Source organism: Miniopterus schreibersii, assembly GCF_964146895.1.
Source record: "Miniopterus schreibersii genome assembly, chromosome: 1".
Classification (NCBI taxonomy): Eukaryota; Metazoa; Chordata; class Mammalia; order Chiroptera; family Miniopteridae; genus Miniopterus; species Miniopterus schreibersii.
The window spans coordinates 91004069-91241163 of record NC_138101.1 but is presented as its reverse complement, the minus strand read 5'-3'; the positions used below and the strand labels follow the sequence as shown (position 1 = coordinate 91241163).

The 237095-nt window shown below is 40.5% G+C and overlaps 2 protein-coding genes across 5 annotated transcripts; both read left to right on the top strand.

The window, feature by feature from the left end:
- The first annotated feature begins 20888 nt into the window (after positions 1-20888).
- Positions 20889-153312, top strand: LOC308557948 (cyclin-Y-like protein 1). The gene is made up of 11 exons (XM_081138858.1): positions 20889-20906; positions 113418-113492; positions 114775-114809; positions 120887-120987; positions 123945-123980; positions 126538-126589; positions 127432-127551; positions 130960-131126; positions 148643-148781; positions 149553-149661; positions 152573-153312. The coding sequence occupies exons 2-11, from the start codon at positions 113486-113488 to the stop codon at positions 152596-152598; spliced, it is 792 nt and encodes a 263-aa protein (XP_080994984.1). The 5' UTR covers positions 20889-20906; positions 113418-113485; the 3' UTR covers positions 152599-153312.
- A 30393-nt stretch (positions 153313-183705) lies between these two features.
- LOC308557921 (cyclin-Y-like protein 1) lies at positions 183706-233823 on the top strand. Of its 4 annotated transcripts, XM_081138822.1 has the most exons (12): positions 183706-183813; positions 185635-185730; positions 188255-188447; positions 199613-199687; positions 200971-201005; positions 206885-206985; positions 210172-210207; positions 212544-212595; positions 213439-213558; positions 216909-217075; positions 232168-232330; positions 233471-233823. In XM_081138822.1, the coding sequence occupies exons 4-12, from the start codon at positions 199681-199683 to the stop codon at positions 233579-233581; spliced, it is 792 nt and encodes a 263-aa protein (XP_080994948.1). In that variant the 5' UTR covers positions 183706-183813; positions 185635-185730; positions 188255-188447; positions 199613-199680; the 3' UTR covers positions 233582-233823. The 4 variants fall into 4 exon arrangements, with proteins under 4 accessions (XP_080994948.1, XP_080994950.1, XP_080994947.1 ...); XM_081138824.1 differs by lacking the exon at positions 185635-185730 and having other exon boundaries at positions 188259-188447; XM_081138821.1 differs by lacking the exon at positions 185635-185730.
- Positions 233824-237095: the final 3272 nt, after the last annotated feature.

Genomic DNA, 237095 nt, shown 5'->3' with positions numbered 1-237095 from the left:
GCAGTGTTCCCTATTCCAGGTGCACTCTCTTGTACAAACTAGTATTTCCATTTATGTAGGTATTGATTGATTGATTGATTTCACCGAGGGGAAGGGAGAGGGAGAGAGAGAAACAATGGTTAGAGTCATTAATTGGCTGCGGACTGCACAGGGCCTACTGGGAATCAAACCTGCAGCAACCCCAGCATGTGCTCTGACTGGGAATCCATCTGTGATCTGGTTCATGGGTGGAGGCTCAGCCACTGAGCAACAGTGGCCGGGATCCGTTTAGGTGTTTTAATTGAGAAGCTCAAAGCTTGTCAATTTGAGTGTCCTCCTACCCTCTAGGAGGCAGGTAATATTTATCATGCTCATTTTACAGGTACATAAACTCAACGCCCTAGAGATGAAAGGAATTCAGCCCCAGGTTATTTGTCTCTTACGCGATTTTGTACCTGTAATGGATTTAATCCAGGACCCAGCAAGGTCCCTACCAGCAAGCAAGCTTCTGCATACCCATTTGATCACAAGTACCTGAGTCAGAGATGGAGATGGTTATTTCCGAATAAAGAAATATTGTCTGTTAGGTTGTTTTTCTTTTTTTTTTTCCTTCGAGGTTGCTAAGATAGACTGAATCACACCAAAAAGGTATTTTTTCACAGAGGCGAAACGAAACAGCGTCGCTATGTGAAAAATCTCTATTTTAAATTTTGGGAGGTGTTCCAAATTAGAGAACCTTATTTATGTTTGCATCAGTGGACTTCAGTGTCTTCTAATTTGTGGACGGAAAGAGGCCACATGCCCACCTGACAAGCTCAGGGAAGGGCCTGCATGGTGGTGGCTTTCAAAACTTAGAGACCTAAAGTACCCACAAAGGATGGCCTGAAATTAAAACTTCTTTTTAACTAAAAGCAGTTTAAGGTGGGTAGTCATGTCCTAGGCAGTATTTTTCCCTAAAAAAGGTTAATCCTTACCTTAACTATGTCTGTCTGTCTTTTTGCATCTAAGATGACATACCTGATTTACATGCCTTTGCAAAAACAAAGTAATTATCCTCTTTCCTGAACCCACTAAGCACTGGCACCACTCTGGGGAGACCACAAATCCCCTCATTATCATTGTTATGTTAATTGTTGACTGTTAGCTACCCTGCACCCACCTAAGTAAGAGTAGTGTGTGTCTATCGTTTTACTTTTTATCCAATCCCCTCCCCCCTTGGCTTTCTCCTGCCTCCCTAATCTATCACTAATAGATTTCATGTAACCCACTATGTCTCCTCTTTTAATTGTAATGTATAAAACAAGGTGCAAAAACTGCCATTCTTGGGAGCATTATCTCAATTTGTTGAGATTCTGCTTCCCGGCATTTGTTGACAGTTTGGCTCAAATAAACTCACAAAAATTCTTCACAGGTTTGAATGTTTCTTACGTTGACAAATTTGAATGGAGATAATATTCATAAGGCAAATAAAAATGAAGTCTAATGTATTTTGGTCACAACTTATGACTTTGTTTTGGAAAATTTTTACTATAAAATTGGGAGAAAGGTTGAAAATGTAAAAATCATTTCTTCCTTAATGAGAATAAGTCAAGGAAGGGAGTGTAGGTGTTAATGGAGAGCAGGGTTAGGTGGTTATTTGGGAGGAACCTTTTGAATGATGTCAAGGCTTGGGGAACTAAAGAGAATTATTACATTATGTTAAATTTATTAGTCTTCAAGAACGTGGAAATGTCTAAGGAATAACCGAATGAAATTGTTCTAATTGTGAAATAATCCTTTGTTTCATGGTAAATGCATCTGCTGCATGTAACGTGTATGCTTTGACATAACTTATGAGGCATCCCAGCCCTGTCATCCAGCTCTGATTCTGTTGATTTGTTTTTGCATTAATGCCTTTACTTAATTTTTCCTCTCCTGTCAAATTAAAATTTCTAGCACCCAAGAAAAAATTCCATATAGAAACCTTTAACCTCTGTTAATTTGTATGGAAAATGAGTCCTGTCTTCTGATAGTCACAGCTCTCTTGAAGTGTAGGAAATTGGAAGGAGATTTAGGCTGTTTATAAAATAGTTGCTGTGTTCAAAATGTAGGATCTCTGCCCGTTTTTGACTTCCACTAGATGGTGTACTGGGTGCTGCTTTTTGGAGATTTCAGTCACACTTTTTTCCTTATGCATTTCACTGACAAAGGTACAAAGGTACTACAATTGTTTCTGTTGTAATTGCGATTCAGAGAGAATTGCAATCAATGATTTAGTCAGCTTTATTAAATGAGATTATTTGGATGCAAGGAAACGACAGCTTACTTTAAAGTGAAGGAAATTGTCGGTAATTTTAGGAATAACTTCTACTAAAAAGCTCTCTGGTTCTTCTTGTGGCCAGGAACCCAGACCAGAATGTAGGTTTATGGGTTCTTATCATGCATGTAATTTTTTTTTCTTTTTCTTGAATGCTCATTTATATCTTTTTAATCTTTTAGGAGAGCATGATTATTACCCTGCTTCACTTATGAACCCTGCTGATGGTAGGAGCTGTTTCTCAAGCTTGTTTATTCCAATGTTAGGTTGGTGAGGTTGTTAGAAAAGGGAGATGAGCAAACATAGCTGTTGCTTTGATAAAAAGCATTACCCATTTTAGGTATAGAAATGTCAGTGTTAGTGGAGAGTAAGGACTAGGATGTTTGCATTTTGCTAGATGTTTTGCACAAACCACTGGACTTTTTTATTTATTTATTTATTTATTTATTTATTTATTTATTTATTATTTATTTATTTATATTGATTTCAGAGAGAGGAAGGGAGAAGGAGAGATAGAAACATCAATGATGCGAGAGTCATTGATCAGCTTCCTGCTACACTCCCCCTACTGGGGGTCGAGCCCCTAACCCGGGGAATGTGTCCTGACTGGGAATTGAACCGGAATCTCCAGGTTCATGGTTTGATGCTCATCCAGTGAGCCACACTGATGGCTATTTTATTTTTAATTTATCTTTATTGTTGAAAGTATTACAGATGTCCCCCTTTCCTCCCCCTTAACCCTCCACTCCTCTCCCGCCCCCTCCTCAGGCCTTCACCATACAATTGTCTGTGTCTATGGGTTATGCGTATATGCTTATAAGTTCTTTGGGTAATCTCTTCCAGACCGCCCCCAATTGCCTCTGAAATACGTCAGTCTGTTGCATGCTTCAGTGTCTCTGGGTCTGTTTTGTTCGTCAGTATATTTTGTTCATTAGATTCCACATATAAGAGTGATCATGTGATATTTGTCTTTCTCTTACTGGCTTATTTCACTCAGCATAATACTCTCCAGGTCCCTCCATGCTGTCTCAAAAGGTAAGAGATCCTTCTTCTTTACAGCTGCATAGTACTCCATTGTGGTTTTTTTGTTTTTTAAATATGTTTTTATTGATTTCAGAGAGAGGAAGCAAGAGGGAGAGAGAGATAGAAACATTAATGATGAGAGAGTCATTGATCGACTGCCTCCTGCATGCCCTTTACTGGGGATTGAGCCTGAAGCCTGGGCATGTGCCCTGACTGGGAATTGAACCAGGGATCTCTTGGTTCACGGGTTGATGCGTGGGTTTCTCTTTTTCTGAATTGGCATTTGCATGTTCTTTGCCTCTTGTTTTAGATTTTCTTATCCCCCTCTCTGCTTTTCTGCCCTGATTTACAGGAGTTGTGGGTTTTGCGGGGAATATTTTACATGTTAACCTCGTTGGGTTTTAAATGGTGCAAATATCTTCTCTTTGTTTTTTATCTGTCAAGTTTTTTCTTTGAAATACTTTAAGGAACAGAATCTTTAAAAAAAAATTATCTTTATTGTTGAAAGTATTTCAGATGTCCCTCTCCCCCCCCCCCATTGATCTCCTCCACCCCACATCCACCCCACCCCTGGACCTTCTCTGTACTAATGTCTATGTCCATAGGTTATACATATAAGCATGTAAGTCCTTTGATTAATCTCTCCCCTTCCACTCCTCCCCCCACCTTCCCTCTGAGATCCCTCAGTCTGTTCTGTGTTTCTATGTCTCTGGATCTATTTTGTTCATTAGTTTATTTTGTTCATCATATTCCACATATGAGTGAGATCATGTGGTATTTGTCTTTCTCTGACTGGCATAATACTTTCACTTAGCATAATACTCTACAGCTCCACCCATGCTGTCCCACGGGGTAAGTGTGGGGAGTGGGCTGTAAGCTGGCAAAGCCCTTATAGTCCCAGAGGCTCAGTCAAAGGCTAAGCCTCATTCCCCGAGAATAGGAAACACCGAGTAATGCATACCAAGATGTGAGCAAACAGGTTTGTCCTCATCTGGGAGCAACCTGGGGAACTGTAGCTGGGGCCAGGCAGAACAAGAACAGTGATATCCTGGGCTAAGAATGATTTAGAGATAATCAAGTGCTGTATAAAATAAAGCTGCAAAGCCTGCTTAGTGTGGCTTGTATGCCATCAGCATGTGGTGAACCTCCTGATCCCACTTTCTGTATCCATTGTCTTTTTTTCAATCCCCCACCATTCCCACACTCAGCCCGGCGGGAATGAGTCACATGGGGCATGACAGGGAAGAGATCCTTCTTGTTTACAGCTGCACAGTATTCCATGGTATAAATGTCCCACAGCTTTTTTATCCCCTCATTTTCTGATGGCACTTGGGCTGTTTCCAGATCTTAGCTGTTGTAAATTGTGCTACTGTGAGCATAGGGGTGCGTAAGTTTGGTGTTTTGAGTTTCTTAGGCTATATTCCTAGAAGTGGGATCACTGGGGCAAATGGCAGGCCAATTTTTAATTTTTTGAGGAACCTCCATACTGTTTTCCGTAGTGGCTGCCCCAGTCTGCATTCCCACCAGCAGTGCACTAGGGTCCCCTTTCTCCACACCCTCACCAGCACTTGTCTTGTTCCTGTTCTCAGAGGAAATGCTTTTAGTTTTTGCCCATTGAATATGATGTTGGCTGTAGGTCTGTCATATATGGCCTTTATTATGTTGAGGTATGATCCCTCTATTCTCACTTTGCTGAGTTTTTATTAAAAACAGATGTTGGATTTTGTCAAATGCTTTTTCTGCATCTGTTGATATGATTATGTGATTTTTGTCTTTCAATTTGTTTATATGATGTATCAAGCTTATTGATTTGTGAATATTGTACCAGCCTTGCATCCCTGGAATAAATCCCATGTGGTCATGGTTTATGATCTTTTTAATATATTGCTGTATCTGACTTGCTAATATTTTGTTGAGGATTTTAGCATTTATGTTAATCAGGGATACTGGCCTGTAATTTTCTTTGTAGTGTCTTTATCTGTTTTTGGAATTAGGCTAATGCGGGCCTTGTAAAAAGAGCTTTGAAGTATTCCTTCCTTTTGGATTTTTTGGAATAGTTCGAGGAGGGTAGGTGTTAGTTCTTATTTGAATGTTTGGTAAAACTCCCCTGTGAAGCTATCCGGACCAGAGCTTATGTGTGCTGGGAGTTTTTTGAGTACTGCTTCAACTTCATCAGCAGTTATCGGCCTATTTAGGTTTTCTGACTCTTCCTGATTGAGTTTTGCAAGGTTGTATGTTTCTAGGAATTTGTCCATTTTATCCAGGTTGTCCGGCTTGGTGGTGTATAGTCGTTCATAATATTTTAACAACCCTTTGTATTTCTGTTGGGGCAGTTGTTACTTCACCTCTTTTGTTTTTGTTTATTTAGGTCCTCTCTCTGTTTCTTGATGAGTCTGGCTAAAGGTTCATCAATCTTTTTTATTGGTTCAGAGAACCACCTCTTGGTGTCATTGATCTTTTGTATTGTTTTTTTAGTCTCTATGTCATTTATTTCTGCTCTGATCTCTATTATTTCCTTCCTTCTACTTACTCTGGGCTTTTCTTGTTCTCTTTCTAAGTCTTTAAGTTGTAGGCTTAGAGAGTCTATTAGAAGTTTTTCCTGTTTTTTGAGGTAGCCTGTAGGACTATGAACTTCCCTCTCAGGACTGTTTTCATTATATCTCATGATTTGGTGTCATTGTGTGTGTGTGTGTGTGTGTTTTTTTAAATATATCTTTATTGATTTCAGAGAGAGGAACGGAGAGGGAGAGAGAGAGAGAGAAACATCAATGATGAGAGAGTCATTGATTGGCTGCAGCCCACAACCCGGGCATGTGCCCTGACCAGGAATCAAACCCTGATCTTCTGGATCCTAGGTCGATGCTCAGCCGCTGAGCCACGCCCGGCCGGGCAGTGTCATTGTGTGTTTTGATTTTGTTACAGTTAGATCCACCTTTTTTTTTTCTTTAACTTCTAGGTTTTGTTTAGGAAGTATTTCTTTGTTCTTAGCTAACAAAGATATGTTTCTGTAATTTGTCTCTTTTTGTTTTAATTCTGCAATGGTTTTTGTTTTTATTTTCATTTTTATTACTACAACTTGTTTATAGCTCTTGGTCTCTAGAAGTGTGGTTTTGTAAAAACATATTTAAGCTGGTAGTTTCCAACGCTGGCTTTACACTAGAATTCAGCTAGGTAGCTTTTAAAAATAATTTGCCCCATGTACTGTAGGTTGACTGAATAGTAATTCTAGTGAGTAGAACCCAGCAATTGTATTTTTAAAAACCTCCTTTTGTGATACTGATACCCACATTGAAACCGTACATCAAAGATATTTATGTTTTACCAATAGAGTCTAAAATTTTTCTCCATTGTTGTGTGCCTTAGATTAATTCCTAAGTATCTCAGTTTTTGTTTCTACTGTGACATTTTTTGTTGTTGTTGTATTCTCCCCCCATCTAGTATAGGAGAATCCTATTGATATATATGTCCATGTATAGCTATAAATCAATCAGCTAATTAATCAGCTAATCTTTCTATATTTAATATTTTTTGGCCTTGCTGAATTCTTACTGTATTTTAATGGCTAGTTTTTGTTTTGGATGTTTTATGAAGATGATTATTTCATTTTAAATCATGACTATTTGTCTTTTTTCTTCCAATTCTTACCTGTCTTTTGTATTTCCTTGCCTTATTTCATTTGTCTAGACTTGTAGTGATAGCTGAAGAGTTGCATAGATAGTGGCCTCTTGATCACTTTAATACCTTAAAGGGAATTCATCTTGCCCTGGTCAGTGTGTCTCAGTGGTTAGAGCATCCTACAGAGCACCAAAGGGTTTCGGGTTAAAGTCCTGGCCAGAGCACATACCCAGGGTGCAGGTTCCATCCCCGCTCAGGACGGGTACGGGAGCAACCAATCAATGTTTTTCACATTTACGTTTCTCTCTCCCTCTCCCTTTCTCTCTCTCTACAAGAAATGAAAAAATATCCACAGGTGAGGATTAAAAATAAACAAAAAACAAAACTTCAACCGTTTTCCAGTGTATTTTATTTAAATTGTTTGATTCACTGTTACATACTTGTTTGGTTATTGTTTTAAAATGTTTTTATTAATTTTTAGAGAGAGAGGAAGGGAGAGGGATAGAGAGATAGAAACATCCATGAGAGCGACATCGATCAGCTGCCTCCTGCACGCCCCCTGTGGATCATGCAGGATGGAGCCTGAAACCTGGGCTTATGCCCTGATGGGAATCAAACGGTCCTCTTGGTTCATGGGTCAATGCTCAATCACTGAGCCTCACCGGCTGAGCTTTGTTTGGTTATTTTTTAGGGTAAATTCCTATAAGTTAATTGGTTGGTTCAAACGGTATAATCACATTTAGAATTTAAGGTGTATGGTCATGTGCTTTCTTTTTTAAATTAAAAAATTTTGTTTAATTTGATAATGGATATTTATTTTCATTTTGAAATTTCTTATCTATTAGAAATATGTATACCCAAACTCAGAAAAACAGATTAGATAAGTGGTTACCAGAGGCAGGGAAGTGGGGTAAGGGGAAGGTCAGAAGGTACAAGATTCCAGTTAAAGGATACATAAGTCCTGGGGATGTAATGTATAGCATGATGACTACAGCTCACTCCATAAATTTTTGTTTGTTTGTTTTTTAATTTATCTTTATTGTTGAAAGTATTACAGGTGTCCCATTCTCCCCCTCCCCCCCAGTTCACCCCTCCACTTTGCTCCCACCCCCTCCCCAGGTTCACCCTGTTATTAACTGTGTCCATGGGTTATGCACACATGCATATAACTCCTTTGGTTAATCTCTTCCCACCCTCCACCCCCCTTCCCTCTTTCCTCTGAAATATGATCGTCTATTGCATGCGTCAATGTCTCTGGATCTATTTAGTTAGTCAGATTCTCTTGTTTATTAGCTTCTTCTTAAAGAAGACTCTTCAACATTTCCTGTAGTGCTGGTTTGGTGGTGATGAACTCCTTTAGCTTTTTCTTATCTGTGAAGCACTTTATCTGACCTTCAGTTGTAAATGATAGCATTGCTGGGTAGAGCAATCTTGGTTGTAGTTCCTTGTTTTTCATCACTTTGAATATTTCTTGCCACGCCCTTCTGGCCTTCAAAGTTTCTGTTGAGAAATCAGCTGACAGTCATATGGGTGCTCCCTTGTAGGTGAATAACTGCTTTTCTCTAGCTGCTTTTAAGATTCTCTCTTTGTCTTTAAACTTTGGCCTTTTAATTATGATGTGTCTTGCTGTGGGCCTCTTTGAATTCCTCTTGTTTGGGACCGTCTGTGCTTCCTGGACTTGTAAGCCTATTTCTTTCCCCAAGTAGGGGTAGTTTTCTGTGATTATTTTTTGAAATAGGTTTTCAATTTCTTGCTCTTTCTTCTCCTTCTTGCACCCCAATAATACAATGTTGGGCCTCTTGAAGTTGTCCCAGAGGCTTCTTATACTATCTTCATATTTCTGGATTCTTTTTTCTTTTTCCTCTTCTTTTTGGGTGTTTTTTGTTTCCTCATATTCCAAATTGCTGATTTGATTCTCAGCGCCCTCTATTGTTGGTTCCTTGTAAATTATTCTTCATTTCAGTTTGTGTAGCCTTCATTTCAAACTGGTACTTTATTATGTCACCTATTTTCTCAGTTATTTACGTAATAAGATACTTCGGCATCCTTATAAACAAAATTCTGAACTCTGTATCTGTTAGTTTGTTTGGATCTATTTCATTAGTTCCTATTCTAGAGATTTCTTCTATTCTTTCCTTTGTGATGTTTCTATGCCTCCACATTTTGGCTGATTCCAGGTGTTCGCTTCTATGTATTAGGTAGAGCTTCTATGTCTCCTGGAATTAGTAGAGTGGCTTTGTGTAGTAGGTGTCCTATAGTGTCCAGTGGCTCAGGTTCCCCAGTCACCTGAGCTGGGCCTTCCAGGTGCTCCCCTGTGTGGGCTGTGTGCACTGTCCTGTTGTAGTTGAGCCTTGGTTGCTGTTGGCGTCACTGGGAGGAATTGAACCCAGGGCCAGTCATCTGTGAGGACCAGCTGCAACTATAGCCAAAGAGCTGCTGTGCTGGAGACACCCCTATGGAGCAGGATTTACTTCAGTGGAGTTTTGGTGTTCACCAAGTGTGCCCCTTGAGTGTGTTACTCGTGGATGTCGTAGGGTTGTAATCCAGTGTGGTCAAGTCTGACCACCAGGTGCACTGTCTCTGGGGCCTCCCAGGAGGTGCAAAGTCAGCTTGTGCCAATGCCTTGCCCAGGGCCACCCAGCATGAGCTACACAGCAAACCATAGTTGGCTGCTACTTGTGCTGGGCTTGGCGTTGTCCAGGAGAGGCCAAGCTATGAGCCAATGCAGGCTGCCGCTAGTGCCAGGCCGGGTCGGCTTATCAAGCCGTACGGGACCCGCTGCTGCTTGTTTGAGAGATTTTAGGAAAGTCCTAAGCATGAGGCTCTAGGCCACTTGCACAGAAAAGAGCCTGGAAATGGCCTGGATGAGCTTGCAGGTGGGGAGGGGCGGGGCCTCCAGGAATCATGGGCGGGGCCAAAGGTGAGAGTCAGGTGCTGGCGACTCAAATATGGCGCCTGCCTGCTGCTGTGTGGGGAGGACTCGGCAAAAGAGCAGTGGCCTCTGCAGCTCTTCTGCCTGGGAGGAAGCCGCCCCTCCGCCTCTCGCCCGGATCTCAGGCAGGGTAGTTCCTCCCCGAGTGTCCCAGGTCCTTTCAGGCTGCTGCCCGGCGCTGGGCTCAGAGGGAGCGTCCGAGTGAGTCCGTGCGCGGGCCCTTTGAGAGGAGCTGCTGGGGCTCCCGCAGCCTCCCCGACCCTCAGTGACAGTCCCCGCTGGTTTTCACAGCTGAAGGTGTGGGGACGTCTCCGCCTGGCCCTGGAGCCCTGGGCTGGGGGCCTGCTGTGGGGCTGGGACCCTTCCCTCCTCCCTCCTGCGGGAAACCTTCCCACCGAGACGTCCCTCCCGGTTTAAACCGGCCCCGGGTGTGGGCCCGCGGTCGCGTCTCCGTGTCGCTGTGTCTCCCCCATCTGCCCGCATCTCCGCCCTCTTACCGGTCTCAGTGCTTCTTCAGTTCCCTGGTTGGGGGCTTCTGTTCAGCTGGATTTGAGGAGGCTCTGAGTGAGGGCGGGTCTGTGTGTTAGTTGTAATGTTAATGTGGGGGGGGGGCAGCTGTTACCTACGCCACCATCTGGTTTTTTCTCCCACTAACATGGTTTTAATTTCAAAAGTTCTATCTATGTTTCCTAAATGTTCGTGCTTTATAGCATCCTGTTCTTGTGGTCGTATCTTTGCATTGTCTCACTCTATAAATTTAAAAAATTTGTTTTGCTTTGTCTTTTTGTATCTATATGAGATGCTAGCTAAGTTTATAGCAGTAATCATTTCACAATATATGTAAATCAAACCATTACACTGTACACTTTAAACTTATACAGTGATGGATATCAGTCAGTTATATCTTAAAATGGAAACAATTTTTTGGACACCAACATTTCCATCTGAAGTTGACAATTGCTTTTGTTAGCATGACTTTAATTTCCCTTTTTAAAATTGAAATTATGGTGCCCCCTGCTGATTTTCAAAGGAATTGCTGAATAGTTACACAGTGGTACCTCGGTTTTCGACTGTTTGTGTTGATGAACATTTCGGTTTACGAACCCGTAAACCCGGAAGTAAATGCTTTGGTTTTCGAACGTTTCAGAACTCAAACGGTCTTCCGGGACAGATTACATTCGGAAACCACGTATCCAGGTATGATTAAGGGACTGTATCAATGCATAATTGAGACTTTCTTTTCACTCATATGATGGTCCTGTTTGCTTACACTGCTCCTGTGACAGTGGGATGACAGACATGCAGTTAAACCCATATTTGAAGCAGGCAGAGGAACTAGAGTGAGCAAATACACAGGCGTGAAACAACGGTGTTCAGGGCTCTGCAGGTAGTTCTACAGAAAATTTGAGGGAGGGTGTCAGTGTGATTTTTGCAATGAAAGACACTGGAGAGGAGCCCTGGCTGGGTGGCTCAGTTGGTTGGGGCGTCATCCTGTACACCAGAAGGTGGTGGCCTCGATTCCTGGTGGGGGCACATACCCAGGTTGTGGGTTTGATCCCTGGTTGGGAAGCATTTGGAAGGCAACTGATTGATGTTTCTCATATCTCTTTCTCATCTCTCTCTCCCCTTTCCTCTTTCCAAAATTAAACAAACAAACAAACAAACAAAATGGACAGGATAGAGGGCATGTGTGATTTTTTAAGGAATTTTCACTTTAGCATGAGTGCTGAGTCATGGCTTTATTTAAAGTAGTAAAGTGGTCATTTAAGTAGCATAGAAAGAGGATGCTGGCAGCAGTGTGCAGGAGGGGTTGGAGGTAGGGACAGACCAATTTGAGGGTCACTGCATTTGCTAAGTGGCTGATACCAGAGAGACGCACAGCTCTGAGGTAGGAGAGGCTGGGAGACATGGAAGTTCTTTTCCAAAAACTAACAAAGTTGCAGGTATCATTGCTCTGCGTCCCTAATTACTTCAGCAAGCATCTCTTCAAAATAAGGACAGCAGGGGGAGATGTTCCTGGAGATAAAATCAGGAAAGTTAGGTTTTGGTATTAAGGGTAATGGGTTCTTTTATGTCCATGTTGATGTTTGTCATATCCAGTAAGAGAATCCACGTTGGCACAGAGTCTTGGTTTACTGTTAGTAATTTATGGTTATATGGTATTTTTCTCTTCTGAGAGTTTCAGAGATGGATATGTGGTAAATGCTAATACATTTCAAATAGAAACTTAAAAAAGTTTAGAAAACATTTGTAATCAGAAAAAATGTCAAATACGCACAGTGGTTAAAGAGAACAGTGTTCTTGGCTGAGGCAAAGGCCCGGGCCAGGCTTCTGCGTGGGAGGAGGACAGGTGATTTCAGAGGAGCTGACCCGCCTTTTCCCAAAAGGAGGAAGGGCCAGGCTCGTGGGTCATGTTGAAGGCCCATATTGGCGGAAATTTGTGTGAGAAAGCAGCTGTGCAGCGAGCACCGGTATGATCCAGCCCATGGCTGATGGAGAGAGGGAGCCGCAGCAGCCAACTGGGACTAGTTTGGGGGGGAGGGTGGTGGTGGGGAGAGCAGGAAGCAGGACATGCCAAGGGCACTGGGCATAGATGCTCCCCTTTTAGTGTCTTTAACTAGTAAGGAATTTGTCTACTATACCTTTGGTCTAATAAGTATTTTACATTATGATCAATGAGATTAGTAACTCTTCCTCGGGAGGATAATATTATCATAGCCAAAATTAGAGATCCTAGTTCATTCAGTTAACAGATACTTAGAGGGGAGAGGGACTGGGGTGGAGGGGGCCAATGGGGGGAAAATGGGACATCTGTAATACTTTCAACAATAAAGAAAAATTAAATAAGATAAAAATGGAAAAAAATAGTTATGGAGCCATTTACTATTTTGGCAAGCACTATTCTAAGACTAGGAATTCAGCAGTGAGCCACACAAACTCCCGGCCTTTGTGTGTCATATTCGAGTAGGAAAGGCAGTACACAAGATAAATGAAATACATGTAGCATATTAGATTGTGGTAAGCACTAAGAAGAAACATTAAGTGAGGGTGGGGTGTGTGTGTGTGTGTGTGTGTAAATTTTAGAAAAGGAGGCCAAGGGACTCCATTAAGATGCCAATGGCGGAAAGTCCTGTGAAACCAGAACCACTGTAGTCGTGTTGATGTGCACAGAGTTTTCGTGATTTGCCATTTCTTGTGTGGGTCTGTCTCCTCTTAAGAATGTATGAATGTGGCCTTGGCTGGCATAGGTCAGTTGATTGGAGCAGCCTCCTGTACACCGAAAACGGCGGCAGGTTCAATTCCCAGTCTGGGCACACACCCAGGTTGAGGGTTTGATCCCCAGGCAGGCTACATATGGGAGGCAACTGATCTATGTTTCTCTCTCCCTTTCTCTAAAATCAGTTTTTAAAAAAAGAATGTATGAATATGAAGTAACTTAGAACTGGATTCCATATGGCTTTTATTTTGTTGTTGTTCCTGCATACACTTGTTTTTTCCAGTCTGATGTCTCTTCTAACCCAAAATTTCCTGACATAAATTAATGGTAAAGAGTTTCTCCTTATCACGTTGTATCTTTCCGGAGTGTGCTAATATAAGACAGCGTGTCTGGATGTACACTGAAAGGCTTTAAGTAGTTCTGTGAAATGTTCTTTTGTGTAAATGTTTCTTATGGTTTGTTTTTGCTTTTTTAAAAATTTTAATTTAAATTTTCCTAAATCTTCACTTGAGGATATTTTTTCCATTGCTTTTCAGAGAGAGTGGAAGGGAGGGAGAGAAACATCCATGTGAAAGAGACACATCGACTGATTGCCTCCCACAGGTCTCCCACTGGGACCAGGGATCGAGCCTGCAACGGAGGTGTGTGCCCTTGGCTGGAATCAAACCCGGCACCCTTCCGTCCACAGGCCAGTTCTCTAACCACTGCGCCAAACACGCTGGGGCTCACTTGCTTTTTGAACAATGATTGACATGTTGCCTTCCTTAGCAACTTAATTTTTGTTCCATCTTCACATGCAACCTTGGAAATGTTAACTTTCCCCTTTCCATTTATTTGTTTCACTTTGGAAAGGAAGACAATCCTTCTCAGAGCTATGATATGCAAATTAAAAATTTCAAAATATACTCAATAGATTCCAGCAGTAAATATTAATGAAGATTAGTGTTGACATAGTTGAAGAAAGTAACATTTAAAGGTATATGAAGAATGAAGTACTCAAAGTTTCTTTTGGGCATAGCTGACTTCAAATATAAGATTCTTTACTATTTAATACATGAAGTTTCAATACAGGACTGACTTTGTTTTAGTTAATTTAGGATTCACTATTTTTATGTATAATATAACATTAGGGTTTTGAGTTGTACTTTTAAGGAGCGTATTCCCTTTTGTTTTCAGCTTTGGAAATCATTAAGGAAGATGAGTATGTTTGAATCTGGGCAACATGAACATACACTCTCATGCCAGAGGACAGCCTACCGTGCATGAAAACCTAACTTGGTGTACAATTGTTTATATTATAAATGAACAATGCTTTTAGATTATGTATTTTCTTTTATTGCTCTCTACAACAGCTTTAAAAAATACATATGTAAATATGCATCAGCAACCATTGTGTATTACATTTAGTTTGCCTCTTTAGTGTTGTCCTTAATGAAAAAATACAGTTAACTTTGGCGTTATGATATAATTAATGTACAACAAGAACTGATTTTTGGAAAGCTTATTTTTTGATAGCTGTGTTGTAGGGCCTAAGAAACTGACAAAACTGAACAATTTACATGACTTCTGTTACCTAGTCAGTAAACACATGAAATCATGTTTATAAATATCCAGATTCATTGCAGATGTTGTTAGTAAGGTACATTTTTAGGAACTATTGTGTTGAACCACACAATATCAATACCCAGAAAATAACAATGTAAATACTTAAATGACTTATATTATTTAAAAATTATACCATTGAGTTTTGCAAATGATCAGTGTGTCAGGATGGGCTGGATTGTGCTTCGGTAGCAAACAATTGCAACACCAGAAACTTTGTTGGGTAACATCATTTAACACAAATAGAAAAACTTCCAAAAAAATTTTTTTAATTAACTTCACTACATTATACTCTTTGGTATAGCAGTTGGGTTGTCATTCATAATTGGTAGTGATGGTTAAAACCATTTATTATACCCCAAATTTATAGCATAATTGGCTGGTGTTAATACCTCTCTGACAAAGTGTTTATTTGTGCTTCTAAACACAACAGTGATTTATGTGTTTCAAACTTGAGTTTCAAGACAGCTATACACACCTACTATAAAGGCTGGCTTGTATTTGCAACTATTGCTTAAATCGATTTGCTTTCCAATCTTTGATAATAATCTCTGGAATATTGGGCAACTATTCTGGCTAGTAGTGTATAGTAATTTCATTTCTTTCTTTATCTGTTTTCAAGTGTTGCACTCATTTTAGAAAATAATTGTGGTAAAAAGCGTATAACATAAAATATACCATATTAACCATTTTTAAGTGTACAGGTCAGTAGTCTTGAGTATATTCCCATGCAACAGCTCTCCAGAACTTTTTTTTAAAACCTTTTTTTTTTTTTAAAACCTTTTTATTATTGAGAGCATTACAGATGTCCCCTCTTCTTCCCCTGCCATTGCACCCCTCCACCCGGACCCCACCCCGCCCCAGGCCTTCATCACCGGATTTATTGTCTGTGTCCCTGTATGCATATAAGTTCTTTGGTTAATCTCTTTCTGTCCCACCTCCCCCTTTCCATCTGAAATTCGTCAGTCTGTTCCATGTTTCCATGCCTCTGGTTTTATTTTATTTATCATTTCATTTTGTTCATTAGATTCCTTGTTTGTTTATTTTGATTTTTATATTATTGATAGATATGTATTTATTGCCATTTTATTCATATCTTTTCTTTTTTTAATTTTCTTCTTAAAGAAGACCCTTTAACACTTCATGTAATACTGGTTTAGTGGTGATGAACTCCTTTAGCTTTTTCTTGTCTGTGAAGCTCTTCATCTGACCTTCCATTCTAAATGATAGCTTGGGTGGGTAGAGTAATCTTGGTTGTAGGTCCTTGCTTTTTATCACTTTGAATATTTCTTGCCAATCCCTTCTGGCCTGCAAGGTTTCTGTTGAGAAATCAGCTGACCATCATGTGGGTGCTCCCTTGTAGGTAACTAATTGCTTTTCTCTTGCTGCTTTTAAGATTTTCTCTTTGCCTGTAACCTTTGGCATTTTAATTATGATGTGTCTCGGTGTCACCTCTTTGGGTTCATCTTGTTTGGGACTCTGTACTTCTTTCATTTCTAACTGGCCTTTTTTATTTTTTTTAAAATACACGTTTTTATTGATTTCATTGAAAGGGAGAGGGAGACAGAGAGAAACATCAATGATGAGAGAGAATCATTGATCGGCTCCCTTCTGCACACCCTCTACTGGGGATCAAGCCCACAACCTGGGCATGTGCCCTGACTGGGAATCAAATTGTGACCTCCAGGGTCATGGCTTGACACTCAACCACTGAGCCACACTGGTTGGGCTCATTGATGTTCTCACTAAGTTCCTTGAAGTTCTCACTAAGTTTCTTAAAGGTCTCATTTAGTTCCTTCAGCATCCTTATAACCATTGCTTTGAACTCTGTACCCAGGAGTTAGCTTGCTTCTGTTTCATTTAGTTCTTTTTCTAGAGATTTCTTCTGTTCTTTCATTTGCGACATGTTTCTTTGTCTCCACATTTTAGCTGATTCACTGTGTTTGTTTCTATGTATTAGGCAGAGCTGAAATGTGTTCTGGAATTGGTAGCGTAGCCTTGTGCCCTGTAGGTGTCCCGTAGGGCCCAGTGCCTCAGCCTCCCCAGTCACCTGAGCTGGGCACTCTAGGTGTGCCCCTGTGTGTGCTTTGTACACTGTCCTGTTGTAGTTGAGTCTTGATTACTGTTGCCAGTGGGAGGAATTGACCCCCAGGCCAATTGGCTGTGAGGACCAGCTGTGACTACAGTGGAAGAGCTGCTGTGCAGGAGATACCTCTTTGGAGCAGGACTTACTTCAGTGGGCCTTTGGTGTTCACCAAGTCTGCCACTTGAGTGTGCTGCTCCTGGATGTGGTAGGGTTGTAATCTGGTCTGAAGCTGACTACTGGGTGCACTGTCTTTGGGGCCACCTGGGAGGTGCAAAGTCAGCTACCTCCTGTGCTCTGCCTGGGACCACCTGGCTCAAGCTACAGAATGATCTGCAGAGTGATCTGCAGGTGCTGGTACTTGTGTTGGGCTTGGAGGTCCCTAGGAGAGGCCAAGCTATGAACCAAGGCCTGCTGCCCCTAGTGCTGGGCCTAGGACCACTTAGCAAGAGGTATGGGGCAGGCTGAGGCCATCTGCTGTTTGTTTGAGATATTTTAGGAAAGTCTGAAGCCTGAGCTAGGACAGGCTATTCCTATGGAAAAACCACTGCAAACTGGGTTGGGTTGCAAATTGGATAGGGTGGGGTCTCAGGGAATCACCAGCCAGGGGTGGTGAACAGTGTGGGCCAGGTTGATGGAGTCTCAGATATGGCGACTCCCTGAATGCACTGTGGAGGGGAGGTTTCAGCAAAGGAACAATAACCTCTGCCAGCACTTTTGTCTGGGAGGAAGCTGTCCCCCAATTCTTACTGAGGTCAGACAATTTAGTTCCCCTCTGTATGTCCCTGGTGCCTTTCAAGCTACTGTCCCAGTGCTGGAGTACAGAGGGAGTGAATCTGAGTAAGTCTGTGTGGGCCCTGTAAGAGGAACTGCCTGGGACTCCAGCAGCCTTGGTCTCACTTAGCCCCAATCCCTGATGGTTTTTACAGTCAGAATTTGGGGACTTCTCTTGCTGGCACTGAAACCCTGGACTGAGGAGTCTGGAGTGGGACTGGGACCCCTTGATCCTCATGGGGGCACCTCCACAGCCAAGGTATCCCTCTTGATTAAAAAATATGCCACATGTGGGTGTCAGACCACCCCTCCTACCAGTCTCAATGTGGCTGCTTCTTTAATTCTCTCGTTGTAGGACTTCCATTCAGCCAGATTTCAGATGGTTCTAAATGATGGTTCTGTGGTTTAGCTGTAATTTTTATGTGGTTGTGGGAGGAGGCAAGTACAGTGTTTACCTACACCCCCGTCTTGGCCTTCCATCGTCCTGTGATCTCCAGAACTTGTTTATACTGTAACATTGAAACTCTATACCTAATAAACAACTCCCATTTTTCCCACCCCTTAGCCCTTGGCAACCCACCATTCTACTTTCTGTTTATATGAGTTTGATTACTTTAGATACCTCATATAAGTAGAATCACACAGTAGTTTTCCACTTGTGCCTGCCTAATTTCACGTAGCATAATGTCTAAGTTTATCCATTCTGTAGTATGTCACAGGATTTCCTTCTATTCTAAGATGAATAATAATCCATTGTATGTATATATCACATTTTGTTTATCTTTTCATCTGCGTGTGGGCATTTGATTTGCTTTCACCTCTTGGCTAGGTGAATAATGCCACAATGAACATGGATTTGCAAATATCTCTTAGAGATCCTGCTTTCAGTTCTTTTGGGTATATACCCAGTAGTGGAATTGCTGCTGCGTCATATGGTAATTCTATTTTTAAAATTGATTTTAGAGGGAGGATGGGGGAGGAGGGAGAGAGGGAGAAACATCCATGTGAGAGAAACATCACTGGTTTCCTCCTGAATGTACCCGACCAGGCATTGAACCCAAAACCCGGGCATGTGCCTTCCTGGGAAGTGCGCTGGCCCAGGGCTTTGCGGGCACCCTGCCTGGGCCACTTTGAGTTCACAGGCTGCACCTGGTAATGCTGATTGAGGCAGTCATGCCCCCCACCACTGTGTGCAGAGTGGCCTCAGGTGCTGGAAGGTGAAGAGCTCCCCCAAGGACACGCCCCAGGTGCGGACCAATTTGACCGTGTGGGTTTTCCTGGAGGATCTGCTTTAGCATCCCTGCCAGGTCTCTTTCCCCTGGTGTCCGCTCACCCCTGCCCTGCCCAGCCCAACCTGGCCTGGTTTCAACACGTTGCTAACTCTTATTCTACATTCACTCCAGTTAACGAATGTTCCTCTTCATCAGCAACAAAACAGAGGTACAAAGTTCTTGAGAAGTAAGACAGCTACCAGTGCCAGCTCCGCTGGTGGGGGCGCCAGCCTCTCACAGACAGAGTTCTAGTAACTCCTGTTCTGTATTTGCGGCTGCCAAGAGCCTTTTCTTTCTGGGACAGTATCAGCAAGAAATTCAATCCGCTAAGCACACTTTAGTTAGAAACAAAGCTTTGCCTGCGCAGGTTTGGATTAAAGTCAAAGAAGCCTATGCAAATAAGCAATAAATAAGAGGAATCTCCGAGTAAAAGAGTTGGATACAAGTGTGGAGGGAAAAGCCCTGGGGAGATTCATAACATGAGTGATGGCACCACCTCCTCCCAGAGCGCCTGGCAGTCCAGGAGTCCTCACAATCCCACCTTGGGGAGCAGGCCCAGAGCGGCTCAGGAGGAAGGTCTCAACTTAGGGAGAAGCATAAGCACATGGAGACAAGGTAACGCCTGTGACTGATTGATGGGGTCATCTGTAGACACCTACCTTAGGCACACAAGTTTGTTGAGTTATTAGTAATAACAGGCAACTTATTGTATAAAACAAGAGTTTAGCCATTTTTGTGTTCAAAGGGAGGAAAAATTGGCAAGAGTAAACATTGATTTGTTTTGTTGGATGGGTCGGGGTCCCCAAGACCCCTGGTTTGCTGATTCCTTAGCAGATTCTTGGCTTTGATTTATTGCAGGGAAAGGACAAGGCAAAATTTGCAAAGGCTCCAGGGGAGAAGTCCCGAGGAATCAGGCGTTGGCTCCCAAGGTCCCCTCTCAGGGGAGTCACAAGGGAGCACTTAACTCCCAGCACCCAGTTCTGGGACACCTGAAATGCTGCCAGCAGGACTCAGTGCTCGGAGATTTTGTTGGGGGCCCATCCTCTGGGCATCCCACACCAGCATACAGCCAAGTTCCAGACCCAGAAGGAAAGCCCGTGTTTCATACAAATCACATTGTTTGTACAAACCGTTTAGGCACAGGGGGTCCCTCTTAACTAAACCTGGTGGGAACCCTCTGGAAATCTAAGTTCCCAGGTGCCGGCTGGGCCAGCCTCTGGGACGGCCTTCCGAGGACAGGGCGGCTGGCTTACAAGTCTGGCCTGGTTCTTCCACGGGTGCTGGGGACAGAGGAGGTTAATCCTGTTACTTAAGTCAGTTTATCTGGAGATTTTCTTTCTGTTTTTCTTTGTAGAATCAAAGGTGGCTAATTTTTCTCTCTTATAGCTGGGTTTTCCCAAACATAAAATTAATTAACTTAGTCATTTATTGAACACTGTGTGCCAGTTTCTGTTGTACGCTCAGGAAATAACAGCTGGAGCAAGACACTTAACTTTAAAGCTCCAGTGTTGAGCTGAGGCAGATTATTTCTTTTTAAAGGGGTATATTGAAGCCAGCTAGCCAGCTACATAGCATTAAATATCTGATGCACATACACCTCACTGAGCTCACTAGAGAGACCAAGGGCATTTTTTCTACTGACATTTATTTAATAAACTTACTGAACACCTAAAAAGAATTGAAAAGGAAGGAAAGGAAAAGAAAAAACCCTCCTCTAACACTGCAGGCCTGTCTTAGAACTGGTCTGATAAAATGCACTGAGTTTTGGGACTATAATCACAATGGATCTTTGGGGCTGAAACTGACGTGTCCAATAAACATTAATGCCCTGATGGTCTGGCAAACTAACACCCTTATTATTTTTTTCAGAGCATTGTATCAAATGAATTAACATTCTCATCTCAGTTGACTCACTTGGCAGAAAGAAACCCACATGCTGTGAGAAAAGAGAAGATGGGAGAAGAGTTCAGAGGGCGTGGAAAGAGACAGGTGGAAGAGACACCGGACAGTTTACTAAAATGTGACTATCAACACCATCGAATGCCCCACTTCCTAACAAATCTGGATTATAATTTTCTGAAGTTGGGAATGAGAGTTGTTCCCCATCAAATCAGGTATAGTGATTCTTAGAATTTTTGTTTCCGTATGCCTTTGAGAATATGACGATGATGATCAGCTCAGCTCAGGAAAAATGTGCATGTTACTTAGACACAAAATCCTCTTCTGTAAGAACCACTAGTTATAATACTCAGGCTGGAACCCTATTAGTCACGATACACATGTTCTCTGTAATCCTGATTACTTGACTGCGGGAAAATTTTTCTTCTGTGTAACCTAGTTTCATTCTATAGCTTAAGCCTGTCTCCACTGTTTCTGTCCTGTTTGCTTCAGAAAAGACTATTACAGACCTGGTGGTATAAATTTTTCACATATGCTTACCAAGGGCTATGAAACTTTATCATGATTATTCCTGAAGTTGAAACTTTTCTAATCTTTCCTTACAGATTGTGTCATAGAGTGCTAGTTACTTTCCAATAACCAGTTCTCCCTTCTGTGTTACTTACTCAGTTATGTGATTACATTTTTCGAGCCTCTTTTGCAGCTAGGTAGGGCCATGTGACTAGTCTTTAAGGCAGTAATATATAAGCACTCTGCTATGTGGATATTATGAAAACAATCTCCCTTATGATTTTGCCCTGCTGTCTGGAATGAAGACAGAATAGCTGGAGATCAATAGCCATCCTGAGCCATCAGTTTGAGGTGTGATGGGTAACACTGTGTGTTGACCCTTCTACTAAATAAATTTTATGAGAATAGGCACCTTGTTTATCTTGGTGAAAGCAACATCCCCAGCACCTAAAAATGTGTGTGGTATGTGGTAAGGGCTCAGGTATTGAATGGGTATTGAATGAATGAATTGAATGAATGAATGAATGAATGAGTTTACACCAGACCACGTAAAACACTGATCATAAATTCCTCCCATGGGATATTCAACCATCAGTCACAAAAGCAAGGTCTCTGGTTCTGTCACAAAATCAAAATCTGCCATAATTCAAATCATATCACTCCTATTAGCTTCCCTTTGCTCTCTCAGATTTGCCACTATTATAGAAGTAGAGGGTTTTTTCGTACTGCTCACCAATGTGCTCATCAAACAAAATATTTTAAAATCTACTTTCCTAATAATTCTATTATTTTTTGGCTTAGCAAGTTTAAAATTCTTTAATATTCAAGGTCATGCATTTCTTTTTGTGTGTATCTGTTGTTAAATGCAGGCACTACTTTGTAACATAATGTTAGGTGTCATCTCAAGTCTACAAGAGTCATCCAGAATAGTATCTAATGACATTCCTAGGACGTTAGACAATATCACCATGGAATGCAGTCACTACATCCTAAGGATTTAACTAGATGCTTTTTACTATAACTGAACTTCATCGGTTCCTTTCCCACTCCACTGTGTCTCCACATTTTAATACATTGCTCCTTCTTGTCACCAAACCTTACTTATATCTTTGAAACTATTAAATATCAATAATCTCTGCTTCCCTGATTTTTGAGGTGACATTTCCCTCTTGTCATCCTTTTAATAAAGGGGAACACTCCCTCTGCTCCTTTTTTTTGGGCACCTATGTGATTAAAGGGTTTGTAAATGTTCACACTTTTTTCAATTACATGTCATTTTCTTTTAAATTTTTTTTCTTGACTCTTTTTTAAAAGTTGTAGCTATTCCTTTTGACTCCTTGGGAGAAATAATTAGCCTCCTTTTCTACTTTTGTGACATCTATTTATTGTAGAGCTTCTTGGTTTTTGCTCAAATTTCTTTTCAATCTACCTACATTTTTATTTTTAGATATATTTTTATTGATTTCAGAGATATATTTTTATTGATTTTAGATATATTTTTATTGATTTCTGAATCAAGAGAGAGGAAGGGAGAGGGAGAGAGAGAGAGAGAAACATCAATAATGAGAGTCATTTACCGGCTGCCTCCTTCACGCCCCCTACTGGGAACTGAACCAGAAACCTGGCATGTTCCCTGACCAGGAATCGAATTCTGACCTGCAGGTTCATGGGTTGCCACTCAGCCAGTGAGCAACGCTGGCAGGGCCCAATCTATCTTCTTTTTTTGTTTGTTCTCTTTTAATATATCCTAATTGTTGAAAATATTACAGTTACCCCTTTTTTCCCCTCCATTGATCCCCTCCACCCTGCATCCACACCCCCTCCCCAGGCCTTCACCACACTGTCGTCTGTGTCCATGGGTTATGCATATATGCATATAAGTTCTTTGATTAATCCCTCCCTACCCACTCCCCCACCCCTGCCTGCCCACTGAGATTCATCAGTCTGTTCCATGCTTCTATGTTTCTGGATCTATTTTGTTCCTCAGTCTATTTTGTTTATTAGATTCCAAATATAAGTGAGATAACGTAAAACTGAATCAGGAAGAATCAGAAAACCTGAATAGGCTAATACCAACTGATGAAATCAAAGCAGTAATTAAAAAAAACTCCCAGCAAACAAAAGCCCTGGTCCAGACAGCTTTACAGGGGAGCTTTCTAATTAAGTTGTAGGGTTAGATAGTTTATTAAAAATTTTTCTAGCTTTTTGAGGTAGGCCTGTAGTGCTATGAACTTTCCTCTTAGGACTGCTTTCACTGTGTCCCATAGATTTGGGGTTGTGTGTTCATTTTCAGTTCCAGGAAGTTTTTGATTTCTTTCTTAATCTTATTGGTAATTCATTCATTGTTTAATAACATGCTATTTAGCCTTCATGTGTTTGAATGTTTTTGAGTGTTTTTACTGTAGTTGATTCTAATTTCATGCCACTGTGATCTGAGATGCTTGATATGATTTCCATCTTCTTGAACTTGTAGAGACTTGTTTTGTGTCCTAGCATGTGATCTGTCTTTGAGAATGACCTATGTGCACTTGAGAGGAATGTATATTCTACAGCTTTGGGGTGAAATGTTCTGTGAATATCAGTTAAATCCGTCTGATCTAGTGTGCCATTTAGAGTCACTGTTTCTGTGTTGACTTTTTGTCTGGAAGATCTATCCAGTGAAGTCAGTGGGGTGTTAAAGTCCCCTACTGTGACTGTATTGCTGTTGATCTCTCCCTTAAAATCCTTTAGGTTATTATCAATAGGTCCTTATTTATTGCCATTTTAATTCTGCATGCCTATGTTTCTCTCTCTGTCTCTTCTTATTATTACAGCAGTCCCTTTAACATCTCTTGCAGTGCTGGTTTGGTCGTGAAAAACTCCTTTTGCCTTTTTTTGTCTGAGAAGCTCTTTATTTCACCATCTATTTTGAATGATAGCCTTGCTGGATAGCATAGTCTTGATTTCAGATCCTTGTTTTACAGTACCTTGAATACTTCATGCCATTCCCTTCTGGCCTGTAGAGTTCCTGATGAGAAATCAGCTGACAACCTTATAGGAGCTCCTTTGTAGGTAACAGATTGCTTTTCTCTTGCTGCTTTTAGGATTCTCTCTCTCTCTTGAATTTTTGGCATTTTAATTATGACGTGTCTGGGCATGGTCCCCTTTGGGTTGTTCTTGCTTGGGACTTTCTGTGCCTCCTGAACTTGTTTGGCTTTTTTCTTTACCAGGTTAGGGAAGCTTTCTACCATTATTTCTTCAAACAAATCCTCTATCCCTTGCTTACTCTCTTCCCCTTCTGGCATTCCTATAATGTGAATATTGTTACATTTCATGTTGTCCTACAGGTCCCTTAAATTGTCCTGTTTTTTAATTGTTTTTTCTTTTTGGATCTCTAATTGAGTGATATTTTTCTACCATGGCTTCTAATTTGCTGATCTAGCCCTCAGCTTCTTCTAATCTGCTGTTTATTCCTTCTAATGTATTATTTATTTCTTCTATCTGATTCTTCATTTCTACCTGGTCATTTTTCATAGTTTCTATATCTTTTTTCATGCTGTTGAGCATCCTTACAATCAGTATCCTTAGCTCTATATCTGATAGGTTGCTTATCTCCATTTCATTTAACTCTTTTTCTGGATACTTCTCTTGTTCTCTCATTTGTTGCTTATTTTTTTGTCTCCCCATTTTGGCTGCCTATTTGGGTTGTTTTTATATATTAGGTGGATCTGCTAGGACACTCAGTCTTTTTGGAGGTCTCTGGTGCAGGCCAGTATCAGACACTTTATGGCAGTGCTCTTAAGTACCCTGTTTGGAGCTATTTACAACCTTCGGCTTGAGATCCCCTCTGTTGGGGCTGGGTGCATTTGGACAGGACCAAGATGCACACCAATGTCTGCTTTTCCAAGGGCCAGGTCCAGCGCAGATCAAAGACTCAAATCTCCCAGAGGTCCACCTCTGCCCATTGGCTGATTGATCTTAGTCTCTTAATGAGCCTCAGGCTGTAGAGCACAGCAAGGGTGGGGCAAGAGGACTCCAGTGGGTGGGATAATTGCTTCCCCCCAAGGCAAAAGCTGCCTGGCTGGCGAATGTCTTTTTGAGAAAGATGTCCTCTGCAGTATGGGGGAATGACTTGGCACAGGAATCCAGATGGTTGCCCTCTGAGCTCTATCGCCTGGATCCATCACCCCTGGATTCTGCTAACACAGCTCTAGTCCGCTCTGCTCTCCCTCTGCTGGAGCCCAACGTGAGTGGCTGCACAGGAAACTTTGTGCATTGGCCCGTTAAGAGGGTGCCTGCATTTCCATCCATTCTCCCTGGCAGACAGAAACCCTGCTGCTTCATGGAACATTCTCAAATATAGACCACATATTAGGACACAAAACAAGTCTCTACAAGTTCAAGAAGAATGAAATGATATCAAGCATCTTCTTGTACATTTACACCATGGAGTGCTATACAGCTGTAAAAAAGAAGGATCCCTTACCCTTTGAGTCGGCATGGTGGAACCTTGAGAGTATTATGCTAAGCAAAATAATCCAGTCAGGGAAAGACAAGTGTCATATGATCTTACTCATATGTGGAATCTAATGAACAAAATACACTGATGAACAAAATAGATCCAGAGACACAGAGCATGCAACAGACTGAGGGATTTCAGAGGGATGGTGGAGATGTGTGGCTGGGTGGGTGAAGAGAGATTAATATAAGAATTTATTTGCATATATGCATAACCCATGGCCACAGACAGTAGTGTGGTGAAGGCTTGGGGGGAGGGGTACAGGGTGTAGGGGATCAATAGGTGAAAAAAAGGAACATTTTTTAATACTATCAACAATAAAGGTAAACTTAAAAAAAGAAAAAAGAAACCCTGGTGCTTTCACAGCCAGATGTTACGTGGACACCTTTCTCAGTTCTGGTGCTCTGGGCTGGGAAGTCCTGTTTGGGGTTTAGACCCCAGACTCCTCAGTGGGAACCCCCCATTGGTTCAGATATCCCTCCAGACCTTTAGCTGCTGCCTGTTGGAGCCCAGCCAGCCCTCTTATGCCTCTATACTTCCTACGAGTCTCTATGCGGTCTCTACTTTAGGTCCTTAGTTTTAAGGGTTCTCTCGTGCTAGTCTTCACTTGATTATTCAGAATGGGTTTTCTATATTTCAGTTGTAATTCCAGTTTTCTTCTGGGATAGTGTCAGTGTAGCTTCCACTCAGTCTGCCACCACCTTGGAATCCCCTCTACTTACTTTTGAGGAAAGATTTTATTTGGGTTTTGTTGGGTATTTTCAGCTTTTGTGAAGTGCACACTTATCGACACCTCACCCTCTGCTTCCCATAGGCTTTCCCTGTAGGAGCCTATTAAAATAAAGAAATATATAGGTCATCCAATGAGGTCTTCCTAAGTCTCTCTTCTACCAGAAATGTCTCTGTGGCCGCACAGGTCCATCTCCCTCCTGGCCTCTCTGTCCTTCCAGAGCTATTCCGTCCCTGCTCTGAGTGCAACCCTCCTGCTCACAGGGACCTTATTCCCTTCATTCTCCCTGCTCCTCTTCTATTTTTTTCCTCCATTGGCTTTTATCCTTTAGCATATAAATATACATCTCTTTTTCATCTAAAAATACACATTTCTTAGCAGTGTGTTTCCCTCTCACTACTGCCACATCTCTCTTCTCAGCCAAATGCTCGGGAAGAGAAACCCTCAGTTGCTGTCTTCACTTTCTCGCTTCCTGTTCACTTCCTCACCCCGATGCCGTAGCCAATACATTTGTAGCTTTCCTGCCCTCCTGACAACATTGGACTTGGATAGGAAATTATGTTTGGAACCTGAGACTGGGACAGGTCTGTGCCCTTGGTAAGGGGGTGGAGTGGCTGCGGGGCAGGGAGGGGGCATCCTGAACCACTGCCTTCCCTGTAAGGTGGGGGCCTGGAGGGAACTCTGGGCGGGATTGGTCCTTCATAACCAGGTGACCTCGGAATGTGTTCTGGTTGGCTGGTGCCAACCAGGTGAACTGCCTTCAGTTGAGAAGCAGCTGTGGAAGGAGGAGGAGCTTCGGCTGTGCTCTCTTCTTGCGGTGGCTGTGATTCTCAGCAGTTGTCTGATCTCCACACCTTTGGACTAAGTCAGGCTGCTCGCCGTCCTCACAGACTAGTCAGCTCAGTGGAGGCGGTCACAGCTGACAGCAGGGGGGCAGCAGCAGGGGCACAGCCGGGCCTTGAGCCCTGCCCAGGGCCTGGCAGCCCAGTGGCCCCTGTGCTGTACAGGGCTTTGGCACTGTTGGGAGTTGGGGGGTGGGACTGTTGAGTGAAGGCAGTGACAGCAGCAAGGAGTGAAGGGTCCTCATGGGGAACAAACTGTCCTGCCGCCTGAAGCCCAATGCCAGCCCCAAGCTGGGCCAGCACTCTGGGCGGGGGCATCGGGAAGATGAGTCTCATGTGTATGGGGGGGGCTCCAGGATCTCAGTGGCAGAACCACCAGCCATGGCTGCCCTTGAACTTTATGACTTGCATTTCCTGTTCTGTGATTGCCACCCTATCCTGTGCCTCAGTGATGTGGAAATGCCTGACGGTAAGGAGGTGGCAGGTGTTCGCTTCTCTAAGGAGTACCTCTGTCCTGTGCTGACCCCAGGATCCCCTAGCAGGGAGCTACCCCCTCAGGCTCCTTGCCTGGAGGCGGCTTTCCTGGAGCTGGCTCTTCCTGGCGTCTTCTCCCCTTATTCCCTTCCCGTCCTGTCTGGCCAGTTTCTTTCCCTGTTCACTACCCAAAAGCCCAGTTCTTACTCCCAACCCAGCTTGCGACACTCCAGTCCTTGGCCCGTCCTGTTTATGCCTCTGTTTAATGTCTCGTGGGCCTCTGTGAAGACTTTTGGGTATATCTTCTCCTTTTTGTCAGTGAAAACTTGAATCCCCCAACTTCAGAGTATCCATCCCATCTCCCTCTCCTTACTTATCCATAAGGTACTTAAATGAAGGAACCAGGTAGGGGCTGGGGATACCCTTGCTCCCACCTGTTAAGATAGTTGATACTCAGGACAGTTCAACTGCAAAGATGTTAGAGTTGATTATTTCAATTCAAAATAGACAACTGACATGGACTCTTCGTGGTGTTCTTAAGTAGGCTGTTTTCAGTTGACTGCCTAGAAGCTGCTTTATTCTTCCCAACTGTGATTTGAACACAGAAGGAAATGGTGGGAGAGGGACTTGAAATTACTGAGTGATGTGTAATATGCTGCCAGTGCTACTGAGAATAGTTGTTTGGTTGGTGTTTTACCCGAAGGAGAACACACAGAGTCTGGTTACTTTAATATATTCACTTTGGCACAAATATGTCTTTTTCAGTGACTTCATATTGCCTGTTCTAAGAAGGGCTGGGGTGGTTCACAAGAGTGTTGGTCAAAAGTTTCAAAGGAGAAGAACACATAGATTTAGACGAATTTGTAACAAAGTCTTGGGGGTTAAGACACCAGAGCGTGCACAAGAATGTTTGTCTCCATGGCTCCCTCTAGGTCCTCTCCCCTCCTGCAGGGAGATTCCTGTCTGACTGTGAGAATGTTCAGGTAAAAGTTCTAAAGACCAGATGCTTGAAGGGGGGGAGTAGGGAAGAGGGAGGGGAGAGGGAGGGAGAAGTAGTACTTGGTGTAAAGTAAGCCTGGGTATCAGTGTAGCTAATGGAGGCTGTGGTTTTGAAGTAGAAAACATTCTTTCACAAAGATGTTAAAACCCCATTGGTCCATTTGTTTCATGTAAATGCCAGAGATTATTTCATAGGGCAAATGTACTATAGCTCTTATTCTATTTAAACTTTAGCCGAGCTATTAATTTCTTTAAAAGTTAGAATAATTAACCGTGTGAATTTACCCAGATGGTGCACATGGCTTTGTAACTGAAAAGTACTCGCTTTTCAGAATATTCAAATATTGTGGAAAAAATGAACAAATTACATGAATTAATTAAGTGTACCTTTAGACACAAAGCAAGTAAGTACCTGTGAAAACTTCTGCTCGCTCTGCTTGGTGCTGCCAGGTAAGCCTCTGAGTGATTTTATAAACCAGTTAGTGTATGGGTAGTGTTGGATGAGAGGCTAAAGAGGACCTTGATTTAATTATTTTAAGGTGTACAACTCACTTCCATGTATACCTCCTTTGGCCCTTCTAACTGCAAATAAGGCCCGTGTATACTCTCCCTCCATTGCTGCCGAGGAAACCGAGACTTAGACTGTGAAATGACTGTGGCACAGCTGCTGAGCAGAAGAGGCTGACGTGCAGGTGGAAATGTTCCAAATTCAGTTTCTGTGGTGCTTGCAAACTCTTTAGGTTGCAGCTTATATTTCATAATTTCTCCATAAAGCGAGCCTATTTTAACTTCCTCCACTCGTGATTACTCCCGTTTGAAATCATTGTATACAACTCAGAAGCAACGGCTACTCCCTCTGTGTCTATAAACTCATCACAGTGGGTAAGAGTCAAAGTAGAAGCCACGGGGGAGCAGGAATTTCTGCGGGTGGCGAGTTGATGTGTTTTAAGGAGTGTGTTCCGACGGCCTCGGATGGAAGCCGACAGTGCTCTGGACACAGAGGGACCTTGTGAGAAGCTGGTGAGAGGGCAGGTCAAGGACCAGGGAGTGAGCACAAGCCTGCAGTGAGTAATGTAGTGAGAAGCTGGAAATACAGGGTTCATAAGCATAGAATTGCCTTTTATGTTTAATGTGATAGTCAGATTTTTTATTTCAACTTGTTTTTAATTTTGGGGAGACATTCAGTAAAGTGACACAGAAACCTCAATTTCAGCATTTGCCTGTTATTAAGTTTCCACAGAAACAATGTGCAGCATTTGTCATTAGCAAAAAGTGCAAGTTCTATATATATAAAATTGTTGGAGGCTATGAACAGAAAATATTTTGTGAAAGCCTCATGCAAATTAATAACCTTAGGGTTCTAGTGGGTGCAAAACAAACAGTACATACAAACAAAAAGCAACTCACCAAAGTGGAAATAACACTGTTAACTGTGGTCAAACTATATAATCAAAAGAAATGCAAATTAGAGATACTGTTAAGTTCCTCATTCACATAACTAGGATTTCTTTAAGTACTAAAGGTGGGGTAGAAGCTAAAACTGGTATGTTTCGTGGCATTATACACTAGTATGCCCTCACCAGTTTGAGAAAGCAACTTAGTTGTATGTATTGAGCCATAAAACAATCTAACCTTTTGATCTAGTTATTATATTTTATAGAGCTTTCTAAGGAGATGTAAGATTGTTTAAAGCCACTCACTTGTATTACCAGAGTTCACAGAGTTAAAACCAAGGTACTCCTTGATTTGAGAATTAAATGAGCTTCTCAGAACTTGTCTCAGTTCTGCTCCTGTGGATTTCTCCTGAAAAGGCTTCCTCCTCATGCTCACAAAGGGAGAGTCACAGCTCCAGAGGCCCTAAGGATCCTAGAGGTCAGCTCTGCCTTTCTCTGAGGTTCTTGGGAGGTGCCAGACCAGCTGGGATTGATCAGCCAGCCCTGGGGCATGTGCCTCTCGTAGAACTGGGTGTAGGGTAGGAGAAGCTTCAGCTTTTTGTTTGTTTGTTACTTGAACTAATTTTTTTTTTTTCTGCATGTTGTCATTTTTTTTATTCCAGCCTTCTTGATTTTTATATCTACAGCCATAGCAGCACATCTTGGTTTGGGGCATGTATGAGTGTGTGTGTGCCTGCTGCTTCCTTGATTGAAGTACATATTTTTCCTGGGTTTTCTACCAAAATCTTTAATTAAACTTTATCATATCATAGGCACCAATACATAACATGGCTACTTCAGCAAACGTGTTCTTTTTTAATCAAGTTCAGTGTATTTGCTTTATTTTTGGTAGGAAATAGTGTTGAATTCTCTCAGCAGCTGGAGGTTAGAGGCTACTCTGATAGTCTCTTGCCTTTCACTTTGTGCACAACTGAGTTAGTTTAGTTTTCCAAAAAGCTCACATTGTCTCGTTTTTCAAATATGTGGGGAAAAAAACCTTTAAAATAATTTTACGAGTTATTTACAATAAAATTTTGAATGGAATAGTGTCTCCAAAAGCAGTTTAATAGACTTGAAATTCAGGGAAGGAACTTTCTTGAGGAACAGGGTAATTGGTTCTTTCAGTTAAGTTAATTTCCCTGCTGGCGGGACTGTCAAAGTGGATGGCTCAGACGTCTGCTAAACCAGCCAGTCCTGAATGATGTTTGGGCAACATTCTAACTGTATTACTTGGAGGGGAAAGTATTCTTGGTAAATACATTTGTGACATGATGTGTTAGACTTTCTTCATTACTAGGCTGATTAGTTTTAACATATCAGTGGGCATTGTGATTCTCCAAGAACCAGGGTGTAGGGTAGGGGAAGCGTCAGCTTTTTGTTTGTTTGTTACTTGAACTAATTTTGTTTTTTTCTGCATGTTGTCATTTCTTTTATTCCAGCCTTGATTTTTATATCTACAGCCATAGCAGCACATCTTGGTTTGGAGTGTGTATGAGTGTGTGAGTGTAGACTATATCTATTTATATTTGACCTCAAATACCCTTTTAAAAAACAGGCCCATTATTATGTGATTTGGGGAATGTTGCCTTAACCATTATTCCATCAGGATCTTGGTCAGCTTTCTTACAAGTTTGGTTAAATGGTTTGAGATGGACATTACCAAAGCATATCATAGGGTTGTTTTTTAAATGACATCTTTATAATTGCATATAGTGGGGAACTTTAATAACTTGTTATTAAAATTCAAGTACGTGTTTGGTATTCTTGCCTAAGTAGAAGATTATCCCACTTTGGTGCAAGGTGCACTGCAGGAGACCTACTTTACATAGTCACAGCAGATTTCATGTTTACAAGCAGCCCTGTGATCAGGTCGAGAAAGAATTCTTATTGAAGCCCCAAATTAGTCATGGGGCATGGAAGGAAGAAGTGAGAGTTTTAGCTTTGGAAATTAAGGGCAGAACTAAAAAATCACTTTGTCGAAAGTATAAAAATTCACTGTCATGAAAGTATTCCTGTAGATTAGAGCACTGAGCTCTTTTGCTGTCCTTTAAAATGTGCCAGGATGAACAGCCCCAAGTAAGCCTCTGCTAACTAAGTTCACTATCTGAATGGAGTTAGAATCAGCCTACGTGTGTAAAGAACATTTTCCAAAAGCAACTCACTTGATTTGGGCGTATTTGATGTATTCGCTGGTATCTGTCGCTAATTGGCCACAGTGTAACTTGCTTCTTGAGACTGTTTCTGGAATGAGCTAGTAATATCAGCATAAAAGAGAGGGACGGTATTTCTAATTGATAAGGCAAAGGGGGAAAGCACATATATGATTTATAGATTATTTATGTGCCAGTTAAAAAAAAAGTCTAAGACATAGCCTGGGTTTATTCCTCATGTGTAGAGAGATCCTACAATTTTTAATTTCCCCAGTAGAGTTTTTATATTGTTGCCTTTACTGAAATTGTCCTGCTACCATTACTTAAAAACTCTTTCCAACACTGTTTAAATGATTAAAATTGATGTATAGCTATTTTTAAAATTTTGTATTTTTCTTCTCAACTAAATCAGTATGCTTATTTCTCTTGTTCCTATACAGAGTGGTATTTACAATTAATCCCTTCCGACCATCCAAGGGCAAGCACAATTTTCCTAAAGAAATATCAAATGGATGGTAAGTCAAGATAGGATTTAGGGCACAGTTAGGTTTTTATTTGAACAAATCAAAAAAATCAGTTGTTTATGTATGAGGATTGAATTTGTGATTTTGGCTTTATTTTACATAGCGCTCAACCAAATGCTCCATCCTCCCCACATCTAGAACTTTCCAGCTCCTCCCAGCTCCCTCACCTGCTGCAGGGCTGCCCGGGGGCATCAGAGCAGACAGGCCTGCGGGGCCCCAGAAGCTCAGCATCAGCAGGGAAACTAGTGTCAGCTTCCTGTGTCCTGTTTGTTTTAGGAAAAGAGTCAGAACTGTAGGATTTTATCACCCTGCTTGCCTGCTTATTTTCCTTAATGTTATGTTAAATCATGTTTTCTTGCTTAAAAAGGCTCACTGACCAAGCTTTCAGTTGATTAGACAGCAGAGGCACGAGAAGGGCAGGCTCCAGTGTATCTGAATTAACGCAGCACAGTAACAGTGGGGCTTTTTAACATGCCTTTTCATGGTACGTGTGCATTTTGACTTTCTGGAGCTGGTCGTTTTCGGTAGGATTGCTGTATTTCTGTTTCTTCTGGGACCATGGGCTGCTCTCATGTAGAGAGGGGGAGACAGTAAAGGAAAAGCTGCCTTCAGTCCTAGGAAGGTGCCTGTGATGCCCGCCCCACCTTCGAGGAGGCAGCGGGGGGCACAAAGTGCAGCCCAGGACCCTCTTTGGAGCTTTTAGTTTTCTTCTTTTCTTTGTGAGAGCAAAACAATTTTGTGTTGCAGGTGTTTAGTTAGGTTAGCCACACTCATTTTACAAGTTAAACTAGATGGGATCCTTTGTAAGATATTCCAGTTGGTTACCAGTCAGTGGTGCAGGATGCTTCCAGGGGCCTGGCCAGAAACTGGTTCTTGGAGCCGTCAACTGCTAGATGCTGGTGACTCAAGTAAAGTGGGTGTAAATGCAGAATTAGGAACCAGGGCTGAGCAGTGGCTCAGAGATGCAGCAGTTAAACTTGTTCATTAGCTGACTCTCACCCGGCCTAATTAGCTTTGCCTTTTCTTCAGTACATGGAGTGGCTTTAATTTGTACCTAATACAGAATCTCTCTTAGGTCAAAACAGTAAAACTTAGTTTAAAGATTTTACTTTATGGGACTCCTCTTGCCAGGTGATTTAAATTATAAATTTTTGGGAAGTGATAAAAGAAATGGAATGAAATTTGTCTTATTTTGCATGTTGGTATCTGTTAGGGCATCGTATCTTTTGTTTCCCTGCGGCCTTTGTATCTGCATTGATCACTTATTCTTTTTATTCTTAGTGCAAGGAAAGAGGAGGAACATCTGCTTACACCATGTAAGTAAACACTTGAAAAGTTAAGTAAGAAATTAATAATCTGAATTAAAAATTGTCTGCCATGATTTTTAAAGTATATAATGGACCCAGTATCATCAGCGTGGCCCTTTTTTGGTAGATTTTCGAAATCACTTGTTATCTTAATTATCAAACTTACATATTCAGGAAAGCTTTTGGCTTAGTAATCCCCACTTTTTTAAGGAGTTCTGACCTTTAAGTTAAATTTCAGTAACATGGTTGTGATATAAAGATCTGCCTTAAATTTTTTTCCTTAACTTTTAATCTTGTTTTTTACAAAATAAACAACAATATAATAGCTAAGTCAATTTTTAGCACTACCTATTGACTTATTGTCATAGCAGCTGAAAGCTTAGCTTTCTCAACTCCACCATGGCCTTCTTTCCCTCCCTCTGTCCTCTCAACATGTAACATGGTTTTTATTAAATCAGAATCAATGTTTACATAATTATATAAATATTTTTTACTGCTGAGCCATATAGTTCTGTGGCTGTTCCTCTGTCTTGTATACCCTTCATTCTTTTTCTCAAATACAGGGTGTCCAAAAAATGTTTAGTAACATACAGTTCATTTTCAGAATTTGAAAGAATCTACAGAAGTGAATAATTTTTTGGTCACTGCCTGTTTTCAAACTGATGACCGTTCTGGTTCAGGCACAGATGATAAGGCAAAGCAGTGGAATCGCAAACAGCAAGAATTATTTGGTTCAGTATTTTGGGCCCTCAATTTGTTGACTGTTACTGGTTTTGTATTGTAAACTTCATCTTTTATGAATTCCCATAAAAGAAAGTCTAGTGGGACTTTAAGATAAGTTTTCTCTGCTCAAAGCTTAGTCTGTCTTCCCCCATTATTTCAAATCAGTTGAACCTGGAAAGGAGTGGAAATTACATGCATTACCAGCTGTTATAGTGTGTGTACGTTTTTGGGTCCTCTATGTGACTGAAATTTGAGCACTTTTCCACTTCTCCAGGACAATCCAGACCCCTTCTTCCTAGTCACCATGACCTCACACTGCCAGATGCAGCAAGTAAGCTGGTCTCCCTGCTTTCAAAATAACTTTTTTGTTCCTAACAATCTAGTAATTTGGCAGAAAAAGATGGCTATCAGACAGAAATACTACATTTATGCTATATTAACATAATACCTAATAAGTTTTCACTTTTGTATGTGTGGAATTAATTTTTAGACTATATTCATTTCTTGTTTTCTAACAGCTATTTTTTCCAAAAATGCTGTAACATTTGTCACAGGACTGTCAAAAATATTTTCCATTTACTAAACAGATTTGTTCCATTTTTTATTGGAATCAATCTCCCCCCTTCTTGTTATCCTAGTCTAGTATAGACTTGCTGTCCCTCGGCCTGCTCTGTGTCTGTTTTGTGACATATTTCTTTAAAGTCATCTAGGAGCTCACATAACTGTTTTCTCCTGTTGGGTCCCCTATGTCTTAGATCCATGATTTTTCTACCTTTTCCATCTCACGGCACACATAAACTAATTACTAAAATTCTGTGGACCCAATTGCATGGGTCAGCGGTTGACCATCGACCTATGAGTCAGCAGATCAGGGTTCGATTCCCAGTCAGGGCACATGCCCAGTTTTGGGCTCAATCCCCGGTCGGGGACATGCAGCAGGCAGCTGATCAGTGACTCTGTCATCATTGGTGTTTCTATCTCTCTCTCTCCCTCTCCCTTCCTCTCTCTGAAATCAATTAAGATATATTTTTTAAAATATAAAATAAAAAAAATAAAATTCTGTGCCACACCAAAAAATACATTTTTTGCCAATCTAACAAAAATAATAGGTATAATTTTGATTAACTCACACTGGACATTTATTGTGTTGTGTTGGCTGTTGTCATTTTTTTATTTGACAATCTAAGGGAAAAGAGGTCAGTGCCTCTGCCTAAATAGTCAGGTTTTGCATGCTTTAGAAATTCTTGTGGCACCACAGTGTGCTGCACATACACTGGTTGAAAATCACTGTCCTAGGTGGTGTGTTTTTCTCTGTCCTGTTATACTCCCTTGTTTTACTGGAGCAATTTTTCCTGGGAAAGGATACATAAGCAAAAAGTTTTTAGAAACCTAGCCTCTCTGAAATGCCTCCTGTTTAATAAAGTATAGAATTCTGGGTTGAAATTAATTTTTGCAGTTCTAAAGACATTTCTACTGTTTACTCACCACAGTTGCTCTTAAATCTGTTGACATTGGATGATACGTTATATATTACCAATTTTAGTAATTCCCCCACCCCTTTCTTCCCTGGAAGCTTTCAGAACCTTCTCTATTCCTGAATAAGTTTTGGTATGTTCCTTTCCATTTTATTGTGGCCATCAAGGCTGCAGGTCTGATCTGCTTTCAGGGAATTGCTTTTGTTTCTTTCATACATCCTCTATTCCTTCTTTTTTCTAGTATTCCCGTTACTAAGAAGTTGGAACTCTCAGGCCAGGATTCCTGCATGAGTCTCTAACTTCTTCCTCTCTTATTTCCCATTTTGTCTTTTCCTACCTTCTGGAGATTTCCTTGCCTTTATGCTCCAGCCCTTTTATTAATTCTCTGTTTTGTCCATCTTGTTTTTAATGTACAGTGTCTCTTACATCCTGTCTTTCTTTTCTAAAGCATTTTGTTCTTTTACCAAGGCCATTTTTTGCCTTTCTGAGGTTAAGAATTATTTTTTTACATTTTCACTTGCTCCTGAATTTTATCACTCCCATTAATTTTCTTTTCTTTTTATTCAATAATTTTATTTTGCATAGGACAACTCATTTGCTGATACCATACATTCTAAGTTACTGTATTAAAGTAATCGCTAAAAAAAGTGATGTTCTTAGCATGTAGGTTTTAGGAAATGTTTTCAACTTTTGTTTATGGGTTCAGATGTTTTTTTAGTTAAATTCATTGGGGTCACATCGGTTAATAGGATCACGTAGGTTTCAAGTGCATGTCTGTGATACATGATCAGAATATTGCATTGTGTGCCCAGCCCCCAAAGCCAAGTCACCTTCCCTCAGCATATATCTGGGCCCCTTACCCTTTACCACCCCCACACCCCTTCCCTCTGGCAGCCACCGTGCTGTTGTCTGTGTCTGTGAGTTTTCGTTTTATATCCCACATATGAGTGAAATCGTATGGTTCTTAGCTTTTTGTGACTTATTTCCTTAGAATCATAACGTCCATGTTGTCGCAATGGCAGTGCTTCCCTTTGCTTGTGGCCGAGAGCTATTCCGTTGTATATGTGCCCCGCAGCTGCTTCATCCAGACATTTATTGGAGGACACTTTGTTTATTCCCATGTCTTGGCCACTGGGAATGATGCTGCAATGAACAAAGGGGTGCATATATCTTTGCAAATGAATGTTTTCAAATTTTTCGGGTAGCTCTATTTTTAATTTTTTGAGGACACTCCCTACTGTTTTCCATGGTGGCTGTACCAGTTTATGTTTCCACCAGCAGCGAACGAGGGTTCCTTTGTCTCCACAGCCTCTCCCACACTTGCTATTACCTGTCTTGTTCATAGTCACCATCTGTTTTGATCTGTCCTACTTGTTGGCGTCCCTCAGATGTGTGGTGGTCCCTGTCTGTTGCTATCTAATTGGAAGCACTAGGAGTGAGCAGATCTTTTGCTAACTGATAGGGCTGCACTGCAAGAATTTGGGGGCCGGATTCAGAGCCTGCCTTGGGTTCTGTAAGACACACTGGCTTCCTTACAGCTGTTCTAGCCACTCTCTATGGGCACGAAGGCTGTGCTTCCTCCCCTTTGTTCTTATACTGTGTATGGCTTTTTTTATGCCTTTAATTCTCAGGACATGTCTCTGAAAGGAAGGGGAGTGGAAATAGATTTGTGGTGAGTTTACAAATCTCAAATGTATAGGTTCTAACTCAAACTTAGAACCTATATTTAAAGTGTAAGTCAAAGTTTAAAGTTTTAATTCAATAAAATTAATAATATTAATCCAGAGAATATTTTTGGGTATCCCTATACTTAGCATACTACACTTTCCTACCAAAGTCTTGGTTAAGAATTCTATTCAAACCATGCACTTTGCCATATTGTCCCATTTATGTGCAACATAGATGGAACAGTTTTTATTAATGCATCAAGTGCTAGAAATTTTCAAGTTCACTAAAAGTCATTAATTCTTAATATCCAATATGTTTCTTGTGAAAAAGGAGAAAACAGTAAACTTCAGCTATATTTTTTAATGGGTTAAGATGAGACAGTGGGCACAATGGGTGGGACAGGATTTCAACAGGTACTTGACTTGATAGTAAGGTTTGGGTTGTCACTCCTTAGACTTCTAGGGAGGTTATTTGTCTAGTCTTTGTTATTGAACTTAAAGTCTGCTAAGTAACCCCTTCCCTGTCTTGCAAAGATTGTAAAAGTCCATCTGTCCTGCCATTTGTGCCGAGTGAAGGAAGATACAGCAGGATTTTTGTCTCTGTCCATTCTAGTGACCAACCAGGGGTTCAGATACCTGTGAACACTAAGTTTTCCATAGTATTTTGGTGCTTTTGTTTTTTTTAGTATTTGCATTTTTTATCTTTATGTTTGTCACTGTAATGTATTGAGGTTGTAAGCCATCAATAGTAAGGTTTTAACCACAAAGAACAATTGTTTTAAATTTTCAAGCAAGATGAGGGGAAAGTAACCTGGCAGCCGGGATACCCAGGCTTTGCTCGGAGGCTTAATTCTGCCCTTCTGGGGGATACTAGATACTCGATCCTGGGAAGTCTGAATAGTTGGGAGGAGGCCTGGACTGATGGCAGAGTGTTGAGTGTTCCTTTGGTTGGATGAGGCCAGTAGACCGTAAGTTGTTGATTTACTAAATGAACCACATAGAGCTGTGAGCCCATGCCTAATTAAAAATTTTCAATGTTTTAACACTAATATTTTCAAATACAAAGCAATATACATTTATAGTAGAAAAAATTTTAGCTAGAGGAAAGTGTGAGCAAATATCACCTAGTTTTACCAACTTGTCTACATTTTGGTACATTCCCCCCCACCCCATATAGGTTTTTGGTCATAATTGACATTTTTATGGTGTTTTATATGCCATATTACACTTGTATAGCAGTGCTCTTAAAAGATAACCTTCCATTTAGAATAAAAGTATTCAAATGAGTTTTCACATTTTATGCTGTATTTGTCTTTTTGAGATCCCAAAAGTAAATTACAGGTTAACTGCATAGATTAAGGAACATATCAGAGTGTTAGCTATAGTTAAAACATTTCTAGCTTGAAAGAATTCATTCCTCCAAAGAGTGATTCTTTTCAAATTATGCCCTTTGGAACTTTAGGCTCATGAATAATAAGTGGCTTTTAATAAAACATCTGAAACAGGCAAAATTGTGTTTTAGATAATATAAAGATATTTCTGATTATTGGCTACTGGCAATTTTTAAATGCTCTGCATTTTAAAAGATATCAGCTAGATGTTCTCCCTGTCCTGTCTTTGTGTATTTGTGGGAGATCCTGATGGGAAAGTGTGACCGCATGCTGAAAGCTGCTTTATAATAATATGAGAAAGGAAGGCTCATCTGAATTAGTTTATAAAAATACAGCAACACCGATACAGTAGGCAGTTAGGCAGAGATGAACAGAGTCGGAGCGACAGGCCAGGTTTGTCACCAGGGTAGAACGCTTTTGTTCCTGGAGATGGGGAACTCGCCCCAGGGTGACCTTTCCTGCCCTAGCATATCACAGGTCATGCAGTTTACACCCCCTGACCTTTTATGTTTGATATTTTAACCAAGAAAAAACACACTTTTCTAGGTTTAACTTACTGTGATGGTTTCTTCTATTCCCCTTTCCCTTCAGGTATTTCCAGATCACCATAGAGAAATATATAGCTCATGCTCAACAATATTTTTAGACAACAGCACAATTTGCCAGCCCGATATGAGAATCACTGTGCAATCGTGAGTATAAATAGGCTGCCCTGGATCAGTGACAGACACCTTATGCTACAAGCATCCTACCCATATGTGATCTCATTTGATTGTTTTTTTCCAAGGTCAGGTTAAGAAACTGGTATCAATTATTATTGATTTCAATTTCCATTTTAATCTGAGAACATGGAAGACGGGAAAGCCAGTTAGCAAATATAAATTTCCCCCCAAGAGTATTTACCTTTACCTGATGAAATACTGTGGCTGAGATGTTGTTGAACAAAATGCAAGGAGAGGTGCTTTTCACTCACTTTTTCTAGACAAAAGTGTTTCTTCCTCAGATAAAGGTCTAAAACCACATGTGCTACTTTGGATGCTGCTCTTGGAAGAAGAAACAGCTCAGCCCCCACTGGCCCAGGGCATCTGCCTTTACATTTAGTTGGATTTGGTCAGATTTCCCGTTCTGTTTTTCCTGCACTATTTCTGTATTAAAATTCACTTTTCCGTCCAGGAAAAATGCACCAAACCAGGGTTAAGGAACAACTTCTCAAGGCTGATTTCTTCGTGGATAAAATGTGTTCAACTGAGGTTTTAACTTTATAGATGTATTAGATTTAATTATATATGTATATATAGATACATAAATAAACCTCCAAGACACTATATTGATCCATATATAAGAAAATCAAAGCAGAAAAAAGATAAGTGAAGTTTTGGAAACGCAGCCACAGTCAGGTCTATACTTAAGCAAACATAACAGTGTCATGCTGCTGCTGAAAATTATTCAGTAAGTTCTGCGAGCACCACATAGTCCACAATTGCAGATGCACTTTAAAACATGCTAAGATAAAACTTTAAAGCTACTTAAGAGTGAAATAAAATTAAAATAGGATGTAGAGCTTCCTAAACTCCATTGGGGTTTCCCAAGGAGCATTATCAGCATCTCCCTGGGATATGAGAGCTGATTTTCCAGAACAGTTTGGGAAATGCTACCTGAAAATATTAGTAGCCTCATTCCTAATTTTTCAGTCCTAGAAACATAATTTGTTCATAAACTTAATTTTGTTTCTCTTGTACCAGCTTTTTTACTAATTAAGTTCTCAGTAACTTCTACTTTATTAAAAACTGGGAGTTCACAATCATAATACTGTAACTTTCTTCTCTCACTTATAACAGTAGTTGAGGTCAAATTGTGTCTCATCAAAAATTGAGCCCCATCCCTTTCTAAGTCCTGAGTTTTGGCACCTATGGCATAATCATTTAATCTTTTTATTCAGCCAGGACACTAAATCCATACAGGAGTAAAAAACGACTCTACTCTGGCTGCATTCCATAGGTTCTTTTGAATTCCAGGTTCTGATGTTACAGTATATAATTCAAAAGTAGTTGTAAAGACTAACCTTGTTCAGACAAGTAGGTGTTATGCTTTTTTTCACCAAATTAGTCTAATTTTTGGAAGTATAGTCAGCTTTAATTTGCTCTCATCAGGTTTTGAAAATGGTCAGTACATTTACTATTTGTAAAATAAAGGTTTTCTGAGAAAATTGTTAGGAATGGTTTTGAAAAGGTGTTTATTATGGGGCAGTAGCACATTATTCTCAATGGGGTCGGGGAGCCTTATTAGAATCACGGATGCAGCTTTTTTAAAAATGTGTGTCTCTAAACACATGCAATCCCTTTCCCCTCCCCAACACACTCCCTCTCACAAGCCTTTGATGAGCTGAGGAAGGATGGGGGGCATCATTATATGGAGAAAAGCATCCAGGGTGATCCTGATTTCAACCCTAATTCATGTGTTCACATTGCAATCACCTGAGAAGCTTTCAAAACAACCCAGAGTCATACCCAGTGCCCGTTAAGTCAGAGCATCTCAGGGTGGAGCCAGGTGGTTTTTAAAGCTCCTCTGAGGATCCCAATTACAGCCAAGCTTGGGCAGCACACTGCCTGGTGAGAGGGCAGGAGGGAGAGGCCTGCTGCTCACCATTGCTGGGACTTTGAGCAAGTCAGTTTTCACCTTGGTTACCTTACCTGTAAAGTGGGTTGTTGAAGTAAATGTCATCACAACTTCCTTGGTTCTTTTCATGCTTCAAATTCTCTGATTTTAAAATTAATTTGAAGATGAAACTGTTTGAAGCCCTATAGAAGTACCCATTAGATACTAACAATGTTACAGGCCTTTTTACAAGTGCTCATATTCTATAGACCTAGTTATAAAATTCAGTTTTGCTTTCCCTCAGTTATTTTGAGTTTCATTTTAGAAACTGAGAGCAAAGAGGAAAAGCATATAACTTAAGCTACAGTACTCCTTTGTTTCATATTACACGGAATCTGTGAATGCCTTAGGAATACAGTTCCTTACACAGTACCTGAGGACTTACATCTGCTCATTAAAATTGCACTTAAACTAATTAGGAAATAAATGTTATTAATATTATACTATAAAACTAATTTGGAAATAAATGTTAATATTACACTGCATACTGTTATGCTGCATTGTTGGCACTGCTTATTTTAGGAGACTTAGACCTATTGATTTTGTGGGTTCTTATATATGCCATTAAATTTTCTAACAATTGTGTAAAAGTGATCTTAAATGATTTGGTTTGGTATGGAGAAATTTATTTACCTTTAGGGAAATGATGCAAGATGGCTGGGTGGAAAAACTACTGTATGGCTTAAATTTAAGCATGTGTACAAACAGATCTGTCTTGTACAGGATCAAAGATTCTATGGGTAAAGGGAAATGACAGGAGACATGTGTAATAACTTACATATTAAAATAACCAACCAAAACATGTCTTCTAACAGCATATTCCCTAGCATTTTGGTTTTCCTAATTTTGCTCAAAGCCAGAGAACTGCAACAAGGCAAAAAGTGCCCATGAGAAAGAAACTGTTCTGAATGAGGATTTCATGGCCACTGGGCCCTGGGAAGGTCCTTCCCCACCACAATCCCTTTTAAGACATGTCTTCAGACCTAACATAGACTCAGTTGTTCCATTTTTTTCTCTCCACAGCCTGGTATTAGCAATATATTACCACATCAAGAAAAGGTGAGTTTTAAAATCTGTCTTGTTATTCTAGCTAATAAACTGATAAGATATAAACTTTAGTGTTAGGTAATATATATGGACATTATTGGAGTAAACTGTAGAGTGCTTTTATTACATTTTTAAAGTGAATCATTTTTGTCTTAGGACTCAACCCTTAGCTATTGAGAATTCCAATGAATATTTGCTTATGTGGGCTGTAGTGATATTTACTGTATTAGAAATTACAAATTAAAGTTGAGAATTTAGAAATAAGTCCCTTGTATGTTCAACCATAGTTTTTTTAGCACTGTTGAAATTCTGAGCTAGATAATACTTTTTTCTGGGGGCTTCCTTGTGCATTTAGGATGTTTAGCACCATCCCTGCCTCTCCTCAGTAGATGCCAACAGCACACTCTTCCCACACCTCACTGTGACAACAAGACATGTCTCCAGCCAGGGCGGGATGTTTCCTGGGGGACAAAATCAGCCCTGATTGGGAACAGTAGTATGAACATAATTTTTTTGTAAAAGAGAGTTACTTTGCAAAACAAAAGCATTGAGTGGAAATTGTGTCTTTTATTTACATTTTTGCAAGTCTCCTTATGTCTGGTAATAGAAGAGAGCTGATTCCCATGTATACCCTGTCTTCAGTCATTTGTGATTACTTCAGTTATCTTGATAATTTGTTTTGAAGAAACAATGTGAAGACCATGCCTCATGTAGCTGTATGGCTAGGAAAGGGAGTATTTTTAAATCCTTCAGATAATTGTGGATATTCTTTGATACTGTACTCAAAGCCCACAAGTGCTGGTTTCTTAAATTAATTACAATGGAATTTTACACCATATCCATGAACTTATAGTAAGGTCTCTATTAAATTAATATCCATTCAGATATCTTGTATGCTGAATGAATCTTTTTATTGTAAATAATTTTGATACTATTATGCATTGGTCATTTGGAAAGTACTGGTTCACATTTCTTCATACAGTATTAAAATTCACTTTTGTTAGCATCATATCACCACCAGTCTTCCCTGAAAATCCTTTAAGTATTGAAAATCTGTCAGGCTCACTCAAAAGGTACAAGTTTTCCTTAGTCTTGTTTTTTAGCTTCATAGCTTGAATTGTGTCACTGGCAGCAAATGTACAAGTTATTTTCCTTGAAGTGACATGCTTACTTTTCAGTTTTGAGAGACTGACAGTTATACTATCAAATAAAGATGTTATTCAATGAAAAAAGTCACTTGTTCAGCTCACAACTAAGTCACAACTGCTCTTCCTTAACAACCACTATTTGATATGCAGAAGTGCTTAATGCATACTTCCCCCTTACTCAGATATAAATAAGAATCAGCGTTTAATAACACCACCCTTACTGCTTTGTCAAGGATGTGCTCTAGTGACGCAGAATTTGTTTTTCAGCCAGTGGCCGTGAGGAACAGAGTGACTCCTGGCACAGGGCGGTGCCCCTGCCTTGACTCAGGCTCAGAAGCCAGTTTTACTGACTTTTCTTTTATACAGTCATTGCAATGTCAGTATAGACGCAGGCAATGCCTTAGGATTTCTATAAAAACAGTTTTGGCCTCACGTGTCTCCTGAAATTGGTCTAGGGGACCCCAGAGGCCTGCAAAACACATTTGGGGAACCACTGTGTGGAAAGTTAAACTTAAAAAAAATAGGACTGTTTTTTCTCGCCAGTGTGGCTCAGTTGGAACATCGCCCCAAGGGGGCAGGTTCCATTCCCAGTCAGGGCACATGCCCAGGTTGTGGGTTCGGTTCCATCAGGCCACGTTCCTGGGTTTCAGGGTCGATCCCCAGTTCGGCGTGCGCAGGAGGCAGCCATTCGGTGTGCTGTTTTTTTCCTCTCAGTCTCTCCCTTCTCTAAAACCAAAAACTGCTCATTTTTAAATAAAAAGGCAAGTTTTTAACTCAAACTATTTAAAAGAGACAAGAAGAAACACATAATAATAATATAGGAAACTAACAAGAGAAGCGAAACTGGGAAACATGAGTCTCGTATTCACATGAATGGCCCGCTCCTGCTCCGTGACGCGCTCCTGTGTGGCCCAGGGCGAGGCGGCAGATCGAGTCTGTCGGGGTGACCAGCGTCGCCTATCGGAGGGTCAGCGCCTAGAGAGGCAGCTCTGGCTGCTCACTGTAGAGAAGATTTCACAGAATTGGATGTGCTGGGTAAAAAGAGGCCAGAAACTTCTTACGGAATCTAAGAAGAATTAGTAGGACTCTGTTGAAGGTTAAACTTCTCCCTCCACTCCTCTCTCTACTCCCAGCAGATGTGTTACTAAGATATCAACAGTTCCTTGATTTGTTTTTAAAATCCCTTCCTTATTTTATAGAGATGGAAATAGAACCAAGGACATTTTTGATGAAAGGCTGCATCCACTGACAGTAAGTATCAGTTGTATTGAGGTGGTATTTTTTCTCATACAATTGTGTTTATTTCATGATGATTTACTTTGAAATTAATCACTAGAAGAAAATTACTCTCTCCAGCTTGACATCAAAATTATCTTCCTTTGGTTTTCTTCCTCACCCCATGTTGTATCTAATTATTTTACAAAAGGAATGTTGTATAGGAAATATGTCAGTAAGAACTGAGCTTCAGCTTTGTACAGGTGGTGAGCTAAGGTGAGTAAACATGCCTTCCCCAGAAAAGTATATTGTTTTAAAAGATAGTTTTCAGTAACATCAAACAATATGAATATTTGTAAATAAACCTAACAGATATGTGAAGATCTCTATGAAGAAAATTAAACAACTATTTAAATTTTGAATTAATTAGAATGACTAAAAAATTTCCAGTTCCCATCTTCTGATGCCCTAGAGCAGTATGTGACTGCTGCCTGCTGTTTAGCACGGCACAGCCTTAGGGCCCTGTGGGTACAGGAAACTGGAAACACATTTTCAGAGTTGGTTGCAGAGAAGTAGGACATGGCGATCAATAAGTCTTTTGAGCCTAAAGATATTTTACATTTACATAGACTTCTGTATGGGGAAGGTGGAAAGTAACTTTTCTGAGGTTGTGCCTGCATTTATCTTAAATGAGTGTTTGTATTGAATCACTGTTGTTTTTTTAAGGTCCCATTGTTTATATTTAAAAGACTAAAAGACATGTCACCCAATCAAAATTATTTTCAGAGGCACGTGGGCACAGGTAGGAGACGGCTCTCAGGAAAGCACTTCTTGTTTTTCTTCAGTGGATACTTACATTGCATTTTTCCTCCTTTCAGCAGGAAGCGGTTCCAGAGGAAAACTTTCATCATAATCCTGATCTCGAATCTATTTACAAGTTCATTTGGCCTTTTTTCAGTGCCCTAAAGCTAACAGCTGAATTTTTAATAACAACTTTGGTAAGGATTCTTTCAGAACTTTATTAAGGGAAACCTATCAAAGGAAGTGAAATACACACATTTATGCTTAATAATCATTATGATTTCAAATGTCCTTGCTTTTCTCATCCTGAAAAAATTGATGTCAGAGGCAGCAGGAGAGATTTCCCATTTCTCCCTCCACACCTCAGGAGACATGTGCACATGCAGTGCACACATGTGCACACCTACAAGGTGTGCTGATGGGGCAGGATGTTGGCAATAACAGAACGTTGTGGGCCCCAGGTAGTGACCGGTTCAGTGTAGGTCTAAGCTGAGTCCCAGGCTGTATTCCCCAGGCAGTTCTAATGTGTGTCCTGATTGGGAACTAAAGCCCTAAATTCTCTGTTCCTTGGATGATGGGTGTTCACCCATCCTTGCTGTCCTCTCGTGCCTGCCTGTGAAGTTGACCAGGATTGGCGTGCAGTGGTGCCTGACAAGGCTTTGCTAGTTGCCTGCTAAGCTACAGCTGTGTGAGGACCTTTGTGTCATTCATACAGAATTCCTATGGTCAGATTTTATCATCTGGAATAAGTGGTCCTATTCTAGTGAGAAGTAATGGAGATTGTACTAATTCCTGCTCCAGCAAACCTAAAGGGGAAAGTCTACTGCTTGGTCTGGAGGGAAAGATGCCTTAGGTCAGTGCCTCCTCCTTCAGTATTCAGTTCAAACCTTGGAGAGGCAGCCTGTGCTTCTGAATAGAGAACCCTCAATGGGCAACGGGTCAGACGCAGGCCTTTTCCTGGAGCCACCAGCCACTTGGAGTGCTTAGCCCATGCTGGAGAAAGGCAGGAGTGGGGCTCCCATGAGGGGAGCAAGTGATACAGGAGGGAGAGCATCTGGGTTGGAGGAGGTGACTTCTCTGTAGACGAGTTAAGCTCGATGCACCTGGGAGACAGCAGAGTGGAGGTCTCTAGAAATCACTCGAATACATGGAATTAGAGTATGGATCTGAGCTAGAGGTAGGGATTTAGTGTTAGCTGTTCAAATGCAGAGAAAGCATATGAATAAAAAGTGTACAGAAGATAGAACAGTGACATGAGTAGATATTCAGTGGATATTTATGGAATGAGCAACTTCTTGGCAGCATTTAGCATTTTGACCACACTCTCTCTCTTGAACCTCACTTATCTTGACTTCTTTTTATTATTTTCTCCCTTTGCCACTACTCCAAGCCAGTCCTGGGGCCTTCTCCATTTAGTGTGATAGTCCTTACAGATCTAAGTGCTGCGGATGAAGAGACCTCACTGAACTGGGAAGATGAGGAGCTCTGTCCTTACAGGCAGAGGGGACAAGTGCAAGATTCTGAGACGGGAATGTGTTTTTTGTGTTTTAGGAAAAGTGAGGTATGGCCATTGTGCTTAGTGAGTGGAATGAGGGAAAGAATGCAGGACATGAGGCCATAGAGGGGCAAGTCCTATAGGGCCTAGTAGCTTGCAGGCCATGGGAAGAAGTTACATTTTTATTTGTTTGAACGGAATCCTTTGGCAGATATTGAGCAGGGGAGAGAAGTGCTCTTAGTTAGAGGCCGTCCTGGCTACTTTGGGGAGAAGAGACTGTAGCTGGGAGTCCGAGTGGAGGCCAAGAAGTCAGGAGGCAATAACAATGACAGGTGAGAAGTGACAAATAGAAGAGATAGCAGTGTGATTTCCAATGACAGGTGGAGATGACAAGAATTGCTAACCGATTGCAGCAGGGTAACTCAATTGGAGGGTTTTGGCTAAACACCTAGACAGGTGGCACTGCCCTATATGATGTTAGGGAGTCCTTGGGGAGGGGGGATGAAGAGCTCTGGTTTGTATGCCAAAGGCAGCGATGGCCTTAGCAATAGTAGCTTCAGTAGAGTGTCAGTGCCAGGGGCAGACTAAAGTGGGTTGAGGAGAGAATGGGAGATGAGAAGCTGCATCAGGGCATTTGCTGTGAGCAATGGGAGGAAGCTGTCTCAGGGTTTCAGGGGGTGGGAGGGGAACAACTTAAACACATTCACTTTGGGGCAATCTCTGGCAGATGGAGGATTCTTCAGAGAGGTAATTGTGGGAGGTTTTCTTCAGAAGTGGGACGGGATCAACTTCACTGATAGAAGAGTTTCACTGAGAAGAGAAATCTCAATTCCACTGACACAGGGGGGCAAGTGGTATAAATAAATGAATAGTGCCTCATAGCACATCTGTCAGTGAAGGTGATGGGAAGTTGAGAGTTTGCCAACTTTGTGTAAATGCCTCTGATTACTCCCATAAAGTAGAAAGTTGAACCTTGTAAGGAGGTTCATTCTTAGAATACCTGACAGCGCTGAGTTTTGGGAGATTGGTGTAAACTTTCACTGACAACACATAATGTTCAATAGCCATTTGAGTTTGAAAATATAGTTGAGTTTAAGAGCTTTGGAAAATCTGAGCTGTCAATCTGATAACCTCAGACAGTAAACATACTCTTTAAAGTGGGACTTTCTTCTTTTTGTCCGATGGCACACATGGTCTTCTGAAAAGCATCCTTTGAGGTAACAAGTCACCACTTGCCTTTATAGCCTTTATTTAGCTGTTAACTCCACTCTGTTCTTTGTGGAATAGACATCAAATATGTGAAAGAAATCATGAAACCTCGCCAGCTACCTGGCAGGTTTAGAGGAGGACCAGGGAGAGAGACTGGCAGCTCTGTTACCACCTGAAACCAACAGAATTGACTAAGCTTCTGGTTGTGTGAGACAGCGATGAATTTCATGAAATGATAATGGAGATGTGAAGCTTGGGGGATATAACAGGACTGTTCTTTGTGTGCGTGTGTGTTTCTTTCAAGGACACTAAGACCAGGAATACTTGACAGCTGCTGGGACCTGCCTCAAGCGCTCCTGTCTGTCCTGCCCGTCCTGCTGCACCCACAGCAGCCACTGGGGGGCTCTCTTGATGACCAGGTTTTATCTTCTGCTTGTGCCACAAAAGGACTAGTCACTGTGTAAAGAAGATACAAATGTGCTCAGTGTTACCAGGGATTTACATACTCAAGTGCTCTGTAAAATCGCCCCATAACTACCAGCCAGGCATGAAGCAGTGCACATGGCAGGCACTCAAGCATCTGCGCCGGGCCTGGGTGTGCTGCCCTTTACAAGTGGGATGGTAATAACATTTCTTCAGGAAGCCCTTTGCCAAGGTGTCCATTCATTCCTGTGACCAAAAAGTGGGCTGGGAATTCACATGGGCAAAGTAGGCAAGAAAAGTATTTGATTTGCAGCTGTGACTTGGCCTCTGGCTTTGGCTGGCCAAGCAGCCTCTGGAGAACCTAAGAGTAAAAGGCGTGTCAAAAACAAAAGAAATCTGTCATTCCTAACAATTCTTATCGCAGCACCTAAACTGAACTAGAATCAAAGATGAGTGTTCTACTTCTGCAGATTTACTTAGAAAGACTTACAGTTTATGCTGAGATCGACATTTGCCCCATGAACTGGAGAAGAATTGTTCTGGGAGCCATTCTTCTTGCTGCCAAGTATTTGAGAGACCGGGCTGTATGGAATTTGCACTTCTGCCAAATCCACCAGGGCATCACACTCAAGGACATGTGAGTTTGCAAGGTTTTGGTGAACTTTCTAACCATTTTCCAATACTTCATTTGCCCCCACAAAGTTTACATATTAAGAGATATTTTTAAAGGTTCCATTGTGCAGAGAACTGAATGAGGCATAAAATTACATTCATTTTTCTATCCAGGTTTGCTATAATAATTCATATTCCTCACTAATCAGTTGTCCTTCTTGTGTTATTGTGGTAATAATCTCTGTGATAATTTGAAATGTATTTCTCTAGTGGTTATTGGCAAACATTTTACAAGCTCACATCCTAAAAAAACAGTGCTGTAAATATCTTCATGGCTTCATCAAAAAAAATATTACTAAGAGAAATGTTCCAGATTTTACTGCCAGTTTTCTTCTAGGAGTTTTATGGTTTTGAATCTTACATTTAAGTTAATAATTCATTTTGAGTTTATTCTTGTATATGGTGTAAGAACATGGTCTCGTTTCATTTTTTGGAAGTATCTGTCCAATTTATCCAACACCATTGATTGAGTAGACTATCTTTACTCCATTGACTGATCTCTCCTCCTTTGTCAAATATTAATTGACCATATAGGTGTGGGTTTCTTTCTGGGCTTTCCATTCTGTTCCATCGATCTATAGGTTTGTTTTTATGTTGTTATCATACTGTTTTGATTACTATAGGCTTGTAGGATAGTTTGAAATCAGGTTGCATGATACCTCCAACCTTGTTTGTTTTTCTCTCAATTGCTGTGACTATTCAGCATCTTTCGTGGTTCCATATAAAATTTTGGATTATTCTACTTCTGTAAAATACACCTTTGGTATCATGGTAGGAATTTCATTGAATCTATAGATTGCTTTGTGTAGTATGGACATTTTAAAGATGTTAATTCTTCCTATCCATGAGCATGGCGTATGCTTCCATTTATTTGTATGTCCTTCCGCTTCTTTCTTCAGTGTCTTGTAATTTTCCAAGTACAGGTCTTTTACATCCTTGGTTACATTTTTTCTTAGGTATGTTTTGATGCAATTATATGTGGGATTGTTTTTTAGTTTGCCTTTCTGATAGTTCATTATTGGTATATAAAAGTACAACTGATTTCTGGATATTTATCTCATGTTGATACTTTACTGAATTCATTTGTCAGTTCTAGTAGTTTTTTGGTGGAATCTTTAGGGTTCTCTATACACAGTAACATGTCATCAGCATATAATGACAGTTTTATTTCTTCCTTTCCAATTTGGTTGCCTTTTACTTTTTCTTACTGTCTGATGGCTGTGGCTAGGACTTCCAGTACTATGTTGAATAATAGTGGTGAAGGTGGACATCCCTGTCCTGTTCCTGATCTTAAGGAAATTCTTGCATTTTTTCTTCATTGAGTATGATGTTTGCTATGTGTTTGTCATATGTGGCCTTTATTATGTTGTGATATGTTCCATCTGTTCTTACTTTGCTGAGAGTTTTTCTCAGAAATGTGTTATGGATTTTTTTTCTACATCTCTTGATACGACCATATAGTTTTATCTTTCATTTTGTTCATGTTTATGTGTGTCATGTAAATTGATTTGCGGCTGTTGGACCAACCTTGTATCCCAGGAATAAAGTTTAGTTAATCATCGCGTATGACCTTTTTAATGTATTGCTGAATTCAGTTTGCTAATTTTTGTTGAAGATTTCTGTATCTATATTCATCAGGGAAAGTATAGCATAATTTTCTTTCTTTTTAGTGTATTTATCTGGTTTTGGAATTAGGATAATGTTGGCCTCATAAAATAAGCTTGGGAGTTTTCCATCCTCTTGAATTTTTTGGAATAGTTTGAGAAGGATTGGTGTCAGTTCTTCTTTGAATATCTGCTAAAATTTACCTGTGACATGTCCAGAACTTTTGTTTGTTGGAAGTTTTGTTTTTGTTTTTTAATTCTTACAGCTTCTATTTCATTAGCTGTAATCAGTCTATTCAGATTTTCTGTTTCTTTTTTGTACAGCTTTAGAAGGTTGTATATTTCTACGAATTTATCTATCTCTTCTAGATTATCTAATTTCTTGGAATATATTTGTTCATAATCTTTTCTTATAATCTTTTGTATGTCTTTGGTGTCAGTTGTTCCTACTCTTTCATTTCTGCTTTTATTTATTCGAGTCCTCTTTCTCTTAATGAATCTGGTTAAAGGTTTATCAATCTTGCTTATTTTTTCAAAGAACCAGATCTTGGTTTATTGATCTTTTGTATTATTTTTTTCAATTTTTATTTTGTTTATTTCCAGTATGGTCTTATTATTTTCTTCCTACTTCTCAATTGGGCATTGTTTGTTGTTCTTTTTCTCATTCCTTTAGGCATAATATTAGATAATTTATTAGAACGTTTTCTGATTTCTTGAGGAAAACTGGTTTATGAATTTCCATCTTAAGATAGGTTTTGGTGTATTTAATAGATGTTGGGTTGTTGTGTTTTCATTTTCATTTGTCTCAAGGTACCTTTCATTTTCTTTTTTGATCTAATTGTTAACCCATTGATTGTTTAGTTAAATGCTACTTAATTTTTAAAAATCTTCACCTAAGGATATGTTTTCATTGATTTTTAGAGAGAGAGAGGGAGAGAGAAACATTCGTCAGTTTTCTCCCATACGTTCCCACACTGGGGATCGAACCTACAACCAAGGTATGTGTCCTGATAGGGAATCAAACCCTCACCCTTTTGGTGTATGGGACCATACTCCAACCAAATGAGCAACCCAGCCAGTGGAGTTGGATGTTATTCAGCCTCCCTGTGTTTGTGTGTTTTTCAGTTTATTTTGTAATTAACTTATTAACTTTTAGTATTATACACTAAAAGTTAATCAGAGAAGATGCTTGATATGATTTCAGTTTCCATAAATTTTTGAAACTTGTTTTGTGTTCTAACATATGATTTATTGTAGAAAATATTTTCTGTGCACTTGAAGTATATATTCTGCTTCTTTGAGGATAAATGCTCTGAAAATATCAATTCAATACGTATGGTGTAGTGTGTCATTTAAGATGAGTGTCTCCTTGTTGATTTTCTTTCTGGAAGCTCTATGCGTTTATGTCAATTGGGGTGTTAAAATCTCTTCCTGTGACTGGGTTACTGTGGATTCTCCCTTTATGTCCGTCAAGATCTGCTTTATGTATTTAGGTGCTACTGTGTTCGTGCATAAATGTTTAAAAGGGTTATATCCTCTTGTTGGATTGATCCCTTTATCACAATGTAGTGTCCCTTTATCTCTTATTATAGCCTTTGTTTTGAAGTCTATTTTGTCAGATATAAGTATTGCTACCCCAGCTTCTTTCCCCATGTGCATGAACTATCTTTTACCATCCATTTACTGTCAGTCTCCATGTTTCTTTCATTCCTAGCTGGGTCTCTCATGTAGGCAGCATATATATAAGTCTTGTATTCTTGTTTAATCAGCTCCCCTTTGTCTTTTGATTTGAGCATTCAAGTCATTTATATTTAAAGTGATTATTGATATGTTTTTAATACCATTTCATTTCTTATAACTATGTGGTTGTTTTTTCTTTCATATTCGTAAAGAAGATCCTTTTCTTATAATTCTGTTTTGGTATTAATGAACTCCTTTAGCTTTTTCTTGTCTAGGAAGTTCTTTATTTCTTTTTCAATTTTCAATGATAGTCATGGTGGGCAAAGTAATCTTGATTATAGTCCTCCCTTTTCATCACTTTCAATATGTCCTGCCTGTGCCTCTGGCCTGAAATGTTTGTTGAGAAATCAGTTACCGTGATCACTTCCTAGAGATTAGTGTAGCTGCTGCACAAGGATGACCAGCAAATTTGTGCAGCGTTTCATATTTTTAGACAGTGAAGCATGCAACAGACGATGTATATCAGAGGTAAAGGGTGACTTGGGAAGAGATTAAGCAAAGAACTTAGAGGCATATATGCACAACCTATGGACACTGAAAATAGTGCAATAAAAGCCTGGGGACAGGGTGGGAGTAGGGTGGAAGGGGTCTTAGCGAGGGGAAGGAGACATCCGTATTACTTTCAACAATAAAGAAAATTAAAAGATAAAACCGAAGGCTTTAACAGTAAAAAAAACAACAACAACCAGTTACAGTCTTTTGGGAGCTCCCTTTTAGGTAACTAATTGCTTTTCTCTTGCTGCTTTGAAGATTCTCTGTCTTTAATCTTTGCCACTTTAATTATGATTTATCTTGGTGTGGGCCTCTTTGGGCTCATTTTATTTGGGACTTTTTTGCACTTCCTGAACTTCTGTGTCTGTTTCCTTCACCAGGTTATGGAAATTTTCCGTCATTATTTCTTCAAATCAGCTCTTAAGTACTTGCTCACATGCTCTCTCTTTTTTCCTTCTGGAATCCCTATGATTCTGATCTTGTTATACCTCATGTTGTTTCAGATGTCCCTTAAAGTATCCTCATTTTTTACAATTTTGTTTTCTTCTGCCTTTTTTCCAAATCACTGATTTAGTCCTCTGCCTCATCTAACCTATTGTTTATTCTTTGAAGTGTATTCCTCATTTCAGATATTGTATTCTTCTCTTTTGACTGGATTTTTTGTTGTTGTTATTGTCACCTGAGGATATTTTTCCATTACTTTTCAGAGAGAGTGGAAAGGAGGGAGGGAGGGAGAAAGGCAGAGAGAGAGAGGATCATCAATGTGAGAGAGACACATTGACTGGTTGCCTCCTGCATGCTCCCAGACTGGGGGCAGAGAGTGAACCAGTAACCCCGGTACATGCTTTTGACCGGGAATCAAGCCCATAACCCTTTGGTCCTCATGGTGATGCTCTAAACACTGGGCAACACTGGCCAGGGCCTGACTAGTTCTATTTTATGATTTCTAGGTCCTTTTTCATGTTGTTGAAGTTCTCATTAAGTTTCTTGAGCATCCTTATAACCATTGTTTTGAACTCTGTATCTGGTAGAGTGCTTGATTTCATTTTATGTAATTATATTTCTGGGGATTTCTTCTGTTCTTTCATTTGAGGCCAGTTTTGTTGTCTCCCCACTTTGACTACCTCTCTGTGTTTGTTTCTGTGTATCAAGTCATTCTGCTATGTCTCTTTGTCTTGGTAGTGTAACCTTTTGTAGTAGGTATCCTGTGGGACCCATGGCACACTCTGTGATCACATTACCTGGTGCTCCAAGAATGTTTCTTGTTTGAGATACATAAGCCCTTCTGTTGTAGTTTAGTCATGATTGCTGTTGGCCCATCTCTGTGTGGGGTTGACCCTCATGCTGATTGACTGTGAGGATTGACCTTGACCACAGTGTATGAGCTGATATGCAGAAGTTTACCATGTGAAGCAGAATTCACCTCAGCAGGGTTTTTTCTTCCTGAGATCTCCCTTTGGATGTGCTGTTTATGGAGCTAATTGAGTCCTGCTCTGATGTTGTCTGAAGCTTGCCACTGGGTGTGTTGGTTTTGAGGCCTTTTGGGATTGACTCAGTGCAGGTCAGTGTCAGACTCTACCTGTGACTGGCCCTGGGCAATCATCTTGGAGCTATAAAGTGAGTCACAGTTTGCTGCTGCCCTTGCTTTGACTGGGAGTGCATGGGAAGGGCCAAGCTGCTCATCAGGGCCACCTCCCACCAGCAGTGAGCTTTGGTGCAGGTCAGCAAAAGGCCCCAGGCACTTCACAATCCACCTTTACCTGCCTCCACTTGTAGGCTGCCTTTTTTTTTTTTAATATATCTTTATTGATTTCAGAGAGAGGAAAGGAGAGGGAGAAAGAGAGATAGAAACATCAATGATGAGAGAGTCATTGATTGAGGCTACAACCCAGGCATGTGCCCTAACCAGGAATCGAACCCCAGTCACCTGGATCCTAGGTCGACGCTCAACCACTGAGCCACGGCCGGCCGGGCTGTAGGCTGCCTTTTAAGCTGGGTCACTGAAAGAGCCTCTGGAAATACCAAGTTAGGTGAGTTAGGTACTCAGTGAGTCATTAGGTAGGGGAAAGTGATGTTTATCAAACTGGTACATATTGAAACTTTGTGCCAGTGCTGAGTCTCAGGCCACTCAAAAAAAAAATTCCCAGGGTACATCAAAGCCAGTTGTCAAATGCTGGGTGCCCACAGACTTTTTTGGTAAAGCTGTTTCTCAGGGAGTCACCTGCGGTCAACCAACAGAGTTTTTCAGGCCCAAACAGACCAAGATTTGGTGATGTGAAGGGATGGTTCTACACCACTTGAAAATGCAAGGGAAAATTGGCCCCTGACTTGAAGCTACACAATTCAGTCTTCCTTGATTTAGCTGAGAGCTCCTGGAGACCCCAAGTCCAGCAGGGCAGGGCTCTTAGGATTCCAGAAGGTGGAACTAGTGGATCTCTTATAGGGGTGAGGTGGCACTTGTGAAGCTCTAAGGAAGGAGGGTGGGGAGAAAAGGCCCCTGAACCAAAGCCACACAACTCCGTCTCTGACACACCCTGAGTCTGCCCAGACCTCTACACCCTCGGCCCAGGTAGCTGAATTTTCTGTCGGATATGAGCTCTGCAGGGTAAGAGGACAGGAATCCAGAGGGTGGGATTACGCTTTCCCTCAGTGTGATATCATAGGAGAAGAGTCCTTAACCCAAGAAAGATGATTTCTGTGGGCAGTGGGGGAGAGGGACTCATCACAGAGATTCTGGAAGCTGTCCCTTAGCTCTCTCCCAGAGCCACACATCCTAGTTTCTTTTCACTAGTCTACACTGAGCCACCCTCCTTTTGTTTGTGCTTAGGGTAAGTGACCATAAACAAGATTTTGTATGCTGGCTCTTTAAGAGGTTGCCTGGGTTTCTACCAGATGGCTATCTCTCCCTGGAAGACAGATCCCTGATTATCTTCATAGCCAGATGTTATGTGGGCTCCTTTGCCTGGCTCTGGTGCTCTGGGCTGGGGAGCTGGGTGTGGGGCTGAGCCCCTGTGCTTTTAAGAGGAGACCTTTGTAGCTGAGATAGCCCTCTGGATGCTTGGCCAGTGCACATGTGTGCCGGGGCCAGCCCTTTTCAAGTCTCTGCCCCTCCTACCAAAAGCCTCTTGATGTGGCTTCTTCACAAATCCTTGGTTATAAGACTCCTGTTCAGCTAGTCTTCTATTGGTTATTCGAATTGATGGCTCTATAGTTTAGTTGTAATTCCAGTTTGGTCCTGTGAGGAGTGAGGGTAACTTTTACCTACTCTACCACCCTTTTGGATCCCACTCAACATTTTTCTGTTGTCTCCAGTCCATTTTTAAGGGGCATACATCTCGCCTTTGAAATAAATTTTTGGCCACTGTTACGGCCTTAGGGCCTCTAGACTATTGAGGGGGTTATAGCTTAAACCTGAGTCACACATTGTATATTTGCATTTACTGGTCTTTTCCTCCTTTTATCTGAAAGTTCTGTTGTTAAAGAAACCATGATAGAAGATTAGCCACGTATACAGGTTGCAGATACCTGTGCTCTGTCCTGCTCTTTAATGAGCATTTCACGTGTTTAAAACTAGGTCTGATGATTTAGGAAGTTCCTACCTCTCAGGCAGTTAGAGAAACATCACTGGCCTCTCCCAGTGCCCACCCTGTTTGAGAATTTTCAGGGGCACTCAGCAACCACAGCAGTGCTTTGTTGGAGGCCATAGGTTACCCATGAGGGTGCTCCTCAGAGCTGGCATGCAGAGATGGGAGTGGAACACCAAACATCACAAGGAGTTTTGATCGGGCCACATTAACTGCTGTGAAGGCCCTGAGGGTGGTAGGCAGGATGAGCCCAAAAGGTGTTTCCAGCAGACAGAGTGCCTGCTTGACAGTGAAAATGTCTTTGTGTAAAGGGGGTCAAATATCTGGTGATGAAAAAAGATTTGACTTTGGGTGGTCTGCACACAATGCCATATACTGATGATATATCAGAGAACTGTATGCTTGAACCTATATAATTTGATTAACGAGTGTGACCCCAATAAACTTCATAACAATTTTGAAAATGTCTTTTTGCGTCTCTTTAAGAAAATGTGAAAGGACCCTTCTAGATTATATTTAACATCGTAGGAAATTGAGATGATGGTGGGAAGTAGCCAGAATATGTTTCTGTTACCTTTGCTCATTACTCTAGATAAAGACCCTTTCAGAATTACCAAAATGCATATTGAGAACTAAAGTGAGGATAGTTGTGATGAAGAGAAGGGGCCAGGGATTATCAGTAGCTTTCAACGTGGCTTTTGGTATAAAAGCAGACTTTGATAATTGTGTAAACTGAGTAGTCAGAGTGACCTTGCTGGTAGTGATCTTAGCAAAGGGTATGACAGTAAATAATAAATTTGAAACCAATGGAATTACTTTTGGGGGGGAAGTTGCAGAAGCTAAAGTGACTTTGACACCACTGTCATCAGTCTTCAAACTGGTCCCTGGAGTGAAGGATATTTTGTGCTCATGAACACTAGGTCCGCCATGGTGGGAGCTGAAGTTTTCTAAAAACCTGCAACTCAGCTCTTGGGGATCTGGCTCTAGGCCTTTGCGGTCATATTAAATTTGGACATGGGTGTGGTACTGGTTGGAATTAATTTCCATTGAAAGAGCAGTGATACATAACATGCAAGATTATGAAGGATAAAGAAGAAAAATTATGAACTAATACATGAATGGAGTTAAGATTCGTATGGTTCCTTGCTGTGGTGGCTGAGAGCAGACATACAACCAGAACGGTAAAAAAGCTTTGGTGGCTGAGAGTAAACAAACGACCGCAAAGGGCTAGTTACAACATCAGAGAATGTGCAGGGAAATGTGTGAGGTGTCATCGATTTGAGCTTCAGGGGAAATGGCAGCCGTGTGTAGGTACAGGCTAGTTGTAGAGAATGCTTTTTGTGTATAAACAGAGAAACACCAGGAGCTATGTTTATAATAGACTGCTTTTGTTTATGATCTTTGGAAATTAGAAGGTACTATAACCATGTTTCATATACGTTGGTATCATCCCCCTGCTGTTGTCTACTATTGGTAGCGATCTCCTTTGAGTCTAAACTGAAAAATTGATGTCTATCAGCTTTTTCTTAAAACTTTCCAACATCTATATGTCTTTTTAGAATGTGATTTTCCTTTGAAAGAATAAGTTAAACTGAGCAGCTGCTACTCAGAAAATTTGCTGTGCCCTAAATGGTCTGCCATCCAGCCATGTAGCCATTGAAAAAGTAAAACAACGAACAAAAAACCAGATGCTGCATGATCTGTAGGCATCATGCTTTGCTTCATGATTAATCCCTGTTAACAGACATGGTGACCGTAGGTAGGTGCTATACGTCACAATTAGCATGCAGTTGTGATGAAAATGTAAATGGGACAGTAAAGTGCATCTATTCCTGTCGTAAGTTCTGTTTATCTGATTATCAGGATATTACCTGGTTCACATTTCTATAGACTTATGGCCATATGAACAGGAAATTAATTTTGGAAGTAGGTTGAGTTAGGTTTAAAGTGTAAGAAGTGAGAAAAACCTCATCTCTGCTCATGTTCTGACTGCTCTCCATACAGAAGAACATCAAGCTTTAGTTGACCTATCCAATGGATAAAATATTAAAGCTTTAAAACTAGGAAAGCAAATTATGTTAAAAAAGGTTATCTTACATTTGTTCAGGTATTTATCATTTTACTAAGTAACTCTATCAAGGGATGACCATGAAGTAGTACAATTTACTCTATTTAACCTCTTGGCAAGTGACAGCACTATGGTCACATAACAAGGGACTGCTCCCAAATTTCGTTTCCTGCTTTATTGAACGCACCTCACCTGGGAATGTCCCCCTGCTGTTCTGGGAAGGGGCAGGGCAGGCTGAACATTTCAGGATCTCATCCCCAGCATGGGGAACACTGTTGGAGTTTGACTCTAGTGCTCTCTCAGAAGCCATATCATAAGGTGGGCTTAGTCCAGCCAAGACATCTATCTGTAATCATCTGCCTTCCAAAGTTTTAAAAGTGCATCCAGGTCTGTGAAAGTGACAGTTTCTCTCCCCAGTAAGGTTCAGGTGAACAGAAACTTGCATATGCCCTTTGACATTAGCCCCGTGCACTGGGGGCGGGGAGGGTTTCCCTGTCCCACTGAGTGTGGCATCTTTATTTATTTATTTACTAGAGGTGATTCCTTGTTGCCTCAAGAGTTGACCCTCTAAGATAATAGTGGCAGCTCTCAGTGGCTCCGTTTGCTGCCATGGCCATGTGCCCACTCCTGTGTTGGCACATCTCTCCTTTCATGAGCCCCTTCCTGGCGCAGGCCTGGTGAGAAAGCCCGCAGGGTCTCAGAGCTGAGAAACAGCCCCGCAGCTCCTGCGGCCTGCACCGCAGCGGGGCCTGTGCGCGGGGAGGAGCGGGAGCCTCCAGCTGCGCTGCCGGGACTCTGGGGAACGAGCCCGGGCCAGCAGCACAGGCCTCAGGGGGACGTCCCCTCCTCCCCCTTGTCCCGAACTCAAAGTGCTGGGGTGCGGAAGGGCCCCGAGTCCCTGTGCCCTGGGTGCTGTCTGAGCGTTAGCGCAGCGGGGCCTCTGCTGTCTCATAACTAAGTCAGAGCAGCCTCGGGCTGAGATGGGGCCTGCGGGCGGCCCGGGACTGACCCGCCCCGTGTGGGTTTTGTGTTTTCCTTCTTCCTCAGAAATGAGCTGGAGACGCAGTATTTATTTCTACTCCGGTTTCGTCTGCACGTCTCTGCCAGTGTCTATGCCAAATACTATTTTGACCTTCGGTCCTTAGCAAGTGACCACAAATTGCCTAATGCATTTGCTCCTCTGCAAAAAGAAAGAGCACAGACCTTGGAGGTAAGGCTGCGGAGTCACAGAGTGGGGTTTCCACCAGATACCAGAAGCAACATCTGTGGATAAATCAGATTATGTAGGAAAATGAAAAGCTTTTAAAATTAACAGGTTTAAGACTTAACTCTTTTGCATCATATTTCCGGTATCTCTTATGGTTGATAGGAGGAATCCCACATTATAAGAAAATTATCTTTTCTGTGACCATGATTCAGAATATTTTAAATCAAATTTAATCTTTGATGGTTTTTTTAAACTCTGTTCTTTTTTTCTAATCATACATGAATAATTTCTTACAATTGAATCACTAATCGTATCTACAAACATAACCTACTTACTACTCTTAACTCAGTTTGCAAGTTCATGCCTTTTCTGTATATGTCACAGTTCAGTCCCGTGAGTTTCTTAGACAAGCTCACCTGAGGGACCTGTATTAATTGTGGAATGTGTGTTTGAAATACTCGGAGTAGAAAGTATATGGGCTTTTAATGGAAATGGTAAAGTACATGGAACAAAGTCATATTTATGGCTTCTGACTTTTGGTGAGTATACAACAAAATTATTCACAATTGAAATGGACACTCTTAAAATAGACACTTCCTATGGGACTTTGATCGCACTTTAGGAAACAGCGTGTTTCTACCATAATTAACTTGCAAGTGAAACAGTACCTTGTGGTGCTTCAATCATTAGATCTTTCCTACTTTCAGGAAAGTACAGCAGAAGCCTGTCTCATTTAAATTTGCTTAGAGTAGATAATAACTAATGAAGATTGGATAGAATTTAAATAGCTGAGTAAACACTCATTTTTCCCCGTGTGTTTATTATATTTAAGGGACCAAGTGCGCAGGCAACAGGTGATAGTGTTGTTAGGAGCCTGTCACGCCTTAGACACCATTGAGAAAACCCAAATTTTAAAATAAATCCTCCGTCCCCCTTTCCTCTGGCCATCTAATCACAGTCCCTAAGAGACTCACCTAGTGAATTAGCTTAGAGGAGAAGCCCAAGGGCTTGGCCGCGGAGACCGCAGCCCCCCAAGGGCAGGAGCTGTCATCTGCCTGAGGAGGCGGCATGTGCGGCTCAGCGGTGGTGCTTTCTGTGCTCAGGCTGCAACTCTGTGATTTCTAACGTATCTGTGCTCTCTTTGATTTCTGCTCCTAGGCCATTTCCAGATATTGTGAAAACAAAAACCTGTGCAGGGCGGCTGTAAGAAAATCCCGCAGCTGCAATAACTTTAGTGCTGCGCAGCGGGCCAGTGCCATCTTATCTTAAATGAGGAGTGAGGGGCTGGGACATGGTGAGCCCCCCATGTGCCACGAATGGAGAAATGTCACCGCTCCTGCTCAAACCCAGCTAAGTGATTTCCTTTTAGGGGAGAAATGAGGGGAATTAACATGGTCAGCTTCTCATCTATAGTAACAAGGGCTGTGGAAATACAAGGCTCCTCTTCCAGCAAGTTTAGTATTTCCTCCTAAAAAAGAAATGAAGATTTTCAACATCATGAGGAACTCTTTTAGCCTAAGCTTAATTCATGACCCTTAGTATTTTTCATTTCCCCTTTGATTATTTTAATTACTAGAGGATATTACATTTCTTTATTTTTGCTTTCAATTTTTGGTGAAAAGGGAAATGTGTCTCTTAAACTTTTTTTAAAGTTCTAGTTTACCACCTACATAACATTGTCTTTTGAGCTTTGATGCTCTCATTTAGAAAGTTTAAAGTACCTATTTCTATATAGTATTGTTTTAAATGTTTTAATATTTACTTTGATATTGGGGGGAGGGCCTTTTTTGACATCAGAAATTTTTAAAATACTTTATGTTGCTTCCTAGATCAAAATGGGCACTTTTTTTTCATTATGTGTTATTTCCTTTCCTCCTTAACTTTTTAGACATTGTTACTGTATAAGAATTATTTTAAAGTAATTTTAATTATGAATTTTAATTTCAGTTTTTCAGACTTTGAAGACTTCACTTTTTTTTAAATTGATGTTAGAGAGAGAGGTAAGGAGAGGGAGAGAGAGAAACGTAGATGTGGGAGAGAAATATCCACCGGTTGCCTCCCTTACAGGCCCGGAGACCAGGGATCAAACCCAAATCCGGGTATGAGCCGTGATCAGGATCTGAACCTGCGACACTCTAACAACTGAGCCACCTGGCCAAGGGAAAGATTCCTCTTTAAAAGAAATTAAGTAACAATTCCTCTCATTATGAAAATCATATAATCTGTGTCCTTTATCCTTTGAATATTCTTATGTAATTGGTGTAAAAACTGCCAGAATGAACTCGTAAAATGGAGATTTCTGGTGGTACAGAAGCTAGAGGAAAAGAGTGGCTGTTCTTTTTTTTCTTTTTAGGAACTATCTTGCTAGCAGGTGGCCTTTGGTAATCGGTAGTTCCAAGGGCTTATATTGAATAAGTGACTTATTCTACCTATAATGCATTCCATCGACTATCATCTCTGGAAATTATTTTTAAAGAAATTAGCCAACTGATTTCTACAAAGTGAATTCTGACTGTGATATTCATCTCGCTTTCCCTGTAGGACTGTCCATGATGCACTGTTCCCCCCTTGAGCTAAAATGTGTCTGTGATGTCAGAATGTTCTCTCCTGCTCTGCAGTTACAATGGCAAATTGTAGGAGTAGCACATTCACAAGGAAGAATTTGTAAAATTAGAACAGTTCAATCACATCTCTTTTTCAGGCTTTTCAAGTATAAGCTTTCAGAAAAGTTACCATTTTTAGATTTGGTAATACAGTTGAAGGAAATGAGTGGAAAATATTCACAAGGATGATAGTAAAAAATGTCGTTAATATTGTTTTAAATATTTTCCAGGTTTTACTGGGTTGCATGTAAGTATGTTTAATAGTTCACTAAGGTTATCAAAATTTTGGCAGGAATAGTTGAACTAATTAAAACTTCTATTCAAGATTAGGTGCTTAAAGCCAGTCTGTATTAAAATGTAAGGAAATAGTTAGATTTTTCTGTAACATTTTTTATTTGTATCTTGGTATATACTGCGGACTTACTGTAGACTGTGCTGTACATTCCATCATGATAGGTTCCATGGCCTCGTAATACGTTAACTTTGGTTCTCCAGTAATTGGTGGGCATACTCTATTGAATTCCCCTCCGAAAAATATACCTTAGTAATTTTCCAATTTACTTTGCCTCATTTTAAAAGTGGATATGAATAGAACCGTATTTTAAATTTATTTTTTATAATTGTATAAATTTGAAAAGTTTTAATACCTGAAAATCTGAGAATTTACCTTACAAATGAAATGAACTTACATTGAAAATTTTATTCCAGGTAAGAATCTATTTGACCTTTTTTTCCTTCTTTCCCAGCTGTGTTCTTTTTCTCATGTTTTATATGTTCTAGCATCCTGCCTGCCAAGCTTTTTATTTAGGTTCCCTCCTTTCTCTAAATTACTATATTTATGTCAACTTTTGTAGTATATGCCAGTAAAATCATTTATTAATCAGGCACAGAAAAACTAATACAACTTGGAAAGGTTAGATAGAATTTTTATTTTGTCCTGAAATTTTCCCCATTGTCAATGTTACATTCTGCACAAACACTCATTTCATTGGCTTGTGTGGTGTGTATGGTTTTGGCTTCCAGTAACGCACTTGTTTGCAGTAATGAATCCTCAAGTTCAATTTCAGATTTTTTCCCACACACATCAAAAGATTATTTAATCCATTGGACTTTTCAAGATTTTCAAAAGTAATTTGAAGTGTTTGGAAATTAAAACTAGACTTTGAAAGACTAGAGTAATGTGACTTTTTAAATTGTAAATCAAAAATTTTTAATTTTTAATACTTAATGAATCAGTTTCTTTTTCCAGTGAGAGTTAATATTTGAAAGTAGTAAGATTTGCTTTACAAATGTATATAAACACGTATGAAATTGTTCGTGGTGATAAATTGGAGTAGGTATTTTGATTCATCGTTAAAGACTAACTTTGGGAGCCAGCACTCTCTGGGTTGAAATCTCAGCTCTATTTATTGCCGTGTGCGCTTGAGAGGATTCTTCTCTGTGCCTCAGTTTCCTCTTGAGCAAAATAAGGACTGACAGGGTGGTTATGAGGATTAAGTGAGGTAAGACCTGTAGAGCACTTGGAAAGGGGCCTGGCACTTAGAGAAGTGCTAACTCAGCATTACCTTTGACTTAAATGCTCTTTGATTTACTTGGATTTTTTCAAATTTATAATTGTACCTTATTAATAAACATAATCTAAATAAGTTACTGAAAACTTCTCAACAGTTATATGAATTAGTGAGGAAAGAAAGCTGTCATTGAACCCATGTAGTTTCAAGGCTCTATGCCTTTTTATACACATTTGTTAAATAATTAAGCATTAAACCTAAAGATTTTATATTACAAAGGGAAAGATTAGGTATAATGATTTTACTTAGATCTCTGGCTTGAAAGATTATTTAAAAGTGCAGGACACATTACAATGATGTGTGAAGCACCGTGATTGCCAGTAATTTTAAAAACTATCATAGCATAACTGAATTGACAAGAAGTGTTTGTTATTAAATCACCCTCCAATACTCTCAGTATTCTATTCATTTAGTTATAATCCTGGTAACTAAGATGTTGAAGTATAAATTTATATTATAATAAAATTGAAAGTAAACTGAGGATTTTAAGGGAGTAAGAAAAGAGGGAATATTTTGATTGCTTAAAGGTGTTTGCAGCCTGCTGTGTGTATCTTGTGTCATTTCTTTGCCATGTGTGGTGCTAAAAAGTGTCTTTTATGTATAGCTGCCTTGGCTGTGGAAGAGCTTGTCTTTGAGTGATTTCATGGAATAATTTAGTAAGTAACACTGGAACACTGAAAATTCTTACCTTGTGGACATATTGCCATTTAAATCTCTTCATAGTGGGGAAAGGTGCTTACATTGATATGCCTGAGGATAAATTAGTTTTCAGATTAAAAAAATAACTTGTAAATGTGTACTTAAATTATTTAAATTTCTAAATTAACTATCAAAATACACTTTGTATGTCATTAAAAGCTTTTTCATCATTACAGTGAAAAATAATTTTAGCTTAATGTTTCTCTGTCCTGACTGAGTGTAAAGGTTTCTAGTAGACAGTCAAATAAATACTAATATTTGAATTATCATTTATTGTTTGTCCAAATATGCTTCTATGATTTTCATTTAAAGGGCCATATTATCATTAGAGGATTTAAACTTTTTATTACAAAATAAATGGTAAGGATAGCTGTGGTAATAGAAGTATAGGTGGCATTTGATTTGAAATATTAATTTCTTTTAAAAGGAGTCATAAATGTAGAACTTATCTTTGGTATTCATATATCTGTTAAATAATTTTCAGGCTTTAAAAAGTCAAGTTTTGTTTGTTCTCAAACTCAGAAGAGGGCCACCTCATTCCTTAAATAATTACATAATTATTGAATAATTTATCAATGCTGGAAAGTTCACCTAAGAGATTCCCTACCAAGTGGCATTCTATCTTAATGGGAGATATTATATATATAGCGACAGTTGTCAGCAATAGCTTTTGCTTTTAATGGATAAATTTGTATTTGAACATTTGAGACACAAAAATCTCCTGTTTGTATATATACATTTTAAAGTATAAGACAATTTAAGAGTTTTCCTATTTATGGATGTAGTAAACTTCATGATGGTACTCATACTGAATTCTTTTCAACCCCCAGAAAAAGGTCATTCAGAAGTTTATCCAAATTAAAAGGTGCTGTCCTGGACCAGTATTCAATGTGGGGAAACAGATTTGGAGCATTGTTTTTTCTGTAATCCGTGCTCCTGACAGAGGTTTAAGAAAATGCTTCTGCTGACTTTTATTAGTTTGAGTTTAGTACATCTTTCCTGCTATGAGGAAAACATTTATTCTAGCTGCTGTTTCTAAATCTCAGAATAAAAATCTCTTATGCTGGCCCAGCCAGGCGTGGCTCAGTGTCTGAGCATCGGCCTGTGATCCAGGAGGTCGAGGTTAGATTCCCAGTCAGGGCACAGGCCCGGGTTGGGGCTCGATCTCCAGCTGGAGGCAGCCGATCAGTGACTCTCTCACATCACTGATGTTTCTCTCTCTCCCTCTCCCTTCTTCTCTCTGAAATCAATAAAAACATTTTTAAAAAAAAATCTCTTATGCTGATAAGAATTCTCTTTCCTTACTGCTCACTGGTTATTTAACCACTTTGAAACCTACTCTCCCTGCTCTTCTGCACTGCAGAGCTTTTCAGTAATGTGCTAATTATGAAATGCACTCAGTTCTTCAGAATTTATTGTCTTTGCTCTTAGCAATGTCTGGTAATTGGCACCTTAAGTCCCCTGGAAGCTGTTTCTAACCCCACTCCCTCTCTTAACTTATCTGATAAATCATTTCCCTAAGTTTTCTTTCTATAATTATGAGACATTATAATGTCATTTTTGTTTATATCTTTCCATTTTTACCTGTTACCTCCTCATTCTTTCTCTTCTTCTCTAAGCTTGTATATTCCAGAAATTCCAGTCCCTGGGTTCTGTATGCTGCTTCTTTTATCAGTATCTCATTCTCTTAGATTATGTGTTTAATTCCGATATGTACAGTACCAGTCCTGCCCTTTTCCCCCAAGTGCCAATCTCATGTCTTTCATAGCCTGTTAATCTCAGTTATCCTTCTAGATTTATGATGCTAAAATTAAACTTCTTTCACTGGCCACATCTTTATTGAGTACCGACTCTGTATTAGGCCCTGGACTGACAGTGTGGGATTGATTGTATTTAATGGTTCCTCTTCAGTGTTCTAAAATCCGTTGACACATTAATGATTGCTCCATATGGTGGCGCTTCTGGCGTGTGTGTGTGGCAGGCTCAAAGCAGAAGGGGAGGTAGTAAAGGTACCCCTAAGTTTATTTGGTGAAATCAAAGCGGGGCCTGAAAAGTTATCTAGACAGCAAAGCTCTGGGAAGATTTTCCCAGCAGTGGGAATGGCAAGTGTAAAGGTGTAGCCAGTGGAGGGTCTAACACGTGTCTGGGGAACCATGAGATGTTCCGCATTACTGCAGCACAGTGAACACCAGAAAGGCAACTGCAGAACGTGAGCCGGGGCTGGTATAGAAATAAGGTTTAGAATATGAAGTTTTATTAATTATTATTATTATTTTAAAATTTTTAAAATATACCTTTATTGATTTCAGAGAGAGGAAAGGAGAGGGAGAGAGAGAGAGAGAGAGAAACATCAACGATGAGAGAGTCATTGATTGCCTGCCTCCTGCAGGCCCCCGACTGGGGATCGAGCCCACAACCTGGGCATGTGCCCTGACCGGGAATCGAACCCCGATCACCTGGATCCTAGGTTGATGCTCAACCGCTGAGCCGTGCCCGGCCGGGCTAGAATATGAATTTTTATGATACAAAAGTTATTGGTAATGACCAGTGGTGGAGGTATCTGAGATGACTGGTTCCTTATGACTTGTGCATTATGCAAAAATACTTTAGATCTCAAGTGGCCAAAATTCAAATAAAACAAAAATTTTCAACAAGGCCATGCAAGACCTTTTTGTTAAAAAAAGTTCCTTAAATTGGGATGAGAGTTGCACTGGGGGGAGTTGGTGTGTGGGGTCGAAGTCTAGAGTCAGGAAAACTAGAAAAGTGGTTATTGAAATAGATGAGCCTGAACTAGGGCAGTGACCAGGGAAATGGAAAAGAAAAGGAGCATATGCAGAAGCATGTTTTAAATTCAGAAATTTAAGAACATTTAGGAGGATGTTTGAGTGAAAGGACAGAAAGTACTTGGCAGTTGGTTAGAAGAGGTGAATACGGCGGTGGAGGCATCTAAGGCGACTGGTTTCTGATGATTTCCTTTTAACTGTTCATTATTCTGCCAGTTTTTCACGCTCCAGACTTTGGATGCCTCCTCTGCCTCTGGTCCTTTACAGCCAACAAACCATCAAGTCTAGTTGTTCTTCCTGAGCCTGTCTTAGAAATGATGTCCGTGTCCCCCCCCCCCCCCCCCAGTGATTTTGTCACTTGTTCCTATTCATTTTGGCTGTATCAGAGGCTGCTTTGTATCGTTGTTTACAAGGAAGGCAAGTGCAAGGTCTCGTACTTGTTCGTGTTCTCCTACATGTGCTTACACAATCATTAAATATTTTGATCATTGATTAATCGTCTCTAACCCTTAGCAGTAGCCTGTGATCTGAGAGAAGCAATGGTTGTTGGGTGAGTAGCCCAGTGAAGGGCAGATTATCTTTGTGGTTTTGGAGTTGTGCCAAGTCTTCTGGTAGTGATCCAGTATCTAGACCTTTGGGATTTTGGATGCCCTTTTGGGGATTAAAGATATAAAATTGGTTTTTAAGGAAGTAAGAAACTTCTTGCTCTCTTAACTTGTATTTTTGTCAGTACACATTTGAATTGCTAGTATTTGTGAGAGTGCACAGTCAGAAGCAAGCCTTCCGTTTCCTTATGTGTCTTTATACCTTTTGTGATTTTAAATTTATATCTCTATCAACACTCTTGTGTGCATGCATTTAGAACCAATAAACTTTTCAGATGACCTGAGAGAATATATCAGATGCCTTAGGAGGTATATTGGTTTTGAATTTAATTTAGCCTAAAGTTAAATGAGTATTAATTTTGGATTATATAATTTCTTTCCTCCTCTTGAAATTTAAACATTATTTCTCTTTACCCATTTAACCAACATTAGACCTCTTACTTGTATTCTTTATATAGCGCCGGTGGAAGAAAAGAAGAAGATATTCTTGGAGAAACTACTTCTTACCATTGTCATCTCAGATGCACCACTGATTCAAATTTTGTTAATTCTTTGGGAGAAAGTTACTTAAGTAATCATGCTTTATTAAATTCTGGTACAAATGGGTCAATTTTTAAACTACAGTAATATTTATTTCTAGTTTCTAAAATAAGCCAAGAATATTTGGTTTCTTTAGGGCATTGAAAACAGAAAAAATGAAATTGAAGATTCACCTGAACCTTTGATAGATCCTGTGTATGGACATGGCAGGTAATTAACTAAAATTTATTATCTCCTCAAATGGACTTAAGAACTTGACTTAGAATAAAGGACTATGGGGTCAGAAAAATTTGCTTGTCAGTGTTGGCAGCATGAAGCCTCTGAATTGGAGCAGCCTCGTGCTTTATGCATCGCTCACCTTAGTATGAAGTGTTAATTTCCACTTCAGGTGTGTGTATGCGAGCATTTGTTGTGGCACATGTTTTGTTTCAAGGTGGCAGGGGAGTATTGTAACAACTTCTGCGTGATGTTCCATTTATGAAACACTAATAGATGAAATTTATTCATTTTGACTTAGAAATGAGTGTATCCTTACCTATTTATCAATGCTTTCCTGCTTGGGTGAAATAGATTTCTTCTTATTTTTCTCTATGAATTTACTCTTCCTCTGAAGCTTTTTTATAGCTATATCTGTTAAAATCGATAAAACAGTGATTATTAACTCACTCTAAAAAATAAGTACTTCTCTTTATAACTTTCTGCCTCAGAGGTCAAAATTCCCATATGTTCAAGCACAAAATAATAACATTTATATATGTATTTTTAAACATAATGATTAATGTTAAGTATAGTATCAGTTTAAGTATCATTTTTTAATCCATTCAAATATGATATCTTAGATAAAGTTGTTGAATTTATGAGAATAAATAGAACAATAGGTACTATTGTGGTGATTCACTTAGTGATACAGTTAAGAGGCTGTTGTTCAGTTGAGCGTATAAAATGAAAATGTAAGTTTTTTTTAACTTTGCTTCTTAAACAACATAATTTAATGTAAAAAGTCATTACTTTATGCCTTATCATATGGATCATTTCATTTGAAAACTATTCATATTTTAATAATTTTTATTAATAGCCAAAGTTTAACCTGTTGACCAGACATGCCATTTCTAATGTATGGGAGGGGACAGAGGACGCTCAGGAATGAGTCAGAGTATCTTTGAGTATTTATCTCTTTCATGATTAATATTTCACTAGAATACAGTTGGTTGTTTTCATCTGTTTAATGCTCTGCATTACTTAGAGGTTAAGGCAAGTGCTTTATAGCAGAAGAATCCGTCACAGTTTTCAAGGCACCATCAGGTGAAGAACTTAGACTTTGGAGGCCAGCTTGGGCTCAAATCTCAAGCCTTTAGTTTTCTCTAGAATAAAATTGGGATTTCAGGACTGTCTTCTTTAGCAAAAGTAAAGTATCGATCTCTCTATATAAACATAGCACACATTTGTGCAGTAGTATCTGTAAGCCTGGAAGCTGTTGCATTTTGCTTAAAATTGAGGAGAATTACTAAAAGTGTTGTGATCTGAAATACTTGCTTTGAGAGTCTAGTGGGTTTTCCTGTATTATTTTTAATGTGCATAATTTCCTTTGAGATGCTGGGCAAATTTAATGTCATCTGAGAATTTTAAACCACTACCCTCCACCACTACCTCCATTTATGGTTTCAATTATTTTGTTCCTATAGCTTCATATGTTGCCAGGGATATTGAAGTGACACCTTTGGCCAATGCATCCACCTAAAGAGATCTGATATGTAGCTCCGAATAAAATGCCCTTCAGCTTATTGCTGAGTCAGCCTAAATTCATGTATTTACTCATCCAACTTACATTGAGTAACTACTGTGTACCTTCTCTTGAAGTATATAGTATGGGACAGGAGTTCCATAGTCCCTTTGGCTCACAGGGAAATTTCATTCTTTCTTCTATAATTAGATAAAACTGTCACCAAATGTCAGAAGCAAATATTATGATTGAGAAAATAATAGCTACTGATTTTTGGCCCCATTTAAGTGAGTCTTGATCTTAAATATGAATTATTCTTAAATTTTAGATTACATATAGTTAATTAACAGGAATTTGAAGGGATATAACATTAAGGAAAAAATCAGTCAAAATGATATAATTTCATAATTAAAAAGCACCTGTTAAAAATATCATGCTAAGCAAAATAAGTCAGAAAAAGTCAAGAACCATATAACTTCAGTTTTATATCTCACAAGAACTCATGAGAGATATAAAACTGAAAGCAACAAATGAACAAGACAAGGAAAGAAAAACTCAGAGGCACAGATAATGGTATGATGGTGGTTACCAGAGGGAAAGGGGGTTGGGAGAGGTAGTAGAGGGTAAAGGGGGTCAAATATATGGTGATGGAAGGAGATTTATGGGGTGATGAACACACAATGCAGTATACAGACGATGTATTATAGAATTGTATACTTGCAACCTATGTCATTTTACGAATCAATGTCACCCAAATAAATTAATAAAATTTTTTAAAAGCTTAGAATTTCAGAATTAAAAAGCACCTCAGCATAGCCCAACCCTTCATTTTACTATTTAATAATTTAAGAACCCTCCCTCCCTACATTAGATAATATATGGAAATTACTCACTTCATGATGAGGTTAGAGTGAGAACCTCATTTTGCTAATTTCTGGTAAAGGTCAAAATTTAAGTAGTAAAATTCACAGACAAATAACTACACAAGTTATCTTGCTCAGTTTGTTTATAATTGAGCCCACCCTCTTCTTGATTCCTCGTTCTGATCGATAGCTGAAAGCACTTCATTTTCCCATGAAAAGGTACGTGTCCATCCCTCTTGAGTCATATGCAGGGTCCCCCCCACTCACCCCCAGTGGCGTCTGCACATCTCTTTCTTCCCTTGGTGGCTTCTTGGCACCGACCTGCCTTATGTCACCTGAGGTGATTGGGGAAGGAGTGCCTGGTTCCTGCTGAACGTGGGTGAGGTATCTCGTCCCCCTTGGCCTCTGTCCTTGCTGCCCCGTGTGCTGTGGCTCAGCCCTCTTCCCACCAGACTTGCGTGCCTTGCTCTGGCCCTTGGTCCTGGCTGTCGGGGCCCTTCTCTCCGCACACTCTGCAGATGCCCCCAGGCCTCCCCTGTTTCCCGAACCAGAATATTCTTTTTGTATCCCGAGGCGTTCCCTCTCCCAGCCGCCCAAAGGCCTTTTTTCTGGCCATGTACCTGTGCAGAATGCTTGTCAATTATCCAAGTTTTTGTTCTTGATATGTACAAATTCATTTCTATTTCCTAAAATATTAGCTTTCAAAGCTATTGTGTCATTGTGGATTTGTTTTAAAAATACTTTAAATATCAAAACTAAGCAATGACTTTGAAATAATTATTTTGGAAAAGAAAATGGACAGGATATATTTTTTGCATTTTCCCCTTAATTGTTAGGAATGTTGATTTGAAGTTGAATCTGTTTTCTATCACCAAAGTTAAAAATTCATATATTTGTTCAGCTTTTATTGGCTGCTTTTCTGCTCTGACTATATGAGAAGAGGTTGTAATATGTGTAATATACAAAGAAGAATTATAATTAGTAGTATTAAAATCCTTAGCTAAGCCCCTTCTCATGGTTTCACTTTCCTTATTGATAAAATATGTAGGTAATACCTATTCAAAGGGATGTTGTAAAGATTAAGATCAAATTTCTAAATTGCCATCTAAGAACTCAGCTCTCCCTCAAAAGCCTACACACCTAGTTTGGGGAAACAACATGCACACAGATACCCGCAGTGCAAGGTAACATGAAGCGTGTTGAAATAAAGTATTACAGAAGCTCAGAGGAAGGAGGAAACTCTCCCTGCTGTGCTTTCATTGGGGTAAAAGAGAGACTTTAAGTAGGAGTGAACATTTGAATGGGGCCAGATGTGAGTGAGAGGGTATTTTGGGAAAAATACAGGTTATGTTTCGGGATAGGGAGGCAGACCAGTCTGATTGGAACAATGTTTCTTTTGTTGTTGTTAATCCCCACCCGAGGATATTTTTTCCATTGGTTTTTAGAGTGTAAGGGAGGGAGAGACAAAGAGAGAAACATCCATGTGAGAGAGAGACATCAACTGGTTGCCTCGCATACGTGCCCTGACCTGGGGCAGGGATCACACCTGCAACCGAGGTATGTGCTCTTGGCCAGGAATCAACCCCTAGACCCTTTGTTGTGTGGGCTGATGCTCTAACCACTGAGCCACACCAGCCAGGGTGAAACAGTGGTTCTTAATCCTGACTTCGTGATCATTTGGGGAGCTTAAAAATGTCAGTGCTTATGCCCCAGCTGAGAATGAATGAATGAATGAATTCAAGGAGGGAGGGAGAAATGAAGAGCAAAGGAGAAAGAAAGAGTCTTGAGGTGGTGAGGCCCGTGCATGATCATCTTAAACTGACTCCTACCTGGATGATTCTAATGTACAGTCGGGTGTGAGAACCAGTGGATAAGAGCATTGGATCTGTGAAGGAGACAGATAGGATGAAACATCATGAATGTAAGTTTGGGTAAAAACATAGAGGATTTTAAATGCTAAGAAGTTTTAAACTTTAGTTGGCAAGCACTAGGAAGGGGTCATTGAAGAGGTTTGAAAAGAGCACTAACATAAGACATAAAATAACATTAATCTGTCAGTTTGTAGAATGTGTTCAGTGGGAAGACATGGTGAAAGCACATAGTCTAGACTGGTAAGAGGTAATGAGATGGAAATGTTCATGGCAAAGAAAGAAAACAGAGACCAGCTAGTATTTATATACTTTGTGCTGTGCAATATGTTTTGGATGTTTCTTCCTAACCTCAATATATAGTTATAAAAGCTGAAGCTCAGAGAGTTGAGTAACTTGCCCCTCATAGAACAGCAGAGGCAGAGCTGCTTTTGGCCACCCCCAAGGCCTATGTTCATTCCGCCCTAACACATTCTCCTGCGGTCCCAGTGCCTCTGAGAGAAAGAGAGAGTACAGGAAAATAGACTGTAGAGTTCAGCAAGTAGTTACATATGTGAGGGAGAGGTGCAGATACCTAGTAGGCTTTCATATAAGGTGTATTAAGTGAACATGTGAAAGAAACATCACGGGAAGTTTGCTTGAATCACTGTGTATGTTTTGGTGGTAGTAAAAAATATTTTTGTCCTCAAGTATTTCATTTTTTAAAAGAGCAATTAGAAATATTGATCAAGTATGCTCACTATGCAGCAGTGGCAAACATTTATTTAACAATGCCAAGCACTATTGGTAGTAAATTAAAGATTATATATATTTTGCATTTACCTACTTCATTCTTATAACTATGCTATGAATGTCATAGAATAGAGGAAACTGAGACACAGAGTAGCTATGCATCTCTTTGCATTTTATGCAGCTTAATTAATAGCAAAGCTGAATTTGAACCACAATAGTCTGACTCCATATAACCAGCATATTTAATCATTATAATATACTTCCTCATATGCTACACTTAATAGTCTTGAATGAGGTAATAAATGTGAGATGATTTTGAAGATGTTTATTTATTAAATTTTACAGTAGCCCTGAGAGGTAATTTGCCTCACTGATAGAAAAGATACTAACTGGGCTCAAGAGTAACAATAATGTTTGAAAGATGCACAGTTCTTCTAAAACAGGGAGAAAGAATGTGGTGAGAAAAGAAAAAGGCATTTTGAGGTGTGAAAGATTTAAAGGGATATAAAGGTGTGAAAGGATTTGAATCCACTACTTTAAGAAGGGATGTAAAAAGGGTTATGAGAGAAATTTTTAAATGTGTAAGCAACAATAGACTTGAGGTTACGGAGGATTATTTAGGAAAGCTTATAGTTAGGTTTTTTGCTCACACTAATCATGGCTCTGGCACTGGGAGGCAAAAAGAATGCTATGTGCTTTCTTGGAAAAAAGGCCAACAAGTTTCAAATGAAAGATACATGGGGCATTGTTCCCAACCTTGTGAAGGATATCAGTGCTTATCTGCCATATAATAGACACATTTTTTTGCAGTTTGTCATTTGCTTTGAGTTTACTTACGGTGAACATTTACATTGTTTCTATTTGGAGCTGTTACAATTTTTTCTGTATGTCTTTCTGCACATATTCAAGTAGTCCTAGAGGATAGATTCCTAAAAGTAAAATGTGTGTTGAAAACTTAGGCATGTGTTCATTTTTTTACACATAGGTTTACTGAGAAGTAACTCACATATCATACAAGTCGTCCATTTAAAATGTTGCCCGGCTGCGCATGGCTCAGCAGTTGAGTGTCAACCTAGGATCCAGGCGATCAGGGTTCGATTTCTGGTCAGGGCACATGACCGGGTTGCGGGCTCCATCCCCAGTGGGGGGCACGCAGGAGGCAGCCCATCAATGACTCTCTCATCACTGATGTTTCTATCTCTTTTTCCCTCTCCTTTATTCTCTCTGAAACCAATGAAGATATATTTTTTAAAAATAAAATAAATAAATAAAATGTACAAGCCAGGGGTTTTTAGTGTGTTCTGAGAGCTGTGCATCAATTTGAAAACATGTTTATCACCCCAAAAGAACCCTGGTACCCATTAGTGGTCACTCCCCCTAATTTTCTCTCCCTCACCTCCTAGCAACTATTGATCTACATTCTGTCTCTATAGATTTGCCTATTCTTGACATTTCTTATAAAGAGAATCATAACACCTGATCTGTGACTGGCTTCTTTCACTTAGCACAATGTTTTCAAGGTTCACCCAGTTTTTAGCATGTATCAGCACTTCACTCCTTGTGGTTAATAACATTCCCTTGTTTGGCTTACACCACATTTTATTTATTCATTCATCATTTGGCTTCTTTCCATTTGGATATCATGAATAATGTGGTCAGGAACATTTATCTACAAATTTGTGTGAGAATATAGGTTTTCATTTTACTTTGGTCTTGAGTCGTATGATAACTCTATGTGTAACCTTTTGAGGAACTCCTGTTAAACTTTGATAGATAATGCCAGTTACCTACTAAAGTTTACCAACTGGAAAACTACCAACTCATGCTTCCAACAGGATAGAGAGTTCCTATTTTTCTGCATTCTGGCCAACTTAGAAATATATTGCCAGTCAGCTTATTGACAAATGATAGCCTATATTAATTCACATTTCTGATTCTAAGTGAGCCTGTGCTTGATCATTTTTTTGTGTGTCAGCTTTTAGTATTTCTTCTTTTGGGAAGTACCTCTTTATGTCATGTTGGCATTTTTGGGACTAGGGGTTATTATTTTTTATTCACAATTTCTATAAGCTGTTTATAAATTCTCTTAGTTCTTTGTTAAGTCTGTGTTGCAAATATTTTCCCTCATTCTGTTCTGTTAACTTTGCTAATGGTATCTTCTAATGTTTAGCTCTTTATTACTTTTTCCCGAAGAATTACCTAATATCCTAACTCCAGTCAGTTCTCCACAGATAATGAACATCTACTCTATCAAATCAGTTTTCCCATATGTATGAGTCATTTTTTGGATTCTTCTATTCCACTAATCTATTTGTGAGTTCTTCTGCCCAAACAACACTGGTATATAGTTTTGTAACAGGCTTTGATATTTATTAACACATATTTCCTAATACTGTTCTTTTTCAGAATTGTCAAAGTTGTTTCTACATTATTCCAACTGAACTTCTTTCAGCTTTTTAAGTTTCAGTTTTGTTTTAGGAATTGATCGATGTTACATTAAATTTATAGATTATTTTAGAGTAGTGATATCTTTGTAACATTGTCTTTCCATTTATATTGTTTGTATGACTTTTAATGAAATTACATATTGTTGATGATATGTATTATATAGTTCCTGAAATCATGTACTTTATTCTACCGTAATTGTTAGAACTGTCTTTTGTTTCTGCTGTAGACTAGAAATAAAACTGCAATGAAACTAGTCACCTGATTTCCTTCTTTCCCACTCCCTCAGTCCTTCACAGTGGTTACTCTCATATATTTAAAACTAAATCATATCATGATACTCTTTTTTTTTTTTTTTTTTTTTTAGAATAGTTGATTTTTTTTAGAGGGAGAAAGAAGAAGGGAGAGGGAGAGAGAGAGAAACAGTGATAGGAGAGTAAAGCATCAATCTGCTGCCTCCTGTAGGCCCACTACCCAGGACTGAGCCTGCAATCCGGCATGTGCCCTTGACCTGGGGTCGAACAGGCAACCTCCTGGTGCATGGGACGGTGCCCCACCAACTGAGCCACACCAGCCAGGGCAGATCAGGATACTCTTACTGAAAGTCATTGAATGGCTGGCTCGTCCATACACTTAAAATCCAAACTCCTTACCCAGGCTCTCAGATCCTTTCGTGGTGTGGCCTCTGTCTACCTGCCATCTGTCTGCATCTTGTACCACTTACTGTGTGAGCTTCAAGCTGAGGTTTTCTTTGATCTTGTTTTTCTGTAGATCAATTTTCCCATGGTCTCTTTTCTACAGTATGTATTTGTATGTATTATACATGTATTCTTCTGTGTGTTTATTTTTATATGATTATTTTTGTTTTCATTTTATGTGATTGAAATAGTCAGCTCTTGTAAACCAAAAATCTAGAAAAGTATTTGGTTGTTGGAATTCATGTGAGACAAGGTCAAAAGTGCTTATTTTCTCCAAATTTCATTTCTTGTACAAATATATTTAATGAGCTAGAACTAAGTTGCCAGACAGACTATATGGTAGTGCCAGTTAAATTTGCATTTCAGATAAATACTGGGTATTTTTTAGTGTAAGTGTATCTCATACGGTATTTGAAATATACTTAAATACTAAAAACATATTTTTATCTGATATTTAAATTTAGCTGGGTTTCTTGTGTTTTACTTGTACACCTGGCAGCCCTAGCTAGATGCCAACTCTAGCAACCTGACTTCTTGGGAATCCAACAAACAACCCGTGAATGGGTTTGAAAAGCTCCTCACTTTCAGAAATTGATTTCACAAAGGTCATGGCTCAAATGGCATGTTCTTTGCCTGTGAGATAGCCAAGCATTTTTTTAGTATATTTCTGATTTTATTTTAGCTATTCTAACCTTCTTATTAAGAAGGTAGTTTTCATTTTTATTTTCTCAACCACAGATTCTTTACCTTTCTTATTTAAGGACCTTGCACTATTTTATCCCAGCTAATTTTTCAGTCATCATGAACCTATACTTGAACAAAATTACGCTATTTGCTTTCATGCCTTTGTTCCTGCTGCTCCTTGGACCTAAAGACCTCAGTCCCTCCCCTCTAGGTCTGTCCTACGCTGTCCCTTCCAGGAGAGCTCCCTCACTGTCAGCTGAAAGGGGTCTCTCCTCCCTCTGAGCACCGTGTTCTCCATTGTAACCGACTATTTTTATTTGGGGAGGGTGAATTTTTTTAATTGTAGTAAGAATGTTTAAAATGAGAGCTACAATTTTAATGAAACTTTGAGCTACAGTGTAACTGTAGAGGAGAACTTGTGCAGCTGACTTCTAGAACTTCCTCCCTCCACAGCAGGAACTTTGTATCTTGAACAGCAGCCCCCCCCCCCTCCCAGGGCCGCAGCCCCCACTCTGTGCTCTCCAGTGTGACTGTTCTAGATGCCGCGTATGAGTGGGGCATGTGGGTTCCCCGCTGTGACTGGCATGTCTCACTCAGCACAGTGTCCTCAGGTCCACCCTGTCGCCAGCTGTGGTGGGACTTCCTTCTTCTGTGGCCTGAGCCCCCCACACACTGGGCGCCGCTCGGAACAGTCCCGGCTCCCGCCCTTCATGTCCCCGGGTCAGCGCTGTTCCTCCCAGGACCGGGCCCTCGGGGTGTTTATTCCACACAGTTCACGCACCAGGTCTGAAAGGCCAGAGGAGCTGCTGTGGACACCCTGTGACAGCAGGAGAAGTGAGAGCCAGGATGGAGGAGACCATGGAAAACCAGGCTCAGGAATGTAAAATTCTGCTTCTATATCCAGTCTCAGGATGGACACAAATCAGGGTTGACAGAGACCAATACGATCAATCATGAATGCTCGGCTAAGGAGAGGAAATTAGGTAGGAAATTGTGAAATATAATGACATAATTATTAGAACTTTCTTTAGACTTACTGAGAGAAGTCTTACAATTAATTTTCTAAGTTGTAATAGGTAAGAATATTGTGTCCTCACTCTGATTTCAACTTTGTACAGTCATGAATATTCTGAATGGTGCGCCTTGGCCATCAAAAGCAGATGAAAATTTTAAGTATATATTCTGTTTAAGGAATCAGGATTAATACACTTTTTAAATAATACCATCCTAACTACATGCTTAAACATGTGATTGCTGACCTAATATGAATAATTTATTGTTCAAGAATTGTGAACCACAAAGTTACTCAGTACTTTGTTGTACTAACAAAGTATTATTATAAACTATTCTAGACATTTGTTTAAAATTCCAAGAAAAAAAGATGTACTATCTAATCATAACACTAGGTGGTGGTAACTGATTTTAGAAATTGTAGTGTGAAAATATTTCTAGTGTATCATTTTTTGAACTCGAAAACATTCATTGCTACTCACATTTTAGAAGAAAAGGGGAGACTTGCAAGGCTCTCCAGTACCATTTCTACCTCTTTGGGCTGCTCACCCCGCACTCCATCTTTTTCCTTTAAATGCTATAATCCAATGCTTCTCAAATTCATTGGTCTCATGCCATTTACACTCTTTAAAAATTATTGAGCATCCTAAAGAGCTTTCACTAATGTGCATCATGAGCAAATATTGATCAGTGTTTTTCTTGTTAGAAATTAAGACTGAGAAATTTAAAGTGTGTAATTCTTTTTAAAATAACAATAATACACCGAATGTTCATATAAATATTTTTAATATGAAATAACTGTTTTCCAAAACAAAAACGAATAGTAAGAGTAACTTTGTTTTAAATTTTTTAATGTATAGATTATTAATAGATAGCTGGATTCTCATATTTGTTTATAGATTCAATCTGTTAGAATATAACATATCATTTAGTCTCTGGAAAATTTCACACAGGCATGAGGATGTAAGAGTAAGAAAGGCAACTTTTGGCTTTTTATGAAAATCATTTTCATTTATTTTCTTAAAGGGTCTTGTGGACACCGAAGAATCCAAAACTACAATTTGAGAACTATTGCTATATCTCCTGTGTGCCTATAAAAAGCTAATGAAGAAATAACAAACTACATGCACACGTTCCTTCTATTAATTTTGAATTTACAAATCCTAGAGGTTAAACTACCAGTTTCTGGCTTATTTTATCTGGATGTTGTCCTTAAGGATAGATTTACAACAAAAATGACTGAGTGGATATTATTACATTAATTGATAAGAAAAACATAATTTCATAATAGAAGAAAGAACAAAAGATGACCAGATAGCTGAAGGATGCACTTATATGTGCATTGTGTTTATAGTAGACATAAATTTAATGAGAAAAATGCTTATTAGAAATACATATGGACCCAAATTATTATCATAGTTCTATTCAATATACATTAGCTGAAAGCTGTAGTCTGTGGAGACTTGGATGTCATCACAGTGACCTCGGCTGTGAAGTGGTCTCTCATCCTTTCACTCTCTCTGCTTTGCCTGTTCTTTCTGACCTACGTCCAGGGCACCAGCCCTGTCTCCACGCTGATGGCTCCCAACACTGTCAGCCCTGACCGCTCCCTGTGTTCCCGGCCTGACTTCCAGGTGTGCGTCGCTCTAGGTGCAAGTCCTGCAGGTGCCTCAGGCCCAGTTTCCGTAAACCCAAACTCATGTTCTCCCTCACCCCCAGCACCTGCCTCAGTCTCTCCCAGTTAATCCCCATTTACCAGGCGGCCCAGGCTGCAGCCCTCTCAGGAAGCTCTGGCCGTTTCTTCCCCCTTCAGGACATTGGCTTTTCCTGTCTCTCTGCTGTTTCCTCTGCCTTGAATTTTCTTATCTTCTTATCCTACATTCGCTTAAAGGTTCATCTCAAATGTTAGCGCTTCTGTAAGTCAGCGGATGTTCCGACATCACTGTGTGTGTGTAACAGAGAGAGCACACGTGTTTTCCGTGTCTCCCGGGATAAATGAATGGCCTTTGTCCTGTCCGTCGGCACTTTCCCATCCTGAGCACACTGTACCGTGCAAGTAGGGTCACTGCGACCCAGTGATGAACTTTACAAATTACGACTAACATGTCCGCTTGTTCCTCTAAGTCAGTCAGTTCAAGTTAGTCGTTTTGCCTTATTGTGATTAAGTATCTTTTCTCCTTATTTTTGCCAATATTTCCTTAGTTTCACGGGGAAAGGTTCCTCCATTAAAAAGTTAACACCACCCTCACCACCCTCACCACTGTGGCTCAGAGGTTAGAATATCGGCCCTCACACCAAAAGGTTGTGGGTTCAATTCCTGATCAAGGGCACGTTCCTGGGTTGCAGGTTCAATCCCATGGCCTGGTCGGGGCATGTGCAGGAGGCAACCAGTCGATGTCTCTCTCTTACATTGACGTTTCTCTCTCTCCCTCTCACCCCACCCTCCCTTCCACTGTCTCTAAAAATAAAAATTCAATGGAAAAAATATCCTCGGGTCAGGATTAACAAAGAAAAATTTTAAAGAAAAAGTTAACACTGAATGAAAAGTTTCATAAATACATTTACTGTCCATCTGAAGTATCAAACCTGATCCAATGGTATTTGCAGTGAGTAGCACTATAACGATGACTTGCTGTGAACTCTTAACAGGAAATATGTGCTAGGTCAGAAGTTAAGGGGACTTCTCTTCCTGGGACTGGAACCCAGGGCTGGGGGGCCTGGTGTTGGACTGGGACCCCTCGCCCCTCAGAGGGGACCTCCACAGCCAATGTATCCCTCCCAATTTTTATCCCACACTCGTGGGTGTGGAATCAGCCTGCTCTGTGCCTCTGCCCCTCCCAGCAGTCTCGATGGGGCTTCTTTAATTTCATAGTTGTAGGACTTCATTCAGCTGAATTTCAGGTGGTTCTGAATGATGGTGGTTCTGTTGTTTAGTTGAACTTTTGATGTCAAACCTGGGTCATTTTAAGTCTCCTGTAGTCTAGCCTTCTGGTGGGGAAGATGGGCCTTAAAAAGAAACAGAAAGTGAATTGCTGAGAAGAGCACATAAAGGGCAGAAGAGGAGACTAGGACCTTTTCAGAGATGGTTGTCAGAGCAGGCTTCTGTGGAAATGACAGCAGGGAGGAAACACGAAGGGTGAGAAGAAGTGAGCCATGTGACGGGAGAGCGGGTGTGGAGCCCGTGTTCAGGTGGAGGGGACAGTAAATACAAAGACTTTGATGTGGGAAAGAACACGCTTGTTCAGGACACTGAGCAGTGTGGCCAGAGCCCATTGAGTTAGAGGGAGTGTGACGTGAGATTAGGTTGTAGGGAGGCAGGAACCAGATCCTGCTGCCCTTTTGAATGCCATGGTAATGAATTTGGATTTATATTAGCTATAGTTAGGAGCTCTTGAAAGATTAGGCAGAGAAAAAAGAAGATCACTTAATATTATTTTACATATGATTGTCAAAATGTGATTAAAAATAAAAAAATAAAGCCCATATTATTTTATGCATAACAACTTCTAAACTGTAATGGCAAACACAGAGGTGCTAAATGTTAGCAATTTGTTGAAAATGTTGTAGGCTTTTAAACTGAACAGTTACTGTTTATTGAGGACCTGTTTCCATCAAGCAATAAGGTATGTTCTTTACACATATCTTCACAGAAATTTTCTTGAAAGGATGGCATTATTTTTCCTCTTTTATAGTGGAGAAAATTTTAGACACAGAGAAAGAACTAGCATCACAGAGTTAGGATTCAAAACCATGTCTGCTTGGCTTCATTTTACCAAGGTGTTTTCCATTATGGCTCTTTTCAGCGGGGAGGCGAGAGGGGGAAGGCTGAAAATTGAGGAAAGGACAGCAATCTTCTAATCCACTGAGGGGCTGGGCTGCACAGCCTGACTTCTGTCTTCCGTGGGCTCATTTGTGGTAGTTCCTTAAGCATGTTGACATCCCAGAGACCCGGCCTACACATGGAAGGTTTGATCAAGGCCTCGGAAGGTGCAGGGGCCCAGGATACATCTTTTTCTTAGGAAATTCACATCTGTTTTTTCTTTCTAGATCTGAAATCAGTTTTCAGTAATTCCAGCCTGCTTTGCAAACTCATATCCCTAAGGCCACTCAGTTATGAATAATTACTGTGCAAAATGTTTTGAAAGAATCTGCTTCACATTTTACCATTGTCTTAGCCATAAGGACAGCTACTGACATGGTGGGGAGACCTGTGTAACAAAATATGAGCAGAACTGAGAGAAAAACTAAAATTCCCCTAGTTCAAGAAATGAAAAGTGAGCAAGGAAGGGGTCGGGCATTTCAAAGCAGCTGATGCCATTAGAAGGGAAACACTCAATTCACCTTCACTTGCATTCGCGCTTTTATTCAGATACTTGGATGTGATGAGCAGGAAATTACACCAACCTGAGCTCGCAGCAGAGGAGCAGCGGCCACTGTGGATGGACAGAGAAGACAGAGGACAGCGGGACACACAGGAAGGAAACAGTCTTCATAGAAAAACTGAAGAGGTGAGAGATACATTTCAAGTGTGTGTGTGTGTGTGTGTGTGTGTGTGTATTATCCTCACTGGAGGATATTTTTTCCATTAGTTTTCAGAGAGTGGAAGGGGGGTGGGGGGGAGAGAGAGAGAAACAGAAACAGAAACAGAAACATGGATGTGAGAGAGACACATTGACTGGTTGCCTCCCGCACAAGCCCCGACTGGGGCCGGGGATCAAGCCTGCACCCGAGGTGCGTGTCCTTGGCTGGAATTGAACCCGGGACCCTTTAGTCAGCAGGCCGACTCTGAGCCAAACCGGCCAGGATGATACATTTAAAATATTAACAGAAAAAGTGTGTACAGTGTTTAATTTGTAAATAATTTTAGCTGTCTATCATAGTTCTTGGTGTCATTTCAGGTCTAAATAATTTACCCACATTAATCTTTCTTCACAGCTATAATATACAAGTTGTTACATAAAATACTGAGACTGATACCACAAACTATATGTATGAGCCAGTGTCTGCTCTTAAGGAGACGATTGTGAAAGTTACTAGACACCATTTAACCCCTGCAGCCCTCAGTGTGAGGAGGAGACTTTTTCAATTTAGCTTTAGTAAAAAATCACCCTGCAGAGAGAACCAGGCTGCATCCCTAGTCGGAGGGCAGGAGGGAGCCGCCCGTCCGAAAGCCAGGGCGACTCTCATTACCCGGGACCTGGTTTCTGTCAGACTTCTGACTTGTTCTAATCCACAGTGACACTGTGCTCTCTAGGGATGGACGGCACGAGATGCTGCTTCTGGCAAAGGCCACAGAAGATGCTGAAGGAGAAGCTGGGACAGAGGGACAGCGGCGCAGAAGCAGAGGAGAGGGCGCCGAGAAGGTAGGTTTCCCTTCGCCTCTGATCTCGGCTGTTAGAGAGGCTTCTGCTGGTTTTGATTTTTGAAAGTACACTACACAGGACGACGATGGATCAGTTTCCCCAAAGATATGTGTCATAAAAAGCTGAAAGTTAGGGACACTTTTACTATATTTCAGCCATTAGTATATTCTGACTATAATATAAAAAGTTTTCCGTATTATTTGATACAGCTACTTTTGATTTTATCTCACATCATAAACTATACTTGTAATTTATATAGAAAAATTAGTTATATAAATTATTTTTTCTTAAAATCAGAATTTCTTGGAAAAAGTTCTCAATTATTATCCACTAGTTAATTTTAGAGTAAGTTATTTTAATTTTATATAATATATAATATTTTATGATTTAGAGTCTCAATTTGGGTTTTTTGTCATTTTTCTTTTTTTATAAAATATATTTGTATTGATTTCAGAAAGAGGAAGGAAGAGGGAGAGAGATACAGAAACATCAATGATGAGAGAGTCATTGATCGGCTGCCTCCTGCAGGCCCCTACTGGGGATTGAGCCGCAACCTAGGCATGTGCCCTGAAGGAGAAGGAACCCCGATCTCATGGATCCTAGGTCAATGCTCAACCGCTGAGCCACCCCGGCCATGCTAGAGTCTAAATCTGTTTAGGAGAAAAATAACTTGTAATTCCAGCGCCACCCTATTAACTTGTTGGTGTACACACACACACACACACACACACACACACACACTCTATTTCTATGAATGTTCATGTATTCCAATAAATAAATAAGCTCATGTTGTTATACCTGAGAGGCTGTTTTGTAGATTGCTTTTTTTTAATCTTCACTTGAGGATATTTTTTCCATTCTTATGCAGAGAGAGTGGAAGGGGGGAGAGAGAGAGAGAGAGAGAAAGAAACACTGATGTTAGAGAGACACATTGATCGGTTGCCTCCCATACACACCCCAACAGGGCCAGGGATTGAGCCTCACCCAAGGAACGTGCCCTTGGCCAGAATCGAACCCGGAACCCTTCAGTCCTTGAGCCATCACTCTAACCACTGACCCAAACTGGCTAGGGCTGTTCTTTTTTTAAGTTGTTATACCTAATCTAAGCCCTTTAACTTCGCCATATGAATTTTAGAATCAGCTTGTCAATTTCTACCAAGAAATCTTGCTGAAATTGTTACTGGAAATGTGTTGACTCAGTAGATTAGTTTGGAATCAGTTGATCTCTTGATAATACTGAGTTTTCCAACTCATGAACCAAATATGTCTCTCCATTTATTTAGGTATCCTTAACTTATCGATGTTATGAGTTTGTAGTGTACAAGTCTTACACATCTTTTTGATGCAATCATCCCTAGGTATTTCATAATTTTCACTATTATTATTTGTATGTTTTTAAATTAGATGTTATAAAAAGGAATATTATATTCATCTTGTAGTCTAGGTTATTAAAAATAATTTATTAGTTCTAGTCATCTTTTTTCAGATGACTACTGATATTCCATACAAGTGATCATACTGTTTATAAGCAAAGGTAGTTTTATTTCTTCTGTTCAAATTCTCTTCTCTTCTGTATTTCTTTTCTTGCCTGATAGCATGGACTAGAACCTCCAGTATAATGTAGAATAGAAGCTGTGATAATAAACATTATCAAATACGTCTTTTATCCCTCCTTTCTACAGACATATTAGGCTGCTTGATGCTGTCCCCCATCTCCCTGAGACTCTCTTCCTTTTGTAATTTTTTACTCTTTGTCTTTTTCTCTTGGATGGTCTCTGTTTCTCAACAGACATTAATTAATATCTTCTTTTGAATTGTCTACTAGGCTGTTAATGTATCCATTGTATTACTGTCTCACACATTTAAAAATTTATGTTGGTCTTTTTTATATCTTTCATGTGTCTTCTTTGCCTTGTGAATATGTGGGATGTGATTATGTTATTTAATGTTCTTTAATTCTAACATTTGTGTCATTTCTGGGTCAATATTGATCGATTTACTCATTTTATGGGTCATATTTCCCTGCTTCTTGATATGCTTAGTAGTCTTTGATTGGCTGCCAGATACCATGAATTTTACTTTTTGGGTGCTGAGTATTTTTATGTTCTTATAAATGTCTTTAGCTTTTTCCTTGGATGTAGATGATTTCTTTAGAAACAGTTTGATTGTTATAGGTCTTGCTTTTTAAAACCTGTTAGATGGAGCCAGAAGCATGTTCAATCTGGGGCTCCTTATTCCCGGTCCTGAGGCAAGGCCCATTTACTGCTCTACCCAGTGCACTGTGAGTGGCATTTCCCAGAGTGGCTGTTGAGAATGGACATGATAGGTGGGAGAGGGGCGCTGTTCTCCCTAATCCTCTGGGATGGTCCTTTCCGTGGCCTTGGGTAGTTTTTTTCACACGCATGCACTGACCCATTCTCTTGCTGAGTACACTGGGGAACCCTCTGAGGAGTTCTGGGGTTCTTGCTCTGTGCAATTATACCCTTTGTGGTGCATCCAGGATCAGTATTAGTCCAGAGATTCACAGAGGGAGGTCACATTTCATGTATTATGTTTACTCAGAAATCCTCTGGTTGAAGATGATTTAGAAATTCCCTCAGCTGTGGATTAAGAGACCCTTTCTCATCTGAACTAGACTAGTTCCCTGAATATGTGCAGTGAAGTAAATTGCATTAGTACATGTTAAATATATCTATTCATCAAGTTTGACCACAAATGGAAATTTACCCCTTACTTCCTGCTCTCCCAAATTTGTACTCAGAGTAACCTTACAAGTCACAAGACAGGAAATACTGTTCATTTCCAATGTACTATCATATTATAAATATTTGTTTTGCATTTCTAAATCGTAAGTTGATGTTAATATATTTCCTTTAATGTTTTAGAAACAACTCCTTTTAGAGAAAAAGATGGATTATCATTTACAAGAAAATGGCTTCAAAAAAGAAGAGATGGGGAAAAATACATCTGATGACAGAGGACAAGATAAAACACATTGTGAACGCAAGAATATGAAAAGTTGATGTGATTCTGTAGAAAGTGCTTTTCTATGTATTTACATTAAATTCTTTTGTAAAACTTTACTTACACTTGTTGTACTTGCTTTGTACCAGGCACTGTTCTAAGCACTTCTCTATTTCAGTTCAAGGAGATAAGTAGACATATATGCAAAAAACAAACAAATAATCTTGCCAGGTGGTTCCGTGGACAAGCCTGCCTGTACTGCAGTTCTGACCAATTTCCCTGTACTTAAAATAATGCATTTTTTGCTACTGAAACTTGAAAAAGTTGTGTGTAAGATAATGGCTGTTATATATCACTATAATTTTCTGTTGCCAGCCAGAAAGAATAATAGACAGAAGCAGAGAAAAACAAAGGGAAGAAGGGAGGAGGCGGAGGCAGGGGAGGGAGAATGGAAGGAAAAAAGAAGGAAATGAAGAAAGTTTCAAGGAGGAACATCAGGTCACGATTTTGCTATCCCTGATCTCTACCAGCTTCCTTTTATTTATAAAATTATAAAATACAGGCGGCTTTATCAAGTCACTTTAATAATATTAATTAAAATTTCATGGCCTGAATGCAAAAAATGGAGACTTGTTTTAATTATCTGTGACGATGTAGTATCAGGAAGAACATGGTCACCCCCCCTGCGGCTGCCATCAGAGCATCCCCTCAGTCCTCTCTGTCCCACTGACCCTGTGTCTAGGTGAGAGCCTGCCTGGGCCACTCCAGCCAATTACTGACTCCCCTCCACTGGCTCTTAATTTAACCTTCAAATCCATTTTGTAAACTGCTACCTATTGATACTTTTTTTAACTTGCTTCAAATTATTTCTTTTCCTGGCCCCAAAACTTAAAGATCCCCATGACTTTCAAATGAAGCTGAGACGTCTTAGGCCGCCATTCATCATGGTCATCGCCATCTAGAGTCCACACCAAATCTAACTTTCACTTTATTTCACACATTTCCTTGGAGGCAGCTCTGATCTAATCATTATACAGTCAGGCTCTTGAGCCAAACTGCTGGAGTCCAAGTCCTGCTTTACCATTTTCTAACCAGGTAAATAGCTCGGAAAATTACCTCTCCAAGCCAGTTTCCTCCTAAATAATTCCTATAAAGTGTTTGAAAGATCTAGCCTTACGAAGCACTCAATTTATTTCATTGTCCAATCAAAGGAGACTACTGACCATTCCTCAAACACAAATTACCTTTCATAACTTCTGTGCCTCTTTTCCAATTTTCTCAGCCTGGACTGACGTGCTCACCGACCATCTCTCCAGTCCTACAATTCTTTAAGCTCCACTGTAAATGAAACTCCAGAAAGTCTTTGGTAATAAACCTAATCGGAACACCCCTCTCCTCTGAGTCCCTATAGAACTTTGCATCATTCTTTTTTATTTTTTATATATTCAAAGCCTGCTGTTCTTTTCCTTATTTTGATTGATCCTAGAGAGAGGAAGGGAGGGAGGAAGAGGGAAACATCAATCAGTTGCCTCCAGTATTTGCCCCGATTGGGGATGGAACCCGCAACCCAGGTTTGTGCCCTGAGCAGGAATCAAACCCGCCGCCTTCTGATGTGCAGGACGACACTCCGACCCGCTGAGCCACACCAGCCAGGCCTGCTCTGTGTCATTCCTGACACACTCACCCTTCCCGTGGCCTGAGTCACCCGCAGTGCTGTGGCCTCTGTCCTCGGGGCGCCTGGTGCCGTGTGAATCGGGGTCAGTGTAGACTAAGGCGGGTTTGCTGAGTGAACTGCCTCGGGCTGCTCGGCCCTGAGGGGTGACAGCAGTGTCAGGCCTCGGGAGGCACGTCAGTGACTGGACATGCCTCACTCTTGTCAGCTTTGTCACTTAATAGGAAGAAGTTCCAAGCAGACATTTTAAACACCTGTTACCTCAAACCCCCTTTTGAAGAAGGAGAATATAAATAATTTCACATATTATGGAGGTGACAGAGGCTCAGAGCACTTGCTTCACAAGTGAAATGAAGTTGTCCCTGTGCAGCGAGGCTGTCATCCTCCACACAGCAGACGGCTTCAGAGGGACGCGGAGAGAATGGGACAGGAGGGGACACCGTGCGAATCTGCCCCAGGGGGGACGATCGCGCCCCGTGTCCTGTCTCCTTCGGCTCAGTGTAATGCACAGGGACCCGCAGTGACCGACAGCCACCAGCTCTGTGCGGTGAGCGGTGCGGCTCATGCCCGCGGAGCGGGACAGACACACGGACAGCAAATCTCACCGCGCCGGTCACGTCATGTTTAAATTACGGAACCTTCACTCTGTGGGAGCCACATAAATCCATTTGTAAAGAATTAAATACAAAATCTTCTGTAATGAAAACAGAGCTGTACAACTAATGGAAATGACAATAAAGAACAATAAAGAACTCTGCTACGTCAACATCAGGGAAAAGAGTCTGGAAGTCAGATAAAAGAACATGTGAAGGAACATTTTTAAAATCCTGGTATATAAGTAGAAGTCTGGAGGTGCTGTGGGAAATTGAAACAGTGGTATTAGCTCTGAGTAACATTGTTTTTTTCTTTTATAAAATATTATTGAGGTTTAAGTTGGTAAAATCAAATACCTTGTAGAATTCAAATATTCATTTTTTATTATTTGTTTAAATATGAATTTTTCACATTAAATATCACTTATATCTCAGAGTCACAGATTTTCAAGCACTTTTAACCACTGATAATGCTTTGAACAATGGTAAATTTAGCAATGTTAGAATAGGAATTATATAAAAGCCCGTATTACAAGCCACCTTTCTTTTACTACATTACATGCGTTTGGGGTAGGGAAGTTCTGAAACATGAATTTCATTTTACTTTTTTGGTTTCCAGGGAAGGGCTTAGTCTCTCAGTTGCATAACCCCTCACTATAGTAGATTATATAATCACATGATGTGAAAAAAATCATGACATTCTTTTACACATTTCCTGGTTTACAGTCAGGATTTTGTCAATTCTTTTTTTAGTAAACTTTAGAAAACAAAATAATTTTTAATTGTCTCAGAAATATCCATTGAGTAGTCTAGATATGCTCCTCAAACAATCACATTGCAAACGTATTTGGGAATTGCTTAATGCTATGCTTCTATGTTATGTTTTGGATAAGCTGGCAGTCCATGTTTAATTATTAATAAAACATATCAGGTAATAAGTGCATTGTTCTCATGACTATCATAGCGCCATAATCAATATATTTAGCTCATTTACACAAAATGAATTAATTTATTATTGCATTTCACAGAAAGTAAGATGATTAATATTTTTTGTTTTTTAACCATAAGTTTACTTTAATTTTATTTTTGTTTAAAATATTACAGATGTCCCTTTTTCTCCCCAGTGACCCGTCCCACCCCTCCCTTCCCCTCCCCGTCCCTCTCCCCTCCCCCCACCCGCCCTCCTGCATCCCTCTGACATTCGTCAGTCTCCTCTATGCTTCCATGTCATTGAATCTATTCTCTTCATCAGTTTATTAAGTTCTTTAGATTCCACGTGTAAGCGAGATCAAGATGATTAATATTTAAACAAAATGAATTTTTATATAAGAACAAAAGGTCGTTGTCTATCCTCAATGTCAACCATTTTACAGGTACAGATCCTGCTTCAAAACCCTTTTCTAGTGAATTCCTAGTGAACAAGCAGAGGCAGCACATCCCCAGGCCCTGTAACAATTCCCTCATCGGCTGCGCGATGTGCGCAGGTCCTCAGCCAGCTCCGTCAGATGGTCCATGAATTGGGCCCCATCTGACTGGAGAATACGGCCTGTTACACAACAATTGTTTCTAAATGATGACTTTTAAAATCTATGAATTCACTCAAAAGACATTACAAGATACCTATTCTGGAACTTTTTCTAATGTGAGAAATAGAAAATAATGTATGTGTTTTTATCAAAGCAAACCATTAATTCAAATAAATGATATTATTCCATTATGACTGGGACTAGAAAAACAACAGTAAAATATGTACAAAAAACTATATGTCATAAATGCAGGTGAAGGTAGATCCTTTTACAAAGAATATTTACAGAGACTTTTTGTAATGCTAAATATGAAACACATAGAACAAAAGTGATGGAAAAAGAATCCAAATGCAAGGCGAAATGAGCTCTGGGGGAATATTTTCCTGTAACTGGGCACCAGCCACTGTAGTATTACCCAGGATAAAGGACATAAGAGACCATGAAAAAGTGGGAACTTCTTTATTTGGAGCTACATTTGCCACCACCATGGTGTAAGAGTAGTAAGATATTGGATGAAGCCGGCTGACATGTTGGGCAGTAGAAAAAAAAAAGATGAATTGGTATCACTAAATTTATACTGAAATTTATTCCGTATGCACATCCCCATGGTAAAGTAAGAATGAACATCAACTCTTCTCATAATACACAAAAGCTCATTCTAAATGCATCATAGATCTAAATGTAAAAGCTACAACTATAAAATTTCTGGGAAAAAATATCAGATAAATTCTTTGCCATTTAGTGTAAGAATAGATCTCTTTAGAAATAGGCACAATATTTTAACGGACACTTTACAAAAACAAAAAAATCATGGGTGGTCAATAAGCACATGATAAGATGCTCAGCAAATAACTAGGTTAAACGTGGTGGTCCACCTACACGATGGGATACAGCTCTGCAATGGAAAGAAAGTGAACAGCTGATACATGCGCACCGTGGATGAATCTAAAAATAATGTTCCTCTGTGAACTGAAATAGACATTAAAAGGTGTATATTACATGATTCCACTTATATAAAATTCCAGAAAATTAAAACATATAGTGATAAGGGGCAGATCACCGCTTGTCTGCAGCCAGGGGCAGGTGAAGGGATGGGCTGCAAAGGTGCATAAGGAATCTTTCTGCCATGACGGATTTGGTCTTTTTCTTAATTGTGGTAATGATTCCACAAGTATATTATTGCTCAGAATTCACAGAATCATATACTTTCAGCCCGGCCGGGCGTGGCTCAGCAGCTGAGCATTGACCTAGGATCCAGGAGATCGAAGTTCGATTCCCGGTCAGGGCACATGCCCGGGGCTGGGGGCTCGATCCCCAGTCGGGGTGAGCAGGAGGCAGCCGATCAATGACTCTCATCATTGGTGTTTCTATCTTTTGCTCCCTCTCCCTGAAATCAATAAGGATATATTAAAAAAAAAATGAATCATATACTTTCAGTGGATTATATGTACAAATTGTAACAAGAATTAGATAAAACAAATATATAAAAGGGTTTTGAACAAAGATGTGCATTGTGCTACAATTTTAAATAGAAAAAATTAAAACATGGTTAATTTTCAATATGAGTTTAGTCCAGTTGCCTAAAACAGTTCCACTAAAACCAGAACTTGTTCCTCATGTTCAAAGAGGCATTATCATAACTAAAGTTTATTAGACTGCCAAAATATCTTGGCCCAAGAGATCAGACTGCTTCTTTATGTTTTTAGAATTTGGTTTTGTAAATATTTAGAACAATTACATCACCCTTCCCTTTTTTATTATTGACATTAACCATCTACTGCTGTGTATTCCTTCTGTTACGAAGCACATATCCAGATACATGGCTTTTGGTTGATTCATTCTGAGCATTACAACCTGGTGGAGTCCACAGAGCTGGGACACAAGTACACCTGGGGCACAGTCACGCTCTGTCATCCTCTAGCTATTTTACCTTCGACGGGCTACTTACTCTCGCTGTGAAATGAGGCACTAAGAATTCTTATTTCAGAGAGATGTTGTGAAGAATTATTGAGACATGCCAATGATGCTCAGTAATTGTTGTTCTAACTTTCAATTATTACCAACTACTGCTCCTGTTTAGCTATTTCATTTTACAGATGAGAAAACTGAGATCTAGAAAAGTTAATAGGCTGATCCAAGGTCATAGATTGTTGAGTTTAAAGCCTGGTTTACAACCATTTATTCTAATTACAGTTACTTTGCTCTACAACATGTTGACAGACTAGCTGAATTCACCATTCCATCCATTTTTTAATAAAACTAATGAATTAAGACATATAATTAACTCATGGATAATTTTCATTCAGATCAAAAACGCTCAGCCCCATAATTTAGAACAATGCCTTAATGCTTCTCCACAGGCCAGAAATACTCCACTGTTGAGTCTTGTGCAGAGATGTTGTTTACTCTATAGAAACATAAGAAGGTGAAAATCTCACTGACCCCCACTCTACACTCAGAACCCTTCTTGCCCTGCAGTGAGAAAAGGGTTTCCAGGTAATCATTTGGGAAAGTTCACAGGACTCACCTTGTCGTTTTTTTAAAGCATCAGAGATTTATACTGCATTTTGCCCAATGTCAGAGAATAATTATTTCATGTATTTCTTTTTGAACCACCTTTAGAGTTTGTTTTTGCATAAAGGAAAGAGGGGGTAATCCAGTTCATTACTTTGTTGTGGATAAAAAGGGAAGTGACTGTTTTATTTTTATTCTGATTATTTTTTAATTATTTTATTAGTTTACCCTTAGGTAATTTTAGTTGGAAACTTTCTACAAGGTATATTAAAATATTGGATGGGTTTTTCCAGTGCACGCATTTCATACACTAGGGTTTTAACATTCGGTCATGATCAAGAGGGTTGTTCATACTTTCCCTTTGCGCACATGAGTTCCCTCTGAGCTTGAACCACCAGCTCTAAATATACTTGACTCTAGAAAGCAACTAAGAGTAGTTTAGTTTTTTATCGACTTTAGAAGTGCAGTTTAGATAAATTTTTGATGTTCTAAGCTGATTCATTGTATTCAGGAACAATTAATTACATTTTGTGTTTCAATTTTCCCGTTCCTAATATGTGCCAGGCTCTGTTATAATTAAATATATTTATAAAATTTTACATTTGATCATCTTCTGTAGATGATTATACAAAGGGTTCCAAATTTCAGAAGCTTCACTTTTCTTTAAAGTCTAAAATATGGGTATTTTAACTATGAAATAAAAATTTGAAGAGAATACTACAACACAATTAGAATAACAGATCACAGTCCATTTTTTATTTTAAATTAAATATTAATTTTCTGAAAATTATATATTTCTAACTTGCTGACAGCCTATTTTAAACACTGAACAAACTATTTTACTCTTTCATGTATTTCTTTTATGCTTTATTTAAATTGTAAAATAGGGGAAAAGAAAGCTTCATTCCTCAGCTCTGACAAAGTGTTTCAATAAATGAGACAAGCAACATCAGTAATAAATAGAGCAGTTTCCTTCTTTACAGTAGTGACCGTTCACTCTCAGAGCCGTAGCAGTGGTGGAGCTCAGCAGCGGGTGTGGCGGGAGGGCACACTCCCTGGGAAGTCAGGCTGTCACTGTGTCAGCTACACTCTGCTGACAAGGGCACACTAAGGTTCCTGTGGAAAACACTTAAAAGCTTTCCTTTTGAATTCACCACTGAGAAACTGTCTCATTTCACTTGGTCACTGATATCCGCTGAGTGACAGAATGCGGGTCATTGCTGCTACTGCAAAGCAATTAGCTTTTACTTCCCAGTGTAGGCAGAGTCCAGAGTGTTGTTTAATGATAAATAGGAAGAAATGTCCTATATCCATGAGGCTGATGCAAAACTTAAAAATTATATTAAATTTCCAAAGGTTATTATGTTTCTAGAGCAGCGAGGGGTTGTGGGAAGAGAGCATGTTCCAATGTGATGCTCTCAGGTAATTTATCATTTTACACACACACACACACACACACACACACACACGCACACACACACGCACACACGCACACACACACACTCCCCTGCTTATCTGCTATGAGAAGTTAGACTACTATAACAAAGTTGAAATTTCCCAAAGTGTTTTCAGAACTAATTGTATTTTCTAGCCACCTTAAATCAATTAGGATCTACAGTTAAGCTGAGTTTTCTAATGCCGTTGGTAACTGGAGGAACCACCAACTGCCCGAAAACTATGTGCCGGCTCCCAACCAGGAGCCATGTTCACACTCACATTGGGATATTAGTGATCTAGGCCTCCTCTGCTCATGGCTCCAGGTATGGGACCTGAATTTACATACAAACAAGGAATAGTATTGTGTTCACTTCTACTGGAATATCCGTAGTTTATATCTGTGTATCACCTTACAGTTTACATCGCATATTTGCATATATTAATATATTTAATAACAATGTAGGATATGGGAAGAATTATTGCCTCACTTGAGATATGACCATTAATTTCAGAAGGGTAAGTAATAGGCTGACGTTACATATCTAATTATTTGCAGTCTTTGTGTTTGTTAGACTGTGAACAGGGTAAGGTCCACAGAAACTGTCCAAATAAGTCATTATCATAATGTTAATATATAAGTTTGGGAAATAAATTAATGATAGATCTGAAACAAGACCTTATAATAGAGAATTTGTGGAGAAAGCAGATGATTACAGAGGAAGTTCCAGATGAACTTGTGTGTTCTCATCAATATTTCATCCTATAGCTTTTTATAGTATGGCTAGAAATACATTTCTACACATGAAAACCCAATTTCTCCCAATATAATTTGTGGAGAAATTATGTATTCTGAGTATACTGAAATTCTTGTCAATTTGCTTGAGCTACCAAATTCTCACTAGATATTACTGATCAGAATTTGAATATCCCCAAAGTTTGACAGTGAGGACAAATTCGAGAATTTTTCTGTAACTGTCAAATGGTACAATAAATGATTATAGCAAAGTAATAGATAACTTTAAAAGGCTGGTTCTTGATTTTCTATATCCCAGGGAATGATCAGTGAGGTCAAAGCTATTTTTTTAATAATAAGAATATAAGTTTGTCTTTTTCATACTTTATGAGTTTTCCAGATCACCTGATGGGTGAAATTACAAGAGACTAAATAAGATCTCTTCTGCGAAACCAAATACAAAAGAGATTTTGAAATAATAAAGCAATGCCACTCTCCTTGTTATTTTTTTTTCCTTTGGATAAGAAAGTTATTTTTATACTTTGTTAAATTTATAAAATGTTTTATAAATAATTCATAAATATATTTGTATTATATGTTTTGTTTCATATTATACATAATGCATAATTAAATGAATTACTAAATAAATAGTAATTTATTTAGTCTCCTTCTAAATTGCTATCATAACTATAGCTGGAACTTATCCCTATTAAGTTTTCAACACCCCCACTCCCTCCCCAGATGCGGGGAGTGTGGGCCTGGGCTGGTCCACTTGTCGCCCCCCCACCATGGTGCCTGCTGGGGTGAGCCTGCGCCCCCTTCCCGCTGTGCACCCCTTGCCCCCCCTGCAAACATTTAGTGCCCGCACCTGAGCCCCTGGAGCGTGCACACGCCCCGCCCTCACTGCCCCCTCTCGGTGCCTGGAACCCGCACTTGCCCCGCAGCGCGCCCACCGCTCCTCCCGCAGTCGCCCCTCCCCCAGCGGCCGCGGTCGGTTGGTGACCTTAAGGGGCCCGAGCGCAGTCCCCGCCCAGCCCCGCGCGGCTGTGGGCGCCGGACGGAGGGGCCCCGGGCGGGAGCCACGCAGGGGGCCGGCTCGCAGCCCAGAGTGCGGGCTTGGTGCGGGGGAGGGGCGCTGAGCTGCACAACCTCTGACCTGAGCCTGGGGGAGACGCCGCGGGGTGAGTACAGGCAGCTGCACGGGGAGGCGGGGAGGCGCCCCCGGGGGGGGCTCCCCTTGGCCTTCCTGGGGGGGGGGTACAAGGGGGGGACGCGGGGGGGAGAAGGGGCTCCCAGCGGCGGGGGAACCCCAGCAGCCTGCACCTGCTCCTGTGCCTGCCCGCCAAGGGCGCTGGCCAGGGCGGTTTTGCGGGCGCCCTGCCTGGGCCCCTGGGAGCTGCGGGAGCTGCACCGGGTGCTGTGGAGGCGGCCCGCCGCCCCACTCCCTCCTGCAGGGGGGCTGGGGCGCGGGAAGGGGGGCTTGGAAAACCCGCTGCCCCGAGGCGCCCCAGGCAGGGACCAGCTGGGCCTGTGCCTCTGCCTGGAGACCTGCTTTCGCATCCCTGCCAAGTCCAGGTCCCTCAGGGTCGCCCCACACGCCCAGCCAGGCCGGCTTCAGGAATCGGGTAACTCTTGTTCCCGTTCATCCCACCTAATGAACGTTCCTCTCCATCAGCAGCAACACAGGTACAAAGTCCTTGAGAAGTAAGACAGCTGCTGCCCTGAGTGCACCTCCCAGCGCCAGCTCCGCTGGTGGGGGCGCCGGCCTCTCACAGGCAGGGTTCTAGTAGCTCCTGTTCTGTGCTTGAGGCTGCCAAGAGCCTTTTCTTCCTGGGACAGTATCAGCAAGAAATTCAGTCCACTAAGCACACTTCAGTTAGAAACAAAGCTTTGCCTGAGCGGGTTTGGATTAAAGTCCAAGAAGCCTATGCAAATAAGCAATAAATAAGACGAATCTCCGAGTAAAAGAGTTGGACACAAGTGTGGAGGGAAAAGCCCTGGGGAGATTCATAACATGAGCCATGGCACCACCTGCACCCAGAGCGCCTGGCAGCCCAGGGGTCCTCACAGTCCCACCTTGGGGAGCAGGCCCAGAGCGGCTCAGGAGGAAGGTCTCCACTTAGGGAGAAGCATAAGCACATGGAGACAAGGTAACGCCTGTGACTGATTGTCGGGGTCATCTGTAGGCACCTACCTTAGGCACACAAGATTGTTGAGTTATTAGTAATAACAGGCAACTTATGGTATAAAACAAGAGTTTTGCCATTTCTCTGTTCAAAGGGAGGAAAAATTGGCAAGACTAAACATTAACTTGTTTTCTGGATGGATCGGGGTCCCCAAGACCCCTGGTTTGCTGACTCCTTAGCAGATTCTTGGCTTTATTACAGGAAAAAAACAAGGCAAAATTTGCAAAGGCTCCAGGGGAGAAGTCCTGGGGAATCAGGCGTTGTCTCCGAAGGTCCCCTCTCAGGGGAGTCACAGGGGAGCACTTAACTCCCAGCACCCAGTTCTGGGACACTTGAAATGCTGCCAGCAGGACTCAGTGGCCCGAAATTTTGTTGGGGGCCCATCCTCTGGGCATCCCATACCAGCATACAGCCAAGTTCCAGACCCACAAGGAAAGCCACTGTTTCACACAAACCACATTGTTTGTACAAACTGTTTAGGCACAGGGGGCTCCTCTAAACTAAACGTGGTGGGAACCCTCTGGAAATCTAAGTTCCCAGGTGCCGGCTGGGCCAGCCTCTGGGATGGCCTTCCGAGGACAGGGCGGCTGGCTTACAAATCTGGCCTGGTTCTTCCAATGGTGTTGGGGACGGAGGAGGTTAAACCTGTTACTTAAGTCAATTTATCTGTAGATTTTTTTCCATTATTCTGTGTAGAATCAAAAGGTGGCTAATTTTTCTCTCTTACAGCTGGGTTTTTCCAAACATAAAATTAATTAACTTAGTCATTTATTTTATTTTTTAAAATATGCTTTTATTTATTTTACAGAGAGGAAGAGAAAGGGAGAGAGAGAAAGAAACTTCGATGTGAGAAATATCAATCAGTTGCTTCTGTACACGCCTCAGTTGGGATCTAACCTGCAACCGGGGTATGTGCTCTGACCAGGAATTGACCCAGCGACCTTTAGGTGCATGGGACTACACTCAACCAACTGAGCCACAGAAGCCAGGGCAACTTAGTTATTTATTGAGCACTGTGTGCCAGTTTCTCATGTAGGCTCAGGAAATTAAGCTGGAGCAGGACAAATACTCAATTTTGAAGCCTCAGTTTTGAACTGAGGCGGGTTATTTCTTTTTTTTTCTTTCAATTTATCTTTATTGTTGGAAGTATTACACATGTCCTCTTTTTTCCCCCATTGATCCCATCCCCTCTGTACCCCTCCCCCCAGGCCTTCACCCCACTATTGTCTGAGCCCAAGGGCTATGCAAAGATGCATATAAATTCTTATGTTAATCTCTCCCCACCCACCGACCCCCATCTGTTTTCCCTCTGAGATTCTTCAGTCTCTTCCATGCTTCTATGTCTCTGAATCTACTTGGTTCATTGGTTTATTTTGTTCATTAGATTCCACATGAGTAAGATCATGTGACACTTGTCTTTCTCTGACTGGCTTACTTCACTTAGCATAATACTCTCCAGATCCCACCATGCTGTCTCAAAGGGTAAGGGATCTTTCATTTTTACAGCTGCATAGTATTCTGTGGTGTAAATGTCCAAGAAGATACTTGATAGGATTTCAGTCTTTTTCAACTTGTAGAGACTTGTTTGGAAGTCTGTCTTCGAGAATATCCCATGTATACTAGAAGAGAATGCATATTCTGTAGCTTTAGGGTGAAATGTTCTGTAAATATCAGTTAAACCCATCTGATCTAGTGTGTCATTTAGAGTCACTGTTTCCTTGTTGATATTTTGTCTGGAAGATCTATCCAGTAAAGTCAGTGGGGTGTTAAATTCCCCTACTATGACTGTATTGCTTTTGATTTCTCTTTTAAAGTCTTCTAGAAGTTTTTTGGGTTTTTTCCCCAGCCTGTCTGAGTCTTTTGTTCTGAGGTGGGTCTCATGTAGACAGCATATATTTGGGTCTTGTTTTCTTATCCATTCATCTACCTTATGTCTTTTGCTTGGATCATTTATTCCACTTGTCTTTGTTGTTATTGATAGGTACTTATCCATTGCCATATAATTTCTTTATTGCCTATGTTTTTCATTCTCTATTTCATCTTCTCATTACAACAGTCCCCTTAACATGTCTTGCAGTGCTGGTTTGGTGGGGATAAATTCCTTTAGCCTTTTTTGTCTGGGAAGCTTTTTATTTCACCATCTGTTTTTTTGTTTTTAATATATCTTTATTGATTTCAGACAGAGAAAAGGAGAGGGAGAGAGAGATAGAAACATCAATGATGAGACAGTCATTGATCGGCTGTCTCCTGTTCGTCCCCTACTGGGACGGAGCCTGAAACCTGGGCATGTGCCCGGACCGGGAACCAAACCCCAATTGCCTGGATCTTAGGTCCACACTCAACCACTGAGCCGTGCCCAGCCATGCTTCACTATCTATTTTGAATAATACCCTTATTGGATAGAGTATTCTTGGTTTCAGATCCTTGTTTTGCATTACCTTGAATACTTGATGATACAGAGTTCAGAATACTGATTATAATGATGCTCAACAGCATGAAAAAAGATATAGAAACTATGAAGGAAATTAAGAACGACATAGTAGAAATAAAAAAAAAACCCATCAGATTAGGGGAAGCTGTGGATCGGATCAGCGAATTAGATGACAGGGTGGAAAAAAATCACTCAATTAGAGAACCAAAAAGAAAACACAATTAAAAAACAGGAGTATAGTTTAAGAGAGCTGTGGAACAACATGAAATGTAACAATATTTGCATCATAGTGGTGCCAGAAGAGGTTGAACGTAAGCAAAGTTTAGAGAACCTGTTTGAAGAAATAATGGCAGAACCTGTCTCTAACCAATGAAAGAAAAAGTCACACAAGTATAGGAGGCACAGAGAGTCCCAAGCAAGAAGAACCCAAAGGGGCCCACACCCAAACACATCATAATTAAAATGCCAAAAATCCAAGGCAAAGAGAGAATCTTAGTGGCAGCAAGAGAAAACAAGCTGTAACCTACAAAGGAGCTCCCATAAGGCTGTCAGCTGCTTTCTCATCAGAAACTCTACAGGCCAGCAGGTTATTTCTTTTTAAAGGGGTATGTTAAAGCCAGCTAGCCAGCTAGATACCATTAAATATGTGATGCACATACACCTCACTGAACTCACCAGAGAGACAAAAGGCATTTTTTCTACTGATACTTATTTAATAAACTTACTGAACCCCTAAAAGGAAATGAAAAGGAAGGAAAGGAAAAGAAAAAACCCTCCTCTAACACTGGAAACTTATCTTAGAACTGGCCTCATAAAATGCCCCGAGATTTGGGACTGTAATCACAGTGGACCTTTGGGGCTGACACTGACCTGTCCAATAAACATTAATGCCCTGATGGTCTGGCAAACTAACGCCCTTATTATTTTTTCAGAGCATCATATCAAATAAATTAAAATTCTCATGTCAATTGACTCACTTGGCACAAAGAAACCTACATGCTGTGAGAGGACAGAAGATGGGAGAAGAGTTCAGAAGGCTTGGAAAGAGGCAGGTGGAAGAGGCACTGGACAGTTCACTAAAATGTGAATATCAACATCATCGAATGCCCCACTTCCTAACAAATCCGGATTATAATTTTCTGAAGTTGGGAATGGGAGTTGTTCCACATCAAATCAGGTATAGTAATTCTTAGCATTTTTGTTTACATATGCCTTTGAGAATAAGATGATGATGATGCAGTCAGCCCTGGAAAAATGTGCATGTTACTTACACACAAAATCCTCTTCTGTAAGAACCACTAGTTATAATACTCAGGCTGGACCCCTATTAGTCACAATAACCATGTTCTATGTAATCCTGATGACTGCAGGAGAATCTTTCTTCTATGTAACCTAGTTTCATTCTATAGCTTAAACCCCTCTCCACTGTTCCTGTCCTGTTTGCTTCAGAAAAGACTATTACAGACCTGCTGGTATAAATTTTTCACTTATGCTTACAAAGAGCTATGAAATTTTATCATGATTATTTCTGAAGTTGAAACTTTTATAATCTTTTCTTACATATTGTGGCATAGAGTGCTAGTTACTTTCCAATAATCAGTTTTCTCTTCTGTCTTACTTAGTCAGTTATATGATTATATATTTTGAGCCTCTCGCAGCTAGGTGTGGCCATGTGACTAGTCTTTAAGGCAGTAATATATAAGCATTGTGCTATGTGGATATTCTGGAAAAAAATGTCCCTTATCATTTTGCCCTGCTGTCTGGAATGAAGACAGAATAGCTGGAGATCAATAGCCATCCTGAGCCATGAGTTTGTGGTGTGATGGGCAACACTGTGTGTTGACCCTTCTACTAGAAATAAATTTTATGAGAATAGGCACCTTGTTTATCTTGGTGAAAGCAACATCCCCAGAACCTAAGAATGCATGTATGTAGGCTGTGGTAAAGGCTCAGGTATTGAATGGTATTGAATGAGTGAATGAATGAGTTCACACCAGACCATGTTAAACAATGATCATAAAGTCCTCCTAGGGGATATTCAGCCATCAGGAGCAAAACCAAGGTCTCCGTTTCTGTCACAAAATCAAACTCTGCCCTAACTCAAGTCATATACTCCTATTAGCTTCCCTTTGCTCTCCCTGATTTGCTACTGTTATAGAAGTAGAGGATTTTTTTCTTACTGCTCTGCAGTGTTTTCTTCAAACAAAATCTTTTAAAATCTACTTTCTTGATAATTCTTTCTATTAATTTTTGGCTTAGCAAGTTTAAAATTCTTTAGTATTCAAGGTCATGCATTTCTTTATGTGTGGATCTGTTGATAAATGCAGGCGCTACTTTGTCACATAATCTTAGGCATCCATCAAGTGTACAAGAGTCATCCAGAATGGTATCTAATGACATTCCTAGGACATTAGACAATAATATTATCACCATGAAATTCGGTCACTAGGTCCTAAGGATTTAACTCCATGTTGTTTACTGAAACTGAACTTCATGGAGCCCTTTCCCACTCCACTGTGGTCTCCACATTTTAATATGTCACTTGTTCTTGTCACTAAACCTTACTTATATCTTTTAAACTATTAAATGTTAATAATCTCTGCTTCCCTGATTTTTGAGCTGACCTTTCCCTCCTGCTGTCCTTTTAATAAAGGGGAACACTCCCTCTGCTCCTTTTTATTTTTTTTGGCACATGTGTGATTAAAGGGCTTGTAAATGTTCACACTTTTTTCAATTACATGTCATTGTTTCTTAAAATTTTCTCTACTCTTCTCCAAAAGTTGGTGCTATTCCTGTTAATTATTTGGGGAAATAATTAGCCTTCTCTTCTACTTCTGTGACATCTGTTTATAGTAGAGCTCCTTGGTTTTGCTCAAAGTTCTTTTGAACCCGCCCACCTTTGAGGAATGATATTATTTGGGTACTGTTGGGTACTTTCAGCTTTTCTGAAGGGCACACTTCTGGACACCTCACCCTCTCCTTCTCAGGGGCTTTCCCTGTAGGAGCCTATTAAAATAAAGACAGAAAGAGGTCATCCGACGAGCTCTTCCTAAGTCTCCCCTCTACCAGTAATGTCACTCTGGCTGCACAGGTCCTGCTCCCTCCTGGCCTCTCCATCCTTCCACAGCTCATGCGTCCCTGCTCTGGGTGCATCCTTCCTGCTCACGGGGGCCTTGCTCCCTTCATTCCCCCGGCTCCTCTAACTTCTGTTTTTTTCCTCCATTGGCTCTTATCCTTTAACATATAAATATACATGTATTTTTCATCTAAGAATAAACATTTCCTAGCAGTGTGTTTCCCTCTCACTACTGCCACATCTCTCTTCTCAGCCAAATGCTCGGAAGAAAAGCCCTCAGTTGCTGTCTTCCCTTCCTCGCTTCCTGTTCACTGCTTCACCCTGATGCCATGGCCAATACATTTGTAGCTTTCCTGCCCTCCTGACAACATTGGACTTGGTTAGGAAATTATGTATGGAAGCTGAGACCGGGCCAGGCCTGTGCCCTTGGTAAAGGGGTGGAGTGGGTGCAGGCCAGGGAGGGGGCATCCTGAACCACTGCCTTCCCTGTAAGGTGGGGGCCTGGAGGGAACTCTGGGCGGAATGGGTCCCTCGTAACCAGGTGACCTCGGAATGTGCTCTGGTTGGCTGGTGCCAACCAGGTGAACTGCCTTCAGTTGAGAAGCAGCTGTGGAAGGAGGAGGAGCTTCGGCTGTGCTCTCTTCTTGCGGTGGCTGTGATTCTCAGCAGTTGTCTGATCTCCACACCTTTGGACTAAGTCAGGCTGCTCGCCGTCCTCACAGACTAGTCAGCTCAGTGGAGGCGGTCACAGCTGACAGCAGCGGGGGGCAGCAGCAGGGGCACAGCCAGGCCTTGAGCCCTGCCCAGGGCCTGGCAGCCCAGTGGCCCCTGTGCTGTACAGGGCTTTGGCACTGTTGGGAGTTGGGGGGTGGGACTGTTGAGTGAAGTCAGTGACAGCAGCAAGGAGTGAAGGGTCCTCATGGGGAACAAACTGTCCTGCTGCTGCCTGAAGCCCAATGCCAGCCCCAAGCTGGGCCAGCACTCTGGGGGGCGGCCTCGGGAATATGAGACTCCTGTGTATGGAGGGGGCTCCAGGAACTCAGTGGCAGAACCACCAGCCACAGCTGCCATGGAAGTTGACAACTTGCATTCCCTGTTCTGTGATGGCCACCCTATCCTGCGCCTCAGTGACGTGGAAATGCCCGATGGTAAGGAGGTGGCGGGTGTTCACTGCTCTCAGAAGTACCTCTGTCCTGTGCTGACCCCAGGGTCCCCTAGCAGGGAGCCACCCCCTCAGGCTCCTTGCCTGGAGGCCGCTTTTCTGGAGCTGGCTCTTCCTGGTGTCTGCACCCCTTATTCCCTTCCAGTCCTGTCTGGCCTGTTTCCTTCCCTCTTCACTACCCAAATGCCTAGTTCTTACTCCAACCCAGCCTGAGACTCCAGTCCTTGGCCCTTCCTGTTTATGGCTCTGTTTAATGTCTCGTGGGCCTCTGTGAAGACTTTTGGGTATATTTTCTCCTTTTTGTCAGTGAAAACTTGAATCCCCCAACTTCACAGTATCCATCCCATCTCCCTCTCCTTACTTATCCGTAAGGTACTTAAATGAAGGAACCAGGTAGGGCTGGGGATACCCTGGCTCCCACCTGTTAAGATAGTTGATACTCAGGACAATTCACCTGCAAAGATGTTAGAGTTGATTATTTCAATTCAAAATAGACAACTGACATGGACTCTATGTGGTGTTCTTAAGTAGGCTGTTTTCAGTTGCCTGCCTAGAAGCTCCTTTATTCCTCCCAACTGTAATTTGAATACAGAGGGAAATGGTGGGAGAGGGACTTGAAATTACTGAATGATGTGTAATGTGCTGCCAGTGCTACAGAGAATAGTATTTTGTTTGATTTTTTACACAAAGGAGAACCCTCTGAGTCTGATTACTTTAATTTATTTACTTTGACACAAATATATCTTCAGAACGTTCGTCTGCATGGCGCCCTCTAGGTCCTCTTCCCTCCTGCAGGGAGATTCCTGTCTAACTGTAGGAATGCTGAGGTACAACTTCTGAAGACCAGGTGCCTAAAGGGGCGGGGGGAGAGGGAGGAGAGAGGGAGGGAGAAGAAGTACTTGCTGGAAAATAAGCCTGATGACAGTGTAGCTAATGGAGACTGTGGTTTTGAAGTAGAAAACATTCACAAAGATGTTAAAACCCCATTGGTCCATTTGTTTCATGTAAATACCAGAGATTATTTCATAGAGCAAATGTACTATAGCTCTTATTCTATTTAAACTTTAGTTGAGCTTTTAATTTCTTTAAATATTAGAATAATTAGCCGTGTGAATTCACCCAGATGGTGCACATGGCTTTGTAACTGAAAAGTACTCGCTTTTCAGAATATTCAAATATTGTGAAATAAATGAACAAATTATGTGAATCAATTAAGTGTACCTTTAAGCACAAGGCAAGTAAGTACCTGTGAAAACTTCTGCTCGCTCTGCTTGGCGCTGCCAGGTAAGCCTCTGAGTGATTTTATAAACCAGTTAGTGTATGGGTAGTGTTGGATGAGAGGCTAAAGAGGACCTTGATTTAATTCTTTTAAGGTGTACAACTCCCTTCCATGTATATCTCCTTTGGCCCTTCTAACTGCAAATAAGGCCCGTGTATACTCTCCCTCCATTGCTGCCGAGGAAACCGAGACTTAGACTGTGAAGTGACTGTGGCACAGCTGCTGAGCAGAAGAGGCTGACGTGCAGGTGGAAATGTGCCAAATTCAGTTTCTGTGGTGCTTACAAACTCTTTAGATTGCAGCTTATATTTCATATTTCTCCATAAAGTGAGCCCATTTTAACTTCCTCCAGTAGTGATTACTCCCGTTTGAAATCACTGTATACAACTCAGAAGCAACGGCTGCTCCCCCTGTGTCTATAAACTTATCACAGTGGGTAAGGGTCAAAGAAGAAGTCACGGGGGAGCAGGAATTTCCCCGGGTGCGAGTTGATGTGTTTTAGGGAGTGTGTTCCGACGGCCTCGGATGGAAGCCGACAGAGCTCTGGACGCAGAGGGTCCTTGTGAGAAGCTGGTGAGAGGGCAGGTCAAGGACCAGGGAGTGAGCACAAGCCTGTAGTGAGTAATGTAAACCAGAGAAGCTGGAAATACAGGGTTCAAAGTATAGAATTGCCTTTTATGTTTAATGTGATAGATTTTCTATTTCAAATTGTTTTTAATTTTGGAGACACATTCAATAACTTGATATGGAAAACCTCAGTTTCAGCAATTGCCTGTTATTAAGTTTCCATAGAAACAAAGTGAAAATAGCAAATGTAAAGTCCAAGGACACTGAAAATTTGCTTTTAATGTCTGTATTTCAGACAATTTTATATCAATTTCCCCGGAAATAGGAAATACTTACTTAGATGTAAAACATTCTGGCTTTTCTGTGATGGAGAATTGAACCATGTGCCTCTTACACAGAATCACGCTTGAATGATGCTCTGCCTTGTTCTTCTGGAACAGAAGGTGGTTTCTTGAAGTCATTTCCAGGGGATACTCTTAAGAGCCTAGTACAGATTTCAGACAGACTTAAAAGAATTTGTGTAGCACCTTGCCTTTATCTAACAGTATATCGACTATAACCGATGGTGGCCTCAGTAACACAAAAAAGACACTAAGGTCCTGTCATCCAGTATTGTTATTACTCACCAACTGCTCACACAGCCTTTCGTGTCCTGACCTCATGAGCTTTGCTAATTTGCTGGCTCAAGGTGCTCTCTCAGGGGATCCTTCCTCCCACTGCCCCTGTGGGGTGCGTAGGAAGGAACGGGCAATACTATGAGGAAAAAACCTCTGGGCAGCAGATCTTCACTCTTTCCAGGAGCTATTTTAAACCCTCTTTTTTTGGTGACAATATTAATAAGCATTTGATGTAAAAGATTGGAAAATATAGAAAAGTCACTCGCTTATGCTGAGAACACCCAGAACGTTTATTAATATTTTGGTGTTTATTCTTCCTGAACCTTTCGTACGCATATAAACATAACATTTGATTCTACAAAAATGAGGTCATTGTTTGTATGCTGCTTTATAGCTCTGTGTTATAAAGAGAAGTAATGACATAAAGCCCCTGGACCTGTGCCTGACCTCTGGAGGGCGCTCCAAGGGGTATTTCTATGCAACTGCGTGGAGCTCTGCTGCAGGCCTTTTCATAACTGTCCCTGTACCTTCAGATGGTTGGAGCATCACTCAGGTGCCCAGTCTTTAGGATGGGCCATTGTCCAAAGTGAAACCATGCACACTCCCATTATAATGCTTTATTCTGGGACCCAGATAAAAACAGGTGTGTTGTACTGACCTGTAGACTTCAGATGGTATGCTTTCTTATATCTTGATTAGGATGTCATTTTGCAGTTAAGGTATTTTAACAGTAAATGTTCTTATCCCAAATTAAAGTCACCATTGGTTTTTCACCGGACAGCAGAACTTCTCTTTTAGGTGTTTTGGAGATTTTGTGTCTTTAATTCTGAGTAACTACTACTCTAAGATCTGAAAGAAATGCTGATCTTAGATGACAAATCAGAAGATTGCATTAGGTAAAATCTTAGGAGTTATAAGAGAATTGGGAGAAACTTAATTGACTTGGGGTACACTGAAATAGTTAGATATTTACTGGGCACCATTCCAGATGCAGGACAGTGATAGTCAAGGCCAGGCTCCCACCCTAGCAAAGGTTTCTACATTCTAGAGGATCCTAGGGGCGGACAGCACATGGACAGTCAAAAAAGTCAGGGTTAAAGACGGCTGCTCCCTTTAGTGACACTGAGCCGGTCTGAAAATGAGGGAGCCCTGTGAACACGCTCCAGGCAGGTTCCTCAGGTGGGGGTGCGCAGAGTGCAGGCCACGAACAGCAGGCACGGGAGGGGGGGGGGGCTGCGGAGACTGACAGGGGCGCCGGGAGGAGGAAGGCGGTGCGTTCAGACCTGCATGCCCGTGGGCCTTGACAAAGAATATGAATTTTAGTCTAGTAATGGGAAACCACTGGAGGATTATATGTAGGGAAATGATGCTAATTGTATAAAGAGAGAGAGGAACAGCGAGGGAGAGAGAGAGAAGCTTCCATGTGAGAAGGGGGGATGCAGGGGTGTCAGGTAGACGGCGGGCAGAGTAGCGCAGGGGAGTCAACCGTGGATTGAACAGAAACTGTAAGGGCCTAAAATGGGCCAAGTTAAGGAAATTAAGTCTAAATGTAGTGACACAATAGGAATGACAAGTCACAGAAAAATAAACTAGTACGTCCCCACAGTCGACTACTATGGAGCTATAAAAAATAAAATATCTCTTTCCTGCTATGTGGTGATCTCCAGGATAAGTTACATGGAAAAGGAAGGAGAGGACATCCAGTGATGTACATGACAAAGCAGGGAAAATATGTATTTGCTTATTTTACAAAAATGCTGAAATTCCTGCTAATTGTGTGACTTTGGTTCCTTTCCCTTAAACAGGCAGCCAAGGCTCACATTTACTTAAGATGACGTGGGGGTGCTGGTTAATGAGCGGGCACTTCATACACTTCCTTTGAAGTGATGCTAAATGTTCATATTTTGCTTTTGAATTAATTTATGAAAGCTTTTTTGTCATTTCTTGGTGCTCTATATATAGTATATAAATTCCTCTTGCATTTCATTTGACCCTTACAGTGTTTTGAGTTCAGTAATATAGGAATTTTATCTGTTTTACGTGTGAGAAGACAGGCTCTGAGTGGTATAAATTGAGTTTTCCGAGGTTTGAACATCAGGTTGCTGGAGCAGGAATGTGAATTTCAGATGGATGGACACAGGGATGGGACTGATAGAGTGACATGTCATGTGATCAGCTTTGGGGATACTACCTTTTTTCACACACCCTTTTTCTAGTGTATTAGAGTAATTAAACTTCAGGGTTAAAACAGTAACATTCCATAATTTGAGATGAAATGGAGGTAAATTGTTACTGAGGAATGTTCCTAAAAGTCCAAGACACTGAGCAAAGTACCTTTAAAAATACATAGTGGAAGAACGGTGTACTTCACTGTGGGAACTGTCACGTCTCAGTCACAGTCACTGACACGTGTTGAGGACTCAAACAAGGCAGCCCTGAGGTCCAAGGCGAGGCCGCTGCAGAGGGGGTTTGGAAGCCAGAGCTGGGACGGGCGGAGGCTTCCTAGGAAGCAAGGCTCAAGGAGCAGCAGCCTGGGGGCCCCAGGGGCCCACCCTGTGCCCTTGGGTGGGGCAGCCAGCTCCAGGCCAGGGGGAAGGAGCCACCTGCCTGGGGGGAAAGTGCAGACTCAGAGAGAGAAAATCATTAGTGTATAATCCACTTGTTAGAGTCTAAATTTCGTGTTATGGGTCAGGAAACTAATACAATGCATAGTAAATACAATGTGAAGTATAGGGATAGAGCAGTCAGTACATGCAGGAACCTTAAGTAAACAGGTGCCCAGCAGTTGGCCTAGAAACTTCTGACATTTCTATTTAATTGGAATAAATGGAAATCAATGTCTTTCTGAAAAATGCTGCTTAAAACCACACTATAAAATAGTGATGCAGTATTTGTCATTAGCAAAAAGTGGAAGTTATATATATATAAAATTGTTGGAGGCTATAAACAGTAAATATTTTATGAAAGGCTCATGCAAATTAATAACCTTAGGGTTCTCGTGGGCACAATACATACAGTACCTGTAAACAAAAGGCAACTCACCAAAGTGGAAATAACACTGTTAACTGTGGTCAAACTGTATAATCAAAGAAATGCAAATTAGAGACACTGTGAGGTTCTTCATTCACATAACTAGGATTTCTTTAAGTATTAAAGCTGGAGTAGAAGCTAAAACTGGTATGTTTGGAGGCATTATACACTAGTGTGCCCTCACCTGTTTTAGAAAGCAACTTAGTTGTATGCATTGAGCCATAAAAACAACCTAACCTTTTGGTCTAGTCATTTAATTTTAAAGAGCTAAGGAGATTCAAAAGTTTAAAACCACTGACTTGTATGACCAGAGTTCACAGAGTAAAAACCAAGGTACTCCTTGATTCAGTAATTAAATGAGCTTCTCAGAACTCATCTCAGTTCTGCTCCTGTGGATTTCTCCTGAAAAGGCTTCCTCCTCATGCTGGTAAAGTCAGCGCCCAGAGCTCCAGAGGCCCTAAGGCTCCTAGAGGTCAGCTCTGCCTTTCTCTGAGGTTCCTGGGAGGTGCCAGACCAGCTGGGATTGATCGGCCAGCCCTGGGGCATGTGCCTGTCCTAGAACTGGGTGTAGGGTAGGGGAAGCTCCAGCTTTTTGTTAGTTGAGCTAGTTTTGTTTTTTTCTGCATATTGTCATTTCTTTCATTCCAGCCTTCTTGATTTTTATATTTAGAGCCATAGCAGCACATCTTGTTTTGTGTGTGTGTGTGTGTGTGTGTGTGTGTGTGTGTGTGTGTGTGTGTAAGCCTACTGCTTCCTTGACTGAAGTACATACTTTTCTTGGGCTTTCCAGTGAAATTACTAATTTAGCTATATCATGGCATAGGCACCTATACAAACATGGCTACTTATGCAAATGTGTTATTTTTTATTCAAATTCAGTATATTTGCATTATTTTTGGTAGGAAATAGTCTTGCATTCTCTCAGCAGCTGGAGGTTACAGGCTGCTCTGATAGTCTCTGCCTCTCACTTTGTGCACAACTGAGTTAGTTTATTTTTCTAAATAGCTCACATTGTCTCATTTTTCAAATATGTGGGGAAAATCCGTTAAAATAATTGTATGAGTTTTTTACAAAAAAATGTTGAATAGAATAGTGTCTTCAAAAGCAATTTAATAAACTTGAAATTCAGGGAAGGAGCTTCCTTGAAGCACAAGGCAATTGGTTCAGTTATTTAATTTCTGTGCTGGCGGGACTGTCAAAGCCGACGGCTCAGATGTCTGCTAACCAGCCAGTCCCGAATGACGTTTGGGCAACATTCTAACTGTGTTACTCGGAGGGGAAAGTTTTCTAGGTAAATACATTTGGACATGATGTTAGACTTTATTCATTACTATAGTTTTAACATATCAGTGAGCATTTTGATTCTCCAAGAACCAGGGCTATAGTCTATTTATATTTGACCTCCAAATGCCCTTTTAAAAACAGGCCCATTATTATGTGATGTGGGGAATGTCGCCTGAACCATTATTCCGTCAGGACCTTGGTCCACTTTCTTACAAGTTTGGTTAAATGGTTTGAGATGGACATTGCTAAGGCCTATCATAGGGTTTGTTTTTTTAACTTACAACTTTATAATCGCATATAGTGGGGAACTTTGTGTTATTAAAATTCAAGTACGTGTTTGGTATTCTTGCCTAAGCAGATTATCCCACCTCGGTGCAAGGTGCGCTGCAGGGGACCTACTTTATGTGTTCACAGCAGATTTCATGTTTGCAAGCAGCCCTATGATCAGGCCGAGAAAGAATTCTTATTGAAGCCCCAAATTAATCATGGGGCATGGAAGGAAGAAGTGAGAGTTTAGCTTTGGAAATTGAGGGCAGAACTAAAAAATCACTTTGTCAAAAGTATAAAAAGTCACTGTCATGAAACTATTCCTGTAGATTAGAGCACTGAGCTCTTATGCTGTCCTTTAAAAAGCGCCACGATGAACAGCCCCAAGTAAGCCTCAGCTAACTAAGTTCACTATCTGAATGGAGTTAGAATCAGCCTACGTGTGTAAAGAACATTTTCCAAAAGCAGCTCACTTGATTTGGGCCTATTTGATGTATTAGCTTGCATCTGTCGCTAATTGGCCACAGTGTAACTTGCTTCTTGAGACTGTTTCTGGAATGAGCTAGTAATATCAGCATAAAAGAGAGTGACTATATTTCTAATTGATAAGTGGAAGGGGGAAAGCACATATATGATACCCCAATTTAAATTAGATTATTTATCTGCAAGTTTAAAAAAAGTCTAAGATATAGCCTGGGTTAATTCCTCATATCTAGAAAGATCTTGCAATTTTTCATAACCCTGGTAGAATTTTTATGTTGTTGCCTTCACTAAAATTGTTTTGTTACCATTACTTAAAAACTTTTTTGCCCGGCCGGGCGTTGCTCAGCAGTTGAGTGTCGAACTGGGATCCAGGCGATCAGTGTTCGATTCCCAGTCAGGGCACCTGCCCGGGTTGCAGGCTCGATCAATGACTCTCTCTCATCATTGATGTTTCTATCTCTCTCTCCTCCTTTCCTTCCTCTGAGATCAATAAAGATATATTTTTTAAAAAATGAAAAAAAAAAAGACCTCTTTCAGCTTCGTTTAAGTGATTAAAATGGATGTATAGCTATTTTTTAAATTTTGTATTTTTCTACTCAACTAAATCAGTATGCTTATTTCTCTTCTTCCTATACAGAGTGGTATTTACAGTTAATCCCTTCCTACCATCCCAGGGCAAGGACAATTTTCCTAAAGAAATATGAAATGCATGGTAAGTCAAGATAGAATTTAGGGCACAGTTAGGTTTTTATTTGAACAAATCAAAAAAATCAGTTGTTTATGTATGAGGATTAAATTTGTGATTTTGGCTTTATTTTACATAGCGCTCAACCAAATGCTCCATCCTCCCCACATCTAGAACTTTCCAGCTCCTTCCAGCTCCCTCACCTGCTGCAGGGCTGCCCGGGGGCATCAGAGCAGACAGGCCTGCGGGGCCCCAGAAGCTCAGCATCAGCAGGGAAACTAGTGTCAGCTTCCTGTGCCCTGTTTGTTTTAGGAAAAGAGAACTGTAGGATTTTATCACCCTGCTTGCCTGCTTATTTTCCTTAATATTATGTTAAATCGTGTTTTCTTGCTTAAAAAGACTCACTGACCAAGCTTTCAGTTGATTAGACAGCAGAGGCACAAGAAGGGCAGGCTCCAGTGTATCTGAATTAACGCAGCACAGTAACAGTGGGGCTTTTTAACATGCCTTTTCATGGTACATGTGCATTTTGACTTTCTGGAGCTGATCGTTTTCGGTAGGATTGCTGTATTTCGGTTTCTTCTGGGACCATGGGCTGCTCTCATGTAGAGAGGGGGAGACAGTAAAGGAAAAGCTGCCTTCAGTCCTAGGAAGGTGCCTGTGATGCCCGCCCCACCTTCGAGGAGGCAGCGGGGGGCACAAAGTGCAGCCCAGGACCCTCTTTGGAGCTTTTAGTTTTCTTCTTTTCTTTGTGAGAGCAAAACAATTTTGTGTTGCAGGTGTTTAGTTAGGTTAGCCACACTCATTTTACAATTTAAACTAGATGGGATCCTTTGTAAGATATTCCAGTTGGTTACCAGTGAGTGGTGCAGGATGCTTCCAGGGGCCTGGCCAGAAACTGGTTCTTGGAGCCGTCAACTGCTAGATGCTGGTGACTCAAGTAAAGTGGGTGTAAATGCAGAATTAGGAACCAGGGCTGAGCAGTGGCTCAGAGATGCAGCAGTTAAACTTGTTCATTAGCTGACTCTCACCCGGCCTAATTAGCTTTGCCTTTTCTTCAGTACATGGAGCGACTTTGATTTGTACCTAATATAGAATCTCTCTTAGGTCAAAACAGTAAAACATAGGATAAAGTTTTACTTTATGGGACTCCTCTTGCCAAGTGATTTAAATTATCAATTGTCAAGAAGTGATAAAGGAAATGGAGTGAAATCTGTCTTATTTTGTGTGTTGGTATCTGTCAGGGAATCATAACTGTTTCCCTGAGGCATTTGTATCTGCATTGATCACTTATTCATTTTATTCTTAGTGCAAGGAAAGAGGAGGAACAGCTCTTCACACCATGTAAGTAAACACTTGAAAAGTTAAGTAAGAAATTAATAATATGAATTAAATTGTGTACCATGATTTTTAAAAGTATATAATGGACCCAGTGTCATCGGCATGTCCCTTTTTTGGTAGATTTTCTAAATCACTTCTGTTATCTTAATTATCAAACTTACATATTCAGGAAAATTTTTGGCTTAGTAATCCCCATTTTTTAAGGGGTTCTGACCTTTAACTTAAATTTCAATAATATGGTTGTGATAGAAAGATCTGCCTTAAATTTTTACCTTAACTTTTAATCTTGTTTTTTACAAAATAAACAACAATATAATAGCTAAGTCACTTTTTAGCACCATCTATTGACTTATTGTCATAGCAGCTGAAAGCTTAGCTTTCTCAACTCCAGCGTGGCCTTCTTTCCCTCCCCCTGTCCTCTCAACATGTAACATGGTTTTTATTAAATCAGAATCAATGTTTACACTATTATATTATGTAAATACTTTTTACTGCTGAGCCATGTAGATCTGTGGCTGTGCCTCTTTTTTGTATACCCTTCATTCTTTTTCTCAAATACACAGTGTCCCAAAAGATGTACATGCACTTTGAATGATCATCAAGTCAGTGTTTAGTAACATATAGTTCAGTTTCAGAATTTGAAAAAATCTATAGAAGTGAGTAATTTTTTGGTCACTGCTTGTTCTCAAACTGATGACCGTTCTGGTCCAGGCACAGATGATAAGGCAAAGCAGTGGAATCGCAAACAGCAAGAATTATTTGGTTCAGTATTTTGGGCCCTCAATTTGTTGACTGTTGGCTGGTTTTGTACCGTAAACTTTATCTTGTATGAATCCCCATAGAAGAAAGTCTGGTGGGTCTTTAGGATAAGTTTTCTCTGCTCAAAGCTTAGTCTGTCTCCCCCCATTACTTCAAATCAGTTAAACCTGGAAAGGAGTGGAAATTGAGTGGGTTACCAGCTGTTACAGTGTGTATACATTTTTGGGACCCCTATGTGACTGAAACTTGAGCACTTCTCCAGGACAATCCCAACCCCTTCTTCCTAGTCACCATGACCTCACACAGCCAGATGCAGCAAGTAGGCTGGTCTCCCTGCTTTCAAAATAAATTTTTTTGTTCCTAACAATCTAGTAATTTGGCAGAGAAAGATGGCTATCAGACAGAAATACTACATTTACGCTACATTAACATAATACCTAGTAAGTTTTCACTTTTGTGTGTGTGGAATTAATTTTTTGATTATATTCACTTCTTGTTTTCTAACAAATATTTTTTCCCAAAATTCTGTAACATTTGTCACAGGCCTGTCAAAAATATTTTCCATTTCCTAAACAGAGTTGTTCCATGTTTTATTGGAAGCAATCTCCCCCCTCTTGTTATCCTAGTCTAGTATAGACTTGCTTTTCCTAGGCCTGCTCTGTGTCTGTTTTGTGGCATATTTCTTTAAAGTCACCTGGGAGCTCACATAACTGTTCTCTTGTATGGGGTCCCCTATGTCTTAGATCAGTGATTTTCAACCTTTTCCATCTCATGGCACACATAAACTAATTACTAAAATTCTGTGGGCCCAACCAGCGTGCCTCAGTGGTTGAGCATCGACCTATGACCCCAGAGATCAGGGTTCGATTCCCGGTCAGGGCACATGCCCGGGTTTCGGGCTTGATCCCCAGTGGGGGGCGTGCAGCAGGCAGCTGATCAGTGACTCTCTCATCATGGATGTTTCTCTCTCTCTCTCTCTCTCTCTCTCTCCCTGCCTCTGTCGGAAATCAATAAAGATATATTTTAAAAAATAAAATGAATGAATAAAATTCTGTGCCACACCAAAAAATATATTTTTTGCCAATCTGACAAAAAAAAAAAAGTTATAATTTTGATTAACTCACACTGGATATCTCTTGTTGTGTTGGCTGTTGTCATTTTTTATTTGACAATCTAAGGGAAAAGAGATTAGTGCCTCTGCCTGAATAGTCAGGTATTGCATGCTTTAAAAATTCTTCTGGCACCACAGTGTGCTGCGCTTACACTGGTTGAAAATCGCTGTCCTAGGTGGTATGTTTTTCTCTGTCCTGTTATACTCCCTCGTTTTACTGGAGCACTTTTTCCTGGGAAAGGATACATGGGCAGAAATTTTTTAGAGATCTAGCCTCTCTGAAATGCCTCCTGTTTAATAAAATATAGAATTCTGGGTTGAAATTAATTTTTGCAGTACTAGAGGCATTTCTACTGTTTTCTCACCACAGTTGCTCTTAAGTCTGTTGACATGGGATGATACATTATATATTATTAATTTTAGAGATTTCCCCATCCCTTTCTTCCCTGGAAACTTTTAGAACCCTCTCTGTTCCCGGGGTTCTGGAATTTGTAATATGTTTTTGTTTGTAAGTTTCCATTTTATTGTGGCCATCAAGGCTACAGGTCTGATCTGCTTTCAGGGAATTGTTTTTGATTCTTTCATATATCCTCTATTCTTTTTTTCTAGTATTCCCATTACTAAGAAGCTGGAACTCTCAGGCCAGGATTCCTGCAAGAGTCTCTAATTTCCCCCCCTCTTTTCCCCCATTTTTTCTTTTTCTACCTTCTGGAGATTTCCTTCCTTTTATGCCCCAGCCCTTTTATAATTCTCTGTTTTGTCCATCTTGTCTTTAATGTACAGTGTCTCTTACATCCTGTTTTTCTTTTCTGAAGCATTTCATTCTTTTACCAAGACCATTTTTTGCCTTTTTGAGGTTAAGAATTATTTTTTTATATTTTCACTTGCTCTTGAATTTTATCAATCCCATTACTTTTCTTTTCTTTTTATTCAATACTTTATTTTACATAGGACAACTCATTTGCTGATACCATAGGTTCTAAGTTGCTCTATTAAAGTAATCACCAAAAAAAGTGATGTTCTTAGCATGTAGATTTTAGGAAATGTTTTCAACTTTTATTTATGAGTTCAGATGTTTTTTAATTAAATTCATTGGAGGGACGATGGTTAATCGGGTCACATAGGTTTCAAGTGTGCATGTCTGTGATCCATGATCGGTATGTTGCACTGTGTGCCCAGCCCCCGAAGCCAAGTCACCTTCCCTCAGCGTATATCTGGGCCCCTTACCCTTTACCACCCCCACACCCCTTCCCTCTGGCACCCACCGTGCTGTTGTCTGTGTCTGTGAGTTTTCGTTTTATATCCCACACGTGAGTGAAATCATGGGGCTCTTCGCTTTCTCTGACTCCTTGTTTAGCTGAGCATCATGATACCCATGTTGTCGCAGTGGCAGTGCTTCCCTCTGCTTGTGGCCGAGAGCTGTTCCGCTGTATGTGGGCCCGCAGCTGCTTCATCCAGACCTTCACTGGAGGGCACTTTGTTTCCTCCCGTGCCTTGGCCACTGGGGATAATGCTGCAATGAGCAAAGGGGTGCATATATTTCTGCAAATGAATGTTTTCAAATTTCTCAGGTATATAACCAGAAGGGGGGTTGCTGGGTCATATGGTAGCTCTATTCTTAATTTTTGAGGACACTCCCTACTGTTTTCCATGGTGGCTGGACCAGTTTATGTTTCCACCAGCAGCGAACGAGGGTTCCTTTGTCTCCACAGCCTCTCCCACACTTGCTGTTACCTGTCTTGTTCATAGTCACCATCTGTTTTGATCTGTCCTACTTGTTGGCGTCCCTCAGATGTGTGGTGGCCCCTGACCGCCTGTTGCTATGTAATTGGAAGCACTAGGAGTGAGCAGAAGTTTTGCAACTGACAGGGCTGCACTGCAAGAATTTGGGGGCGGATTCTGAGCCTGCCTTGGGTTCTGTAAGACACACTGGCTTCCTTACCCCTGTTCTAGCCACTCTCTATGGGCACCAAGGCTGTGCTTCCTCCCCTTTGTTCTTATACTGTGTATAGCTTTTTTTATGCCTTTAATTCTCAGGACATGTCTCTGAAAGGATGAGGAGTGGAAATAGATTTATGGTGCGTTTACAAATCTCAAATCGATAGGTTCTAACTCAAACTTAGAACCTATATTTAAAGTGTAAATCAAAGTTTAAAGTTTTAATTCAATACAATTAATATTAATTCAGCGAATATTTTTGGGTATCCTGATAATTAGCATACTACACTTTCCTACCAAAGTCTTGGTTAAGAATTCTATTCAAACCATGCATTTTGCCGTATTGTCCCATTTATGTGCAACATAGATGGAGCAGCTTTCATTAATGCATAAAGTGCTAGAAATTTTCAAGTTAATTAAAAGTCATCAATTCTTAATATCCAAAATGTGTCTTGTGAAAAAGTAGAGAGAAAACAGTAAACTTCAGCTTTATTTTTTAATGGATTAAGATGAGACAGTGGCACAATGGGTGGGACAGGATTTCAACAGGTACTTGACTTGATAGTAAGGTTGGGGTTGTCACTCCTTAGACTTCTAGGCTGGTTATTTGTCTAGTCTTTGTTATTGAACTTTAAGTCTACTAAGTAACCCCTTCCCTTTCTTGCAAAGATTGTAAAAGTCCATCCGTTCTGCCGTTTGTGCCGAGTGAAGGAAGATACAGCAGGATTTTTGTCTCTGTCCATTCTAGTGACCCACCAGGGGTTCAGATACCTGTGAACACTAAGTTTTCCGTAGTATTTTGGTGCTTTTGTTTTCTTTGTATTTGCATTTTTTATCTTTATGTTTGTCACTGTAGTTCTTTGAGGTTGTAAGCCATCAATAGCAAGGTTTTAACCCTGAAGAACAATTGTTTTAAATATTCAAGCAAGATGAGGGGAAAATAATCTGCAGCCAGTATACCCAGGCTTTGCTTGGAGGCTTAATTCTGCCCCCTCTGGGGGATACTAGATACTCGATCCTGGGAAGTCTGAATAGTTGGGAGGAGGCCTGGACTGATGGCAGAGTGTTGTGTTCCTTTGGTTGGATGAGGCCAGTAGACCGTAAGTTGTTGATTTACTAAATGAACCCCATGGAGCTTTGAGCGATGCCTAATTAAAAATTTTCAATGTTTTAGCACGAATATTTTCAAATACAAACAATATACATTTATAGTAGAAAAAAATTTTAACTGGAGGAAAATGTGAGCAAATATCACCTAAAGTTTTACCAACTAGTCTATATTTTGGTACATTTTCTCCCTCTTCTTTTTATCCCCCTATAGATAGGTTTTTGGTCATAATTGACTTTTTAAAGGTGTTTTATACGCCGTATTACACTTGTATAGCAGTGCTCTTAAAAGATGACCTTCCACTTAGAATAAAAGTATTCAAATGAGTTTTCACATTTTATGCTGTATTTGTCTTTTTGAGATCTGAAAAGTAAATTACAGATTAACTACATAGTTTAAGAAACATCAGAGTTTTAGGTATAGTTAAAATATTTCTACTTTGAGCCCGGCATGGCATGGCTCAGGGGTACAGCGTCCATCTAAGATCCAGGCTATCATGATTCGATTCCTGATCAGGGCACATGAAATCAATAGAGATATATTTTAAAAAATATATATATATATTATTTATATATATTTCTAGCTTGAAAGAATTTATTCCTCCAAAGAGTGATTCTTTTCAAATTATGCCCTCTGGAACTTTTGGCTAATGAGGAATAAGTGGCTTTGAAGTAAGACATCTGAAACTGGCAAAATTGTGTTTTAGATGATATAAAGATATTTCTGATTATTGGCTAGTGGCAGTTTTTAAATGCTCTGTATTTTAAAAGATATCAGCTAGATGTTCTCCCTGTCCTGTCTTTGTGTATTTGTGGGAGATCCTGGTGGGAAAGTGTGACCGCATGCTGAAAGCTGCTTTATAATAATATGGGAAAGGAAGGCTCATCTGAATTAGTTTATAAAAATACAGCAGCACCGATACAGTAGGCAGTTAGGCAGAGATGAACAGAGTCGGAGCGACAGGCCAGGTTTGTCACCAGGGTAGAACGCTTTTGTTCCTGGCGATGGGGACCTCGCCCCAGGGTGACCTTTCCTGCCCTAGCATATCACAGGTCAGGCTGTTTACACCCCCTCACCTTTCATGTTTGATATTTTAATGAAGAAAAAACACTTTTCTAAGTTTAACTTACTGTGATGTTTTCTTCTATTCCCCTTCCCCTTCAGGTATTTCCAGATCACCTTAGAGAAAAATATAGCTCATGCTCAACAATATTTTTAGACAACAGCACAATTTGCCAGCCCGAGACGAGAATCAGTGTGCAATGGTGAGTAAAATAGGCTGCCCGGGCTCAGTGACAGACACCTTATGCTACAGGCGTCCTACCCATATGGGACCTCATTTGATTATACTTTTCCAAGATCAGGTTAAGAAACTGGTATCAATTATTATTGATTTCAATTTCCATTTTAATCTGAGAACATGGAAGACGGGAAAGCCAGTGAGCAAATATAAATTTCCCCCCAAGAGTATTCATCTTTACCTGAGGAAATACTGTGGCTGAGACGTTGTTGAACAAAATGCAAGGAGGGGTGCTTCTCATTGACTCTTTCTGGAGAAAAGTGTTTCTTTATGAGATAAAGGCCTAAAACCACATGTGCTACTCTGCAAGCTGCTCTTGGCAGGAGGACCAGCTCGGCCCCCACTGGCCCAGGGCATCTGCCTTTACACTTAGTTGGATTTGGTCAGATTTCCCCTGTTCTGTTTTTCCTGCACTATTTCTGTATTAGAATTCACTTTTCCATCCAGGAAAAATGCACCAAACCAGGGTTAAGGAACAACTTCTCAAGGCTGATTTCTTTGTGGATAAAATGTGTTCAACTGAGGTTTTAACTTTATAGATGTATTAAATTTAGTTATATATGTATATATAGATATATAAATACACTTCCAAGACACTGTATCAATCCATATATAAGAAAATCAAAGCAGAAAAAAGTTAGATAAGTGAAGTTTTGGAAACGCAGCCACAGTCAGGTCTATACTTAAGCAAACGTAACAGTGTTATGATGCTGCTGAAAATTATTCAGTAAGTTCTGTGAGCCCTACATAGTTTACAATTGCAGATGCACTTTAAAACATGCTAAGATGAAACTTTAAAGCTACTTAAGAGCGAAATAAAATTAAAATAGGACATAGAGCTTCCTGAATTCCATTGGGGTTTTCCAAGGAGCATTACCAGCGTCTCCCTGGGATATGAGAGCTGATTTTCCAGAACAGTTTGGGAAATGCTACCTGAAAATATTAGTAGCCTCATTCCTAATTTTTCAGTCCTAAAAATATAATTTGTTCATAAACTTAATTTTGTTTCTCTTGTACCAGCTTTTTTACTAATTAAATTCTCAGTAACTTCTACTTTATTAAAAACTGGGAGTTCACAATCATAATACTGTAACTTTCTTCTCTCACCTATAACAGTAGTTGAGATCAAATTGTGTTTCATCAAAAATTGAGCCCCAAACCTCTCTAAAGTCCTGAGCTTTGGCACCTATCACATAATCATTTAATCTTTTTATGCAGCCAGGACACTAAATCCTGGAGTAAGAAAAGGACTCCACTCTGGCTGCATTCCATAGGTTCTTTTGAATTCCAGGTTCTGATGTTACAGTATATAATTCAAAAGTAGTTGTAAAGACTAACCTTGCTCAGACAAGTAGGTGTTATGCTTTTTTTCACCAAATTAGTCTAATTTTTGGAAGTACAGTCAGCTTTAGTTTGCTCTCATCAGGTTTTGAAAATGATCAGTACATTTACTACTTGTAAAATAAAGGTGTTCTGAGAAAATTATTAGGAATGGTTTTGAAAAGATGTTTATTATGGGGCAGTAGCGCATTGTTCCCAATGGGGTGGGGGAGCCTTATTAGAATCACGGATGCAGCTTTTTTAAAAATGTATGTCTCTAAACACATGCAGCCCCTGTCCCCTCCCCCAACACACTCCCTCTCACAAGCCTTTGATGAGCTGAGGAAGGATGGGGGGCATCATTATATGGAGAAAAGCATCCAGGGTGATCCTGATTTCAACCCTAATTCATGTGTTCACATTGCAATCACCTGAGAAGCTTTCAAAACAACCCAGAGTCATACCCAGTGCCCGTTAAGTCAGAGCATCTCAGGGCGGAGCCAGGCGGTTTTCAAAGCTCCTCTGAGGATCCCAATTACAGCCAAGCTTGGGCAGCACACTGCCTGGTGAGAGGGCAGGAGGGAGAGGCCTGCTGCTCACCATTGCTGGGACCTTGAGCAAGTCAGTTTTCACCTTGGTTACCTTACCTGTAAAATGGGTTGTTGAATTAAATGTCATCACAACTTCCTTGGTTCTTTTCAGCTTATATGCTTCAAATTCTCTGATTTTAAAATCAATTTGAAGATGAAACTGTTTGAATCCCTATAGAAGTACCCTTTAGATACTAACAATGTTACAGGCCTTTTTACAAGTGCTCATATTCTATAGACCTAGTTATAAAATTCAATTTTGCTTACCCTCAGTTATTTTGAGTTTCATTTTAGAAACTGAGAGCAAAGAGGAAAAGCATATGACTTAATCTACAGTACTCCTTTGTTTCATATTACACGGAATCTGCGAATACCTTAGGAATACAGTACCTTACACAGTACCTGAGGACTTACATCTGCTCATTAAAATTGCACTTAAACTAATTTGGAAATAAATGTTATTAATATTACCCTGTATACTGCTATGCTGCGTTGTTGGCACTGCTTGTTTTAGGAGAGTTAGACCTGTTGATTTTGTGGCTTCTTATATATGCCATTAAATTTTCTAACAATTGTGTAAAAGTGATCTTAAATGATTTGGTTGGGTATAGAGAATTTAATTTACCTTTAGGCAAATGATGGAAGATGGGTGGGTGGAAAAACTACTGTATGGCTTAAATTTAAGCATGTGTACAAGCAGATCTATCTTGTACAGGATCAAAGATTCTATGGGTGAAGGGGAAATGACAGCAGAGATGTGTAATAACTTACATACTGAAATAACCAACCAAAACATGTCTTCTAACAGCATATTCCCTAGCATTTTGGTTTTCCTAATTTTGCTCAAAGCCAGAGAACTGCAACAAGGCAAAAAGTGCCCAAGAGAAACTGTTCTGAATGAGGATTTCATGGCCACTGGGCCCTGGGAAGGTCCTTCCCCACCACAATCCCTTTTAAGACATGTCTTCAGACCTAACATGGACTCAGTTCTTCCATTTTTTTCTCTCCACAGCCTGGTATTAGCAATATATTACCACATCAAGAAAAGGTGAGTTTTAAAACGTGTCTTGTTATTCTAGCTAATAAACTGATAAGATATAAACTTTAGTGTTAGGTAATATATATGGGCATTATTGGAGTAAGCTGTAGAGTGCTTTTATTACATTATTAAAGTGAATCATTTTTGTCTTAGGACTCAACCCTTAAGCTATTGATCCCAAAGGATATTTGTGTATGTGGGCTATACTGATATTTACTGTATTAGAAATTAGAAATTAAAATTGAGAATTTAGAAGTAATTCCCCTGTATGTTGAACCATGGTTTTTTGTAGCACTGTGGAAATGTTGAGCTAGATAATACTTTTTTCTGGGGGCTGCCTTGTGCGTTGTAGGATGTTTAGCAGCATCCCGGCCTCTCCTCACTAGATGCCAGCAGCACACTCTTCCCGCGCCTCACGGTGACAACAGAGCATGTCTCCAGCCAGGGCGGGATGCTTCCTGGGGACAAAACACCCCTGATTGGGAACCGTAGTATGAACATAATATTTTCTAAAGGAGAGTTACTTTGCACAACAAAAACATTGAATGGAAATTGTGTCATTTATTTACATTTTTGCAAGTCTCTTTATGTCTGGTAATAGACATCAGCTGATCTCATGTATACCCTGTCTTCAGTCATTTGTGATTACTTCAGTTATCTTGATAATTTGTTTTGAAGAAACAATGTGAAGACCATGCCTCATGTAAATGTATGGCTAGGAAAGGGAGTATTTTTAAAGCCTTCTGATAATTGTGGATATTCTTTGATACTGTACCCAAAGTCCACAAGTGCTGGTTTCTTAAATTAGTTACAGTGGAATTTTATTTTTTAATTTATTTTTAAATACATCTTTATTAATTTCAGAGAGAGGAAAGGAGAGGGAGAGAGAGAGATAGAAACATCAATGATTAGAGAGTCATTGATCGGCTGTAGCCCACAACCCGGGCATATGCCCTGACCGGGAATCGAACCCTGATCGCCTGGATCCCAGGTCGACGCTTAACCACTGAGCCACGCCTGGCCGGGCACAATGGAATTTTAAACCATATCTATGAACTTCTAGTAACGTCTCTATTAAATTAATATCCATTCAGATATCTTGTATGCTGAATGAATCTTTTTATTGTAAATAACTTTATGATAATATTATGCATTGGTCATTTGGAAAGTATTGGTTCACATTACTTTATACAGTATTAAAATTCACTGTTGTTAGTTAGCATCATATCACCACCAGTCTTCCCTGAAAGTCCCTTAAGTATTGAAAAGCTGTCAGGCTCACACAAAAAAGGTACAAGTTTTCCCCAGTCTTGATTTTTAGCTTGATAGCTTGAATTGCGTCACTGGTAGCAAATGTACAAGTTGTTTTCCTTGAAGTGACATGCTCACTTTTCAGTTTTGAGAGACTGACAGTTATACTATCAAATAAAGATGTTATTCAATGAAAAAAGTCAGTTGTTCAGCTCACAACTAAGTCACACGTACTTTTCCTTAACAACCACTATTCGATATGCAGAAGTGCTTAATGCATACTTCCCCCTTACTCAGATATAAATAAGAATCAGCATTTAATAACACTACCCTTACTGCTTTGTCAAGGATGTGCTCCAGTGAAGCAGAATTTGTTTTTCAGCCAGTGGCCGTGAGGAACAGAGTGACTCCTAGCACAGGGCGGTGCCCCGGCCTTGACTCAGGCTCAGAAGCCAGTTTTACTGACTTTTCTTTTATACAGTCATTGCAGTGTCAGTATAGACGCAGGCAATGCCTTAGGATTTCTATAAAAACAGTTTTGGGCCTCACGTGTCTCCTGAAACTGGTCTAGGGGACCCCAGAGGCCTGCAAAACACATTTGGGGAACCACTGTGTGGAAAATTAAACTTAAAAATAATGAAGACTGGTTTTCCTGGCCAGTGCGGCTCAGTTGGAGCATCGCCCCAAGGGGGCAGGTTCCATTCCCAGTCAGGGCCCATGCCCAGGTTGTGGGTTTGGTTCCATCAGGCCACGTTCCTGGGTTTCAGGTTCGATCCCCAGTTCGGCGTGTGCAGGAGGCAGCCTTTCGATGTGCGTTTTTCCCTCTCTCCCCCTTCCTCTCTAAAACCAGTAACTGGTCATTTTTAAAATAAAAAGGCAAGTTTTTAACTCAAAGTGTTTAAAAAAGAAGAAACACACAATAATGATATAATATAGGAAACTAACAAGAGAAGCGAAACTGGGAAACATGAGTCTCGTATTCACATGCATGGCCCCGCTCCTGCTCTGTGACGCGCTCCTGTGTGGCCCAGGGCGAGGCGGCAGATGGAGTCTGTCGGGGTGACCAGCGTCGCCTGTCGGAGGGTCAGCGCCTGGAGAGGCAGCTCTGGCTGCTCACTGTAGAGAAGATTTCACAGAATTGGATGTGCTGGGTAAAAAGAGGCCAGAAACTTCTTACGGAATCTAAGAAGAATTAGTAGGACTCTGTAGAAGGTTAAGCTTCTCCCTCCACCCCTCTCTCTACTCTCAGCAGATGTGTTACTAAAATATTAGAAATTCCTGGATTTGTTTTTAAAATCACCTTCTTACTTTATAGAGATGGAGACAGATCCAAGGACATTTTTGATGAAAGGCTGCACCCGCTGACAGTAAGTATCAGTTGTACTGAGGCTGTATTCTTTCTCATACAATTGTGTTTATTCATGATGATTTGCTTTGAAATTAATCACTAGAAGAAAATTACTCTCTCCAGCTTGAAGTCAAAATTATCTTCCTTTGGTTTTCTTCCTCATCTCATGTTGTATCTAATTATTTTACAAAGGGAATGTTGTATAGGAAATAGGTCAGTAAGAACTGAGCTTCAGCTTTGTACAGGTGGTGAGCTAAGGTGAGTAAACATGCCCCCTCCAGAAACGTGTATCCTTTTAAAAGATAGTTTTCAGTAACATCAAACAATATGAATATTTGTAAATAAACCTAACAGATATGTAAAGATCTCTGTGAAGAAAATTAAACAACTATTTATATTTTGAGTTAATTAGAATGGCAAAAAAATTTCCAGTTCCCATCTTCTGATGCCCTAGAGCAGTATGTGACGGCTGCCTGCTGTTTAGCACAGCACAGCCTTAGGGCCCTGTGGGTACAGGAAACTGGAAACACATTATCAGAGTTGGTTGCAGAGAAGTAGGACATGAGGATGAAAAGTTCTTTGAGCCTAAAGATAGTTTACATTTAGATAGAATTCTGTATGGGGAAGGTGGAAAGGAACATGTAACTTTTCTGAGGTTGTGCCTGCATTTATCTTAAATGAGTGTCAGTATTGAATATTGTTTTTTAAGGTCCCATTGTTTATATTTAAAAGACTAAAAGACATGTCACCCAATCAAAATTATTTTCAGGGGCACGTGGGCACAGGTAGGAGACGGCTCTCAGGAAAGCACTTTTTGTTTTTCTTCAGTGGATAGTGACATTGCATTTTTCCTCCTTTCAGCAGGAAGCGGTTCCAGAGGAAAACTTCGATCGTAATCCTGATCCTGAAACTATTTACGGATTCATTCGGCCTTTTTTCAATGACCTAAATCTAACAGCTGAATTTTCAATAACAACTTTGGTAAGATAGTTCTTTCAGAACTTTATTAAGGGAAACCTATCAAGGGAGGTGAAATACACACATTTGAACTTAATAATCATGATTTCAAATGCCCTTGCTTTTCTCATCCCAAAACACTTGCTATTAAAGGCAGCAGGAGAGGTTTCCTCTTTCTCCCTCCACACCTCAGGAGACATGCGCACATGCACTGCACACATGTGCACACCTACAAGGTGTGCTGATGGGGCAGGATGTTGGCAATAACAGAACGTTGTGGGCCCCAGGTAGTGACCGGTTCAGTGTAGGCCCAAGCTGAGTCCCAGGCTGTATTCCCCAGGCAGTTCTAATGTGTGTCCTGATTGGGAACTAAAGCCCTAAATTCTCTGTTCCTTGGATGATGGGTGTTCACCCATCCTTGCTGTCCTCTCGTGCCTGCCTGTGAAGTTGCCCAGGATTGGCGTGCAGTGGTGCCTGACAAGGCTTTGCTAGTTGCCTGCTAAGCTACAGCTGTGTGAGGACCTTTGTGTCATTCATACAGAATTCCTATGGTCAGATTTTATCATCTGGAATAAGTGGTCCTATTCTAACGAGAAGTAATGGGATTGTACTAATTCCTGCTCCAGCAAACCTAAAGGGGAAAGTCTGCTGCTTGGTCTGGAGGGAAAGATTCCTTAGGTCAGTGCCTCCTCCTTCAGTATTCAGTTCAAACCTTGGAGAGGCAGCCTGTGCTTCTGAATAGAGACCCCTGAATGGGCAATGGGTCAGACGCAGGCCTTTTCATGGAGCTACCAGCCACTTGGAGTGCTTAGCACATGCTGGAGAAAGGCAGGAGTGGGGCTCCCATGAGGGGAGCAAGTGATACAGGAGGGAGAGCATCTGGGTTGGAGGAGGCGAGTCTTTTGTAGACGAGTTAAGCTCGATGCACCTGGGAGACAGCAGAGTGGAGGTCTCTAGAAATCACTCGAATGCATGGAATTAGAGCATGGATCTGAGCTAGAGGTAGGGAATTAGGATTAGCTGTTCAAATGCAGAGAAAGCATGTGAGTAAAAAGTGTACAGAAGATAGAACAGTGACATGAATAGGTATTCAGTGGATATTTATGGAATGAGCAACTTCTTGGCAGCATTTAGCATTTTGACCACACTCTCTCTTGAACCTCACTTACCTTGACTTCTTTTTGTTATTTTCTCCTTTGGCCACAACTCTAAGTCACTCCTGGGCCCTTCTCCCTTTAGTGTGATAGTCCTGACAGATCTAAGTGCTGAGGATGGAGAGACATCACTGGACTGGGAAGATGAGGAGCTCTGTCCTTACAGGCAGAGGGGACAAGTGCAAGATTCTGAGATGAGAATGTGTTTTTTCTGATTGAGGAACAGTGAGGTATGGCCATTGTGCTCAGAGAGTGGAATGAGGGAAAAATGTAGGACATGAGGCCATAGAAGGAAAAGTTGTATATTATAGGGTTTTGTAGCTGGCAGGTCATGGGAAGAAGTTCCATTTTTATTTGGTTGATGGGAATCCTTTGGCAGATATTGAGCAGGGGAGACAAGTGCTCTTAGTTAGAGGCCGTCCTGGCTACTTTTGGGGAGAAGAGACTGTAGCTGGGAGTCTGAGTGGAGACCAAGAAGTCAAGAGGAAATAACAGTGACACAGGTGAGAAGTGACAAATAGAAGAGATAGCAGCCTGATTTCCAATGACAGGTGGAGATGATAAGAATTGCTGACTGATTGGAGCAGGGTAACTCAATTGGAAGTTTTTGGCCAAGGACCTAGACCAGTGACAGTGCCCTATATGATGTTAGGGAGTGCTTGGGGAGGGGGGATGAAGAGCTCCGGTTTGTATGCCTGAAGGCACCCATGGCCTTAGCAATAATGCTTTCAGTAGAGTGTCAGTGCCAGGGGCAGACTAAAGTGGGTTGAGGAGAGAATGGGAGATGAGAAGCCTCATCAGGGCATTTCCTGTGAACAATGTGAGGAAGCAGTCTTGGGGTTGCAGGGGGTGGGAGGGGAACAACATAAACACATTCACATTGAGGGCAGTCTCCGGAGGACAGAGGATTTGTCAGAGAGAGGCAATTGTGGGAGTTGTTCTTCAAAAGTGGGATGGGATCGACGTCTCTGATAGAAGAGTTTCAGTGAGAAGAGAAATCTCAATTCCACTGACACAGGAGGGCAAGTGGTATAGATGAATGAATAGTGGCACATAGCACATCTGCCAGTGAAGGTGATGGGAAGTTGAGAGATTGCCAACATTGTGTAAGTGCCTCTAATTATTCCCATAAAGTAGAAAGGTGAACTTTGTAAGGAGGTTCATTATTAAAATACCTGACAGCCCTGAGTTTTGGAAGATTGTTGGAAACTTTCACTAAGAACACATAATGTTCAATAACCATTTGTTTTTTTAAATACAGTTGAGTTTCAATACCTTTGGTAAATCTGAGCTGTCAATCTGATAACCTCAGACAGTAAACATACTCTTTAAAGGGGGACTTTCTTCTTTTTGTCAAATGGCACACATGCTCTTCTGCAAAGCATCCTTTGGGGTAACAAGGGACCGGTTGCCTCTATAGCCTTTATTTAGCTGTTAACTTCACCCAGTTCTTTGTGGAATAGACATCGAATATGTGAAAGAAATCCTGAAACCTCGCCAGCTACCTGGCAGGTTTAGAGGAGGACCAGGGAGAGACACTGGCAGCTCTGTTCCCACCTGAAACCAATAGAATTGACTAAGCTTCTGGTTGTGTCAGAAAGAGATGAATTTCATGAAATGATAATGGAGATGTGAAGCTTGGGGGATATAACAGGACTGTTCTTTGTGTGCGTGTGTGTTTCTTTCAAGGACACTAAGTCCAGGAATACTTGACAGCTGCTCGGACCTGCCTCAAGCGCTCCTGTCTGTCCTGCCCGTCCTGCTGCACCCACAGCAGCCACTGGGGGGCTCTCTTGACGACCAGGTTTTATCTTCTGCTTGTGCCACAAAAGGAGTAGTCACTGTGTAAAGAAGATACAAATGTGCTCAGTGTTACCAGGGATTTACATATTCAAGTGCTCTGTAAAATCGCCCCATAACTACCAGCCAGGCATGAAGCAGTGCACATGGCAGGCACTGAAGCATCTGCGCCGGGCCTGGGTGTGCTGCCCTTTACAAGTGGGATGGTAATAACATTTCTTCAGGAAGCCCTTTGCCAAGGTGTCCATTCATTCCTGTGACCAAAAAGTGGGCTGAGAATTCACATGGGCAAAGTAGACAACAGAAGTATTTGATTTGCAGCTGTGACTTGGCCTCTGGCTTTGGCTGGCCCAGCAGCCTCTGTAGAACCTAAGAGTAAAAGGCGTGTCAAAAACAGATGAAATCTGTCATTCCTAACAGTTCTTACCGCAGCACTTAAACTGAACTAGCATCAAAGACGAGTGTTCTACTTCTGCAGATTTACTTAGAAAGACTTACAGTTTATGCTGAGATCGACATTTGCCCCACGAACTGGAGGAGAATTGTTCTGGGAGCCATTCTTCTTGCTGCCAAGTATCTGCGCGACTGGGTTGTACGGAATTATCGCTTCTGCCAAATCCACCAGGGCATCACACTCAAGGACATGTGAGTTTGCAAGGTTTTGGTGACCTTTCTCACCATTTTCCAATACCTCTTTTGCCCCCATAATGTTTACATATTAAGAAATATTTTTAAAGGTTCCATTGTGCAGAGAACTGAATGAGGCATACAAGTACATTCATTTTTCTATCCACATTTGCTATAACAATTCATAGTCCTCACTAATCAGTAGGCCTTCATGTGCTATTGTTTTAATAATCTTCGTGATAATTTGAAATGTAATTTTCTGACATTTATTTGCAAATATTTCACAAGCTAACATCCTAAAACAGCAGTGCTATTAATATCTTCATGGCTTTCTGAAAGCAGTCTACCAGTTCCAGTCTTTTTCTTCCCCTCTTTTTCATTTTTACTTATTTATTCTTTTTTCCAGTAAGAGTTTACATGCAATATTATTTTGTATTAGTCTCAGGTGTACAGCATCACGGTTAGAAAATCATATGATTTGCAAAGTGAAATGATGTGGTATTTGTATTCCTCTGACTGACTTATTCCACTTAGCATAATCCCCTCTAGGTCCATCCATGCTCTCACACATGGTAAGATTTCACTCTATGGAAAGATTTCTTTTCATGGCTGAGGAATATGCCATTGCTTTTTCATCCACTCATGTATTGATGGGCACTTGAGTTGCTTCCACAGCTTGAGGATTGTAAATAATACTGCAGTGAACACAGAGGGCATAGATTGTTTTGAATTCAAGTTTTGGGTTTCTTCAGATACATACCCAGAAGTGGAATCACTGAGTCATAAAGCAGTTCCCTTTGTAATTTCTTGAAGAAACTCCATAATGTTTTCCAAAATGACCGCACCAATCTGCCTTCCCACAAAAAGTGTGCAGTGTTCCCTTTTCCCCACATCTCCTCAACACTTGCTGTTTGTTGGTTTATTGGTGATGGACATTCTGACAGGTGTGGGGGGATATCTCATTGTGGTTTAATTTGCGTCTCTCTGACGATTAGTGATGTTGAGCATCTTTTTATATGTCTGTTGTCCATCAGTGTGTCCTCTTTAGAGAAGTGTCTCTTCAGGTTCCCTGTCCATTTTTATTTGGATTGTTTTTATTTTTCCTGTTGAGTTATATATGTTTTTTATAAATTGTGAATAATAACCCCCTTACCAGATATATCATTGTCAAATATGCCTTCCCATCAGTAGGTGGTCTTTTTATTTTGTTGATGTTTTCTTTTGCTGTGTTAAAACTTTTTTGCTTGATGTAGTCCATTTGTTTATTTTTTCTTTTGTTTCACTTGCTTAGGTAATCTATTAGCAAAATAATATTACTAAGAGAAATGTTCCAGGTTTTACTGCCTGTTTTCTTCTAGGAGATTTATGCTTTTGAATCTTAAATTTAAGTTAATAATTCATTTTGAGTTTATTCTTGTATATGGTGTAAGGAGGTGGTCTACTTTCATTTTTTGGAAGTATCTGTCTAATTTACCCAACACCATTTATTGAGTTGACTGACTTTACTCCATTGACTGATCTCTCCTCCGTTGTCAAGTGTTAATTTACCATATAGGTGTGGGTTTCTTTCTGTGCTTTCCATTCTGTTCTATCGATCTATAGGTTTGTTTTTATGCCGTTACCATGCTGTTTTGATTACTATACACTTGTAGTATAGTTTGAAATCAGGTTGCATGATACCTCCAACCTTGTTTGTTTTTCTCTCAATTGCTCTGAATATTCAGGGTCTTTTGTTGTTCCATATAAAATTTTGGCTTATTTGTTCTACTTCTGTAAAATACATCTTTGTTATATTGATAGGAATTTAATTGAATCTGTAGATTGCTTTGTGTAGTATAGACATTTTAAATATGTTAATTCTTTCTATCCATGAGCATGGTATGTGCTTCCATTTATTTGTATCTTCTTCACCTTCTTTCTTGAGTGTCTTGTAATTTTCCAAGTATAGAGGTCTTTTTACCTCCTTGGTTACATTTATTCTTAGGTATTTTTTGTTGCAATTATATATGCCATTGTTTTGTAGTTTGCCTTTTTGATAGTTCATTATTGGCATATAAAAGTGCAACTGATTTCTGGATATTTATCTTGTATCTTGCTACTTTACTGAATTCATTTGTCAGTTCTGGTAGGTTTTTTGGTGTAATCTTTAGGCTTTTCTATACATAGTAACATGTCATTAGGAAATTATGACAGTTACTTATTCCATTCCAATTTTGTGGACTTTTACTTTTTCTTACTGTCTGATGGCTCTGGCTAGGACTTCCAGTACTATGTTGAATAAGAGTGGTGAAGGTGGACATCCCTGTCCTGGTTCTGATCTTAAGGGAAACTATTGCAGTTTTTCTTCATTGAGTGTGATGTTAGCTGTGTGTTTGTTATATGTGGCCTTTATTATATTGTGATATGTTCCATCTGTTCATACTTAGCTGAGAGTTGTTATCATACATGGGTTATGGAATTCGTGAAATTTTTTTCTGCATCTCTTGATATGACCATATAGTTTTACCTTTCGTTTTGTTCATATTTATGTGTGTCATGTAAATTGTTTTGCAGATATTAGACAGACTTTGTATCCTAGGAATAAAGTTCACTTAATCATGGTGTATGATCTTTTTAATGTATTGCTGAATTCAGTTTGCTAATATTTTTTCAAGATTTCTATATCTATGTTCATCAGGGATAGTATAGTATAATTTTCTTTCTTTTTAGTGTATTTATCTGGTTTTGGAATTAGGATAATGTTGGCCTCATAAAATAAGCTTGGGAGTTTTCCATCGTCTTGAATTTTTTGGAATAGTTTGAGAAGGATTGGTGTCAGTTCTTCTTTGAATATCTGGTAAAATTTACCTGTGACATCATGTCCAGAACTTTTATTTGTTGGAAGTTTTGTTTTTTATTTTAATTATTACAGCTTCTATTTCATTAGCTGTAATCAGTCTATTCAGATTTTCTATTTCTTTTTTGTACAGCTTTAGAAGATTGTATATTTCTAGGAATTTATCTATCTCTTCTAGATTATCTAATTTGTTGGAATATACTTGTTCATAATCTTTTCTGATAATCCTTTGTATTTCTTTGGTGTCAGTTCCTACTCTTTCATTCCTGCTTTTATTTATTTGAGTCCTTTCTCTCTTGATGAATCTGGCTAAAGGTTTATCATCTTGCTTATTTTTTCAAAGAAAACCAGATCTTAGTTTATTGATCTTTTCTATGATTTTTAAAATTTTTATTTGTTTATTTCCACTATGGTCTTATTATTTTCTTCCTTCTACTCAATTTGGGCATTGTTTGTTATTCTTTTTGTCATTCTTTTAGGCATAATGTTAGATAGTTTACTAAAATTTTTCTTATTTCTTGAGGAATACTGGTATATGAATTTCCATCTTAGAACTGCTTTTGGTGTATTTAATATATTTTGGGTTGTTGTGTTTTCATTTTCATTTGTCTCAAGGTACCTTTCGATTTCTTTTTTGATCTAATTGTTAACCCATTGATTGTTTAGTTAAATGCTACTTAATTTTTTTAAATCTTCACTTGAAGATATGTATTTATTGATTCTTAGAGAGAGAGAGGAACCTTGATCAGCTGCCTCCCATACGTGCCCACACCAGGGATCGAATCTACAACCTAGGTATGTGTCCTCATAGAGAATCGAACCCTCAAGCTTTTGGTGTATGGGACTATGCTCCAACCAAATGAGCAACCCAGCAGGGCAGTTAGATGTTATTCAGTCTCCATGTGTTTGTGTGTTTTTCAGTTTATTTTGTAATTAACTTTTAGTATTATACACTAAAAATTAATCAGAGAAGATGCTTGATATGATTTCAGTTTCCATAAATTTATTGAAACTTGTTTTGTGTCCTAACATGCAGTTTATTTTAGAAAATATTCTCTGTGCACTTGAAGTATATTGTGCTTCTTTGAGGATAAATTCTCTGAAAATATCCATTGAATCCATATGGTCTCGTGTGTCATTTAAGATGGGTGTTTCCTTGTTGATTTTCTTTCTGAAAGGCCTATCTATTTATGTCAATTGGGATGTTAAAATGTACTCCTATGACTGAATTACTGTGGATTCTGTAGCTGCTTTATATATTTAGGTGCTCCTATATTTGTGCATAAATGTTTACAAGGGTTATATCCTCTTGTTGGATTGATCCCTTTATCACTGTGTAGTGTCCTTTTTATCTCTTATTATAACCTCTTTTTTAAAGTCTATTTTGTCAGATATACGTATTGGTACCCCAGCTTTTTTTCCCATTTGCATGAAATATCTTTTACCATCCGTTTACTTTCAGTCTCCATGTTTCTTTCATCTTAGTTGGGTCTCATGTAGACAGAATATATATGTCTTCTATTCTTATTCAGTCAGCTACCTTTTGTCTTTTGATTCGAGCATTCAAGTAATTGACATTTAAAGTGATGATTCATCGATATGTATTTAATACCATTTCATTCCTTCTAACTATGTATATGTTTTTCCTTTTATATTCTTAAAGAAGATCCTTTACTTTTCCTGTAGTTCTGTTTTGGTATTAATGAACTGCTTTAGCTTTTTCTTGTCTAGGAAGCTCTTTATTTCTTTTTCAATTTTAAATGATAGTCTTGGTGGGTAGAGTAGTCTTGCTTGTAGATCCTCTCTTTTCATCACTTTAAATATGTCCTGCCTGTGCCTCTGGCCTGAAATGTTTCTGTTGAGAAATCAGTTACAGTGCTCACTTACTAGATATTAGCATGGCCCGTGCACAAGGATGACCTGCAAATTTGTGCAGCATTCCATAATTTTAGTCAGTGAAGCATGCAACAGACTGATGTGTATCAGAGGGAAAGGGGGAGTTTTGGAAGAGATTAAGCAAAGAACTTATAGGCATATATGCACAATACATGGACACAGAAAATAGTGCAGTAAAAGTTTGGGGACGGGGTGGGTGTAGAGTGGAAGGGGTCTAAGGGGAGGGAAGAGACATCTATAATACTTTAAACAATAAAGATAAAATTAAAAGATAAAAAGGAAGGCTTTAACAGTAAAAAAAAAAAATCAGTTGCATTCTTTTGGGAGCTAGCATTTAGGTAACTAATTGCTTTTCTCTTGCTTCTTTGAAGGTTCTCTCTTTGTCTTTAATCTTTGCCACTTTAATTGTGATTTATCTTAGTGTGAGCCTCTTTGGGCTCATCTTGTTTGGGACTCTCTGCACTTCCTGGACTTCGGTGTCTTTTTCCTTCACCAGGTTAGGGAAATTTATAGTCATTATTTCTTCAAATAAGATCTTAATTACATGCTCACATGGTCTCTTTTTTTTCATTCTGGGATCCCTATGATGCTGATATTGTTATACTGCATGTTGTCCCAGATGTCCCTTAAACTATCCTCATTTTTTACAATTTTGTTTTCTTTTTGCTGTTCTGTTTATTTTCTTCTGCCTGGTTTCCAAATCACTAATTGAGTCCTCTACTTCATGTAAACTACTGTTTATTCTTTAAAGTGTACTCTTCATTTCAGATATTCTTCCTTTTGACTGGTTCTTTGTTTGTTTGTTTGTTATCGTCACCTGAGGATATTCTTCCATTGCTTTTCAGAGAGAGTAGAATAGAGGAAGGGAGGGAGAAAGGTGGAGAGAGAGAGGATCATCGATGTGAGAGAGACACATCGACTGGGTGCCTCTTGCATGCACACAGACTGGGGGCAGAGTGTGAACCAGCAACCCAGGTATGTGCCTTTGACCAGGAATCAAACCCATGACCCTTCGGTGCTCACGGTGATGCTCTAAACACTGAGCAACACTGACCAGGGCCTGAGTAGTTCTATTTTATGATTTCTAGGTTCTTTTTCATGCTGTTGAAGTTCTCACCAAGTTTCTTGAGCATCCTTATAACCATTGTTTTGAACTCTGTATCTGGTAGATTGCTTGATTTCATTTTATTTAATTATTTTTCTGAAGATTCCTTCTGTTCTTTCATTTGAGGCATGTTTCTTTGTCTCCCCATTTTGACTACCTCTCTGTGTTTGTTTCTGTGTTTGTTTCTTTGTCTCCCCATTTTGACTACCTCTCTGCCTTGGTAGGGTGGCCTTATCTAGTAGGTATCCTGTGGCACCCATGGCACACTCTGGAATCACATTAACTGGTGCTCCAGGAATGTTTCTTGTGTGAGATAGGTAAGCCCTTCTGTTGTAGTTTAGTCATCATTGCTGTTGGCCCATCTATGTGTCGGATTGATCCTCAGGCTGATTGACTGTGAGGATTGACCTTGACCACAGTGTATGAGCTGCTGTGCAGGAGCTTCCACATGAAGCAAAATTCACCTCAGCAGGCTCTTTGCTTCCTGAGATCTCCCTTTGGATGTGCTGCTTATGGAGCTGATTGCTTCCTGTTCTGATGCTTTCTCAATCTTGCCACTGGGTATATTGGCTTTGAGGCCTTTTGGGATTGACTCAGTGCAGGTCAGTGTCAGACTCTGCCTGTGACTGGCCCTGGGCAATCATCTTGGAGCTATAAAGTGAGTCACAGTTTGCTGCTGCCCTTGCTTTGACTGGGAGTGCATGGGAAGGGCCAAGCTGCTCATCAAGGCCACCTCCCACCAGCAGTGAGCTTTGGTGTAGGTCAGCCAAAGGCCCAAGGCACTTCACAATCCACCTTTACCTGCCTCCACTTGGAGGGTGCCTGTTAAGCTCAGTCACTAAAAGAGCTTCTGGCAGTACCAAGTTACTTGAGTTAGGGTCTCAGTGAGTCATCAGGGAGGGGCAAATGGTGTTCATCAGACTGATACAAATTCATACTTGGTGCCAGTGCTGAGTCTCAGGCCACTCAGAAAAAAATTCCCAGGGTACATCAAGGCCAGTTGACAAATGCTGGGTGCACATAGACATTTTTGGTGGAACGGTGTCTCAGAGAGTCATGTAGGGTGAACCAACAGAGTTTCTCAGGCCCAAACAAACCAAGATTTGGTGGTTTGAAGGGATGGTTCTGCAGCAGTTGAACATGAGAGGGAAAATTGGCCCCTGACTTGAAGCTACGCAATTCAGTCTGTCCTTGATTCAGCCGGGACCTCCTGGAGATCCCCAGCGCAACACGGCAGGGCTGTTAGGATTCCAGAAGGTGGAGCTAGTGCATCTCTTATGAGGCTGGGGTGGCACTTGTTAAGCTCTAAGGAATGGGGATGGGAGGAAAAGGCCCCTGAACCAAAGCCATACAACTCAGTCTCTGACACACCCTGAATCTGCCCAGACCCCTACACCCTGGACCCAGGTAGCTGAATTTTCTGTTGGATATGAGCTCTGCAGAATGAGAGGACAGAGAGTCGGAGGGTGGGGTTATGCATTCTCTCAGGCTGATGTCATAAGAGTCCTCAACGAAGAAAGATGATGTCTGTGGGCAGTGGGGGAGAGGGACTCAGCACAGAGATCCTGGCAGCTGTCCCTTAGCTCTTTCCCCAGAGCCACACATCCCAGTTTCTTTTCACTAGTCTGCACTGAGACACCGTGTTTTGTTTGTGCTTAGGGTAAGTGACCATAAACAAGATTTTGTGTGCTGGCTCTTTAAGAGGGTGCCTGGGTTTCTATGAGACTCCTGTCTCTCCCTGGAAGACAGATCCCTGATGATTTTCATAGCCAGATGTTATGTGGGCTCCTTTTCCTGGCTCTGGTGCTCTGGGCTGGGGAGCTGGGTGTGGGGCTGAGACCCTGTGCTTTTAAGAGGAGACCTTTGTAGCTGAGATAGCCCTCTGGGTGCTTGGCCAGTGCACGTGGGAGCCGGGCCCAGCCTTTTTCAATCTCTGCCCTTCCTACCAGAAGCCTGACGATGTGGCTTCTTCATAAATCCTTGGTCATAAGACTTCTGTTCAGCTAGTCTTCTATTGGTTATTCAACTTGATTGCTCTATACTTTAGTTGTAGTTCCATTTTTGTCCTGGGAGGAGTGAGGGTAACTTTTACCTACTCTACCACCATTTTGGATCCCACTCAACATTTTTCTGTTGTCTCCAGCCCGTGTTTAAGGGGCATACATCTGGCCTTTGAAGTAAATTTTTGGCCACTGTTATGGCCTTAGCGCCACTAGACTATTGAGCGTGTTCTAGCTTAAACCTGAGTCACACATTGTATATTTGCATTTACTGGTCTTTTCCTCCTTTTATCTAAAGTTCTGTTGTTAAAGAAACCATGATAGAAGATTAGCCACGTATATAGGTTTCAGATACCTGTGCTCTCTCCTGCTCTTTAATGAGCATTTCACATGTTTAAAAATAGATCTGATGATTTAGGAAGTTCCTACCTCTCAGGCAGTTAGAGAAACATCACTGGCCTCTCCCAGTGCCCACCCTGTTTGAGAATTTTCAGGGGCACTCAGCAACCACAGCAGTGCTTTGTGGGAGGCCATGGGTTACCCATGAGGGTGCTCCTCAGAGCTGGCATGCAGAGATGGGAGTGGAACCCCAAACATCACAAGGAGTTTTGATCGGGCCACCAGAGCTGCTGTGAAGGGCCCTGAATGCGGTAGGCAGGATGAGCCCAAAAGGTGTTTCCAGCAGACAAAGTGCCTACCTGACAGTGAAAATGTCTTTGTGTAAAGGGGGTCCAATATCTGGTGATGAAAAAAGATTTGACTTTGGGTGGTCTGCACACAATGCTATATACAGATGATATATCAGAGAATTGTATGCTTAAAATATATGTAATTTGATTAACCAGTATGACCTCAATAAATTTCATAACAATTTTGAAAAATGTGTTTGTGGGTGGCATTTAAGAAAATGTGAAAGGACCCTTCTAGATTATATTTAACATCATAGGAAATTGAGATGATGGTGGGCAGTAGCCAGAATTTGTTTCTGTTACCTTTGCTTGTTACTCTAGAGAAGACCCTTTCAGAATGACCAAAGTGCATATTGAAAACTAAAGTGAGAATAGTTGTGATGAAGAGAAGGGGCCAGGGATTATCAGTAGCTTTCAACGTGACTTTTGGTAGAAAAGCAGACTTTGATAATCATGTAAACTGAGTAGTCAGAGTGACCTTGCTGGTAGTGATCTTAGCAAAGGGTATGACAGTAAATAATAAATTTGAAACCAATGGAATTACTTTTGGGGGGGAAGTTGCAGAAGCTAAAGTGACTTTGACACCACTGTCATCAGTCTTCCATCTGGTCCCTCAAGGGAAGGATAATTTGTGCTCATGAACACTAGCTCCACCATGGTGGCAGCTGAAGTTTTCTAAAAACCTGCGACTCAGCTGGTGCGGCTCTGGTTCTAGTTATAACATCAGAGAACCTGCAGGGAAATGTGTGAGGTGTCATCGATGTGAGCTTCTGGGGAAATGGCTGCAGTGTCTAGGTACAGACCAGTTGTAGAGAATGGTTTTTGAGTATGAACAGAGAAACCCCAGGAGCTATGTTTATAATAGACTGCTTTTGTTTATGATCTTTGGTAACTGGAAGACACTATAACCTTGTTTCATGTACATTGGTATCATCCACCTGGTGTTGTCTCCTATTGGTAGTGATCTCCTTGGAGTCTAAACTGAAAAATTGGTGTCTATCAGCTTTTTCTTAAAACTTTCCAACATCAATGTGTCTTTTTAGAATATGATTTTCCAGGGACATCTGTAATATTTTAAACAAAAATAAAATTTAAAAGTAAAAAAAAAAAGTAAAAAAATATATATATATGATTTTCCTTCAAAAAATAAGTTGAACTGAGCAGCTGCTACTCAGACAATTTGCTGTGCCTGTGAATAGCCTGCCCTTCAGCCATGTAGCCATTGGAAAACTAAAAAAACAACAAACAAAAAACCAGACGCTGCATGATCTGTAGGCATCACGCTTTGCTTCATGATTAATCCCTGTTAACAGGCATGGTGACCCTAGGAAGGTGCTAAACGTCACAATTAATGTGCAGTTGTGATGAAAATGTAAATGGGACAGTAAAGTGCATCTATTCCTGTAGTAAGTATTGTTTATCTAATTATCAGAATATTACCTGGTTTACATTTCTATAGACTTGTGTCCATTTGAACAGGAAATTAAATTTGGAAGTAGGTTGAGTTAGGTTTGAAGTGTAACAAGTGAGGAAAACCTGATTTCCGCTCATATTCTGACTGTTCTCCATACCGGAGAACATTAAGCTTTTCCTGACCTATCCAATGGATAAAATATTAAAGCTTTAAAACTAGGAAAGCAAATATGTTTGAAAAGCTTCTCTTATGTTTGTTGAGGTATTTATAATTTTATTAATGACTATCAAGGGATGACTGTGAAGTAGTACAATTTACTGTAATTTTATATTTATTTAACTTCTTGGCAAGTGACAGCTATATGGTCACATAGCAAAGGGACTGCTCCCAAGTTTCCTTTCCTGCTTTATTGAACGCACCTCACCTGGGAACGTTCCCCTGCTGTTCTGGGAAGGGGCAGGGCAGGCTGAACATTTCGGGATCTCATCCCCAGCATGGGGAACACTGTTGGAGTTTGACTCTAGTGCTCTCTCAGAAGCCATATCATAAGGTGGGCTTAGTCCAGCCAAGACATCGATCTGTAATCTTCTGCCTTCCAAAGTTTTAAAAGTGCATCCAGTTCTGTGATAGTGACAGTTTCTCTCCCCAGTAAGGTTCAGGTGAACAGAAACTTGCATATGCCCTTTGACATTAGCCCCGTGCACTGGGGGCGGGGAGGGTTTCCCTTTCCCACTGAGTGTGGCATCTTTATTTATTTATTTACTAGAGGTGAATCCTTGTTGCCTCAAGAGTTGACCCTCTAAGATAATAGTGGCAGCCCTCAGTGGCTCCGTTTGCTGCCATGGCCATGTGCCCACTCCTGTGTTGGCACATCTCTCCTTTCATGAGCCCCTTCCTGGCACAGGCCTGGTGAGAAAGCCCGCAGGGTCTCAGAGCTGAGAAACAGCCCCCGCAGCTCCTGCCGCCTGCACCGCAGCGGGGCCTGTGCGCGGGGAGGAGCGGGAGCCTCCAGCTGCGCTGCCGGGACTCTGGGGAACGAGCCCGGGCCAGCAGCACAGGGCTCAGGGGGACGTCCCCTCCTCCCCCTTGTCCCAACCTCAAAGTGCTGGGGTGCGGAAGGGCCCCGAGTCCCTGTGCCCTGGGTGCTGTCTGAGCGTTAGCGCAGCGGGGCCTCTGCTGTCTCATAACTAAGTCAGAGCAGCCTCGGGCTGAGATGGGGCCTGCGGGCGGCCCGGGACTGACCCGCCCCGTGTGGGTTTTGTGTTTTCCTTCTTCCTCAGAAATGAGCTGGAGACGCAGTATTTATTTCTACTCCGGTTTCGTCTGAATGTCTCTGCCAGTGTCTATGCCAAATATTATTTTGACCTTCGGTCCCTAGCAAGTGACCACAAATTGCCTAATGAATTTGCTTGTCTGCGAAAAGAAAGAGCACAGACCCTGGAGGTAAGGCTGCGGAGTCACAGAGTGGGGTTTCCACCAGACACCAGACACCATCTGTGGGTAAATCAGATTATGTAGGACAATGAAAAGCTTTTTCAACTACCAGGGTGAAGAAGACTTATTAACTCTTTCACATATTTCCAGTATCTTTTATGGCTGATAGGAAGAATCCCACTGTATAAGAAAATTATGTTTTCTGTAACTATGATTCAGAGTATTTTAAATCAAATTTAATCTTTGATGGTTTTTTTGAAACTGTGTTCTTTTTTGTAACCATACATGAATAATTTCTTACAATCGAATCACTAATCATATCTACAAACATAACCTACTTACCATCTTAACTCAGTTTGCAAGTTCATGCCTTTTCTGTATGTGTCACAGTTCAGTCCCGTGAGTTTGTTAGACAAGCTCACCTGAGGGACCTGTATTAATTGTGGAATATGTGTTTCAAATACTCAGAGTAGAAAGTACACGGGCTTTTAATGGAAATGGTAAAGGATATGGAACAAACTCATATTTATGGCTTATGACCTTTCGTGATACAAGAAAATTACAACTGAAATGGACACGTTTAAAATGGACACTTTCTGTGGGACTTCGATCGCACTTTAGGAAATGGGGTGTTTCTACCATAATTAACTTGCAAGTGAAACAGTACCTTGTGGTGCTTCAATCATTAGATCTTTCCTACTTTCAGGAAAGTACAGCAGAAGCCTGTCTCATTTAAATTTGCTTAGAGCAGATAATAGCTAATAAAGACTGGGTAGAATTTAAGTAGCTGAGTAACACTGATTTTCCCCCGTGTGTTTATTATATTTAAGGGACCAAGTGCGCAGGCAACAGGTGATAGTGTTGTTAGGAGCCTGTCACGCCTTAGACACCATTGAGAAAACCCAAACTTTAAAATAAATCCTCCGTCCCCCTTTCCTCTGGCCATCTAATCACAGTCCCTAAGAGACTCACCTAGTGAATTAGCTTAAAGGAGAAGCCCAAGGGCTTGGCCGCGGAGACCGCAGCCCCCCAAGGGCAGGAGCTGTCATCTGCCTGAGGAGGCGGCATGTGCGGCTCAGCGGTGGTGCTTTCTGTGCTCAGGCTGCAACTCTGTGATTTCTAACGTATCTGCGCTCTCTTTGATTTCTGCTCCTAGGCCATTTCCAGATATTGTGAAAACAAAAACCTGTGCAGGGCGGCTGTAAGAAAATCCCGCAGCTGCGATAACATTAGTGCTGCGCAGCGGGCCAGTGCCATCTTATCCTAAATGAGGAGTGAGGGGCTGGGACATGGTGAGCCCCCCATGTGCCACGAATGGAGAAATGTCACCGCTCCTGCTCAAACCCAGCTAAGTGATTTCCTTTTAGGGGAGAAATGAGGGGAATTAACATAGTCAGCTTCTCATCTACAGTAACAAGGGCTGTGGAAATACCAAGGTGCCTCTTCCAGTAAGTTTAGTATTTCCTCTTAAAACAGAAATGAAGATTTTCAACATCATGAGGAACTCTCTTAGCCTAAGCTTAATCCATGAGCCTTAGTATTTTTCATTTCCCTTTTGATTATTTTAACTACTAGAGGATATTACATTTGTTTATTTTTGCTTTCAATTTTTGGAGAAATGGGAAATTTGTATCTTAAACTTTTCAAAATTTCTTGTTTACCACCTACATAGTGTTCTCTTTTGAGCTTTGATGTTCCCATTTAGAAAGCTTAAAGTACCTCTTTCTATATACTATAGTTACAAATGCTTTAATGTTTACTTTGATATTGGGGTGAGGGCCTTTTTGGACATCAGAAATTTCTTAAATATTTTTTGTTGCTCCCTAGTTCAAAATGGGCACTTTTTTTTCATTATGTGTTATTTCCTTTCCTCCTGAACTTTTTAGACATTGTTAGTGTATATGAATTACTTTAAAGTAATTTTAATTATGAGTTTTAATTTCAGTTTTTTAGACTTTGAAGACTTCACTTTTTAAAAAATTGATGTTCGAGGGAGAGGAAAGGAGAGGGAGAGAGAGAAACATAGATGTGGGAGAGAAATATCTACCGGTTGCCTCCCTTACAGGCCCGGAGACCAGGGATCAAACCCAAACCTGGGGATATGCCAGATCAGGATCTGAACCTGCGACACTCCAACAAGTGAGCCAACTGGCCAAGGGAAAGATTCCTCTTTAAAAGAAATCAAGTAACAACTCCTCTCATTATGAAAATCACATATTCTGTGGCCTTTATCCTTTGAATATTCTTATGTAATTGGCCTACAAACTGCCAGAATGAACTAGTAAAATGGAGATTTCTGGTGGTACAGAAGCTAGAGGAAAAGAGTGGCTGTTCTCTTTGTCTTTTTAGGAACTATCTTGCTGGCAGGTGGCCTTTGGTAATCGGTAGTTCCAAGGGCTTATATTGAATAAGTGACTTATTCTAAGTATAATGGATTCCATTGCCTATCATCTCTGGAAATTATTTTTAGAGAAATTAGCCAACTGATTTCTAGAAAGTGAATTCTGACTGTCTGTAATATTCATCTCGCTTTCCCTGTGGGACTGTCTATGATGCCCTGTTTCCTCCTTGAGCTAAAATGTGTCTGTGACGTCAGAATCTCCTCTCCTGCCTCTGCAGTTACAGTGGCAAATTGTAGGAGCAGCACATTGGCAAGGAAGAAATTATAAAATGAGAACAGTTCAATCACACCTCTTTTTCAGGATTTTCAAGTATAAGCTTTCAGAAAATTTACCATTTTTAGAGTTGGTAATACAGTAGAAGGAAATGAGTGGGAAATATTCACAAGGACGATAGTCAAAAATGTCATTAATATTGTTTTAAATATTTTCTAGGTTTTACTGGGTTGCATGTAAGTATGTTTACTAGTTCACTAAGATTATCAAACTTTTAGCAGGAATAGCTGAACAAATTAAAATTTCTTTTAAAGATTAGGTGCTTAAAGCCAGTCTGTATTAAAATGTAAGGAAATAGTTAGGTTTTTCTGTAACATTTTTTCTTTGTATCTTGGAATATACTGCGGACTTACTGCAGACTGTGCTGTACATTCCGTCATGATAGGTTCCATGGCCTCGTAATACCTTAACTTTGGTTCTCCAGTAATTGGTGGGCATACTCTATTGAATTCCCCTCCGAAAAATATACCTTAGTAATTTTCCAATTTACTTCGCCTTATTTTAAAAGTGGATATAAATAATACCATATTTTAAGTTTGTGTTTTATAATTGTATAAATTTGAAAAGTTTTCTTAGCTGAAAATGTGAGAATTTACCTTACATGTTGACAAGTTAAATGAACTTACATTGAAATTTTTTTCCAGGTAACAATCTATTTGACCTCTTTCTCCCTCTTTCCCAGCTGTGTTCTTTTTTTCATGTTTTATATGTTCCAGCATCCTGCCTGCCAAGCTTTTTATTTAGGTTCCCTCCTTTCTCTAAATTACTATATTTATGTCAACTTTTGTAATGTATGCCAGTAAAATTATTTAATTAATCAGGCACAGAAAAACTAGTATAACTTGGAAAAGGTTAGATAGAATTTTTATTTGATCCTGAAGTTTTCCCCATTGTGAATACTACATTCTGCACAAACACTCATTTCATTGGCTTGTGTGGTGTGTATGGTTTTGGCTTCCAGTAATGCACTTGTTTGCAGTAATGAATCCTCAAGTTCAATTTCAGATTGTTTCCCACACAAAATTAAAACTAGACTTTGAAAGTCTAGAGTACTGTGACCTTTTAAATTGTAAATCAAAAATTTTTAATGCTTACTGAGTCATTTTCTTTCCCTAGTGAGAGTTAATATTTGAAAGTAGTAAGATTTGCTTTACAAATGTATATAAACACGTATGAAATTGTTCGTGGTGATAAATTGGAGTAGGTATTTTGATTTATCATTAAAGACTAACTTTGGGAGCCAGCACTCTCTGGGTTGAAATCTCAGCTCTATTTATTGCTTTGTGCACTTGACAGGATTCTTCTCTGTGCCTCAGTTTCCTCTTGTGCAAAATGAGGACTGACAGGGTGGTTATGAGGATTAAGTGAGGTGAGACCTGTAGAGCACTTGGGAAGGGGCCTGGCACTTAGAGAAGTGCTAACTAAGCATTACCTTTGACTTAAATGCTCTTTGATTTACTTGGGTTTTTTTCAAATTTATAATTGTACCATATTAATAAACATAATCTAAATAAGTTACTGAAAACTTCTCAGCAGTTATATGAATTACTGAGTCAACAAAGCTGTCATTGAACCCATGTAGTTTCAAAGGACTATGACTTTTTATACACATTTGTTGAATAATTAAGCATTAAACCTAAAGATTTATATTACAAAGAGAAAGATTAGGTATAATGATTTTACCTTGGATCTATGGCTTGATAGATTATTTAAAAGTGCAGGACACATTACAATAATGTGTGAAGCTCCATGATTGCCAGTATTTTCTCATATTTTATAAAATTTCGTAGCATGACTGAATTGACAAGAAGTGTTTGTTATTAAATCGCCCGGCAATACTCTCAGTATTCTGTTCATTTAATTATAATCCTCCTAAGTAAGATGTTGAAATATAAATTTATATTATAATAAAATTGAAAGTAAAGTGAGGATTTTAAGGGAATAAGAAAAGAGGAAATTTTTGATTGCTTAAAGGTGTTTGCAGCCTGCTGTGTGTATCTTGTGTCACTTACTTGCCATGTGTGCTGCTAAAAAGTGTCTTTTATGTAAAGCTGACTTGGCTGTGGAAGAGCTTGTCTTTGAGTGATTTCATGGAATAATTTAGTAAGTAACATTGAAACCCTGAAAATACTTACCATGTGGACACATTGCCATTTAAATCTCTTCATAGTGGGGAAAGGTGTTTACATTTCTATGCCTGAGTTTTAATCTGTTTTCAAATTAAAAAAATAATTTGTAAATGTGTACTTAAATCATTTAAATTCCTAAATTAACTATCAAACTACACTTTGTATAACAGTAAAAGCTTTTTCATCATTATAGTGAAAAATAATTTTAGCTTAATGTTTCTCTGTCCTGAGTGAGTGTAAAGGTTTCTAGTGGACGTGACATTAGGTTGTAGAGAGTCAGAAAACAGATCCTGTTGCTGTTTTCAATGCCATGGTAATGAATTTGGATTTTATATTAGCTGTAGTGAGGAGCTCTTGAAAGATTAGGCAGAGAAGAAAGAAGATCACTTAATATTATTTTACATGTAATTATCAAAATATGATCAAAGGTAAAAAAATTAAGTCCATATTATTTTATGCATAACAACTTCTAAAATGTGATTGGTAAACACAGACGTGCTAGATGTTGGCAATTTGGGGAAAATGTTGTAGGCTTTTAAACTGAACAGATACTGTTTATTGAGGACCTGTTTCCATGAAGCAATCAGGTATGTTCTTTACACATATCTTCACAGAAATTTTCTTGAAAGGATGGCAGTATTTTCCCTCTTTCATAGTGGAGAAAATTTTAAACACAAGGAAAAATGAACTAGCATCACAGAGTTAGGATTCAAAACCATGTCTGCTTGGCTTCATTTTACCAGGGTGTTTTCCATTATGGCTCTTTTCAGGGGAGAGGCGAGAGGGGGAAGGCTGAAAATAGGAAAGGAAAGCAATCTTCTAATCCACTGAGGGGCGGGGCTGCACAGCCTGACTTCTGTCTTCCATGGGCTCATTTGTGGTAGTTCCTTAAGCGTGTTGACATCCCAGAGACCCGGCCTACACATGGAAGATTTAATCGAGGCCTTGGAAGATGCAGGGGCCCAAGATACATCTTTTTCTTAGGAAATTCAGATCTGGTTTTTCTTTCTAGATCTGAAATCAGTTTTCAGTAATTGCAGCCTGCTTTGCAAACTCATATCCCTAAGCCTAGTCAGTTATGAATAATTACTGTGCAAAATGTTTTGAAAGAATCTGCTCCACATTTTACCATTGTTTTGGCCATAAGAGCAGCTGGCATGGTGGGGAGACCTGTGTAACAGAATATGGGGAGAGCTGGCTTACAAGTCCATGAGCAAAACTGAGAGAAAAACTGAAATTCCTGTAGTTCAAGAAATAAAAAGTGAGCAAGGAGGGGGTCGGGCACATCAAAGCAGCTGATGCCACTAGAAGGGAAGCACCCAACTCACCTTCACTTGCATTCGCGCTTTTATTCAGATACTTGGACACGATGAGCAGGAAATTACACCAACCTGAGCTCCCAGCAGAGGAGCAGCGGCCACTGTGGATGGACAGAGAAGACCGACGACAGCAGGACACACAGGAAGGAAACAGTCTTTGTAGAAAAACTGAAGAGGTGAGAGGGACATTTCAAGTGTGTGTGTGTGTGTGTGTGTGTGTGTCTTATCCTCACTGGAGGATATTTTTTCCATTACTTTTCAGAGTGGAAGGGGGTGGGGGTGGGGAGAAACAGAAACATAAACATGGATGTGAGAGAGACACACTGACTGGTTGCCTCCCACACCAGCCCCGACTGGGGCCGGGGATCAAGCCTGCACCCGAGCTGCGTGTCCTTGGCTGGAATTGAACCCGGGACCCTTTAGTCCACAGGCTGACGCTGAGGCAAACTGGCCAGGGTGATACATTTAAAATATAAGAGAAAAATTGTGAGCAGTGTTTAATTTATAAATAATTTTAGCTGTCTATCATAGTTCTTGATGTCATTTCAGGTGTAAATAATTTACCCACATGAATCTTTCTTCACAGCTATAATATACAAGTTGTTACATAAAATACTGAGACTCATACCACAAACTATATGTATGAGCCAGTGTCTGCTCTTAAGGAGACGATTGTGAAAGTTACAGACACCATTTAACCCCTACAGCCCTCAGTGTGAGGAGGAGACTTTTTCAGTTTAGGTTTAGTAAAAATCACCCTGCAGAGAGAACCAGGCTGCATCCCCAGGCGGAGGGCAGGAGGGAGCCGCCCGTCCGAAAGCCAGGGCGACTCTCATTACCCGGGACCCGGTTTCTGTCAGGTCCTGACTTGCTCTGACCTGCTTGGTGGTGGAAACACTGCAGAGGCTTCTTGTAAACACCAGTGACAGTGACACTGTGCTCTCTAGGGATGGACGGCACGAGATGCTGCTTCTGGCAAAGGCCACAGAAGATGCGGAAAGAGAAGCTGGGACAGAGGGACAGCGGCGCAGAAGCAGAGGAGAGGGCGCCGAGAAGGTAGGTTTCCCTTCGCCTCTGATCTCGGCTGTTAGAGAAGCTTCTGCTGGTTTTGATTTTTGAAAGTACACTACACAGGACGGCGATGGATCAGCTTCCCCAAAGATCTGCGTTATACGAAGCTGAAAGTTAGGGAAATTTTTACTATAGATCTGTCATTATTATATTTTGACTGTAATATAAAAAGTATTGCACTATTATTTGATGCAACTACTTTTGAATTTTTCTCACACCATAAACTATACTTCCAATCCCTATCGAAAAATAAATTATATAAATGATTTTTTTCTTACAATCAGAATTTCTTGGGAAAAGTTCTCAGTTGTTACCACCAGTTAATTTTGGAGTAAGTGCTTTTAATTTTCAGTAATATATAATATTTTATGATTTAAAGTCTCAATCTGCTTTTTGTTTTTCTTTTTGTTTTTTTATAAGATATATTTGTATTGATTTCAGAAAGAGGAAAAAGAGGGAGAGAGAAATAGAAACGTCAATGATGAGAGAGTCATTGATCGGCTGCCTCCTGCAGGCCCCTTACTTGGGATCGTGGCTGCAACACAGGCATGTGCCCTGAAGGAGAAGGAACCCCGATCTCATGGATCCTAGGTCAATGCTCAACCACTGAGCCACCCCAGCCATGCTAGAGTCTAAATCTGTTTAAGAGAAAAATAGCTTGTAATTCCAGTGCCACCCTATTAACTTACTGGTATACACACACACACACACACACACACACACACACAATATTTCTATGAATGTTCATGTATTCCAATAAATAAATAAGCTCATGTTGTTATGCCTCAGAGGCTGTTTCGTAGATTGCTTTTTTTTAATCCTCACCTGAGGATATTTTTTCCACTCCTTTTGAGAGAGCGTGGAAGGGGAGCGAGAGAGAGGAAGAAACATTGATGTTGGAGAGACACGTTGATCGGTTGCCTCCCACACACACCCCGACAGGGCCAGGGATTGAGCCTCACCCAAGGAACGTGCCCTTGGCCGGAATCGAACCCGGAACCCTTCAGTCCTTGAGCCAGTGCTCTGACCACTGAACCAAACTGGCTAGGGCTGTTCTTCTTTTAAGTTGTTATTCCTAATCTAAGCCCTTTAACATAGACATACGAATTTTAGAATCTGCTTGTCAATTTCTAACAGGAAATCTTCCCGACAGTTTCACTGGAAATGTGTTGACTCAGTAGATTAGTTTGGAATCAGTTGATCTCTTGATAATACTGAGTTTTCCAACTCATGAACCGAATGTGTGTCTCCATTTATTAGGTATCCTTAACTTTTCTTATCGATGTTATGAGTTTGTAGTGTACAAGTCTTACACATCTTTTTGATGTATTCATCCCTAGGTATTTCATAATTTTCACTATTATTATTTGTATTTTTTCCAAATTAGATGTTATAGAAAACCAATATTATATTCATCTTATATTCTGGGTTATTAGAAATATTTATTTAGTTCTAGTAGTCTTTTTTCAGATAACAATTGATATTCTACACAGGTGATCATATTGTCTGTAAACAGAGGTAGTTTTATTTTTTCTTTTCAAATTCTCATCTTTTTTGTATTTCTTTTCTTGCCTGATAGCGTGGACTAGAACCTCCAGTATAGTGTAGAATAGAAGCTGTGATAATAAACATTATCAAATACGTCTTTGTCCCTCCTTTCTACAGACATATTAGGCTCCTTGATGCTGTCCCCCATCTCCCTGAGACTCTCTTCCTTTTTTAATTTTTTACTCTTTCTCTTTTTCTCTTGGATGGTTTCTGTTCCTCAACAAACATTAATTAATGTCTTCTTTTGAATTGTCTACTAGGCTGTTAATGTATCCATTGTATTACTGTCTCACACATTTAAGAATTTATTTAGGTCCTTTTTATATCTTTTATGTCTCTTCTTTGACTTGCAAATATGTGGGATATGAATATGTTAAGTTAATGTTCTTTTTTTTAATTCTAACATTTGTGTCATTTCTGGGTCATTTTTGATCAATTTACTCATTTTATGGGTCATATTTCCCTGCTTCTTGATATGCTTAGTAGTCTTGGATTGGCTGCCAGATACCATGAATTTTACTTTTTGGGTGCTGAGTATTTTTATGTTCTTATAAATGTCTTTAGCTTTTTCCTTGGATGTAGATAATTTATTTAGAAACAGTTTGATTGTTATAGGTCTTGCTTTTTAAAACCTGTTAGATGGAGCCAGAAGCATGTTCAATCTGGGGCTCCTTATTCCCGGTCCTGAGGCAAGGCCCATTTACTGCTCTACCCAGTGCACCGTGAGTGGCATTTCCCAGAGTGGCTGTTGAGAAAGGACATGATAGGCAGGGGAGGGGCGCTGTTCTCCCTAATCCTCTCGGACAATCCTGTCCGTGGCCTTGGGTAGTTTTTTTCACACGCATGCACTGATCCATTCTCTTGCTGAGTACACTGGGGATTCCTCTGAGGAGTTCTGGGGTTCTTGCTCTGTGCAATTACATCCTTTCTGGTGCATCGAAGATCAATATTAGTCCAGAGATTCACAGACAGAAGTCACATTTCATGTATTATATTATGTTTATTCAGAAATCCTCCAGTTGAAGATGATTTAGAAATTCCCTTGGCTTCCCGGGACAGCTGTGGATTAAGAGACCCTTTCTCATCTGAAACTGGACTAGTTCCCCAAATATGTGCAGTGAAGTAAATTGTGTTACTACATGTTAAATATATGTATTCATCAAGTTTGACCATAATTGGGATTTATCCCTTACTTACTGCTCTCCCAAATTTGTACTCAGAGTAACCTTACAAGTCACAAGACAGGAAATACTGTTCATTTCCAATGTACTATCATATTATAAATATTTGTTTTGCATTTCTAAGTAGTAATTTGATGTTAACCAATATATTTTCTTTAATGTTTTAGAAACAACCCCTTTTAGAAAAGAATGAACTCTCACAAGAAACTGGCTTCAAAAGAGAAGAGATGGGACAATATACATCTGATGACAGAGGACAAGACGGAAGACATTGTGAACGCAAGAACATGAAGAGTTGATGTGATTCTGTACAAACTGTTTTCCATGTATTTACATTATATTCTTTTGTAAAACTTTACTTACACTTGTTGTACTTGTTTTGTACCAGGCACTGTTCTAAGCATTTTTCTATTTCAGTTGAAGGTGATAAGCAGACATATATGCAAAAAACAAACAAAGGTTCTTGCCAAGTGTTTCTGTGGACAGGCCTGCCTGTACTGCAGTTGTAGGCAATTTTCCTGTACTTAAAATAATGCATTTTTTGCTACTGAAACTTGAAAAAGTTGTGTGTAAGATAATGGCTATTATATATCACTATAGTTTTCTGCTGTGTTGCCAGCCAGAAAGAATAATAGACAGAAGCAGAGAAAAACAAAGGGAAGAAGGGAGGAGGGGGAGGGTCCCAGGAGCGAGGGAGGAAGGAGCGGGGGGAGGGAGGGAGGAGGGGAGAAAGAATGGAAGGAAAATAGAAGGAAATGAAGAAAGTGTCAAGGAGGAACATCAGGTCAGGACTTTGCTATGCCTGATCTCTACCAGCTTCCTTTTATTTATAATATTATAACATATAGGGGATTTTGTCAAGTCAATTTAATTAATAATACTAATTAAAATTTCATGGCCTGAATACAAAAAATGTAGACGTGTTTTAATTATCTGTGACGATGTAGTATCAGGAAGAACATGATCACCCCCCCTGCGGCTGCCATCAGAGCATCCCCTCAGTCCCCTCTGTCCCACTGACCCTGTGTCTAGGTGAGAGCCTGCCTGGGCCACTCCAGCCAATTACTGACTCCCCTCCACTGGCTCTTAATTTAACCTTCAAATCCATTTTGTAAACTGCTACCTATTGATACTTTTTTAAACTCTCTTCAAATTCTTTCTTTTCCTGACCTCAAAACTTAAAGATCCCCATGACTTTCAAATGAAGCTGAGACGTCTTAGGCCGCCATTCATCATGGTCATCGCCATCTAGAGTCCACACCAAATCTAACTTTCACTTTATTTCACACATTTCCTTGAAGGCAGCTCTGATCTAATCATTATACAGTCAGGCTCTTGAGCCAAACTGCTGGAGTCCAAGTCCTGCTTTACCATTTTCTAACCAGGTAAATAGCTTGAAAAATTACCTCTCCAAGCCAGTTTCCTCCTAAATAATTCCTATAAAGTGTTTGAAAGATCTAGCCTTACGAAGCACTCAATTTATTTCATTGTCCAATCAAAGGAGACTGCTGACCATTCCTCAAACACAAATTACCTTTCATAACTTCTGTGCCTCTTTTCCAATTTTCTCAGCCTGGACTGACGTGCTCACCGACCATCTCTCCAGTCCTACAATTCTTTAAGCTCCACTGTAAATGAAACTCCAGAAAGTCTTTGGTAATAAACCTAATCGGAACACCCCTCTCCTCTGAGTCCCTATAGAACTTTGCATCATTCTTTTTTATTTTTTATATATTCAAAGCCTGCTGTTCTTTTCCTTATTTTGATTGATCCTAGAGAGAGGAAGGGAGGGAGGAAGAGGGAAACATCAATCAGTTGCCTCCAGTATTTGCCCCGATTGGGGATGGAACCCGCAACCCAGGTTTGTGCCCTGAGCAGGAATCAAACCCGCCGCCTTCTGATGTGCAGGGCGACACTCCGACCCGCTGAGCCACACCAGCCAGGCCTGCTCTGTGTCATTCCTGACACACTCACCCTTCCCGTGGCCTGAGTCACCCGCAGTGCTGTGGCCTCTGTGTCCTCGGGGCGCCTGGTGCCGTGTGAATCGGGGTCAGTGTAGACTAAGGCGGGTTTGCTGAGTGAACTGCCTCGGGCTGCTCGGCCCTGAGGGGTGACAGCAGTGTCAGGCCTCGGGAGGCACGTCAGTGACTGGACATGCCTCACTCTTGTCAGCTTTGTCACTTAATAGGAAGAAGTTCCAGCAGACATTTTAAACACCTGTTACCTCAAACCCCCTTTTGAAGAAGTAGAATATAGATAATTTCACATATTATGGAGGTGACAGAGGCTCAGAGCACTTGCTTCACAAGTGAAATGAAGTTGTCCCTGTGCAGCGAGGCTGTCATCCTCCACACAGCAGACGGCTTCAGAGGGACGCGGAGAGAATGGGACAGGAGGGGACACCCTGCGAATCTGCCCCAGGGGGGACGACCGCGCCCCGTGTCCTGTCTCCTTCGGCTCAATGTAATGCACAGGGACCCGCAGTGACCGACAGCCACCAGCTCTGTGCGGTGAGCGGTGCGGCTCATGCCCGCGGAGCGGGACAGACACACGGACAGCAAATCTCACCGCGCCGGTCACGTCATGTTTAAATTACGGAACCTTCACTCTGTGGGAGCCACATAAATCCATTTGTAAAGAATTAAATACAAAATCTTGTGTAATGAAAACAGAGCTGTACAACTAATGGAAATGACAATAAAGAACTTTCAGTTCCTTAATTCTCTGACCAGACAGATGATGAGTAGTTTGGCTGATTCCATTTGTTAAATTGATTTATTACTGCTGGGCTGAGGGATGGATCAAGATGGGACTTCAAAACAGAAAGGGGTTTTCATCATTTTCTGAGCTAAAGTCAACTCTGAGTTCCACAGTTAAATACAATTCTCTTCAAACACCTCTTAGATTTAGCACATCACATAAACTGTAATGGAATGGAGATTATTTCTTGGGAGCAGCCATTAGAATATTAGTAAGTTGTTTTCATACTGTAGATAAATCAAATTGAAAGTCTCCTAGGATTGCAAAATGAATTCTCCTAATTTTTCCTCTCCTGTGACTCCAGTCTCCTGACTGTAATAGAGAGAATTCAGCAATTCAGAATTGGAAATCAAAATAGAACCACATAAATATCAAGCTTAAGTTTTGTTTATTTATGTCAATAATTTTTCAGAAAAGTTTTTCATTAAGTACAAAGCCCTTAAACTGTCATGTCCAGGGACCAGTAAAATCTTCACACACACACACACACACACACACAATCCCAGAAGTAAAAGCGCTGAGATGAAATAAATCATCTGCATTATCCAATATGGTAGTAAAAGCCACATGTGGCTATTTAAATTTAAATCAATTGAAATTAAATTCAACCAGAAATTTACTTCTTCCGTCATACTAGCCACATGCCAAGTGCTGTTTGTAACTAGTGGTTATCATCTCGGACGGTTCAAATAGAGAACCTCTCCGTCATTACAGAACGCTTTCTTGGTCAGCGCTGATATAGACCCCAAATGGGGAGGAATGGGGAGTCCTCTGTGTGGTGTGGGGCAAACAAGAAAATGAGGTTAGCACTGGCTGATGTGGCTCAGATCAGAGCATCTGCCCTCAGACTGAAGGGTTTCAGGTTCAATTCTCAGTCAAGGGCACATACCTGGGTTGCAGGTTCGATCCCTGCCCTGACCGGTGCATGTGGGAGACAACCAATGGATGTGTCTCTCTCACATCGGTGTTCTCTCTCTCTCTCTCTCTCTCTTTCTCTCTCTCCCCCCCTTCTCTCCCTCCCTTCTACTCATTCACTCTAAAAATCAATGGGAAAAAAATATCCTTGGGAGAGGATTAACAACACAAAAAGAAAATTAAGTTAAATTACCTGGCTTAGCCTACAATAGGCACTCAAAAGTGTTGAGCTAAAGTGCTATTTGCATCTTCCAGAACAGGGAAGGGAAACAACACTGAGGAAACCTACTAGTGAATCATAGGCCTTGTCTCAGTCCACCTGCTGGCTTGGGGATCGATATCTAGGTGACAACTGGTTATTACTAAAACAGGCATAAGTCACAGTTTCATGAGGGAGGTAAAGGTGAGAATCTGGTGGGCGTGTTTCCTGCTGCCCAGTCAGGACTGTGACTGTGCAAGTGACATATTGTCACTGAGGCAGAGTGGGCATGAGGGCCTGGGCGCTATGGGGACATGATCACATGCCTTGGACACAGGCAAGGGGCAGCAGGTAGGCTCCGTTTGCAGGCAGTTATCAGATAAGAATCCAAAGGCTGCATGTTGATTACTGCTTGTGTTTCTAATTCTTTTTCATCATCATCTTCTTCTTGTATTTTAATTTTCATTACATTTGATCATTACCTGCACCTTTTCTATCAGCTTTTCTAGTCCTACACTGATTGGCATACTTTCAAAAGATCAACTTTGGATTTAAAAGTAAATTTGTAAAGAAGTACTTTGGTCTCATATTTGACGTGACTCTTCTATTATTAAATGCAGTGGGGAATTTAATTTGTGAGATTTTAACATTATAGAATGTCTTATTAATCGTTATTCTATTTCATTTTCCAAAATTTCACTCATACTTCCGAAATTTAAAAACAAAAAGGTTTTATAATACACACTGAAAAATACATGTGTGTGACAGCATGTGAGGTTATTTCATGACACTTTAAACTGAGCTCTCTTCAGGGGAAGAAAAAATGTGGATTCAAATTATGAAAGAGTCCCCTGGTTATAGTTTTCTAAGATTGGAAAAGCTAGTGGCACATAAGAGAAAATAATACCCTAGAACTATTCAGGCAGCTCCAAAGAGCTCTTGCTGATTAGGCCTTTAGTGAATTCTTCAATATGCAGCCCCTCTCTTTCTCCACTGTCTTTCTTTATTCAGCAAACCCCAAAATGTCTCACACACACACACACACACACACACACTCCTTGAAAGAAGTGAAAACTCTAAATACTCATCAGAATTGTCAGAATTGTATTTTTCTTAACTTGCAATTAGTAATTATGTAATGAAGTAGATGTTCCATGTTCTTGCTAATTTCAGTTCATCAGCATTGACTGGAAACAACTAAAAGTCACATGTATTTAGACACCTGCGATTTCTGCCAACCCAGCTAGCTTCAAGAACTGGAGGGATTCAGTCTTACTTCACACCAAAGTCTGTTTGGGAGAATGGCTGTTACCATTAACCTTTTGACCTTTGGTTTGCATTTATCTGAAAAATTAGAGTTGGTTGTTCATGATAACTAGTGCCATTCCTGTATGTTTTCCTTGTATTGCCCATGCAAACTAAATCAGGGTTTAATTCACTGAGTAAGGCATAGTCATTGTTTTATCACTTCTAAAGACCAAGCATAATTGTTGCACAGGTAAAACTAAGGAATAGTGCCTGGCCGGCGTGGCTCAGCGGTTGAGCATCGATCATGATCCAGGAGATCTCGGTTCAATTCCCAGTCAGGGCACATGCCCGGTTTGTAGACTCAGTCCCTGGTTGGGGGGCGTGCAGCAGGCAGCCAGTCAATGATTCTCTCATCATTGATGTTTGTATCTCTCTCCCCCCCTTTCCTCTCTCTGAAATCAATAAAATTATATATTTTTAAAAACGCAAAAATCTAAGGAATAGTTATGTGATTTTTCCTTAAGTTCCTGCAGATACATGGATTTGGAATTCCTTTTCTAATTTGGGACTTCTCTTCCCAGGAACATACTGACTTGCCCTGCCTCCTAGCACAAAGTGATGAATTTCATGTCCTTAGGTTAGAATATTCTAGTAGATCCATCTTCAGAACTTAATCCCAGACTTTAGATATTTAAATTCTAATTTATATTTATTCCCTGGGATGAGCCCAGTGCTATGGAGATAGCCTTAATCTTTTAAGTGAAAGAAGGATCAACCCCACAGAAATATCCATCTTTATATTACCTCCCTATGGTACAGAGAAGGGGTGGGAAGGGACTTAGAAATTTGTTAATATAGAATCAGAAAACTCAGTGCTGGAACCACCTCCACATTTTTAGATGAGGAAATTAGGTTTAGGATGTGAAGTGAAGGTGAAATGAGGGTGAAAGGAAGTCTGTCTTTGTCTTTGTCTTTGGTAATGAAGGAAAGCAGAGTTTGCCACCCCAAAATATGCTTGTGAGAATACTGGTTATTTTAAGCTGGTTATTAACAAACAAAAGATTCAGAAAGAAGCTTTGACCTTCCCTCTTTACCTGCCTAAAGGAATTTAGATAGAGAACCTGTTCCCGAAAGGGAAAAATCATCACAGATAACTACAGTTTAATTTTAAATAAGTGTGCTAGACACAGAGAAACCTAGCAAGGTCCCTTTGATCAAAGTCTTCTCTTGTTAAAGATGGCCCAGCAAACATTTATTTACCAAGCTTTTGCTTTTCCATCTTCATGTAAATTGTGATCCTACCCTTTGATGTCCCAAACCACAACCCACCTCCTCTTCCCTTAGCTCAAGATGGCATATAAGCCCTTAACTGCCCAGTCTGTCCGTCGGTCTCATTCTTACGGCACCTGTAAAATAAACTTTGGACATTTTCTCCTGTTAACCTGTGTTTATTAAACTTGATTATTAATCCAGCTAGAAAAATTTAGAAGGTGGGAGGAAAACTATTTTTTGTGCCTCCAGTTTCTAATAAATCATTAAGCCTGATGGGAACCATGTTAATTTTGTGAATTGAGTACTTTGAAGATGAAAACCTCATTATAAATCAATGATCATTTATGTATTGGTATTGAAAAGTGGTATGTTCATGACAGCATTCCATTTGAATCTAACTAACTATCCTTCATTTCAGATGGATTCAACTGTGATATAAGGCATGGTCCCCATTTTGAATTGAGTTGTTGACTATGTATATCCAAAATGAGTCTATAATGTTCCTAACATCTACCATTCCTGCTAACATATTTGCAGCAATAAACCTGAAAGGTCAGATGTTATATTTATAGACTCCAATGATAAAATATTATTGGACTGATCATACATACAGTTAGACATAATTTAAATGTGTGCCATTATAGTCAATAAGAACTCAGGAATCCTTCAATAGGCACCCAGCACCACCAGTAAGCAAAAGAAGTGAAAGCTCTGTGCCTGCCCTCCAGGAGCTTGTGGGTGATGTTATAAGTTCATAACATCAGATAAATAAAAATAAATACATTAATCAGAGGTAAAATGTATTTTCTCATAAGAGGACAATTGGAAATTAGAATATAGTCATAATCTATGGGTCATATATTTATGACTTAAAAGAGAGAAGACGCTAGTGGACTAGAGGAATCAGGAAGGGGTTCATAGCAGTTGTAGGACAGCAGTGGAGCCTTGGAGTGTGTGTTGAACATGAACCATAAAAGAAAAAGGGATTGTAAGCAAAGAGAACAAGTGTGACATGGCAAGTCTGAGGGTAAGTGTGACGGGATAAAAATATGTGTGATATACTCAAGGGGTATTCGATAGCTCTTGTCAGAGTTGAAGGGTTATTTTGATGAGCACTGGAAGATGAGTCCTCAGAGCTGGGTGACAAAGGCCTTTGTGCTGAGTGAAAGAGTGTGACTTTAATTTCATACACACTAGAGGACTGCTGGCGCTGTAGTCACCAGCCTGGCACACATGTAGAGAAACCTCCTCTGTGATCCACTTCTGTGATGTTAAGTCCTTACGGGTTCGACTTTTTGCCTCAGCTGATTCTTCATCATTATTAAGAAACATATTTCAAAACATCTTATAAACTGAGGTAATGCAAAAGGGGACGGAAAAGGAAATAGAAAGCTTTAGAGTCTCAAAAGTCTGCTTATTTTCATACATCACTTGATGCTGAGGCTTACCTCTTGGTAACCATTCTCTGAACATGTTTTATTTCCAATGTTTCTGTATATACGGAGGGGGGAAATACCCTCCCCCATGTGTTGTATTGCTAAAGTAGTTCACCAACACCAGATTCTTCTCATTCTCCCAAAACACTGACTAGAAAGTCAAGAAAAAGGTGGCAAGCACTTAATAGCCTACCATTTATTGTTCCTCTTACCACCTTTAAGATCTGGGATGTATGGAACTGCTCCACCCTCCAATCCCAAGAAAACTTGGAGGCAATTCCTTCAAGGAAAAACAAATAGGATTCTAATTGTTGAGTTAAAAACTAAAAATGCTACTTGCTAGCGGGCTATGTGACCAAGGGGAGAGTCCCCGGGAGAAACAGTCGCCGTATGGGTCTGGTCTCTCGCACAGGCGGCTCCGGCGATTAAAGCCGGGATGACGGAGTGCGGGGCCACGGCGGTCGGCTGCCGGCCCTTGGGCGACAAGGGCAACTTCTCCCGCACGGTCCCTTCAGATCCCCCGCAACTCACCGAGACATTCTTCCTGCTGGAAGAAACAGGACGCCTGGGGCAAGATTTATAAGAAGCTAGCCCGCTAGGCTGTTTCAGTTCTCTAGGTGGACAATTCAGTTGTCACAACCCGTGTGAATGTATTTGTAGTCTGTTCCCTAGTAAATCTATTTCTATACTGTGGTGTCAAAGTAGAAGTACAGTTTAAAAAATTTTAAAAAACAAACAAAAAAAACACATTGCTCCTTTTAAAAACCCTTTCTTAAGTTTAGAATACCTCTCTGATAATTAGTGACAAAGGCTGTGTTCTAATCCATAAGGAAAAGCTTAAGATTGTTATAAATACTTCCCTTACTTTTATTATATTTTGCAAATCAGATTTTATTTTCCGTCAAAGTAGTAGGATTGAATCGTGCCAAATTGCCCCTGAATCGTAAGAGGTTCTTTGGGGTGCAGTAAAAAGGATAAGTAAGTATAAAATGTATGTTGACAACAAGAACTCTTGCCTTTTTCATAGTGTGAGAAAAAAATTTCTAATTTACCTATGGCAACATTTCAAATGTATTTAAATACATATCATTTTACAAAAGGAATATATATATATAATGTATTAAAAAGAAATCCTATTTTGTAACGTATAGAGTTTTGTTTTCCATGGGTTATGCAAACTGCAGGGGCAGATATAAAAACTAAGCCAGATTTTTTGTTTTCTTTCTTTTCACGGAGGCACAATATTCTGAAACGTAGGCCCACGAAATTCTTAAAAAGGTATGATGCTTTCTTTCATTCATGTTATGGCTTATCACATCTCTAAAGTCAGTATTATAAAACAAGCACAAAGTAATACTGCAAGTTCCCTAAGGTAACTGATCAAATCAACAGTTGAGACTCTCTTCCCATTTAAAAATGTTTTCCACCCAGTGGGCCCTTTGCAGACCCGCTGGGTGAGCATGACAAGCGAGCTGCACCCTGGGCTAAGTTGGGGTGACCGTCTCTATTCTCCCTTCCAGGTCAGCCTGTTTTGAGCAGAAGGTTGATGCTGCTTCTTGAGGTGTCTTCCCAAACCATATTCTTTTATTATTAGGTCATTTGGATTAACTAGAGAAAGATAAAAATAAAATCTAATCAGCCCGAGCAAAGAGGAACGAAGCACACTCCCGAATGTGGTGAGCCCAGAAAGCTAAAGTCGGCCTCAGGAGAAGAGATCTCTGTGTGAGAGCAATGGTGTCATCCGGACGCCGTGTTGTCACTGTCCAGGAAGGACATTTACTGCCTGGGTAATTGTTTAGTCCCATTGTCTCCCATTCCTACTCACAGAAGTCTCCCCTGCTAGGCTCCCCATCGCTGGGATCCCAAATCATTAATTTCTACTCCATGGGTGGTTATTTTTTCCCTCTTGAAAAGAGCTTCTCACCCAGGATTTTGAGATAGTATCTTAAGACCTTCTTTTCTCTATTTCCCATCAAGATCCAAAGTGACCAGATTATGTAGAGATTAAGATCCTCAGATTCAAAACGATATTTGAACAACATCTTCTGCCCCTGAAAACCTGATGGAGAGACGTGGGCTACCAAGAGCTCTCGCAGATATGTATGGGGCGGCCGATTCTCAGGCGCTGAGTGCTAGCGGAGAGGACTGCAGACTCATATGTGAGACTGCAGACACAAACTTAGAAGTATTTCTCCTTTCTGTACGGACCAGAAATCACTTTTACCAATAGGTTGCTTTCCCCACCCCTGGCTCCTCCCAGGTCCTTCCCCAAGTTTGCTGGGAGCCTTGCTCAACCCTATGGAGTGAAATCCCTACCAACCATCGCCCAGGGAAGGAGATAAATAAAAGTCTAATAGGTCCCAGTAGTTTAACAAATATTCTTTAAATTAAGCCTATAATCCACTCAGGTGGGAGGGACTGAGGGAGGAGATTGTTTTGAACATTAGCGATAATTCCCAGTACCAAAGGCTTTTATGTAGAACCAGTCTTTACAGATTTTAGAAAAGTTTTGTTGTAGCTTTAATCAGAATTGACATGACCATTTTCATTTATACAGCAATATTGTGTTTATTATTTTTAAATATTGAAAAACGTGTGGCATGTCTTCATCTGAGGCACGTGAATGGTACTGACTTCATGCGCTGTCACGGGCTGCGAGGAAAGACAAGGGATCAGCTGTGCGTGTAGCTGTTGCCTTCGTTACATTGATGGTACTGTCCTGTCGCCTCAGGTCGTGGCTGTGCGCTTTAGGTCTGAACTGCACAGTGTTGCAATCAGCATGCGTTGCTGTAAAAGCTTGTACAACGCACTATTGATACGTCTCTTTCTGCGTGGTAGCTGTCTTGCTGTTCCGAGAACCTACATTCGCATCTGTCCGGGAGTCTCTCTCCCTCTCTGCTGAGCTGCACGCCCTCCACATCGGCCCGAATGCAGAACAGGCCCTCAGCTGAGCTCCCCACTAGAAACCTCCTTCACAAAATGCAAGGTGAATGCTACTCCGCCTCTGAAAACAGAAGAAACCAATTGTGGAATGTCACAGGCTGCCAAAATTGCCCGTATCGTCCCTGCTGGGGTTTGGAGTGGGCACTACTTCTTGGACTATGGACGAAGAAAGCACAGGTGTAAATACAGTGCAGGGAAGGGACCGAGGCCCTAACAGTGGGGATCATCCTGCACGTGCTGTCCTGTTTTCAGGTGCTAAGTGCAAACACTGTGTATTTATTAGTTGCGTGTGCCAAAATAGTGTTCCCAACTGGTGTTTCTGAAAGACATCACCATCTCCTCCCCAACGTTATGCCATTACTAAAGACGGAAAAAAATATAAACATGTGACAACCTGTTCTTACCAAATATAAACTTGTGTATGATCAAAGTATTTTATCAGTGTCATCTCTCTAACCCCAAATAAATGTGTAAATGTGGTCACATCTCAGGCTTTATATCATTATTTCTGACCCTGCTGCATTGTGGAGCTAATTTTTCATGAATTGCCCAAATAAGAGGCCCTTCCCTTGTCACAGAGCTCAGTGTGTCTTTGGGTCTTTGTTGGCAAAATGAGCTCTTACTTCTGCAGTTGCCCCTACTGTATCTTCTGAAGCATATTGCTTACCACGGTGGTTCCTCTTTCAGTCAGATCCAATCTTTAAAAAAAACTGTTTTATTAGGAAAATTTTGTGGATGTACATAAGTGGAGAAAACAGTATAATAAATTCCCATGGTCTCACCCAGCTTCAACATTTGCTGACTCAGAGCCTGAACCTCATTTCACACATTCCCCCATCTCAAATCCTCCTCAACACCATATAATCTATTTATTGTCATATAATCTATAAAAGAGGATTCTTTTTTTTAAAAATAAGGCCTCAATACCATTATTACAACTAAAGCTATAACAGCAATATTGCCATAACAACATCAACTATTCATTGAGTGTTCTCATTTCCCTGATTCTCAATTCTATAGAAAAAGCCAGGCCCATGGCCTGTGGCCCAGGAAACCCAGGGAGGCCCCACACACCTTTCAGGGCAGCTGGGACATGTGAGTCGGGCTCGCAATATACATGGGCTATTGAGGTGCGAATAAGTTAAAAACTAGAAAGCCGTGGGAACTTGAGTGGTGGAGTATATTCTGATATGCCTTGCAAGGGACTTCTATGGCCGAATAAATACATATCAGATTTAGTGTATGTTACGAGTGCTCATGAGGGCTATAAGGTCAAGGGGAGGAGGTATCCTAAAGGGCTGGGTTTTGGTCCTAGGCTCCTGCCAGGAGAGGTAGGTTCCCTGCAGTTTCATCTTCCAATGAGGCAGCTACTGGAACAGCTGCTGGAGTCAGACCGCCTGGCCTCAGGTGCCAGCTCTGCTATTCATTTGCTCTGTGACCCTCAGCAAATCACTTAACCTCTCTGAACCTCCCTTAGCTCATCTGTTAAGTGAGGACAAAAATAGCACTTACCACAAGGGTGATAGTGAAGATGGAAATGAGAAGAAAACCCAATGCCTGCAACATAGTGAGTTCAGTATGTGCTAATTTTACTTTTATTCCGCGCTGCCACCTGGAAGAACCAGGCTTCAGGTGCAAGTCCTCCATCCTGCCCAACTCATCGAGACAAGATTGTGCTGAACACGCAGAGCATCTCCTGGTAGAAAGCCATTCTATGAGCTGTCCCTGAGGACAGCAGGCTGGTGGCTGAGGCAGCCTCGGTCACAGCCTTAGCCTTGGCTTTAACAGAGAAGGGGGAGACTCAGAAAGGCCGGGGCCAGCCGGGCGTGGCTCAGCGGTTGAGCATCGACCTGGGATCCAGGCGATCGGGGTTCGATTCCCGGTCAGGGCACATGCCCGGGTTGCGGGCTCGATCCCAGTCAGGGGCGTGCAGGAGGCAGCCGATCAATGACTCTCTCATCACTGATGTTTCTCTCTCTCTCTTCCTCTTCTTTCCTCTCTCTGAGATCAATAAAGATATACTTAAAAAAAAAAAAAAAAAGGCTGGGCAGGATAGCTGAGTGAAAAGGAAGAGTGAGAGAAATAAGCCCTTTCAGTTGGGGTGAATTATCTAGTACTTGTTCTGAACTCCTTTCCCCAGAGCACACCCCTGCCCCAGACAGGCAGCCGTCAGAGTTAGAATGAAATTACACAGGACATCAGCTTTGGCTTCACTGTGAGACCAGATTTTCTCCTTACCGGGTTCTTTGTCTCGTGGGGTCCAAGAATGAAATTCACGGACAACAGAAGAGTAAGGGAAAGAGTACAAAGGTTTAGTGTAAAGAAAGCGAAGCTCTGGGTGCGGGAGGGGTCCCGAAAAGGGTCGCCTCTGCAGCTCACTAGCCTAGGGGTTTATATTTCCTAGATTTGTTCCTCATGGGCTCCTTCTAAGAATTCTACCTTAGTGACAGCCAACCCTCTTTGTTCTTAGTTTCCCACTTCAGGGGGTCGGGTGTAGGGCAAACTTGTTTTTCTCTGTAGGGCAACCTTGTTTCTCTCATATCCTGTTTGCCCAGAACCTTTCACCTTTGCATGGTTCCTTTTTCCTCAGGGTCCCCACCCTAACTCCTGGCCATTTCTGACTCCTCAGTTGGAATTGCTAATGTGGTCACTTACCTAAGGCTTACAGCTCCCATTTTACACACTGAGACTGAATCATGGGGGGCACACCACAGCTGAAAGAAAGAGTGACTTGGTCTACCCCAAACCATTAAAGAGTTTCCAAAAAGCAAGTAGCAAAAAGCCCTAAAAGTTCTAAATTGAACGTATCCCTTCCCAGCGCCTGCTGCCATTAGTCCTGGCCTAGTAGCATGTGCCCATCAGCACAAACAAAGTGCACACCCGGGGAGCTGCACAGGCCTTTCTCTACTTGGGATCCTGCTCCCCACTTTTGGAAAAAATATGTGTGGTCTCTATTAAAGTGTCAGAATGGCTCAGGAAAAGTAATTAAAAGCTTATTACTGTTGGCAAGAAAAGGACTTTCAAGAGGAATTTCAATTTATTTAAACATGGTAACTTTGTAAATTCCAAGAAAATTCAATTATGCAAACTTGACAAAAGGAGAGATTCCAAGAGTTTCTTTCAATTCAGATTTTAGTCAGTCAAAAGGAAATCTTGCTGCTAAACCTTTTGCTTTTGCTTTATTTCCTTATATCTGTTTTATGATTGTGGAGATCAAGAGAGTAAAGAATAGAAATTTTTTTTAGTATCCTTTTTTTTCAATTTAAATTGCTGCAGAAGGTTACCCACATTCCCTCTGTACTGTCAAGACATGTTCTGGAGGGAGAACACTGTGCATCTCCACAGTTGGCTGAGCCCAGGCTGGTTTATGTTCAGGAAAGAGCAAACGTTTCCAGTTCTTACTTAGCAGCCAAGAGGTAAAAAGTTTCCTTCTTTTTAAAGTGGCAAAAAGAAAGCATCTGCTCACTTTTTTAAAAGGGTGACTAGCAAAAGACACTTTCCAAATGTTTCGGTTTTGTTGGTCTCTATGGACTAAAGGGCAATAGTCTCGCCTGTGTTGTTCATCGCTGTCTCTCCAATATCAAGGGAAGAACCAGCACCTGGTTGTCAGGCTCCTAAAGGCTCCTAAAGGAGTAAAGAGCAGGGAAGAGATTGTCCCAATGAGAGGCTGGAGAGAAGAGCAGGGGCCAGGCCTGCCGGGCCTTGAAGAGCATATCTAAGAGTTGTGTCCTTGTCCTGAAAGAAAGGAGAGTAGGTTGGCAGATTTGCATTTGAAAGGGGGACTGTTTAAAATGTGAAGTAATGATTGGAGAGGGTCCAGAGTAGCTGTACCAAGTAGAAGGTTATTTCAATAGTCCAGAAAAGCATGGCAGAATCTCAAACTAGCAAGTGATGGCAGACCCGGACATGCCACAGGCTGCTGTTCTCAGGGCCTTTGATTCCCACGGAATGACCTTTCCTCTCTAGTCCTCGTGGCCCCTCTCATTTAAGCACCACCAACCCACCCTTTATCAATTAGAGGAAGATCTGAAGAAGGTGAAGGGAAAAGAATATAAATCTTTTTTTTAATGGAAAAGAACTTTCTTGTTCAAGTTACAGTATGAGATAGGAGACTGAACTCATGTATTTCATAGTTGTCTTAACAGGAGAAGGGTGTCATTAATGGGCCAGAATTTAAATATTTCTAAAAAAAAAAGACAGAGAGACTGAAACAGTGCGAGGAAGCCGCAGCCCCAAACTGGCTTGGGAGAAGCTATGGCAGAGAAGGCAACCAGTCTTTCTGGAAGGATCCAGCAGAATCTAAACTCCACTTTGGCAGGACATGGACAGCAGAACAAGAAGGGGTCAGCCAGTCGCTAATGGAGGGCGTGTCATCGAGACAGTTGCGCAGGTGACCGTAACACTCACGGCCCTACGTGTACCTACCTAGTAACTTCCTAAGCGGACAGTCTGGCTTCGAATAAAATTAAACAACCTATTGTCACCCGTTGGCCAGAAAGAGCCAAGACTATATTTCATTTATTAAATAGAAACTAACCAATATAGAAATAGTTATGTTGGCTGAAAAACAAATCAATAGATACAATAAATCTGAGATGTCTAAGAACAGGAAACAATAGACAAAGAGGTGGAAAAGGCAAGGGGAAATTCAAGAGAATTATAGACTCAAGCCGAGGTCCAAGAAAAGAGAACAGAAATAATTAGAGGTAAGAAAATAAAGATATAATGAAACCTGAAAGAAAGTAATATGGTGACCTAAACTCTCATACCTACTTTCTAACTGAAAACAGCTAAAATTATTGGATAACATATTTAAAACATTTTATAAACATCATGATCTAGCAACAAATAAAAAATTCTCAGGTCAGCTTACTGAAAGCAGAAATCCAGAAAGGCAAGCTTAGCATTAAACCATTTTTGCCTTGAGTTTGTTGGTCAAACTTGGTGAATTAGAGCTTTGGTTTCAGGACTTCATGGCAGAAAGAAGACTAAATGTCCTCCCATCTTTCCAGCTCTGTTCCTTGCCTAGTCATGGATGGCTATAACCACCTAAACTTGTGGGCAATTTCTTTCTTTTTTTCTTTTTTTTTAATTGATTTTTGAGAAAGAGAGAGGAAGGGAGAGGGAGAGAGAAAAACATCAATGTGAGAGCAGAACATCAGTCACCTGCCTCCCGCACATCCCCTACCAGGCATAATTTATTTCTTCATTTAGATGTTTTCCTGCCCAGGCTGTGAGCTCCTTGAGGCCAGTGATCCTGCTCTGTCCATATTTGTGTGCCCACACCTGCCATTGTGCTTGACACGCAGCAGGTACTCAAGAAATGTTTTATGAGTAACTGAAAGCAGTAAGAATAAGCAATCAATGTCAAGTAACCACTATTTATACAGAACAGGGTCACCCAGGAACTCAGAAGGGCCAGGAACTTTATTTGCTGTAAATTATTGATAGTAAAGTTGACCCGTAGCATAATTGGTTCCCCAAATGTTTACGAATTATCCAAAAACAATAAACCTATCATTTAATCCACATATTAAACAAAATAAATAACTGGTGGCAAATTCACTTTATTGCCTTTAACAAAATGTGTCAATACTTATTCTCCTTCTATAGAAACTCAGGTAACTGGAATATCATACTTCTCAATCATTCTAGATTAAAAGGGGCTCTATTACACTGGTTGAACCCAGCATTGAACTCAGCATTGAACTAGACGCCTAAATGTCTGAGTGTTCCTTCTCAATACTTCTCACCCCTCATCATTTCCTCTACCCCATAATCAGCTTATAAAAATGCCACATTCACATGGAATAGTCCCAATAGCTCCCCACACGCTAACCACCCTTCCATGTAAGATGAAGTCACCTGAAGTTGACTTTTTCCTCAGCACCTTTGTAGCTTGTGCCTGGCACCTATTTGATACTCAGAAACTGGTGCCAACATTATTATCTCAGAGAACATGTTCTGAAATTTAGTATCATATTGTCTCCTCCACAGTTACAACCTGTAAAAATGGTAGAGCCAGGAAGTAGCAATATCTTCCTCAAGGAATTCATATTGTTTTCCCCCCTGTTCTCCATGTGTCTTTTAATTCAGAGAGCACCTAAACTTGCTTCATCCCCTTCAAATGTTCACTTAAAGAGAATGGACTCACTTAGCTGTTTCAGAGATCATCCTAAGGAAAGTTATGTTTTCTGGATCCTCAGTTTTATTTTCTTCTGCTGCGTTCACACTGCAGGATACAAGGAACACACTGACATTTCTATTTTCAAAGCAGGTAGTCTCCCTCAACAACCAGCAGTTCTGTGATCTCTATCATCATCATAAAGTTCCTGCATCTCGATTTATATGAACATGCAGAAAGTAATTATTTGGCATCCTTGCAACTTTCTCATCTTCCATTTCTAATTCTCTATTGTGGTTCTTGGAGGGCAAATCTTTCCCTTTGCCATTTATCTATTCTTCGTATATAATTATAGCCCCCAATTTTCTCTCACAAGCAGAAAGTGGAACTGAGCACAGTTAAATCAAGAGAAACTGTACTCTGAGCCACATTGTCAGCATACTGATGAATGCTGTCACTGAGGCTGGCAAATCATAATTAATGGTTCTTTTAAAAAGTAAAATGGTCCAAAAATACCCTGAATAGTGGCAGCAATCTTGTGAACAAAGTTGGAGGGATTATAATACCAGATGTCGAGTTATGCTACAAAGCCACTGTAATCAAAACTGCCTGGTACTGGCACAGGAACAGGCATATAAATCAATGAAACAGAACAGAGAACCTAGAAATTTAGCCAAGCCATTAAGCTCAATTAATATTTGACAATGGCGGTGAAAGCATACAATGGAGTAAAGACAGTCTCTTCAATAAATAGTGTTGGTACATGCAAAAAAACGAAACTAGACCATCAACTTACACCTACACAAGAATAAACTCAAAATGAATAAAAGACTTAAATGTAAGTGGTGAAACCATAAACATTCTAGAAGAAACTATAAGCAGCGAAATCTCAGACATGTCTCGTAGCAATGTGTTTGCTGAAACATCTCCCAGGGCAAGGGAAACAAAGGGGAAAATAAACAAATGGGACTGCATCAAAATAAAAAGCATCTGCACAGCAAAAGAAACCATCAACAAAATGGAAAGGGAGGCCACTGTACGAGAGAACATATTTGCCAAAGATACATCTGATAAGGGGTTAATATCCAAAATATATGAGGAAATCATACAACTTAACAAAAGGTAGACAAACAATCCAATTTAAAAATGGGCAAAGGATCTAAATGGACACTTTTCCAAAGAGGACATACAGATGGCCAAGAGACATGTGAAAAAATGCTCAAAGTCACTAATCATCAGAGAGATGCAAATTAAAATGACAATGAGGTATCACTTCACACCTGTCAGAATGGCTCCATCAACAAATAGCAAGTGCTGGTGAGGGTGTGGAGAAAGGGAACCCTTACACTGCTGGTGGGAATGCAGACTGGGGCAGCCACTATGGAAAATAGTATGGAGTTTCCTCAAAAAATTAAAAATGGAACTGCCATTGACCCAGTGATCCACTTCTAGGAATATATCCTAAGAAACCTGAAACACTAATAAGAAAAAAGTTATGCACACCTATGTTCATAGAAGCATAATTTACAATAGCTAAGATCTGGAAACAGCCCAAGTGCCCATTATTAGATGAGTGGATAAGAAAGCTGTGGGACATTCACACCATGGAATATGATGCAGCTGTGAAAAAAAGGGATCTTGTACCCTTTGGGACAGCATGGAGGGACCTGGAGAGTATTATGCTAAGTGAAATAAGCCAGGCAGAGAAAGACAAGTATCACATGATCTCACATGTGGAATCTAATGAACAAAATAAACTTATGAACAAAATAGATTCAGAGACATAGAAGCATAGAACAGACAAATCTCAAAGAGAAGGTGGGGGCAGGGAGGGGGGTGGGGAGACATTAACCTAAGAACTTATATGCATATATGCAAAACCCACAGACACAGACAATAGTGTGGTCAAGGCCTGGAAGGGGGTAGGGTGGGTGCAGGGTGGAGAGGATCAAGGAGGGAAACATGGGGACATCTGTAATACTTTCAACAATAAAGACAAATTTTTTTTAAAAAGTAAAAGATCTGTAATCTCTAAATGCTCTATATGAAGCATTATATTACTCCTCAGTGTTCAAGTCTGCTTCTTTGAGAGTCTACTATAAAAACACCTGCCTGGCCGGCATGGCTCAGTGGTTGAGCATCGCTCTATGATCCAGGTGATCATGGTTCTATTCCCAGTCAGGGCACATGCCCAGGTTGTGCGCTCGATCCCCAGTGGGGGTGCACAGGAGGCAGCCAGTCGATGACTCTCTCATTATTGATGTTTCTCTCTCTCTACCTCTCCTTTCTTCTCTCTGAAATCAATAAAGACATATTTAAACAAACAAACAAAACACCTAACAGTAACTTACAGTTAGAAAAAAAATGCACTCGCGCTCGCACACACACACACACACACACACACACGCACAGGGTTTGGGTGGAGAGAGAGAGTGAGAGAGAATGAATGAGTGAATGAATGAACAAATGAATATATTTGGCTCCACACTCTTTCTCTTCCCATTTCTCTTCCCCTTCTCAGTTGGTTGGTTCTTTGTTTCCTTTTTTTTGTCTTTAAGTAGAGAGCTCAAGATTCATAAATTTAGAATTTTTGAATACATTTATTTAGAAAATGATGGTGTTAAATCCCTCCAAATATTTTGTTGAAAATTTAAAATCTGGGAATATTTTCTGTCTTCATTTTATCTTTTACAGTCCTTCCAAACACTCTATTTCATTTGTAAGTCCCCTTTTTTCCCCCAAAATAAAAAAAATGTTAAAAAGCCAACCAATACAGAAAGGTAAAAAATAGAAGCTGAAAGTCCTTTCACACACCCTAGAGAGAACCTCTGTGAAGAGATTTGGCTATACCACATTGGCATTTTTCCATACACCTGTAAATATATAGAATAAATATATAGAATAAAAGTATGCATAAATATAATTAAACATATTTGCAGGTACATGGGTGTGTTTCTGTATTTATATGTATTATTGAACATAGAAGCAAACATATACAAGGCAAAGTCTGAGGAATACATACAGGCATGAGGCTATATTTTTAGGCATACTTGTGTTTGTGTCAATGTGTGTGTATACACATATAATTTATAATATATATATGTAATTCCTTTCACATTTATCTGTTATCCCTGGCACCATAACTTCTCACAGGATGGCAATTGCATTTGTTTAAAAAAATTGTTTTGCCAGATCATTTGGGATACAAGGTGAGACACTGAGGACATGGGTATATGCAGGAGACAAAGTAACACAGGATATGAATTAATTTTAAAAAGCATTATTATCTCTGCTATGACTAATATTTATTGACTGTTTACTCTATATCAGATGCTGTTTTAGCATGACTAAATAATTCCACAGAAGTATATGAGCAAAATTTGCTTCTGCCACAGGGAGGAAGGGAGGAGAGGGAAGGGAGTAGCAAAAAAGGGTGGGGAGAGGGAGGCTGCCCAACTGAGTAGTAAGTGAGGTGCAAGACACTGAGGCAGCCCCGGGAATGAGCCCCCCTTCTATGTCCATGTCTCTTTTTTCTACACCTTCTCCCCTAAAGCAAAAACAAAGTCTGCTCATTTTTTTCAGGCACAGAAACTTAACAAATCTTTTCCTTGACTTTTGCCAATGTATTTTTTAATGGGTGTAGGGAAATATTGTTTTTGCTTTATTACATATATATAGAATCATGGACTTTCCCCCCCATCACTATTTATCCCCTCTATGCCCTCTTCCACCCCCACCCACCCCCCACCCCCACAATCATCACACTGTTCATGCCCATGAGTTCTCTCTCTCCTTTTTTTTTCTTTTTTGCTCAATTCCTCCACCCTGCGCCCCTCCCTGTGCTGTCTGCCTGCTCTCTCTGAGTCTGTCTCTATTTTGCTTGTAAGTTCAGTTTGTTCATTAAATTCCACATATGAGTGAAATCATATGGTACTTGTCTTTCTCTTAGTGGCTTATTTCACTTAACATAATGTACTTCAGGTGCATCCATGCTGTCCCAAAGAGTAAAATTTTCTTCATTTTTACCACAGAGTAGTAGTCCATTGTGTGAGTGTCCCACAGCTTTTTTATCCACTCATCTACTGGTGGACAGCTGGGCTGCTTCCAAATCTTGACAACTATAAATAACAATGCAATGAACATAGGGGTGCATATATTCTTTTGAATTAGTGTTTTTGGTTTTTTTTTTTTAATAAAATGCCAAAAGTGGAAACACTGGGTCCCAAGGCAGTTCCATCTTAATTTTTTGAGGAAACTCCATACTGCTTTCCACAGTGGCTGCACCAGTCTGTATTCCCACCAACAGTGCATGAGGGTTCCCTTTTCTTCTCTTTTTTAAATCCTCATTGCTTTTCCAAGGAGAGAGTAGAAGGGAGGGAGGGAGGGGGGAGGGAGGGAGAGGGAGAGAGAGAGGGAAACATTGATGTGACTGAGAACCTGCAACTGACCAGGAATCCAACCTGCAACCCTTCCATCCACCTGGCCAGGCTCTAACCACTGAGAAAACTGGCCAGGGCCCTTTCCTTTTTTGCTTTTTTTTTTCACATTTGCCACTTCATTTATTTATTTTTGTTTTATTTGCAAGAGGAATTGAAACAAATCTTTAAGGGTGTTTTCATTTTTTCCCCCTTAAATATAAATCAAGTGAAACCAACTTAACTATAGAAATGTAGCAAAGTTAGGGGAAAAGTAGCACAACAACCCAAGAGGCAAAGGTTGCCTGGGGGAGGTGGGTGCAGCCCTCACACACCATATGCATCCGTGCTGTAGTTTTTGACTGCTATTGGCCCATTCGTGCAAGGGCCTGGCCCTCAGGCTGGCCGACAGTGAAGCTCAACCCCCAACACAGTGTACAGGCTGCTCTGCAGGTGCTGGTCATATGAAATGAAATTCACCTCAGCAAGATTTGGTGCATGCACATATGTATCCCTGTGGATACGCTGCTTGTGAAGCTTATTGGATCCTGCTCTCTTGTTGTCTGAAGCTGAACATGGGGTGTATTGTTTCTGGACCTCTTCATAGGGACTCTGGTGCAGGCCAAGGTCAGACTCTCTCTGTGATTGGCCCTGAGCAACCTGTTTGGAGCTATCAGCAATCCACAACTTGTGGCTCCCTCTGCTGGGCTTGGATGTGTGTGCAAAGGATCAAGCTGAGCACCAAGGTCTGCTTTTACTAGCCTGGGCCCAGGAGCAGGTCAGGCAAAGACTCTAAGCACCCAAGGATCCCTCTCTGCCTGCAGGCTGTATGTTGGTTTCAGTCACTTAATGAGCCTCAAGCTGTAGTCCTCAGCTGGGTGCTTAAGTACCACAGGGTGAGGTGAGAGAATTCCAATGGTGGGGCTATTGTTTCCCCCCAGGCGAATGTTGCATGAATGGGAAAGGTCTGCCTGAGAAAAATGGCTTCTCCAGCATAGCGGAATGACTAAACACAGGGGTCCAGGCGGCTGTCCTCTCAGCTCTCTCCCCAGAGCCACCAACCCTAGACTCTCCTCACGCAGCTCTAGTCTCCTCTGCCCTCCCTCTGCTGGGACCCAATGTGAGTGGCTGCACGTGAAATTTTGTGTTTTGGCCCTTTATAAAGGTGCCTGCATTTCTAGCCATTTCCTCATGGTAGATAAAAACCCTTTTCACAGCCAGATGTTATGTGGGCACCTTTCCCAGTTCTAATGCTCTGGCCTGGGGAGCTTGGTTTCAAGTTTCAACACAAGACTTCTCAGGGGGAAGCCCCACAGTTGAGATATCCCTCCAGAACTTCAGCTGCTGTCTGTGGGAGCCTGGCCAGCCCTCTCATGCTCAATACTTCCTAAAGTCTCAATATAGCCTCCTCTTTAAGTCCTTGGTTATAAGACCACTCTCTAATTAGTCTTTGTTTGGTTATTCAGGATGATTTTTCTATATTCTAGTTGTAAGTCCAATTTGGTTGGGAAAAGTTCAGTGTAGCTTTCACATAATCCACTGCCATCTTGGAATCTCCTATTTCTGTTTTGATTGTTGGTTTTCTTTTGGCCATAACGTTTTAATTTTTATGGAAGAAATTTTATTAACATTTTCTTTATGGATTCTGGTTTTATGCCTTCTTATAAAAGCTTCCACATCCCAACATTATAAAAACAATTTTTGCATATTTTCTTTTAGCACTTCTCTGATTTTTTTCTTACATTTAAATTTTTGTTCTATCGAAAAACTTTTTCTGCATTATATTGTATTTAGGAAGTAATGTAGGAATCTACTTTTTGACGACTAACCAGTTGTTCCAACATTACTTATTAATTCACCCTTTACAAGGATTTGAAATGCCACTTTTATTTATACATGAAATCCTATTAGTTCTTGCATTTATTTCTGAATTCTCTATTCTGCTCCATTGGTTAGTCCATCTATTTCAGTATAAGTACCTTACTCTATCAATTAAGGTGACTTCATAATGACAACAGCAAAAACTTATTAAATGCTTATTATGTGCTGGTACTGTTATAAGTGTTTTACAAGTGGAAAATAAGGAATAGAAAATATCAGTAATTTACCAAGTTCACAAAGATAATAAGTGGAAGAGCCAAAATTTGACCCTAGATTGGCCCTAGAGACAATCTCTTAGCTATTACACTCAACTGCTTCATACTATAACTTGATATCACAGAGCTTTTCTACTCTTGTGACTCTTCTCTTTCTGAAATTTCCTGAGTATTCTTTTATGCTTATTTTTCTAAGCAAACTTTAAAATTATTTTTGATAAAATTTTCCCAAAATCTTGGTCTAGTTTTACATGGAGATCTTAGTGAATATAACATTGATTTAGGAAGAACTGATAAGTGTAAGGTGCCTTCCTATCCATGAGTAACGTATGTTTCTCTATTTATTTGTCTTCTTTTAAATCCCTCTGTAGAGATATTTGAAAACATCTTTATAGTGACAAAACTTGGTCTGTTCATTCTATTTCCTAACTGATTATTGCTTATATAAGAAAACTATTAACTTTTAAATATTAATATCAAGTAATAGGGATAGTGACATCTTAATCTTATTTGTGATTATAATATGAATGCTTCCAGTATTTTGCCATAAATATATTTCTATATTCTGGTTAAACCAATGTATTTTTATCATATTAAAGAAGTACTCATTTATTCCTATTTTACTATGATTTTTAAAAAATTAGTAACAGACATTGAATTTTTACCAAATGCCTCTTCTATACTTATCAACATGATTATATCTTTATATCTATTGGCCTATTGATATGGTGAATTATTTTAATAAATATCTTAATAATAAGCCTTTCTTAAAGTCTTAGAATAAACTCCACTGGGTTTTGTGTACTTTTTTTAGTTTATTGCTAGATTTTATTTGCCTTGTTATTTAGGATTTTTGCATAGATATTCACATGTGAGACTAGCCTATAATTTTCTTTTTTGTGATATTTTTGTCAAAATTTATATGCTAGTTTTTATAAAAACCTTTCTTTTTTTATGCTCTGGTACAGCTATACAGGCATCAGAATGACTTATTCTTATGCCTTCCTTCTTACCCACTCCATTCCCTTAGGTATTTTATCATTTTAAACACTGTTTACATTCCCTTCATTTTAGTTATGGTTTTAGCATTATGATTGTATCCCTGTGCAATATATGGTTTCATTTTGCACAATTTTATCTGTTTATAGATGAAATTGTTATAGGACACCATAAAAGATGTTATTGGACAGCCCCCTGAGTTGGAGGGAGAGGGTTGTTCCCTCCTTGGTTCTTGTTGGCCTCATAAGAAAGATTTCAGACAAGTGACAGACAGATAGGAGCGTGGTAACTAAGCAAGCGAATTTATTAAAGAAGCAAAGTAAGCAAATTTATTAAAAATACACTTGGCATAAAGCACAAGTGGGCAACTAAGTTGTTCTGAGCATGTGCCCAGTGGGGTCTCAAGGGGTTTTATACCCTTCCTCCTATAGGTTTCAAGGTTTCTCTGCCAGATATCTTGGGTAGAAGATTAGGTTTCAAAGTCCCCTCTTAAGTTGTTTCTGCTTATCTTGGGTTGTTTGTACACACACCTGGTCATCTTGTTTGGCAAGTCCTAAGCTGGCTGACTTTTTAGTTCAGTGGATGAGACAAAACTCCCCTTTTCCTTTCCCCCTTCTCCCTGCCTGTCTTTGCATCTCCTAAGTGATATTTGTCTTCAGGTTTGGCTAGGATCTTTGTTCTCTATTTCCCCAGGCCAGGGTGATTTAAGTAATGTATTCTCTGGTTAAGGAGGAGAGTATTAGCCATTTGCTTTCAACTGTCCTTGGTTGGGGAAGATAAGGTCTTGTGATTCACAAGCTTGCTGCAATCTGCCCAAACTGTTTGGCCTGGTTTAATTTTCTTGTCTCAGTTTCTCCTTCTGTTTGCCCAAGAATCTTCCTAGCTTCTTACTATCCTACCACAAAATCATGCATGTCCTTCAACTTGCTTTTTTGGCTTGATATTATGTTTGTGAGACTCATTCAAGCTGAATGTGCATGGCTATAGCTCACTGATTTTCACTATTGCAATATTCTATTGTATGAATATACCAGCATGCATTTATCCTTTCTACTACTGATGGATATTTCTATGTTTTCATGTTTTGCCATTACAAATAATGCTTCTTTGAACATTTTTGTGTGTGTCTCTTTGTGCACATTTGAGAGATTTTTCTAGGGTATTTTATTGATTTGGGTGCAGTTGCAGAGGACAGGATCTATTCTATATACATTTTAAAGATCTATTACAAAGTATAAAACAGATTATAAGTTAAACTCCCAATTACAACTCACACAGCTACAAAAAACAATATGGATTATCTCTATACACACTATGAAGTGATCATCAAAATATAATCTTAAGTGAATAAAAACAAGATTGGGGAAAAGTAAATATAGTATTTAACTAAGAAAAAGAAGAATATAGCCCAGCCGGCATGGCTCAGTGGTTGAGCATCGACCTATGATCCAGGAGATCAAGGTTTGATTCCCAATCAGGGCACATGCCCAGGTTGTGGGCTTGGTTCCCAGTGGAGGGCATGCAGGAGGCAACCGATCAATGACTCTCTCATCATTGATGTTTCTATCTCTCTCTTTCCCTCTCCCTCCCTCTCTCTGAAATCAATAAAAACATATATTTTTTTAAAAACTATAAAAGGAAAAAGAAGAATATAAAAAATACATATACTCTCATTCACATACAGGCTTGAACTTTTACAGGATAAACTATAAAATACATTAAGGGTTATCTGTTAATGTTACAGTTCAAAGTTCATGTGCCTAACACTTCAAAAGTCCAAAACTCAAAACAACAGAGTTTGGAGTAATAAAAGTATTAATCCTCAAATCCATCTCAAGAAAGTACAGAGTTTGGGCTTCTTTTATATCAGGGAAAAGGAAAATGGGAGAGGCTGGTTTTGTAAAAACTCAAGCCCCAAGCAGAATTCCTGTAAATGCTTAGCATGTCTAACGCAGAAGCTATTTGCCTGGAGACCATGGGAACAACACAGGCTTGAACAAGATGGGCTCAGAAAGACCTAGGATTTCATTCTGTTACATAGAGTGAGGGAAGGGCTAGAGACAGAAACTGGATTTTTCTGAATATAACATGTGTTGTAAACTTGACTTTAGAGTTATATAAATATTTCATATAACTAGAAAAAGTCAAAGTAAAAATTAAGTAATTCCTAAATATGGGAAGCAAAATGAACAAATAAAGTCATCCATGTATCAAATTAGTGATTTAACTACACAGAGAAAAATCACTTTAAATGATTTTAAAATATTTGACAATATATCAAACCACTTATGAGACAACTTGAAAAAGTTCCCACTGTCCAAACATGGGAAATATGACCAACAAAAATAATAACATATAAACCATTTAAAAAACCCATTTATTCATAATGATACTGAGGCAAGTTAGTAAGAAGCTAGGAAAATTCTCTCACAAGTGGAAGGGGGAAACAAATGGCCAACCAATTAACAGCAAGTTAATACATTGCCCAATCTTATCATTCCTAATGAAGGACACTTAGGAGCAGATGGGTTTTTTTGTTTGTTTTGTTTTTTAAATATATCTTTATTGATCTCAGAGAGAGGAAAGGAGAGGGGAAAGAGAGAGATAGAAACATCAATGATGAGAGTCACTTATCGGCTAGCCCACAACCCGGGCATGTGCCCTGACCCGGAATCGAACCCTGATCAACTGGATCGATCCTAGGTCGATGGTCAAACGCTGAGTCACGCCCGGCCAGGCAGGAGCAGATGGTTTACATCTCTCCTCCCCAACCAGAGAGTGAGTAGCTTAAATCACCCTGGTCAGGGAGATAGATAACAGAGACCCAGTTAGTGCCATTAGTGCCAGCCAAACCCAAGAACAGATGAAGTCAGGGGAATAAATAACTAAATAACCAATTAGAGCCAGACAAATCCAGGATAGAGGTGAAGCTGACCAGAGAAAGATCTCAAACATTTCTATACACTCATTTTGATGTGTCAGCATATTAAAGGACACACCTAGAAAACTGATGAATATTCTGATTGAGACCTCCCCTAAATTTCCCACCTGCAGAAAACAGAGAAGAATCCTCAAGACAAAAGATGCCAGCACACGCTCTCCTTTGAGAATGTCCATACCCACCCCCCTCATGCATATATCTTTGCTTTCTTTCTCCTAAGCTCTAAAGGTTCTGATGAGACTTGCGACCAGGGGAGCAGTGGGCAGTAGCCCAAGGCAGCTCAGCCTAGGCTCAGTTCTTGTCTCACATTTCTAAAGCACCAAAGCAGTTCCACCAAGGCTCACTCCTGTTGGCGTGATCTTGCTTCTTTTACCCAACGCCTTTGCTTTGTGTCAATGGTCCAAGCTTTATTAAACATACTCTCAGAATTATCTGGACTTGGTCTCAAATTATTTCCTGAAAGAAGTCAAGAACTGTGCTGAGGAAGACCTGCCTGAGCCTAGTCCTTCCCCAGTGACAATACTGTAATAACTATCTTAAACCAACAAGTGAACCTAACAGAACATTTAAGAGATGTTTGAGGACCAAAGAGTCAACCAAGATGGTGACATGGAAGGCTCCTGAGCTCTCCTCCCACAAGGCACAGAATGTGCAGCTACATGGGGAGTAATTCTGTGAAAGAAATGCAGAAGTGAGTGACTCCTACACATCAGACAAACGAGAAAATAGCCACACGGAAACAGAGTGGAAAAGTTGAGCTACTCTCTCACCATAAACCCCATGCCCAGCACAGTGCTGTATAATTGAGAGGAAAGCCCCAACTCCTAGCTTCACCTGAAGAATGAAGTGTTTGGACCCCATATCTAGCACCCAACTTTTAAGGCTCCCACCAGAGATATGGGCTACCAAAAAACATAGCTCTGAAAGCCAACAAGCTTGTGCTCAGTAGACCCGCAAGACTATAGCTAATAAAGAAACAATTCTTAATGATGCAGACCACTCATTGTAGCTATCTCCTCAAGCCTTAGCCCAGGAGGAACAGACAATATCACCCATTTCCCTGTCTCTCCCTGAAAGAGGTTTATCTGTATACTTTCAAAGATGCTGCTGCTGACAGTTAGCTTCCAGCTTTTTTAGCAGCCAACCAAGGGAAAATCCCCCAGGTCGCCTGGCTCTCATACTCAACAGGGAATGCACTTGAGTCCCACAGGACCACAGCAAACAAAGAATGGGTGCAGGAGCACCACCTCACAGCTATACTCCTGGACACAGATGGAGCAGGCAAAAATGCCCATCTTTAAGTTTCTCCCTGGAAGGGACTTAAGTACACACCTTCCCAGCTGCTACCTGAGGGTTCAGCTTCTAATCAGCCTGCATCCAGATGATTATTGCAATCTTTCCCCTTTGGGACACTGATATAATGATGCAAGTCCTAGCTACTTCTTCACAATTATATTGTATCATCACACTGTATGGTTCTGCTATATTAAATTATATGTAAGTCCTTGAACAAGTCCTTTTTGTTTAAATTAATAATGCTTTCTCTCTCCGAATGCCTCTCAGGACCCCTTCACCTAAAGGTGTTATTTCAGGACTAATTTCAGATTGTTAGTACTTCTGGAAAGCCTCTGAGTTCATAAGTAGAGCATTCCAGAATATACTGGAGAGCTTACCTTTCCAAAGGAGAAATTTTCTTTTTGGGAATAAATAATTTGAAATCTCTACTCGCTACTTCCCCAAATTCCCACATCACTGAGTCAACAACTCAGTGGCTATCCCTTAAACAATCTCTTTAATCTGCTTATATCTATATTCTTTCATTTTTTTCTACCCCTCTCCTCAGTGGGTTCAGGATCAGTGGGAGAGGTAGCAGAGAAGCCAAGTGTTAGGGAAAAACTTCCTTACCCTAGCAGGTGAAGAGATGGCTCAGCACCAAGGACAGGGGCACGAGAGCCAGTCCAAACTTACTTGCCTGTCTTCTCTTCCCCATCAATATTTTTTTAGTCACTCCATGATTGTGTTCCTTAGGTTAAGAGCTCCCCTTCACTGCTGAGTTTATCTCTATCATAGTTGACACCTTATATTGAAATCACTTGTTTCTTATTTATCTTCATTACCACACTTAACACAATCTCTGGAACATAGTAGACTCAGTAAATTATCCATGAATTAATCAATGAATCAACCAATAAACAAATAGATTTCAGAAAAAGAAAGGGTAAAATCTTAGGACACACTTAGATAAAACAAGTATACAAGGAAGAAAAAGTCATATATTTGTTATTAGCCCTTCAGACATCAGTTCTCAACCCTGGCTGTTCATTGGAATGATCTGTAGAGATTATTAAAAATGCAAAATCCAAGATGCTACTCCAGAAATGTAAACTATGAATCTTGAGAGTGTGGGTGTGGCATGTGTAAGGGAGTGGCAGACAGATGATATCCAAGGACATGAAATAATTTATTTTATATATAGCTTTAAGTGCTGCTATCCTAGGGAGGAATTAGGCCTTTTGGAAGGGCGGAAGCTCCAGCTGTGTTTATATGAGGAACAGGACTCAATCTTTTCAGCTAGGTTAAAAGGAAATAAACAGAGACTATCTCTTTATGCTGACATCTGCTAATCTCTCACTCCTGGTGTAACAGTGCTGGTAAAGTTATTCTTTCAGGTCTTCCCCTTCCTACCTGCAGCCTCCAAGTACACAGGCCTCAGAACCACTTCACTTCCCAGGTGGAGCCAGTAGCTCAGGGAAGGTCCACTCTGCTTCAACTAGGGAATCAAAGAAAGGCCAAAAACAGCACAGTGGACATGAGAGGAAATCCATTTCAGTTTTTAATTTCCATTTTGTTTGTTTGTCTTGTTTTGTTTTACCAAACTTCACTTTCCAGGCTCTTTGTAGAATTAGCTGCAAAAAGTTCTCATCAAAATGTGAGTGCTAAACATGTTTCATTAAAAGTTGAAAGCTCCTACATTTATAAGTAACTTGAACTGCCAAGCACATTTCAATTATTTCAATTAAGGCAATCTGATTTCCTTTCTTTTTGTCCAGAAACAGTAAATTTTAATTTTAAACACCTATGTAGAAGGCTTTCTGTCAGATTTTCCACAGATCTGGAACCTTTATTAACTGGCTTCATTATTTGATTCAATTCTGAAAAATCCTTTCTGGGTCTCTAATTACATCCATCGGTATAGCAGGTGCCCAGTCTTTCCCTTGAGTAGCGTATGGTCCGGTTAAAGGATGCAGGGCTGGCCTCAAGTGGGATGAATAGAGACGCTGTCCACCCTCTTCATCACTCTTTTGCCAAACCAAGGAGCTTCCTGACTTTTATGACATAACTCTCCTGATCAAAAACAATTCGTGTGACAGATCTTCAAGGCAGCTTTCTTTTTGTTTTTTCATTGAAAAATTTTTTGATTTATTAGCTGTCATGTTGTTTAAAACGTGTGTTTTAAATTTCTTATTAATATGGCATAAGAGTTGTTCCCTTGCAGGAGAATATTCAAACTCTAAATATTAGAATCCGTTTGAAAAGATAACATTGGATAATATGCTGAATTCTTCAGTGTATTTGAAACCATTTAGAATTATAGAAAAATGTATATCTCCTTCAGTTAATATTAAATATATATTTCCTTTCTTTAAAACTAAAAATAAATTGTCTACATTCCAGATCTTTTCAGGAAGATTAACCTTCAAAATATAACAAAAACTTTGCCCCCCCTGCAAACATTTAGTGCCCGCACCTGAGCCCCTGGAGCGTGCACAGGCCCCGCCCTCACTGCCCCCTCTGGGTGCCTGGAACCCGCACTTGCCCCGCAGCGCGCCCACCGCTCCTCCCGCAGTCGCCCCTCCCCCAGCGGCCGCGGTCGGTTGGTGACCTTAAGGGGCCCGAGCGCAGTCCCCGCCCAGCCCCGCGCGGCTGTGGGCGCCGGACGGAGGGGCCCCGGGCGGGAGCCACGCAGGGGCCGGCTCGCAGCCGAGAGTGCGGGCTTGGTGCGGGGGAGGGGCGCTGAGCTGCACAACCTCTGACCTGAGCCTGGGGGAGACGCCGCGGGGTGAGTACAGGCGGCTGCACGGGGAGGCGGGAAGGCGCCCCCGGGGGGGGCTCCCCTTGGCCTTCCTGGGGGGGGGGGCGGCGGAGAAGGGGCTCCCAGCCGCGGGGGAACCCCAGCAGCCTGCACCTGCTCCTGTGCCTGCCCGCCAAGGGCGCTGGCCAGGGCGGTTTTGCGGGCGCCCTGCCTGGGCCCCTGGGAGCTGCGGGAGCTGCACCGGGTGCTGCGGAGGAGGCGGCCCGCCCGCCCCACTCCCTCCTGCAGGGGGGCTGGGGCGCGGGAAGGGGGGCTTGGAAAACCCGCTGCCCGGGGCGCCCCAGGCACGGACCAGCTGGGCCTGTGCCTCTGCCTGGAGACCTGCTTTCGCATCCCTGCCAAGTCCAGGTCCCTCAGGGTCGCCCCACACGCCCAGCCAGGCCGGCTTCAGGAATCGGGTAACTCTTGTTCCCGTTCATCCCACCTAATGAACGTTCCTCTCCATCAGCAGCAACACAGGTACAAAGTCCTTGAGAAGTAAGACAGGGGCTGCCCTGAGTGCACCTCCCAGCGCCAGCTCCGCTGGTGGGGGCGCCGGCCTCTCACAGGCAGGGTCCTAGTAGCTCCTGTTCTGTGCTTGAGGCTGCCAAGAGCCTTTTCTTCCTGGGACAGTATCAGCAAGAAATTCAGTCCACTAAGCACACTTCAGTTAGAAACAAAGCTTTGCCTGAGCGGGTTTGGATTAAAGTCCAAGAAGCCTATGCAAATAAGCAATAAATAAGAGGAATCTCCGAGTAAAAGAGTTGGACACAAGTGTGGAGGGAAAAGCCCTGGGGAGATTCATAACATGAGCCATGGCACCACCTGCACCCAGAGCGCCTGGCAGCCCAGGGGTCCTCACAGTCCCACCTTGGGGAGCAGGCCCAGAGCGGCTCAGGAGGAAGGTCTCCACTTAGGGAGAAGCATAAGCACATGGAGACAAGGTAACGCCTGCGACTGATTGTCAGGGTCATCTGTAGGCACCTACCTTACGCACACAAGTTTATTGAGTTATTAGTAATATCATGCAACTTATTTTATAAAACAAGAGTTTTGCCATTTCTCTGTTCAAAGTAAAAATTGGCAAGAGTAAACATTAACTTGTTTTGCTGGGTGGATCGGGGTCTCCAAGACCCCAGGTTTGCTGATTCCGTAGCAGATTCTTGGCTTTGATTTATTGCAGGGAAAGGAAAAGGCACAATTTGCAAAGGCTCCAGGGGAGAAGTCCCGGGCTATCAGGCGTTGTCTCCCAAGGTCCCCTCTCAGGGGAGTCACAGGGGAGCACTTAACTCCCAGCACCCAGTTCTGGGACACCTGAAATGCTGCCAGCAGGACTCAGTGGCCCTAGATTTTGTTGGGGGCCCATCGTCTGGGCATCCCATACCAGCATACAGCCAAGGTCCAGACCCACAAGGAAAGCCCGTGTTTCATACAAACCACATTGTTTGTACAAACTGTTTAGGCACAGGGGGCTCCTCTAAACTAAATGTGGTGGGAACCCTCTGGAAATCTAAGTTCCCAGGTGCCGGCTGGGCCAGCCTCTGGGACGGCCTTCGGAGGACAGGGCGGCCAGCTTACAAGTCTGGCCTGGTTGTTTCAAGGGTGTTGGGGACGGAGGAGTTTAAACCTGTTACTTAAGTCAGTTTATCTGTAGATTTTCTTTCCCTTATTCTGTGTACAATCAAAAGGTGGCTAATTTTTCTCTCACGGTTGGGTTTTTCCAAACATAAAATTAATGAACTGAGTATTTTATTTTATTTTATTTTATTTTATTTTATTTTTTGAAATATGTTTTTATTTATTTTACAGAGAGGAAGAGAAAGGGAGAGAGAGAAACTTCGATGTGAGAAATATCAATCAGTTGCTTCTGTACACGCCTCAGTTGGGATCTAACCTGCAACCGGGGTATGTGCCCTGACCAGGAATTGACCCAGCGACCTTTTGGTGCATGGGACTACACTCAACCAACTGAGCCACAGAAGCCAGGGCAACTTAGTTATTTATTGAGCACTGTGTGCCAGTTTCTCTTGTAGGCTCAGGAAATTCCGCTGGAGCAAGACAAATACTCAACTTTGAAGCCTCAGTTTTGAACTGGGGCGGGTTATTTCTTTTTTTTTTCTTTCAATGTATCTTTATTATTGAAAGTATTACACATGTCCTCTTTTTCCCCCCATTGATCCCATCCCCTCTGTACCCCTTCCCCCAGGCCTTCACCCCACTATTTTCTGAGTTCAAGGGTTATGCAAAGATGCATATAAATTCTTATGTTAATCTCTCCCCACCCACCGACCCCCATCTGTTTTCCCTGGGAGATTCTTCAGTCTGTTCCATGCCTCTATGTCTCTGAATCTACTTGGTTCATTGGTTTATTTTGTTCATTAGATTCCACATGAGTAAGATCATGTGACACTTGTCTTTCTCTGACTGGTTTACTTCACTTAGCATAATACTCTCCAGATCCCACCATGCTGTCTCAAAGGGTAAGGGATCCTTCGGTTTTACAGCTGCATAGTATTCTGTGGTATAAATGTCCAAGAAGATACTTGATGGGATTTCAGTCTTTTTCAACTTGTAGAGACTTGTTTGGTATCCTAACATATGGTCTATCTTCGAGAATGTCCCATGTGTACTACAGGAGAATGCATGTTCTGCAGCTTTAGGGTGAAATGTTCTGTAAATATCAGTTAAACCCATCTGATCTAGTGTGTCATTTAGAGTCACTGTTTCCTTGTTGATATTTTGTCTGGAAGATCTATCCAGTAAAGTGAGTAGGGTATTAAATTCCCCTACTATGATTGTATTTCTTTCGATTTCTCTTTTAAAGTCTTCTAGAAGTTTTTTTGGGTTTTTTCCTGCATCTGTGAGTGTTTTGTTCTGAGGTGGGTCTCATGTAGACAGCATATATTTGGGTCTTGTTTTCTTATCCATTCATCTAGCCTATGTCTTTTGCTTGGATCATTTATTCCACTTATATTTGTTATTATTGATAGGTATTTGTCCATTGCCATATAATTTCTTTATGCCTGTGTTTTGCATTCTATATTTCAACTTCTCATTACAACAGTCCCTTTAACATTTCTTGCAGTGCTGGTTTGGTGGGGATACATTCCTTTAGCCTTTTTTGTTTGGGAAGATCTTTATTTCATCATCTATTTTTTTGTTTTTAATATATCTTTATTGATTTCAGAGAGAGAAAAGGAGAGGGAGAGAGAGAGATAGTAACATCAATGATGAGACAGTCATTGATCGGCTGCCTCCTGTTCGCCCCCGAATGGGACTGAGCCTGAAACGGGGGCATGTGCCCTGACTGGGAACCGAGCCCCAATTGCCTGGATCCTAGGTCGACACTCAACCACTGAGCCATGCCCAGCCGTGCTTCACTAACTATTTTGAATGATAGCCTTGTGGGATAGAGTATTCTTGGTTTCAGATCCTTGTTTTGCATTACCTTGAATACCTGATGATATGGAGTTCAGAATACTGATTATAATGATGCTCAACAGCATGAAAAAAGATACAGAAACTATGAAGGAAATTAAGAATGACATAGTAGAAATAAAATAAAAAAACATTGGAAGGAATGAACAGCAGATTAGGGGAAGCTGAGGATCGGATCAGTGAATTAGACGACAGGGTGGAAAAAAATCACTCAATTAGAGAACCAAAAAGAAAAACAATTAAAAAACAGGAATATAGTTTAAGAGAGCTGTGGAACAACATGAAACCTAAGAAAATTTGCATCATAGTGGTGCCAGAAGAGGTTGAACGTAAGCAAAGGTTAGAGAACCTGTTTGAAGAAATAATGGCAGAACCTGTCTCTAACCAATGAAAGAAAAAGTCACACAAGTTTAGGAGGCACAGAGAGTCCCAAGCAAGAAAAACCCAAAGGTGCCCACACCCAAACACATCATAATTAAAATGCCAAAAAGTCCAAGGCAAAGAGAGAATCTTAGAGGTGGCAAGGGAAAACAAGCTGTTACCTACAAAGGAGCTCCCTTCAGCTGATTTCTCATCATAAACTACAGGTCAGCAGGTTATTTCTTTTTAAAGGGGTATATTAAAGCCAGCTAGCCAGCTAGATACCATTAAATATGTGATGCACATACACCTCACTGAACTCACCAGAGAGACGGGCATTTTTTCTGCTGATACTTATTTAATAAACTTACTGAACACCTAAAAGGAAATGAAAAGGAAGGAAAGGAAAAGAAAAAAACCCTCCTCTAACACTGCAGGCCTGTCTTAGAACTGGACTCATAAAATGCCCCGAGATTTGGGACTGTAATCACAGTGGACCTTTGGGGCTGACACTGACCTGTCCAATAAACATTAATGCCCTGATGGTGTGGCAAACTAACACCCTTATTATTTTTTCAGAGCATCATATCAAATAAATTAAAATTCCCATGTCAATTGACTCACTTGGCAGAAAGAAACCTACATGATGTGAGAAGAGGGAAGATGGGAGAAGAATTCAGAAGGCTTGGAAAGGGACAGGTGGAAGAGGCACCGGACAGTTTACTGAAATGTGAATATCAACATCATCAAATGCCCTACTTCCTAACAAATCCGGATTATAATTTTCTGAAGTTGGGAAGGAGAGTTGTTCCCCATCAAATCAGGTGTAGTAATTCTTAACATTTTTGTTACGTATGCCTTTGAGAATATGACGATGATGATCAGCTCAGCTCAGGAAAAATATGCATATTACTTACACACAAAATCCTTTTCTGTAAGAACCACTCGTTATAATACTCAGGCTGGACCCCTATTAGTCACAATACCCATGTTCTATGTAATCCTGATCACTTGACTGCGGGAAAATCTTTCTTCTATGTAACCTAGTTTCATTTTATAGCTTAAACCTCTCTCCGCTGTTCCTGTCCTGTTTGCTTCAGAAAAGATTATTACAGACCTGCTGGTATAAAATTTTCACTTATGCTTACAAAGGGCTATGAAATTTTATCATGATTATTCCTGAAGTTGAAACTTTTCTAATCTTTCCTTACATATTGTGGCATATAGGGCTAGCTACTTTCCAATAATCACTTTTCTCTTCTGTCTTACTTAGTGAGCTATATGATTACATTTTTCGAGCCTCTCTTGCAGCTAGGTGTGGCCATGTGACTAGGCTTTAAGGCAGTAATATGTAAGCACTGTGCCATATGGATATTCTGAAAAAAATCTCCCTTATCATTTTGCCCTGCTGTCTGGAATGAAGACAGAATAGCTGGAGATCAATAGCCATCCTGAGCCATGAGTTTGTGGTGTGATGGGCAACACTGTGTGTTGACCCTTCTACTAGAAATAAATTTTATGAGAATAGGCACCTTGTTTATCTTGGTGAAAGCAACATCCCCAGCACCTAAAAATGCATGTAGGCTGTGGTAAAGGCTCAGGTATTGAATGGGTATTGAATGAATGAATGAATGAATGAATGAAGTGAGTTCACACCAGACCATGTAAAACACTGATCATAAAGTCCTCCCAGGGGATATTCAGCCATCAGGAGCAAAACCAAGGTCTCCGTTTCTGTCACAAAATCAAACTCTGCCCTAACTCAAATCATATCACTCCTATTCACTTCCCTTTGCTCTCCCTGATTTGCTACTGTTATAGAAGTAGAGGATTTTTTCTTACTGCTCTGCAATGTTTTCTTTAAACAAAATGTTTTAAAATCTACTTTCCTAATAATTGTTTCTATTATTTTTTGGCTTAACAAGTTTAAAATTCTTTAATATTCAAGGTCATGCATTTCTTTTTGTGTGGATCTGTTGATAAATGCAGGCACTACTTTGTCACATAAACTTAGGCATCCATCAAGTGTACAAGAGTCATCCAGAATGGTATCTAATGACATTCCTAGGACGTTAGACAATAATATTATCACCATGGAATTCGTTCACTAGGTCCTAAGGATTTAACTCCATGTTGTTTACTGAAACTGAACTTCATCGAGCCCTTTCCCACTCACTGTGGTCTCTAAGTTTTAATACATCGCTTGTTCTTGTCACTAAACCTTACTTATATCTTTTAAACTATTAAATATTAGTAATCTCTGCTTCTCTGATTTTTGAGCTGACCTTTCCCTCCTGCTGTCCTTTTAATAAAGGGGAACACTCCCTCTGCTCCTTTTTATTTTTTTGGCACATGTGTGATTAAAGGGCTTGTAAAAGTTCACACTTTTTTCAGTTACATGTCATTTTTGTCTTAAATTTTTCTCTACTCTTCTCCAAAAGTTGGTGCTATTCCTGTTAATTATTTGAGGAAATAATTAGCCTTCTCTTCTACTTCTGTGACATCTATTTATAGTAGAGCCCCTTGGTTTTGCTCAAATTTCTTTTGAACCCATCCACCTTTGAGGAAAGATGATATTTGGGTTTTGTTGGGTACTTTCAGCTTTTCTGAAGTGCACACTTCTCGACACCTCCCCCTCTCCCTCCGAGAGGCTTTTCCTGTCGGAGCCTATTAAAATAAAGACAGAGGTCATCCGACGAGCTCTTCCTAAGTCTCCCCTCTACCAAAAATGTCTCTGTGGCCGCACAGGTCCTGCTCCCTCCTGGCGTCTCTGGCCTTCCAGAGCTCGTCCATCACTGCTCTGAGTGTGTCCCTCCTGCTCACGGGGGCCTTGCTCCCGTCATTCTCCCAGCTCCTCTGACTTCTGTTTTTTTTTGCATTGGCTCTTATGCTTTAACATATAAATATACATGTATTTTTCATCTAAGAATAAACATATCCTAGCAGTGTCTTTCCCTCTCACTACTGCCACATCTCTCTTCTCAGCCAAATGCTCAGGAAGAGAAGCCCTCAGTTGCTGTCTTCCCTTCCTCGCTTCCTGTTCACTGCTTCACCCCGATGCCATAGCCAATACATTTGTAGCTTTCCTGCCCTCCTGACAACATTGGACTTGGTTAGGCAATTATGTATGGAAGCTGAGACCGGGCCAGGCCTGTGCCCTTGGTAAGGGGGTGGAGTGGCTGCAGGGCAGGGAGGGGGCATCCTGAACCACTGCCTTCCCTGTAAGGTGGGGGCCTGGATGGAACTCTGGGCGGAATGGGTCCCTCGTAACCAGGTGACCTCGGAATGTGCTCTGGTTGGCTGGTGCCAACCAGGTGAACTGCCTTCAGTTGAGAAGCAGCTGTGGAAGGAGGAGGAGCTTCGGCTGTGCTCTCTTCTTGCGGTGGCTGTGATTCTCAGCAGTTGTCTGATCTCCACACCTTTGGACTAAGTCAGGCTGCTCGCCGTCCTCACAGACTAGTCAGCTCAGTGGAGGCGGTCACAGCTGACAGCAGCGGGGGGCAGCAGCAGGGGCACAGCCAGGCCTTGAGCCCTGCCCAGGGCCTGGCAGCCCAGTGGCCCCTGTGCTGTACAGGGCTTTGGCACTGTTGGGAGTTGGGGGGTGGGACTGTTGAGTGAAGGCAGTGACAGCAGCAAGGAGTGAAGGGTCCTCATGGGGAACAAACTGTCCTGCTGCTGCCTGAAGCCCAATGCCAGCCCCAAGCTGGGCCAGCACTCTGGAGGGCGGCCTCGGGAATATGAGACTCCTGTGTATGGGGGGGGCTCCAGGAACTCAGTGGCAGAACCACCAGCCACGGCTGCCATGGAACTTGACAACTTGCATTCCCTGTTCTGTGATGGCCACCCTATCCTGCGCCTCAGTGACGTGGAAAAGCCCGATGGTAAGGAGGTGGCGGGTGTTCACTGCTCTCAGAAGTACCTCTGTCCTGTGCTGACCCCAGGGTCCCCTAGCAGGGAGCCACCCCCTCAGGCTCCTTGCCTGGAGCCGGCTTTCATGGAGCTGGCTCTTCCTGGCATCCCCACCCCTTATTCCCTTCCAGTCCTGTCTGGCCAGTTTCCTTCCCTCTTCACTACCCAAATGCCCAGTTCTTACTCCCAACCCAGCCTGAGACACTCCAGTCCTTGGCCCTTCCTGTTTATGCCTCTGTTTAATGTCTCGTGGGCCTCTGTGAAGACTTTTGGGTATATTTTCTCCTTTTTGTCAGTGAAAACTTGAATACCGCAATTTCAGAGTATCCATCCCATCTCCCTCTCCTTACTTATCCGTAAGGTTCTTAATTGAACGAACCAGGTAGGGGCTGGGGATACCCTGGCTCCCACCTGTTAAGATAGTTGATACTCAGGATAGTTCAACTGCAAAGATGTTAGAGTTTATTATTTCAATTCAAAATAGACAACTGACATGGACTCTACGTGGTGGTCTTAAGTAGGCTGTGTTCAGTTGTCTGCCTAGAAGCTCCTTTATTCCTCCCAACTGTAATTTGAATACAGAGGGAAATGGTGGGAGAGGGACTTGAAATTACTGAATGATGTGTAATATGCTGCCAGTGCTACCGAGAATACTATTTTGGTTGGTTGTTGTTTTACACAAAGGAGAACCCTCTGAGTCTGATTAATTTATTTACTTTGACACAAATATATCTTCAGAACGTTCGTCTCCATGGCGCCCTCTAGGTCCTCTTCCCTCCTGCAGGGAGATTCCTGTCTAACTGTAGGAATGTTGAGGTACAACTTCTGAAGACCAGGTGCCTAAAGGGGGGTGGGGGGGTAGAGGGAGGAGAGAGGGAGGGAGAAGAAGTACTTGCTGGAAAATAAGCCTGATGACAGTGTAGCTAATGGAGACTGGTTTTGAAGTAGAAAACATTCTTTCACAAAGATGTTAAAACCCCATTGGTCCATTTGTTTCATGTAAATGCCAGAGATTATTTCATAGAGCAAATGTACTATAGCTCTTATTCTATTTAAACTTTAGTTGAGCTTTTAATTTCTTTAAATGTTAGAATAATTAGCCGTGTGAATTCACCCAGATGGTGCACATGGCTTTGTAACTGAAAAGTACTCGCTTTTCAGAATATTCAAATATTGTGAAATAAATGAACAAATTACGTGAATTAGTTAAGTGTACCTTTAAACACGAGGGAAGTAAGTACCTGTGAAAACTTCTGCTCGCTCTGCTTGGCGCTGCCAGATAAGCCCCTGAGTGATTTTATAAACCAGTTAGTGTATGGGTAGTGTTGGATGAGAGGCTAAAGAGGACCTTGATTTAATTCTTTTAAGGTGTACAACTCCCTTCCATGTGTATCTCCTTTGGCCCTTCTAACTGCAAATAAGGCCCATGTGTACTCTCCCTCCATTGCTGCCGAGGAAACCGAGACTTAGACTGTGAAGTGACTGTGGCACAGCTGCTGAGCAGAAGAGGCTGACATGCAGGTGGAAATGTGCCAAATTCAGTTTCTGTGGTGCTTACAAACTCTTTAGATTGCAGCTTATATTTCATATTTCTCCATAAAGTGAGCCCATTTTAACTTCCTCCCGTCGTGATTACTCCCGTTTGAAATCACTGTATACAACTCAGAAGCAACGGCTGCTCCCCCTGTGTCTATAAACTCATCACAGTGGGTAAGAGTCAAAGTAGAAGTCACGGGGGACCAGGAATTTCCCCGGGTGCGAGTTGCTGTGTTTTAAGGAGTGTGTTCCGACGGCCTCGATGGAAGCCGACAGAGCTCTGGACGCAGAGGGACCTTGGGAGAAGCTGGTGAGAGGGCAGGTCAAGGACCAGGGAGTGAGCACAAGCCTATAGTGAGTAATGTAAACCAGAGAAGCTGGAAATACAGGGTTCACAGTATAGAATTGCCTTTTATGTTTAATGTGATAGATTTTCTATTTCAAATTGTTTTTAATTTTGAAGGGACATTCAATAACGTGATATGAGAAACCTCAATTTCAGCATTTGCCTGTTATTAAGTTTCCATAGAAACAAGGTGAAAATGGCAAATGTAAAGTCCAAGGACACTGAGAATTTGCTTTTAATGTCTGTATTTCAGACAGTTTTACATCAATTTCCCTGGAAATAGGAAATACTTACTTAGATGTAAAACATTCTGGCTTTTCTGTGATGGAGAATTGAACCATGTGCCTCTTACACAGAATCACGCTTGAATGATGCTCTGCCTTGTTCTTCTGGAACAGAAGGTGGTTTCTTGAAGTCATTTCCAGGGTATACTCTTAAGAGCCTAGTACAGATTTCAGACAGACTTAAAAGAATTTGTATAGCACCTTGCCTTTATCTAACAGTATATCAAATATAACCGGTGGTGGCCTCAGTAACAGGAAAAAGACACTAAGGTCCTGTCATGCAGTGTTGTTATTACTCACCAACTGCTCACATAGCCTTTCGTGTCCTGACCTCATGAGCTTTGCTAATTTGCTGGCTCAAGGTGCTCTCTCAGGGGACCCTTCCTCCCTCTGCCCCTGAGGGGTGCATAGGAAGGAACTGGCAATACTATGAGGAAAAACCTCTGGGCAGCAGATCTTCACTCTTTCCAGGTGCTATTTTAAACCCTCTTTTTTTGGTGACAATATTAATAAGCATTTGATGTAAAAGATTGGAAAATACAGAAAAGTCACTCGCTTATGCTGAGAACACCCAGAACGTTTATTAATATTTCGGTGTTTATTCTTCCTGAACCTTTCGTACGCATATAAACATAACATTTGATTCTAGAAAAATGAAATCATTGTTTGTATGCTGCTTTATAGCTCTTTGTTATAAAGAGAAGTAATGACATAAAGCCCCTGGACCTGTGCCTGACCCCTGGAGGGCGCTCCAAGGGGTATTTCTATGCAACTGCGTGGAGCTCTGCTGCAGGCCTTTTCATAACTGTCCCTGTACCTTCAGATGGTTGGAGCATCACTCAGGTGCCCAGTCTTTAGGATGGGCCATTGTCCAAAGTGAAACCATACACACTCCCATTATAATGCTTTATTCTGGGACCCAGATGAAAACAGATGCATTGTACTGACCTGTAGACTTCAGATGGTATGCTTTCTTATATCTTGATTAGGATGTCATTTTGCAGTTAAGGTATTTTAACACTAAATGTTCTTATCCCAAAGTAAAGTCACCATTGGTTTTTCACTGGACAGCAGAACTTCTCTTTTAGGTTTTTGGGGGATTTTGTGTCTCTAATTCTGAGTAAATACGCTAAGATCTGAAAGAAGTGCTGATCTTAGATGATAAATCAGAAGATTGCATTAGGTAAAATCTTAGGAGTTATAAGAGAATTGGGAGAAACTTAATTGACTTGGGGTACACTGAAATAGTTAGATATTTACTGGGCACCATTCCAGATGCAGGACAAACAGTGATACTCAAGGCCAGGCTCCCACCCTAGCAAAGGTTTCTACATTCTAGAGGATCCTAGGGGTGGACAGCACATGGACAGTCAAGAAAGTCAGGGTTAAAGACGGCTGCTCCCTTTAGTGACACTGAGCCGGTCTGAAAATGAGAGAGCCCTGTGAACACGCTCCAGGCAGGTTCCTCAGGTGGTGGTGCGCAGAGTGCAGGCCACGAACAGCAGGCCTGGGGGGGGTTGCTGCGGAGACTGACGGGCGCCGGGAGGAGGAAGGCAGTGCGTTCAGACCTGCATGCCGGTGGGCCTTGACAAAAAATACGAATTTTAGTCTAGTAATGGGAAACCACTGGAGGATTATATGTAGGGAAATGATGCTAATTGTATAAAGAGAGAGAGAGAGGAACAGCGAGGGAGAGAGAGAGAAGCTGTAAGGGCCTAAAATGGGCTGAGTTAAGGAAATTAAGTAAATCTAAATGTAGTGACACAATAGGAATGACAAGTCACAGAAAAATAAACTAGTACGTCCCCACAGTTGACTACTATGGAGCTATAAAAAATAAAATATCTCTTTCCTGCTATGTGGTGATCTCCAGAATAAGTTGCATGGAAAAGGAAGGAGAGGACATCCAATGATGTACATGACAAAGCAGGGGAAATATGTATTTGCTTATTTTACAAAAATGCTGAAATTCCTGCTAATTGTGTGACTTTGGTTCCTTTCCCTTCAACGGGCAGCCAAGGCTCACATTTACTTAAGATGACGTGGGGGTGCTGGTTAATGAGCGGGCACTTCATACACTTCCTGTGAAATGATACTAAATGTTCATATTTTGCTTTTGAATTAATTTATGAAAGCTTTTTTGTTATTTCTTGGTGCTCTATATATAGTACATAAATTCCTCTTGCATTTCATTTGACCCTTACAGTGTTTTGAGTTCAGTAATATAGGAATTTTATCTGCTTTACATGTGAGAAGACAGGCTCTGAGTAGTGGTATGAATTGAGTTTTCCGAGGTTTGAACATCAGGTTGCTGGAGCAGGAATGTGAATTTCAGATGGATGGACACAGGGATAGGACTGATAGAGTGACATGTCATGTGATCAGCTTTGGGGATACTACCTTTTTTCACACACCCTTTTTCTAGTGTATTAGAGTAATTAAACTTCAGGGTTGAAACAGTAACATTCCATAATTTGAGATGAAATGGAGGTAAATTGTTACTCAGGAATGTTCCTAAAAGTCCAAGACACTGTGCAAAGTACCTTTAAAAATACATAGTGGAAGAACGGTGTACTTCACTGTGGGAACTGTCACGTCTCAGTCACAGTCACTGACACGTGTTGAGGACTCAAACAAGGCAGCCCTGAGATCCAAGGCGAGGCCGCTGCAGAGGGGGTTTGGAAGCCAGAGCTGGGACGGGCGGAGGCTTCCTAGGAAGCAAGGCTCAAGGAGCAGCAGCCTGGGGGCCCCAGGGGCCCACCCTGTGCCCTTGGGTGGGGCAGCCAGCTCCAGGCCAGGGGGAAGGAGCCACCTGCCTGGGGGGAAAGTGTGGACTCAGAGAGAGAAAATCATTAGTGTATAATCCACTTGTTAGAGTCTAAATTTCATGTTATGGGTCAGAAAACTAATACAATGCATAGTAAATACAATGTGTAGTATAGGGGATAGAGCAGTCAGTACATGCAGGAACCTTAAGTAAACAGGTGCCCAGCAGTTGGCCTAGAAACTTCTGACATTTCTATTTAATTGGAGTAAATGGAAATCAATGTCTTTCTGAAAAATGCTGCTTAAAACCACACTATAAAATAGTGATGCAGTATTTGTCATTAGCAAAAAGTGGAAGTTATATATATATATAAAATTGTTGGAGGCTATAAACAGTAAATATTTTATGAAAGGCTCATGCAAATTAATAACCTTAGGGTTCTCGTGGGCACAATACATACAGTACCTGTAAACAAAAGGCAACTCACCAAGGTAGAAATAACACTGTTAACTGTGGTCAAACTGTATAATCAAAGAAATGCAAATTAGAGACACTGTGAGGTTCCTCATTCACATAACTAGGATTTGTTTAAGTATTAAAGCTGGGGTAGAAGCTAAAACTGATATGTTTGGAGGCATTATACACTAGTGTGCCCTCACCTGTTTTAGAAAGCAACTTAGTTGTATGCATTGAGCCATAAAAACAACCAAACCTTTCGGTCTAGTCATTTCGTTTTAAAAAGCTTTTCTAAGGAGATTCAAAAGTTTAAAACCACTGACTTGTATGACCAGAGTTCACAGAGTAAAAACCAAGGTGCTCCTTGATTCAGGAATGAAGTGAGCTTCTCAGAACTCGTGTCAGTTCTGCTCCTGTGGATTTCTCCTGAAAAGGCTTTCTCCTCATGCTGGTAAAGTCAACGCCCAGAGCTCCAGAGGCCCTAAGGGTCCTAGAGGTCAGCTCTGCCTTTCTCTGAGGTTCCTGGGAGGTGCCAGACCAGCTGGGATTGCTCGGCCAGCCCTGGGGCATGTGCCTGCCCTAGGACCAGGTGTAGGGTAGGGCAGCTTTTTGTTTATTTGTTACTTGAGCTAATTTTGTTTTTTTCTGCATATTGTCATTTCTTTCATTCCAGCCTTCTTGATTTTTATATTTAGAGCCATAGCAGCACATCTTGTTTTGTGTGTGTGTGTGTGTGTGTGTGTAAGCCTGCAGCTTCCTTGACTGAAGTACATACTTTTCTTGGGCTTTCCAATGAAATTATTAATTTAACTATATCATGGCATAGGCACCTATACAAACATGGCTGCCTCTGCAAATGTGTTATTTTTTATTCAACTTCAGTATATTTGCATTATTTTTGGTAGGAAATAGTCTTGAATTCTCTCAGCACCTGGAGCTTAGAGGCTGCTCTGATAGTCTCTGCCTCTCACTTTGTACACAACTGAGTTGGTTTATTTTTCCAAATAGCTCACATTGTCTCATTTTTCAAATATGTGGGGAAAATCCTTTAAAATAATTGTATGAGTTTTTTACAAAAAAATGTTGAATAGAATAGTGTCTTCAAAAGCAATTTAATAAACTTGAAATTCAGGGTAGGAGCTTCCTTGAAGCAGAAGGCAATTGGTTCAGTTATTTAATTTCTCTGCTGGTGGGACTGTCAAAGCCGACGGCTCAGATGTCTGCTAACCAGCCAGTCCCCAATGATGTTTGGGCAACATTCTAACTGTGTTACTCGGAGGGGAAAGTCTTCTAGGTAAATACATTTGGACATGACGTTAGACTTTATTCATTACTATAGTTTTAACATATCAGTGAGCATTTTGATTCTCCAAGAACCAGGGCTATAGTCTATTTATATTTGACCTCCAAATGTCCTTTTAAAAACAGGCCCATTATTATGTGATGTGGGGAATGTCGCCTGAACCATTATTCCGTCAGGACCTTGGTCCACTTTCTTACAAGTTTGGTTAAATGGTTTGAGATGGACATTGCTAAGGCCTATCATAGGGTTTGTTTTTTTAAATGACAACTTTATAATTGCATATAGTGGGGAACTGTGTGTTATTAAAATTCAAGTACATGTTTGTTATTCTTGCCTAAGTAGAAGATTATCCCACCTCGGTGCAAGGTGCGCTGCAGGGGACCTACTTTATGTGTTCACAGCAGATTTCATGTTTGCAAGCAGCCCTGTGATCAGGCCGAGAAAGAATTCTTATTGAAGCCCCAAATTAATCATGGGGCATGGAAGGAAGAAGTGAGAGTTTAGCTTTGGAAATTGAGAGCAGAACTAAAAAATCACTTTGTCAAAAGTATAAAAAGTCACTGTCATGAAACTATTCCTATAGATTAGAGCACTGAGCTCTTATGCTGTCCTTTAAAATGCGCCACGATGAACAGCCCCAAGTAAGCCTCAGCTGACTAAGTAAGTTCATTATCTGAATGGAGTTAGAATCAGCCCACGTGTGTAAAGAACATTTTCCAAAAGCAGCTCACTTGATTTGGGCCTATTTGATGTATTAGCTGGTATCTGATGCTAATTGGCCACAGTGTAACTAGCTTCTTGAGACTGTTTCTGGAATGAGCTAGTAATATCAGCATAAAAGAGAGTGACTATATTTCTAATTGATAAGTGGAAGGGGGAAAGCACATATATGATACCCCAATTTAAATTAGATTACTTATGTGCAAGTTTAAAAAAAGTCTAAGATATAGCCTGGGTTGATTCCTCATATCTACAAAGATCTTGCAATTTTTAATAACCCCGGTAGAATTTTTATGTTGTTGCCTTCACTAAAATTGTCTTGTTACCATTACTTAAAAACTTTTTTGCCTGGCCGGGCGTTGCTCAGCAGTTGAGCGTCTAAATGGGATCCAGGCGATCAGGGTTCGATTCCCAGTCAGGGCACATGCCCGGGTTGCAGGCTCGATCAATGACTCTCTCTCATCATTGATGTTTCTATCTCTCTCTCTCCCTCTCCTTTCCTTCCTCTGAGATCAATAAAGATACATTTTTAAAAAATGGAAAAAAAAACACAAAAAACTCTTTCTAACTCCATTTAAGTGATTAAAATGGATGTATAGCTATTTTTTAAATTTTGTATTTTTCTACTCAACTAAATCAGTATGCTTATTTCTCTTCTTCCTATACAGAGTGGTATTTACAGTTAATCCCTTCCGACCATCCCAGAGCAACAACAATTTTCCTAAAGAAATATCAAATGCATGGTAAGTCAAGATAGAATTTAGGTCACAGTTAGGTTTTTATTTGAACAAAATAAAAAAATCAGTTGTTTATGTGTGAGGATTGAATTTGTGATTTTGGCTTTATTTTACATAGCGCTCAACCAAATGCTTCATCCTCCCCACATCTAGAACTTTCCAGCTCCTCCCAGCTCCCTCACCTGCTGCAGGGCTGCCCGGGGGCATCAGAGCAGACAGGCCTGCGGGGCCCCAGAAGCTCAGCATCAGCAGGGAAACTAGTGTCAGCTTCCTGTGCCCTGTTTGTTTTAGGAAAAGAGAACTGTAGGATTTTATAACCCTGCTTGCCTGCTTATTTTCCTTAATTTTATGTTAAGTCATGTTTTCTTGCTTAAAAAGGCTCACAGATCCAGTTTTTCAGTTGATTAGACAGCAGAGGCACGAGAAGGGCAGGCTCCAGTGTATCTGAATTAACGCAGCACAGTAACAGTGGGGCTTTTTAACATGCCTTTTCATGGTACGTGTGCATTTTGACTTTCTGGAGCTGGTCGTTTTTGGTAGGATTGCTGTATTTCGGTTTCTTCTGGGACCATGGGCTGCTCTCATGTAGAGAGGGGGAGACAGTAAAGGAAAAGCTGCCTTCAGTCCTAGGAAGGTGCCTGTGATGCCCGCCCCACCTTCGAGGAGGCAGCGGGGGGCACAAAGTGCAGCCCAAGACCCTCTTTGGAGCTTTTAGTTTTCTTCTTTTCTTTGTGAGAGCAAAACAATTTTGTGTTGTAGGTGTTTAGTTAGGTTAGCCACACTCATTTTACAATTTAAACTAGATGGGATCCTTTGCAGGATATTCCAGTTGGTTACCAGTGAGTGGTGCAGGATGCTTCCAGGGGCCTGGCCAGAAACTGGTTCTTGGAGCCGTCAACTGCTAGATGCTGGTGACTCACGTAAAGTGGGTGTAAATGCAGAATTAGGAACCAGGGCTGAGCAGTGGCTCAGAGATGCAGCAGTTAAACTTGTTCATTAGCTGACTCTCACCCGGCCTAATTAGCTTTGCCTTTTCTTCAGTACATGGAGCGACTTTGATTTGTACCAATACAGAATATCTCTTAGGCCAGAACAGTCAAACTGAGTTTAAAGATTCTACTTTATGGAACTCATCTTGCCAGGTGATTTAAATTATAAATTTTGGGGAAGTGATAAAAGAAATGGAGTTTAATTTGTCTTATTTTACATGTTGATATCTGTCAGGGAATCATAACTGTTTCCCTGAGGCGTTTGTATCTGCATTGATCACTTATTCTTTTTATTCTTAGTGCAAGGAAAGAGGAGGAACAGCTCTTCACACCATGTAAGTAAACACTTGAAAAGTTAAGTAAGGAATTAATAATCTGAATTTAAAATTGTCTGCCACGATTTTTAAAAGTATATAATGGACCCAATGTCATCAACATGGCCCTTTTTTGGTAGATTTTCTAAATCATTTCTGTTATCTTAATTATCAAACTTACATATTCAGGAAAGCTTTTGACTTAGTAATCCCCACTTTTTAAGAGGTTCTGACCTTTAAGTTAAATTTCAATAACTTGGTTGTGATATAAAGATCTGCCTTAAATTTTTTCCTTAACTTTTAATCTTGTTTTTTACAAAATAAACAATATAATAGCTAAGTCACTTTTTAGCACCATCTATTGACTTATTGTCATAGCAGCTGAAAGCTTAGCTTTCTCAACTCCAGCGTGGCCTTCTTTCCCTCCCCCTGTCCTCTCAACATGTAACATGGTTTTTATTAAATCAGAATCAATGTTTACACTATTATATTATGTAAATACTTTTTACTGCTGAGCCATGTAGATCTGTGGCTGTGCCTCTTTTTTGTATACCCTTCATTCTTTTTCTCAAATACACAGTGTCCCAAAAGATGTACATGCACTTTGAATGATCATCAAGTCAGTGTTTAGTAACATATAGTTCAGTTTCAGAATTTGAAAAAATCTATAGAAGTGAGTAATTTTTTGGTCACTGCTTGTTCTCAAACTGATGACCGTTCTGGTCCAGGCACAGATGATAAGGCAAAGCAATGGAATCGCAAACAGCAAGAATTATTTGGTTCAGTATTTTGGGCCCTCAATTTGTTGACTGTTGGCTGGTTTTGTACCGTAAACTTTATCTTGTATGAATCCCCATAGAAGAAAGTCTGGTGGGTCTTTAGGATAAGTTTTCTCTGCTCAAAGCTTAGTCTGTCTTCCCCCATTATTTCAAATCAGTTAAACCTGGAAAGGAGTGAAAATTGAGTGTGTTACCAGCTGTTACAGTGTGTATACAGTTTTGGGACCCCTATGTGACTGAAACTTGAGCACTTCTCCAGGACAATCCCAACCCCTTCTTCCTAGTCACCATGACCTCACACAGCCAGATGCAGCAAGTAGGCTGGTCTCCCTGCTTTCAAAATAAATTTTTTGTTCCTAACAATCTGGTAATTTGGCAGAGAAAGATGGCTATCAGACAGAAATACTACATTTATGCTACATTAACATAATACCTAGTAAGTTTTCACTTTTGTGTGTGTGGAATTAATTTTTTGACTATATTCACTTCTTGTTTTCTAACAAATATTTTTTCCAAAAATTTTGTAACATTTGTCACAGGCCTGTCAAAAATATTTTCCATTTCCTAAACAGAGGTCCATGTTTGATTGGAAGCAATCTCCCCCCTCTTGTTATCCTAGTCTAGTAGAGACTTGCTTTCCCTAGGCCTGCTCTGTGTCTGTTTTGTGGCATATTTCTTTAAAGTCACCTGGGAGCTCACATAACTGTTCTCTTGTGTGGGGTCCCCTATGTCTTAGATCAGTGATTTTCAACCTTTTCCATCTCACGGCACACATAAACTAATTACTAAAATTCTGTGGTCCAAGCAGTGTGCCTCAGTGGTTGAGCATCGACCTATGATCCTGAAGATCAGGGTTCGATTCCCGGTCAGGGCACATGCCCGGGTTTCGGGCTCGATCCCTAGTTGGGGGCCTGCAGCAGGCAGCTGATCAGTGACTCTCTCATCATGGATGTTTCTCCCTCTCCCTTCTTCTCTCTGAAGTCAATAAAGATATATTTTTAAAAAAATATATGTAATTTTGTGGCACATCAAAAAATATATTTTTTGTTGATCTGACAAAAAAGGTAGTTATAATTTTGATTAAGTCACACTGGACATCTCTTGTTGTGTTGGCTGTTGTCATTGTTTTATTTGACAATCTAAGGGAATAGTCAGGTATTGCATGTTTTAAGAATTCTTGTTGCGCCACAGTGTCCTGCCCTTACACTGGTTGAAAATCGCTGTCCTAGGTGGCATGTTTTCCCCTGTCTTCTTATACTCCCTTGTTTTACTGGAGCAATTTTTCCTGGGAAAGGATACATGGGCAGAAATTTTTTAGAGATCTAGCCTCTCTGAAATGCCTCCTGTTTAATAAAATATAGAATTCTGGGTTGAAATTAATTTTTTCAGTTCTAAAGACATTTCTACTGTTAATCACCACAGTTCTTAAATCTGTTGACATTGGATGATACGTTATATATTACCAATTTTAGTAATTCCCCCACCCCTTTCTCCCCTGGAAACTTTTAGAACCTTCCCTATTCCTGATATTCTGGAATTTATAATATGTTTTGGTATGTACCTTTCCTTTTTATTGTGGCCATCAAGGCTGCAGGTCTGATCTGCTTTCAGGGAATTGTTTTTGATTCTTTCCTATATCCTCTATTCCTTCTTTTTTTTGGTATTCCCATTACTCAGAAGTTGGAACTCTCAGGCCAGGATTCTTGCATGAGTCTGTAAGTTCTTCTCCCTCTTATTTCCCATTTTGTCTTTTTCTACCTTCTGGAGATTTCCTTGCCTTTATGCCCCAGCCCTTTATAATTCTCTGTTTTGTCCATCTTGTCTTTAATGTACAGTGTCTCTTACATCCTGTCATTCTTTTATAAAGCATTTTGTTCTTTTACCAAGGACATTTTTTGCCTTTCTGAGGTTAAGAATAATTTTTTTACGTTTTCACTTGCTCCTGAATTTTATCACTGCCATTAATTTTCTTTTCTTTTATGCAGTAGTTTATTTTACATAGGACAACTCATTTGCTGATACCATAGGTTCTAAGTTGCTTTATTAAAGTAATCACTCAATAAAGTGATGTTCTTAGCATGTAGATTTTAGGAAATGTTTTCAACTTTTATTTAGGAGTTCAGATTTTTTTAGTTAAATTCATTGAGGGGACGTTGGTTAATCGGGTCACATAGGTTTCAAGTGTGCATGTCTGTGATCCATGATCGGTATATTGCACTGTGTGCCCAGCCCCCGAAGCCAAGTCACCTTCCCTCAGCATATATTTGGGCCCCTTACCCTTTACCACCCCCACACCCCTTCCCTCTGGCAACCACCATACGTTGTCTGTGTCTGTGAGTTTTCGTTTTATATCCCACACGTGAGTGAAATCATGGGGCTCTTCGCTTTCTCTGACTCCTTGTTTAGCTGAGCATCATGATACCCATGTTGTCGCAGTGGCAGTGCTTCCCTCTGCTTGTGGCCGAGAGCTGTTCGGCTGTATGTGGGCCCCGCAGCTGCTTCATCCAGACCTTCACTGGAGGGCACTTTGTTTCCTCCCGTGCCTTGGCCACTGGGGATAATGCTGCAATGAACAAAGGGGTGCATATATTTCTGCAAATGAATGTTTTCAAAATTTTCAGGTATATAACCAGAAGGGGGGTTGCTGGGTCATATGGTAGCTCTATTCTTAATTTTTGAGGACACTCCCTACTGTTTTCCATGGTGGCTGGACCAGTTTATGTTTCCACCAGCAGCGAACGAGGGTTCCTTTGTCTCCACAGCCTCTCCCACACTTGCTGTTACCTGTCTTGTTCATAGTCACCATCTGTTTTGATCTGTCCTACTTGTTGGCGTCCCTCAGATGTGTGGTGGCCCCTGACCGCCTGTTGCTATCTAACTGGAAGCACTAGGAGTGAGCAGAAGTTTTGGAACTGACAGGGCTGCACTGCAAGAATTTGGGGGCGGATTCTGAGCCTGCCTTGGGTTCTGTAAGACACACTGGCTTCCTTACCCCTGTTCTAGCCACTCTCTATGGGCACCAAGGCTTTGCTTCCTCCCCTTTGTTCTTATACTGTGTATGGCTTTTTTTATGTCTTTAATTCTCAGGACATGTCTCTGAAAGGAAGGGGAGTGGAAATAGATTTGTGTTGAGTTTACAAATCTCAAATGGATAGGTTCTAACTCAGACTTAGAACCTATATTTAAAGTGTAAATCAAAGTTTAAAGTTTTAATTCAAGAAAATTAATATTAATCCATAGAATATTTTTGTTTCTCCCTATAATTAGCATACTACACTTTCCTCCTAAAGTCTTGGTTAAGAATTCTATTCATACCATGCACTTTGCAGTATTGTCCCATTTATGTGCAACATAGATGGAACAGTTTTCATTAATGCATAAAGTGCTAGAAATTTTCAAGTTAACTAAAAGTCATTAATTCTTACTATCCAAAATGTGTCTTGTGAAAAAGTAGAGAGAAAACAGTAAACTTCAGCTATATTTTTTAATGGGTTAAGATGAGACAGTGGGCAAAATGGGCGGGGGCAGGATTTCAACAAGTACTTGACTTGATAGTAAGGTTTGGGTTGTCACTCCTTAGACTTCTAGGCTGGTTATTTGTCTAGTCTTTGCTATTGAACTTTAAGTCTACTAAGTAACCCCTTCCCTTTCTTGCAAAAATTGTAAAAGTCCATCCGTTCTGCCGTTTGTGCCGAGTGAAGGAAGATACAGCAGGATTTTTGTCTCTGTCCATTCTAGTGACCCACCAGGGGTTCAGATACCTGTGAACACTAAGTTTTCCGTAGTATTTTTGTATTTGCATTTTTTTGTATTTGCATTTTTTATCTTTATGTTTGTCACTGTAGTGTATTGAGGTTGTAAGCCATCAATAGTAAGGTTTTAACCACAAAGAACAATTGTTTTAAATTTTCAAGGAAGATGAGGGGAAAGTAACCTGCAGCCAGTATACCCAGGCTTTGCTTGGAGGCTTAATTCCGCCCCCTCTGGGGGATGCTAGATACTCGATCCTGGGAAGTCTGAATAGTTGGGAGGAGGCCTGGACTGATAGCAGAGTGTTCAGTGTTCCTTTGGTTGGATGAGGCCAGTAGACTGTAAGTTCTTGATTTACTAAATGAACCCCATGGAGCTTTGAGCCCATGCCTAATTAAAAATTTTCCATGTTTTAGCACGAATATTTTAAAATACAAAGCAATATACATTTATAGTAGAAAAAAATTTTAACTACAGGAAAAGGAGAGGAAATATCACCTAAAGTTTTACCAGTTAGTCTATATCTTGGTACATTTTTTTCCTGTTCTTCTCTCCCCTCCCCATATATAGGTTTTTGGTCATAATTGACTTTATTAAGGTGTTTTATATGCCATATTACACTTGTATAGCAGTGCTCTTAAAAGATAGCCTTCCATTTAGAATAAAAGTATTCGAATGAGTTTTCACATTTTATGCTGTATTTGTCTTTTTAAGATCCCAAAAGTAAATTACAGGTTAACTGCATAGATTAAGGAACATATCAGAGTTTTAGCTATAGTTAGAATATTTGTAGCTTGAAAGAATTTATTCCTCCAAAGAGTGATTCTTTTCAAATTATGCCCTCTGGAACTTTTGGCTAATGAGGAATAAGTGGCTTTGAAGTAAGACATCTGAAACAGGCAAAATTGTGTTTTAGATAATATAAAGATATTTCTGATTTTTGGCTACTGGCAGTTTTTAAATGCTCTGTATTTTAAAAGATATCAGCTAGGTATTCTCCCTGTCCTGTCTTTGTGTATTTGTGGGAGATCCTGATGGGAAAGTGTGACCGCATGCTGAAAGCTGCTTTATAATAATATGAGAAAGGAAGGCTCATCTGAATTAGTTTATAAAAATACAGCAGCACCGATACAGTAGGCAGTGAGGCAGAGATGAACAGAGTCGGAGCGACAGGCCAGGTTTGTCACCAGGGTAGAACGCTTTTGTTCCTGGCGATGGGGACCTCGCCCCAGGGTGACCTTTCCTCCCCTAGCATATCACAGGTCAGGCTGTTTACACCCCCTGAGCTTTCATGTTTGATATTTTAACCAAGAAAAAGCATACTTTTCTTAACTTACTGGGATGTTTTCTTCTATTCCCCTTTCCTTTCAGGTATTTCCAGATCACCTTAGAGAAAAATATAGCTCATGCTCAACAATATTTTTAGACAACAGCACAATTTGCCAGCCCGAGACGAGAATCAGTGTGCAATGGTGAGTAAAATAGGCTGCCCGGGCTCAGTGACAGACACCTTATGCTACAGGCGTCCTACCCATGTGTGAGCTCATTTGATTGTTCTTTTCCATGATCAGGTTAAGAAACTGGTATCAATTATTGTTGATTTCAATTTCCATTTCAATCTGAGAACATGGAAGACGGGAAAGCCAGTGAGCAAATATAAATTTCCCCCCAAGAGTATTCATCTTTACCTGAGGAAATACTGTGGCTGAGACGTTGTTGAACAAAATGCAAGGCGAGGTGCTTCTCATTGACTCTTTCTAGAGAAAAGTGTTTCTTTATGAGATAAAGGCCTAAAACCACATGTGCTACTCTGGAAGCTGCTCTTGGCAGGAGGACCAGCTCGGCCCCCACTGGCCCAGGGCATCTGCCTTTACATTTAGTTGGATTTGCACAGATTTCCCCTGTTCTCTTTTTCCTGCAGTATTTCGGTATTAAAATTCACTTCTCCTCCCAGGAAAAATGCACCAAACCAGGGTTAAGGAACAACTTCTCAAGGCTGATTTCTTCGTGAATAAAATTTGTTCATCTGAGGTTTTAATTTTATAGATGTTTTAAATTTAGTTACATATGTATATAGATATATAAATACACCTCTGAGACACTGTATTGATCCATATATAAGAAAATAAAAGCAGAAAAAAGTTAGTTTGGTGAAGTTTTGGAAACGCAGCCACAGTCAGGTGTATATTTAAGCAAACATAACAGTGTCATGATGCTGAGGAAAATTATTCAGTAAGTTCTGCGAGCACCACATAGTCCACAATTGCAGATGCACTTTAAAAACACCCTAAGATGAAATTTTGAAGCTGCTTAAGAGTGAAATAAAACCAAAATAGGGTGTAGAGCTTCCTGAACCCTTTGGGGTTGTCCAAGGAGCATTATCAGTGTCTCCTTGGGATATGAGAGCTGATTTTCCAGAACAGTTTGGGGAATGCTACCTGAAATATTAGTACCATCATTCCTAATTTTATTTTTCAGCCCTAAAAACATAATTTGTTCATAAACTTAATTTTGTTTCTATTGTACCAGCCTTTTTACTGATTCTCAGTAACTTCTACTTTAATTAAACACAGCAAGTTCACAATCATAATACTGTAACTTTCTTCTCTCACTTATAACAGTAGTTGAGGTTAAATTGTGTCTCATCAAAAATTGAGCCCCATCCCTCTCTAAAGTCCTGAGCTTTGGCACCTATGGCATAATCATTTAATCTTTTTATCCAGGCAGGACACAGATCCATCCAGGAGTAAGAAAACAACTCCACTCTGGCTGCATTCCATAGGTTCTTTTGAATTCAAGGTTCTGATGTTACAGTATATAAATCAAAAGTAGTTGTAAAGACTAACCTTGTTCAGACAAGTAGGTGTTATGCTTTTTTTCATCAAATTAGTCTAATTTTTGGCAGTACAGTCAGCTTTAATTTGCTCTCATCAGGTTTTGAAAATGATCAGTACATTTACTATTTGTAAAATAAAGGTTTTCTGAGAAAATTATTAGGAATGGTTTTGAAAAGATGTTTATTATGGGGCCGTAGCGCATTGTTCCCAATGGGGTGGGTGAGCCTTATTAGAATCATGGATGCAGCTTTTTTCAAAATGTGTGTCTCTAAACACATGCAGCCCCTGTCCCCTCCCCCAACACACTCCCTCTCACAAGCCTTTGATGAGCTGATGAAGGATGGGGGGCATCATTATATGGAGAAAAGCATCCAGGGTGATCCTGATTTCAACCCTAATTCATGTGTTCACATTGCAATCACCTGAGAAGCTTTCAAAACAACCCAGAGTCATACCCAGTGCCCGTTAAGTCAGAGCATCTCAGGGCGGAGCCAGGCGGTTTTCAAAGCTCCTCTGAGGATCCCAATTACAGCCAAGCTTGGGAAGCACACTGCCTGGTGAGAGGGCAGGAGGGAGAGGCCTGCTGCTCACCATTGCTGGGACCTTGAGCAAGTCAGTTTTCACCTTGGTTACCTTACCTGTAAAATGGGTTGTTGAATTAAATGTCATCACAAGTTCCTTGGTTCTTTTCAGCTTATGTGCTTCAAATTCTCTGATTTTAAAATCAATTTGAAGATGAAACTGTTTGAAGCCCTATAGAAGTACCCATTAGATACTAACAATGTTACAGGCCTTTTTACAAGTGCGCATATTCTATAGACCTAGTTATAAAATTCAATTTTGCTTTCCCTCAGTTATTTTGAGTTTCATTTTAGAAACTGAGAGCAAAGAGGAAAAGCATATAACTTAATCTACAGTACTCCTTTGTTTCATATTACACGGAATCTGCGAATACCTTAGGAATACAGTACCTTACACAGTACCCGAGGACGTACATCTGCTCATTAAAATTGCACTTAAACTAATTTGGAAATAAATGTTATTAATATTACACTATAAAACTAATTTGGAAATAAATGTTATTAATATTACACTATAAAACTAATTTGGAAATAAATGTTATTAATATTACACTATAAAACTAATTTGGAAATAAATGTTATTAATATTACACTATAAAACTAATTTGGAAATAAATGTTATTAATATTACACTATAAAACTAATTTGGAAATAAATGTTATTAATATTACACTATAAAACTAATTTGGAAATAAATGTTATTAATATTACACTATAAAACTAATTTGGAAATAAATGTTATTAATATTACCCTGTATACTGCTATGCTGCGTTGTTGGCACTGCTTGTTTTAGGAGAGTTAGACCTGTTGATTTTGTGGGTTCTTATATATGCCATTAAATTTTCTAACAATTGTGTAAAAGTGATCTTAAATATTTTGGTTTGGAAAAACTACTGTATGGCTTAAATTTAAGCATGTGTACAAGCAGATCTATCTTGTACAGGATCAAAGATTCTATGGTGAAGGGGAAATGACAGGAGAAGTGTGTAATAACTTACATATTAAAATAACCAACCACAACATGTCTTCTAACAGCATATTCCCTAGCATTTTGGTTTTCCTAATTTTGCTCAAAGCCAGAGAACTGCAACAAGGCAAAACGTGCCCATGAGAAACTGTTCTGAATGAGGATTTCATGGCCACTGGGCCCTGGGAAGGTCCTTCCCCACCACAATCCCTTTGAAGACATGTCTTCAGACCTAACATGGACTCAGTTCTTCCATTTTTTTCTCTCCACAGCCTGGTATTAGCAATATATTACCACATCAAGAAAAGGTGAGTTTTAAAACATGTCTTGTTATTCTAGCTAATAAACTTACAAGATATAAAGTTTAGTATTAGTTAATAAATATAGTCATTATTGGAGTAAGCTGTAGAGTGCTTTTATTACATTATTAAAGTGAATCATTTTTGTCTTAGGACTCAACCCTTAAGCTATTGATCCCAAAGGATATTTGTGTATGTGGGCTATACTGATATTTACTGTATTAGAAATTAGAAATTAAAATTGAGAATTTAGAAGTAATTCCCCTGTATGTTGAACCATGGTTTTTTGTAGCACTGTGGAAATGTTGAGCTAGATAATACTTTTTTCTGGGGGCTGCCTTGTGCGTTGTAGGATGTTTGGCAGCATCCCTGCCCCTCCTCACTAGATGCCAGCAGCACACTCTTCCCGCGCCTCACGGTGACCACAGAGCATGTCTCCAGCCGGGGCGGGATGTTTGCTGGGGGAAAAAATCACCCCTGATTGGGAACCATAGTATTAACATAATTTTGTGTAAAAGAAAATTACTTTGCACAACAAAAACGTTGAGTGGAAATTGTGTCATTTACTTACATTTTTGCAAGTCTCCTTGTGTCTGGTAATAGAAGACAGCTGATTCCCATGTATACCCTGTCTTCAGTCATTTGTGATTACTTCAGTCACCTCGATAATTTGTTTTGAAGAAACAATGTGAAGACCATGCCTCATGTAGCTGTATGGCTAGAAAAGGGTGTATTTTTAAAGCCTTCAGATAATTGTGCATATTCTTTGATACTGTACCCAAAGTTCACAAATGCTGGTTTCTTAAAGTATTTTCAATGAAATTTTAAATCATATCCATGAACTTGCAGTAAGGTCTCTATTAAATTAATATCCATTCAGATATCTTATATGCTGAATGAATCTTTTTATTGTAAATAATTTTATGATAATATAATACATTGGTCATTTGGAAAGTATTGGTTCACATTTCTTTACACAGTATTAGAAGTCACTGTTGTTAGTTAGCATCATATCACCACCAGTCTTCCCAGAAAATCCTTTAAGTATTGAAAAGCTGTCAAGCTAACACAAAAAAGACACAAGTTTTCCCCAGCCTTGATTTTTAGCTTGATAGCTTGAATTGTGTCACTGGCAGCATATATACAAGTTACTTTCCTTGAAGTGACATGCTCACTCTTCAGTTTTGAGAGACTGACAGTTGTACTGTCAAATAAACAAGTTATTCCATGAAAAAGTCACTTGTTCAGCTCACAACTAAGTCACAACTGCTCTTCCTTAACAACCACATTTCGGTATGCAGAAGTGCTTAATGCATACTTCCCCCTTACTCAGATATAAATAAGAATCAGCGTTTAATAACACCATCCTTACTGCTTTGTCAAGGATGTGCTCCAGTGAAGCAGAATTTGTTTTTCAGCAAGTCGCCGTGAGGAACAGAGTGACTCCTAGCACAGGGCGGTGCCCCTGCCTTGACTCAGGCTCAGAAGCCAGTTTTACTGACTTTTGCTTTTATACAGTCATTGCAATGTCAGTGTAGACGCAGGCAATGCCTTAGGATTTCTATAAAAACAGTTTTGGGCCTCACGTGTCTCCTAAAACTGGTCTAGGGGAACCCCAGAGGCCTGCAAGACACATTTGGGAAACCACTGTGTGGAAAATTAAACTTAAAAGACTGGTTTTCCTGGCCAGTGCAGCTCAGTTGGAGCATCGCCCCAAGGGGGCAGGTTCCATTCCCAGGCAGGGCACATGCCCAGGTTGTGGGTTTGGTTCCATCAGGCCACGTTCCTGGGTTTCAGGTTCGATCCCCAGTTCGGCGTGTGCAGGAGCCAGCCTTTTGATGTGCATTTTCCCCCTCACTCCCCCTTCCTCTCTAAAACCAGTAACTGGTCATTTTTAAATAAAAAGTCAAGTTTTTAACTCAAACTATTTAAAAGAGACAAGAAGAAACACATAATAATAATATAGGAAAATAATAAGAGAAGCGAAACTGGGAAACATGAGTCTCGTATTCACATGAATGGCCCGGCTCCTGCTCCGTGACGCGCTCCTGTGTGGCCCAGGGCGAGGCAGCAGATGGAGTCTGTCGGGGTGACCAGCGTCGCCTGTCGGAGGGTCAGCGCCTAGAGAGGCAGCTCTGGCTGCTCACTGTAGAGAAGATTTCACAGAATTGGATGTGCTGGGTAAAAAGAGGCCAGAAACTTCTTACGGAATCTAAGAAGAATTAGTAGGACTCTGTAGAAGGTTAAGCTTCTCCCTCCACCTCTCTCTCTATTCCCAGCAGATGTGTTACTAAAATATTAGCAATTCCTGGATTGGTTTTTAAAATCACCTTCTTACTTTATAGAGATGGAGACAGATCCAAGGACATTTTTGATGAAAGGCTGCACCCGCTGACAGTAAGTATCAGTTGTATTGAGGTTGTATTTTTTCCCTTATAATTGTGTTTATTCATGATGATTTGCTTTGAAATTAATCACTAGAAGAAAATTACTACCTCCAACTTGAAGTCAAAATTATCTTTTTTTGGTTTTCTTCCTCACCTCATGTTGTATCTAATTATTTTGCAAAAAGAATGTTGTATAGGAAATATGTCAGTAAGAACTGAGCTTCAGCTTTGTACAGATAGTGAGCTAAGGTGAGTAAACATGCCCCCTCCAGAAAAGTATTTCGTTTTAAAAGAAGTTTTCGGTAGCATCAAACAATATGAACATTTGTAAATAAACCTAACAGATATGTGAAGGTCTTTATGAAAAAAATTAAACAACTATTTAAATTTTGAATTAATTAGAATGACAAAATTTCCAGTTCCCATCTTCTGATGCCCTAGAGCAATATGTGACTGCTGCCTGCTGTTTAGCACGGCACAGCCTTAGGGCCCTGTGGGTACAGGAAACTGGAAACACATTTTCAGAGTTGGTTGCAGAGAAGTAGGACATGAGGATGAACAAGTCCTTTGAGCCTAAAGATAGTTTCCATTTAGATAGAATTCTGTATGGGGAAGGTGGAAAGGAACATGTAACTTTTTTGAGGTTGTGCCTGCATTCATCTTAAATGAGTATAGGTATTGAATCACTATTGTTTTTTTAGGTCTCATTGTTTATATTTAAAAGACTAAAAGACATGTCACCCAATCAAAATTATTTTCAGGGGCACGTGGGCACAGGTAGGAGATAGGTCTCCTGAAAACACTTCATGTTTATCTTCAGTGGATACTTACATTGCATTTTTCCTTCTTTCAGCAGGAAGCGGTTCCAGAGGAAAACTTTGATGATAATCCTGATCCCCAATCTATTTATACATTCATTCGGCCTTTTTTCAATGCCCTAAAGCTAACAGCTGAATTTTCAATAACAACTTTGGTAAGAGTTCTTTCAGAACTTTATTAAGGGAAACCTATCAAAGGAATTGAAATACACACATTTAAGCTTAATAATCATTATAATTTCAAATCCCCTTGCTTTTGTCATCCCAAAAGAATTGCTATTAAAGGCAGCAGGAGAGGTTTCCGGTTTCTCCCTCCACACCTCGAGACGTGCACATGCAGTGCACACATGTGCACACCTACAAGGTGTGCTGATGGGGCAGGATGTTGGCAATAACAAAACCTTGTGGGCCCCAGGCAGTGACCGAATCAGTGTAGGCCTAAGCTGAGTCCCAGGCTATATTCCCCAGGCAGTCCTAATGCGTGTCCTCATTGGAAACTAGAGCTCTAAATTATCTGTTCTTTGGATGATGGGTGTTCATCCATCCTTGCTGTCCTCTTGTGCCTGCCCATGAAGTTGCCCAGGATTCTAGTTGCCTGCTAAGCTACAGCTGTGTGAGGACCTTTGTGTCATTCATACAGAATTCCTATGGTCAGATTGTATCATCTGGAATAGGTGGTCCTATTCTAGTGAGAAGTAATGGGATTGTACTAATTCCTGCTCCAGCAAACCTAAAGGGGAAAGTCTGCTGCTTGGTCTGGAGGGAAAGATTCCTTAGGTCAGTGCCGCCTCCTTCAGTATTCAGTTCAAATCTTGGAGAGGCAGCGTGTGCTTCTAAATAGAGATCCCTGAATGGGCAATGGGTCAGATGCAGGCCTTTTCATGGAGCTACCAGCCACTTGGAGTGCTTAGCACATGCTGGAGAAAGGCAGGAGTGGGGCTCCCATGAGGGGAGCAAGTGATACAGGAGGGAGAACATCTGGGTTGGAGGAGGCGAGTCCTTTGTAGACGAGTTAAGCTCGATGCACCTGGGAGACAGCAGAGTGGAGGTCTCTAGAAATCACTCCAATGCATGGAATTAGAGCATGGATCTGAGCTAGAGGTAGGGAATTAGGATTAGCTGTTCAAATGCAGAGAAAGAATGTGAATAAAAAGTGTATAGAAGACAGAAGAGTGACATGAGTAGATATTCAGTGGACATTTATGGAATGAGCAACTTCTTGGCAACATTTAGCATTTTCAACACACTCTCTTGAACCTCACTTATCTTGACTTCTATTTATTATTTTCTCCTTTTGCCACCACTCTAAGCCAGTCCTGGGGCCTTCTCCCTTTAGTGTGATAGTCCTTATAGATCTAAGTGCTGAGGATGGAGAGACCTCACTGGACTGGGAAGATGAGGAGCTCTGGCCTTACAGGCAGAGGGGACAAGTGCAAGATTCTGAGATGAGAATGTGTTTTTTGTGATTGAGGAACAGTGAGGTATGATGGCCATTGTGCTCTGAGTGGAATGAAGGAAAGAATGTAGGACATGAGGCCATAGAAGGGCAAGTCCTATATTACAGGGCTTTGTAGCTTGCAAGCCAGGGGAAGAAGTTACATTTTTATTTGTTTGATGGGAATCCTTTGGCTGATATTGAGCAGGGGAGAGAAGTGCTCTTAGTTAGAGGCCATCCTGGCTGCTATGGGGAGAAGAGACTGTAGCTGGGAGTCCAAGTGGAGGCCAAGAAGTCAGCAAACACTAACAGTGACACAGGTGAGACGTGACAAATAGGAGATAGCAGTCTGATTTCCAATGACAGGTGGAGATGACAAGAATTGCTAATCGATTTGAGCAGGGTAACTTTATTGGCGGGTTTTGGCCAAACACTTAGGTGACAGTGCCCTATATGATGTTAGGGAGTCCTTGGGGAGGGGGGATGAAGAGCTCTGGTTTGTATGCCAAAGGCATCGATGGCCTTAGCAATAGTAGCTTCAGTAGAGTGTCAGTGCCAGGGGCAGACTAAAGTGGGTTGAGGAGAGAATGGGAGATGAGAAGGAGCATCAGGGCATTTGCTGTGAGCAACGTGAGGAGGCAGTCTTGGGGTTGTGGGGGGTGGGAGGGGAACAACATAAACATTCACATTGGGGGCAATCTCTGGAAGACAGAGGATTCTTCAGAGAGAGACAATTGTGGGAGGTGTTCTTCAGGAGTGGGACGAGATCGGCTTCACTGATAGAAGAGTTTCAGTGAGAAGAGAAATCTCAATTCCACTGACACGGGGGGGCAAGTGGTATAAATGAATGAATAGTGCCACATAGCACATCTGCCAGTGAAGGTGATGGGAAGTTGAGAGGTTACCAACATTGTATAAGTGCCTCTAATTATTCCCATAAAGTAGAAAGTCGAACCTTGTAAGGAGGTTCATTCTTAGAATACCTGACAGCACTGAATTTTGGGAGATTGTCGGAAACTTTCACTAACAAATAATGTTCAATAGCCACTTGTGTTTTTAAATACTGTTGAGTTTGAAGACCTTTGGTAAATCTGAGCTGTCAATCTGATAACCTCAGACAGTAAAGATACTCTTCAAAATGGGACTTTCTTTTTTTTGTCTGATGGCACACATGCTCTACTGCAAAGCACCTTTTGAGGTAACAAGGCACCGCTTGCCTCTATAGCCTTTCTTTAGCTGTTAACTTCACCCAGTTCTTTGTGGAATAGACATCCACTATGTGAAAGAAATCACAAAACCTCACCAGCTACCTGGCAGGTTTAGAGGAGGACCAGGGAGAGACACTAGCAGCTCTGTTACCACCTGAAAGCAATAGAATTGACTAAGCTTCTGATTGTGTGAGACAGCGATGAATTTCATGAAATGATAATGGAGATGTGAAGCTTGGGGGATGTAACAGGACTGTTCTTTGTCTGCGTGTGTGTTTCTTACAAAGACACTAAGTCCAGGAATACTTGACAGCTGCTCGGACCTGCCTCAAGCGCTCCTGCCTGTCCTGCTGCACCCACAGCAGCCACTGGGGGTTTCTCTTGACAAGGTTTTTCCTTCAGCTTGTGCCACAAAAGGACTAGTCACTGTGTAAAGAAGATACAAATGTGCTCAGTATTTCCAGGGATTTACATATTCAAGTGCTCTGTAAAATCGCCCCATAACTACCAGCCAGGCATGAAGCAGTGCACATGGCAGGCACTCAAGCATCTGCGCCGGGCCTGGGTGTGCTGCCCTTTACAAGTGGGATGGTAATAACATTCCTTCAGGAAGCCCTTTGCCAAGGTGTCCATTCATTCCTGTGACCATAAGTGGGCTGGGAATTCACATGGGCCAAGTAGACAACAGAAGTATTTCATTTGCAGCTGTGATTAGGCCTCTGGCTTTGGCTGCCCGAGCAGCCTCTGTAGAACCTAAGAGTAAAAGGTGTGTCAAAAACAGATGAAATCTGTCATTCCTAACAGTTCTTATCACAGCAGCTAAACTGAACTAGAATCAAAGACCAGTGTTCCGCTTTTGCAGATTTACTTAGAACGACTTACAGTGTATGCTGAGATCGACATTTGCCCCACGAACTGGAGAAGAATTGTTCTGGGAGCCATTCTTCTTGCTGCCAAGTATTTGAAAGACCGGGCTGTATGGAATTTGCATTTCTGCCGAATCCAGCAGGGCATCACACTCAAGGACATGTGAGTTTGCAAGGTTTTGGTGACCTTTCTCACCATTTTCCAATACCTCTTTTGCCCCCATAATGTTTACATATTAAGAAATATTTTTAAAGGTTCCATTGTGCAGAGAACTGAATGAGGCATACAAGTACATTCAATTTTCTATGCACATTTGCTATAACAATTGATATACTTCACTAATCAGTAGGCCTTCATATGTTATTGTTGTAGTAATATCTGTGATAATTTGAAATGTATTTCTCTGATGGTTATTGGCAAACATTTTAGAAGCTCACATCCTAAAAGAATAGTACTATTAATATCTTCATGGCTTTCTGAAAGCTGTCTGCCAGTTCCAGTCCTTTTCCCCCCTCTTCTTTATTATTTACTTCTTATTTTTTCCAATAAAACTTTACATTCAATATTATTTTGTATTATTCTCAGGTGTGCAGCATAATGGTTAGAAAATCATATGCTTTGCAAAATGAAATCATGTGGTATTTGTATTTCTCTGACTGACTCATTCCACTTAGCATAATCCCCTCTAGGTCCATCCATGCTCTCACACATGGTAAGATTTCACTCTATGCTAAGATTTCTTTTTATGACTGAGGAATATGCCATTGCTTTTTCATCCACTCATCTATTGATGGGCACTTGAGTTGCTTCCATAGCTTGAGTATTGTAAATAATACTGCAGTGAACACAGAGGTGCATAGATTGTTTTGAATTCGAGTTTTGGGTTTCCTCAGACACATACCTAGAAGTGGAATCACTGAGTCATAAGGCAGTGCCCTTTGTAATTTCTTGAAGAAACTCCATAATGTTTTCCACAATGACGGCACCAATCTGCCTTCCCACCAAAAGTGTGCAGTGTTCCCTTTTCCCAAATCCTTCTCAACACTTCCTGCTTGTTGATTTATTGGTGATGGACATTCTGACAGGTGTGAGGGGATATCTCATTGTGGTTTTAAATTGCATCTCTCTGATGATTAGTGATGTTAAGCATCTTTTCATATGTCTGTTGTCCATCAGTGTGTCCTCTTTAGAGAAGTGTCTGTTCAGGTCCTCTGTCCATTTTTAATGGGATAGTTTGTACTTTTGGTTTTGAGTTATATTCGTTTTTTATAAATTTTGAATAATAACCCCCTTACCAGATATATTATTGTCAAATATGTTTTCCCATCAGTGTGTTGTCTTTTTATTTTGTTCATATTTTTCTTTGCTGTGTTAAAACTTTTTTGTTTGATGTAGTCCCATTTGTTTATTTTTTTGTCTTTGCCATGTTCAGGTGATATATCAGCAAAAAAATATTACTAAGAGAAATGTTTCAGGTTTTATTGCCTCTTTTCTTCTAGGAGTTTTATGGTTTTGAATCTTACATTTAAGTTAATAATCCATTTTGAGTTTATTCTTGTATATGTGGTAAGAAGGTGGTCTACTTTCATTTTTTGGAAGTATCTGTGGAATTTACCCAACACCATTTATTGAATACACTGTCTTTACTCCACTGACTGATCTCTCCTCCTTTGTCAAATATTAATGTACCATATAGGTGTTGATTTCTTTCTGGACGTTCTATTCTGTTCCATTGATCTATAGCTTTGTTTTTATGCCGTTACCATGCTGTTTTGATTGCTATAGGCTTGTGGTATAGTTTGAAATCAGGTTACATGATACCTCCAACCTTGTTTGTTTTTCTCTCAATTGCTGTGACTATTCAGGGTCTTTTGTGGTTCCATATAAAATTTTGGCTTATTTGTTCTATTTCTGTAAAACACCATTGGTATCTTGATAGGAATTACGTTGAATCTATAGATCACTTTGGGTAGTATGGATATTTTAAAGATGTTAATTCTTCCAATCCATGAGCATGGTATATGCTTCCATTTATTTGTATCTTCTTCAGTTTCTTTCTTCAGTGTCTTGTAATTTTCCAAGCACAGGTCTTTTACCTCTTTGGTTACATTTATTCTTAGGTATTTTTTGATTCAATTATATGTGGGATTGTTTTGTAGTTTGCCTTTCTGATAGTTCATTATTGGCACATAAAAGTGCAACTAATTTCTGGATATTTATCATATGTCTGGCTACTTTACTGAATTCATTTGTCAGTTCTAGTAGTTTTTTGGTGGAATCTTTAGGGTTCTCTATACACAGTAACTTGTCATCAGCAAATAATGACAGTTTTACTTCTTCCTTTGCAATTTGGTTACCTTTCACTTTTTCTTACTGCCTGATGGCTGTGGCTAGGACTTCCAGTACTGTGTTGAATAAGAGTGGTGAAGGTGGACATCCCTGTATTGTTCCTGATCTTAAGGGAAACCATAGCAATTTTTCTTCATTGAGTATGATGTTAGCTGTGTGTTTGTCATATGTGGCCTTTATTATGTTGTGATATGTTCCATCTGTTCTTACTTTGCTGAAAGTTTTTATCTTGAATGGGTTATGGATTGTGTCAAATTTTTTTCTGCATCTCTTGATATGATCATTTAGTTTTATCTTTGATTTTGTTTATCTTTTGTGTTTCATGTAAATTGATTTGTGGATATTGTACCAACCTTGTATCCCAGGAATAAAGTTCACTTAATCATCATGTATGACCTTTTTAATGTATTGCTGAATTCAGTTCGCTAATATTTTGTTGAAGATTTCTGTATCTATGTTCATCAGGGATATTGTTGTATAATTTTCTTTCTTTTTAGTGTATTTATCTGGTTTTGAAATTAGGGTAATGTTGTCCTCATAAAATAAGTTTGGGAGTCTTCCATCCTCTTAAATTTTTTGGAATAGTTTGAGAAGGATTACCTTCAGTTCTTCTTTGAATATTTGGTAAAATTTATCTGTGCCATCATGTTCAGGACTTTTGTTTGTTGGAAGCTTTTTTTTTTTTTTAATTATTAAAACTTTTATTTCATTAGCTGTAATCAGTCTATTCAGATTTCCTATTTCTTTTTGTACACTTTTAGAAGATTGTGTATTTCTAGAAATTTATCGATCTCTTCCAGATTATCTAATTTGTTGAAATATAGTTGTTTATAATCTTTTCTGATAATCCCTTGTATTTCTTTGGTGTCAGTTGTTCCTACTCTTTCATTCCTGCTTTTATGTATTTGAGTCCTCTTTATCTTGATGAATCTGGTTAAAGGTTTATCAATCTTGTTTATTTTTCCAAAGAACCAGATCTAGGTTTATTGATCTTTTGTATTATTTTTTTAATTTTTATTTTGTTTATTTCCACTATGGTCTTATTATTTTCTTCCTTCTACTCGATTTGGGCATTGTTTGTTTATTTTCTCATTCCTTTAGGCATAAGGTTAGATAGTTTATTAGAACTTTTTCGTATTTCTTGAGGAACACTGGTATATGAATTTCCATCTTAGGACTGCTTTTGGTGTATTTAGTAGATTTTGGGTTGTTGTGTTTCCATTTTCATTTGTCTCAAGGTACCTTTCAATTTCTTTCTTGATCTAATTGTTAACCCATTGATAGTTTAGTTAAATGCTACTTCATTTTTTAAAATCTTCATCTGAGGATACATTTTCATTGCTTTTTTAGAGAGAGAGAGAGAGAGAAACATCCATCAGCTGCCTCCCATATGTGCCCACACCAGGGATCGAACCTACAACCTAGGTATGTGTCCTGATAGGGAATCGAACCCTCACCCTTTTTGTGTACATGACTGTGCTCTAACAAAATGAGCAACCCAGCCAGCGCAGTTGGGTGTTATTCAGCCTCCATATGTTTGTGTGTTTTTCAGTTTATTTTGCAGTTAACTTTTAGTACTATACACTAAAAAAGTTAATTTAGTGTATAATACTAAAAGATAATCTGAGAAAATTCTGGATATGATTTCAGTTTCCATAAATTTATTGAAACTTGTTTTGTGCTCCAACCTGCCGTTTATTGTAGAAAATATTCTCTGTGCACTTGAAGTATATTTGCTTCTTTGAGGATAAATGCTCTGAAAATATCAGTTCAATCCATATGGTTTAGTGTGTCATTTAATATGGGTGTCTCCTTGTTGATTTTCTTTCTGGAAGATCTATCCACTTATGTGAATTGGGGTGTTAAAATATCCACCTGTGACTGCATTGCTGTGGATTCTCCCTTTATATCCATCAAGATCTGCTTTATGTATTTAGGAACTCCTATGTTTGTGAATAAATGTTTGCAAGGGTTATATCCTCTCATTGGGTTGATCCCTTTATCACTATGTAGTGTCCCTTTTGCCTCATATTATAGCCTTTGTTTTAAAGTCGATTATGTCAGATACAAGTATTGCTACCCCAGCTTTTTTTCGCATGTGCATGAACTATCTTTTACCATCCGTTTACTGTCAGTCTCCATATTTCTTTCAATCCTAGCTGGGTCTCATGTAGACAGTATATATATAAGTCTTGTGTTGTTATTCAATCAGCTACCCTTTGTCTTTTAATTCAAGCATTCAAGTCATTTACACTTAAAGTGATTATTGATCGATATATATTTAATACCATTTCATTCCTTATAACTGTATGCCTGTTTTTCCTTTCATATTGTTTTTTTTTAATTTATTTTATTTTTGTTTAAAATATTACAAATGTCCCTTTTTCTCCCCAATGACCCCTTCCACCCTGTCCCATCCCCCTCCCCAGTCCCTCTCCCCACCATTGTCCCTGTCCTTGGGTTGTGCATATATGCGTATAAATTCTTTGGTTACTCTCTCCCCCTCCACCCACCCGCCCTCCTCCATCCCTCTGACATTTGTCAGTCTCATCTATCCTTCCATGTCATTGAATCTATTCTGTTCATCAGTTTCTTAAGTTCTTTAGATTCCATGTATAAGGGAGATCATGTGATGTTTGTCTTTTACTGCCTGGCTTATTTCACTTAGCATAATATTCTCCAGGTCCATCCATACTGTCCCAAAGTTATGAGATTCTTCTTTACAGCTGTGTAGTATTCCATGGTGTGAATGTCCCACAGCTTTTTTATGCACTAATCTACTAATGGGCACTTGGGCTGTTTCCAGATCTTGGCTATTGTAAACTGTGCTGCTATGAACATCAGGGTACATATATTCTTACTGATTAATGTTTCAGGATTCTTAGGATACATTCCTAGGAGTGGAATCACTGGGTCAATCAGGCAGTTCCATTTCTAATTTTTTGAGGAACCTCCCTACTGTTTTCCATAGTGGCTGCACCAGTCTGCATTCCCACCAGCAGTGGACTAGGGTTCCCCTTTCTCCACACCCTCGCCAGCAGAAGTCGTTTGTTGATTTGTTGATGGCAGCCATTCTGAAGGTGTGACGTGGTACCTCATTGTGTGTTTTTTGTTTTTTTATATATATATTTATTGATTTCAGAGAGAGGAAAGGAGAGGGAGAGAGAGAAAGAAACATCAATGACTCATCATTGATCCAGCCCACAACCCGGGCATGTGCCCTGACTGGGAATCAAACCCCAATCGCCTGGATCCTAGGTTGATGCTCAAAGGCTGAGCCACACCTGGCCTGGCTCATTGTGGTTTTAATTTCCATCTCTCTGATGATTATCGACATTGAGCATTTGTTCATGTGTCTCTTGGCCATCTGTGTGTCCTCTTTGGATAAGTGTCTATTCAGGTCTTTTGCCCATTTCTTAACTGGGTTGTTTGTCTTCCTCCTGCTGAGTGCTATGAGTTCTTTGTACACTTTGGAAATTAGCCCCTTATCAGATACATCCTTGGCAAATATGTTTTCCCAGACCGTGGGTTTCCTTTGTATTTTGAGGCTGTTTTCTTTTGCTGTGCAGAAGCTTTTTAGTTTGATGTAGTCCCATATGTGTATTTTTTCTTTGGTTTGTCTTGCCCTAGGAGATGTATCAGTGAAAATTCCACTATGTGGGATGTCTGTGACTTTACTGCCTATGTTTTCTTCCAGGATTTTTATGGTTTTGTGACTTACATTTAAGTCTTTTATCCATTTTGAGTTTATTTTTGTGTATGGTGAAATTTGGTGGTCTAGTTTCATTCTTTTGCATGTATCTGTCCAATTTTCCCAGCACCACTTATTGAAGAGACTCTCTTTACTCCATTGGATACTCTTGCCTTCTTTGTCAAATATTAACTGACCATAATGGCGTGGGTCTATTTCTGGGGACTCTGTTGTGTTCCATTGATCTGTATGCCTGTTGTTGTACCGATACCGGGCCGTTTTGATTACAATGGCTTTGTAATACAGTTTGAGTCTGGTAATGTGATTCCCTCCCACTTTGTTCTTTTTTCTCAAGATGGTTGCAGCTATTTGGGGTCCTTTTTGGTTCCATATAAATTTTTGAAATGTTTGTTCTAGGTCTGTGAAATATGCTGTCAGTATTTTAATAGGAATTGCATTGAATTTATAAATTGCTTTGGGTAGTATGGACATTTTAATGGTATTAATTCTTCTAGTCCATGAGCATGGTATATTCTTCCACTTGTTTAAATCTTCCTCTATTTCTTTTTTCAGTGTCATGTACTTTTCTGAGTACTGGTCTTTTACATCCTTGGTTAAGTTTATTCCTAGGTATCTTATCTTTTTAGCTGCAGTTGTAAATGCTACTGTTTTTGTAGTTTCTCTCTCTGAAAGTTCATTGTTGGTGTATAAAATTGCCATTGATTTCCGGATGTTGATTTTGTATCCAACTACCTTTCCAAATTCATTTATCAAATCTAGTAATACTTTGATGGAGTCTTTAGAGTTTTCTATGTACAATATCATGTCATCTGCAGATAATGACAGTTTTACTTCCTCCTTTCCAATTTGGATACATTTTATGTTTTCTTTTTGTTTGATGGCTATGGCAAGGACTTCCAGTACTATGTTGAATAAGAGTGGTGAAAGTGGACATCTCTGTCTTGTTCCTGTTTTTAAGGGAAATGGTTTTAGTTTTTGCCCATTGAGTATGATGTTGGCTGTAGGTCTGTCATAAATGGCCTTTATTATGTTGAGGTATGATCCCTCTATTCCCGCTTTGTTGGGAATTTCTATCAAAAATGTGTGCTGGGTTTTGTCAAATGCTTTTTCTGCATCTATTGATATGATCATATGATTTTTGTCCTTCATTTTGTTTATGTGATGTATCACATTTATTGATTTGCAAATGTTGTACCAACCTTGCATCCCCGGAATAATTCCCACTTGGTCATGACGTATGATCTTTTTAATATATTGCTGGTTTCGGTTTGCTAGTATTTTAGCAAATAGACGGATCATACCTCAATATAATAAAGGCCATTTATGACAGACCTACAGCCAACATCATACTCTATGGGCAAAAACTAAAACCATTTCGATTAAAAACCTGAATAGATTAGCATCTATGTTCATCAGGGATATTGGCTTGTAATTTTCTTTCTTTGTAGTATCTTTATCTGGTTTTTGGATTAGGATGATGTTGGCCTCATAAAAAGAGTTTGGGAGTTTTCCCTCCTCTTGAATTTTCTGGGAGAGTTTGAATAGAATAGGTGTTAATTCTTTGAATGTTTGATAAAACTCACCTGTAAATCCATCTGGTTCAGGACTTTTGTTTGCTGTGAGTTTTTTTATTACTGCTTCAATTTCATTAGTTGTTATCAGCCTCTTCAGGTTTTCTGCCTCTTCTTGATTCAGCTTTGGAAGGTTGTATGCTTCTAGGAATTTGTCCATTTCCCCCATGTTGTCCAATTTGTTGGCATATAGTTGCTCATAATATTTTCTTACAATCCTTTGTATTTCTGTTGGGTCAGTTGTTATATTGCCTCTTTCATTTCTGATTTTACTTATTTGGGTTCTCTCTTTGTTTCATGGTGAGTCTGGCTAAACGTGCATCAATCTTATTTACCTTTTCAAAGAACCAGCTCTTGGTTTCATTGATTTTTTGTATTGTTTTTTTAGTCTGTATGTCATTAATCTCTGCTCTGATTTTTATTATTTCCTTCCTTCTGCTTCCTCGGGGCTTTACTTGCTGTTTTTGTTCTAGTTCTTTTAGTTGTTGTGTTAGATAGGTCATCACATCTTTTTCTTGTTTCTTGAGATAGGTCTGTAATGCTATGAATTTTCCTCTCAGGACTGCTTTCGCTCTGTCCCATAGGTTTTGGGTTGTTGTCTGTTCATTTTTGTTGTTCTCCATGAAGTGTTTGATTTCTTTCTTGATCTCCTTGGTAACCCATTCATTGTTTAATAGCATGCTGTTTAGCCTCCATGTGTTTGAATATTTTTGAGTTTTTTTATAGTGGTTGATTTCTAGTTTCATGGCATTGTGATCCGAGAAGATGCTTGATATGATTTCAATCTTCTTATATTTATAGAGACTTGCCTTGTGCCCTAACATGTTGTCTATTTTTGAGAATATTCCATGTGCACTTGAGAAGAATGTGTATTCTGCTGCTTTGGGGTGAAATGTTCTATAAATGTCAATTAAATCCATTAGGTCTAGTGATTCATTTAAGGTCTGCATTTCCCTGTTGATTTTTTGTCTTCCTTTCATATTCTTAAAGAAAATACTTTACTTTTCTTGTAATTCTGTTTTGGTATTAGCTTTTTCTTGTTTAGGAAGCTCATTATTTCTTTTTCAATTTTAAATGATAGTCTTGGTGGTTAGAGTAGTCTTGGCTGTAGATCCTCTGTTTTAATGTCTTTGAATATGTCCTGCCTGTGCCTCTGGCCTGAAATGTTTGTTGAGAAATCAGTTACCATGATGATCACTTCCTAGATATTAGCATAGCCCTTGCACAAGGATGACATGCAAATTTGTGCAGCGTTCCATATTTTTAGACAGTGAAGTATGCAGCAGACTGACGTATATCAAAAGAAAAGGCTGAGTTGGGAAGAGATTAAGCAAAGAACTTATAGGCATATATGCACAACGCATGGACACAGAAAATAGTACAATAAAAGCCTGGGAACAGGGTGGCAGTAGAGTGGAATGGATCTAGGGAGAGGAAGGAGACATCTGTAATACTTTCAACAACAAAATAAAATTAAAAGATAAAAAGGAAGGCTTTAAAAGTAAAAAAAACAACAAAGAAATCAGTTACAGTCCTTTGGGAGCTCCCTTTTAGGTAACTAACTGCTTTTCTCTTGCTTCTTTTAAGATTTTCTCTTTGTCTTTAATCTTTGCCACTTTAATTATGATTTATCTTGTTGTGGGCCTCTTTGGGCTCGTCTTGTTTGGGACTCTCTGCACTTCCTCGACTTCTGTGTCTTTTTCCTTCATCAGGTTAGGGAAATTTTCAGTCATTATTTCTTCAAATAAGTTCTTAATTACGTGCTCACATGCTCTCTCTCTTTTCCTTCTGGCATCCTTATGATGTTGATATTGTTACCGTTTATGTTGTCCAGATGTCCCTTAAACTATCCTCATTTTTTACAATTTTCTTTTCTTTTTGTTCTTCTGATTGTTTTCTGCTGCTTTGTTTCCAAATCACTGATTCAGTCCTCTGCTTCATCTAAACTATTATTTATTTTTTCAAGCGTACTTTTCATTTCAGATATTGTATTCTTTTTTTTTTTGACTTTTTTTTTTCTGTTGTCGTCACCTGAGGATATTTATCCATTGCTTTTCAGAGAGAGTGGAAGGGTGGGAGGCAGGGAAGGAGGGAGAAAGGTGGAGAGAGCGAGGATTATTGAAGTGAGGTAGACACATCGACTGGTTGCCTCCTGCACGTACCCAGACTTGGGACAGGGAGTGAACCAGCAACCCAGGTATGTGCCTTTGACCGGGAATCAAACCCATGACCCTTTGGTCCTCATGGTGATGCTCTAAACACTGAGCAACACCGGGCAGGGCCTGACTGGTTCTATTTTATGATTTCTAGGTTCTTTTTCATGCTGTTGAAGTTCTCACTAAGTTTTTTCAGCATCCTTATAACCATTGTTTTGAACTCTGTATCTGGTAGATTGCTTGCATTCATTTTCTTTAATTATTTTTCTGGGACTTCTTCTGTTTTTTCATTTGAGGCATGTTTCTTTGTCTCCCCATTTTGACTACCTCTCTGTGTTTGTTTCTGTGTATTAAGTCATTCTGCTATGTCTCTCTGTCGTGGTGGTGTGGCCTTATGTAGTAGGTATCCTGTGGGACCCTTGGCACACTATGTGATCACATTTACTGGTGCTCCAGGAATGGTTCTTGTGTGAGATATGTAAAGCCTTCTGTTGTATTTTAGTTATGATTGCTGTTGGCCCATCTATGTGTGGAGTTGGCCCTCATGCTGGTTGACTATGGAGATTGACCTTGACCACGGTGTATGAGCTGCTGTGCAGGAGCTTGCACATGAAGCAGAATTCACCTCAGCGGGGTCTTTGCTTCCTGAGATCTCCCTTTGAATGTGCTGCTTATGGAGCTAATTGAGTCCTGCTCTGATGTTGTCTGAAGCTTGCCACTGGGTGTGTTGGTTTTTACGCCTTTTGGGATTGACTCAGTGCAGGTCAGTGTCAGACGCTACCTGTGACTGGCCCTGAGCAATCATCTTGGAGCTATAAAGCGAGTCACAGTTTGCTGCTGCCCTTGCTTTGACTGGGAGTGCATGGGAAGGGCCAAGCTGCTCATCAAGGCCACCTCCCACCAGCAGTGAGCTTTAGTGCAGGTCAGCAAAAGGCCCAAGGCGATTCGCAATCCACCTTTACCTGCCTCCACTTGTAGGCTGCCTGTTAAGGTGGGTCACTGAAAGAGCCTCTGGCAATACCAAGTTAGGTGAGTTACGTTCTCAGTGAGTCATCAGGTAGGAGCCAGTGGTGTTCACCAGACTGATACATATTCAAACTTGGTATCCGTGCCGAGTCTCAGGCCACTCAGAAAAAAGTTCCCAGAGTACATCAAATCCAGTTGTCAAATGCTGGGTGCCCACAGACTTTTTGGTAGAGCAGTGTCTCAGGGAGTCATCTGGGGTCAACCAACAGAGTTTATCAGGCCCAAACAGACCAAGATTTGGTGATGTGAAGAGACGGTTCTAGACCAGTTGAATATGCGAGGGAAAATTGACCCCTGACTTGAAGCTACACAATTCAGTCTTCCTTGATTTAGCTGAGAGCTCCTGGAGACCCCAAGTCCAGTAGGGCAGGGCTCTTAGGATTCCAGACGGTGGAACTAGTGGATCTCTTATGGGGGTGGGGTGGGACTTGTTAAGCTCTAAGGAAGGGGGTGGGGAGAAAAGGCCCCCGACCCAAAGCCACACAACTCAGTCTCTGACACACCCTGAGTCTGCCCAGACCTCCACACCCTCGGCCCAGGTAGCTGAATTTTCTGTCGGATATGAGCTCTGCAGGTTGAGAGGACAGGGATTGGAAGGGTGAGAAGATGCTTTCCCTCAGTGTGATATCATAGGAGAAGAGTCTTCAACCCAAGAAAGATGATGTCTGTGGGCAGTGGGCTAGAGGGACTCAGCACAGAGATCCTGGCAGCTGTCCCTTAGCTCTCTGCTCAGAGCCACACATCCCAGTTTCTTTTCACTAGTGTGCACTGAGCCACCCTCCTTTTGTTTGTGCTTAGGGTAAGTGACCATAAACAAGATTTTCTGTGCTGGCTCTTGAGGACGGCACCTGGGTTTCTATGAGACTCCTGTCTCTCCCTGGAAGATAGATCCCTGATTATTTTCATAGCCAGATGTTATGTGGGCTCCTTTGCCTGGCTCTGGTGCTCTGGGCTGGGGAGCTGGGTGTGGGGCTGAGACCCTGTGCTTTTAAGAGGAGACCTTTGTAGCTGAGATAGCCCTCTGGGTGCTTGGCCAGTGCACGTGGGAGCCGGGGCCAGCCCTTTTCAAGTCTCTACCCTTCCTACCAGAAGCCTGTCGATGTGGCTTCTTCATAAATCCTTGGTTATAAGACTTTTACTCAGCTAGTCTTCTATTGGTTATTCAACTTGATGGTTCTATATTTTAGTCGTAATTCCAGTTTTGTCCTGGGAGGAGTGAGGGTAACTTTTACCTACTCTACCACCCGTTTGGATCCCAGTCAACATTTTTCTGTTGTCTCCATTCCGTTTTTAAGGGGCATACATTTGGCTTTTTGAATAATTTTTTGGCCACTGTTATGGCCTTAGCGCCACTAGACTGTTGAGTGGGTTATAGCTCAAACCTGAGTCACACATTGTATATTTGCATTTACTGGTTTTTTCCTCCTTTTATCTAAAGTTGTGTTGTTAAAGAAACCATGATAGAAGATTAGCCACATATACAGGTTTCAGATACTTGTGCTCTCTCCTGCTCTTTAATGAGCATTTCACATGTTTAAAAATAGGTCTGTTGATTTAGGAAGGTCCTACCTCTCAGGCAGTTAGAGAAACATCACTGGCCTCTTCCAGTGCCCACCCCATTTGAGAATTTTCAGGGGCACTCAGCAACCACAGCATTGCTTTGTGGGAAGCTATAGGTTACCCATGAGGGTGCTCCTCAGAGCTGGCATGCAGAGATGGGATTGGAACACCAAACATCACAAGGAGTTTTGATCGGGCCACATTAACTGCTGTGAAGGGCCCTGAGGGTGGTAGGCAGGATGAGCCCAAAAGGTATTTCCAGCAGACAAAGTGCCTACCTGACAGTGAAAATGTCTTTGTGTAACGGGGGTCCAATATCTGGTGATGAAAAAAGATTTGACTTTGGGTGGTCTGCACACAATGCCATATACAGATGATATATCAGAGAACTGTATGCTGGAAACCTATATAATTTCATGAAGCAGTATCACCCCAATAAATTTAATAACAATTTTCAAAAATGTCTTTGTGGGTGGCATTTAAGAAAATGTGGGAAGACCCCCCTAGATTATATTTGACAGCATAGGAAATTGAGATGATGGTGGGCAGTAGCCAGAATTGGTTTCTGTTACCTTTGCTCATTACTCTAGATAAATACCCTTTCAGAATGACCAAAATGCATATTGAGAACTAATGTGAGGATACTTGTGATGAAGAGAAGGGTCCAGGGATTATCAGTAGCTCAAAATGGCTTTTGATAGAAAAGGACACTTTGATAATCATGTAAAATGAGTAGTCAGAGTGACCTTGCTGGTAATAATGTTAGCAAACATTATGACAGCAAATAATAAAATTGAAACCAATGGAATTAGTTTTCTGCGGGAAGTTGCAGAAGCTAAACTGACTTTGACACCACTGTCATCAGTCTTCACACTTGTCTCTGGAGGGAAGGATAATTTGTGCTCATGAACAGTAGCCCCACTGTGGTGGCAGCTGAAGCTTTCTCAACACCTGCAACTCACCCTGTGGGCCTCTGGCTCTCGTTATAACATCAGAGAACGTGCAGGAAACTGTGTGACGTGTCATCGATGTGAGCTTCAGGGGAAATGGCGGCAGTGTCTAGGTACAGACTTGTTGTAGAGAATGCTCTTTGAGTATGAACAGAGAAACCCCAGGAGCTATGTTTATAATAGGCTGCTTTTGTTAATGATCTGTGGAAACTGGAAGGCACTATAACCCTGCTTCATGTACATTGGTATCATCCACCTGCTGTTGCCTCCTATTGGTAGTGATCTCCTTGGAGTCTAAGCTGAAAAATTGGTGTCTATCAGCTTTTTCTTAAAACTTTCCAACATCAATGTGTCTTTTGAGAATATGATTTCCCTTCGAAAGAATAAGGTAAACTGAACAGCCTGCTACTCAGAAAATTTGCTGTGCCCTAAATGGTCTGCCATCCAGCCATGTAGCCACTGAAAAACTAAAAAAACAACAGAGAATAAACCAGACGCTGCATGATCGGTAGGCATCACGCTTTGCTTCATGATTAACCCCTGTGAAGGGAAGTGGTGACCCTAGGAAGGTGCTGTATGTCACAGTTAACATGCAGTTGTGATGAAATTGTAAAAGGGACAGTAAAGTGCATCTATTCCTGTTGTAAGTCCTGTTTAGCTGGTTATCAGAACTTTATCTGATTTACATTTCTGTAGATTTATGGCCAATGGACAGGAAATTAATTTTGGAAGTAGGTTCAGTTAGGTTTAAAGTGTAACAAGTGAGGAAAAACCTCATCTCTGCTCATGTTCTGACTGCTTTCCATACAGGAGAACATCAAGCTTTTCCTGACCTATCTAATGGATAAAATATTAAAGCCTTTAAATTAGGAAAGCAAATATGTTAAAAGAGCCTCTGTTATGTTTGTTCAGGTATTGATCATTTTACTAATTAGCTTTATTAAGGGATGATGTGAAGTAGTACAATTTACTCTCATTTTATATTTATTTAACTTCTTGGCAAGTGACAGCACTATGGTCACATAGCAGGGGACTGCTCCCAAATTTCCTTTCCTGCTTTATTGAACGCACCTCACCTGGGAATGTCCCCCTGCTGTTCTGGGAAGGGGCAGGGCAGGCTGAACATTTCAGGATCCCATCCCAGCGTGGGGAACACTGTTTGAGTTTGACTCTAGTGCTCTCTCAGAAGCCATATCATAAGGTGGGCTTAGTCCAGCCAAGACATCTATCTGTAATCTTCTGCCTTCCAAAGTTTTAAAAGTGCATCCAGGTCTGTGATAGTGACAGTTTCTCTCCCCAGTAAGGTTCAGGTGAACAGAACTTGCATATGCCCTTTGACATTAGCCCCGTGCACTGGGGGCGGGGAGGGTTTCCCTGTCCCACTGAGTGTGGCATCTTTATTTATGTATTTACTAGAGGTGAATCCTTGTTGCCTCAAGAGTTGACCCTCTAAGATAATAGTGGCAGCTCTCAGTGGCTCCGTTTGCTGACATGGCCATGTGCCCACTCCTGTGTTGGCACATCTCTCCTTTCATGAGCCCCTTCCTGGCACAGGCCTGGTGAGAAAGCCCGCAGGGTCTCAGAGCTGAGAAACAGCCCCCGCAGCTCCTGCCGCCTGCACCGCAGCGGGGCCTGTGCGCGGGGAGGAGCGGGAGCCTCCAGCTGCGCTGCCGGGACTCTGGGGAACGAGCCCGGGCCAGCAGCACAGGGCTCAGGGGGACGTCCCCTCCTCCCCCTTGTCCCGAACTCAAAGTGCTGGGGTGCGGAAGGGCCCCGAGTCCCTGTGCCCTGGGTGCTGTCTGAGCGTTAGCGCAGCGGGGCCTCTGCTGTCTCATAACTAAGTCAGAGCAGCCTCGGGCTGAGATGGGGCCTGCGGGCGGCCCGGGACTGACCCGCCCCGTGTGGGTTTTGTGTTTTCCTTCTTCCTCAGAAATGAGCTGGAGACGCAGTATTTATTTCTACTCCGGTTTCGTCTGCACGTCTCTGCCAGTGTCTATGCCAAATATTATTTTGACCTTCGGTCCCTAGCAAGTGACCACAAATTGCCTAATGAATTTGCTTGTCTGCGAAAAGAAAGAGCACAGACCCTGGAGGTAAGGCTGCGGAGTCACAGAGTGGGGTTTCCACCAGACACCAGAACACCATCTGTGGGTAACTCAGATTATGTAGGACAATGAAAAGCTTTTTCAACTACCAGGGTGAAGAAGACTTATTAACTCTTTCACATATTTCCGGTATCTCTTACGGTTGATAGAAAGAATCCCACTTTATAAGAAAATTGTCTTTTCTGTGACCATGATTCAGAATATTTTAAATCAAATTTAATCTTTGATGGTTTTTTTGAAACTGTGCTCTTTTTTTGTAACCATACATGAATAATTTCTTACAATTGAATCACTAATCATATCTACAAACATAACCTACTTACCATCTTAACTCACTTTGCAGGTTCATGCCTTTTCTGTATGTGTCACAGTTCAGTCCCGTGAGTTTGTTAGACAAGCTCACCTGAGGGACCTGTATTAATTGTGGAATGTGTGTTTCAAATACTGGGAGTAGAAAGTACACGGGCTTTTAATGGAAATGGTAAAGTACATGGAACAAAGTCATATTTATGGCTTATGACCTTTCGTGATACAACAAAATTATTCACAACTGAAATGGACACTTTCTGTGGGACTTCGATCGCACTTTAGGAAATGGGGTGTTTCTACCATAATTAAAGTGCAAGTGAAACAGTACCTTGTGGTGCTTCAGTCATTAGATCTTTCCTACCTTTCAGGAAAGTACAGCAGAAGCCTGTCTCATTTAAAATCCCTTAGAGCAGATAATAGCTAATAAAGACTGGGTAGAATTTAAGTAGCTGAGTAACACTGATTTTCCCCCCGTGCGTTTATTATATTTAAGGGACCAAGTGCCCAGGCAACAGGTGATAGTGTTGTTAGGAGCCTGTCACGCCTTAGACACCATTGAGAAAACCCAAACTTTAAAGTAAATCCTCCGTCCCCCTTTCCTCTGGCCATCTAATCACAGTCCCTAAGAGACTCACCTAGTGAATTAGCTTAGAGGAGAAGCCCAAGGGCTTGGCCGCGGAGACCGCAGCCCCCCAAGGGCAGGAGCTGTCATCTGCCTGAGGAGGCGGCATGTGCGGCTCAGCGGTGGTGCTTTCTGTGCTCAGGCTGCAGCCCTGTGATTTCTAACGTATCTGTGCTCTCTTTGATTTCTGCTCCTAGGCCATTTCCAGATATTGTGAAAACAAAAACCTGTGCAGGGCGGCTGTAAGAAAATCCCGCAGCTGCGATAACGTTAGTGCTGCGCAGCGGGCCAGTGCCATCTTATCCTAAATGAGGAGTGAGGGGCTGGGACATGGTGAGCCCCTCATGTGCCACGAATGGAGAAATGTCACCGCTCCTGCTCAAACCCAGCTAAGTGATTTCCTTTTAGGGGAGAAATGAGGGGAATTAACATGGTCAGCTTCTCATCTACAGTAACAAGGGCTGTGGAAATACCAAGGTGCCTCTTCCAGCAAGTTTAGTATTTCCTCTTAAAACAGAAATGAAGATTTTCAACATGATGAGGAAGTCTTTTAGCCTAAGCTTAATTCATGAGCCTCAGTATTTTTCATTTCCCCTTTGATTATTTTAACTACTAGAGGATATTACATTTGTTTATTTTTGCTTTCAATTTTTGGAGAAATGGGAAATTTGTATCTTAAACTTTTCAAAATTTCTTGTTTACCACCTACATAGCGTTCTCTTTTGAGCTTTGATGTTCCCATTTAGAAAGCTTAAAGTACCTCTTTCTATATACTATAGTTACAAATGCTTTAATGTTTACTTTGATATTGGGGTGAGGGCCTTTTTGGACATCAGAAATTTCTTAAATATTTTTTGTTGCTCCCTAGTTCAAAATGGGCACTTTTTTCCCCCATTATGTGTCATTTCCTTTCCTCCTGAACTTTTTAGACATTGTTACTGTATAAGAATTATTTTAAAGTAATTTTATTTATGAGTTTTAATTTGAGTTTTTCAGACTTTGAAGAGTTCACTTTTTTTTAAATGGATATTAGAGAGGGAGGTAAGGAGACGGAGAGAGAGAAACGTAGATGTGGGAGAGAAATATCTACCGGTTGCCTCTCTTACAGGCCCGGAGACCAGCGATCAAACCCAAACCCGGGTATGTGCCATGATCAGGATCTGAACCTGCGACACTCCAACAACTGAGCCACCGGGCCAAGGGAAAGATCCTCTTTAAAAGAGATTAAGTAACAACTCCTCTCATTATGAAAATCATATATTCTGTGGCCTTTATCCTTTGAATATTCTTATGTAATTGGTCTAAAAGCTGCCAGAATGAACTAGTAAAATGGAGATTTCTGGTGGTACAGAAGCTAGAGGAAAAGAGTGGCTGTTCTCTTTGTCTTTTTAGGAACTATCTTGCTGGCAGGTGGCCTTTGGTAATCGGTAGTTCCAAGGGCTTATATTGAATAAGTGACTTATTCTACCTATAATGCATTCCACTGACTATCATCTTTGGAAATTATTTTTAAAGAAATTAGCCAACTGATTTCTAGAAAGTGAATTCTGACTGTCTGTAATATTCATCTCGCTTTCCCTGTGGGACTGTCTGTGATGCACTGTTTCCCCCTTGAGCTAAAATGTGTCTGTGACGTCAGAATCTCCTCTCCTGCTCTGCAGTTACAGTGGCAAATTGTAGGAGCAGCACATTGGCAAGGAAGAAATTATAAAATGAGAACAGTTCAATCACATCTCTTTTTCAGGCTTTTCAAGTATAAGCTTTCAGAAAATTTACCATTTTTAGAGTTGGTAATACAGTAGAAGGAAATGAGTGGGAAATATTCACAAGGATGATAGTCAAAAATGTCATTAATATTGTTTTAAATATTTTCTAGGTTTTACTGGGTTGCATGTAAGTATGTTTACTAGTTCACTAAGATTATCAAACTTTTGGCAGGAATAGCTGAACAAATTAAAATTTCTTTTAAAGATTAGGTGCTTAAAGCCAGTCTGTATTAAAATGTAAGGAAATAGTTAGGTTTTTCTGTAACATTTTTTCTTTGTATCTTGGAATATACTGTGGACTTACTGCAGACTGTGCTGTACATTCCGTCATGATAGGTTCCATGGCCTCGTAATACCTTAACTTTGGTTCTCCAGTAATTGGTGGGCATACTCTATTGAATTCCCCTCCGAAAAATATACCTTAGTAATTTTCCAATTTACTTCGCCTTATTTTAAAAGTGGATATGAATAATACCATATTTTAAGTTTGTGTTTTATAATTGTATAAATTTGAAAAGTTTTCTTAGCTGAAAATGTGAGAATTTACCTTACATGTTGACAAGTTAAATTAACTTACATTGACATTTTTTTCCAGGTAACAATCTGTTTGACTTCTTTTTCCCTCTTTCCCAGCTGTGTTCTTTTTTCTCATGTTTTATATGTTCCAGCATCCTGCCTGCCAAGCTTTTTATTTAGGTTCCCTCCTTTCTCTAAATTACTATATTTATATCAACTTTTGTAGTGTATGCCAGTAAAATTATTTAATTAATCAGGCACAGAAAAACTAGTATAACTTGGGAAAGGTTATATAGAATTTTTATTTGATCCTGAAGTTTTCTCCATTGTGAATACTACATTCTGCACACACACTCATTTCATTGGCTTGTGTGGTGTGTATGGTTTTGGCTTCCAGTAACGCACTTGTTTGCAGTAATGAATCCTCAAGTTCAATTTCACATTGTTTCCCACACAAAATTAAAACTAGACTTTGAAAGTCTAGAGTAATGTGACCTTTTAAATTGTAAATTAAAAATTTTTAATTTTTAATGCTTACTGAATCATTTTCTTTCCCTAGTGAGAGTTAATATTTGAAAGTAGTAAGATTTGCTTTACAAATGTATATAAACACCTATGAAATTGTTCGTGGTGATAAATTGGAGTAGGTATTTTGATTTATCATTAAAGACTAACTTTGGTAGCCAGCACTCTCTGGGTTGAAATCTCAGCTCTATTTATTGCTGTGTGCCCTTGAGAGGATTCTTCTCTGTGCCTCAGTTTCCTCTTGTGCAGAATGAGGACTGACAGGGTGGTTATGAGGATTAAGTGAGGTAAGACCTGTAGAGCACTTGGGAAGGGGCCTGGCACTTGGAGAAGTGCTAACTAAGCATTACCTTTGACTTAAATGCTCTTTGATTTACTTGGATTTTTTTCAAATTTATAATTGTACCATATTAATAAACATAATCTAAATAAGTTACTGAAAACTTCTCAACAGTTATATGATTTACTGAGTCAACAAAGCTGTCATTGAACCCATGTAGTTTCAAAGCGCTATGCCTTTTTATACACATTTGTTGAATAATTAAACATTAAACCTAAAGATTTATATTACAAAGAGAAAGATTAGGTATAATGATTTTACTTGGATCTATGGCTTGAAAGATTATTAAAAAGTGCAGGACACATTACAATAATGTGTGAAGCTCCATGATTGCCAGTATTTTCTCATATTTTATAAAATTTCGAAGCATAACTGAATTGACAAGAAGTGTTTGTTATTAAATCGCCCGGCAATACTCTCAGTATTCTGTTCATTTAATTATAATCCTCCTAAGTAAGATGTTGAAATATAAATTTATATTATAATAAAATTGATAGTAAAGTGAGGATTTTAAGGGAATAAGAAAAGAGGGAAAATTTTGATTGCTTAAAGGTGTTTACAGCCTGCTGTGTGTATCTTGTGTCACTTATTTGCCATGTGTGCTGCTAAAAAGTGTCCTTTATATAAAGCTGACTTGGCTGTGGAAGAGCTTGTGTTTCAGTGATTTCATGGAAT

Excerpts from the sequence above, each read along its gene's own strand:
- LOC308557948 (XM_081138858.1), top strand. Across the intron at positions 127,552-130,959 it reads AATTTTCAATAACAACTTTG|ATTTACTTAGAAAGACTTAC; the intron begins GTAAGATAGTTC and ends CTACTTCTGCAG. Across the intron at positions 148,782-149,552 it reads TTTGTAGAAAAACTGAAGAG|GGATGGACGGCACGAGATGC; the intron begins GTGAGAGGGACA and ends TGTGCTCTCTAG.
- LOC308557921 (XM_081138824.1), top strand. Across the intron at positions 210,208-212,543 it reads TATTACCACATCAAGAAAAG|AGATGGAGACAGATCCAAGG; the intron begins GTGAGTTTTAAA and ends CTTACTTTATAG. Across the intron at positions 213,559-216,908 it reads AATTTTCAATAACAACTTTG|ATTTACTTAGAACGACTTAC; the intron begins GTAAGAGTTCTT and ends CCGCTTTTGCAG.